Raw genomic sequence first — 288,358 nt, forward strand, 5'->3', positions numbered from 1 at the left:
TATAAAAATGACATCTTAAACCACTCTGGGCCAAGTTTAGCAGGAAATTTTGACTAAAAGTGAGCTTATAGAAACTTGGGGTATGTAGCAAACATACTTTTGCAAGCATCATTAATCATAAGTTTTCTAAAATGAGCAGCACGAACAGAACAAAGGTACTCATCAGGGGATATGAATAAATGGTTGGTAGTTCTAGCTGTGTATCATGTTGTCATTACTACATTCCTGCACAGGTAGATTTCGCTAGTTTAATGCAGGACCCTAGTTCATCAGGCCACCAAAGCCCTGACCTTGGCCATTTTTCCCCATCTGTGGCCTAGCTTTTTGTTAGCTCCCAGCCCCAGGATTCATCTTATCTTGTACTTCACTGGATCATCCTAACTCTGTCTGGGTTTGGCTTTTCCTAGCTGGTGTCCTATCTGCTGAACTCCTTTTCCTAAGAGTATTTCCCCTGCCCTCATGGGCCAGCATCAGTCTGGAAAGTTTTTCACCTTCACACCAGATCCTGCTCATTCTCAACTTTTTCTAATACACACCATGTTTTACTGGAACTGATTGTTAAATCACTGGAGAGTTCCTCTTTTGAGGGAATCAATGCCTAAGCATTAAGGCAAATGAAACCTAGGCCAAAGCAGCATGTACAGAGGGCTCTAGGTTCATCTCCTCCGATATTTTTGCTTCACATTGCAGTTTAAAATTCATCCAGCTAAATCTTATTTTTCTTACTTGACCATCGGTATTTAATTCTAAGTATATGTGCACAATTTTTGCATACAATTCTACATTTTAGATTAAGCTTTTCAAACACTTCATCTCAGACAAGTTTTATTATGTGATTCTCAGGAAGGAAAACTCCTAATTGTTCAACAAGTAGTTATTATTTGTGTGAGTAATTAGATAAATTAAAAATAATCTAAAGAAATTGAGCAATATTCACAATTATGACTCAGAAGTTTCAATATGTCAATTGTCTTCAATAAAAATTCTAGCAGGTTTATATATCTGAAAACCACTAAGCAATATTAACTTTTATATGGATGAAAAGAATAGTGAAGCCCTTTCCTCTGTGTGCCCAGCACGGGCAGGGAGAGCAAGAAGACCTGCATCTGCCTACCAGGCTCCGCCACTGGAAGCCCTTTATTCCACGCACCCAGCATGCGCAGAGAGAGCCAGAAGATCTGCTTCTGCCTGCCCAGTACCACTACCAGGAGGCTCTTTCTTCTGTGTGCCCAGTGCAGGCTGCGGGAGACTGATAGATCCATTTCTGCCTGCTATGTGCTGCCCCCAAAAGGCAGCCTGAAGGCAGCCAACAGATCCACCTTCACCTTCAGGGAGCTGCCCCTGGAAGGCTCCTTCTTGCAGGCAGCTAGTAGGAGCAGGGATATACAGCCAGGTAAGCCCTGTGCACACAGAGGCCACAATTGGAAGCCCTTGGTTCCCTCAGGCAGCCACTAGAAGAATCAGACAAACATACCTCTGTGTGTCTGCCACCATTTTGGGAGTTCCAGTGTAGAAACACAGGCTGAGAGAAGTAGACCCACCTCCATGCACCCCTGATCATCAGGGAAGCGCCAGAGTAGCTGCAGAGCTCTGGAGAAGCCTGCTTCATGCCCTGCTACCTCCCTGTAAATCTGGAATTAGAGAAACCCAGGAGCCTGTCTCAACCCCCTACACTGTCTAGGGGCAGCCAACGTGGGAAGTGCTGAGGGCTCCACAATCAGCTTGTTGGGAGGAACCCAGGAGAATGTCAAAACGAAGGAGCAAAAGGCAAACTCAGACCTCTAGCCCACACTCAGTAAGTCTGGGAGAGACAATCATGGAAGAAAACGGAAGTCACACACCTGAAATCTCTGAGAGGATAGCAACTGAAGAAAGGAAACAACTTCATGAGATTGTAAAAGCAGTCAAATCAGAAATAATGTCTCAGGTAAAAGAAGAAATCACAAACATACTGAAAGAATTGTTTAGCAGGTCTAAACAAGACATAGACCAAAAAAAGAGGAGCATAGGAAAATGATGGAAACCTTGAATGAATGTAGAAACGAATTACAATGCATGCAACAGATTCAAAGAGAGATCCAGGAAATTAAAAAGTCAATTGAAAGCTGGCAAAACTGCTTGAAAGAGACTAAAGACAGACTTTCAAACCTTGAAGATAGGATTGCAGCTAGTGATCATGAAAAGAAAGATCTCTTAAAAATAACACAGAATAATGAAATAACAACTCAATGGCTGCAAGATGATGCAAGGAAGCATAATTTATGTGTGATAGGCATCGGTGAAGTAGCAGGAGTCAACATAAATGAAATTAAAAGGATATTCACAGGAGTAATAGAAGAAAACTTCCCAAACATGGGAAATGAATCTGGCATTCAGGTAAGTGAGGTATATAGGACTCCAACTAGCCATAACCAAAGTCAATCTACACCCAGACAGCTAATAATCAAGATTCCAGAAATTCAGCACAAGAACAGAACATTAAAAGCTGTTAGAGAAAAGAGACAGATCCCCTGTAAAGGAAAGCCAATTAGAATCACAGCAGACTTGTCAACACAAACCAACAAGTCAAGAAGAGTATGGAGTGAAGTGTTTCAAACCCTAAAAGAAAACAACTTCGAAGCCACATTGATCTACCCAGAAAAACTACCTTTCAAAACTGATGGAAAAATAAGATACTTGCATGATAAAGAACAACTGAAGGAATTCATGATTACCAAACCAACCCTACATAGAGTTCTAAAGAATATTCTAGAGAGAGATAAAGATGACCATGGTTCCAAGAACAGCAGCAGAGGAGGATTGCCAAACAAGACAGGCAATTGAATGAAGGGGAAAAGTGGAGGACCAGCAACAGGAAGACAGCAGGGCAGAGACAAACCAATGGATGCTAGTTGTAACCATTAATGTAGATGGCCTCAGGTCAGCAAGAAAAAGAAATACAGGGAAAGTGGGTCAAGAAACAAGATCCTTCAATATACTGTATACAAGAAACACATTTAACTGGAAAGGAAATTCATGGACTGAAAATCAAAGGAGAGAAAACAATTGTTTCATGTGACAGGAGACCAAAAAAAAAAGCAAGAGTAACTTGCCCATCCACCACATAATGGATAAGAAAGACGCAATATTTTAATGCAGTGGAAAGTAACCCAGCTATAAAGTAGAATAATCTCAAGGCACCTGAAGGTAAATGGGCACAACTGGAGATCATGCTTGTGGCTGAAACAGTTCTAACTCATACACGTGAACCCTAGCATAAGAAACAGAAGGAGTTATTGGGATCCAAAAGCAAAATAGATCATGTAAGAGCAAATGGGAGGAAACACCTGGGAGGGAAAGGTGGAAATTACTATTGATTTCTTGTTGTCTTATCTTGGAACTCTCTCATGGTTTACACAATTTTGTTAAGTTTGGCTTTCTTCTGCTTTGTTAGATTTTACACTGTCAGATGAAAGGCTCAGCTATTTTGAATACTGTAATTATGTTTTCCTATTATATTGCTTTGAAGTCTTACAATGCTTTCATTCATTGGTTTGATTGGTTTTATTCTGTTTTGTTTGCCTCTATTATGTGTGATATCATGAACAGCTATTTTGAAAAAACAAGACATTATGGCAACCATTACTGATTTACTATCATCTTTTTTTGAAGTCCTACCACTCTTTTGTTCTTCTGTTTTGATTGGTTCTATCCTGTTGTGTTTTATTTGATTTTATTATGTGTGATGGTATAAACAAACTTTTTAAGGAGAATGAGATGTTATAGTAGCCATCATTCATTTCTTATTATTTGAAGTCCTGTGATGCTTTCATTGCCTTGAATGATTTTATGCTATTTTGTTATGCTTGATATTATTGTGTGTGAAGGTATGCTCAACTATTTTGAAGAATAGAGACATATGGTAGCTACTGTTGATCTCCAGTTGTCTTGTAAAGTGCGGGGTGCTTGCCCTGTTCTGTTCTAATTTGCTTTGTTCTGTTCTCTTTTGTTTTATTCTCCTTAAAATACAAAAAATTATAAAAAAAATAAAATAGGGGCAGTTCAATATTATATTACAATAAAATTTTTATTAACATTTAATGGGAAAAAAACTAAAGTTAAAGCAGAAAAAAACAAAAGGCAACATTTCCAGGGAAGAAGACTTATGTCACTGGAGTCCTACAAGGTGAGGTGGTCTGAATTGTCCTGCAGCCCAATGATCAACTACAAGAGACAAGATAGAGGGGGATTGTGGGTCGATTTGGGCAGTCTCTGCCTGTCCAGCTCTGGTCCCACCCAACATCCAAATGCCTCGCTCCTGCTCCTTTTCAATGGGCGCTGCTGTGGAAGCACTTGTCACCCTAGAGGTGGCAGGAGAGGGACGAAACAGAAAATTACTGTGAGAGTGCCCTTCTCTGTGCTATTCCAAAGCACATACTAAGAAGCCCACTTCCTGCCAGAGAAGCCCCAGGAAATGACCCCACAGCAAGACCCCGTCCCAACCCTTGTCCAACCTCATTGGTGGTCCCATTCTCTTGCTTTGCTCCTGGCCAGCAGCAGCCTTTGGAAACTCCTCCTGGTGGCACCAGCATGAATTTTGCTGCACTCCCACCACCACCCACAGTCACTAACCCCAGCCTCCTACTCACCTCTGGGATGGGATCCCTCTTAGCGGACTCTGAATTGGGCCGAGAATGTGCACAAGTGCAGGATGATGTCCGAGTCTGGAAGGTTCAGGAGTGCGTAGGCCACGAGCTGCTTGAGGTTGGCCATGTCTGGGCACTGACAAAAGTCTCCTGGGTACTGGAGAAGCCAGGTCTCCAGGATGGAGCTCAGAGCCCTAGGAGCAGGAGGGCAGGAGAGTCAAGAGCCTGGCTTCTCCCAATGCCCTGGGCCCCTTGTCATGGAGCCTGAGGGGAGCGCTGCTCAGCAGAGTGCACCCTGCCCACCAGCAGCTGGGCACAGGGGGAAAAGGTGTAGGGACCAGGTGTGAATAGTCTGTGCCCTACACCTGGGCAGCCTCCACCCAGGATGGTGTGGGCCCTCCTGCCTAGGAATGGGCTGTGTGCAGGTGCATCCTCATGTGGACCTGCTCACAACCCTCATGCACAGGACCCTAAACACAGCTTCTCCTGGAGGCCCAGCGTGGGATGCCAGCACTCTAGTGGAAATCAATAAACAGTGAGAGATTCTCTTTTTTTCACCTGCCCACATCCCAGTTCCTCTGATGCACCCTACTTTGGAGAAAGGATTCCTTCCTCCCACTTTTTTTTTATTTAAAGAAAAAAATAGTAAAAGGGTACAGATAATACAGAATTTAAAAAAATAAACAGTAAGAAATCACTAGTTAATAGACTGCATATTGTCATCTTAGAAATAGTTGATCAAGTAACAAAATTAAGCATACAAAGTGGACATTCAAACAGTGAGACTGTAAACAGTTGTGTTCAATGTTCCAACAAAACTTAGTAATATGGTCATCTATCTTACACACCTAAACACACTTGCAGTTGTGTCCTTTAGAGCACTTTCTTTTTCTCTCTTTTTTACAATAACATTTACACATTTTGGTTTTATTACTTCCAAAGTTCTTATTACTTTTTTTGGAAGAGAATAAAACCAAATGTGACAAAACAAAGCAGAGTCAATCAAAACAAAGGATGGACATAGTATGTGATGTAAAAACAAAATACAAGGTAATCAACAATGGTTACCATAATGCCCCTTGCTACCTTAAAAAGAATTGCCTATATCATTAGGTATAATAAAATTGAACAAAACAGTATAGAACAAAACCAATAAAATCTAAACATTGGAGATATTACTGAACTTTAAAAGAAGATAACAGTCAAACCAGAATGGGAATCATAGTGAATCTTATTGCCTTCAAAGTAATTGCCTATACCCTCAAAATTGGTAATATCAAACAGAAAAGAATAGAGTAAAATCAGTCAAAACCAGACAATGAGAGAAATACGGAGCTTCAAATCGAGTTAATAGGAAATCAAAAAAGTTACTATAATATATCCTACTATTTTTTAAAAAAAATTTTCCTTAATTAAAAAATAATAATAGGGGCTGGAGATTTAGCTCAGCGGCATAAGAGCCTGTCTTGCAAGCAGGCAGTTGTGAGTTTGATTCCCGATACCGATAAAAAGGAAAAAGACAAATAATAATAATAATAATAATAATAATAATAATAATAATAAAACAAATTTGAAAAAGGTGGGGAGATTGAGATAAAAGAGGTCAGAACAGATACTGGTCAGAACAGAACAATTTAAGCAACATAGTGTTTCACCACAAGATAACCTGACTTAATAGTAGTGAAATAAATCAAACTCACATGTATGAATATCGAATAGTTTCCCTAGTGTAAGAAACGATACAAATACATAAAAGTATGTGGTAATCATGATTCCCCATTATGTGGTTTTGAAGGCTTATAAAGTTTTCACTCATTAATTGGAACGGTTCTATTCTGGACTGTTTGATATTACTGTATGTGATGATATGAACAGCTATTTTGAAGAAAACAAGACACCATAATAGCTAGTGCTGATTTAATATCATCTTGTTTTGAAGTCCCATCAAATTGTTGTTCTTCTGTCTTCGTTGCTTTTATCACGTGGTATCTTATTGGATTTTATTATATGTGATAGTATAAACAAAATTTTTATAGGCAAAGAGATAATATAGAAACCATTGTTCATTTTCCGTTAGCTGGTTCTAAATACCCTGTAATACTTCCATCATCGTGAATGGTTTCACAATGTCTTGATATGTTTGATGCTATAGCATACGAAGTTATACTCAAATATTTCAAGGAAAGAGACACTATGGTAACTCCTTCCTCCCTCTTAGCCCAAGGCCTCTCACCTCTTGTTCTGCTGGGCCTCCTCAGAGTCTGGGAGGAAGGAGTGGTACCTAGAAGAGCAGAAGGGTGTGACCTTTGAGCACTCACTGTCCTGGCGTCCCAGGAGGTCTAGAGGACCATGTGACTGTGGGATGGCAAATGAGGCAGGGAAGCCTGAGAGGTCCCTCTGCGCTGCTCCCTGAGGGACAGAGAAGCCTCAGGAAAGGTAGGTGCTGTATACACCTGTGTGTAGTGAGTGCGCCACATCTCAAGAAGCAACCAGAGGGCCAGGTTTCCCCTATGGTTCCCCACTCTGGATTTCCATAGGTAGAAACTGAGGAAAAAGAGGATCCAGCTAGACAGTTCCTTCAAGAGGCAGACTGGGGAAACCCTACAGCCCCGGGGCCCCACCTCCTACCCAGAGCCAGATCAAGGCCAGGTACTGGGAGCCTCAGCCTATTTGGTCCTGAATACATCATGTGAGCAGGAATCCTCTGAACAAACCATTTTCCTCAAGGAATACCAGGGGTGAGAACAGTTCAGGACATCTCCAAGAGCCCTCAAAGGGTCCCGGGGCCCCCTGACTTGGAGGTGGGACACACCTGAGCAACAGCAGATCCAACACCTGCAGCGGGGTGGCGAGCGTCCTGTAGATGGCCAGGAAGGCAGGCACGAAGAAGGGGTCCCCGCGCAGATGGGCGGGCACCAGGTTGTCCACCAGCTTCTTCAGCATGTCTGGCTCCAGGCTTCCCACCTTGCCAGCATCCTCCAGCTTTGGGCTGGACTTCTTGGGCCATGAGGTGAGAGCGAGAAGGGAGAGTTTAACCTTGGTAACACTAGCCAGCTCTCAAGAGCTCAGCACCCAAGCAGATCAGCTGCTAAGGGCATCCACTGGTTTCTCACACACCCCCTCACGCACACTCCCCCACACACCACCCAGGCAGGCAGGGCTCTGGGCTCTCCAGGCTGACACTAACCTGTTGTGGGCGGTCCTGTGTCACCATGGGGGTTCTGGGCACGGTGTGCTCCAGGCTCTGGGGCTGACGACTACGTGAGCCTTTCAGCTTTCAAATAAGACCCTCTTTCCACCAACTCTTGCAGCCCGAGCCTAGGACTTTTGGAAACAGCAAGAAAACTTCCTGCTGACTGTTGAATCCCTCTACCAGTAACTGTAGCCAAACAGCCTCGAGGGTTCTAGATTCTATTAGGCGCCATTTCAAGGAAGGGAGGCCACTTCCTGGGGTTCCCCTCCCCTACCTGCTTCTCCCATGTCCCCTCCAACTGCTAGATGACCCTTCCCAATCTGCTAGTTGCAAAAGCAGCAACATCCAAACAAACACATCCTGCACTATGATCCTTGTGTAGACCCCAGTTTCTCTTGGGCAGAGAAAACTCATGAAGAACCAGAATCTTCTTCTTCGTATTAAAGTTGAGGGGCTCAGGCCACAGAATTCATTTTGGGTGAAGCATAGGGTGAAAGTTTCTGCTGAGGGCCAGTGTGATGTCTGGGGCTCTGGTTAGGTGTAGAGTGATCACGAGGGCATGTCCTTGAAGTAGGATTGAATGGTTATCACATCAGGTTGGTTTAGGAAACTAGTTCCTGGTTAGGTTGACATCTTTTATGTTAAGTTCAGGGTTAGAGTCCTGTGTCATGTGTGAGTCTTAGGGCTAGATGTATTAGGATTTGTTCCCTTCTAATTTTAGTGCTAGTGTTTTGGTTAGTGGCCATGTCATATATTATTTTCGTCACTAAGCACATGGCGAAGAAAATTTTATTGGACTGTGAGCAAATGTAATGTTAGGATTTTTAGGGACAGATGCTGAGGATATAAGTGGCAGGGTTATTTTGAGGATTCAGGTGAGTTTTGGTGATAGGATAAGAGTGAGTGTTGCGTTTAGAGTTACTTCAAGAGTTAGAATGATGATTAAGGTTAGGGTTAGTGTTAGGCTTTAAGAGCATCATCATAGTGTTCGGGATTCAAGTTTAGGTTACCATTGTTGTTTTTGGTTAGGGTTGATGTTAGATTTGAGCATTAGGGTTAGAATCTATTTTAGGTTGGGCTTCAGGTGTTAGGTTTGAGGTTGTCCTTGGGATTTGTTTGTGACTTGGGCCAATGTTGGTGTTGAGATTGGGGTTAGTATTAAGTTTTGGTATTAGGATTTTGTGTTAAGGTTTGCAGATATGTTTGGGGTTTAGGTTTTGCATGAGTGTGAGTGGCAGGTCTAAGGATTAAAGTGAGCATAAGGGTTATGACAAGCATGAAGGATAGGAAGAAGATTATATTGTAGTTAGGGTTTAGGGTAAGGATTTAGAGTTAGATCCAGGGTTAATTTTATGGTTAAAGTGAATGGTTAGCTTTTTCTCTGGAGATATGCTTAGAGTTAATAGAGTTGGGATTTTTGTTGGAGTTAGTGTTTGGGGTCCACTTCAAGGTTTAGGTTTAAAGTTAAAGGTTAGAATAATGATCAAGGTTAGCTTTAGGGACAAGGTCAAACTTTAGCTTTAGATTTAAGTTTAAGATTAGATTTATTGGATAGTATAAGGGTTAAGATTAGGATATCAGGTAATCCTAACTGTAGTATGAATTTATCAGCATCCTTTCTTTTCACTTTAAAAAAAACTTGGAAAAAGTTTGACATTGGATCTCATAGAAGACTACGTTGATGCCCCTCCTTGTGCATCAAACAATCACAACAATATTAGTTAAATCAAGTCTTATTTCTTTATACTGCGATGTACAGAGCTCGCTATGGTATTTTCTTCTCTTTTCAATTGATTTCAGCAGTGCAAATAAGGATAGCTAAACTGATATATAATCTTTGAAGTCTGTCTGACAGTGTCCTGCTTTCTCACATAGTGCTCTCTGTAAAAGATCTGAGCACAGCAGGATGGCAGAGCCACTCAGTTCCAGGAATGTCAACTGGGTGTGAGCCTCAAAGTAAGAAGTTATGGGTGCAAAAGATTACTTATCAGAAACTGAAGAAACAGCCACCTGAATTCATTCATATGCTATCCACATTAAGTTATACAGACTGGTCTTTCTGCTTATCACCTTGCATATTGCAAAGATGTTTTTTACCTACCCCTTCTTCCCAAGATAATAAATTCTGGAAGAGGCCTTGCATCAAGGCCTTTGCACATCCTCACTTGAATTGGACTTAGGACTCCTTGGCTGCCCTTATCTTTGCATATCTGTGGTGTTATCACTGTTGTTGTGAGTTGCATTGGAAGTGGTAGATTGAATAACTTGCCAGAATTGCAATAATGTCTCAAAAGGATTACAAATATATGTATATTATCTATTTGGGATTACCTATTTATCCAGTGTGAGCCTTAACAGTTATGAAATTCCCTCTTTCAGTGGTTTTCATTGTGTCCCTTAGGCTTGGAATATTGAGCTCCCATTGTCATTTGATTGTAGGACTTTAAAAAGTTTTTCCTTGACATTTTCTGGGGCTACTTGATTGTTCATGAGTGCATCATTTAATCATCACATATTTGCATCATTTCTGTGGTTAACTTTGTTGTTAATTTCTGGTTTTATTCTAGTATGATCCATTAACATGCAGGGTGGTTTTTCAGTTTGTTTATGTTGATTTCACTATGTTTTATGGCCTAAGATGTTTATACCAGAAAGTTCCATGTGCTTCTGAGAAAAATGTGTATTCTATCTTTGGGTAAAACATTGTAGATATGTGTTAAATCCCTTTGTTTGATGACACCAGGGTGAGTTGGCATTTTGTTGGGAGCCATTGAAACTGAAAATTGAACACAGATGCAGGGATGTGGCATGGCCCGCCCAGTCTGAGATCAAAGAGTTTCCTCAAAGGACAAGAAAAGGTCACACCTGAGGACACCTGGCTCCAACTCCAATTAACTAAAGACTGTAGCTGCAGGCATTTCACTCCTGTACTGAAATGCAACATGGGGAGCTTCTCATAAGATAGTTCTCTTAATTTAAATGTAATTTGTTACTTGGCAAAGTCCTTGAACCACTCCCAAGGTCTGTTCAGTTTCCTGGATTGTCACTCTAACTCCTTCATTAGGTACTAATTTAATATGCCTGCCCAGAGACATTCCTTGTCTTAGCCAGCAGAGTCTGATACATGGCAGAGGGCTGTGATCCTCCTGGAGCCCTAAAACCACACCACTTATCTCAATTACTTAAGCCTGCACAGTAGATTCATTTGGGAGATTGGGGATCTAGGCCAGATCCCTGCTAGGCATTGTCTCCTGTTCTCCATTTTCCTTACACTCCTGTACTCAGCACCAAAATGAGTGAATGTGACCATGTGACTCAAAGACTTCTAAATGGTAGCTGTGCACCAGATTTGACTCCAGGAACTTGCTGTCTGAGATAATTCAGATTCCGGTAGAGTAGTAATTGTGGAATTTAGGACCCTGTACTGCAACTGCATCCTAGCTTCCCATTTTGCAGGGTGACCTGAGTAACCTGCTTAACCTCTCCACATTTCTTCCCCTTTTCTCTGCTTTTATGATTATGATTTGTCTGTAAAAAATGACGCCAATATCACATTCTGCACAGATCTCAAAGTTCTAGGGGGGAAAGATGGTGAAAGGATGGAGAAATAAAGATGAGAGTTAATATATAGAAAGCTAAAGTCAGGTGGAGCCCTCTCTGTGGATAGGAGGCAAGGAACTGCTCAACCACTGCAATGCTTTTATGCATGTAACTCTCCTGTGGCACCCCTTTGCTTAACTAGCTTGCCTCTCATGCCCCATGTTCTTGGGACTGAAATACCTTTTTGCTTGGTAGACTCCATGTCTTCAGGGCATTCTTTGGGTGCTTTGTGCTCTCAGCTCCACATGTATGAACTATCACTAGCCCAGCCACTCCTGACATCTCCCCTTTTCTGCTTTTGTAGTTGCCGTCAGTATGTGTTCACTAGAAGTTGGAGGAACTGTGTTTGGAGGACTCTGCTGAACTGTTTTTTCCTTATGGTGACACTTTTCCAAGGGATGTTTAAAAGCAAGTCAAAGTGAGATATGTATTCATTAAAATTATTTTCTTGCTATCTGTCAAGGCCAGAATTGCCTGAAAACCATGTACAGCACCTCTGAGTACTTGTATAAGTGTCAGTTTTCTGGATGAATCATGGCCGTTGCTTGACCAAGTTGTTTCTATGACAGCTTAGGACATTTTTCTCTCCTGGTGTCTCTCCATAGACACAGTATACACCACTGATCCTCTCCTCTGCGGTGCCTCATAGTCCTTGGTCAGAAGACCAGAGTCTATTGAGATATAAGATGTCCCAGCAGAGATTGTCTTGTACCCTGTGTCGTCATTGACCTTCAAGGGCTAAAGCCAAAATATTGGCTATCCTCTTAGCCCATGTATCGTTCTAATGCTTTGGCCTTCAACCCTCAGTTGTTGAACATGCGTAAGAGAAGATCATCACATAACGTTGTCATAGGTGCAGTGAGGTTAATATCATACAAAATAGAACTACTATTTTCTATCAACCATGGATGTCCTAGTATTTAAATTGTTACAGAATATTAACAAGTAACAGTCACATATTTTACACAGAAATTTAAAAATCAAAAGCCATAAATAATATTGTAGTATGACAATCATGATGACACTTTGTAATACACTTAAGCTTTCATCGTGATGTAGTACAACATTTTTAGCCAATCACTTCTTGCACATGAGAAGATTTTTTTTTGACCTAATTTGCTGTCTTTAGTGGGATGTCACCACACAAATTTTGTTAATGGTAGATTTATGAATCTGAAACAAAAATCCAGGCCCTATTCCATGCTTTGGAAGATCTGCACATCTGCAGGCAAGAAGACATTCAATATAATTTCAACATGGTTTGTTCTGTCTTGCTTTGTTAGATTTTACCCTGTCAGATGGTAGGGCCAGCAATTTTGAATGTAATGGGATATATAATGGAATCATGGTTTCCTATTATATTACTTTGATGTCTTATAGTGTTTTAATCCATTTGTTTGATTGGTTTTATTCTGTTTTTTTATTTTTATTATGTGTGATGGATTAAACAGCTAATCTGAAGAAAACAGACATTATGATAGCCATTGATGATTTACTATCATCTTGTTTTGAAGTCCTATTGTGTTTTGTTCTTCTGTTTTGATTGCTTCTATTCTGTTGTGTTTTATTTCATTTTATTATATGTGATGGTGTAGACAATTTTTTTGCGAAAAATAAGATGTTATATAGCCATTGTTGATTTTCTGTTATTTGGCTTTGAAGTTCTGTGCTTTCACTCTCTCAAATGGTTTTATATTATTTTTTATGTTTGATATTAATGTGAGTACAGGTATGCTCAACTATTTCCAAAAAAAGAGACATTATGGTAGCTATTGTTGATGTCCGGTTGTCTTGTTGTGAAGTGCTGTGTTGATTGCATTGTTCTGTTCTAATTTGCTTTGTTCTGTTTGCTTTTTTAAATATTCTCTTTAAAATAATACATTTTTTGAAAAAGAGAAGAATAGCAACTTTGGATCTCTGTGAAATGAACTACTCTAGTCCAAGCATAAGTTAGCCCACTAATTCAATCGTGCCAGATGCCAGAACCCTGTCAGTTGGATTTAATAATCCTACCTGGAGAGTGGGTAGGAATGTGAGACCTTAGAGCAAGTAACTCTCTTTTCTTACTGCAAATAAAGAACTGTCCCAAATTTCTTTTACTGTTCTGCTAAGAAGTGACTTACAAAAGGATAAAAAAATGCACTGATCCTCAAGTGTCAGGATTTTCTAAGAAACAAATCAGAGTGACCTCACATAGCTTTGCAGAGAGATATTTGGCTTTGTAGTCTGAACTGGCTCATGAGAAATACAGGTTAAGACTAACATGTTTATTATGAAACAGAGTTACATACATGTCTCTTATCTTTGATTCCTCAAACACCTAGAATACTGTAGCAGCACCCGGCTTCTCTCTATAGAATACAATGAATGGCCAAAATGAACGCAGACTGTAACAAACAATGTCACTCGGAGACAGGCTTTTTGAAGGGAGTAAGGCACAAGATTTAATATATCTTGTTAAAGGTAGACAGAGCACAGAAAGACCATCTTCGGGGGAACAAAGAAAAGAGGAGGGTTTGGAGGGTAGGTAAGGACACAAGTTTAGCCATTGTTTAAGGGGGTCTGGACATGATGTCATCTGAGGAGGTCTGAGAAAAGATCAGTGGTCAGATTCTTAGAGCCTCTCGAGCATCAGTGGTGAACCTTCTCAGAGTTTCTGGCGCCAATGTATGGATGTTATCAGATGTGCTGGCACTGGAAAGATTGTGTGCTCTACCTTATCTCTTCTTTCCAGTATTCTGTCCTGGAGATCTGATGGCAGCAGTGGTGCTAGTTTGTGGTTTTGCTGGGAACAACCTAGGTGCTCAAAAACAGTTTGGGTGCTGGAAAAGCCATGTCCCAGTCCAGTGTGATACAGTCTAGCCACATCTTGCCAAGTACAGCTTGACATGAGATATCATGAGTCAGGGGCTTGTCCATGTCCCAGTAATTTTCAGCTGATAAATTTTACCTTCCATTTCAGAACTGTATTCTCGGTTACTCATAGTTTATGTCCATTTTTAGAATCCTATCATTAGATATTGTCTAGGAACACATAACTTTTTAGCAGAAGTTGCCTGTAAGGATTGGTGGTCAGCTTAAACCGCAGCTGAACTGAATCAGGAAGGTGCTAAGAGTGGATGGCCCATTTGAGGACTGTTGACAGCACAAAAACGAGACCTGAAGAGGAGCACCATGGGTTTCCTAAGTGTTCCTTTTGTTGTTTAGGACCATAAGTCCTGCTGGAGAAGCTTGTCATGCTGGCTCCCCTGATATGAATTTGGCTACTATCATCAGAGGAGGTCTGGACTTGTCCCTGAGAATGGCTGCAGTTCATGTTGGTGGAGCTCTGGGCCTTACTTTGAACATTGCTTCCTGGCCTCAGAGGGGAAGATGTGTGATGCTTAATCTTAGGAGCAGTCTGTCACGCTGGCTTCCTGATATGTACTCAGCTGTTCTCATGGTCAGAGGAGCTCCCAACCCCATCTTCACTATGGGGGGGGGGTGGCTGCCATAGTTTTTGGGAGAGCCCTGGTCCTTATTTTGAACATCACTTCTTGGCTCCACTGCAGAACGCTCCACCTACTGGCAGGGATCCTTCACCCCACTGCCATAGACTTTCTAAGCTTCACTGCTGGCCTTTTCCTTCCCAGTGCAGATCTGTGAAACAGACTTGCATGAGTCATTTTCGGGGCTCTAGGTCTTCAGGTAAACTTGAGCAGGTTATTGCTGTGGGACCAGGTCGTCAGCTGGAGTTTTAGGTCCTTAAAGGTGTGGAAAGTTTTCTTGCACTTTCTTTTTATTTGACTCCTTGAGTGACCATTACAAATAATACTGTAAATTATGTTTCCTGTTAGTAATTTTTCTCCTTCCAACCTCTGAGTACAACACTGCCTAAGCCTTGACAGGTTCTCATTTTTTAAAATTTCATTGTTTAGCTAATTTAAATACTTGGAAATTATTTTCCAAATGCTTGTTCTTATCTTTTGTTGAAAATGAATGTAGTTTAACTTTCAAGAAGAAAGCAGAACTGAATTAGGGATACAGAAAAGATGATATTCAGTAAGTCTGTGAAAAAAGAAAACTAAGATTTCTGTGAAAAAAAGGAAAAAACTCTTAATGATATTGACAGGGCTAATTTTCAGGACATATAGCTTTCAGTTAGAAAACAAATTCCCCAAGTCTTTCCCACAATCATCATGATGTCAAAGAAAGACAGGGGGAAAATAAATATATGATAAATAACTACACTGACAGAAGCCTGCATGGTGATTTGTCATTTATTTATTTCCCATATGATTGCAGGCCACGGAACATGGCAGCAACAGAGACTTCTTGGATGTTATAAGCTGCAAATATACTTGAGTAAATGAGATTCATAGTGTGTAAAATTGCTGTTTTCTTTGTGCAGAGATGCTGCTTTAGAATCAGCAAGAGAAGAAGCTCCACTGACAGGCAGCAGGTGGAGGTTCCGGGGAGCAGAGTGTCTCCTCCTTGACCGCAGGGAGGTGCTACTGTCCACTGCTGTGTGAGCACTGCTTGCCGGCAGTGAGGCCACCATTTGAAAGGCCTGAAGGAATGTTTCTATGGATTCCAGAGTGCAAGGGAGTGATCAGGTCTGTATATAACAGTTGAGTGCACGGCTGTTTCCTTCTTCTTAACCCTCAATTTAAGGATTCCTTTGGCTTTGACTCCATAATGTCTTGGTAACATTTTCACACAGAATAGTAGAAAAGTCAGAGGAAAATTATAGTAGTAACAGTGTTTTAATCTTGATTGTCACCATGGCTGATGTCTCAAATTATCCACACTTGAAGTCCTGATGATGTAGTCAGTTTAAATATTAATTAAAATGTTATTACCCATATTTTAAAATTGTATGTTTAAAAGTAGCATTTCTAAAATAATTTATTGATAAATAGTTGACTGTATTATATTTAAGAAGAATAATTTTTATGTATGCATACACCCTTGAAATTATCACAGCAGTCCCTAACATAGGTACCAATGCCTTCCCAAAGAATTTTCATGTATTTTTACAAGTGCTCTTTCTTCTCCTTTCTCCTATGCCCAGCAACCACTTATTTGTGTTTAAAGATTATTTGCATTTTCTAGCATTTTACATCCATGAAATCATATTGAAAGTATAATTTTTACCTGACTCTTTTAACTCAGTATAAATCTTTGATCTTCATACATGTGTATAAATTTCTTTTTTATTACTATGTACATTATATTTTATAGAAACTCACAACTTGCTTATTCACTTCATTGGTGCCTGAGGCATTCTGATTATTTTCTTTTATAAATAAAGTTACTATGACTATCCAGGTGCCAGTTTTTTGTACTTTTATTAAGATATTCCTCGTCTGAACATGGTGGTATTGTTTTGGTGCTGTTAGGTGATGACTTTACCCTGTGCATTAACTTATATATGTTTGACATTGTGGTAGAGTTATCAGGTAAAAAAACTGTCCATTAGACGTTAAGGAGAAATAAGGACAGTTTATACAAAAAAAGGGTAATAATTTCATTAGACTCATCCTCAAAATCATTAGAAGTGCATTAGAGAGGGGAAAGGACACAGATCAGATCATTGGAGAGACAAATAAGTACACAGAAAATCAAGTAAAACAAAATTTCATTTTTCCTAGTTGATCTAATAGTTAACAGTTTATTCAAAAAAATAAAAATAATGCATTCCACAATGGCAGATTACCTAAAAGTGAAATGATTCATTGTTCAATTGTTTGATCATTTTTTATGCCTATAACTTGTAATCTGAACAACTATTTTGAAGATAACAATATACAATATATTTGGCAGTGTTCTCTATTTTGAAATTTTGTTTTGAAATTCTGTGTCATTGTTTTTATTCTTTTTAATTTTTAATGTATAAAGGTGAAATGAATGGCAGTGATGATAGCAGAGACACGACATGAATGCTACTGGGAATGGCTGGTTATTGTGCAGTACCGGAAGTGCTATGGCGCTATTTTTTGCTCATGTTGCAAAGCAAGTCCCCCCCTTCCTCCTTCATTTTAGGCTCTGGTAATCACCACTCTATTTCCTTGTTGTGTATATTTGACTATGCTATTTCCTGTATTTCATATGTCATTCTGTATCTGACTGATTTCACTTAATATAGTATTCTTCCTGTTCATCTGTGTTGTTGCATTTGATAAAATTTTCTTCTTTTTAAGTGTTAAATAATACTATATTATATGTAGATATATAATATATATTATATGTATATTTTGCTTATTCATTCCTTCATTCATTAATGAACGTAGGTTTGTTTCCATGTTTTTGTAACTGTCAATGGTGTTGCTATGAATGAGTGTACACATATCTCATTGAGCCCCTCCAATCAGTTAATTGACTATAGATCCATGAGAGGAATTTCTGGATTATAAGTTAATATTTTAAATTTTCAAAGGAGTTGCTATATTATTTTCCATAGCAGCCACCCCTTTTCACATTCTCAATAACATCATACAAGACTTTCAGTTTCTCCACACACTTCTCACAGTTGTTTTATTTTCTGTGTATTCACCATCCAAATACAAGTTAAATGACAGGTATAAAATGGTAAGTCTTACAGTTTTGAGTTGTATTTTAATAATGATTAGCGACTTTAAAACTCTGTGGGTGTGTGTGCCATTGGACATTTGTATATTTTGTTTGGAGAAATGTTTATTCTTGACTTTAGACTATTTTTAAATAGAATTGTTTTTTGTTGAGTTTTAGGAATCGTCCTTATATTCTAAATATCAATACCTTATCAGACATACGGTTTATATGTTTATATTTCCATTCTATGGGCTGCCTTATTATTTCATTGGTTATGTGTTTTCATATATGAAAATTTTAAGAAAAGTCCAATTTGACCATATTACCTTTTGTTATATGTGCCTTTGGTATTATATGAAAGAAATTATTGCCAAATTTGATTCAAATTTTTTCTTTGTATGCTTGTCTAGTTATTATTCTCTCACTTATGATACCCAAAAACAGTGAAAGACACTCTAGATAAACATAGGGGGAAAAAACCACTAAGCAAGCAAACAATTAAACAGAGTAAAAAGGCAAAGAAACAACAGCAGTAAGATAACATCAAAAATAAACCAATACACATCAGTTATAACCATTAATGTAAATGGCCTCAGTTCACCAATTAAAAGAAACAGACTGGAAGAATTAATCAAGAAACAACATCCAAACATATGCTGTCTACAAAAAAAAAATCTAAACCAAAAGGAAACTCAGAGACTGAAAGTCAAAGGATGGAAAGCTATATTTTATGTAACAGAATCCCCCCCAAACAAGCAGGGGTAGCTATTTTGTTTGCAGACAATATGAACTTCAAACCCAGAATGATCCAAAGAGAGAAAAAAAGTCATTGCATACTGTTAGGGGAAAACCTCAAGAGGAAGAGATGATAGTCTTAAATATATGCACCAAATTTGGGAGTTCCCAGCTATACAAAACTAATATTAACAGAAATGAAAAATTAAATAAGTAATAACACAATTAAAACAGGAGACCTTATTGACTCAAAGGGACAGATCAAGTAGTAAGAAAATCAGCAAAGAAATAATACAACTGAATCACAACTGTGAACAAATGAGTGTTCCACCCAACCACATCAAAATATACATTCTTCTCAGCAATACATGGAACATTCTATAAAATATATAAAAGATATATAAAAGATACATATGCGTATTACAGATCCCTATGTATAAATAGCTTTGCTGGAACTTTTCAAGGAGAGTACAGCTGTTCTGTATGACTTCTTTTTCCTGCCTTGCTCATCTATTGTGCAAGCTGCAAAGAAGCCTTCCCACATTTCCTGGGTCAGGGCCTGGAAGTGTTCATGTGCAAGGAGCCTCTGATCATAACAGCAGTAAGACTGCTCAGTGTTGCCTGAGCCTGGGACAGATTTCATACACAGTATGAGCTCAGTGAGGCCAGAGAGTAGAAGAGAATCAGCCAAATAGGGCAAAGGGCCTGCATATCTAGTGTGAGTAAACAAAAGGTCAAGGCCTGAGCAGTTTAGCCTGAATGTTTAACCTGGGTAAGACAGAGAGACCTTTGGAATTTTGTGAACAAAATCAAAAGAACAGAATGTAAACTAAATGGCCTGCTTTCTGAACCTGGAAAGCCACAAACAGCATCTCTGTCTTCTGTCACATATACCTGTGTGTTCCAAAGAGCATGTAAAAAGCCCAGCTATAAATGACTATGACTTTTCTGCTTTTGGGTCCTCCTCCCAATAACGGGGTCTTTTCTTTTTATTTTTTTCAAATAAAGCAAGCACGGGGTTATTCTCCACTGCTTGCTTCTTGTCTTTGTTGTGGTAGCCCAAAGGCTCAGCACAGAAGGAAGCTGGTTACACTGGGAAGATGCGGCCCAGGGCAGGTGCAGTCTGACCCTGGGAAAGACGGGGAGGGCATCTCGGGAAGTCCAGCCCTGGGAATCTAAAGAGATGTTGCCCTTTTCTTCTTCTTCTTTTTGTCTCATTTCAAAAGTACAAAAGGGCCAGGGGTTTAGCTCAGCAGCGTGCATGCCTGCCTGGCAAGCATGAAGTCATGAGTTTGATCCCCGGTACCAAAACAAATCTACAAAAGGAAGCTGTTAGACTACACATTTAAATGGTTATGAGTAACTCAGTGTTTGTCCCCAGAATATTGATGTTGTCCCCCAGGTGTACTTTACAAAGTTGGTACCATTTTAAAAGAGGATTAAAAAAGAGTTTTATTTTCTCTATTTCTCTAAGTTAGAGGGTATAAAAGACAAGGTCTCAAACTTGGCTTTATAAAAAGGAGGGAAATAAACAAAGCTTCCACATAGAAATCTGTAAATTTTCTCTCTTTTCTCCTTCTGACTTACTGATTATAAGTCTGTGGTGTTAACTGGGGAAAAAAGTTCTCAGAGTAGCCTGGAGTAAAAAAAGAATATACTGATCTGATTTACATAAGAAAAAGAAGTGGTAATTGATAACCCCTAGGGAAAATTCTAACAAGCTAGTCTGTAACAGTGATGGTGAACCTATGGCATGTGTGATAAATGGGTTTTGGGTTGCAGTTTGGGCAGTTGGTCTCTAAGAGGTTCACCATCACTAGTCTATAGTTATAATCTAAGAAAAAAGATCATTATAATTCAGCATGGCCAAGCATCTAAAAAGTGCACTTTATCAATGTGTTCTATGTATTTTCTTCATATATATGTATGTGTGTGTGTGTGTGTGCGTGTGTATATATATATATATATATATATATATTTTTTTTTTTTTTTTTGGTACCAGGAATCTAACTCAGGACTTTGAGCTTGCCAGGAAGGTGCTCTGTAGCTGAGCTATATCCCTGGATTCTCTGTATATTTTTAAATTTTGTTTTTATTAGTACATGTTTGCCATACATAATGATTACATTCTTTTTTTTTTTTTTTTGTCTTTTTCCTTTTTATCGGTACCGGGATTGAACTCACGACTGCCTGCTTGCAAGGCAGGCGCTTATGCCGCTGAGCTAAACCCCCAGCCCCATTACATTCATTTTGGTGAGTTGGTACATGTTCATAGTACCTCTTAATTCTTTTTTATTTTCTCCCCGCTCTTCCCTGTTATGTTTATTTGTCTGCCAGTTTTTAGTAACTGGCTAATGTACACCATTTAAAAAATAGTTTAGCTCATATCAGTGTCTTTAAAAAAATTTTTTTTAACAAATCACCTATAAAAGAAAGTCTATCAGAAATCACAGCTGACTTCTCAGCACAAACTCTCAGGTCAAAGAAAACTTGGAGTAAAGTACTCTAAGTTCTAAGGGAAAACAACTTTCAATTCAGAATGATGTATCATCCCACAAAACGTATCTTTCAAAACTGATGGAGAAGTAAGATATTTCCATGACAAAGAACATCCAAAGAAATTCATGTTCACTAAACCAGTCCTCCAAAAATATTCAGAAAGACATTCTAGAAAGAGACAATAAAGACTACAGCTTCTTGAAGCCCAACAGAAGGAATCCAGCAAGGAAGACAAACAACTAGAGGGAAGGGAAAAAGGAGAGGGGAGCCAAAAATAGCAAAATAACATGACAAGGATAAGTCAATACATATCAGTTATAGCCATCAGTGTCAATGGTCTCAACTGTACCCTCAAGAGACACAAACTGGCAGAATGGGTCAAGAAGCAAGATACAACAATATGCTGCTTACAAGAAACACATTTAATTAAAAAAGAAATTCATAGACTGAAAATCAAAGGATGGAAAACAATAGTCTATGCAACAGGAACCTAGAAAAAAGCAGGGGTAGCTATTCTATTTGCAGACAAAGTGAATTTCAAGCCAAGACTGTTTAAGAAAGATAAAGAAGGTCACTATACCCTTGTAAAGGGAACAATCCAAGTGGCACAGATAACAATCATAAATATATATGCAACAAATACCAGTACACCTACCTATGTAAAACAAATACTAAGGGACATGAAAAAATCAAATAAGCCCTAATACAATTGTGTTGGGAGACCTCAATATTCCACTGTCACAAAAAGACAGATCAACTAGACAAAATCAATAATGAAATATTAGAACTAAATCAAACTTTTGAGCGAATAGACTTAGTAGATATCTAAAAAGTGTTCCACCCCGCAACATCAGAATACACATTCTTCTCAGCTGCACAAACGACGTTCTCCAAAATAGATCATATACTGCCTCATGGAACATGCTTAAGTAAATGCAAAGTAAATTAAATTATTCCATGCATATTATCAGACCACAGAGTAATAAAATCAGATCTATGCCAAAGGAAACCACAGAACTTTATAAACACATGGAAATTAAATAGCATCCTCCTAAATAACCAATGGATCACAGATGAAATTAAAGAAAAAATTACACAGATTTTATAGTTGGATGATTATGCGCAATACAACATAACAAAATTTGTTGGACATAATGAAAGCAGTCTTAAGAGATAAATTTATATCAGAAAATATCCATATCAGGAAAACAGCAAGTACATATGAACAACTTAATGTGAAACCTCAAACTTCTAGAAAGAGCAGGGTAAACCAAAAGCTCGTAGGAGGGAGGACATTATAAAGATCAAAGCAGACATTAACACATTGGAGACTAAAAAAAAAATTACAAAGACTCCATTAGTTGAAGGGTTGACAATAAAATTGGCAAATCCTTAGCCAATCTTATCATAAAAAGGAAAGAAAAGACTCAATTCCTCACAATTAGGAATGAAAAAGGCAAAATCACAACAGACTGCAGAAATTCAAAAAAAATCATCTATACCTACTTTGAAAACTTGTATTCTAAAGAGATGGAAAATAGTGAAGAAACTGACAGATTTCTAGATACATATGAATTACTAAAACTGAATCAAGAAGATAGAAAAATCCTAAATAGGGGCTGAGGATTTAGCTCAGTGGCATAAGTGCCTGTCTTGCAAGTGCGCAGTCAAGAGTTCGATCCCTGGTACTGATAAAAAAGAAATCCTAAATAAATTGTTATCAGTCAGTGAAATGGAAGATGTAATTAAAAACCTATCAACAAAGGAAAGCCCAGGCCCTGATGGATTTACTGCTGAATTCTACAAGAAATTTAGTGAAGACCTAACATGACTACTTCTCAAACACTTCACTGAAATTGAAAGGGAAGCAACACTCCCAAATTCATTCCTGGAAGCTATATTACTATGATTCTAAAACCAGAGAAGGACCTAACTAAGAAAAAGAATTACAGGCCAATATCCCTAATGAACCTTGATGCAAAAATCCTCAGTAAGAGCAAAAGACTCTTACTGGCAAAAAGAATGCAGCAAATCATAAAAAATGATACCATGATCAAGTGGGATTCATCCCAGGGATGCAGGGATAGTTCAACATATGTAAATTCATAAATGTAATACACCATATTAACAAGGACAAAATCATATGATCATCTCAATAGATGGAGAAAAAGTTTTTGACAAAGTCCAGCACCCGTTCATGATAAAAACCTTACACAAAATTAGAACAGATGGTCTTTAAAAGCCATCTATGACAAATTGACAACCAACATCATACTAAGTGGACAAAAGCTAAAGTTTTCACTTTAAAATCAGGAACAAGACAAGGATGTTCACTATCTCCACTGCTATTCAATATAGTCCTGAAAACTTTAGCCAGAGCAATTAGACAAGAAAAAGAAACAAAAGGAATAAAGATAGGAAAGGAAGAAGTTAAACTATTGTTATTTGCAGATGACATGACACTCAGAAGACTCCAAGAACTGCACTGAAAGACTTCTAGATTTTTTTTTATTAAAAAAAAGATTAAAGGGGGCTGGGGATTTAGCTCAGCGGCATAAGGGCCTGACTTGGAAGCAGGCAGTCGTGAGTTCGATCCCTGGTACCGATAAAAACGAAAAAGACAAAAAAAAAAAAAAAGATTAAGATAAAAGAGGACATAACGACATAGGTCAGAACAGAACAATTTAAGCAACATAGTGTTTCACCACAAGACAATCCAACCTAACAGTAGCTACCATAATGTCTCTTTCCTTGAAATATTTGAGTATACCTTGATATACTATAGTATCAAACATAAAAAGACAGTGCAAAACCATTTAAGAGAATAAAAGTATTACAGGGTATTCAGAACCAACTAACAGAAAACGAACAATGGTTACTATATTATCTCTTTGTCTATAAAAAATTTTGTTTATACTATCACATATAATAAGATTCAATAAGATACAACATGATAAAAGTGATGGAGACTAGATTTCTAGATTTAATAAGCGAATTTAGTAATATAGCTGTTTACAAAGTCAACACTCAAAAATCAATAGCTCACTGAGAGGCAAATTAGGGAAACAATATATATTACAACAGCATCCCAAAAAATGAAATACCAAGGAATCAATCTAACAAAGAATGTAAAAGATCCCTACATTGAAAACTACAGTACTCTGAAAAAGGAGATTGAAGAGGATATTAGAAAATGGAGAGATATCCTGTGCTCTTGGGTAGGAAGAACTAATACAGTGAAAATGACCATACTTCCAAAACTGTTATACAGATTCAATGCAATCCCAATCAAAATTCCAATAGCATATCTCACAGAATTACAGAAAATAATCCTAAAGTCCATCTGGAACCAGAAGAGACCTGAAATAGCAAAGGCAATCCTGGACAACAAAGACAGGACAAGAGGCATCACAATTTCTGACTTGAAATTATACTATAACGCTGTGATAAAAACAATGTGGTTCTGGCAAAAAAAAAAAAAACCTGAAGGTCAATAGAATATATTAGTAGATGCAGAAACAACTATAGACAACTAAGCCACCTAATCTTTGACAAAGGTGACAAACACAGTCACTAGAAGAAAGAGAGCCTCTTAATAAATGGTGCTGGAAAAGCTGGCTCCATACATGCTGAAGATTCAAGCTGGACCCATATCTTTCACCATGTACTAAGCTAAAATTAAAATGGATCAAAGATCTTAATATTAAAAGACACATTAAATCTGCTGGAAGATATAGTAGGTAAAACTCTTGAAGATATTGGTAGAGGCAGACTTTATGAAAAAATTCCCAATTGCACAGAAACTATCACAAAGAATCAACAACTGGGATCTCACCCTATTGAAATGCTTTTGCACAGCAAGAGAAACCACCACCAGAGTGAAGAGAGAACCCACAACGTGGGAGAAAATGTTTGCCAGCTGTTCTTCAGACAAAAGATTACTATTGAGAACATATAAAGAACTCAAAAAAATTAGTCCTGCCAGAGTTAAAGACCCAATCCAAAAATGGGCATCTGAGATGAGTACACATTTCTCAGATGAAGAAATACAAGTAGCAAATAAATACATGAAAAAATGTTCAACATCACTGGTCATTCAACACATGCAAATTAACACTGAGATAACATTTCACTCCAGAAAGAATGGGCTAACATCAAGAAATTAATAACAAATGCTGGTGGGGATTTAGGGAAAAAGGAACCCTTCTCTACTGTTGTTGGGAGTGTATTCTGGTGTAACCTCTGTGGAAATCAGTGTGGAGGTTCCTCAAAACTAGGATTGTAGGTCCTATCCAACTCTGTTATTTCCCTTCTAGGTATATTACCAAAAGAATTAAAAGCATCATACCCTAGTGATATATGTGTACCCATGTATATAGCAGCTCAGTTTATAATAGCCAGATCTTGGAAACAACGTAATTATCCATCAACTGAGGGATGGATAAAAAAGATGTGGTATTTTTATACAATGGGGTACTACTCAGCCATAAAGAATAACAAACTGGATACTTTTATAGGTAAATGGGTATACCTGGAGAACATACTCATTAATGAAATAAGTAAGACACTTGTGTGTAAATGCTTGGCTCTACAGTTCTTGGGTGTTTGCCTGTAGCTTTCTACAGACCTGTCCCATGCTTTGAACCGTATCTGCAATAAAGTGTCCTGTGTCTCCCTACTTCCTCTCCAGCTGTCTTCCTCTAGTGGGGAAGGGGTGTTTTTTTTGTGTACCTAGACTTAAATTTTAGTAGTCCTAGGAACCATTACTAGAGGTGTACCAGAGTGATTGGTTTTCCAGCTATCTGATACTGTTTTGGCATGGAAATCTATGAAGGGGCTCTTACAGATTTTTAGCACTAGAAGAGGCTTTAAAAGTTTTATACAAAGACACACACGAAATAAAACAAGCTCTTTTTTTGAGATAGGGGTCTTGTTATATTACCTGGGTTTTCTGAGTAGATTGGACTATATGTGAGTCATTAAAACATATTTTTTCCTGGTGTGTTCTATAAAGTTAATGGGAGCACTGAATTACTGAATACCAAACCATTGCCCCTAGAGAGAATTCAGAGTGAAGTACCTGTATCAATAAGTACAAATTCTTCCTTATTTTATGTATAGAAATAATTATTTATTTATTTATTTTTGGTACTGGAGATCGAACTCATGACCTGGCGCTTGCCAGGCAGGCACTTATGCCACTGAGCTAAGTTCCCAGCCAATTATTTATTCTTTATTGCTGACTTACTAACATTGAATTCAAGGCCAACAGCGTTACAACTCCCATTTGAATTGTTTACTAAAAATTCTCCATAAGGCATTTTCACATTAAGCTTTCTTGCACACAGAAACACCATAGAAAACTTCCGCACTATGCTTGGAGGCAATTTTTAAACAGCCAAATCTACAACAACAACAAAAAACCCACAAAAACAAAAACAAACCGTGGCCCTAAATAGATCATAAAAGAGATACTTGTTTACAATATGAGATCTGCATCCAGAAGGCAGAGTGTGGCCTCAATCCATCTTGGCTGAGAATGTGGCTTTAGTGAACTCAAATCGTTCACCACCTTGCGACTTCCCAGTACTGACTTGAAGGTTACAAATAAAGGGGAGTTGGCAAACTAACACAAAATCGTCAATAAGCCCAGCCTATACTGTTAAATGAAAAAAAAACAAGCTGTGCAAGGTGGCACACGCTTGTAATTCCAACACCCTGGGAGGCTGAAGCAGGAGGATTGTAAGTATGAGGGCAGCTTGGGCCACTGAGTGAGATCCTTTCTCTAAATGAAAAAATTAAAAAAGGGTTGGAAGTACTAGAGCCCTGGGTTCAACACAGAGTGCAAGAGTCAAGGATCCCCCATAGCTCCATTCAAACATACCTATGTGTGCAATCCTCCCTCCCCCTACTGAGTCCCCTCTCTGGCCAACCCCTCTTTTCTCTAGCCCTACTGTTAAAGGAAGTTGAGTTAGTAAAAATATTATAGGCAGTCAGGCAGGGCTGAGACCTCAAAGGAGCCAGTGCAGAAGTTCAGATACCTTGCAGCCTTGGAAGAGAAGCACGTCCTGCTGTGGACCAGATCTCAAGACAAAAGCAAATACAACCACATCCTAAGGATTGACAGTCCAAATAGCTCTCTATCACCCTGAGGAAGTCAGGAGTCAGCATCCCAACCCCCTACAGGAAGTCACTGCTGCTAAGCCTAACCGTTTTCTACAGGACTCGCTCCCCAATTTGTTCCTGATTTAATCAGTTTTACCTGAGCAATTAATCTTACTGGTTAACCACAGTGATGTCCCGCCTTATGCCCAGCTTGCGAGTTTCCATTTTTCCCCAGCTTGGACCCATCTAACCTCATGATTTTGTATAGAAGTCCCTGGAAAGACGGTCTTTGCAACCCACTCCGGACCCCTTCTGTCTGTTTCAGACAGAAGCTTTCTTTCTCTCAATAAATATATTCCACTCTTAACCTCCGTTGTTCCTGAAATTCATTCTTCGATTTTAGAGAACAGGAACTCCTACTGAACATCTATCTAGTAGGTCAAGAGTTTCATTCCCCTATGTCTCTACGGCAGGCTGTCTCGCAGGGAGCATAAAGGACTAGATACAGGTGCAGGGAGAGTGAGCTGCTGACGCCAGGCTACCTTCTGTTACCTCCTTAAGGGGACTGGGTCTTTTGCTCAATTCGTGAATTTGGCCGGGCCTCCTGGGATTACAGAAACACCGGAGAACGCCAGGCAGGGACGCGAGCCCCGGCTGACACTGCGCAGGCGCACGCTCAGGGACAGGCGCAGGCGCAGGCGCAGAAGCCCCGCCCCGCCGCTGCCGGATCCTGCCCGCGAGCGCTTCAGCTCCAGCTTCAGTCCCTCTGCGTTCAGGCGGTCTCTCCGTCCCTCGCTGCCGAGCCATGAGACCTTCCGAGTGGAAGTCTCCCAGCCTGCGCCGGGTGTTTGTGGTGGGGGTTGGCATGACCAAGGTAAACAGCAGCAGCCCGCCCTCTGTGCCGGGGGTCAAGGGCGCCCGGAGCTGACGGGCGTCCTTCCCGCTGGAGATGCGGCTACGAGCGAGCGGCCATTTGGGTGGGCTGCGACCTCTGTGTCTCTGGGATCCCAGTGTCTCCGCCTTTGCTTTCCCCTTCCACCTTTGATCTCCTGGGTGAGACAAGGGGCTTCTTAAGTCGAGGGCTTGTACTTCCTTGACCCTCTGTGGAACTCACTCCGAAAGGGAAGCGGGTCTGGATGTCAGCAGCTTTGCCCTTCTCGTAGAAGGGGGGACGGCCCCCGGCGGGGTGGGGACCAGCAGTGCTAGCGATGCGCAGCATCTTGGCACAGAGGTTTTCTGGATCCTCTGATCTCCTTTCTGTTTTTCAGGTGCCTGCCTGATACTCATTAATTTAGGGGGTTCCACAACCTTATTTCCTGACACCCTGACCATCTCCATGCTCTACTAACATCAAACTACCTTTAGTTTCTGTTCTTTTATGCCTCTGTTGCCACTACTTGGATCGTTGATGTCACTTTTTGAAAACTTCTTTGCAGTCTTAAAGGATCAATTCAGAGGCTATCTATCTTCTTCAAGAAACCTCTGAGCATCTTGGCTTTCCTACAGTCGTGTACTTTCTTCTGTTTTATTTTCTCCTTGCTGAGATATAATGCTCAACTGCTGCAAATTAAAGGAGTAGAGGTTTACAGTTTGTAGAGGTTTTAACCCCTAGTCCACTGGCTCCAAGTTCAGACAACAGGGCAGGGGTGTGTGGCAGAGGAGAAATAGCTCTTGGCATGGAAGCGGAAAGAGTGGGGTCAAGGGAGGAATGAAGCATTGGACCCTTGCAGGTCATGAGCCCAGTGACTTTTTTCCTCCAGCCTTCACCCCTCAAATCACTTTAGGTTATATATATAAATTCATCAGTGGACTAAATCTGAACAGTTTTAGTATTCCTGAAAATGCCAAGTCTAAAGTTTCCTCTGAGACTTGAGGCAAACTCTGTGGTGAGTCTCTGTAAAGTTCACAAAAAAAAGTTAAACACTGCTGACATAGAAAGGCACAGAGTACATGTTCTCATTCCAAAAAGGAGAAATGAGAATAGAAAGGAATAGGACCGGAACCCAGCAGGGTGAACATTACATCCTGTACTTTTGAGTCCAGCACCCAGGGCAATCTGTGTTGAGATGTGAACTCCAAAGGGCTTGGATAATTCCACCTTTATAACACTGCTGGAGGTTGTACAGCCCTTATGGTCTCTCTTGGCTCTTACTGCTCACTCCTTGAGGCTTACCTCAGATTTCCATGTTCCTGGCTTTTCTAGCATCTTAGGATCTGCACCCAGCCTGGGACAGATAATGAGTTCAAAGTTCAACCTGAAATACACAGCAAGACCCTGTGTATTTCAAAACAAAAAACAAAATCCTAGTCTTCTTCAGAGTCTCAGGACTTTAACAAAGTGCAGAGAAATTTGTGGCCACAGCATAACACACATGGCCTGGATCCACTTGTCAATGGAGTGCATGTTCTCAACTGAAACTTCCTAAGCCTGGTCTTTACTGGATGCATTACTGTCAATATTCTGATCTTTTGAACTGTTCAGAATCTCCCTTCAAGATCTTAAAGCATTCTAAGGCCACTTCTCTAGCTAGCATATCCAGGCCTTTCCAAACTCTTCCTGGAAGCCAGTTCCCAAAGGCTTTGAATTACATGATCTGGTCACATCACAGCAGTGACCCCTGCCCCCCAACTTCTCTAGTGCCAAAATCTGTGGTACTTACTTATTGTTGAGTCACAATACCCAACACATACAAATTAAAGAAGTAGAGGTTTATTTTGGTTTATAATTCACAGAGGTTTCAACCTTGGTTTGAATGCAAGGAAACCTAGCAAAAGGGTATGGCAAAGGAAAAATAGCTCATGCATGACAGTGGGAAACAGAGAGGGACAGAGGGAAAGAGATTAAAAGAGGAGGAGCCGGGAGGAGCTAGGGTCAAGGGGCCATGTCATTCTCTTGGTATCCTACCCCTCCAACCAGGCTGCACCTCCCAACTCATATTTGGTGCATTCATCAGTGTACTAAATCCACCAGTAATATCACACTACCATGATCTAGTCACCTCCGCAGAGTCCCACCAATAAGTACATTAGACTTTAGAGGGACAGCTAGGTGTAATCCATGTTATGGTTTGTGTCTAGATGTCCCTCCAAAGCCTCACGCAGTCATGGGGTTGGGTTCTAGAGTTTGTGATTGATTAACAGTCCAATGCTGGGATTATGAGTGGGAGTGCTACACCGGCCCTGGGGTGGGTAGTCTGCATACATTGTAAGAGAGGGAAAGAGGCTTGCTTCCTGGGTTCTCTCTTACCACTTTTGTTGCTTTTGGTGTCTTCCACGTGCCATGAGCTATTGTTCCTCTGCCTTGCCACCCTGCCTTGGAGCCAAGCTGATTATGGACTGAAATCTCCACAAATTGAGCTAAATAAACCTTTCCTTCTTTAATTTTGGGTGTTGGGTATTTTGTCTGAGCAATGAGAAAAATAACCAACACAGAATTTGGTACAAGAGAAATGGGGTCATTTCTTTGACTATCTCTGACTATGTGACTCAAGAGCCTTTGGGAATGACCGAGTTTGGAAAGATTTAAGAGATGTTGCCTGAAGGAGTAGCACCTTAGGCTGTTTTGTATGGGAAATTTTGGTCAGAATTCAAAAGACCAATGTGAAGTTGATAGAAATTCTGCCAGTAAAGACCAAACTCAGGAGGTTTCTGCTGAGGTGGAAGACATTGTGCATTGACTGTTGCACTCCAGATGATGTATGTTATGCCTTGGCAAAAAGTTTGTGTTTTTTGCTTGTGTTTAGAGACTTTGCCTGAGACTAAGGGTTAGGGCGGTACATTACTTAAACTGGCAGAAGAGAGTGGAATGTTGAGGTGGTGACATAGCGATTGTTGGGGGCTTTTAGCCAGATTTATGTTGAGAATCAAAAGCAAAGAGTCCAGCAGGATGATTTAAAATGTTGTGAGTCTGGCCAGAAAAAAAGCTCCACTAGAGCTACATTCTGCAGTGACACAGCAGAGCAGACCTTGATTGGTGAGAAGGAGTAAGAGAATAGAAAAGATGGCCTGAGGGTGTCACAAGAAGCCCTTTTTTGGCCTCAGCTGCAAAGGTGAAAGACTTTGCTTGGGAGAAAAAAGCCAGTGCGGACCAAGTTCCAGAATGGCGAAGGTTGCATCAGGTTCCAAACTGGCTGCGCCTAGAGAATTTGTTCCTCAGAATTGGATTCAGAATGCTTAGTGATCCAGGCACTTGAACCCAACAGCCAAAAGAGAGGGAAGCTTGGCTGCTTTCCAGTTGGCAGCAGAACTTGGCAGCATCCATGTGGCACTGGTGTTAGGTGAATGCAGAATGCATGAGTTGGGTTAAGAAGGCCTCTGCCAAGATTTTGCTGTCTTTGGCCACCATGAACTGTTGCTCTTCTGCCTTGTCACCCTGTCTTGGAACCAGATGATTATAGACTGAAACTACCACAAACTATGAGCTAAATAAACCTTTCCTTCCTTAATTTGAGAGAAAAGTAACCAAGGCAAAACATAATATTTCTACCTTAACATTTACTCGGGTATATATATTCTCATATAAGTGGGTCCAGGGTGGGCACCAAGTCTTATTCTTTTTTTTTTTTTTTTTTTTTTTTTTGTCTTTTTCCTTTTTATCGGTACCAGGGATCGAACTCACGACTGCCTGCTTGCAGGGCAGGTGCTTATGCTGCTGAGCTAAATCTCCAGCCCACCAAGTCTTATTCACTGCTATCCCTGAAGATCTTTAGTGCATGTTAGGTGAACAGCCTGAAATAGACATAGTTTGTGAAAGAATTTCTGGGGAGAGTTCTTTTTTTTTTCTCTGACAATAGCCTTGACTTTATCTTACAATGGGGCATAATGAGACATAATTCAGTCAATATATGTAAATAGAAAAGTTGACTAATACATTGTAAGGGAAAAGGTTGAAGATCATTCTAATGTTTCATGGAAGAGAGGGCTTTTAATGTAGGTGAAGAATAAAATATTTTTGTAAGTGTGTCATTTTAAAGTATCTTCCATTGGATGTGAATGTCTAATAATACAGGCTATATTGAAAAGCATAGTTTGTCACAAAATTAGGAGATGCATTTTTTTCCCCTCAAGTTTGAGAGATGAAGGTAGGAGCATGGTAATACTCCTGAGGAAAGAGGTAGAAGGTATGGAGAGAGCTCTTATCATTTCTTTGTATCTATTCAATATGCGTGGTATGTGTTGTACTCAAGGGATGGGGAACATGGGAAAGCAAGGTTCTTGTTCTTAAGGAATCTATAGTCTGGAGGAGAAAAAGAAAAATAATTGAAGAAAGCTAATTTGGGACCTTTAGTTAAATGTGGCACATTGGAAAGTGTATTTATCTCTGTTGGTGTTTCCCAAATCCTGCTAAAACAATAAGGAAATAAAAATGTATGAAGACATAAGAGCAAGGGGAATAGGAAAGGACCGACAAAGAGATGTCAGAAAAATTTTTTGGAAGATTGAACACTGATAGAGAAGTGGTCGCTGACACAGCAGATGAACCCGCAGCCCAAGTTCCTGGAGAGGGACTGTAAGGCTCCAGGTCTCCAGGCAGAACTCCAGGAGACCCAGGTCTCAGGGAGACGAGGTGTAAAGGAAGATGGGAATGGGGGAAGGAAGGAAAGAGTGCAGTGAAACAGTTAGATACCAAGCTCTCTCTGCCTCTCTCTCTCTCTGTCTCTCTCTCCGTCTCTCTCTCTCTCTCTTTCTCTCTCTTTCATTAGTACAAATGATACTACACATAAGGTTACATTCTGCACCCAGCCTGGGATAGATAATGAGTTCAAATTTCAGCCTGAAATACACAGCAGGACCCTGTCTCAAAACAAAAAACAAAATCCTAGTCTTCTTTATGGGGAGTTGGTCCATGTACATGACACATCTAAATTACTTTTTCAACTCCTGTCTTACTCGTTTCCCCCTTTAATTCCCTTCCCATTTGAGAAAGCCCCGTCTTCCTGTGTCTTATTTTTTATTTTGCTCTTTATATTTTGGATTTCTCATATTTAAGCTTATGTGTCTGATTGATTTCATTTAACATTACAGTTTCAAGGTGCATGCATTTTCCTTCTTCATGGCAAAGTAGTGCTTCATTGCATATATGTACCACTTTTTTTTTTATCCATTCACCCACTGATAGCATAAGCTGCTTCCAAGATTTAGGTATTATGAATGGTGCTGCTATAAACATCGGTATGCATATTCACTGTAATGTGATGATGTTAACTCTTTTGAGAAGATGCCTACAAGGGAAATAGTTATGTTGAATGGAATTTCCTGTTTTTAGGTTTTTTTGAGGTATCTTCATACTGATTTTCATAGTGATTATATTAGTTTATATGCTTGCCAATAATGTAAAAGGATTCCTTTTTTCCTGCAGCACACCCAGCATTTGTTGTTACTTGATTTCTTAATAATAGCCATTCTTTCTGGAGTAAGATAGAATCTTTGTGTGGCTTTAGTTTGCATTCCTGTAATGGCCAGAGATGGTGAACATATTTGCATGTATTTATTGGCCATTTGTATGCCTGAAAATGTCTTTTTATTTCACTAGCACACTTTTTGGATTGGATCTTTAATTTGAAGGGATCTGTCTTATATTTCTCTCATTGCTGAGACAAAACAGCCAGCACCTTGGGTTAAAGGAGGAAAGGTTTACTTAGCTCGCAGTTTGTAGAGATTTCAATCCATAATTGGCTGGCTTGAAGACAGGGTGTCACATGGCAGAGGATCAATAGTGCATGGCAGTGGAAGACAGCAAAAGCAGTGAGGGAAGGAGGGAGGGAGAAAGGGAAGCTGGGGAGAGACAGAGACAGAGACTGACAGAGAGAGACAGAGAGAGAAACTTTCTGTCCCTTATATTGTATGCAGCAGGCTGGGGTGTGTGTATCACTTACACTTTTAATCACAGCATTGGACCGTGAATCAATTAGAGCCTCTAGATTCAACTACCTCTGAAAAGCTCACTTAGCATGACCACAATAAGGAGGGACATGCAGACATAAACCTTAACACGGTCTAACTTTTTGAGTTCTGTATATATTCTAGATATTAGTCTTTTGTTTGAGGAATAGCTTGCCAAAATTTTTTCCCTTGTTCTGTTGGTTGTCTCTTCACTCTTTTGGTTGTTATTTATTTATTTATTTATTTTTGCTGTGCAGAGGCTTTTTAACTTTGTGTAGTTCCATTAGTTGATTCTTGGTAGTATTGGGGTTTTGTTAAACCCACAGGAAACAAGTAGGAATAGCTATACTCCTACTTGGTAATAGGAGTACCAATACTTGGTACTATTGGGGTTTTGTTAAAAAAAAAATAGATCCTTGCCTATGCCTATGACTTCAAGAGTTTTACCTATTTTATCTTCCAGCAGTGAAAGGTTTCTGGTTTCACATTTAGGTCTTTAATCCATTTTGGTTTTAGTTTAGTACATGGTGAGAGAGATGGGTCTAGATTCAATCTTCTGCATGTAGATAGCCAATTTTCCCAGCACCACTTATTAAAGAGGCTGTTTTTCCTCCATTGTATGTTCTGAGATTGTTTGTCCTCTATTCTGTCCCATTGGCCTATGTCTGTTTTTATGCCTGTAGCATGCTTTTTTTTTTTTTTTTTTAAATGATTGTGGCTTTGTAATATAACTTCCTATCTGGGATTTTGATATCTCTTGCTTGCTCTTATTCCTCCTCATGATTGCTTCTGCTACTTTAGATGTCTTTTGGTTCCATATAAATTTTAGGGTCATTTATTTATGTGAGCAATGTTACTGGGATTTTGATTGAGATTGCAGTAAATCTGTTTATCAGTTAGCCATATTCACATTTTGACTTGGTTCTGCTTATCCAGGAACAGAATATCTTTCCACTTTCTGGTGTCCTTTTTGATCTTTTTCAAAGCACTGTAGTTTCATTGTAGAGATCTTTCATTTCCTTGGTTAAGTTAATTCTGAAGTATTTAATTTTTCTTGATGCTATTGTGAATGGTATTTTTTCCTAATTTTTTTCTTAGTGAGTTCATTATTGGTGTGCAGGCACACTATTGATTTTTGTGTGTTGATTTTGTATCCTATTATATTGCTGAATTTGGTTATTAATTCTAGGAGGGTTTTGGTGCAATTGTTTGGATCTTCTATGTAAAGAATCATGTGTGCCAATAATGATAATTTGACTACTTTCATTCCTATTCATAACCCTTTTAGTTTTTTTTCCTTAGCTGCTTGCTCTGGCTAATGTTTTGAGTACAATGCTAAACAGGAATTTAACATCAGACATCCTTTATTTTCGTGATTCTAGAGGTAAAGCTTTCATGTTTTTCCAATTAATACATTGGCAGTAGATTTTCCATAAATGGCTTTTATCAGATTGATTTTCTTCACTGTTTTTATAATGAACAGATTTTATAAAGAATAGATTTTGGACTTCCGGGAGAACATCGCAGATAGATAACAGCAGCTATGGAGGCTCTCTGAGATAGCCAGCTTAGAATCCAGGAATGGTGCATTGTGAGGAGTCCTAAGCAAGGGGAGATATACCCTGCTGACCCAGGAACGAACTAAGCTGAGAAAAACCAACTGGAAATGCAATCCTGATGGTATCACTGGAACAGATAAAATCTCAGCGCTGAAGCTGGAACCTGTGCCTCTGGAAACCGCGATTTGAATTTCCTGCCACCGCTGCTGTGTCTGAATCGGCACAGCAGGGACAGAGACACGAAAGCTCTGAGAGGGGGAATCGGCGAATGGAGTTGAGAGCAGGACTGGCGGGGAGCCCTGCATCAACCTGCAGTGAGAGGAACGGGGACCCCTCCATAGATAAGGAGGCTCCAACAGAGGACATTCTGGGACCGGGCAGACTAGCTGGAACAGGGCGCTGCAGTGACTTCAGTCACATATTCCCTTCTCACACGGGATTGGTGGGGAGCACCTGACCGAGGGAAGCCATGGACTAAGACCCAGTAGGCTAGCCCAAACCAGGTCCCAGCGCCTGGCTTTGCACCCTAGCAGTGAAGCCTTCAGTAGGTTGACCTGGAGGGGCGGGCCCAACATACACTGCCCTGGTCTCTGTCTCCTTAGTACACTCCAGTGGACGGGAATGCCTAGCCAGTGCATTGAAACAAACTGTAAACCACAAAGAAAGAAACTGGGCCTCCTATATACGCCTGTATGGAAGGAACAAAAAATATGAGAAGAGGAGGCAACAAGAACGGGTCCTTGGTCCCCAATCCTGAGAACACTGATCCAGGAAAGGTAAATGCAAAGGAGAATGAGGACAGAAAACATGCAATATCAGACACGGCACCAATATTCATAAACCGATATCTCTGGAGCCTCATAGACGAATTCAAAAGTGAAGTATTTAACAAAGTAAAGCAAGATATAAGTAGAATAGTTAGGGAAATGCTAAGCACCATGCAAGAAAAAACATGGTGGAATGGAAGAACAGAAAAAGAGAGGAGAATTGTTTGATGGAGAAAATAGAGAAAACATAGAATACGTGAAGCAGGTTCAAAGAGATTACCAGGAAACTAAAAACTCTATTGAAAACTGGCATAACAGCTTGAAAGAAACTAAGGAGAGATTATCTGAACTGGAGGACAGATTTGTAATGTGGGAGCATGAAATGAAAAACTTCTTAAAAATAACAAGAAAAAAACCCAGCAATAATACAAAGGCTAGAAGATGATAAGAGGATCTATAACTTAAGAATTAAGAACGTAAAAGAAGAAGTAGGGACACAAACAAATGAACTACAAAAGCTATTCACAGAAATAATCCAGGAGAATTTCCCTAATTTAGCAAAAGGTAAAGATACTCAGATGTATGAGGCATATAGGACCCCAGCCACCTACAACCCAAACAGAGCTACACCCAGGCATATAATAATCAAAATTCCAGAAATCCAATATAACAATATTAAAAGCCATCAGAGATAAGAAACAGATCACTTATAAGGGAACACCCATCAGAATTACAGCAGACTTCTCGGCACAAACCATCGAATCACGAAGAGCGTGCAGGGAAATAATTCAAGCTTTGAAAGATAATAACCTCCAGCCAAGATTGATACATCCTGCACAACTGTCCCTAGAAATTAATGGAGAAACATGGTGCTTCCAGGGTAAAGAGGAACTAGGGGAATTTGCAACCGCCAATTCAACTCTACAGAGAATACTGCAGGACATTCTAAAAAAGAAAAATACCAAGATTCCAGAAACAGTGGCAGAGAGGCCACAATGAATGGAGCAGAAGGGGAAATGCAGAAGACAAACTGACAACTAATGACAGAAAAAGATCTCAACAGAAATGAGGCAGAGAAGGTTAGATGGTAGGAACAGCTATTTTGGAGAAAACAACACATCATAATAGCTAGTGCTGATTTAATTTCATCTTGTTTTGAAGTCCCATCAAGCTTTTGTTCTTCTGTTTTCATCGGTCTTAACATGTTGTATCTTATTGGATTTTATTATATGTGGTAATATAAAAAACTTTTATGGACAAGGAAATTATACAGAAACCATTGTTCATTTTTTGAGAGTTGGTTCTAAATACCCTGTAATACTGTCATTCTCTTGAATGGTTTTACATTGTCTTGATATGTTTGATGCTACAGTATATGAAGTTATACTCAAAGATTTCAAGGAAAGAGACACTATGGTAACTACTTTTATGTCGGGATATCTTGTGGTGAAACACTGTTTTGCTTAAATGGTTATGTTTTGACCTACGCTGTTTTGTTGATATGCCCTCTTTTATCTCAATCTCCTTTTTTTATTATTTACTTTTTTATTTTAATCCTTTTAATTAAGGGAAAAGCAAATAAAAATAGCAGGATATATTATAGTAACCCACTTTTCATTCCCTATTAACTTGATTTTGAAACCCTGTATTGCTCTCACCATCTTGTTTTGACTGATTTTCCTCTATTCTGTTTTGCTTGTTAGCACCAAGTTTGAGAGTATTGGCAACAACTGTGAAGACAATAAGATTCATTATGACGCCCATTCTGGCTTGACTATTATCTTCTTTTGAAGTCCTGCAATGTCTCCAATGTTTTGGTTTTATTGGTTTTGTTCTTTACTGTTTTGCTCAATTTTATTATAACTGATGATATAGGCAATTCTTTTTAAGATAGCAAGAGGCATTATGGTAACCATTGTTGATCACCTTGTATTCTGTTTTTACATTATGTATGATGTCCATCCTTTTGATTTGACTGACTCTGTTTTGTTATGTCACATTTGGTTTTATTCTCTTCAAAAAAAAGTAATAAGAACTGTGGGAGTAATAAAACCCAAAATGTGTAATTGTCATTGTAAAATATAGAGGAAAAGAAAGTGCTCTAAAGGATATAACTGCATGTATATTTAAATGTATAAGATAGATAACCATATTACTAAGTTTTGTTGGATCATTGAACAGAACTGTTTGCAATCTCACTGTTTGAATGTCCACTATATATGCTTTAATTTTGTAACTTGAACAACTATTTCTAAGATGACAATATGTAATCTATTAACTAGTGATTTCCTACTGTTTATTTTTTTGAAATTCTGTGTAACTTGTACCCTTTTTGTTTTTTTCTTTTCCTCAAAATTAAAAAAAAGAATAGATTTTACATTTTGTCAAAGGTTTTTTTCTGCATATATGAGATGATCGTGTGATTTTTTTTGCCCTTCTGTTTATGTGATGTATTATATTTATTGATTTGTGTGTATGTTGAACCATCCCTGCATCGTTGGAATTAAGCTTACTTAGTCATGGTGTGTGATCTTTTTGATGATTATTGCTTTCTATAAACTTTCCTCTTAAGTTTGCTTTCATTGAATCATATAAATTCTGATATGTTTTACTGGCATTATTTAATTCTGGGCAGTATCTTATTTCTTTCTTGATTTGTTCTAACCTAACCTTGATTGTTCAAGAGAATATTTTTAAATTTCCATGTTGTTGCATGATATTGAGGTCCTTACTATAATCTTGTTATATTTATCAGACCTTTCATTTCTAGTAGTACTTTTTTTTTAAGTTGAGTGCACCATCGTTCCGTGCATATATGTTAGTAGTTATCTTTTCTTGCTGAATTGTTCACTTAAGTATATGTAGTGAACTTTGCTTCTCTGATCAGTTATGACTTGAAGCCCATTTTGCGTGAAAATAATATAGCTACTCCTACTTGTTTCCTGTGGCACAGAATATTGTTTTCCATTTTTTTGACTTTTGTCTGTGAATTTCTTTTTGGGTTAAATATGCTTCCTGTATGTAATATCCATTTGGTTTTATTTCTGATACATTTTGTCAATCACTGTCTTTTGAATGGGAAATTTAGGCCATTCACATTGAGAGTTATTACTGAACTATTGACTCATTCTTTTAATTACATCGTTTTTCTTTTGCTGACTCCTTTTCTTTCCTTTCTGATTAATTGCACACACTACCTGGTGTATTCATTCTCCTAGCCTTGTTTTTCATTGTTAGCTTCATTATCTCTTCCTAGGCTATCCTTGAGAATTTTTTGGAGTGCTGATTTGTTGGTAAATTTAAGGTGCTCTTTGTCATGGATATATCTTATTTCTCCATCAATTTTGAAAGATGATTTTGCAAGATATATGAGTCTGGTTTGGAAGTTGTTTTCTTTTAGAGCATGAAACGCTACACTTCATGCTCTTCTGTTCTATTAATATTTGTATTGAGAAGTCTATTGCAATTGTAATGAATTTTTTTTCAAAAGTGATTTGTTGCTTTTCTCTTACAGCTCTTAAGATTTTGTACTAGTGTTGGATTTCAAGGGCTTTGACTATGATATGTTGTGGAGAGATTCTTTTCTGGTCATCTCTATTTGTTCCGTATCCCTCAGTTATCTGAGTGTGAAATTCTTTTCCAATATTTGAAAAGTTTCCTGCTATTATTTCTGTAAATGAGTTTTTAAATGCCATTTTTGCTGTCTTTTAAATTTTTACTAATATCAGTTAATTTTAATATTTTTTGCTTCATCTAGTAGCTGTTGGATCTATTTTTTTATGTTCCCTTGTTGTTTTTAAGGTTGCTTGGTCACCACCAACAACCCTATCTTCTAGTTCTGATACTGTCCTCACATTTGTTGCTCCTGGTGCCTTTCTTCCGATGGAATTTTTAATATACTGAATTTATGTCTGGTGCTTTTTTTATTTTGAAGAGAATAAAGCCAAATGAGACAAAATAATACAGAGTCAGTCAAAACAAAAGGATCAACATGATACATGGCGTAAAAACAAAATACAAGGAGATCAATAATGGCTACCATAATGCCTCTTGTTATCTTCAAAAGAGTTGCCCATATCATCTGGCATAATACAGTTGAACAAAACAGTACAGAACAAACCAATAAAAACAAAACATTGGAGACATTATAGAACTTCAAAAGGGTATCATAGTATATGTTACTATCTTCAAAGTAGTTGCCTATACCCTTAGACTTGATAGTATCAAACCAAGCAGAATAGAATAAAATCAGTCAAAACAAAACAGTGAAAGCAGCACTGGGCTCCAAATCAAGCTAATAGGAAATCAAAAATGGTTACCATAATGTATCCTGCTATGTGTGGAGTAGCTGTCCATGCCATCAAATCTAATACAAGTAGACAAACTAACACAGAATAAAACCAGACTAAACAGAACAATGAAAACAATATGGGTTTCAAATCATGATAATAGATTATTAGTGCCACTGCCTTCCCTTTTTAGACAGTTCCTCCCCTTTTACTTTCACAGAATGTATTGTACATTTTGGATTCCACTAACTCCTTTAGTTTTTAAGATTAGGGAGGCAACCTGCTATTCACCTAAGTGATTCTGAACCTTTTTACCCCTGAGCATGATCTCAAGTTGTACCCATTTGCCTACAAGAGCCTCAAGGTTTTCTTTCTTTATTGCTAAATAGTTTTCCATTGTGTAGAAGTGTCATGGCTTTCTAACCAATCTGCAGCTGATGGGCAAGCTACCCCCACTTTTTTCTGATTCCCTGTCACATAGAGCATTGTTTTCTCATCTTTGACTTTCAGTCTATAAACCCCCTTTCAGGTTAAATGTATTTCTTATATAAAGCATATTGATGGGCCCATCTCCTGATCCACTTGCCTGTGTTTCTTTTTATTGGTGAATCGAGGCCGTCTATATTAGTGATTATCGCCAGCCTTCTCTGCCTCATCTCTGTCCTGCTATTTTTCTGTCGTTGGTTGTCTACTTTTCCACTTCACTCCACTGTCTGCCCCATTCAGTGAGCCCCTTCTGCCACTGTTCCTGAAACCATGGTCTTTTTTCTCTCTCTCTAGAATGTCCTTCAGTATTTTTTTGTAGAGTTGGTTTGGTGGTCATGAACTCCCCCAGTTCCTCTTTGTCATGGAAGCATCTTGTTTTTCCATTAATTTTGAGAGATAGTTTTTCAGGGTACATCAATCTGGGTTGGAGGTTATTTTCTTTCAGGACTTGCACTACTTCAAGCTTTTCTTGATTTGCTGGTTTGTGTCAAGAAGTCTGTTGTGATTCTGATGGCTTTTCCTTAATAGGTGATCTATTTCTTTTCTCTGACAGTTTTTAATATTCTGTTCTTGTGTTGAATTTCTGGGATCTTGACTGTTATATGTCTGGGTATAGATCTGTTTTGGTTATAGCTGGCTGGAGTTCTTAGGTATCTGGTTGTTTTTTTTTTTTTTGTCTTTTTCATTTTTATCGGTACCGGGGATCGAACTCACGACCGCCTGCTTGCAAGGCAGGTGCTTATGCCGCTGAGCTAAACCCCCAGCCCCTTCTTAGGTATCTGAATATCATTGTCTTTTCCTATGTTTTAGAAGTTTTCTTTAATTATTTCTGTAAGTAGCCTTTGTATTTAATTTGTGTTTACCCCTGCTTCTTCACTCACATTTTAAATTAAATTAAATTAAATTAAATTAAATTAAATTAAATTAAATTTTTTTTGGTATTGGAGATTGAACTCACAACCTCACATTTGCCAAGCAGGCACTTAAGCCATTGAGGTAAACCCAAGCACCGTTTTTTTATTCTTAAGTTATAGTTCCTCTTGTCATCTTCTAGCCTTTGTATTGTTATCTTCTGGTTCCTTGTTTTTTTTTGTCTTTTTCATTTTCATCGGTACCAGGGATCGAACTCACGAATGCACACTTGAAAGGAAGGTGCTTATGCCGCTGAGCTAAATCTCCAGCCCCATTCCTTGTTATTTTTAAGAGAGCTTTCCTTTTGCTATTGCAGGTTGCAAACCTGTCTTCAAGGTTTGAAAGTCAAGCAGTTTTGCCAGCTTTCAATGGAAATTTTAATTTCCTGGTAATCTCTTTGCATCTGTTTCATGTATTCTAAATCTTTCTTATATTCTTCTTTGAAGGTTTCCCTCCTTTTCCTGTGCTCCTCTATTCTTCCATCTGTGTCTTCTTTAGAGGTGCTTAGCTATTCTTTTATTATGTTTCTCATTTCTTCTTTTACCTGAGATAGTATTTCTGTTCTAAGTTCTTTTATAGCCTCTTGAAGTTTCTGGTTAACTGCAGGGAGCCCTCACCATTTTAGTATGCTCAGGGTGAGTGGAGCTCTTTGGGGATAGCTTTAGGGAAACCTTGCCATTGGCTGTTGGATTGGGCACAGGGGTGGAACTTAGTCCAAACAATTTCTACCAGTCTACTCTGAGCTAGGAGTGGCTAAATGAAGCCACTTGCAGTTCTGGTTTCAGGCTTATCCTGCCTGACTCCAAAATAGCTCCCAGCTAATCACTGCTCCCACGGGAGAACTGAGTTCCTTACATTCACTACCAGCCAATGCAGTTCTCTGGGCCCCTGCTCCCCTCTGCCACTGTGTCTCCCTGGAGAGGCCTTCAGGCTTCTAGCCACCAGCTTCATTGTGACCATGTGTCCCCAGGTTCCAACAGTGCTTCTCACATGGTGTTTCCGACTCCGGGTGAAAGCAGCGCCAGCTACCGCCTTCTTCTGTTTAAGTTTTTTCTTTTTTTAAAATTCTCCTGTGGACTTCAGTTCTCACTCTAGGTTCTTCCTGGGTTGTGGGGACCCCTTCCTTTCTTCTTGTTTTCTCCAGAATGCTGTATGCCAGCATCTGGACTGTTTCTTCCAGAGAGGCTGTTTACTCTGCTGCTCACTGTTCTGCCATCTTCCCAGGATCCTCTGTTTGTTGCATTTGATGTATTTGTTTAACCAATCGTTCTGGTAGCCATCTTGCAGATTTCATCTCTTTAAAGTATATGCATACTGAGCCTCGTCCCCAGATAAGGACTGGGTCTGGACCATGCCATGAGTTAGTCAGGGGGTTTCTCCATAGTACAGAAGCAAATTGCTTTTGTGTTTCAGTTTGCCAAAAACAGGTGGCTGCTGATTGCCCAGCGGCATCCAAGTTTAAGAAATGAAGGATGAATAAGGCATGAGAGGATATTTTTAGGTGATACCCCTGTAGGGTACCATTCCCCCTTTTTTATTTTTTCAACCGTGAGTTTTAGGGAGAGATGTGCCCTTTCAACTATGCCTTGATCTTGAGGGTTATAAGGTATGCCTTTTATATGATGAATATTAAGATGTTCTATCTTTGGAGTCCTGTTTGCAGTTCTTTGCAAAATGACCAGTCTCTCCACAGGTAAAACAGTTCTGTTTATGTTTTGGGGATAAGAATTGTGTAACTGTAAACCCTTGCAAGGCAGCAGCCATAGAGCGAGACCTTGCTAGTAAGCAGTTCCAATGTCAGAGCCAAGGCATATATATCCTGTCAGGTCTGTTTTGTTTTTATGAGGTCTAATAGCAGCCTGACAGGCAGCATTAGCATTTTCAAAAGCTAATTGTTTTGCAAAATCTGTGCCTGCATCAGCGTCAGCGTGGCCAGAGATTCTGCCAGCAGCAGTAATCAAACAATTGACAAATTCTGAGAAAGGTTCATTGGGCCCTTGCTTAATGGTCATGAGAGTGGAGCTCACATCGCCCTTTGAAGGCAGTTTTTTTTTATGCTCAAGTAGCTGCCTTTTGAATTTGAGCAAAAAGCGCTGGATTGAACTGAATTTGTGCAGCTTTGTCTGCATAGGCGCCTTCTCCCTATAACATATCAAAGCTCCACCCATTGCCGGCTTATGTATTGCTCCTGGTGGTGTCTTTGCAATTCTCTGTATATTCTGATTTCCACAAAAGATAGTCTCCTCCTAATAAGGTTGCTCAGGCCAATTCTTGCCAATCTATAGGTGTGAGCCAACCATCAGCCAAAGAATCCAAGACAGCCAGAGTATACAGGGCAGTGGTGCCATACTGTGCCACCGCCATTTTTAATTCTCTTAACTGTTTGAGATTAAATGCGGTGTAGTGGCCCGTTGTCTCAGTCACAGGGAAAGCATTTATCTCCGATATGGGATCAGGCCAAGAGGTAAATTTTGAAATCATGCCCCTAAAGGGGGGGGTCGCTGAATGGGAAAGGTCCCGGAGGAAATTCTGGGGTTTGTTTCACTTTTCATTTTAAATTTTGCTATTTTTAGCCTTCCTAATTGAGCTATTGAACTTGATGTTCTTTTTTCACTTCAGTCTGTTCTTTTAAAAGTTCATTTTTTCCCCTTAATTCTTTGCTAGGATTGAAAGCTGAAGCAGGAGCTGTAGGGCCGTATAGTACAGGGGAGGGAGCACGGTAGAGACCGCACTGAGGGCTTTGTCTGTGCAGGCCAGCTGGGGCGGGGCAGTGCTGCAGTACTTTAAGCCTGGAGGGGGTTGGGCGTTAATTGGCCAGTCTCTACTATGGTATTTTGTGGCCTTCTCTGCCAAAGTGCTCCAATCCACATCGTTGTCATGTATTATTGTTAGACCGGTGTCGCGAGGAAGACTCCAAGGGCCTCGCTCTCATGTAAAAACAATGGGGTTTTTATTATTCCGTGTACACGGGGTCCTCCAAACAGGTGGAAACGGAGAACCCTGAGTTGGGGCAAGGCTGGTGTTTTTAAGGATGAAAACCGCAAAGCAAGCAAGCATTGTTACAGAAGCCAATCATAGCAGTTAGAGCAGAACAGTTGGTGATTTGTCCATTTGTGATTGGTCAGATCATGAGGGACGACCAGTGGGTCAGAGTTGATTAACTGTCTTGTTTTGCACAGCTTATTTTTAGGTCACCTAGCTCCTGTGTGGCTTGGTTCTGACATACTTCCCAATCTTGATTAGCATAGTCAGCAGACTTTATCTCTGAGTTTCCTGACATAATTACCTTACTTTAGCACCACAACCTTTCTATTTGTAGAGGGCAACAATGGTTAACATATCAATTGGGTAAGATTTTACAATTCTTTACAGAAGAGAGCATTGATTAACATATCAATCTTTTACCCAGGGGAAAAGGAAGACACACATTTACAGTTACAGGTATTACTGTGATACAATACCAAGTTACAGATATTACTATGATATAAATGAAGCTATTTTTGTGAAGAATGTACAATCTAATACAATCTGATGTAATTAACACAATTTGTGATGGGGCTTCTGGATAGGGAAGACCCAGGATGTCAGGAGCTAGTACCTCAGGCCTTTGTTTTATGGCCTTTAGGAAGTTAAAACTTAACCTAGTTGGATTTGAAGGGAGAAGGGGAGGGGAAGCAGCAGATGGAACGAGCGTCTCTTCATTATAGCCTCTAAAAGTAGCTCAGGGTAAAGTTTTTTTTTTTGGCTGGGCTGCCTCAAGGTCATAGAGACTGGGTTTTTGCCTTGGAGGCACATCAGTCTTTGTCTGTTTCCCTCTGTCTTTGTTCTCCAAATCACTGTTTATCTCCTCATTACCGCTATCAAATGACCTGAGATCTTTCTCTTTGTCAAGTCTCAGTCCCTTCTATTTGTTCAGGTTTACCTTTAAAATTTTTTCCTTGTATTGGGAGCAATGAAACCCAAAATGTGTAATAGTCATGGTACAAAAGAGAGGAAAAGAAAGTGCTCCAAACTATATAACTGCATGTATATTTAAGTGTATAAGATAGAAAATGATATCACAGAGTTTTATTGGATCAATGAACAGAACTGTTTGCAGTATCATTGATGGAATGTCCACTTTACAAGCTTTAATTTTGTGACTTGAACAATTATTTCTAAGATGACAATATGTAATCCATTAACTAGTGATTTCCTACTGTTCATTTTTTTTCTGTAAATCTGCATAACTTGTACCCTTTCCCTTTTTTTTTCTTTTCTCCTTAAATAAAATTTAAAAAAAAATTTTTTTTCCTTGTAATATATTTTTACCCTTCTGAATAGCATTAGCAATTACTGAATCGCTTTGTTCCTGAGATAAAATTTCATCCATTAAGGTCCAGTAAGTAAAGGCCGTTCCTGGAACCTTTTCAGGTCCAAAGAGGTTGCAATAATCTTTAAGCGCTGTGCCAACCTGTTTCCACCATTTGGGATTGATAGTGCCTTGAGTAGGAAACCAAGGGCAAACCTCTTTTATAAAATTAAAATATTGACATAATTGCTTAATTTTAACCTTTACTCCTTGCGCCTTTAAAGCTTTTACTAAATTTTCAACAAAAATCTCATGCTGGATAATTTCTTGTCCCATAATCGCTGTTCACTCACCGAGGTTCAGCGTGGCATGGCAGGCTCCCATGTCGTCAGGCCCTCTGTTTTCTTTTCCTTTTTTCTACTTTGGACCCACGAACAGCATCCCTCACAGCATCCCTCACGAACTCCCCCGTTCTCGAGTCCCACATTGGGGCGCCACTTGTCCCCACCCTCGGGTAACAGAGACACGGAGGGGGAGTGGGGATTGGAAGAGACAAGAGACGTGAAGAATGGAGACAAGACAGTGCTCTGATCAAGTCTCGTTTATTCAAAGAAAGAGTAATGAATATATAGTGTATTGGGGGAGGAGGGAGTTGGGTTCTGAGATGTCAGCAGGTAACTTAGCAACAGTGGTGAGACCGGGGATTATAGGGTAATTCAAATCTCCCACATGCAGGCTCATAAAGGGGGCTGATTAGCATAATCCCTGAATTGGCCAAACCACAGGGATGTGTGACCTAAGGAGAAACAGGCTAGGTGAGGAGAGATAGAAACTTAACTACCAAATGGAAACTTAACTCCTAGAGAACGATAAGGTGGCTGTTGTCTGTTGATATAAGGTGGCAGCAATTACAGGGCTTCCCACAGTCCTCCCCTTCAATGCCACATGGGTCAGCTTTATGAACCTGGGAGTTTTTGGAAGCAATTTTTTGTTGTTGTTGTTGTTAAGGCCATTTTTATTGTAGTAATACATCTAAAAGTTTAGGCAGAAATGAAAAGTACAGAGAACAAAGTAATCCATGTCAATTACAGAAATGCAAAAGTAAGTATGTTTGGTTAATACTTGCTTTCAGTCATCTTTTAAAGGTTAACAGACAATATTTTAAAATAGTAAACTGATCTACTCTAATTTTCTTTTAAATTGGTTCCCTAGTATCCTTCTCCCATTAAATTTGAGATTTTGAGCTTCTTATGATAGATTGAAAAGAACCAGCTGAGAATATCCAGATTCTAATTCTTGGGCCTGGGAGTATTATCCTGTGAAGAAACAGGAACTGTGTAGATGTGGTTAAGTTAAGCTCTTCAGATAGTACCTCAGACTATAGGAGTGGACTCTAAATACAGTCACATGTCTCCTTATATTTGGAAACAATTTGTTGCTTTCTTGTCTTTCTGTCTTTCTTTTTGACTTTGCCTTTTGTGTTGAGGCTTGCAGGTTGGTTATAATGGAAAGCTTTGTTGCTAGTATGGAGTCCTGTTTAGTTAATACCTGCTTTTCAGTGATTCTGTGTGTGCGTGGACAACTATCAGCCTTTGTCTTTATCCCAGGATCTAGCCACCTCTATTTATTTGAGAGGGCAGGCCATTGCATACTTGGCCCAGAAACCAGATATTCAGGCAAGGGCCACAGTATTTTTTAATGACACAAAAGCAATCCAAATATTGGCATCTAGAGTAAACCAATTACTAGCAAAAACTATATATGCCACCTTAGCTATAGTAATAAAGTTAGCAATACTGATAGCATCAAAGAAAAACTGAATATTGACATATCCTAAGAACTCATAATGCACCACCGTTACCCATAGAAGAGAGATCTGTAATTATAGTATAAACACTCAGACAGACCAAATAAGTTCTCACAGTAAATATCTACAAATGGAGCTACTTTGCTTCCACTAACAATGCATCGTTATTTAATAATAATAGCACAGAGTTAACTAGCTAGCTAATGAGTCATAAAAGTTTATGTTATCCTAGCAGAGGTAGAGGGGGTGGGAAACCAGAGAATGAAAAAAAGTAAAATTTGGAAAGTATGTTAGTGGAAGATGAGGAGAGCAAAATGAGATAGGGGCTCCTATGGAGGAGTGAAACTAAAGTATTAGAAAACAATCACAGAAAGGAATAAGAAGTAGAAAAAAGAAAAACGGAACAAAATACAGGAAATTAAAGAAGGATGAGATGAAAGAAAAAAGTTAAAAAGAAAAATAAAGGGAAGAAAAAAGGAGAAAAACCCCAAACCCCAAATAGCTTCTCTTCCCAGGCATTGGCCTTGTCAGTGATATGGTTGGTTGGTTGGTTCTCTCCTCTGCTATTTCATGCCAAGGGGAAGCAAAAGACAGAGCCAGCCTGAGATTGGCAGACGGTCAGAGCAGTTGCTGCTGCTCTGCGCCACTCACAGGTGCCCAGGACTCTGCATTGGTCTGTGCTGGGAGTGGCACATGGCCCCAAGATCTGTTTTATTACCAGGTGACTTATCCTTTCTGGGCAGAGTTTGGAAGCTTTGTCTTTAGAACTGAACAAATGAGAAATTCCAGAATCATCTAGGCCATCAGGCTTAATGGAAGCAAGGTTGAGGCGCAGAATACTAACGGATAGTATTTCCCATCCTTGCTCCCAGAAAACTGGTATTTACACCTATATAGCGGCACCTTGCTGGAGGAGGTTTGGAAATTTATTTGAAATGGCTTCAGAGAAGACTGAAGATGTAGCTCAGTGGCCAACTGCCTGCCTAGCATGCATGAGGCCCTCAGGTTAATCACAGTACTGGAAAGGAAAAAGAAAAACAAAACATGAGCTGGCTGCAGTAAAAATGAAGAGAGTACAGGAATTTCCCATGTAGCATGTATCCCTCACTCAACACGCGTACAGCCCTCATTACCGAAAACCCACTCCAGGGTTGCACATTTGTGACAGTCTGTGACATCTCATTGTCACCCAAAGTCCATGGTTTACATTAGGGTTCACTTTTGGTGTACATTCTGTGGGTTCTGGCCAATATATAATGACATACATGGACTGCATGCAGAATAGTTTCACGGCCCTAAAAATTCCCTGTGCTTCCCTGTTTACCTTTTTCTCCCCACCAGCTCCAGGTTACCATTAATCTTTTTACTATTTTACCTTTTCCCAAAATGTCATGAGGTTGAAATGATACAGTGTATAGTCTTTTTAGATTGGCTCAGTTAACATTTCTTTCCCCTTCTTTTCTTGGCTTGATTGTGTATTTTTTTAGTACTACTGTCCCTAGTACTACTGCCCCTAGTAGTGTACTTTTGGTGTACACTACTAGGTGGTTCATTCACGTACTGAAGGACATACTACCTCTACGTTTTGGCAACTGAATAAGCTACTAACCATCTTTGTGGAGGATCCGCCTCCCTCCCCCCACAGTACTGGGTAATAACCCAAGGCCTTTGCATTGAGCTATATTTCCAAACCTTTTTAAAATTAAAAAAAAATTTTTTTTGAGATAGGGCATTACTAAGTTGCTCAGTCTGGGTTTGAACTATCAGACCCCCTGCCTCAGCTGGAATTATAGGTGTGTACCAACACAGCCTGGTGCTGTCATACTGTGTTCTGTTTTAAATTATATATGAATGAATTTCTGTGATACTGTTCTGAAAAAATCTAACTATGCTTGTTTCTATTTATTATCTTCCATATTCTAGTTCATGAAGCCTGGAGTTGAGAATTCAAGGGACTACCCTGACTTGGCAAAAGAAGCAGGTAACAGAGAAAATTCAAGTCTTCTAACATTCATTGCTTATTGTGTGGTCTGTCCCTATCCACGATTAGGTTAGAGCAGCCTTCAAGCACAGTGAAGCTTAGTCAGTGGGGAAGAACTTAGGCAGAGCGTTGCTTAGGGCACACTGGGAAGGAAAAAGGAGAAAGGGCATGTGTGTGCTTAGCAGCTCCATAGCCAGAATGTACTGTGGTTTATAGTTTATGTGTTGTCCACCTGTTTGGGGTTTTACAGGGATCTGTGGGAGAGAAAGGTGGCATTTTTTTTTCTTTTTTTTTATCGGTATCAGGGATCAAACTCACGACTGCCTGCTTGCAAGGCAGGCACTTACACTGCTGAGCTAAATCCCCAACCCCGCAAGGTGGCATCTTTAAAGTAGACAACTTGATTTTAGTATGTCTTTGGAGTTATGACAGAATTACTGCAATGTCTTCCTTTCCTGGAAAAGGGAGAATCAAATTCAAGAAACATGAAGTCCCTATGTGATGGCTTTTCTCTCTTCATTTCACTGAGCCAAATTAGAGAATTCTTTTTCTGTCACCAGGCTACTGCATGACTAAACGAGATGTTGTACTTTGTTCATTGTTTATTCTGGTGAGTGTAAGCAAAGGACTTGGCTGAACTGGAACTCAAAGAGAGAATGATTGAGTCTTTGTTCTCTTAACATTTGGCATTCTTCAGAGATGCGAGCTTGGGCCTGGCTGCAGCTGCTGTCACCATAGGTGTGAGCTACAGCAGAGAAGCTTCTTTCCATTGTTCTCTTTCTCATGCTCTGTCTTTAAAAATTATTTATTTATTCTTTGTTATCTGTACAGATTTACAGTATATAATGATTATGTTCATGGTGGGGATTTGGCACAGGTGCATACACATTTCAGTTCTTTTTTGTCTTTCTGAGCAGGAGAGCTTCTTTGCACGGCTGAAGTGAATAATGTTAAATAAATAAATCAAGGGGAAGGGAGGGAGTGAGGAAAGAAGGGAGGGAAAGGACATTTAGCCTAAGTTTGAGAGCCTGTGTTAGACACAGTCCCCTCTTGGGGAGCCCCTTTACCTAGTTCCTGCTAGCGTGTTGCCGAGAAATTAAAGAACTCTACTGAGGTTGTTTCTTCGGTGTTCTTGCTTGTTTCCGTGAGTACTCTGTGTTCCCAGTGCGTGCACGTTTGAACTCTGTATTAACTTATTACTCAACTCAGTATTTACATGTCAGTTAATCAGTTTCTTAACCTCTGTGGGGAATCAGTCAGACTGCTTCAAAGCTCAGGGGCATCTAAGGACACCTGAGCTTGTGACCCATTATGTAACCATGAGTTAGCACAGGTAAATGTGCTAACTCATGCGCTGGTTATGACACTGTGTAAGAATGTAAATATGAGGTAACAACCTGTATAAAAATTATACAATGAAGATTCAGGTGGTTCTTGCTCTTGTGCTCCTTTGCTCTGCTCCATGCTGCCTGCTGTTGTAGGGGATGTCTTGCCCATGTGCGTTCCTTATCCTTGGTACCTCACCCGTGAAAATCTCCCTTGGGTCCCCCACTGGACCAACAGCCTTCTACCCCCAAATTAAGATTTATGAGATTTGATTAATTCTGTTGTTTCTCATGGAGCATACTATTCATTTTATGCTTATCCTCTGTGCAGAAATTCTTCTTTTACAGAAATTAACAAGTACCAAGAAAACCTATCTGACTAGGTATGGTGGTGGACACCTATAATCTAGCACTTGGGAGGCTGATGCAGGAAGATTGCCATGAGTTTGAGGTCGGTCTGGGCTACTTTATCAGTTCAAGGCCAGCCTGAACTACAAAGTGAGATCCCCATCTCAAAAAACACAAAGCAAAAAGAAAAAGGAAAACCAGCCTGAACAATTCAGCTTGTTAATACAAATACTATTTTGGAAGTAACAGTAAAAAAAAAACAAGAAATTTTTATGTAAATAAACCTTAAAAACTTAATTTTGGGGGGCTGGGGATTTAGCTCAGTGGCATAAGTGCCTGCCTTGCAAGCCTGCAGTTATGAGTTCTATCCCTGGTACCAAAAAAAAAAAAAAAAAAAAAAAAAAAAAAAAAAAAAACCAAACCAAAAACCAAAACCAAAAAACACTTAATTTTGGGCTGGGTGATGTAGCTCATTCTTATTCTATTCTTACTTACATAGCATGCTTGAGGCCCTGGATTATATCCCTACTACTGCAAAAAAGAGAAAGGGGAAAAAAGGACTCATACAACTCACAAAAAGCACCGTTAAATCACATCTGTGACATTTTGTTGAACATTTTTCTAAGCACAGTTTAGAGAGTTAAACCTCTAAACTATTGTAAATGACTTAAAAAAAATTTTTTTTTTTGGTACTGGAGATAGAACTCATGACCTCGTGCTCGCCAGGCAAGCGCTTATGCCACTGAGCTAAATCCCCAGCCCTGTAAATGATTTTGCACTTCATTCCTGAGGGGTTCATTTGTAGACTGAGGTGCTGAACAGTGAATCCAGAAGCCTCGCCCTCTCCTCTAAACCAGTTTTACAATTCTTGCACCATCTTCTTTCCCCGCAGTTCTAATGCACGGAATGGAGAAGAGTTCCTGTCACTTCCATTATTTTGGAATGTCTGCACTATATACCTTTGTTCAATCTCCTCTTCCTTTCAAGAGAGCTTAGAATGCTTGCACCTAAACCCAGATGACCCACATAGGAATGACAGCAACATACTAAGGAACGGTTTCAGATAGTTAACATCCATGCTTCTTTGTTTTCTCTTTCCTTTAGCATTTTTATTTGATAATTATTTTAATCTGAAAGTTTATTCAGAAAATTTCAACAAATAGTGTATCCTGGGTACTGTTGTAACCAGTGTTTTTCTCTTGGGCTCTTGTCCTGAGGGCAGTGAAAGAATGAAGCCAACAGAAGAGTGGTGGGGAATGGAACCAGGTGTGGTTTATTAGAAAGAACCAAAGAAGAGCTCTCACTAGTCGGGAGGGACCCAGGAAGGGCCAGATCTAGAGGCTTATATGCAGCTTTTGGCAGATGGGACTGGTGGATATGTGACAATGCAGTTGCCATTGTTGCTAGGCTCTTGGTGTGTGGAAAGCTGACCTTTATTACTTTTTTTGTCCTTTGCACTCCAGTTTTTTGAGGCTTGTCACATTTTACTCAGACATTTATCTTTTGTCCCATGTTCCAGTTTCCCAAGGCTCATTTTACCTGGCCTGTAGTTTTTCCAGGTGCTTGCCCTGATCCACATATCATCCTTTCTACCTCCTGGCCTCACTGTGAAGGATTTGAACAGTGTGGTATGCAGTCTCAAGGCCCCTACCACATAGTAGAGGAGACAAGACAAATTCAGATCAACCATGAGGTACAACAGGCTGTTGGTATTTAAAAGAAGGAGCCGAGTAAAGCAAAGTTTTATTGCAAAACAGGTTATGGCTTACAGTGAGCAGTGATGAGTTCTTTGTGGCTCATTCCTTCTTGCTGATATATGAGCGGTGGATGTATGTTATTGGAATATAGAATTATGTAACAGTGAAAACCGTGTTGTGACCCAGATGTAGCCACAGTTAACATCCCTATTTTATTTTTATTTATGTACTTATTTTGTATTTTAAAGAGGATAAAACCAAGGAATATAAAACACTAAAACTAATCAAAACAAACCGGTGTAATTGACGCCTGACTTTAAAACATTATAAAATCAACAATAGTTACCATAATGCTCTTTCCACTCCAAAATAGCTGCAGATACTTTTAGACATAGTAAAAATCAAACAGAACAGAATAGAAATAATAAAAACAAAACAATGAATGCAATAATGGACTTCAAAACAAGACAATAGTAAATTCAAAATGGCTACCATAATATATCTTGCTGTCTTTGAAATAGCTGCTCATGCCACCATATTTAACATAATCAAACAAAACAAAACAGAATAAAACCCAACCTGACAAAACAATGAAAATGATATAGGACTTCAGAACAATACAATAGGGACTCAACAATGGCTACAACCCTCAGAAGGACAGCCCCCCTTAGATGCCACACTGTGTACCACTGTCCTCTGAATTGATGATGGCCCTAGACCTGCAATGTCAGTGAAACACCAAAGCACCACGGGCATCCAATTGCATTTCACCTCCATAGCTATCATCACAGGCTGTGTTTCTTTGGATTGGCTGCTAGTTTATGGGAGTGGGGAGGATTGGTACTTCTTATTTGCCAGCCCGCATGCCAGGAGGGGCTGCGGTCTCACTGTCCCCACTCCTTTGGTGGCTGGCTCATGGCACTGGTTCCCAGGCGTGGCTGGCTTCCTGGTGTGACCATGTTCTCTTCCCCCACAGTCCACCAATGGCGCTGACTCATGGGGAGAGGGTTGGGTCTGGCTGTTCCCACTTGGGCAGTGGCCGGAGCATGGCACTGGTTTACAGGCAGGGCTATCTTTGTATATCTGTATTTTATTTTAGTATGTTTCCTCTGGTTGTACAGGATCATATTCTAAATGTGTTTTTTGTTTTTGTTTTTGTTTTTTTTTGGTGCCAGGGATTGAACTCATGACTCGAGTTTGCCAAGCAGGCACTTATGCCGCTGAGCTTAACCCCCAGCCCCTAAATGTGGTTTTGTATTCTAACTTTAAAAAATGATCTTACTTATCTCTATTTTCAACTCTAGAATTAGGCAACACTTCATCCATAAAAGAAGCATTTCCTTGTATTCCAGTTTTTAAAACTTAATTTTATCATGAGCATTTCCCTGTTACTTAAAATTGTTTGAAAAAAACGTTTTTGTACATATTTTATTTATATTTATGCCTTAATTTTTATTGGAATTTAGGTTCTCAACTTTTTGATATTTTGGAAGTAATTGTAATGAGCATTTTGCTAAACAAATATTTGTTCCTATGATTGGTTAGTTTTGAATACAGAACCTAATGAATGTGAATATTTTGAAGGTTCTTACAAAATTATTTTTCAGACTGTCTCAGAGTCTTACTGGCAGAATGAGAATGTTTTACTTAACACAGTCTCTCCAAATTGTAGACAGGGAGATATATGCATATGGGTGATGGTTTGGGGCTCTCTCTCTCTCTCTCTCTCTGGTGTTGGAGATTGAACCAGGGTCTTGTGCATGCTAGGAAAATGCTGTATGACTGAGCTACACTGCCAGCCCCAACCTCTCTGTCTTTTCCTTTCCTGTTTATGGACATCATTTTCCTCAGTTCTCCCACTGGTCATTTTTGCGCAATTTGGATAGCATCCTTAAAACTCTATGTCATGGTTTATGTCAGTCCCCCACCGCCCCAAGTCTCCTGCAATTGTGGACATGGCTGAATCTAGCTTTTGTGATTGGTTCATTGTCTGGTGCTTGGATTGGTGGTATGAGTGCTACACTCTCCCAGGGGTGGAACCAGCATACAGTGTAATGGTGGGAAGCAGGTGTGTTTCTTCCTCTTGCTGTTTGCACCTATGAATAGCTGCACCCCAGCCGTGCCACCCTGCCTCGCAGCCAGCTGATTATGGACTGAAACCTCCAAAAACTGTAAGAAATAAACTTTTCCTTCCTTCATATTGAGTGTCAGGCATTTTGTCTCAATAACAAGAAAAAAGGACCTAGACACTCCCATTTCTTGTTTCATAAAAAAGATCATCTCTGATTCCTGGCTTTGTAAGAGGAAGATATCAGTTCTACTCCTTTCCTTATCCCCAGCAATGACATCCTGTCTCGTTTTGCCCTGCAGGTGTGTGATGGAACCGCAGGAAAACAAGACAAGCACCTTACCATTGAGTAGCTTTTTTTTTTTTTTTTTTTTTTGTCTTTTTCTTTTTTATCAGTACCAGGGATCGAACTCGTGACTGCCTGCTTGCAAGGCAGGCACTTATGCCGCTGAGCTAAATCCCCAGCCCCTAACCACTGAGTAGCTTTAAGGCACTTAAGGATTTAATGTAACTGCAGTTAGATGTGCAACTGGGACAAAAAATGTTAAGTATTAAAAAGAAGCTGTGGAAAAATGATGCAGTAGCTTAGAGAAAAATGATTGCTTTTCATTTGAATTGAATATAGACGTAGGTAAATATAATCTGAGAAAACTCTGCACTTAATTTTTATTTATCTACAGCAAATACCTAACATACTTTTCTTTTTGTGAAAAAAATAGAACACATTTTCATCACCGAATAATAAGAGAATAAACAATAGTTTATTACACTATTGTTATCTTCAAAGTAATATTCATTACAAGACATAAACCAAAAAGATTCTTACAAGAGAGAACCAAATAACCTACACTTGCTGTTCAATTAATTAAAATAAACTGTTAGTATAAATGAAACTAATTAACATATATATTGCAATAGTTTTAAAACAATGGAATATATAATTTGGAGAAGTATTTGAATCTCTACTTCCTATTTATCTCTTGTATTTTGCTGTTCCTTTGTATATACAAATATATAGAGTTTCTCATAAAAAAGCCTTATGGTATTTGAGCTTGTGTGTCCAACTTAATTAACATTATAACATATTTTCAGGTTCATCTATTTATTCACAATGCTTTAGATTTATCTTTGTGGTTAAAGTACTTTTTGATTAAAAAAACTTTTTGTTTTTATAGGTCAGAAGGCTTTAGCAGATGCTCAGATCCCTTATTCAGCAGTGGAGCATGCATGTGTTAGCTACGTTTTTGGTATGTAGTAAACTGTGTTTTAAAATTATTCCTCTAAACTTAGGTGTGACTCATAAACAGTGCAAAGGTGATTGTCAATTTTAACCTCAAAACTCAAGAGTTCAGAAGTTTATTCTCATCATTCATAGGTTTCCTTTGTGTGTTGACCACGTGTAATTTATTTATTTTTTCCATTATTGTATTATCAAAGATGAGAAAAATTTTAAAAACATTTTTGATCTTTAAAATGAGAAGAATTACCCATAATTCTATTGTGTAAGGATATCTTTAAATTATTAAAGTTATGGTTCAGCAGATAAATTTTGTCTTTGTTGTCTTTAAATTTGTATTGTTGACTTTTGTATCTAACAAAATTTTTCATTAAACATTTTCTAATTAAAAACAAATTTAATCTTAATTTTAATTTAGTTAATTAAAATTAAATTAATTAAATTAATTTTAATTAAAATTTTAAAAAGCCACAAAAAGCACACAAAGAAACAAGTTACCACTAATCCCAGTACACATGCTATTTTCATTTATCGATATATATCTGTTAGACAGTATGTGTGGTTGAATATGTGTGTACACAGAAATTTCTTTTCTTTTTCTTTTCCTTCTATCTTTCTTCTCTTTCTGAGACAAGGTCTCAGTATCATCTCATGAACTTATTTTGTAGCTTGAACTCAAGATCCTCATGTCTCAGGCTACTGAGTACTGGGATAATGCCTGCAGGATTAAAAGATAAGATCCTATTAGACATTTTTATAATCTGTGTTTTTCATTTGCCAAGTCATTAAGTCTTCTGTTATAACAGCATTTTTCATTTGTTTCTTTTATAATTACTTAAATTTTAATGTGATTCAAAGTACAGAACATTATATAGTAGATTACATAGAGGAAAGCCTTTTTTTTATAGATAGGATCTCATTTTGTAGTGCAGGCTGGCCTTGAATTTGCTTGCGCAGCTCAGGCTAGCCTCGAACTCATGGCAGTTCACCTGCCTCAATCTCCTGAGTGCTGGAATTACAGGTGTGTACCACCATACCTAGAAAGATCTTATTCTTATACAATTTGTATAGCAAACTAAAAGCCTAATCCTTACAACTATAGTACTTACCCCAGTTTCTAGTGTATCTTTCCAGAGGTACACTATGCGTGTACAAATAAGTGCATGTAGATATATAATTTCTCCTTATCCTTGGTTTGTTATACATGGTAGTGTAGCATAAGCAGCATTTTGTATATTGATTTTTTTTGCTTAGTTGTTCTTCACAACTTCCAAATTTTATCTTAAAGAGCTTCTTTGGTCTTTTTTTTTTTTTTTTTTTTTTTTTTAGTATACTGTTGAATAAGTATATTATAATTCATTTAACCCATCCTCTTTTAATGGCTATTTAGGATGCAATTTCATTTATAGAATGTAAAATGTTAATTTTTTTTTTTTGGTACCGGGGATCGAACGCATAACCTCACGCTTGCCAGGCAGGTGCTTATGCTGCTGAGCTAAATCCCTGGCCCTGTAAAATGTTTTTATTGTTAAAGACTGAATATTTTCAGGATATAGTGCATGATCTGATGTATGCATACGTCATGTAATGATTATCATGATCAAATTAATTAGCTTATCTCTGACCACCCATGTTATACATTAAATCTCTAAAACTTGTTCATGTTTTAACTGAAAGTTTATATCCTTTGACTAATGTCTCTCTATTTCTCCCACTCCCTTACAATATTTTTAATGATTTTATGGTATTCTTTTTTTGAGGGTCTTCTAATAGTAATAGTAATAGGATATCTTTTTCTTGAGCATTTTAAGTTATTTCTAATTTCTAGTTATTATGAAGATACCATAAATATTAAATGATACTAAAGTTTTGCAGTGTTACTGCAGATGAATCTTATGCATATCTAACATTCATTCCCTTGAGACCTCAAGATACCAAGAGAGTTTTAGAAAGGAAGAGTTCTGTGAAGGGATGCAGAATGCAGGTTTCCAAAAGGACATTCCGAACCTTGCTGTTTCTACTGAAGACTCCTTGATGAATCTGAACTTTTAGATGTTCCATCTTCTCGCTGCTACATTTTATTTTATTTTATTTTTTTGTAGAAGACAGGGGTTAACCCAGGCTCTTGCCATGTATTCCAAGCTTGCCTAGAACTCACTGTATAGCCCAGGCTGGCCTTGAACTTGGGGTGATCTTCCTGCCTCAGCTATCCGAGCCCTAGAATTCTATAGGTGTGCTGGCTTGCTCTAGCATTTCTACTTTGGTGGTTATATTACTGAGGAAAAGGAATGACGTGTTACTCAATGTGGATCATATTTTTTTTTTTGTACTACCTTGGCATACAGGATCTTTTAAACTTTTTTGAAGTAGTAAAGTCTTTTTTTGAGACAAGATCATGCTATTGTTCAGGTGGTCTTGAACTTGGACTTAAGTGATCCTTCCCTCAGTTGGGGCTACAGGTGTGTCCCACTGCATCCAGATGAAGTTGTAGAATATATATATGAAAAATAATGGTCTTTAATCAATTGGTGTGCTTTTTAAAATTTATATCAGATTGTCAAGTGTTCGTGCTTTCTTTGTCACATAGCTCTCACCAGACTGACCTGCTTGCTCCTTCTTGTGGTTTGTAAAGAAGTTATATATGTGGTCTTTGATTTTATAAAATTTTGTATTTTCAGAATGAATAATGCTTAGTACTCTGTGTGTTTTTGGGTAAGTTGTCAACAGTGAATTTACTGTCCTGCTCATATTGGGCGCTGGGCATAGGCTCCCGGATTCCTATGTTGTAGGTATTAATTTTTTATTTGTTTTTCCTTGTAGGTGACTCTACCTCTGGGCAGAGAGCTATCTATCACAGTTTGGGACTGACTGGAATTCCTATAATCAATGTCAACAATAACTGCTCTTCTGGTTCTACTGCTTTGTTTATGGCCCGGCAGCTGATTCGGGGAGGTGAGAAATGCTCATTTTTCTAGTGTACTTCAATAGATGTGGGGTTATTGCCACTTTTCATCATTTCTCCATATTATCATTAGAGAGTCTGCTTTCTAATGTATTTCTTTTTTAAAAAAGCTTTATTTTTACCTGGGTGTGGTGGCACATGCTTGTAATTTTAATACTCTGGAATGATAAGGCAGGAGTATCTCAAATTCAAACCCATCTTGGGCAGCAACTTAGACTCTGTCTTTAATGACTAAGTAGATAAATTGGTAGCTGGATGGATGGAGGATATGGCTCAGTGTGTAGGCCCTGGGTTCAAACACCAGTATGTCAGAGAAAAAAAAGTTTATTGAGATATAATTCAAATACTATGAAATTTATCTTTTCAAGTTATATAATTTAGTGTTTTTTAAAATTATATTCATAGAATTGTACAACTATCATCATCTGATTATAGAACTCTTTTCTCACCCACAAAGAAACCCTGTTCTGACCAGCTGTCACTATTCTCCCTATTCCCCAGTCTCCCGCAGTCACTAATCTTTCTGTTTCTATGAATTTTTGTATTCTGAACATTTCTATGAACTGAAACATACAATGCATGGCATTTTGTGACTTCTTTCACTTGCGTTGTATGGTAGCATTTATCAGCAGTTAATGGACAAATATTCTGTTGTATAGCAAGCCATATTTTCTTTATCTGTTCATCATCGGTGGACATTGCTGTTTCTGTGGGATTTTTTTTTGCTACTATAAATAATGCTGCTGTAAACATTTTTGGACAATTCTTTGTGACCATGTTTTCAGTTGTTTCAGATCTGTATCAGATGCTAAGTTTTTAATATGCTAAGGCCTTTTATTAGGCCATCTCCTTTGTTTCACTGATTTGATCATTGATTACAATTTCATTTTTCAGTGTTTTAATTCTTGGAGTTTTGAGATTTTACAGTTTGACAAAGCTAGTGCCCTTCCTTTCTCTTCACTATTTTTCCTTTCATTTTTTAAACAAAAATTTTGGCAAATTTGTCATGTTTTGCTCTTCAGTTGAACTTTAGCATCACTTATAGATGTTCCCTTCCTCCAAAAACAGTTCCGTTAAGATTTCGATTGGAATCTTTTAAAAAATGTTTTAAAAATCAAAACTTGCTTTTTATATTTGTCTTTTGAAAACATTTCCACATTGATAAAAAATTTTATTAGCATATTGAGAATCAAGGGAAGAATTAAACACCTTGATTTTTCTTCCTCTTGTTTAGAAGCATATAAAAATTTCTCTGTACTTTTCATTGATTGAAAACTTTATAGGATTATAAACTACTTTTGCATTTTATAGAAATTGACATGCTTTTTATTGGTATATTTTAGATATTCATACTGTTAACCTTCATCATAGGAAATTTGTTCCTATTCATGACATATGTATTTAAGTTGAAATATTTATAGTATTTTGTTGGATGTCTGGGAATTTGAATTTTGAAAATAATTATATTTTCCTTTAAGGTTTGGCAAATTGTGCTTTGGCTCTGGGGTTTGAGAAGATGGAGAAGGGATCCATTGGAATAAAAGTAGGTCTCATTTATTATTATTTAATAATTGTTATAATACTATGAGAAGATTTTGCCCATCTGATTACCATAAATAGTCTGTTAGTAAGCAACGTAAAACATAATTTAGCATATTTATTTATTTATTTGCATAGTTATTTAATAAGGTGATTTAACCAAAAGGTAAAAGGTGATACCATCTATGTGTACTTACGTCTGGTGTATCAGAATAGTGAAGAATCTTAGAGATACTTAGTTCAAAGTCTTGATGCTAGGGATTCAAACCCAAGATCTTCACACTGAACTACATCCCCAGACTAATTTTTATTTTAAATTTTGAGACAGGGTCTTGCTAAGTCCCAAAGTGCCTGGGCTAGTCTTGATCCTCTTACTTTAGCCTTCTAGAGTGTTTGGGATTATTATATGTCTGTGCTACCCATGCCTAACTAGTTCAAACTCTTTATTTTACAAATGATAGAAGAGTTTGAATGATTGAATTTGAGATTAGTGCATCTATTTAATTGAAAATCACTCATTTGACAAACTGGAAAGAGTAACACCACTGATTCTAGTAATGGCAAGGCATACTATTTGAGTCAGTTCTTCCTCAGATGCCAAGTGAAATATTTGGACAGAATATGTAAAAGCCCTAAAGGCATTGAAGAATGACAACAGCATAGCAGAACTACTGGTGGGTACCAGAGAATTAATGTTGATATTTGAAGTTTCTCTTGCTTTCAAGGCCTTTGGTGATCAGAAAGCTGTGAGCCTCAGTTTTACTGCTGGCTGGAATGAAGGAGAAAGCAATCGAAGCTCAGGCCCTCCCTCTGTCAGTTTCATACCTGTTCTCCACATTAAGCTAGGACTCTGTGTGTAGAGGTAAACCCTTTGGGTAAGGATGAACTGGAGTACAGCTGTCTACTTTTATGAGATTACAGGGATAATTTGCCTTAGTCCTGAGCAGAAACTAAGGGTGTAAGACCCAGAGATGACCCACAGAGGCAGAAAGATTTACTGTATAACACAACAGCATGTGAGGGCATTGAAATCTCTACTTTAGCCAGCCTCTGCGAGGTAGGGTGGCATCTTGTAGCCCAACGGGCATCATGGCAAATTTTTAGAAAAAGCGTAATTAATGGGGTACATAACACACATGCTTACTTTTCAAAAGTATTGCTATTGATGAATTATTAATTTTAATTTTATGAGCTTTATTATATTAAGCAATGTATATGTAACAGGAAAAGAGAATGTAATAAAATATTAAATTTTCAATATGGAATGAGAGTGTAGAATAAAGATCGACAGTTTCAACAGCAATCATGTACCTACTTACAAGATCTAAAAAATAGCAGCAGAAAGTAATTCCTACGTGAATTCCAATGAAAATTCAAACAAAATTCTACCATCCTGTCTTTGCTTCAGTTATCATACCCAAGGCCATCTTTAACACGGTTCATGCACAGGTCTCACTTACACTGGCAGCATGTGGGCTTAGCTTTCTTCTCATGTTTTGCAACCTATACTTGTCACTTCTTGTTTTTCTCTTTTGTCAGAAATTTCCTATTATAGTATACAGTGTCCACTTAGCAGGAAAATAAAATGTCAGTAAAATAAAATATCAACTATATACTGAGTGTTTAGAATAAAGATCAACTTTTTTTTTTTTTATTGGTCCTGGGGATCGAACTCATGACCGCCCGCTTGCAAGGCAGGCGCTTATGCGCTGAACTGAATCCCCAGCCCCAAATATCAACATTTTCAACATCAACTGTTTACCTGCTAACAAGATCTAAAAAGCAACAGTGGAAATAAATTCCTATGTGAACTACAATGAAAACACATACCAAACTCTACTGTAGAAATCGTCTTTACTTCAGTTATTACACCAGAGGCAGTTTTCAAATACATGAGAACAGTGTGTTCCATACACAAGTATCACACTGATAGCACATGCGTTTTGTATTTCTGTCTTCTTTGGTAGGACCTATCTGACATCGTGTTGGTCTTCCTGTTTCCCTTGGAGTTTCTTGTGATGTTTTATCTGTCCACCAGTGTGCTCTTTGGAGTTCTTTGGGCATATACGTATCATTCTTCCTTTGTTGTAATTGATTATCATTTCCAGTCCAGTCCTCTAAGAAAATTTCTCTGTGATTTTTTTGTGCTTTGTCATTTTCTTTGTAAACTATGAAATTATTTAGCTTCACATATATAGGATGGAGTAAATGCAACTACTGGCCAATATTTTGTGTTTGGAGTAATATCATAGTTGCTTATAACTCAATCAACAGCGTCTACTCTGCCTTTCATTTTGTTGTAAAATGTGAGCCTTCTGGCTTCATTTGTGTTAAAGATTCACTTTCTATCTTTGTTTGTTTATTAGTTTCAAGAGCTAGGCTTGAACTAGTACAGGCTGACTTTGAACTCACAGGATCCTCCTGGGGGGCGTGTACACCATGCCTGGCCTCACTATTAATCATATCCTCATGGTGTAATGTTGACAGTATCATTACTACTTTTGTTTTTCTTTGACATATAGGAGACCAATGTTAAGTCTATCTGAAATCCAAAGATTGTTCTATACATTATTCTATCATGAATTTGCAACATTTTTTTCAGGAATCTCAGCTTTGTTCTTGAAATAGTTCCTGTGCTGGGCAGCTGATATGCTTTTGGCAAATACATTAATGGGTAACTGGTAAACCAATTTTCAAATGTGACATTTGCGTTACTTTTTGAAGTATATCTAAGAAGTCCATTCACAAACTCATCCTGTTTATTACTACATGAAGAAACATCTGAGTTCCAAGAACAATTTCCAAATGCATGGTATAAAATGTTTTTATATCTATCATGGCCTTTATTTTTACACTGTATTTGGGAAGTTTACTTGGCGTATATTGCCAAAAAACTTCAACAATCGCAAAATGATGCAAGTTGTTCTTCAATTCAGGTCAAAACAAAACTTGCAACCAGTGGGTGAATAGAAGTCAGATTGTTGGATTTTTTTCAGTCTTTTTTTTTTTTAGTACCAGGAATCAAACTCACAACCTCATGCTTGTCAGGCAGGTATTTATGGTACTGAGATAAATCCTGGCCCTTTTTTCTCCATTCTTGGCAGGTCTGTTTGTGGTCAAAGCATAAGAAATTTGGAAGGAAACCAAGTGTTTTGAGTGTCATTCTAAAAATCCCAACACCATGTTGCTTTTCCACATATTCTTTAGATTGTGATAATTAGAATGATAATGTGCTGCTATGAAGGCTTGCTTTTAGTTTGGATAGTAAAGTGTCATGTATTTTTGAGTATTATTATTGATGCATATTGAATGTTTTCTTGTATTTCATTATTAGTGTATTTCAAACATCTTGTAGCATATTGAACACTACTAACAATTTCAACATTGAATTACAGAATGTGTTGGCATTCTGTGCAGTAGGATCCCTGGCAAGAACCTAATAACATTTTTGACCTTGTTCTAGCACTGGATCAGTCAGGTATACATGACCATTTTGTAGCATTTTGACTAGTCAAATATTTATTTATGTTTCTATTTTCTTCCTCATTTGAATTAAGATCTTCATCCTGCACTTCTCTGTCTGCCATAAATCTGTCTGTCCTATCTGTCATATGTTGCTGGTCTCTTTGGCTTACATGATCTGAGTCATTAGTGGTAGCCAAGTCACTTTCACCTTTACCCTAAAGTTATAAAAGTGGATTTTCATGAGACACTGTACTAAACTGGGCTGATTCTTCAAGAAAAATAAATAGAAAACATTTAATTAAAAAAAGGTTATACACCAGGCATAATGGCTCTCACCTATAATCCCAGCACTGCAGAGGCTGAGGCAGGAGGATTGCTGTGAGTTTGAGGCCAGCCTGAACTCCATAGCAAAACCCTGTCTCAAAAAAAAAATAAATAAAAAACAAAACAAACAAACAAAAAAATGAAATCAAAACCAAAATAAAACCCACAAAATTAACAGCACAGAACATAGGTAAAACTTACCCATTTGCAGTTGACACACATGCATATACCTTGCCATTCATAATGTTGTGTGAACATAAGGATTGCTTTCTATATTCCTCCAGTGCAGCTACTGAGATGCACATTATGCTAAGCACATATTTTCATTTGAAAAGTATGGTATGGGTGTCTATGACCCTGTATGAGAAATTGAAATCAGGGCGGGGAGAGAAAGTTGGCAGGTTTAAATTTCAATTGTTTTAGTGAGCTGGTTTGAACCTAGGTTGCAAGTTAAGCTGTTAGGCAGAGCTTCAGGATAATAATTTTGTCTTTTTTTATACTAAAAGATAGTAAAAGATAATAAAAAAATTAAAAAATTAAGAGAGGAATGTTGGTGACAGGGAAAGGAAGATTGGAAAGTGTCTTGCTTGTTCTCTGGTTACTTCCTGCTGTCTGGGGTGCTATCTAGGTTTGTATTTCTTCCCATCACGAGGGATTTGTTGGTGTCTGAGTTTTTCAGTAGAAGGGTGTCATTCACCTGGTTGGGGAAGCTTTTGGAGTGCTGTTTGGATGAAGTACATGACGGTATAGAAAAGGAATGGTCCCACTGGTCCTGGATCTTGATTAGTGTTATAACTCGTGCCCCGGTATGAAATCCAAGGAAACAAGAGACCGAAAATTTAGGTGGCAAAGGCTTTATTTCCAGGCCTGGTGACAAGTCTCTGGGACCAATTTGGAGACTGTGTCCCAGAGACTGAAGGGAGGACTTTAAAAAGAGGCTGGAGAAAAAGGGTGGGGGGAGAAACAAAAAAACCTGCAGAGCCATCAAACTTGTTGACCCAAGTCTGGAAACTGTATTGCTGTCCACTTAGCTCTGACAATCTCGGGAGTTCCTGGTGTTTCTCAAATTACTCCCGTCCTACAGACTGACATTATCTCGGAGTGGCACATCTGCAGCAATATTTGGAGAAGAAAGTGGACAGTTAATTATCCCAGGACAGCTTGTTTTCGCTAGTGGGTGCGAAGGGGTCAAGAGTTACAAGAAGCTGAAACTTAAGTTTTACAAAGATCTGATATCTAACTCATTTGATGCATACAGAACAAAAGGAAAGCACCGATTGGGGTTTGGGCCATAGTATTTCCCGGTAATTTCTTTGAAGCTAAACAGTTCTTAAAATTGGGGTAGGCTCATTTTATGACAGATCATCACTGGGTCGGGAAGAGGTCACCAGAAATCCAAATTCTTTATGGCCTAGAAAGATAGGTGAGGGGAGAGGGAGGCAATAAGGCGCCTTACAGAACAGAAAACGGCGGTTATGTGTCAAGGTCAGGGTAAAGGGTTAAACTCATACGCAAATCTCTCTGCACACAAGCAGGTTACTTTAAACAAGTGTAAATTAATGGGCCATTCTAGTATTCTTTAGCTCTTTAGCGGAGAATAGAGGCGCGTAACAGTGATTAACAACCCTTGTTAGCTTGTTTTAGCACAACTTCTGTAGTTTGTAGAGGGCAACAATGGTTAACATATCAATTAGGTGAGATTCTTGCAATCCTTTACAGAGGAGAGTATTGCTCAACATATCAATTAGGTCACTTAACATATCAGTTAGGGAAAAAGGATAAAAAAACTACATTTAGTAAGCCACATTGCAGGTTTGCTATAATACACATATAATGAAGCTATTTTCTTAAAGTACAACAATTAGGTGTTGTGAAATTTTATTGAGGTTCTCCTGCAGGTCCTGTGATAAGCTTCAGTAGAATATCATAGAACTGGTCTGTCCTCCCACCCTAGAGGGCATCACTGTGGATACTCATGCTATTTGAGTGACTTCCCTTTTTGGGTGGCTGTGGTCTGTGAAGGGGACCGGGAGGGCTGGTTGTTGGAGGCAGTGTTGATATTGGGGAATAGACTAACGCACATGTTCCTGTCCAGTTAGTGAGCAGGCACAGATAGGAATCCTGACTGCCAAGGAAAAAGATTCTTTTTTTTTTTTTGTCTTTTTCCTTTTTATCGGTACCGGGATCGAACTCAAGACGGCCTGCTTGCAAGGCAGGCGCTTATGCCACTGAGCTAAATCTCCAGCCCCTAAGGAAAAAGATTCTTGATTAGAATAGGCAAGTCATAAGGTATAGGGATAAAAGGTGTTGGAAAGTGTAGGTTCCCTAACTAGAAATGTAGTGCACATCTGTAATCCCAGCACTGCAACACATGGGAGGCTGAGGCAGGAGGATCACTGCAAGTTTGAGGCGAGGCCAGTGAATTTAAGGCCAGTCTCAATTGCATGGTGAGATCCTGTCTCAAAAAGACAAAACAAAACAAAAAAACCCCAAAATATAGGTTCCCTGAATGAAGGACTTGGCTCTCATTCCACCAAGATGGAACCAGCCAAGGAGGCCCCTATTATATATTGAATTAATGTAGTTATTGAAGGGTGAGATGTTAATGAGATCCCATAGAAAAGGTTAGAGGGCTTATCAGTAATTAGATGTGGGGAAAAGACTGACATAGTGGTTGCTCTGGAAAACCAGTTGGGTTGGGTGTACTTTTCAATTTGCCTCAGGTGAGAAAAGGTAAGATAAAACTGATACTCTGAAGGGACTGTTAAGTGTTGGCTTATGGTCTACACAAAGGGAGGCCTATAGAAAAGGGGAGTGTCAAGGGTGATGGGACTAATAATTGGGTGGGTGGTTGTAGAGAATTTAGAGAAGTTAGTGAAATATTTCTGAAAGAGTTTGCCAAGGCTGTTGACTGTGATGTAGCCCTTTGAGAGTAAGGAGTGTAGGAAGTCTAATACAAATACTTATTTTTTAGGATTGTTTCTATTTTCTAATTTTTACAAATTTTATTGTGTCTAGAAAATTACAGTATCATAGCATGTTGTTCATCAGCGTTAATTTTCAAGAACATTACACATTTTCATCTTTAAATTGTAATGAGCTTTTAGAAGGAAGGTCATGGAGACCTCAACAGACTGCCAACTGAAAGCCCAAATTTATTTATTTTAATGAATTAATTATAATTTGTAATTGGTCATTTGTAATGTAATCTTATTAAAATCATTAGCAGCCAAGAATGACTTCAGTAGTGATTCATATACCTGCTGGAAGAATTCTGCAGAAGAAATTTTAATTCTACTCCTAAAAACTACAAACAGATTTTACAGAAAAAGATAAGAAAGAAAATTTCCTAGAAAAGTTTTCTGCCTGGAGTCAAGATAGTAGACCAAGGGATCATCACAATGCCAAATTTTATGCTTGAACTATATCAGGGTATATATCTTGAATGTTACAATTAAGATATTAAGGTCACTATTCATTGATAAATTTGACATACAAATTTCTAAACTATAGGGCTCTTGAATCTTAAGTACAGAGAGAGCAGCAGTGGGCTAGGAGTGTAGCTCAGTGGCAGAGCATTTGTCTAGCATGTTCAAGACTTTGGGTTTTGTCTCTACTAGGGAGAAAGCAAGAGAGAGGCAGAGAAGAGAGAGAGAGAGAGAGACAGACACAGAGAGATCATTTCAGAATCAGGACATCGAGGGAAACTATATCATGTAATGCAGCCTAAGATCCCTTCCTCCACTGTTTCGTTATTTATTGCTCCATAAAGTCACCCCCAAATTTAATGATTTTTAAGACAATGAGGAACTTATTGCTTACAATTTTATAAGTGACTGCACCCAGCTAAACAATTCTTCTATACTATAGGATGCTGGCCAGGGGGTTATCTGCGGGTTCACATGGATTGGAACATCGAAAATGAATACTCATATACCCAATGCCTCATGGGTTCCACTGGGAAGCTAGGCTCCGCTGGGGGGCTGAAATAACTGAATTTTTCTCTTTGTCTCTCTTTTTCTTTGTCGGTCTGTCTCAGAGCTGCCTTCTCTGTGATTGGCCTTTCCTTTTGGCCTTCCTATGACTTCTCTAGACCCTGCAGATTTCTTACATGACATCTCAGGCCACCAAAAGTGAACATGAATAACCTTCTAAGAATTCTTAAGTACCAGGAAAATAGAGTATCAATAAAGTAAAGTATTAAATATTTATTTAATGTTTATAATAAATGTCAACATTTTCTTGTTTTTTTATTTTTTTATTAAAGAAAGACGAAACAAAACCGAAAACGTGCAGAAATCGTATATACTTTCAAAGAAAAGAAATAAACAGTAATAAATCACTAGTTGATATATACATATTGTCCCCCCACAAATAGTTGTTCAAGATACACAAGTGGAACATATAAATGGAAATTCAACCAGGGAGACTGCAAACAGTTCTGTTCAACTATCCAACAAAAACTAAGTAATATGGCTATCAATCCTATACACTTAGACATGTATGCATTTATCCGTATCTTCATTTATGTTGAGGCCTAACAAAACTTACTAGATTAAAATCCTTCTGAACAAAGATTAATAATATTGCTGGATTTCACATCATACACTCTGGAATCAGCACTGAGTACTGTAGTGCCCTTTCTTTCCTTCAAAGTATTTGTGCATTTCATCATGTGTCATAAGATTAGTTCTCATAAACTGTTTATAGGTTTTATGCAAGCATGAGTCTTTTTTTAAATTTTATTTAAGGAGAAAAGAAAAAAAAAAGCAGAGAAAGGGTACAAGTTATACAGATTTACAGAAAAAAAATAAACAGTAGGAAATCAGTAGTTAATGGATTACATATTGTCATCTTAGAAATAATTGTTCAAGTCACAAAATTAAAGTTTGTAAAGTGGACATTCCAACAATGATACTGCAAACAGTTCTGTTCAATGATCCAATAAAACTCTGTGATATCATTTTCTATCTTATACACTTAAATATAGATGCAGTTATATAGTTTAGAGCACTTTCTTTTCCTCTCTTTTGTATCATGACTATTACACATTTTGGGTTTCATTGCTCCCACGGTTCTTATTACTTTTTTGGAATAGAGTAAAACCAAATGTGACATAACGGAACATAATCAGTCAAGTCAAAAGGGTGGACATAATAGATAATGTAAAAACATAATACAAGGTGATCAACAATGGTTACCATAATGCCTCCTGCTATCTCTAATAGAATTGCCTATATCATTAGTTATAATACAATTGAACAAAACAGTAAAGAATAAAACCGACAAAACCAAAACATTGGAGACATTGTAGGTCTTCAAAAGTAGATAAAAGTCAACGAGAATGGGCGTTATAATGAATCTCTTTATCTTCACAGCTGATGCCTAAGCTTTCGAACCTGATACTATCCAGCAAAACAGAATAGGGGAACATCAGTCAAAAACAAGATGGTGAGAGTAATACAGGGCTTTAAATCGAGATAATGGAAAGTCAAAGTGGTTACTATAATATATCCTGCTATTTTTTTTCCTTTAATTAAAAGGATAAAAATAAAAAAGTAAATAATGGAGTGGAGATTGAGATAAAAGAGGGCATAACAGCGAAACAGCGCAGATCAAAACATAACCATTTAAGCAGAATAGTGTTTCACCACCAGATAATCCTGACTTAAAAGTAGTTACCATATTGTCTCTTTCCTTGAAATCCTTGAGTACAACTTCGTATACTGTAGCATTAAGTATATCAAAACAATGTAAAACCATTTAAGAGAATGACAGCATTACAGAGTATTTAGAATCGACTAACAGAAAATGAACAATGGTTTCTGTATAATCTCCTTGTCTTTAAAAGGTTTTTGCTTATACTATCGTACATAATAAAATCCAATAAGATACAACCTATTTAGACGATTTTAGACAGAAGAACAAAAGCTAGATGAGACTTCAAAACAAGATGATACTAAATCAGTATTACCTATTAAGACGTCATTTTCTCCAAAATAGCTGTTCCTATCATCCAATCTTCTCTGCCTCATTTCTGTTGAGCTCTTGTTCTCTGCTCCATTCGTTGTGGCCTCCCCGCCACTATTTCTGAATTCTTTGTATTTTTCTTTTTTTAGAATATCCTGCAATACTCTCTGTAGAGTTGAATTGGTGGTTGCAAATTCCCCCAGTTCCTCTTTATCCTGGAAGCACCTTGTTTTTCCATCAATTTCCAGGGACAGTTGTGCAGGATATATCAATCTTGGCTGGAGGTTATTATCTTTCAAAGCTTGAATTATTTCCCCCCACACTCTTCGTGATTTGATGGTTTGTGCCGAGAAATCTGCTGTAATTCTGATGGGTGTTCCCTTGTAAGTGGTCTGTTTCTTTTCTCTGACAGCTTTTAATATTCTGTTCTTGTATGAGTTTCTGGAATTTTTATTATTATATGCCTGGGTGTTGCTCTGTTTGGGTTGTAGGTAGCTGGTACCTGTATGCCTCATACATCTGAGTATCTTTACCTTTTGCTAAATTAGGAAAATTCTCCTGGATTATTTCTGTGAGTAGCTTTTGTAGTTCACTTGTTTGTGTCCCTACTTCTTCTTTTATGTTCTTAATCCTTAAGTTATGGATCCTCTTATCATCTTCTTGTCTTTGTATTATTGCTGTTTGTTTCTTTGTTATTTTTAAGTTTTTCATTTCATTCTCCCATATTACAAGTCTGCCCTCCAGTTCAGATAGTCTGTCCTTAGTTTCTTTCAAGCTGTTATGCCAGTCTTAGATAGACTTCTTAGTATCTTGGTAGTCCCTTTGAACCTGCTTCACATATTGTGTGCTTTCTGTATTTTCTCCATCAAACAATTCTCTCCTCTTTTTCTGTTCTTCCATTCCACCATCTGTTTTTTCTTGGGTGGTACTTAGCATTTCTCCAACTATTCTGCATACTTCTAGCTTCAGGTCATTGATAACTTTATTCATGAATTGATTCTATGAGGCTCTCTATATGGCACTTTATGTCTATTGGTGCAGTGTCCGCTATTGCCTGTTTCTCAGAATTGGGGGCCAAGGAGCCTTTCTTGTTGCTGCCTTTTCCCATATTCTCTGTTCCTTATATATGCAAGCTTATATAGGAGACCCAGCTTCTCTCCCTGTCAGCCACAGCCTGATCGAATTGTGCCGGTTAGGTGTTCCCGCCCACCACAGCGCACCAGGGAGTTACGGACCAGGCAGCCTATGCGGGGCCCGCCCCTCCCGGCCACTGTCAGGCTCTGGGATCTGGGTTGGGCCAGCCTACCAGGTCCGCCAGCAGCATCACGCAGGCCAGGCACTTTTCACCAATTCCGCCCGAGAGGGGGATATGTGGCTGGAATTGCCACCGCGCCCTGCTCCCGCAGGACTGCCCGGGCCCAGAAAGTCCTCCGCTGGGGTCAGACTGTGGTAGAGTGTCAGTTTCTCTCACTCACCTCACCACAAGCCAGTGCACGCCTCCCTGCCCGTCCTGTTTTCGACTCCGTTCGCAGACCCCCGTTCTCAGAGCTTCCGCGCGTCTCTCTCTCCTTGCCGAGCCACTGTAGGGGCGGGAAACCCAAATCGCGGCTTCTAATGGCGCGGGGTCCAGCCTCCACACTGAGGCTTTTCTGTTCCTGTTTTAGCACCAGGACTGTATTCCAATTTGGTTTCTCTCAGCCCAGTTCGTTCCTGAGTCAGCAGAGCATATCTCCACCTGCTTATATCTCCTTACTCCGCACCCTTCCTGACTTCTGAACCAAGCCTTTCAGAGAGCCTCCGTAGTATCTGTTATCTGTCTGCCATGTTCTCCTGGAAGTCCACAAGCATGAGTCTTAACATGTATTTATATCCTTTCTATATTAGAGGGAGAAACAGAACAAAGCAGGACAGAATTAAACTTTTTCCTATAGACACATAAAACTAAAAAGACATATAAATCTGCTGTATAAGGAGTTCTACCATGGTCACTGTGCTGTTTCTTTTTATCACTCAACAGAATAGGCTAAATCATCAGATAAAGTATATTTGAGCATATCAGTACATAACAGGATTAACAGCAATACAACTTTGTAGATTATGTAGAGCTACAAAAACAGGTAGTAATCAAATCAGAATAGATATTGTGGTGAATCATTGTCATTTTCAGTATAGTTGTCTATACTCCTCAACTTGATACCAATAACCTTAGAGTTTTGAATAAAATCTGTCAATAATAAGCAGCAATCAAACAAATCAGATTTAACGAAATCAATCATGATACAACAGTATAAGTCATACAGGGATCCTGATTGAATTAATAGGAAATTAAATATGATCACTCTGATGTTTTTTTTTTTTTTGAAGACTATTTCTCCCCTTTATTCCCCCAGAATGAACTGTGTATTTTTGGGTCTCCCCAACACTCATGGTTTTGTATGTGGGGGGCACGACCTGCTATTTTCCTAAGTGTTCCTGAACTTTTTTACTCCTGGGCTGCATTTCTAGTTATATTTCTTCATTTATTAAAGCCTGTCTGTTCAACCTATCCATAAATACTGGTCTAGTTACCCCTATTACTTTCTGGTTCCCTATCACATCGAGTTCTGTTTTATCATATTTGATTTTGGTTCATATAACCTTCTTCAGGCTAATTATATTTCCTATAGAGTTTTGGTTCATATAACCTTCTTCAGGCTAATTATATTTCCTATAGAGAGCCTCTTGGCAAACCCTACCTCTTGATCCACTCTGCCTGTGATCCTCTTTTTTTCCTTAAGTTAAGTATGTCTAGGCCATCTCTATTAGAAATTATATCCAACCTTCTTTGCCTCATTTCTGTTGAGCTCTTTTTCTGTCATTAGTTGTCAGTTTGTCTTCTTCATTTCACTTTCTGCTCCATTCATTGTAGCTTCTCTGCCATTATTTCTGGAATTCTGGTACTTTTCTCTTTTAGAATGTCCTGCACTATTCTCTGTAGAGTTGGATTGGTGTTTGCAAATTCCCCCAGTTCCTTTTTATCTTGGAAGCACCTTGTTTCTTCATTAATTTCTAGGAACAGTTGTACAGGATATATCAATCTTGGCTGGGGGTTATTGTCTTTCAAAGCTTGGATTATTCGCCCCATGCTCTTCGAGATTTCATGGTTTGTGCCAAGAAGTCTGCTGTAATTCTGATCGTTATTCCCTTGTAAGTGATCTGTTTCTTGTCTCTGACAGCTTTTAATATTCTGTTCTTATATTGGATTTCTGGAATCTTGATTATTACATGCCTGGGTATAGTTCTGTTTTTTGTCTTTTTCCTTTTCATCAGTCCCGGGGATCGAACTCACAACTGCCTCCTTGCAAGGCAGGCGCTTATGCTGCTGAGCTAAATCTCCAGCCCATTCTGTTTTGATTGTACGTGGCTAGAGTTCTGTATGCCTCATACATCTGAGCATCTTTACCTTTCCTATGTTTGGAAAGTTTTCCTTGATTATTTCTGTGAATAGCCTTTTCAGTTCATTTGTTTGTACCCCTGCTTCTTCATTTACATTCTTTATTCTTAAGTTATATATCCTCTTGTCATTTTCTAGCCTTTGTATTGTTACTGCTTATTTCCTTGTTATTTTTAAAAAGTTTTTCCTTTCATGTTCCCAATTACAAATCTGTCCTCCAGTTCATATAATCTATCTTTAGTATCTTTCAAGCTGTTATGCCAGCTTTCAATAGAGGTTTTAGTTTCCTGGTAATCTCTTTAAACCTGCTTCATGTATTCTATGTTTTCTCTATTTTCTCCATCAAATAATTCTCCCCCCACTTTTTTTTGTTCTTCATTCTACCATCTGTTTTTTCTTGGGAGGTGCTTAGCATTTCTTTAACTATTCTACGTATATCTTGCTTTACTTGGTTAAATACTTCACTTTTGAACTTATCTATGAGATCCCAAAGATATCGCTTCATGTCTGTTGTTGCCATGCCTAATATTGCATGTTTTCTGTCCTCATTCTCCTTTGCATTTACCTTTCCTCGATCAGTGTTCTCAGGATTGGGGACGGAGGACCCTTTGTTGTTGCCTCCTTTTCCCATATTTTTTGTTGTTTCCATACAGGCGTATATAGGAGGCCCAGTTTTTTTCTTTGTTGATTTCAGTTTGTCTGAAGCCTGCTGACTAGGCGTTCCCACCCACTGCAGTATACTAGGAGGTACAGACCCCGGCAACCTATGACGGACCCGCCCCTCTAGGTCAACCTACCGAAGGCTTCACTACGTTAGGATGCACTGCCAGTCGCAGGGACTTGGTTTGGGCTAGCCTATTGGGCATGGCGTCACCCAGGTCAAGTGCTCCCCACCAGTCCCGCTTCAGAGGGGAATATGTGACTGAAGTCACTGCGGTGTCCTGTTCCGGCCAGTCTGCCTGGTCCCAGAATGTCCTCTTTTGGAGCCTCTTTGTCTATGCAAAGGTCTTTATTCCTCTCACTCACCGCAGGTCGATGCAGAGATCCCAGCTAGCTCTGCTCTCATTTCAGTTTGCCGATTCCCTCTCTCAGAGCGTTCACATCTCCAGTGAGTTGGAACCAATTCAGGCGTGGCAGCAACAGCGAATTCAATCCATGAGTTCTGGCCGCGGCACCAAGACTTTAGCTGTTCCAGTCGTAGCACCTGAACTGCATTTCCAGTTGGTTTCTCTCAGCTTATTTCATTCCTGGGTCGGCAGGGTATATTTCTCTCTGTTTAGGATTCCCCACACTGCACCATTCCTGGAATCTAAGCTGGCTATCTCAGGGAGCCTCTGTAGTTGCTGTTATCTATCCGCCATCTTTTTGGTTGCTCCTAAATGTCAACATTTTCAATATCAATTTTTTTGTTCACAAAACCTAAAACGTAACAGTATAAATCCCTATATGAACTACAATGAAAATAAACATAAAGCTGTACAACAAAAATAAACTACTTCAATTTCAGTTATTTTAATTATTACACCCAAAGCAGTCTTCATACTTAAAACAGCATATTTCGTACACAAATATTGCTTACAGTGATAGCACATGTTTTCCTCTCTTTCTTGTGGGACATACTTGTCATCCCACTGGTCTTGCTGTTTTATTAGGAGATTCTTGTGATATTTTACTTGTCTGTTCTCTGGTATGCTCCAGAATTCTTTTGCAGAGTTTTTTTGGCAGATTCTTACTGTTCTTTCTCTGTTGTAATTGGTGTTCCATTCCAAATTTGTCTGTTATAATTTCCAAAATTGAATTGCATTGTTGGCACTCAGTTCAATAGGTTTCACTCCTGGCAAGAATCTCGTAATACCTTCCATGTTCAAACATGAACATTTTATAGTATTTTCACTAGTCAAATATTTATCAAATATTATTGTTTTCTTCCTTACCTGATCAAGGTTTTCATTCTTTACTTCTCTGTCTGTCATTTCTTGCTCTCTGTCATTATTACAACTTCTTTGGCTTCTCTGATCCCTGTTATAAAAATAATCTATAAAAAATTTTGCATCTTGGTTCTGTAAAGTAACCTTTTCTACTAAGAAGTTCATCATAGGTGCTGCAGACCTGCCTCCAAAATCCTGATAAAAGCCAGGTGTGGTGTGGCACATGCCTATAATCTCAGCTACTTGGGAGGCAAGAGATTTTTGTAAATTCAAGCCCAGTCTAGGCAACTCAGTGAGACTCTCTCAAAATACAAAGGGTTGCGTGGGCAGAGACAGCCAGGCAGATCCACCTCTGCCAGTGGGGTGCTGTCACCAGAAGGCCGTTTTCTACGGGTGCACAGCATGGGCAGAAAGAGCCAGACAGATCTGCCTCTGCCTGCCATGTGCCGCCACTGGAAAGCTCTTTCCCAGGGTAGCCAGTGCAGGCAGAGAGAACCAGCAGATCCATCTCTGCTTGCAGGGAGCTTGCCACTGGAAGGCTTCTTCCTGCAGGTGACCAGCATGAGCAGGGACACACAGCCAGGAAAGCACTGTGCACCTGTAGGCCATCATTGGAGGCTCTTGGTTCCTTCAAGCAAACATCACCCAATAGCAGAATCAGACAAATACACCTCTGTGTGCCAGCCACCATCGTGGAAGTCCCAGTGTAGATACACAGGCTGAGAGAAGCAGCCCCATCTCCATGCAACTTTAATCATCAGGAAGACCCAGTGTAGCTGCACCTATCTGGAGAAGCCTGCTCCACGCCCTGTTACCTTCTTGTAAGTCTGGAATTAGAGGAACCCAGGTGCCTGTCCAATCCTCCTACACTGCCCAGGGGCAGCCAAATGGGAAGTGCCTAGGGTCCTGCAAGCTTGTTGGGAGGAACCCAAGAGAATGTCAATCTCAGACCTCCAGCCCACACAGAACAAGTCTGGGAGACACAATCATCAAATAAAATGGAAGTCACACCCTGAAATCTTTGAGAGGATAGGAACTGAAGTGAGGAAACAACTTCATGAGATTGTAAAAGTAGTCAAATCAGAAGTAGTGTCTCAGGTAAAAGATGAAATCACAAACATGAGAATGCTGAAAGAATTGTTCAGCAGGTCTAAAGAAGACATAGACAAAAAAGAGGAGCATAGGAAAATGATGGAAACCTTAAATGAATATAGAAAGGAATTACAGTGCATAAAACAGATTCAAAGAGAGATCCAGGAAATGAAGAATTCAGTTGAAAGCTGGCAAAACTGCGTGAGAGGGACTGAAGATAGACTGTGAAGCCTTGAAGATTGCAACTAGTGATCCTGAAAGGAAAGATCTCTTAAAAACAACACGGAATGAGGAAATAGCAACTAAATGGCTGCAAGATGATGCAAAGAAGCATAATTTAAGAGTGATAGGTGTTGGTGAAGAAGCAGGAGTCAACACAAATGACATTAAAAGGCTATTCACAGAAACTATAGAAGAAAACTTCCCAAACATGGGAAATGGATCTGGCATGCAGATAAATGAGGCATATGGGACTTCAACTAGTCATAACCAAAGTAAATCTACACCCAGACATATAATAATCAAGATCCCAGAAATTCAGCAAAAATAACAAAATATTAAAAGCTGTTAGAGAAAAGAGACAGATCACCTATAAAGGAAAACTAATCAGAATCTACAGATTTATCAACACAAACCATCAAGTCAAAAAGAGTTTGGAGTGAAGTGTTTCAGACCCTGAAAGAAAACAACTTCCAACTCAGATTGATCTACCCTGTAAAATTATCTTTCAAAGTTGATGGAAAAATAAGATACTTCCATGACAAAGAACAACTGAAGGAATGCATGACTACCAAACCAACCCTACATAGAATGCTAAAGGATGTTCTAAAGAGAGAAGGACGACCACAGGTCCAGGAACAGCAGCAGAGGAGGATTGCCAAACAAGATAGGCAATTGAGTGAAAGGGAAAAGTGGAGGGCCAACAACTAGAGGATAGCAGGGCACAGACAAACCAGTGTATGCTGGTTGTAACCATTAATGTAGATGGCCTCAGATTAGCAATAAAAGAAACACACAGAGAGTGGATCAAGAAGCAAGATCCATCACTATACTGTATACATGAAACACATTTTTTTTATTTAAAAAGAAAAAATAGTAAAAGGGTAAAAGTAATACAGAATTTCAAGAAAAAAATATAGTAAGTAATCACTAGTTAATAGATTACATATTGTCATCTTAGAAATAGTTGTTCAAATTACAAAATTAAAGCATACAAAATAGACATTCAAACAGTGAGATTGCAAACAGTTCTGTTCAATGATCCAACAAAAACTTAGTAATATGGTTTTCTATCTTACACACTTAAATATACATGCAGTTATATCCTTTAGATCACTTTCTTTTCCTCTCTTTTTTACAATAACAATTACACATTTTGGGTTTTATTATTCCCACAGTTCTTATTACTTTTTTTTGAAGAGAAAAAAGTTAAATATGACAAAACAAAGCAGTTAATCCAAACAAAGGATAGACATAACACATGCTATCTTAAAAAGAGTTGCCTATTTCATCAGGTATAATAGAATGGAACAAAACAGTACAGAACAAAACCAATAAAACCTAAACATTGGAGACCTTAAAGGACTTTAAAAGAAGATAATAGTCAACCATAATGGGCATCATAGTAAATCTTATTGCCTTCAAAGTGGTTGCCTATACCCTCAAACTTTTTTTTTTTGAGGGTCTTTGCAAAAAAATTCTATGAACCTTTATTGACAGTAATAATTTTATAGTGTTTTTATAGGTCTCCTCTATATAAGTAATGTTTGAAATATTTCCAAAATAGTCACATATGTAAGATTTCACTTAACTATGATTAGTTTAACATGTTTGACAATAATGATGAATACTAAATGCTTTCCCACATTGCATACATAGGCTAAGGAAACAATATGGCATCACTCAGAAGAACAGCATCTTTCAGCTGAACTTTTAGCAAATATTTCTCACATGCAGTTACTCCCCAGCATGAGGGGAATCTTATGCTTGCAAAAGGGAAACACTGCAGCAAATTTTTTCTACATGACCTACATACAGAGGATTTCTTCATTGTGTGCATTGTCCCTCTATTTGATGGCACTTTTGTGCACTAAATGGTATTCACCATTGTTCAAATGCATAGAATTACTATACAGAGGGAAGTTTTTCATGTAGTGACAATCTCTCTGGTTGTGGAAAGTTTTCTGACATTCCTTATGTTCATAAGGTTTCTTCGAGTGTGGATATTTTATGTTTATAAAGTGACAATTTATCAACAAATCCATATTCTCCTTTCTCATATAGGTAGTTTTTTTGCAGAGTGAATTCTTTTATATACAAAGATGCTACTAAAGTTGAAAGACATCTCTAATATCATACATAGATAAATAGGGTTTGTTTTCAGCTCTTCTACATACTGAATGCTTTGCCACATTGTTTATATCCATAGAAGTTCTATCCAATGTGATTTCTTTCATGTATAATAAGGGTACCATTTTGAATGAAAGATTTCCCACATTGCTTACATATATATCGTTTCTCCCCAGTGTGAACTCTATCATGTGCTTTACAATCAGAGTCTTTACGAATGTTTTCCCATATTTGTTGCATACGTAGGGTTTTTCCTGAGTGGGTTCTTTCATGTGTAATAAGTTTATCACTTCGATGGAAAGATTTGCCACATTAGTTGCATACAAAGGGTTTTTCCCCCTTGTGAATTCTATTTTGTTCTTTAAAATCAGAAGATGTACTCAATGCTTTTCCACTTTTGTTGCATACATAGGGTTTCTCCCCAGTGTAAATTCTACCATGTGCTTTACAATCATAAGCTCTTCTGAATGCTTTCCCACACTTGTTGCATATATAGGGTTTTTTCTGTGTGGATTCTTTCATATGTAATAAGTTTATCACTTCGATGGAAAGATTTCCCACATTAGTTGTATACAAAGGGTTTCTCCCCCGTGTAAATTCTACCATGTGCTTTAAAACCGTAGGCTCTCCTGAACGCTTTCCCACACTTGTTGCACACATAGGGTTTTTCCCCAGTGTGAATTCTACCATGTGCTTTACAATCAAATGTCCTGAACGCTTTCCCACATTTGTTGCACACATGGGGTTTCTCCCCAGTGTGAATCATTTTATGTCTTTGACAGCTACTGCCTGTACTGAAGGTTTTCCCACATACCTTGCATAAATATAGTTGCTTTCCAGTGTGAATTTCTTTATGTTTTTTAAAGGAATTACTATAAAAGCATGTTTTTGCACATTTCTTAGTTACATGGTATTTCTCTCCATCATCTTTTCTAACATTTTTTTCAATATGGTATAAAGAAGTAGATTTATTGTCATAATGTTTGTCTACATATAAGCTCCTTGAACTGTTATTGCTCTTGTTGATTTGAAAATTGTTAGGTGTTGTGTAAGCTTTCTCATTTTTCTTACCTACAAGTGTTTTCTGCCCAGGGTGAGTTTGTTCACTTAAGATCAGAGCTGTCCTCCCCACATTGCCCATATTGACAGGGTCTCTCTCCAGTCTTCCTCATTTCATGCTTCTGAAAGGACTGGAAATCTCTGCAGGTCTCCACATTTTTATTACATTTATATGGCTGCTCTTCAATTCTCAAATAATTATCTTCATCATTATTTAGACTTCTTGAGCAGTTTTTGTCTTCTTCATTAATTTTCTGGCTATTCCACATTCTTCCTGTAGCATTAATATTCATATATGTTTCCCACATCACACTTCTGTAGAGCTTCTTTTGGGATGGAGTCAGCAAATCCCACTCTTCTGGGGTAAACGTCACAGCTACATCCTCAAAGGTCACTGTCTCTGGAATCTGTGGGATGCAATGAAAGCTGTCCTCAGAGGAAAGTTTATTGCACTGAGTTCCCACATTAGGAAAACAGAACACATACAAATAAATAATCTGACATTACACTTCAAATATCATTGCTATGCTTGAGGATATACCCTCAAACTTGTTACTATCAAACAAAACAGAATAGAGTAAAATCAGTCAAAACAAGATGGGGAGAGCAACACAGGGGTTCAAATCAGATTAATAGAAAAACAAAAAGTCAGTATAATATATCCCTCTATTTTTAAATTTATTTTTCCCTTAATTTAAAAAATAAAAAAAATTAATTTTTTTTTAGAAAAAAAAGGGGAGATTGAGATAAAAGAAGACATAACAGCAGAACAACACAGGTCAGAACAGAACAATTTAAGCATCATAGTGTTTCACCACCAGATAACCTGACATAATAGTAGTTACCATAGTGTCTCTTTCCTTGAAATATTTGAGTATGACTTCGTATACAAGAAACACATTTAACTGGGAAGGAAATTCATAGACTGAAAATCAAAGGAGAGAAAACAATTGTTCCATGTGACAGGAGACCAGAAAAAAAAAAAAACAAGTAAATGTAACTTGCCCATTTGACCACAGAATGGATAAGAAAGATATGGTATTTTCATGCATTGAAAAGCTACCCAACTATAAAGTAGGATGATCTCAAGGGTTCTGTAGGTAAATGGATGCAACTAGAGAGCATGTTCATGGGTGAAACAGTTCAAACTTGTATGCGTGAACCCTAGCGTAAGAAACAGAAGGAGTTAATGCAATCCAAAAGCAAAATAATTATTGTAAGAGAGATAGGGTAGGAAGCACCTGGGAGGGAAAGGTGGTAACTACTGTTAAATTTTTTATTGTCTTGTCTTGAACTCTTGTATTGTTTTCACAATTTTGTTAGGTTTGGCTTTGTTCTATCTTGTTTTGTTAGATTTTACTCTGTCTGATTATAGGGGCAGGTATTTGAATATAATGGGGTAAATTATGGTAATCTTGGTTTCCTGTTATATTGAAAACTTATAATGCTTTCACTCATTTATTTAATTGGTTTTATTGTTTTATTTGATTTTGTTATGTATGATGGTATAAACAGCCATTTTGAAGAAAATGGGACTTAGTAGCCATTGCTGATTTCCTGTGATCTTGCTTTGAAATCCTATCATGTTTTTGTTTTTTTTGTTTTGATTGGTTGTATCTGGATCTATCCAGGTAAAAGCAGAAAGATTTTGGGAACTTGGGTCAAGAGGGACAGTAGAGAAAGCATCTTTGAGAACAGTAAGGTGAGGTGTCTGGCAGTACTGAGGGAAGAATGTTTCATGGATTAGGCTCTAGGGGATGGTGCGCAGTGAGGCGCCAATGTTTGCGTATAGGTCCTGAACTAGACCACAGGTCTCATTTGGTGTTTTACAGCTAGGATAGGAGTATTGTAAGGAGAGTTGGTGGGAGTAAGAAGCCTGGCAGAGAGGAAGGAGTTTGGAGATAGTACCTTGGAGTCCCCAAATGATCTGTGGGATATGGTACCTTGTTGGGGAAGGTGATGGAGTTTTTCACGCTAATGTTGATAGAACTGTGATGAGGAGCAACTTGAGGGTTGTTCAGTGCCTCAAACAATGGGATTGGCTTGGAGTAGAATGTGAGGTAAGTTTATGTGGGTTGTGGGGATGGGGCTAAGGAGAATATAGGAGAAGAATAGCAGCAAAGGTTGGAGTCTGGATGGTAGTGGTGGAATATAACTTTGAAAGTGTATCTCATTCCATTAATGGGGTAGAATGGGTTGGGATACTAGAAAGGAATGTGTAAAAACTGTTTTTAAAGTGTGAGATGGAGGCTTGATACAGAGTGATTTGGAGCAAAGGCCATCAACTCTTATAGTATATGAGACAGAGCAGGCACTAAAGGCCCTGGATGTTTCCAATAACTAAATACGTTGTTCACACATTCAAAAGCAAAGAGATTAACTTACCTGCTGCCATCAGACAAACTCCGGGTTTATTTTGGTGATGAACTTCAGAACTTGTGTCTCCTTAGTTATCGGCAGCAGGTCCCCACAGACTGGGGAGGGACAGGTTGGAGTTAGCCGCGGAGTTGGAATACTTGGCGCCCTTTTCCCAGAGGTCCCAGGATAATGCTTATGGGACCTTTAGCTTATGGGAAGAAAGGATTGTTTTTGTATTTACTTATCTCTTGTGCAGTGTTTCTGACTCTTCTGTGCATTCTGAATGAAGTGAGTCATCAGAGAAGTTTGCGTGCTGAGAATTTTAACCCTTTGTCATTCTTTTTTCCCTCCTGAATCAGGAAGTTCAGATCATTGACAAGGAATGAAGTGGTCACACATGTAACTGCTTCAAGCTGAGTGGAGATATAGAGGATTTTTCTAAATTTTAAAAATTCTATTAGAAAATATTTGCAGTCATATGCAGTTTAGTGGGAAATGATTACATGCACATACTACCGCTTGTTTCTTCTTTTAACCGCCGCCCCTCCCCTCAGTTTCCCTATCCTGATTTTCATTCTTGATATTAACCTTAGCTATGGGATGTAATGTTTACATAATTGAGATTGTGAAGTTCCTGGGTATGGCCTATTTTTATTCTCCTTATTTCCTCTCTCCCTCTTCCTCACCCTTACACTTGTTTCCTTGGTCCCCTAGTCCCCTTCTATCCATCCTTTATTATTCTCCTTGTTTGTACTTTCCCTCACTCAAATGAGAGATATCATATGGTATTTAAGTTTGTGTGTCTGGCTTATTTCATTCAACAGTGTATTTTCCAGGTGCTTCCATTATCTAGAAATGTCAATGTGTCATTGTTTATAACTGAGTACTATCCACTATATATAGATACCACATTTTCTGTATATAGATACCAATCATCTGTTGATGGGTATGCAGGCTGCTTCCAGGATTTAACTATTATGAATTGTGTTGCTGTAAACATTGGTGTGCATGCAACACAGTAGTATGATGTCTTAAGCTCTTTGGGGAAGATACCTAACAAGACAAGGATACGTGGGTCATATTGAATTTCTAATTTCAGTCCTTTGAGAAATCTCCGTACTGATTTCCATGATGGTTTACGTTATGGAAATAATGTAAACCATTATGGAACTAGTTTATATTCTCACAAAGAATGCAGGAGTTCTTTTTTTCACCACAGCCTTGCCAGCATTTGTTATTATTTGATTTCTTAATGGTTGCCATTCTTTCTGGAGTAAGATGGAACCTTAAGGTTGTTTTAATTTGCATTTCTCTAATGGCAAGAGATGTTAAGCATTTTCATATATTTATTGACCATTTGTATTTCTTGCTCTGCGAAATGTTCATTTCTTTTGCCCATTTCTTGACTGGTTCTTTTATTTTAGGTGATTTAATTTTTTTGAGTTCTTTGTATATTCTGCCCTCTGTCTGGTGACTAGCTGGCAAAAAATTTCCCCATTCTGTAGGTTTTTTCTTCACTCCATTGATTGATTCTTTTGCTCTACAGCAGCTTTTTAGTCTGATATAATCCCATTTATTGATTCTTGCTGCTATTTCTTGTATGATTTAGGTACTGCTTAGAAAATACTTTCCTATACCTGTGTCTACCATTATTTTACATATTTTATCTTCCAGTGAGTTTAATGTTTCTGATTTAATGTTTACATCTTTGATCTATTTTGATTTTAATTTAGTATATGGTAAGAGATAAGGGTCTAGTTTTAATCTTCTGCATAGAGATAAACAATTTTCATACCTGGCTGAGTGTGATGCTTTTAATTTTGGGGGGAAGATATCAAGAAGGAGAAGAGCTGGATCAACTGGGACCTCTAGCCATAGTTTTATCTCTATACTGATAGAATCTCTATACTGATTTCTATAGTGGTTGCATCAGTCTACACTCCCACCAAAAGTGGAGAAGGGTTCTTTTCTTTCTGCACCCCTGCCAGCATTTGTCATTGGTTGATTTTTTGATAATAGCTATTCTTTCTGGGGTGCGATGGAATCTAAGAGTTGTTTTAATTTTCATCTCTTGAATGATTAATGGTGTTAAACATTTTTTCATGTATTTATTTTCCATTTCTAGTTCTGAAAAGTGTCTATTCATTTCAGATGCTCATTTATGGATTGGGTTTTTAAATGGGGGGGGGTTGTCTGATTTTTTTTTTCAATTCCTTGTATACTCTAGATATTAGTCTTCTTGTCCGAAGAACAACTGCCTAAGATTTTCTTCCACTATGTGGATTGTCTCTTCACTCTGTTGGTGATTTCTTTTGCTGTGCAAAAGTTTTTTTCATAAGATGAGATCTCAGTAATGATTCTTCGTAGTGCTTCTCATGTGGTTGGGGTTTTGTTCATGAAGTCTTTGCCTACACCTATGTCCTCAAGAGTTCTACCTATTCTCCCTTCCAGCAGATCTAGTGTTTCTGTTTTAATATGTATATCCTTGATGCATTTTGATTTTTGTTTAGTACATCGTGATAGATGTACTAAACAACTCTAGGAGGTTTAATTTTAGTTTTCAGCATGTGGAAAGCCAGTTTTTCTAGTACCATTTATTAAAGAGGCTTTCTCTCCTCCGGTAAATGTGTTTGACTCTGGGGCATCACAGTCCCTGACTTGAAATTATACTGCAGAGCTACTGTGATAAAAACAGTGTGGTACTAGAAAAAAAAAAGATCTGAGGATCAGTGGAACAGATTAGAAGGGGCAGAAACAACTTCAAACACACTCAGCTACTTTGTCTTTGACAAAGAGGCTATACCACTATTTTTAATCTTCTTAAACTTTAATAATTTAAAGACCTAATTTAAGATAAGGAATTTGGAAAAAAAAGACTTAAGTCCTTTAGTTTGATTATGAACAAAATGTTAAATAATTATATCTTAGTTTAACTATTTTCATGTTTGAAGTAATATTTATTTAAAGCTCTGTAAGCTTTATTACAGTTTTCTTTTTAGTTTTGTTTGTCTAATATCAAGTAGGTGATTTTTTTGGTTTGTACATGTTTGCAGTGCATAATGATTAATTCATTGTGTGGACTTGGTACATGTTATGTATCTCTGAACTCTTCGTTACCACCCCCCTATTGTGTCTCTTGGTTCATTCCATTTTCCAAAAGTTCTGCTTCCAAGCTGAGTGTGGAGGCACATACTTCTAATCTCAGAACTTGGAGGTTACAATGGGAGCATTGCCACAGGTTTAAGACTGGCTTTGACTACATAGTGAATTTAAGACCAGCCTGAACTACACGACAAGATCCAATTTAAAAAAAAAAAAGGAAAAATAAAGTTCTATTTCCTTGTTTTCTATGATCTATCTTTTATGTTGCTGTTTATATTTTTGGGCTTCCCATGTAAGAGAAACCATATGATCTTTGAGCTTGTGTATATGATTATTGCACTTGACATTATGGTCTTAAATTGCTTCTAATTTGCTACAAATGACTGAAGTTTATTCTTCTTTATGGTAGATTAGTAATCCAGTGTGTTTGAATACTATATGTTCTTTATCTACTTATCTATTTTAATTAGAATATACTTGCAGTACATAATGATTTACATTTCTTATGTGGAGTTGGTATTTGGATATAACACATCTCAATATTTTTATGCTTTCCCCTTCAGCCTCTCTTTCCATCTCGTGTGTGTGTGTGTGTGTGTGTGTGTGTGTGTGTCTCACTATGTAGTCCAAGCTGGCTTTAATTTGCGGCAATCCTCCTGTCGCAGCCTCCCAAGTGGTGGGGTTACAAGCATATGCCACCACGTCTAGCTCTTCCCTCTGTCTCTTTAGCCTACTTGAAAGCCATCTATCTCCCTACTTTCTATTTTTTGTTTTGCTCTTTTTCTGGTTTGTTTTTCATATCTTGATAAAGAGGCTATCTTTCCTCTACTATGTGTTTTTTGCTCCTTTGTCAAAGATCAGATGTCTGGGCTGGGGATTTAGCTCAGCAGCATAAGCGCCTGCCTTGTAAGCAGGCAGGCAGTCGTGAGTTCGATCCCTGGTACCAATAAAAAGGAAAAAGGCAAAAAAAAAAAAATCAGATGTGTGAGTGTTCCTCGGGCTGTTTCTTTATCCTTTATTCTGTTCTATTGATCCTTCCATCTTTTTTTGGCCTGTAACATGCTGTTTTTTTTTCTTTTAATCATTGTTGCCTTGTAATATTACTTGAAATCTAGGATTGTGTTGTCTCCTACTTTGCTGTTGTTACCTTGGATTGCTTTTGCTATTTTCATTCTTTTCTGGTTTCATGAGAATTTTAGGATTTTTTTCTACAGTTTTGTGAGGAATATCAATAGTGTTTTTGATTAGGATTTTGTTTAATCTATATATCAGCTTTGGAAATAACACTGTGAGACCATTTTGACAGTGTTACTTCTGCTTATTTAGGAAGAAGGGTGTCTTTTCATTTTCTAATGTCCTCTTTCATCTGCTTTTTAAAAATGTAGTGTTGCTTTCATTGTAAGGCTCTTTTTCCTCCTTGGTTAGTTATTCTAGTTGTTGTTGCTTTCTTTTTGATTCAGTATCTTGCTATGTAGTTTGGGCTTACCTTGAACTGACTATGTAGCTCAGGCTGGCCTTGAACTCTGGCAGTCCACTTGCTTCAGCCTGGGATTTTAGGCATGAAGCACCCTGGTGTGTTATTTTGGAAGTATTTAATTTTTTAATGCTATTGTGAAGTGTATTATTTTCCTAATTTCTTTTTTTCTTTTTCTTATTCAACTTTGTTTTAATGGGTCTCAAAATTCTGTGACAGATTTTTGGTCAAGTTGTTTCCATTAAAAAGTGTTGATTTTTAAAAACTAACAACTTAAGAGCTGCCACACACACACACACACACACACACACGCATGCAGGCATGCACAAATAGTCCACAAAACATTCTTCTTTCCTTCTGAAGATTTTATGATGCACTATTAGCCAGTCGCTCACTGTTAAACTTAAATGGCCAATTGAGAGAAATAGTTTTCTTAATTTCTTAATTGGTGAGTTAATTATTGGTACAGGAGTACCACTAACTTTTTTTGTGTTGATTTTGTGTCTTCTTACATAGCTAAATTTTTTTATTATTTCTAGGAGTCTTTTGATGGAATATTTTGGGTTTCTTTGTTGTACACAAATAATAATTTGACTTTTTTTTTCTGTACATATGCCTTTTATTTCTTTTTCTTGCCTGATTTCTCTGGCTAATGTTTAGAGTATTATATTGAACAGAAGTGTAGATAATAGACATCTTTGCCTTGTTCTTGATTTTAGAGGGATAGCTTTCAACTTTTACTCCTTTAATATGATGTTGACAGTAGGTTTGTCGTAAATGGCTTTCATCGGATTGAAATAAAGTCCTTCCATACCTATTTTGTTTTAGTTTTTGAAAAAACTATGAATGGGTATTGGATTTTGTCAAAGGCTTTTTGCAAATATTGAGGTCATCTTGTGATTTTTTTTTTTTTTTAAACAAGGTCTTGCTATGTATTGCAGGCTGGCCTCAAACTTGTGGTGATCCTCCTTCCTCAGCCACCTGAGTTCTGGGATTACAGGTGTGCACCACCATGCCTGGCCCTTACATGATTTTTTTTTTTTTTTTTTTTTGGTATTGGGGATCAAACTCACAGCCTCATGCTTGCCAGGCAGGCGCTTATGCTGATGAACTAAACCCCTGGCCCAAGCCCCTGGCCCCTCATTATATGATTTTTTTCATTGTTTCTATATAATACCTTTATTGATTTACACATATTGAACCATCCTTACATCCCTGGGCTTAAGCCTACTTGGTTATGATCTTTTTGATAATTTGTTACATTCTGTTTACCACTGTCTCATTGAGATTTTTTGCATCTGTGTTCATTAAAGAGATTGACTTGCAGCTTTCTTTTTTAGTTGAATTGTTGTTTGACTTTGGAATCAGGGTAGTGCTGGCTTCTAGGAGTTGGTTTGGAAGTACTGTTTAGCTTTCAGTTTTATTAACGATTTTGATGAAGATAGGTGTTGGGACTCTGAAGTTCTCATAGAATTCAGTGATAAATCTGTCAGGCCCTAGGATTTTCTTGGTATTTATTTTTTAACTACTTTTATTTCATTGCCTTGTATTTGACTTTACTAGGTTTTTGTATTTTCTTGGTTTAGTTCTGGTAATGCAAGTGTGTTGGGAGCCACCACATTGCCGAGCCGCCGCATATAGCGATCATGCGGCCTGTGGTAAAGAGTAAAGCCTGAGTTAGATTACCCCTCCCATCGAGCACGTTAGTTTCCTGCTTACCGCGTAAACAACCCGCTCAATAATATGTTAGCCAATCAGCTTGCCTTGCTTACTTTAACATGATTGGACACTGTATCCGTATATATACTGGTGTCACCCCTGGGGGGAAGGAGAAGCCCGAAAGGAGCCGCGGAGAGCGGACCGGTAGAGGCTTCGGAGAGAAGCCCGAAAGGAGCCGCGGAGAGCGGACCGATAGAGGCTTCGGAGCGAAGCCCAGAAAGAGCCGCGGAGAGCGGACCGGTAGAGGCTTCGGAGCGAAGCCCAGAAGGAGCCGCGGGGAGCGGACCAGAGGAGGCTTCGGCTGGGAGCGATCCCAGGGCAGGCTGTACGGAGAAAAAATTAAAAAAAAGGTTGTCCACTGCCAGACTTTGTCGTGTGTCCTTCCTGCCGGCCGGGAGCGACATCGACATTTGGTGGCCCGTACGGGGACTGATCAACCCCGAGACACGGCGGTGGTGTGCAACGCTCCAGCGTGGTGCTGCCGGACAGGTGAGTTGGGGATAAGCCTGGGCTCTGGGTGGCGCGCACCTACAGGGCTTTTAGACTCCCCTCAGGCTCACGCGTAGGTGACGGGTTCTTTAAGTCACACGCGGTGAGTTACAGCCCTTAGAGGTTAGAGATGGGTAATTTACCGAGCGCAGAGGCGCGGCCCTTGGTAAAGGCCCTTAGGAAGCTTTTAAAAGCTAGAGACCTCAGGGTAGGTCAAAAAACACTAAAACTATTCATAGCAGAGGTAGATAGGGTGGCTCCCTGGTTTTTACCCACGGGGCATTTAAACCTGCCGTCATGGGAGAAGTTAGGCGGGGACCTCGCTTCGGCGGAATTGGAAGGGGATATTTCGCCGGCTATTCGCCCCCGTGGGAAATGATACATGCGTGCCTTGATTCCTATGCCGAGTTGCGCCGCGAATTGTGTGCGTGCGCCGCTCAAAAAAAGCAGAGAGAGGAAAAAGGGCCCCCGAGCGCTCTCTGGTGGGGAGGAGATAGAGAGCCATCCGCTCCGCCCTGGAGCTCTTCTCCAGAAGCGGCTCCCCGCCGAGAGGCCGCTACAGGGAACCCTCCCTTCTCTCAGCCGGCACAGGAAGTGACGCCCCGTTCCACTCTGTCGCGACCGCCGTCCTATGACGTTGCGCCGCGGGGCGGACGGTATTTTCATGGGCGGCTACTCTGCCGAGCAGGCTGAGAAAAACGCCAGTCGAGGAAACGGGCGCTGGGGATTTAGCTCAGCGGCATAAGCGCCTGCCTTGTAAGCAGGCAATCGCCAGTTCGATCCCTGGTACCAATAAAAAAAAAAAAAAAAAAAAAAAAAAGATAAAAATAAAAAACAAAAAGGGGGAGTAAGCCAAGGCCTGCCTCCAAAGGCGCGGTTATCTATGGCATGACAATGGATGGGCCCGGATCCGGTGGTTAGCTGGAACCGAGGCGCGGTTTGTGTTTTTCCGCAGGAACCGGGACAAAAACCACTGTGGGTCCCAGAGAGGTTGACGCGACAAGTCCCTCGACTAAAGATCAGGCCTGTTCCACCAGGGGCCAACCGCAGACCCAACAACAAGATGAGCCCTAAAAGAACTGCAGGACAATCCCTTTTTGGGGAGCCTAAAATGGCTTGCTCCCCTATGTTTTACCATTGTTAGGTCCCCTGTGCTCCTTGCTTCTGCTCTTACTTGTAGGACCATTCTTGCTCCGATGGGTTACATCATTTATTAATGGGCGCCTTGCGGCGGCCCGGCGTCAAGTACGCCTGGTTGCCCATGCGGCCCTGGCAGCAGCCCGTGATGGGCACAATGACCCCCAGGCCTACGCATGGCTCGCTCGCCTAGCCTACGACCGAGTCTAGGGACGGTGAGCTTCCCACACTCCTCCTCTAAAAAATTATGATATAACAGGGTAGATGAGTCAATGACGGGTAAGAGCATGCCTCCCCAGCATGACTCAACCTAAGACAGGCCCTACCCCATACCGCACGAAAGCCGCTAAATTACTAGGTTCCGCCCAAACCAAATGTCGCCCCGGGGGGATCATGCGGAGCGACATGAGTGTATGCCTGTGTGCATCCAGGTTCCGTCCGGTTCCTTCCTGGCCCTGGAAAAAGGACGAGGGCCTCGGGGCCTCGACAGACTCGGGGACGGCCGACCCGGGCCGACGCCGAGAGTCCTTGGTGGGCCTCCTATCAGGGCATAGGCCTCTACACTCAATTCAGGACGGGCTGCGATGCGTAGACTTATTTAAAATAAAAAAGGGGGAGATGTTGGGAGCCACCACATTGCCGAGCCGCCGCATATAGCGATCATGCGGCCTGTGGTAAAGAGTAAAGCCTGAGTTAGATTACCCCTCCCATCGAGCACGTTAGTTTCCTGCTTACCGCGTAAACAACCCGCTCAATAATATGTTAGCCAATCAGCTTGCCTTGCTTACTTTAACATGATTGGACACTGTATCCGTATATATACTGGTGCCACCCCTGGGGGGAAGGAGAAGCCCGAAAGGAGCCGCGGAGAGCGGACCGGTAGAGGCTTCGGAGAGAAGCCCGAAAGGAGCCGCGGAGAGCGGACCGATAGAGGCTTCGGAGCGAAGCCCAGAAAGAGCCGCGGAGAGCGGACCGGTAGAGGCTTCGGAGCGAAGCACGGAAGGAGCCGCGGGGAGCGGACCAGAGGAGGCTTCGGCTGGGAGCGATCCCAGGGCAGGCTGTACGGAGAAAAAATAAAAAAAAAGGTTGTCCACTGCCAGACTTTGTCGTGTGTCCTTCCTGCCGGCCGGGAGCGACATCGACACAAGTGTATCAGGAATCTGTTTCTTCTGGATTCTCCAATTTACCGGAATACAGGTTTTTGAAATACTAATGATCTTCTGGATTTCGGCAGTATCTATTGTGACCTTATCTTTTTCATTTCTGATTGCATTAATGACTGCTCTTTTTTTTTCTTCTTCTTTTGGTAAGATTGGCTAAGGGTTTATTTTGTTTATTCCTTCAAAGAGTCAGTTCTTTGATTCATTGATCTTCATGTTTTTGAATCAATTTCATTTAACTTTTCCTCCAGTCTTTATGATTTCGTTCCTTGAACCAACTTTGCCTTTGTATTGTTACTGTTAGAATCTTGTTTCATCTTAGGTTATTTATTTGGGCTCACTTTTTCTGATGTACAAACTTCTTCTTAAGACTGCTTTCATTGTATCTGATGCATCTAATGTGTGATATTGGGTGTTATCATTTGACTCTAGGACCTGTCTTATTTTTTCCTTGATTTTTTTCAAGACCTATTCATTATTCAAGAGTTTATCATTTAATTTACATGTGTTTGCATAATTTCTGTGGTTTCTGTTGCCATTCATTTCTAGTTTCATTGCCCTATGATCCAACAATTCATGGGATAATTTTTTTTAAATTTACTTAAGCCTTCTTTATGGCCTAGAATGTAGTCTGTTTTGGAGAAAGTTCTATGTGCTGAGAAGTGTGTATTTTCTGTTGTTGGGTGATACAATATAGATACTAATTATGTTTGACGATTTGGTTCAACTTTGATATTTATCTGGTTTTTTGTCTAGTTTTTCTATTTGTGATTGTGGGGTATTAAGGTCACCCACAATAATTTTGTTATTTCTGATCTTTTATTTCCAGGAGTGTTTTTTTTTTTTTTTATGAAGTTGGGCGTGCTGATGTTCAGTGCATGTGTTTATAATTGTTACCTCCGCTTTTTGAATTGTTTGCTTAACCAATATGTAATGACCTTCTTTGCTTCCTTTGATTTGTTTTGAGGGGGCTCCTGGTGCATAGAAAATTGCTTTTTTTTTTTGGTTAAGAATGCCTTTTTGAGTTAAATACACTTTTTGTATATGACATACTATTGGATTTTGGTTTTTGGTCCATTTGCTAGCCTGGTCTTTTGATTGGGGGATAAGACCATTCACACTAAGAGTTATTAGTGAAATGCATTGACTTACTTCTGTCATTGTATTAGTTGCAGATCCATTTATTCCCTTTTTGCTTAACTGCTTACTCTGTCTCGTATATTCATTGATTAGAATTTTTGGCATCATTTATTTTATTGTCTCTTTCAAGGAAGCTGTTGAGGATATTTTGGAATGCTGGCTGCTGGTCGTGAACTTTGTGATGTTTTTGTCATGGAAATACCATATTTTCCCATGAGTTTTGAAAGATAAGGTTGCAGGATATATCAGTGTAGGTTGAAAGTTGTTCTCACTTAGGGCTCAGAATACTTTATTCCAAGCTCTCATGGCCTTTTAAGTTTGTGTAGACAAGTCTGCTGTGATTCTAATGAGTTTACCTTTGCAAGTAATTTGTTGCTTTTCTCTAAAAGCTTTTAAGATTCTGTCTGTGTGTTGGACTTCTAGGATTTTGTCTGTGATTTGTCATGGAGAAGTTGTTATCTGATTGTGGCTATTTAGAGTTCTATATGCCTTGCTTATCTCTGTGTTAAATTTTCTCCATATTTAGAAAGTTTTGTGTTATTCTTTTTCCAAATAGGTTTTCATACGATTTTTACTATCTCCTATTTTTCTCTCATTCCAGTTAGTCTTAGATTAATCTTCTTTGTATCGTCTAGCAGCTGTCAAATCCACTTTCCATCTTCTCTTGTTTTTTTAAAGGTATCTTTAAGTATATGTCACCAGTGTCAGCCCTGTCTTCTAGTTTTGACACTCTCTGCTTACACTGGTCCATCTACTGTCCATGCATTTTCTTTGTTTTGTTTTTAGTTTTTAGAGACAGGGTTTCAATATGTAGTTCAGGCTGGTTTTGAACTCACTGTGTAGCCAAGGCTTGCCTCAAACTTGTGGTAGTCCTGTCTCAGGCTCCTTAGTGCTAGGATTACAAGTGCGTACCGCTATGACTGGCCTCCTATACTTTCAATAGAATTTTTTATATTCTGAATTTCTGTTCAGTACCCTTTCACAGACTCTAATTCTTTGTAAAATGGTCATTCATCTTTTATATCATTGGTTTTAGCTTAATTAGCTGTTTATTAGTCTTTCATAAGCTCACTGATTATTTATTATGTTCATTTTTTGTTTAGTTATGTTTGAGTGCTTCAGCCTTCTTACTGATCTGTTTTCTCAGCTCTTTGGCATTTGATTTCTTCCACATTGATGCCCCATTGGTTAGTTTTGGAGGTCTAGGAAATTTTATGGAGTCATTTTGGTTTTTCTTTTTTTTAATTTTTAATTTTAAAGAGAATGAAACCAAGCAACATAAAACAGAGTAAAGCCAATAAAACAAACTAGTATAAGTGACACAGAACTTCAGAACAATAGGAAATCAATAATGGTTATCATAATATCTGTTGTCATCAAAATAGTTGCAGATACCTTCAGACATAGCAAAAATGAAGCAAAACAGAACAAAATAGAACCAATAAAAACAAAACAATGAATGCAATAAAGGCCTTCCATACAAGATAATAGTAAATCCAAAGTGGCTACCATAATATATCTTGTTATCTTTGAAATAGCTGCCCATGCCATCCAATATCAAACAAAACAAAACAGAATAAAACCCAACCCAACAAAGCAATGGAAATGATACAGGACTTCAAAACAAGACAATAGGAAATTAATAATGGCTACCACCTTATAGAAGGAGATTCCCCCATAGATGCTACATTGTGTATTGTTATCCTCTGAATAGATGATCAGACTACTGGCTTTAGTCCTGCAAAGTCAGTGAAACATTAAACACTGCAAGCATTAAATTGTATTTTACCTAAATAGCTATCATCACAGCCTGTGTTTCTCCAGATCAGCTGGGTACTTACGGCAGGGAGGCTGAGGGTGGGGGAGTTGGCTCTTATTGTTTCCCAGCCTGCATGCCAGAAAGGCTGGCATCTGACTTTCCCCGCAGCAGCCTACTGATGGTGCTGATTTGCAAGGAGGGCTTGCTTCTTGGTGACTTCTTGTTCTCTTCCCAGTCCTCAAATGGCACTGACTCAGGAGAAAAGGCTAGTATATTTGGCTCTGGAATCACTTTGTTGCCTGTTTTTCTCATGTTTCAATTGTGTCTGTGTGTACATGCATGGTGATATTTGCAGGTCTGTTTTAGTGGAAAGACTGTTGCTAGTATGGAGATCTCTTTAGTTAGTGTCTGCTTTTCAGTTGTGCAACTCTGGACGTGGCTAACTGTAGGCCTTTGCCTCTGTCACATTATTGCTTGTATTATTTTGGTAGAGAGGATGCAGTATAATTGGCCCAGAAGTGAGCCACAATATTGATGGCACAGAGACAAACCAGATACTGGCATACAGTAAAAACCAATTAATAGCAACAACTGTGCCATCCTGGCAATAGCAACAAAATCAGCAGCAGTAATAGATTCAAAGACAGACTGGATGTTGACATACCATAAAAACCAATAGAAGTTACTGCTGTACTACCCTTAACCATAAACAAGAAATCTATAAAAAAATTAAATTAGAAACAAAGACAAAACAAATACACACAGTAAATGTCTACTTAAGGCAATAACTGTTACCACCATTAACAATAAAAATAATTCAACAATAGAAACATGCTTTCACCCTAAATTTCTAGATATTAATAAACTTAATAGCAATGCTAGTAAAAATGGAGTAGGTAGAGAACAGAAGAATGATAAACATAAAATTTGAAAATAAAGAGGAGAGAAAGTGATATAAAGGACCTTATTAAGGAATAAAAGAAATAATAGAATTTAATAAAAATAATAAAAAGAAACAAACAAGAAAAAGAAGATAAAAGAAAAAAAAAAAAAAACAGCAAGCAAAAGAAATCAGAAACAAAAAGAAAAAGCCCAAAACTCTAAAGAAGAAAAAAAAATAAGTGAGACATGTATTAAAAAATTTGTATTTTTAAGTGAGTGTTTCTATCCAGGGTCTGCAGTATTGAAATTCACCAGATAAGCAGGAGTAGTAGTGAGTCATTGCTGAGATCTGTTTTGTTTTCACATGCATGTTTTTGCGTGTGAATGCTAGTTCCTGCCCTGCCTGAGAAGGTGTCTCACTGTGAGTGGTAGGTCAGTGACTTCTGCTTTAGGGGTGTAATAATTCTGAGCTGCCATTCTGTATTCCTTTGTGTGCCCCAAGTCAAGGCTTTTTCTACCTGACTTTATGGCCTTATCTTGGTGATATTCTTTCCATTCTCCTTCTCCAGCAAGCCCTCTGTTTATTCACCTTTGGTAGTGGAAACTGGCCAAGTTGAGCTGTGTCCCTGCTCACACTGGTAGATGTGGACAGTAAATGGACCACTGAGACCTGTGCTAGATGTAGGCAGTGGGACAGAACTGCAAGCAGACTGCTGGACCAGTGCTGGCACTTTCAGACCCTCTCCCCTCAGAAAGCCACACATGACTGGACTGGCTTTCACCACGGAAGGGGGACCCCTTTGTTCTTCCTGGGCTGTGGGTAAACTCTGGGTGTTCTTTGTCCAGCCTTCACCATTGCTGGTACTGTCTCTTGTGGCTATCTCCTACCCAGTCACTGTGACAGGACGACAGCAGAAACTCTAGAATACAGTTGTTAATAGTTTAGCTTTCTAGACTGCTTCATTTTTTTCTCTGTGCTGTGCTCCATTTCCCTGGCTTCTCTGTAGTTTTTAGTCTTCCTATTAGTTCCCTTCCGATTATCAGGGATCTTTTTTTTCCAATCTTCACCAAGTTCTTATTTTCAAGGTGTCTTGATTCCAGGTCCTAGGACAAGTTGATTTATATATTTTTTTCAAGGAGAATTGCTTCATATATTTTGTATTTGATGATTGTTTAAGATATAAATGTAAATTCAGATTTTCTTATAGAAGTTGCTACAAGATAAAAAATAGTTGGAATGTTATGAAATGAGTTAAAAAAAACCTCTCAGTCTGTTATCTAAAATTATTGTATTATTATTCAACCTATGTGATCAACCTGGTCTCATTTTCTTTGTTCAGACATTAAAGGACATCTACTCCAAATTAAGTTATAAACATGTGATAGTATTGCTTAGAAGTCATAAGATGTCTGGCATATAATAGACATTCAAATCACTAAGAGTTAACCACTTTAAAGAACATTTTAAGAAAGGAAAAAATTAGGTTGGGTCTGAAAGTTAAGTGAGGACGAAATGGGGGAAATGAAGTCTTTCTGGATACCCGTGGGAAATATGAGCCCAGTCATGAGTGAACAGAGTGTGGTCAGGGGACAATTGGGAAACCTGTCTGGATTTAAGAACGCCAGCTAGAGAAGAGTGGGTAATAAAGATTGGTACATCTTTACAACATACAACAAATCAGTTTCTTTCCTTAATAGTAAATGATAGGTAATTTGGTTGCTTTTATTTGAAAATTATTAAAAATGAATTCATAATTCTTAAAAAAGTAGGTAAATTAACAAGTCCTTCTTTCTGCCTATTTGATCATATCCTTGGCATACAACCTGTGTTAATAATTAGACATCTGTTGCTCCATCCGTTTCTTATTGCTGAGATAAAATATCCACTGGGATGAAATTTAAAGGAGGAGGGTTTATTTTGGTTCACAGTTTCAAGCCATGGATGGTTGATTGTAAGGCAGAAACAGGATGGCAGAGAGGCATGACAGAAGAACGGATGTCACCTTACAACAACCAGAAAGCAGCAAGAGAAAGGAGGAGTTGAGGAGGGAGAAATACTGTTGCAGGTCACGCCTCCAGTGACCACCCAGCCAGCATCCGCTCCTCACAGCACTACTAGAATCCACTGATGAACATACACCCCGGAATCCAGCCACCTTCTACACATCTGAGAGCTCTGGGGAACTTCTAGATCTAAACTGTAATACCTTCCTTTATTCCACGCTTGTATCAACATGGGTAGTAAGCAGTCACACTTATAGGGACACTTGTATGTTAGGAAACCTTTATGTTTTCATAAACAGTAGTATCTTAAACTTGTTATTTTTTCAGTTGGCACTGGACGTTGTTCCTGGTTAGACTGTGTTGATATTTTTCCTTCTATGTAATAAATGCTCATATCGCAGTACACGGCTATATGGTTTATCTCTCCCTGATTGTGGTGGTTTACAGTTTTCTTATTTTTTGTTTATTCACACAGTGCTGCGATCAGCATTCTTCTATATATGCTTTTGTGTTCTCAAGCCATTGATAGTGAGCTAGGGCTCACTGCTCCATTTACACAGAGACCAATACTGTTTCATCTAATTTTTGCAGAAAAGAAAAAGTTTCATTTTCCCTCCCTTCCCTTCCCCTTCTTTCCTTTGTTATTCACCTCTGCCCCTCCTTGAGTTGTACTCCCAAACATGACAAAACTTTTTAGTGAGAGCCACTCATCATTGAGACAGGATATTAAAAATCTCAGATCTGTCTCCCCTATCAGTTAGTATCAGGAAATTTTTAAAAAGACAGAGAAGAGAAGCCACTGATGGATTGGCAAGAAAGGGAAATTTTAGGGTTGTTTTGCATAGGCCTAATGATCATCATGTCCCCCTTCATAGGTCTCATGTTTCTTTTGGGGGAGTTCACTATATTCTGTGTGTAAGATTTTATGCTTGTGATGTCAGAAAATCCTGATCAGACAAGCTGATTGGTTCTGCTTATGTTCTTTCTTGGAAATGTGGTTTCAGCCTGTCCTTAAGTAGATTCTGGAGGTACTCTGTTGTCTAACAAATTATGTTTGGTGTGTTTAGACCTTAGCTGATTTCGCTATGATGTTGGGCAAGATTTTGTATTTCTAATTCTAAATTTAAAAGTTTATTGAATAATCCAAGTGAATAAAAATAACTTGCAGTTTCTGTTTCTGGTCCCTGGATGGCTCTCTATGACGAGGCTGAGCCTTCCAGTCCTGTTTTGCTTTTTGGCCTGCTTCCCTTCAGATCACAATTTTTTCCTTTTTATGGGTATATTGCAAACATGAGTGATAATGTTTCGTATATAAGGGAGAATGACTAATTTGGGTTGAAAATAGTATTTGTTACACTGGAAAGTCTATTCACAGCAGACATGCTGTGCAGTGGTACCTTGGTTCACAAACTTGCTTTGTTGCCAAGTTTCTGGAAGAGATGCCTGCTTGTATTTGTCACTTGATGCAGAGTTCACAAGCAGAAACAAAATTTTGCCAAATGTTTTTGTTTGTGAACCAAAATCTTTGCAAGCAAAAGTGTTTGTGAACTGCAGTACCACTGTATTTGCAGCCAGCCACTACTGCACTTGGCTAATCATGCTCTTAAAATAGGGTGAAAACTGAAATTTTTAATTAACTTAAATTATAACCAGTTCAGCTATTGGAATACATATAAATGTGTTTGGGATAATTGAACTAGTGAATCTACCTTTATGATTGCATATTTTGTGAAATCTAAATGTAGATCAAATACTGCTGAAGAAAATTTGCATCTAGGTTGGGATGTGTTGTGAGTGTAAAAAATACACAGGATTTTGAAGCTTTAGAGTGAGAAAATGTAAGAGTCTTAATTTTAAAATATTGATTGTATGTTAACTAATATTTGAGACATTTGTTTAAATAAAATATATTCAAATGAATCCCACCTATTTTTTTTATTTTTTTTAACATGGTTGCCTGAAAATTTATGATTAACTTATAAGGTTTTCACATATTTGTTGTAGAGTCCTTAGTGTAGCACAGAAAGAAACTTCGGAGGTTGCTATTCTTTTTTTTTAATTGGTACCAGTGATGAGCTTGCTACTCTTATTTGGTGACTTGAGTCTATGACTCTTAATGCCAACATGTCTTAACAATTTATTTACTTTCCTTAGTTTTATAACTTATCAGTGGTGGAATGTTGCCACTTAATGTGATCTCTGAGCACTTAAGCTTTGGTTCAGCTGAGCCCGTGAAATTGGTTGTAAAGTTCGCAAGGTTAAGTCAGCTCTTGACTGAATTTTAGCATCAGAGAGTCTGCCATTGTGAACTGTTCATGTCACAGACAGGCATCGAGAAGCAGTAAGAGTTAAACTTTTTACCAAAGAAGAGATTGTATAGAAGAACTAACTAACTAACTTACTTTCTTTCTTTTATTAATACATATTTTTCATACATAATGATCGCTTCATTATAGGAAATTTATACTTTTTTATCTTAATCTTTTTTCCTGTTCCCTTCCTCTCTCTTCTTCTTCCTTTCCCCATTTACAAAAGATTTGTTTCTATTTTTTCCTTTCATTCTTCTTTAAAATCCCCTTTTCCTTCTTTCCCTTGCCCCCTCCTTGTCCTCCTCCACAGTGGAATGTGTCAAGAAGAGCAGTATAGGCATTCTTGTTCTTCATCCTTTGTTTTTTTTTGGTACCGGGGATCGAACTCTTGACTGCACACTTGCAAGGCAAGTGCTTAAGCTGCGGAGCTAAATTGCCAGCCCGATCTTTTTTGTTGTTGTTGTTGTTGTACTAGGGATCGAACCCACTACCTTGCGCTTGCCAAGGCAGGGCTTATACCGCTGAGCTAAAACTCCTCTTGTTCTTCATCTTTTGTCAGAGATGTCTTATGATCTCTTCAGGCTGAGAACCAGGTTTTTTCTTTCTTTCTTTCTTTCTTTTTTTTTTTTTTTTTTGGTGGCTCTTTTTAAGTTCCTGAGGGCTATGGACTCCACTGAGGTATCTTGGCACTGTCCTGGCATATCAGTTAATGATCATTGTGAGGGTTTATCTGTTTTCTTTCAATTTTGGTCTATATGAGTTGTTCTTCTTTGTCCTTTCTCTCCTCCTCCTCCTCCTGTTCTTTGTCTTCTTTTTCTTGTACTGGGGATAGAACCCCAGGCTTCAGTCCTTTTTTATTTTGAAACAAGGTCTCATTGTGTTGCCCAGACTAGCCTCAAACTTGCAAGCCTTCTGCTTCACTATTCTAAGAGCTGAAAATACAAGTGCATAACACTTTCTTTCTTTTTTTATCGTTCCTGGGGATCAAACTTACGACCATACACTTGCAAGGCAGGCGCTTATGCTGCTGAGCTAAATCCTCAGCCCCTCTGAACTAAATCCCTAGCCCCTAACACTTTCTTTCTTTAAGCCTGTTTTTTCTTCATAAAGGAGAATGACTAAATGATATACCCTTTAGAATACTTTGTAGACCAAAAAATCTTTGGTTTATGCACTCAGCAGTTACTTATGGATTGTTCACTGTGTGGCAGGCTGTCTGCTAGTGTGGGCGATACATAGAGGGCCAGAGCCAGCCAAGTTAACTGATAAAAGCCAGTGAGTTTTCCTTCTGTGGAATATTTACAGGGGAGCTGTGATCATCTGCTCTGGAACTGTGGAAACAGGTACTTGCATTTTCTGAGCAACACTTTATCCTTATCCTGCCAGCCACTTTTCTGGACCCCCAGTTGTGTCTTTGTCCTAGCATGTTTCTGCCATTTGATCTGCCCAAGATAATCCAGGTGACTTACTCCACACTCCTTCGTGTTTCTGCTTAAATGTCACTATGATACCTACCCTGACTGTTGTCTGTAAAGCAGTGCTTTGCACTACCAGTCTTTATCAAACTCTTATGGACTTACTCTTCTTTATATCATTATTATTTACATTTTAATTTATTCTTGTTTGTATTTTCCTTTACCCTTCCCTTATATATATTTGACAAATAAACAAAATCATTAGATAATTTGTTCACCTCCTTTATCTCCTGTGCTGAGCAGTTACTACCACATATTGGATGCATGATAAACACTCTTGAAAGATTACCTCCTTGATCATTTATCTTTTTTTCTTCTTCCTGTGTTTTCCTGCAAAGCCGTAGATTGATGGTTATATTCACAATGACCATTTTTAAAAAATTTACTGGACTGTTTTGGTGGTCAGGAAGGTAGTGGCCTCTTGGGAGGAGCTACAGATCTTGGTACAATACTTTGTGTTAAGAAAAGATCTATTGCAGGCTCTGTTCTCCTGGCTGGCAGGCGTTTGGTAGCGCAGGCTTCTCACACAGCCACTGTGGCCTTGCATCTCCACTGCGACCACCAGCACGCCACAGCTTACCTCCAGGAACTGTGGTGCATGCACAAAGTGGTCCACATGATCCCTGGTGATACCACCCTAAAAGAACTGGCTGAGACCCTGCAACAGAAGAATGTTGACCACATACTGTGGCTTGAGCAGCCAGAGAATACTGCCACTTGCATTGCACTCTGGTTGTCCCTCAGGGAAGAAGTGAACTAGTATCTGAAGAGGTTCCAGTTGTTCAGATGGCCACTGATGGCACAGGTAGCTGTACCAGACATTGGAATGCCAGCAACCATAGGCTTCATGTACCTTTCTCAGTGTCAGCTTGTCTTTACTTCTAGTTTTGATGGCTTCTTGAGAGTCAAACTCAAATGACCAAATTAAAGTTGTCATTAATAAGTACTTACTGTTAATAACAGTATTAAGTTCAAGTGAGGGAGTTGATAAGTAGCAATATTATCTGTGGGTCATTACCCAAATACAAAATTTCGTTTGATTCTAGCATGGGGATCGAGGGAACACATTCTTTTTTGTTAAAAATAATGGAGTTCTTCTAATTACTCTAGTTTAAAACTTTGCCTTTCAGTTCCTTATTTTTTATTTATATCTCATTATCATAGTTCATGGAGTCTTAGACAACATCACCTTTAAGGTACAGTATTATTTTATGTGTCAGAGAAAAATGCTACTAATTACACCAAGACATGCTATTGATCATAAGATATGTTTCAAAATCAAAGATGTTTAAAAGTTATGTATATATACACATACATTTATATATATATATATATACTTTTTTAGAATGAAATTTGTAAAGTAAAGCTGTTACGTTTAAAGAAATTACTATGCTTAGAATAAGCAAATGCCTTGGTACTATTATAGTATTTGAAAGAGACACTTATCTTTGCCAATTAATTATTACATTTTGCTTTTTCCTTCTCTCTTTTAGTTTCCAGATAGGGCCGCTCCCACTGATAAACATCTTGAGGTCTTGATCAATAAATATGGTTTGTCTTCCCACCCAATTGCTCCTCAGATGTTTGGGTCTGCTGGAAAAGAGCACATGGAAAAATATGGTACGTCAAAAAAAACTTTTTGAGCTTCCTCTTACGTACATGAGATAAAAAGTAAAAGTATTTATTAAAGAACTCTGAAGAATATTAGGATATATAAAATATAAAATGATCTTTTAATTAGATTAAAGAAGAAATTATCTCTGACTGAAAGTAGTATATATTTTCTAGGGAAATACCTATGATATTCCACAGTAGGAAATTAAAATAATAAAAATAGCGCTGTCCCGGGATGGTGATGCACACCTGTAATCCCAGCACTTTGGAGGCTGAGGCAGAAGGATTACTGTAAATCTGAGGCTAGTCTGGGCTATGTATTATGTTCAACACCAGTCTGGACCATACAGTAAAGCCATATCTCAAGAAAAAAAAAAAAAAAGAAAAATAGCACAAATTTTATCTCTTTAATCATGAACTATAAAATAAGAATTATCAATTTCAGAATATACAGTGAACGTTTGAGTTATGACTGGCCTGACAATTTGGGTTATAACTGGAATTTTAGTTTTAGTTGTTTTTAAGAGAATAAAACAAAACTATAAAATAAAACAAAATGATAGGAATTATCTTGGATTTCAAAAACAAGACAATAGAAAATCAACAAGTTACTATATTGTACATTGTTATCCTCTAAATAGTTGCTCAGTCTACCAGATATAATCATGCAAAGTTAATCAAATGATATAAACCCTAAGTTGTTTCTTTACTTCAGTTGCCATCATTTCAGAAATTTCAGGTGTTTGCCTTCTAATTTATTTTGTGCCCATGTCTCCTGGACTACTTCTGGGTGCACTGGAGATCTGAGATTGCACTTTGTTCTTTCGACTTAACATTTTCCTGTGTTCCTCTAAATCAGCCAGTTGCTGAGCCCTGGGCACTTCTGTACTGGCTCCCTGTCCTGCAGTGCAGAGGATTGGGCGAGGCATCTGGAATCCTCCATTCTGAGGTTCCCATGATGGTGGAGAGGTATGGGGTGGCAGCTCACCAGTGTTCCTGGAGTGGTGTCAGGGCCTTGGAATATGACCTCTTCTCCTCTGGGCTCACTGGGAGATGTGGCTTGTCTTTGGGCCTGTGGCATCAGGCTCACTTGGGGACATCTGGAATTTTTGGTTTAATTTATGATGAACAACTTGGGTTATGACTGGAATTTATTTTTAACTTAAGACCAAGGTCTTGAGTTTTGACCTGAATGTTGGCCTTTTGTAATTCCAGAGGTCTCAGATACAGATTTAACACTTAAAGAATTCTGAAAGGAACATAGCAACATCTTTTTCTGGATGGGCTTAATTGAAAAATCTGGGCAATGTGTTTCTATGATCTGCTTGTGTACAGGAGAGAGACTTTGAAGGCTGCGTAGAGGAGCCTGAACCTTCAGTTGACACCTCAAGTTATAACCAACTCTTAGGAATGTATTGAATCCATAAGTGAAGGGCCCACTGTAATGAGATTAAAACTTGTTTCTGATCCTATGCAGAGTCTAAAATATGTGTATAGGTCACACACACATAAGGAAAAAAAAATTGTATAACTATTTTAATATTAAATTTATTGGGATCAACACAAGTTACCTTTGGCCTCCACAATTACAAGGGTGCTCAGAATGGTGGCTGTTAGCTTCCAGATATTTGTTGGTACAACGAACTGCTGAAGTGTACGTAGATTTTTTTTGCAGTCTGTATATAGTGTGGTGCTGGTATTGAACCCAGAGCCTTGTGCATGGTAGGAAAGTAGTCTGCCACTGAGCTATATTCCTAGCTCTTAATAATAGATTTGAGGCATGTGAGCTAAAGCCCACCACAGAGATCCCTACCTAGTGGTGTAGCCATGGGACTCTACTTGGAATCTGCATCCCCACACAGTGCGGGGACCTTTAGGTCATCACTTGAGTCCTAGCTGGGCCTCACCCAGCAACCTCCAGATAGTCAGGAGCCACCGAGTGTGAACTGAAGCCTGCCATAGCAGTCCTTACCCTAGCTATGCAGCTGCGGGACTTTGCTTGGAACCTGGTAGGCCCTCACCCAGTGTCCCCAAACAGTGCGGGACCTCTAGGTCATCACTCGGGTCTTCGCCCAGTGAGTTTCAGGTAACTGGGAGCCCCTGCGTGTGTTTGAGCTGAAGCCTGCCACAGCGATCCCTACCTAGTGGTGTAGTGGCGGGTCTTTGCTCAGAATCTGGTAGAGCCACATCCAGAGATCCCCCCAAAAGCCAGGGAACTTCGGTGTGCCACGCGGTGTGAGCTGAAAGCCTGCTCAGTATATTCCACATATCATTCAGCCTTACTGTGCCACACAGAACCTGCCCAGTGACCTCAAGCAGCCAGGGAGTTTTGGTGAGCCATATGGGGAGAGCTGATGGTCCACCCAGTGTGCACTCACCATCTGGGGAGCCTTTTAAGTGCCACTAGGGATCCAGGAAATATGGGAAAATGAAAAAACAAGAAAGCAAAATGTAATCTCAAACCTCCAGCCCAACCCAAACAAACCTATGAGACATAGACATAGAGCAAAGTATAGGCATACACCTTAAACTTCTGAAATGATAGCAACTGAAGTAAAGAAGTAACTGCAAGCTGTAAAGGAACTCGGATCAGAAATAATCTCCCAGGTAAAGGAAGAAATGATAAAGATAATAAAAGAAATCCTGAACACATCTAAAGAAGATATAGTGAAAAAAAATTGAGGAGTACTGCAAAAAGACGGAAACCTTGCATGAACAAATAAAAAAGCAATGGAATGCATGAAACAGATTCAGGGAGATACAGAGGAAGTCAAAAATTCCATTGAAAGCTGGCAAAACTGCCTGAATGAATGTGAAGATAGACTTTTAGACTTAGAAGACAAGATTGCAGCTAGTGAACAAGAAAGGAAAGATCTTTTAAAAATAACAAAGAATCAGGAAATAACAGTTGCAAGATGATGTGAAGAAAAATAATGTAAGATTGATAGATGTAAATGAAAAGGAAGATGATAACACAAATGATCTCAAAAGACTATTTACAGAAATAATAACAGAAAATTTCCCAAATATGGGAAAGGAAACTGACATGCAGATAAGTGAAGCATATAGAACTCCAATTAGCCATAACCAAAATAAATCTATACCCATACATATAATAATCAATATCCCAGAAATGCAATATAAGAACAGGATATTAAAACTTGTTAGAGAAAAGAGACAGATTACCTATAAAGGAAAGCCCATCAGAATTACAGCAGACTTCTCAACAGAAACAATGAAGTCAAGAGCAACATGAAGTGAAGTATTTCAAATCCTAAAGGAAAATGACTTCCAAGCCAGATTGATGTACCTGCAAAACTGTCCTTCAAAGTTGATGGAGAAATAAGATACTTCCATGGCAAAGAACAGCTGAAGAACTTCATGACCACCAAACCAACCCTGCAAAGAATACGGAAAGATATTCTAGATAGACATAAAAACAACTAAGACTCCAAGAATACCAACAGAAAAAAGCCACTAAGCAAGGCAGACAATTAAAGAGAGGAGAAAGGTAAAGAGCCAAGAGCAGAAGCACAACATGACAAAAATGAGCCAGTATATATCAATTATAACCATTAATGTAAATAGTGTCAATACACCAATTAAAAGAAACAGATTGGCAGAATGGATCAAGAAACAACATCCAGCCATGTGCTGTATACAAGAAACTCATCTAACTCAAAAGGAAATTCATAGACTGAAAGTCAAAGGATGAAAAATAATACTTAGTGCAACAGGAACCTCCCCAAAAAGCAGAGGTAGCTGTACTGTTTGCAGATCATGTGAATTTCAAACCAAGAGTGATCAGAAGAGATGAAGAAGGTCACTACATACTAGTTAAGGGAAAACTTCAAGAGGAAGAGATAACAACCCTAAATGTATATGCACCAAATATGGGAGCAACCAGCTGTATAAAACAAATATTAATAGAAATGAAAAATCAAGTAAGCAATAATACAGTTATAATAGGAGACCTTAACAATTATAATGGGAGACCTTTGACACAAAAAGACTGATTAACTAGACAGAAAATCAGCAAATAAATAACAGAATTGAATCAAACTTGTGAACAAATGGATTTAGTAGATGTGAACAGAGTGTTCCACCAAACAGCATCAGAATATACATTCTTTTCAGCAGCACATTGGACATTCTCTAAAATAGACCATATATTAGCCCACAGAACACACTTAAGTAAATGCAAAAGAATTGAAATTACCTTATGCATATTATCTGATCATAGTGCTATAAAGCTGGAAATTAGTGATAAAAGAAACTGTAAAAACTCCAAAAACACATGGAAATGAAATAATATACTCGTGAATTATCAATGGGTTATAGAAGAAATTAAGGAAGAAATAAAAAATATGTACAAGTAAACGAAAATACAAATACATCTTACTGGAACCTATAGAATGCAGTGAAAGCAGTCCTCAGAGGGAAATTTATTGACGTGGACTCCCACATCAGGAAAACAGAACGAATACAAATAACCTGGTGCTACACATCAAACATCTAGAAAAAGAAGAGCAAGTCAAGGCCAAAGCCCAAAAAGGGAAGAAAGTATGAAGATCATAGTGAAAGTCAATGCGATAGAGACTAAGAAAACAATACAAAGAATTAATGAATCAAAGAGTTGGTTCTTTGAAAGAATAAATAAAATCGATAATCCCCTAGCCAACATCATTAAAGGAAAGAAAAAACTCAGATTTGGGCAATAAGGAATGAAAAGGGCAAAATCACTATAGACCCTGTGGAAATACAGAAGATCATTAATACTTACTTAGCAAACTTTTACTCTTGTAGGTTTGATAACACAGGAAAAATGGACAGATTCCTAGAAGCATATGAATTACCAAAGCTGAATCAAGAAGGCATAAAACTGCCAAATTAAAAAAAAAAAACAGAAACTGCTGAATAACGCAATTTCAGTTAATGAAATTGAAAATGTAATTAGAAAGAAAGAAAGAAAGAAAAGTCCAGGTCCTGATGGATTCACAGCTGAATTCTACAAGAAATTCAAGGAAGACTTAATGCCGACACTCCTCAGATTCTACAGGGAAATTGAAAGGGAAGCAGTTCTCCATAACTCATTCTTGGAAGCAACTATTAGCCTAATACCAAAACCAGAGAAAGACCCAACCAAAAAAGAACTATAGGCTAATTTCGCTAATGAACATAGATGCAAAAATCCTCAATAAAATCCTGCAAACAGAATACAGCAAGTCATCAAGAAGATTACACACCATGACATGTAGGATTCATTCCAGGAATGCAGGGATGGTTCAACATATACAAATCAATAAGCGTAATATATCAGTAGAGTCAAATATAAGAGTAACATAATTATCTGCAGAAAATTTCTGCAAAAAAGCTGCAGAAAAAGCTGTTGAAAAACTCCAACACTTATTCATGATAAGAACTCTATGGAAAACTGGAATAGATGGTCTCTACCTCAATCTAATAAAAGCCATCTATGACAGACCAACAGCCAGCTTCATATTAAATGGTCAAAAACTGAAAGCTTTCACTCTAAAATGAGGAACAAGACAAGGCTGTCCACTATTACCACTCCTGTTCAGTATAGTGCTTGAAATACTAGTCAGAGCAATTTGACAAGAGAGAGAAATAAAAGGAATAAAGATAGGAAAGGAAAAGGTTAAACTATTATTATTTGCAGATGACATGATACTCTGTATAGAAGACCCACAAAACTCCATTGAAAAACTTCTAGATGTAATAACCAAATTCAGTAATGTAGCTGGATACTAAGTTAACACTCAAAAAATCAATAGCATTCTTCTACACAAACAAACTTACTGAGAGGAAGATAAGAGAAACCACACCCTTTACAATAGCATCCAAAAAAATGAAATACTTAGGAATCAATCTAACAAAGGAAGGAAAAGATCTATCCAGTGAAAATTACAGTACCCTGAAAAATGAAATCAAAGAGGATCTCAGGAGGAGCAAAGATGGTGGATAGAAAACAAAGATGGCTACACAGGCTCCCTGAGATAGTCAACTTAGAATTCAACATAATACACAGTGGGGAGCCCTAAACAGAGGGAGATGAATTCTCTCATCCCAAGAAGAAATTTAGGTGACTTGCCACCATCCTAGGTCCCACGGCGACTTGCCAAGGTACCGCCATGACTTGCCAAGCCGTCTGAGGTCCCGCTGCTTCGACATTGAGTTCGGGGGTTGGCGAGCCAAAAGGAGAGCTGGGTTGGCAGGGTGCCTACATCGACCTATGGTGAGTGACGGGAGTGGAGCCATTGCATAAATAGGGGGTCTCTGATGGATGACATTCTGGGACCCGGCAGGACTGGCAAGTACAAGGGGCAGCAGTGACTTCAGTCACTTGTTCCCTCACGAACGGGATTGGTGGAGTGAGCTAGGCCTGGGTCACGTGACCTGGCTGAGAGCCAATAAGTTATCCAAAATCAAGTCCCTATAGTAGTGGCACACACTAACCTCACTAACCCAGTGAAGCCTCAGAAGTTTGACTGACAGTGCAGGCCACAGAAGCTTGACTGATGTGGAGGGGAGGCAGCGCAAAAGAAATACAGTATAGGCAATAGCAGCTTGATTGATCCCTGCGCTGCCGTGCTCCAGCTGCTGCCTCCGGTACCTCCAGGCTGCTAGCAAGACTTGTTGCTGCGGCCGCCAGAGACTGGGAGCGGAGCAACTTGGGACCCACTGGCTGCCTCTGCTCCTGCCGCCACCGCTGATCCAGAGGGAAGGCGGCGCAAAGTCCACCACTGCCACCTCTGCGCTCCAGCCGCTGCCACCTGGAGGGGAGGCCATGCAAAGTAATACAGTGCAGGCCACAGCAGCTTGACTGATCCGAAGGGGAGGGGCCAGCCTATGCTCTCCCTGTCTGCAACTCACTAGCACACGACACTGTGAAGGGTCATGTAGCCAGCACACTTCAGAAGAATTGTAACCAACAAAGAAAAACTGGGGCCTCCTGGAAGAAGCAAAAAAGATGGAAAGAGGAAGCAACAAGAAAAAGTCCCCAGGTCCCAACCCTGAAAAACATTGACCCAGGGCAGGTAAATACAAAGGAGAATGAGAACAGCAAACATGCAATATCAAACACAGTGCCAGTGGACATAAAGAGATATCTTCGGGACCTCATAGACGAATTCAAAAGTAAAATATTGAGCCAAATAAAGCAAGATATAAGATTAATAAAAGAGATACTTAATACCCCTCAAGCAGACACAGATGGAAGAAGGGAGGAACTCAAACAATGGAGAGAACCATTTGATGAAGAATATAAAAAAAATAGAATACATGAAGCAGATTCAAAGAGATCACCAGGAAATTAAAAACTCTATGGATGGGGCTGGGGATTTAGCTCAATGGCATAAGCACCTGCCTCATAAGCATACAGTCATGAGTTTGATCCCTGGTACTGATAAAAAAAAAAAAAAAACTATGGAAAGATGGTGAATCAGCTTGAAAGAAACTCAGGTTATCCAAACTGGAGGACAGTTTTGTAATGTGGAAGTATAAAAGGGAAAACTTTTTAAAAATAACAAAGAAATAAGTAGTAACAATACAAAGGCTAGAAGACAACAAAAGGATCTATAACTTGAGAGTAAAGAATGTGAATGAAGAAACTGGGGTACAAACAAAGGAACTACAAAGGTTATTCACAGAAATCATTAAGGAAAACTTCCCAAACATAGGAAAAGGAAATGATATTCTGATATATGAGGCATACAGAACTCCAGCCACCTACAACCAAAACAGAGCTACACCCAGGCATATAATAATCAAGATCCCATAAGTTCAATATAAGAACAAAATATTAACAGCTGTTAGAGATAAGAAACAGATAACCTATAAAGGAAGGCCCATCAGAATAATGGCAGACTTCTCGACACAAACCATCAAGTCAAGAAGAGCCTGGAGTGAAATATACCAAGCCCTGAAAGAAAATAACCTCCATCCCAGATTGATATACCCCGATAAACTGTCTCTAGAAATTAATGGAGAAACAAAACAAGATGCTTCCAAGACAAAGAAGAACTTGGGAAATTCACAACCACCAATCCAACTCTATGGAGAATACTGCAGGGCATTCTAGAGAGAGAGAAAAGTACTATGTTTCCAGGAACAGTGGCAGAAGGCCTCAATGACTGGAGCAGAAAATAGAATGAAGAAGATAAGCAGACAACTGATGGCAAAAAAAAAAGCATAACAGAAATGAGGCAGAGAAGATTTTATTCAAAACTGATATGATTGATAGTATCAAGTCTGAAAGTATAGGCAACTACACTGAAGATGACAAGACTCTACGATACACATTCTGGTTTGATAACTGCCGACTTTTGAAGTTCTATACTATATACAAAGTTGTGTTTTTATTAATACTGTTATGTACTGATCTATTCAATGATACTATGTCTGATGATATAGCCAATTCTGTTGAAGATAACAAGAGATAACACAGGAACTATTGTAGCACTCCTTGTACAAAGGTCTTATATGTCTTTCGTTTCATGTGTTTATAGGAATACGTTTTGTTTTGTCTTACTTTGTTTTGTTTCTCCCTCTAATATAGAAAGGATAGAAATACATGTTAAGCCTCATGCATGTGCAGAATCGTAAGAACAGTTTATGAGAACTGATCTTATGACACATGATGAAATGAACAAATATTTTGAAGAAAAAGAGACACTAAAATACCCAGTGCTGATCCTGGAGTGTCATAATGTGACACCCAGCAATAGTATTATTCTTTCTTCAGAGTGATATTAGCCTGTTTGGGTTTGTTTAATCTCAACATAATTGAAGATGTGTATAATTGCATGTATGTTTAAGTGTATAGGATTGATAACCATATTTCTAAGTTTTTGTTGGATAGTTGAACAGAACTGGTTGCAGTTTCACTCTTTGAATTCCCACTTTATATGCTCCACTTTAGTATCTTGAATAACTATTTTTAAGAGGACAATGTGTAATCATCAATTAGTGATTTCTTACTGTTTATTTTTTTCTTTGAAAGTATGTATTATTTCTATCCATTTTCTGTTTTGTTTAGTCTTTCTTTAAATAAAATAAAAAAAAAAAACACTACAGTACTCAGTGCTGATCCTGGAGTGTCATGATGTGAAATCCAGCAATACTATTATTTTTTGTTCAGAATGATTTTAGCCTGCTTTAGTTTGTTTAATCTCAACATAAATGAAGATATAGATAACTGGCTGCCCGGGAGAACATGGCAGACAGATAACAGCAACTACCGGAGGCTCTCTGAAAAACTAGGCTCAGAAGCCAGGTATGGTGCGGACTAAAGAGACATAAGCAGGTGGAGTTATGCTCTGCTGACTCAGTAACGAACTCGGCTGAGAGAAACCAACTTGGAATGCAGTCCTGGTGCTAAAACAGGAACAGAAAAGTCTCGCTGCTGAGGCTGGACCCTGTGCCATTGGAAGCCGCGATTTGGGTTTCTCGCCGCGCAGTGGCTGGCTGCCTCTACATCGGCTCGGCAAGGAGAGAGAAGCGCGGAAACTCTGAGAACGGGAGTCTGCGAACGGAGTCGAAAACAGGACGGGCAGGGAGGCATGTTCTGACTTGTGGCGAGGTGAGTGAGAGAAACTGACACTCCACCACAGTTTGACTCCAGTGGACTTTCTGGGCCCGAGCAGTCCTGCGGGAGCAGGGCGCGGTGGCGACTCCAGCCACACATTCCCCTCTCGGGCGGGATTGGTGAAAAGTGCCTGGCCTGCGTGAGGCTGCCGGTGGACCCCGTAGGCTGGCCCAAACCAGATCTCAGAGCCTGACGAGGCCGGGAGGGGTGGGCCCCCGCGTAGGCTGCCTGGTGCGCAGCGGTGAGTGGGAACACCTAACCGGCGCAATTCGATCAGGCTGTGGCTGACAGGGAGAGAAGCTGGGCCTCTCATATAAGCTTGCATATATAAGGAACAGAGAATATGGGAAGAGGCAGCAACAAGAAAGGCTCCTCGGCCCCCAATTCTGAGAAACAGGCAATAGCGGACACCGCACCAATACACATAAAGCACCATATAGAGAGCCTCATAGACCAATTCAGGAATGAAGTTATCAACGACCTGAAGCTAGAAGTATGCAAAATAGTTAGAGAAATGCTAAGCCCCACCCAAGAAAAAACAGATGGTGGAATGGAAGAACAGAAAAAGAGGGGAGAATTGTTTGATGGAGAAAACAGGGAAAGCATAGAATACGTGAAGCAGGTTCATAGGGACTACCAAGAAACTAAGAAGTCTATCGAAGACTGGCATAACAGCTTGAAAGAAACTAAGGACAGACTATCTGAACTGGAGGGCAGAATTGTAATATGGGAGAATGAAATGAAAAACTTCTTAAAAATAACAAAGAAACAAACAGCAATAATACAAAGACAAGAAGATGATAAGAGGATCCATAACTTAAGGATTAAGAACATAAAAGAAGAAGTAGGGACACAAACAAATGAACTACAAAAGCTACTCACAGAAATAATCCAGAATTTTCCTAATTTAGCAAAAGGTAAAGATACTCAGATGTATGAGGCATACAGGACCCCAGCTACCTACAACCCAAACAGAGCAACACCCAGGCATATAATAATAAAAATTCCAGAAATTCAATACAAGAACAGAATATTAAAAGCTGTCAGAGACAAGAAACAGACCACTTACAAGGGAGCACCCATCAGAATTACAGCAGATTTCTCTGCACAAACCATCAAATCATGAAGAGCGTGGGGGGAAATAATTCAAGCTTTGAAAGATAATAATCTCCATTCAAGATTGAGATATCCTGCACAACTGTCCCTGGAAATTGATGGAAAAACAAGGTGCTTCCAGGATAAAGAGGAACTGGGGGAATTTGCAACCACCAATTCAACTCTACAGAGAGTATTGCAGGATATTCTAAAAAAAGAAAAATACAAAGAATCCAGAAATAGTGGAGGCCACAACTAATGGAGCAGAGAACAAAGTGAAGAAGACAAACTGACAGCTACTGACAGAATAAGAGCTCAACAGAAATGAGGCAGAGAAGATTGGATGATAGGAACAGCTATTTTGGAGAAAATGACATCTTAATAGGTAATACTGATTTAGTATCATCTTGTTTTGAAGTCTCATCTAGCTTTTTTCCTTCTGTCTCCAATGGTCTAAATAGGTTGTATCTTACTGGATTTTATTATGTACGATAGTATAAGCAAAAACCTTTTAAAGACAAGGAGATTATACAGAAACCATTATTCATTTTCTGTTAGTCGATTCTAAATACTCTGTAATGCTGTCATTCTCTTAAATGGTTTTACACTGTTTTGATATACTTAATGCTACAGTATACGAAGTTGTACTCAAGGATTTCAAGGAAAGAGACAATATGGTAACTACTTTTAGGTCAGGATTATCTGGTGGTGAAACACTATTCTGCCTAAATGGTTATGTTTTGATCTGTGCTGTTTCGTTGTTATGCCCTCTTTTATCTCAATCTCCACTCCATTATTTACTTTTTTAATACTTTTTTAAAATTTTTATCCTTTTAATTAAAGGAAAAAAAATAACAGGATATATTATAGTAACCCACTTTGATTTTCCATTACCTCGATTTAAAGCCCTGTATTACTCTCACCATCTGGTTTTTAACTGATGTTCCCCTATTCTGTTTTGCTGGATAGTATCAGGTTCGAAAATTTAGGCATCAGCTGTGAAGATAATGAGATTCATTATAACGCCCATTCTCATTGACTTTTATCTACTTTTGAAGACCTACAATGTCTCCAATGGTTTGGTTTTGTCGGTTTTGTTCTTTACTGTTTTGTTCAATTGTATTATAACTAATGGTATAGGCAATTCTATTAGAGATAGAGGGAGGCATTATGGTAACCATTGTTGATCACCTTGTATTATGTTTTCACATTATCTATTATGTCCACCCTTTTGACTTGACCGATTCTGTTCTGTTATGTCACATTTGGCTTTACTCTCTTCCAAAAAAGTAATAAGAACCGTGAGAGCAATGAAACCCAAAATGTGTAATAGTCATTGTACAAAAGAGAGGAAAAGAAAGTGCTCTAAACTATATAACTGCATGTATATTTAAGTGTATAAGATAGAATATGATATCACAGAGTTTTATTGGATCATTGAACAGAACTGTTTGCAGTATCATTGATGGAATGTCCACTTTACAAGCTTTAATTTTGTGACTTGAACAATTATTTCTAAGATGACAATATGTAATCCATTAACTAGTAATTTCCTACTGTTCATTTTTTTTCTGCAAATCTGTATAACTTGTACCCTTTCTCTGCTTTTTTTCTTTTCTCCTTAAATAAAATTTAAAAAAAAAGATATAGATAACTGCATGTATGTTTACGTGTATATGATTGACAACCATATTACTAAGTTTTTGTTGGATAGTTGAACCGAATTGTTTGGAGTCTCATTGTTTGAATTCCTACTTTATATGTTTCACTTTGTATCTTGAACAACTATTTGTAAAAGGACAATATGTAACATCAACTAGTGATTTCTTATTGTTTATTTTTTTCTGTGAATATACGTATTATTTCTACCCATTTTCTGTTTTGTTTAGTCTTTCTTTAAATAAAATTTAAAAAAAAAGAAAGAAATCAGCACCTCTTATGTTGGAGATGATACTGAATACTTTCTTATAGTTTGGCTGCTCCTCTTCCTACCAACCCATGTGTAAATTTCTTGTAAACCTAAGGAGACAGTAAAACATTTGTACTTCCTATAACAAGGAAAGTGCTACCATCTGAGGCCACATTTGTGTGGTTATTATAATTGTTACTGCTTCTTTTCATGTTCAACTCCAGTCTCTTCCCCTATGGTTTATGTGCATGGTCTGGTTTCTATTTCTTCATAGTACAAGCCTTTTTCAACTCATGGCCTTTTAAGTATCTAAAAGCCTGTTCTTGTGCTTAATTCTTTCTCTTTTCTTTAATTCTTTCTCATGAGACTTGTTTCATGACACATCATTAGTCAAATTTCGATACTGTGACCACATGAAGCTTTTGTTTTAGTCACATCACACTGGTAAGTGTCATTGGGCTTAGAAATTGAACAGAACTTCCTAGCTTGTATCCCAGTTGGTGCTCCTTTTCTCAGGTTGTTTTGCAGGCTCAAGAATACAAGTGGACATTTAATTTATTTTTACATCCTTTGCATTGATAAACTGTAGTGAAGTCTATTTGGATCCAGCAGCCTCTCCCAGCTTCAGGTTTACTGAGAGTTCCTTCAATCTCATAACCCAGTTTTGGGTAGAAATGTTAACCCAAGCACAGTTGAGCTTAAGGGTTAGTGCTAGCCTTTTCTTTGATTTGAGGCATTAACCAATGCCTGTTATTTTTCAGAGAGTATTTTATAGGACACAAGGCTCATAAGATGCTCTGTGACATGGATCAGATAAGTTAGGAAGTGCTTCATACAATGGGGAGAGCTCCAAATGTCTTACAGGAAGGAAATTTCTTTAACCCATTTAATGGTTTGCTTTTTTTTTTTTTTTGGTGCTGGGGATCTAACTCGTGACCATGTACCTGCAAGGCAAGTGCTTATGCCACTGAGCTAAATCCCCAGCCTCAACCCATCTAATCTTGTTTGACAGAAGAACCCTCTTTAAAAAAGTAATATCAAAAAATAATAAAAAAAGAAAAAACCAAAACTCACACTACAGTATTTTTTTGTCTTGTCCAGAAAGATGTCCTGAGCAACTTAATTGTCTTGTTGCTACCCAGGCAGTATGTTACTTTAAGCTGACAGTCAATTCAGTCACAAAAAAATTGTAATTTGGCTTGCTCTTATTGAGCTCATACTGGTCTCCAGATCAATGTCTGTTACTGCTGTAAGACCACCGGTGTGGAATCTTTTCTCCCCCTTCCCTCCCTTTTCCCCTTCCTTTCCTTTTTTTCTCCTCCTCCTCCTTGTTTTGCTCTATTGTATGTGTGTCATTTCTGCTTTGAAAATAATCCTCTCTGACAGAGAATATAGAGATAAAAATGAAATTGGAATTTCCTACTTTACTGTGCCATCTATAACATTACTGGTTCTGATTAGTGGACTTCTTCCTTCCTGGGCCTCTAATTCGAAATGAGAATTCAAAGCCTGTTTCATTGTGTTTTTTTAAAAATAGTGAATATAATTTTTTTGGTAAGTTTTACCTTCTTGGTGTACTTGCTTTTGTTTTCTTGACACATATTTATAATTTCTGTTAGAAGTTTTAGAAGTGTACATGCGTCTTGGAAGGATGTAATTCTTTTTAAGACCTTAGCATAAGCAAGGGAAAGAAGACAAGATATCTCTGGGGCCCTGGTGGGTGTGACTTGTGTAGTCAGCCAAGAGGCGTTAGGGTGTTTGGAAAACTGCACTTGCTGGCAGCACTCTCCTACTGTAGACCACTGAGGCTCCAGACTGCATTTTTATTGTTGAAACTGAACCGCAGTTTTACTGAAAAGAGAAATTTGAACTATTTTCTTCTCAGGTGTGTCTTAGTTTATCCAGTACATTTAATATTCCAAAGATTAATAGTGAAAAGTACATAAGGAATCAAGGTTGAATCTTTTTTAGTACGAGGGATCAAACTCACTACCTGGCGTTTGCCAAGCAGATGCTTATGCCACTGAGCTAAATCCCTGGCACAGGGTTGAATCTTTAATACCAATATCTGTGCAACAGAAAATATGGAAATATTTAGCACAATACTGAGTATCATTGTGTGTTGGTTAATAAGCAACAGAGTAACAGTGATAAACATTTTTTCCTCCACAGGAACAAAAGTTGAACACTTTGCAAAAATTGGATGGAAAAACCATAAACACTCAGTTAATAACCCGTAAGTATTTCAGAGATATGCAACAATGAAAAGTAAGCTTAGCCTATCATATAATATGTCACTGTATAGTTGAAAAGCAAGTGAAGGGTCTAAAAGATATTAACTAGAAGGTTTTTTTTTTTTTGTCTTTTTCCTTTTTATCAGTACCGAGGATCGAACTCATGACTGTGCACTTGCAAGGCAGGTGCGTATGCCGCTGAGCTAAATCCCCAGCCCCTAGAAGTTTTATTTATTTATTTTTCATATAGAAAGATGATGCCTGGATAGCTGGGCGTGGTGGCTCATGCCTGTAATCCCAGCACTCAGGAGGCTGAGGCAGGAGGATCCTTGTGAGTTTGAGACCAGCCTAGGCTACAAAGTGAGCTCAAGGCCAGCCTGAACTACACAGTGAGACCCTGTCTCAAAAAGACCAAAAAAAAAAAAAAAAAAAGAAAGCTGATGCCTGCTGAGGCCAGAGTATCATAAGTTTCAGCCCAGCCAGGGGAATTTAGCAAATTAGTGAGCCTGTATCAAAATAAAAAATAATGAAGACTGGGAATATAGCTCAGTGTGAAGGCCCTGGGTTTAACTACCAGTACCACACATATACATTCATAGTAAAAAGTTAAAAATAAAAGCTGTTGTATGCTGTTAATAGTCATAATCTGGGAATCTAAAGCAGGGCAATTGAAAGCTCAAGCCTAGCGCTGGGTTCACAGCCCAGTATAGAGAAGAAAAAAAAAAAAAAAGAAAAGAAAAGAAAATTGAAAAACTAAAAAACAAACATTCCTTTTGACAACTTTGGAGTTAGTTTATACTTAGAATAACATTGAAGTCTAAAATTTCCTGAGCAACTAGTACTAAAAGATATAACTGGGGCTGAGGGGTGCATCTCAGTGGCAAAGCATGTATCTAACATGCACGAGGTCCTGGGTTCAGCCCCAGCACCAAAAGTAAATTTGTAAAGTGCACATTAGTTAACTAAGAAGGATTTCATTTACTTTAGTGTCACTAACTTGTACTCCATTAAAATAATTACTTATATCCTGAAGTATATTAATATCCAGATATTACTATCTGAAGTAAAATTATACCAGATGTTACTACAGACCAAAAATCTTTAAATCCTTAGTGCTAAGTGCAGTGCCTGGCTCATGGCAGGTCCTCAGTGCTTGCTGAACAAAATTGGTTTATTGGGATTTGGATTAATGCTTTATCACTAGTATCTCTATGAAAGCCATACCACATGGGTAGTCCATTTCTTGTGCTGTTAATATAATTATCATAGACTGGGTAACTTACAAAGAAAAGGGATTGATTTGGGTGCATAGGTATGAAAAAGCAAGATTAGAGTTGGCAGAGTTCCCAGGTGGTGGTGGGCATCATAAGACAAAATATGAGAACATCCGTATGGGTCAGTGTCTGCCAGTCTCCCTTCGTTTCCTAAGGCCACCGGGCTTCAATTATAAGAGCTTCACCCTGATGACCTCACCTAATCATAATCATCTCCCAGAAACCCCACTGCTGAACACCATAGTCTGATTAAATTCTCCTCTCTTAATACCTCACAGTGAGTACTACATGCCAATTTATGAAGCCTTGGGGTGCACACTCAAGCCATACAATAAAAGAAAAGTAACTGCCAGATAACAAAGGAAGCTAGGTTTATTAAATTCCAAAATGTGTCATTGTGCTGAGTATGTACATTTATATTTAATCCCTTTCAGGGCCCTGTAAGGCAGATTGAACTAGCATTTTCTCTCTCTCTCTGTCTCTCTCTGTCTCTCTGTCTCTCTGTCTCTCTGTCTCTCTCTCTCTCTCTCTCTCTCTCTGTCTCTCTCTTTCTGTCTCTCTCTCTCTCTCTCTCTCTCTCTCTCTCTCTCTCTCTCTCTCTCTCCCTTTTTTAGAGAAAAGTTTTTGCTAGTATGTAGTAGTTGAAGCTAGCCTCCGTATGTATCCCAGGCTGACCTCAAATTCATCATCTTCCTGCCTCCGTCTCAAGAGTGGTGGGATTATATAGGCATGCATCACCAGGTCTGGCTTTTTATTTTCATTTTACAGCTGTGGAATATGGGGCGTACAGAAATTTTAAAATGCCTAAACTGTGAGTGGCAACATTATGTAGGCATATATAATGAGGATAAGAGCTCTCTTACCTTTGTGTTCTTAATGCTTAGTGCTCTCAGTTTAGAACCTGGAACATAAGAATTGTCTCTGAATTAAAACAAACAAATTTTGCCACATGTAATAAACAAAATACCAAGAAATATTTTATACCAGAATGGATCACTAACTAATATGAAATGCTGGTCCTAGTTTTCCACAGTCTCCTGACTGTAAATTGGTATTTTAATTTAACACATGCATAACTGATCAATGTTTAATTCCATTCCCCACATCTCAGGGTGTTTTGTGGAAGACCCAAGGCTATTGTGAAAACACCAGTTAATCCCTACTGCGTACATGTTAGTTTCAGGCTCTTTCCAATGTGACAATAGGTACCTGAAAATTTGGTCAAATTCTACTTTGTCAGCCTCATTTCCTGTTGTTTCCTTGGATACTCCCAATATCTAGCCTCACCAAGGAATTTGGTTATTCCCCATGTACCGTTTACTAGTTGTTTATGTGTTTTTATTTATACCCAGATTTTCCTAGAATATCCATATTTCTCTTGTATTGTGAACATCTATCTACCTACACATCAAATCTCAGGACAAACCTTACTGCTTCTCTCTCTTTTTATTAGTACCTGTTTGTGATATATAATGGTTGCATTCATTGTGAGTAGTTGGTAAAGGTACATGGCCCATTTAATTCTTTCCACATCTCCTTCCCCCTCTCGCAGCATCTCTTGGTCCCCTTCCCATTTGCAAAAGATCTATCTCTTTGTTTCCTAATAACTTTCTTTTATTTTGCTATATAATTTATTTATACTTTGGGTTTCTTAGACAAGAAAAACCACACAATATTTAAGATTTTTGTGTTTATTTCCCTTAACATTATGGTCTCCAGGTGTACCCATTTTCCAACAAATGAATCAAATTTATCCTTTATGGCAGAATAGTGTGTAAATACCATATTTTATTTATCATTCATTTGTTGATGGACATATAAGCTGCTCCCAAGATTCTATTATGAATTGTGCTACTGTGAATATTGGTATACATGCATCACTGTAATAGGATATATTTAGTTCTTTTGGGAAGATACCTAGAAGGGGAATAAGTAGGCCAAATGAAATTTCTATTTTTAGTTTTTTGAGGAATCCCCATACTGATTTCCATAGTGGTTGTACTAGTTCACATTTCCACCAACAAAGTAAGGTGGAATGCTACTGATTTTTGTGTAATTTTCTATCCTGTACATTGCTGAATCTTGTAGTAATTCTAGAAATCTTTTGGTGGAATTTTTTGTTTCTTCTATATTAAAAAAATCATATGTGCAAGTAATTGACTTCTTTCTTTCCTATACATATCCTTTTATTTTTTTCTCTTTCTTAATTGCTCTGGCTAATGTTTTGAGTAGTATGGTAAACAAGAGTATTGGTAGTAGACATTGTTGTCTTGAATTTGATTTTAGAGGGAAAACATTCAGCTTTTTTCCCATTTAATGTGATGTTGACTGTTCATTTGTCATAAATTGCTTTTTATCAGGTTGAGATAAGGTCCTTCTATACATATTTTCTTTGGGATTTTTCTAAAAATTATGAATGGATGTTGGATTTTTTCAAAAACTTTCTCTTTTGTCCTTGCTTTTCTTGATGTGGTGATTTTATTGATTTGTGTATGTTGAGTCATTCTTGCCCTGAGGGGTACATCCTGTTTCCTAGTATCTTGATGAGGATTTTTGCACCACTGAAAGGTGGTGTCCATTGTGATTTTACCTTTTTCTTTTCTAATTACACTGAATTAGGTGTTCTCTGATTTTTGGGGTAAGATTGGCTAAGAATTTGTTTATTCTTTTAAAGAACTACCTCTTTTGATTCATTGATTTTTTTTTTCTTTTTGAGACAGGGTCTCACTGTGCAGTTCAAGCTGGTCTTGTGCTTACTTTGTAGCCCAGGCTGGTCTTGAACTTGCAACAGTCCTGGTGCCTCAGTCTCCCCTCCCCCCAGTGCTGGGATTACGGGCATGCACCACCATACCCAACTGATTCAGTGATTCTTTGTATTGCTTTTTAGTTTCAATTTCATTAACTTCTGCTCTGATCTTCATAATTTCCTTCCTTCTAGTAGGTTTGGGTTTGGATTGTTATTATTTTTATAGAACCTTGAGGTTCATCATTACTTTGTTTATTTGGAGTCATTTTTTTTACATGGGCATTCATAGCCATAAACTTCTCTTTTAGGACTGCCTTCATTGTATCCTGTAAGTCTTTTCATGTTCCTGTTTTGTGTGTATGCAGAGTTGAGGTCAAATAGAATAGAGAATTTGTTGTTGATATGACTGTTCTTTAGTTAGGTTCTGTTTTCCAGTGATGTGTTCTTGGCTCGAATTTTCAAGTGGTATTACTCACCAGTTCAACCTATTCAATTTAATTAGGTTGGGTCCTGTCTCTGTGTTGTAAGAAGAGAATTTCTACTGAGTATAGTAGTATCACCAGATGCAAGCATGCATCAGTCATAAACATTAAAACTTGTTTTAATGATTTCACCCTTTTGTCAGTACTCCTCACAGACTATATTTTACTACTATTTGTGATCTCCTGAAACTGTAAGAAATTGTATTGATATGCTGAGGAATAGACAGTTATAAGTTTCTTAAACTTTAAAAAGGAGCTTTTGATTTTCCCCATAGACCAAAGTTTTTATGTCCTTCTCTATTTTAATTCCTTGTTTAAACAGGCATTTATTTATTCTCTTACAGAATTTCACTCATTCATCAAATATGTATTTAATAGCCTTCTACGTGCAAGCCAATCCTCTGATGCTACAGTAGTGAATAAGACATGAGTGTCTTGCTCTTGTGTATATTCTCTTATATATTATAAATTCTCAAGTATGTTGAACAGGCAAATGCTATTTCTGGATGTTATTTTTATAATTTTTTTTTTTGTCGGTACCAGGGATTGAACTTATGACCATGTACTTGCAAGGCAGGCACTTATGCCACTGAGCTAAATCCCCAGCCCATATTTTTATAATTTAAAAGTCGACTCAGCCATAAAGAGCCTTCTGGGTTTAGTTTAGAAATTTTAGATAATAACTTTTTGTATTAGATATTGCTTGGCCAGTGATAAAGAGAATTCTGGGTTTGCCAAGCAGTCATCAGAGATTCTGTGTTACATATGTCTGTGTATGATTTGGGATGATGTTCTGGGGATTCTGTCTTCTTAGTATCTTGAATTTATCTTTTCTCTCTGTTTTTCACTCCCAGTTCCTTACCTTAGCCTTTATTGTTTCTTGCCTTGATTATTTATCCCAGTGTCTTCACTGGTTTATTGTTTTAGTGATGCCTTTTATCATTCCTCTTGAGTACTACACCTTTCTTGCTGAAATACAGACCTAATCATGTCATACTCCAGTTTAATACCCTTTCATAGTTTTTTGCTTTTCAGTTTAAAATGTAATCACCATCTGACCCCTGTTATTCTGCCCTTTTTTCTCCATCCTCGCTGTCCATTCTCTCTCAACCTTTTTGCCTTTGCTTCAGTAGACAGCTGATGGGCTTTACATATGTTGCTACTTCTGCCAGAAACTTCTTGCTCCCACTTTTTATTTATCTTCTGGTATCTGGATTTAATGCACATCTTTGTGCTTTAGTAGGGCCCTATATAACATTTCTGTCACAGCATTTATTGTATTGTACTTACTAGAATCGTGTGTTTCTTTACCATAAATCACACTGAGTGGTTTGAGGATGAGAGTGGTGCTGAGTACAGGATATGGCACAGATAAAATGGTTTCTGCAAGGGGGTCGTGACCAAAGTTAGCTTTGGAAGTGCAGGCACTTGGCACATAGATCAAGTTATGCCAGTTTTGGCATCTGAAAATTGAGTTGCTTGTTAATTTCTTAGTAATTGACAATTGACAATATCTTTTCTGGTTTTTTTTTTTTTTTTTTTTTTTTTTTTTTTGTGGTACCAAGGTTCAAACTCGCAACCTTGTGCTTGCCAGGGCAGGCCCTTATGCTGCTAAGCTAAACTCCCTGGCCCGACAGTATCTTTTCTAACTGCCTTGTGATGCTGTCTTCTCTAGGGTGATTTTTGAAACTATCTGATTATATTGTTAGAGGAGCCAAAAGGAATATAAATAAATTTCTTCTTTGCAGAGATCAGAATGGAAACATGTCTTTAAGAATCAGATAATTTGCTGGGGATTTAGCAGTGGCTTAAGCACCTGCCTGGCAGGCGTGAGGTCATGAGTTCGATCTTTGGTACACCCCCTCCCCCCCCAAATCTGATAACTCAGGACAAAGATCAGCCAAACTTTTTATTATACAGCATAGATATTATGTAGTTAAACTTTTTAAAATAAATAAATGTACAAACCCAATAATAAGTACTTTATATCATCCCTTAAAATCATCCCGCAAAAGAAGGCAGAATTGCATGTCATTTAATTTTGCTTTTAAGGAATTTGTCATTTACAAGTCACAAGGAAAAAAATATGATATTCTCTTTTAATCCCCAACCAATCTAACACCAGCTGGCTGCCCTGCAGTTCAGTTCTGGCACAAGCCACCAGAGTTGATGCAGACCTTGTGAGTCAAGGCTTCAGCCAGACCAGCACACTGCTCACTGGCTTTAAATCTCAAGTGTCCAGCGACCCTCCTTCCAGGTTTGATGACTCCCTAGGTTAATTTTTAGAGCTTGGAAAGTACTATAATTATAGTTACAGTTTTATTATGAAAGATAAAAATCAGGACTAGCCAAATAAGAATATAGGGCTAGGTGTGGGAGGGCCCCACTGCAGAATGTTTACTCCTCTCCTTCCTTATGGAGGAAGGGCAAGTTCTCCTGTCACCCTTTGAGCACACCAAGGTGTTCCCTGGCAAGGCAGCCCTTCTGTGACCAAAGTTTTTATTGGACTTCATTATGTAAGCATGCTTAGTAAATCCCTGGCCACATAATTAAACTCAGTCTCCAGCCTTACTCTTCTGATGGCTCAAAGATCTAAATCCATGTTTATATGATGATCTCTCTCCCATCTTGAAGACAACTATGACCTACCGCTTCATTTATGTAACAAAGATACTCTTACCATGTAGGAGGATTCTGAAGAACCATGGCATGAACCCAGGACAAAGACCATCCAGACTTTTTATTGTACAGCATAGGTATTATGTAGTTAAACTTAAAAAACTCAAATTATTTATTTAAGGTTGAAACTACTCATCTGTCTTTTGGTTATAAAATATAAAAGTATTCACATGTTATTCTATCTCTCAAAATGGACAAAGATATCTTCAACAAAAACTACAATTACTACCTCACATTTTATACCTTCTTTTGCATTTAGGTATTCCCAGTTCCAAGAAGAATACAGTTTAGATGAAATAATGGCATCTCGAAGTATTTTTGATTATTTGACTATCTTACAATGTTGGTAAGAAAAAATCATATTGTAATATTTACTTGGTGGATGTAAATGCTCCCCTACCTTCCTTTCTCTCTGTGGTTAAACCTTGGTTTCTCTATCTGGGTGTAACTTTTATTTAACTCTACATTGTGGCCCACATTCTGGGTCACTTCAATAAAGTACCCTGATTACTTATTCCTGCTCAGAGACAAACTTTCTGTTCCCTTGACAACTAATTCCTCTCTCTCACGACTACTCAGATTGCTTTAACTGTATTTATTAAAATGTGCCTTAAGAGACCAGTGGAGTCCAAAGATTTTTTTTCATTGAGCATTTGTAGATGTCCAATTTGTAGAGGTCTAATTAGACCTCTCTGTAACTATAGCCAAGGTAAAATAAAATCAAGGGAAAAATCATTATTTTAATGATAATAATAGTTGTATTTTGTAAATTGCCTGGCAGTGTCTGCTTCCTAGAAGATTAAGTGCATACCGTGTAGCTCCTGTGTCATGGTATATACTTGGCTATGGTTTGGAGATACCAGCTGGGATACAGGTGGGCAAGTCCCATCACATTTTATCTGTTGCAATCTGAAGGTCTTCCCTCAGACTGAGAATGTCTTGCTGAGCTTACAGAGAGATTTTGTATCTGTAGCCTTCCTTTACAGCTTGGTCCAAGGAAAGATCTATTTTAAAGTTTTAAAGTTTTAACCCTGGACTTTCTGCTGGGCCCTGTTTTATTCTTTCTATTTCCCAAAGGATTTCAGGATTGCACTATCTTGAATATAGCAACATGGGAGCTACATGAACCTATAACAGAATATTTATTGTATTAGGATTGGAAATAACGTTTTACCAGTGGGCCGAAGCCACAAGCTTTTATTTTTTTATTTTTTATTTTTTTGGAAATAATGTTTTAGACCTCTAAAAATCACCAGAAAGTTGCCTTTTGCATCTGCAGAGGCAAATCCAAGGTTCTTGAGATGAGAATTTTAGGAGAGATGCTAAAGAACAAGCAGTGACTGACAACATTTAAAGTCTCATTAAGGGTTCAGTTTGCAGTAGGAAAGTATGGGTGATTTTTAATTGTGGTATCACAAAGAAGACAGTGCTCCCACTAGCAAGCACAGTCAGCCTGTCTTGTCTTATCCTATTCTGAGATCCTAGGATTGAGGTGGTGCTGTGTTTAATTATTTTTACCTTATCTTAGTCCTACTTCAGATGGAGCTGCAGCAGTAGTTCTGGCCAGTGAAGAATTTGTATGCAAGCATGGCCTGGAATCCAAAGCTGTGGAAATTTTGGCACAAGAGATGGTAACTGATTTGCCAAGCACATTTGAAGAAAAAAGCATTATTAAAATGGTATGTCTGAGATTCCATTTTATTAATCAGACTGAGGAAGTGGTATTTAAAATTTAAAGGTGACATTTTGTTGATGTCTGCTCTGGGAGTTGTTTACTTGCAAAAAATTGGCTTAGATTATAATTAATCCTTAAAAATTGGTCAAGGGAAAACAAATGATGAGAATAGATGCTTCTTATGATGGAGCTGTGAGTAGATAGTTTTAATTAACTAGATATGCTATTTGTTTTTATAAATTGACAGAAGATACTCAGAACTCCAATCTTACAGAGTTAAGTGAAAGACGAGCATCTTTCTGGGGGGGAATTTTCTTTTCTTTCTTGTGATGAGGTCTCATTCTGCTACCCAGACTGGCTTTGAACTCCTGAACTCAAGTGATCCTCCTGCATATATCCTCCTGTTGGAGTATAGATATGTCCCACTGTGCCTGGCTCCAGAGAACTTTCTTAACACTTAGCGCTTCAAAAAGCATGATTAGAGAGGGATTTGAGATGGCTAATTAGACGAACCTAGCATCTGCCTGCTTCTCCACAGAGCAGAATCAAAACAATTAGCACATGGCTGCTTATTGAGGTGAGTAATCATGGAGCTATGCTGAAATTTAGTAAAGGACAGGGAGACTTGGGGAAACTCAGAGACTGGATAGTGGGACAGAGGGTGAAACAGAGCCCCCAATCTTTCTGAAGTACAGCAGAGGTGGAGGTGAAAGAGGGTGTCTTAGTTACTTTTCTCATTGTTGAGGCAAAATACCCAAATACTAAAGAAGGAAAGGTTGATTTGGCTCACAGTTTGTAGAGATTTCAGTCCATAGATGGCTGGCTTCAAGGCAGGGTGACATGGCAGAGGGAATCTCAGGAGAAATCAACCGTGGCAAGCAAACAGGAGACAGTGAAGCAGCAAGTAGCAGCAGCAGCAACGCAAGCCTGTCTCTCCTTTCTTACCCATCCAGCCTTTTAGGTAGTGCCACCCATACCTAGGGCGGGTCTTCCCATTATCTACACCCAGAATTGTGCTAAACCAATCAGTGGGCTAATTTAGTAATCACCTATCCTTACTCCCAGCATCACACACTGTAGATCTAGCCACCTCTGAAAAGCCCCACCTATGACTGCATGAGGCTTTGGGGAACATCTAGACACAAACCATAACAGACGAGGAGACTCAATGAACAGCACTAGCACAGGATTCAGTGCTCTGCTGAAATATGCTCTAGACAGATAATAGGCCTGGGATTTGCAGGTGTACTGGGTCCCATAGTTCACTGTGTTGTACTTCCCAGTGTATTCTCAAGGTGCCGTGACTGGAAGCCATCCTGTGAAGGGATGGCTGAGCTTTTATCTCTAGGGATTAAAGAGCCTGCATTGCCCCTCTTCAGGATCCTGCAGTAATATCACTCCACTGGCTTAGCAGGCAGCAGCCTCCAGAGTCACTTTGGCCTTGGGGAGAGACTTTGATTCACATGCACTGAGATTCTATGCTATTTCTGGTGTGTATGGGAATTGGCTGGGCAGAGTCATCACATGTGACTGTGTATGGAACCAAATGTGGGAACACCAGAATCACTGATGACAGCAGTCATTCAGAATTGCCACCATCTCGCCCAGCATAGTGACACATGGGCCATACTGCAAAGCTTGTGTGTGTAACTCCAGCCCTCCTGATGGGTAGCACAAAAACTGGAGAATCTCTGGAGACTTTAGCCACCCATGCCAGCTTCTTGACACTGCAATAGCAGCATCTATCCGACCTGAGCATACAGAGCAATCAGCTCTGGGCAGAGTGCTAAGCTGGAGAGCTCTGGTTCCATCCTCATGGTTCAGATTCAGAGGAGCTGAGAGGCATTCTAGTGGGCTCCAGCCACAAATCATGCTTGCCAGGCACCACCAGAAAGGGGAAGAGAGCAAGTAACTCCAGACGTGGTTGCCCAAGGGGTACAGGATCTAAGAAGCCAGGAAGAGAAGCTGTGATTGGCATAGATTGGGAATATCTGCTGTTGCTTAGTAGTCAAGCCCATCAATGGAGAGGAAATTTTTATTTTGTTAACATTTTGTTGTTGTTCTAGTTTAGTCTTTGTTTTCCATTTTCAGCTTAAGATTTTTATTTATTTTACTTAGTTTTTTTTTTTTTTTTAAAGATAAGAGCTTGTTATGTAGTTCAGGTTGGCCTTGAACTTACTACATATGCCAACTTGGCTTCAAATTTCTGGCAATCCTGCCTGAGCCTCCTTTGTGCTGGAATTACAGGTGTGCACTACCACACCTGGTTCTCCTCTTTTTAATATTTATATTTTTCTTTTCTTCTCTTTTTTTGTCTTTTCCCACTTTTTTCTGCTTGTATCTTTCTTCTTTTTACTTGTGCTCTTTTCTTTAAACATTAATTTTATTTTTGTTTTTAGCTTTTATTTTATTATATGTTATTTTCCTCCAATCTTTTCCATTACTGATGGTATTGCTTTTATTTGTTTTTTACCTAACTTTTAATTTTTTCCCTCTTTTTAGTGCTGGGGACTGAGCCTACCACTTCAGGCATATTGAGTGGGTGCTGAGCTACATGCCCAGCCCAGCTGAATGGAGTTGTGCCTGTTCCAGCTGTCACTTGATTCCACCTGGACCTTAGTAGATACTTCACCTTAGTGAATAGAGGATTTAATGTAGCTGATGACTCATCCCAAAGCAGGCATAACTAGAGATTTATAAGTAACCCCAGACTTTGCTGCCCAACGGGTACAGGATCTAAGAAGCCAGGGAGAGAAGCTGTGGTTGGCATAGATTGGGAATATCTGCTCTTACTTAGTAGTCAAGCCCATCAATGAAGAGGAAATTTTTATTTTGGAAATCACCCCATAGCAACAGCAAAGAGAATAACACAACTATTATGGATATCATACCTGTGAGGGACCTAGAATTAGTTGTCCCCATACTTTATCAGATCACATGTTGCTCATAAGACCGGAGGTGGGTGCCACAAGTTGGAGCTATGACCCTATCCCTTGACCTTCTCCATGAACCAGCTGGAACTGTGACAGTGACTAGACATAGGATGAGAACTCCCAAGCCTATCACCACGGTTGGAGCAGCTGTAGAACTGCTTTCAAGTATCAGACATGAAATCAACAAAGTCTGAGGAAAATCCAATATCCAGTTGTGGTTTTCAGTCCCATCAAAAGAGTAACCATGGAGGGCATAGCCTGCACACTCTTGTTTCTGTTCCCCATCTATCTGAACCACCAAATGGACCTCTGTCTTGCCAGATCTCCAGGGCATAGCATCAAAAGAAGGCTGCTTGGGCCTGGGATTTAGTTCAGTGCCATAAGCGCCTGTGTGGCAAGTGCAAGGTTGTGAGTTCAGTCCCTGGTACAAAAAACAAAGAAGGCTGCTCACTAAGAAGCATCAAAAACCTAACAGACTTACATATAACAACCTGAAAACACAAGAAATAGGAAAAAACAAGGCAATGTGAAATTTCAAGTTCATAACTAGCAACACGTGCCAAAATGTCAGTGGATGAAATACCTGACAAAAATCAAAAGAATGACTTTTCAGAAATTCAATGAAACCTTACAGAATATGAATAAAAGTTGAATAAATTAAGGAAGAAAATTCAGGTTATAAATTAGTTCAATGAGGAAGAATTTTGAGAAAGAAACAAATAGAAATCTTGGTAATGGGCCAGATGTGGGGCATGCATGTGTGCCAGCACGTAGGAGGCTAAGACAGGAAGATTCACAAACTGAGTTTGAGGAAAGCCTGGATGACATGGCAAGTCTCTGTCACACACACAAAACACAGAAAACAACAACAGCAACTAAAGTCATCAGATAACCAAGAACGCTTGGAAGTAAAATCTTGTAAAACTCCTGCAAAGCCTCAAGAGCAGACTGTATCAAGCAGAAGAAAGGACATCAAAGCATCAAGGCAACTCAGTCAGAATACTACAAATACGAAAAAGTCTGAAGGGAACATAAAAGATCTCTGGGTCACCATTAAAAGACCAGTCTTCTGAATAGTGGGCACAGCAGAGGGAGGAGAGCTACATGCACAGTTCATAGAAAGCATATTCGATGAAATGATGGAAAATGTCCCAATCTTGGAGAAGATGTGAACATGTAGGTACCAGAGGCATATGAACTCTAAATAGACATTAAGGGTCTGGAGACTCATAGAGAAAAGAATCTCTCTTGGGCATACAGGTAAATTGCCAGAAGTACAGAAAAAAAGAATATTAAAAACTTGTAGAAGAGTTCCATCGTAGGTGACGAGGTGGCAGCAGAGAGAGAAAAGCCCCACATGTGCACCAGCAAACTTAGGTACACTGAAATAGGGGAGACAAACCCAGATATAGGAAGGAAACAGAAAGAGAAACTCATCTGATCCAAATCCACTGTCAGTGGAGTTTAGGAAGGAAAGCTGGACTGCACTGGGACCATAGCACCCCTAAATCCCCAGTCCAGTGTACACATGATCTTGGGAGAGGCTCTAACACCCTGAGGGAGGGAACCAGCACTTCAGGAGTGGCTAGGGCACTGGAAAAAGGCTCCTAGCTTTTTTGTCCTTCCTACTGGGAAAGAAGGGTACACAGCAAGTGAGATATTCATAGGCCCAGGCATTAGAGAAACTGAAAGCTGGCAACATGTTTTTTTGTTTTGAAAGGACACTGGTTGGGCCTTGGGAAAGTCAAAGACAGGCACATGACCCTGATTAGGGGCCTGGATCTGAGCACTGAGAATATGGTGGCTCAAGAGCTGTATGAGCAGGCAGCAAGACCCTAGGAGAGAGGATACAAACTGTCATGGGACAGGCATTCTCCCCGTGGGCTTTGACCATAGTGTGAAAGTTGGAAAGCAAGCTTTGGGGAGAGTGAACTGGGGAGATAGCAGAGAGCTGCCGCGGGGCGCCGGAGGTGCCCTAACCAGAATCCATTCAGTAGCGTACTCGCAGAGGGCTTGTGAAGGGAGACTCCAAAAACAGCTATTAAGATTTGCCATGCAGAGAAGGGAACAGGGATTGAGAAGACTCTGGCAGCAATCAATGGAAACTGGGTAGTCAGTCATACTGCACTCTCCCTTGCTTGAATTAGCAGAGAGAGTTAGACCTTAAGACAAAGGCAAAGGCCTACAGGTGCCTGCACTCAGTGCTTGCAAGCAGGGAGACAGGCTTAGCGTGTGCCATCCAGTGTGTAAGCTTTCTGGTCTCGTAGGGAGAGACCAGCTCAGACACCTGCAGTAACAGGCAGTACTCTGTGGACTGGAAAGGATGAGAAGAGGTAATTTATGGTCATCGCAGTGATCCATGGAGAGTGGAAGAGCAGCAGAAGGCAGGCCCAGGGGTCCATCCATCCCCTCTACCCAGGTCAAAGGTGCCCCATGTGTGAATGTTAGGGGAGGAACGCACTACTTGAACTCAGATTAATTGAGATGTGGTTGAGTCTGTTAATGCTGATATAACTGTTAGGGATTCTCTCTTGGCAGCATAATGACTGGGTCTGATACTATTAAACTGAGTAGGATAAAGAGGTGGATAAACACGAAAAAGCAACCAAAGCCAAGATTATATCACTGAGAAACAGATATAGCTGATGAGATCTAATACTAGCGTGATCCTCAACCCTTAGTGCGCATGCATGTAAGTACATGTATGTGTTCTACACACTACAAAAGGTAAAAAAAGAAGGCACCAAAAGGCCTTTAAATGGGGCTGGGGATTTAGCTCAGCAGCATAACTGCCTGCCTGGGAGGTTGTAGGTAGGTTGGTCCCTGCTAACAAAAACACCCAAAATGCCTCTAAAAACTTAAAGGTCAATCCAGTGGGTATCAGTGGAGAGAAATAAAAAACTAAATGGCTGAATTACGCCACTGAGTTATATCCCTGGCTAAATGACTGAATTATATAAAGCAATAAACTTAAGTTCACCAATCATTCTACCAACTCCAGTATTTGTTCAGTTATATCATCTGTGAGCTTGTCAAATCCTTTATTGATCTGTTTTTCTTTGTTTGATTATTTTATTGCTTTATATAATTCAGCCGAGCTAAAGATAATGATACAAAATATGAATGAACCGTTTAGCAAAGAGTTAGAGTCTATAAAGTACCAAATGAATCCAGGAGATAAAAAATTGTATTGAAAATATGTGAGCAGAAGTGAGCAATATGCTTAGTGTCAAAACTAGAAGATAGAACTGATGACCATAATTCAGCAGTAACTTAAAACAACAAGGCTGACCTTGAACTCACTATGTAGCTCAAGCTCATGGTGTTTCTCCTGCCTCAGCCTCCCAAATGCTGGAATTATAGGCATGCATCACCATACCCAGCTCTAAGACTAATTAGAATTAGAGAAAAATTAGAAGATGATATGAATAACATAAAAATTTTCTATAGAAATTGTAGCAGAAAAATCCCCAAGTATGGGAAAGAGTTTAACATGCAGGTGAGCAATGCATATAGAATACATAATCAGAAAAGGACTCCTTTCTGGCACATCATAACCAAAATTCCAGAGGTCTTAACACAAGGTCAAAATTTTAAAAGCTGTTAGAAGAAAATGACAAATCAATAGCTGGGCATAACAGAGAAGAATCAAAAAATAAAGCCCAACACTATGCTACCTGCAAGAAACATACTTAGTATTTAAAAAAACCCATAGATTAAAAACTAAAGGATGGAAAACAATTTTCATGTAACAGGAGCCCCAAAGCAAATAGGAATAACTATCTTATTTTCAGACATAGTAGACTTCAAGCTGAAACTGTTCAGAAGAGACAAAGAAGATTAATGTATACTGGTAAAGGAGACAGTTCAACAGGAAGAGGTAACAGTTGCAAATACATACGCACCAAATACCAATACAACTAATTTCATAAAAAATATACTATACATAAAAGATCAGTTAGCCAGCAACAGAATCACAGTGAGGGACCTTAATATCCCACTTTCACAATCAGACAGATTAATCAGGTTAAAAAAGGCAAAAGAAATATCAGAATTGAATTATACTTTTAAACAAATGAACTTATAGATATCTATAAAATGTTCAATCTGACATCAGATACACATTCTTCTCACCAGCACATACTATTTTTCCAAAATAGACCACATTCTAGGCCATAAAACCAGCTTAAATAAGTGCAATAATAATTCCATACCTTCTATAAGATCACAGTAAAACTACAATAAAACTACAGTTCAATAAAACCAGTAAAACTATAATTCAATGTGAGGGATAACTACAGAGATAATGTAAATACATGGAGATTAACAGTACACTTAATCATTGGATAATATGAAAAATCAAAACATTTCATAAAATCAAGTAATAATGCTGTCACAGCATACCAGAACATATGGAACTCAAAGGAAATAGTCCTAAGGGGGAAGTTGATAGCTAGGAATGCTCACATCAGAAAAACAGAGCAATCTCCAATAACCTAATGATACACTTCAAGATCTTAGAAAAACAATAACAATCCAAATCCAAAGCTGGTATAAGGAAGGAAATTACAAATATCAGAATGGAAATTATCTAAATTAAGACAAAAATTACAAAAAAATTAATAAATCGAAGAGCTGATTCTTTGAAAGAATAAACAAAGTAGATAAACCTTTAACCAGACTTACCAAAAGGAAAAAACCCAACCCATATCAATGCAGTTATAAATGAAAAAGGTGAAATCTTTTGCCACCATCAAACTCCAGAGGATTAGAAATAATCACTTAGAAAGCATATTCAAGTTAACTGGAGAATCTAGACAAAATAGACAGATTTTTAGTTGCATGTGAATTATTAAAACTGAAGAAGATACAAAAATACTGAACAATAACAGGCAATTAAATTCAGGCAATAATAAAACTATCAAGAAAAGTCCAGAGTCTGATGAATTCACTGCTGAATTCTACAGGATCTTCAGGGAAAATCTAACACCAATATTTCTCAAACTCATCAATGAAATTAAAAAGGAAGGGACCTAGCTCATACCTGGAAGTTAGCATCACCTCCATGCCAAAAATCAGACAAGTATTTAACAAAGAGAGCACAGAGTACAACGTATTGTTAAAAATATCACATATCATGACCAAGTTGGCCTCATCCCTGAGATCCAAGGATGGTGCAACACATCTAAATCAATATATGTAATACATCACATCAACAGAAACAAGTACAAAACTCACATGAGCATCTTAACAGATGCGAATAAAACTTTTGACAAAATCCAACATCCATTCATAATAAAAATCCTGAGGAAAAAATAGAAGGATCTTAACCCAATAAAAACCATTTATTACAAACCTACTGCAAACATCATACTAAAATCAGCAACAAGACAGGTTGTTGACTCTTAATATTCCTGTTCAGTATAGTACTTAAAACTTCAGTCACAGCAATTTGGCAGAACAAAGAAAAGTATATGTATAGGAAACGAAGATGTCAGTCTATCCTTATTTGTAGATGACATGTTTCTGCACATAGAGGACACAAAAATTCCACCAAAAGACTCCTAAAACTATAAAATTAAGCAAAACAGCAGCATACAAAACAAACACACAAACATTCAGTAGCATTCTGCATACCAACACCGAACACACTGAGAAGATAAGAAAATGATGCCATTCATAGTAGCTTCAAAAAAGTTAAATGCTCAGGAATTGATCCTACCAAAGAGAAATGAAAGACTTCTACAATAAAAAACTATACTATTCTGAAAAGGAATATTGAAGAGAACAACAGAAAAATGAAAAGATCCATATTCTTTGAAGGCAGAACTAATATCAAAATGACCATATTTCCAAAACTGGAAAATAGATTTAATGGAGTTGCAATACAAATACCAACAACATTCTTTACAGAATGAGAAGAAATAACCCTAAAATTTATATGGAAGTACAAAAGCAACAAGAACAAAGTAGGAGGCATCACAGACCTAGACTTCACGATACAGTTCAAAGCTAGAGTGATTAAAAACACCCCAATACTGGCAAAACCAAGCAAATAAATGAACAAAAAAACAGGTATGTGGATCAATGGCACAGAATAAAGGATGAGAGTAAACAATCCTAGGGACATTCATACATCTGATCTTTTACAAAGTGGCAGAAAACTCACACAGAAGAAAGATAGCTTCTTCAACAAATGGTACTAGGAAAATTGGTTATCCATATGCAAAAGATTGACTCTATATCCATATCTTTTGCCATGCACCAAAATTAAATCAAATGGATTAAAGACCTAGATATTAAACAGAAACACTTTAATCTGCTGGGAGAATAAATAAGTAGAACTCTTTAAAACATAGGCATAAAAGCAAAGACTTTCTAAACAGAACCCCAGCTGTAGAAGAACTAACATCAAGAATCAACAAATGGTATTGTATCAAGTTAAGAAGCTCCAGCACAGTGAAAAACAACCTAAAGTGCAGAGATAACCTACAGAATGGTAAACATTTTTTGTCAGCTGCACTTTGGACAGAGGATTAATATCTAGAGTACATAAAGAACTCAACTTAAATTCCTCCTCATTAAAGACCCATAAAAATCCAGTCAAAAAAGGGACACTTCTTAGAAGGAGACATACAAATGATCAATAAATACATGAAAAAAATGTTCAATATCTGGCCATTCAAGAAATGCAGATGAAAACATCCGAGAGTCCTTCTTAATCCAGAAAAAATGACTATCACAAAAAACTAAAAAAAATAGCAAATGCCAGTGAAATGCAAATGAAGCTACAGTGAAAAAAAGAAATGTCAGCATTCCTGATGAGAATGTAAAGTAGTGCAGCCACTACGGAAATCAGTGTGGATATTTTGTCAAAAATGCTAAAATTAAAAATTGCATTTGACCTGGCTAATTCCCTTCTAGATATTTTCCCAAAGAGTTAAATACACTGTATTTCAATGATACATGCATACCCAATTCACAATAGCTAAACTTTGAAAGAGGCTTATATATTTATTAACAGATAAAAGGATAAAGGAATTTTGGTATATTTATTAAATAGAATAACACTCAGCCATAAGGAATGATAAATTTGAGTCATTTTTAGAAAAATGAATGAATGTTGAATCTGTAATGCTTGGTAGAATAAATCATACAACAGGTTAAATATCACATGGTTTCTCTTATATGTAAAACTCAAAGCATAAATAAAGGAGCAAAATAATAGAATAGACCTTGTACAAATAGGAAGAGGATGTAGAAATGGAAAGGGAAAGGAACTAAGGACTAAGATGTGGTATGTACATGTGCCAACTGTCCAAGATGAGTGTATTGGTTGTGTATCTCAAACATGTGCTACAAATAAATCTGTAAGAGAGAAGAGCCAAGTCGTATTTAACAACAAATCCATCACAATGCCAGTAGGTCTCTCAGAAGAAACTCTATTAAGGCCAGCAGGGCATGCAATGATGTATTTCAGGTTTTCAAAGAATCTGCCAAGCAAGATCATTATACCCAGCAAAGGAGTGGAAAGAGAAAGAGCCTTGAACTACAGAAATTCATGATCACTAAACAAACATTACAGAAGTTACTTCAGTGAATTCCTTACTTAGAAAAGGGAGAAAAATTATATAGTGGACCCTTGAATTAAGGTTGGCCTGATATACAAACAACTTGGGTTATGATTGGAATTTTAGTTTTAACTTATGACCAAAGTCTTGAGTATACCAAATGCCAGCTGCTTGTGCTTGGAGATGCTCTCAAATTCAGATTTAACCCTTAACAAGTTCTGGAAGGAACATTACAGCATCCTTTCCAGTATGGGATTAACTGAAAAATCCTGGGCCAATGTATCTCTACTTGTATATAAGAGACTTTGAAGCCTGGGGAAAGGAGCCTGAACTGAATTGACAACTTGAGTTACTGCCAGCCCTTGAATTGAGTTTGTAAGTCAAAGGTCCGCTGTTAATCACATGAGCATAGGAAAAAATAAATCTCATTAGTAGAGTAGACATACAAATATAAATAGGAAAAGAAACCCATTATCAGTGTGGTAAACTAATAATATGGTAACTCAGCATGAATAATACAGGAAGAAATGAGTACAGAATATTCAAAACAATCAGATTAAAACAAAGTGACAGAAACAACTACATGCATATTTTGATTCTCCAAATACATGTTATTTTGACTGTTGGTTGAAAAATCCTAGAAAATTGCAAAAAGTGGACCAGGGATTTAGCTCAGAGATGTAAGTGCCTGACTGACAAATGCAAGGTTGTGAATTTGATCCCCAGTACAAAAAAAAAAGGCAAAAGTCTCATCTCAAATTCCTATGTAGTCTGAAAGTGAAAGGATGAAAAATGATAGCCCAAGCAAATGGACTCTGAAAGCAAACAGGAGTAGCTATATTTATATCCAACAAAATAGTTTTTAGCCTGAAACTAAAAGGTTGCTCCCTATTGATCAAAGGAATAACCATCAGGAAAATATAAGGATTATAAATATTAAGCATTGGATGTCATAGCAATTGGTTTTATAAAATAAACACTTATTAGCTGTACAAGGAGAGATAGGCCCAAAATGGAATAATAGCAGTTGACTTTAGTACCCCACTTTCACCAACAGATCATCCAGACAACAAATCAATCAGAGTGAAATTATACTATAGATAAAATAGACTTTAACAGAATCTGTAGAATATTCCATCTAAACATTGCAGAGTATACACTGTTTTCATTAGAACATGCAAACTTTTCCCAAAATAGATCATGTATTATGGCCTGAAGTAAGACTTAAATTTTAAAAATAGTTTCTTGCACCTTATTGAAGTGGAATGAAACTAGAAATAAATAAGAAGAGAAACTGCCAAAATTATATAGTCACATGGAGACTGAGCAACACACTGTTGAATGAATAGTGGCTCATATAAGAAATTAAGCAGGACATGTAAAATTTTCTGGGAAACACAACATACCAGAACCTATGGGGATGTCAGAAAAAGCATTACTTTATAGCAATGAGTGCTATACAAGTAAAACAACAGAGATCTCACATAAGTAACCTAATGATATGTCTCAGGGTCTTAGAAAAACAAGGTCGAACCAAACTCAAAATGCAAACAAGGAAAGAATAAAGATCATAGCAGAAATAATAGAGACTAACCGGACAATACAAAGAATCATTGAAGAGGAGACAACTTTGCTGAATAGAGGAGCCGCCTTCTCCAGAGATACTCAGAGTAATTCAGCTAATATAGAGCACTAACTGGTACCACCAGGAACAAGATTAAAGACCATAGGGGAGCATAGTAAATGGAACAGCTGACCCTTTCCTGTGACCTGTGGTAGCCGAAGTGAGAGGAATTAAACAGCCTTGCACCTTGGGACTATGCAGCCCCAGTAGCAGAAAGGCACCCCACACTACCTCCTCTATCTTGCCCGAGGAAGTTACAGACTATAGTATATATAGTATATATATACAGAGGTGGGTGACAGTGGCAGTGGAACTTATAAAGCAATAAATGCAAGTTACTATCCCACCTTGGGAGAGAAGTAGGAATTGGGTCTGAGCAACCTTGGACTGCAGAAGCAGATGCAGAGGGCCAGACCATATCACATCATCCCACTACACCCTGCAATAAATGATCCAAAGGAACAGAGACTTGCCAGTGGAAGAGGAACATAAAGGCTGAGCAAGGATCTGGAGCCAAAGGTTCATGGGACTAGAAACAGCCTCCTGCTGTTTTCAGACAGCAAATGAGAGAGACATCACTAAGAGAAACAGGTGTAAGGAATGGGAGGCTGCTAAAGGATGTACAAAAAGTCCTGACTGAAGATTCTGACCCCAGACCCTCACATCTGGAGGCCAAGATCAGCCCCAAATACAGCACAAACTCTACTACAGGTTTGGTAGTGTTATCCAGTAGTTTTGGACTCTTGGTGGACACCAGAGGAAGTTTTTAAAATTTTGTTATATTTTTCCTCCTTTTTTGCAGGTTTGTTTCCTGTTCCTTTTCCTTTTATCTATATTTTTGTTCTAATCTATTTATCTTCCCCCCTTTCCTAAATTTACCTCTTTAGACTTCATCCTGTTTTCATATGAGTGAATTGTCTCTCTAATTTTTCTGGTCAATTCCAATAATCCCTTGCTTACACCTTTACTTTTTCTCTTCTGCTCCCTTCTCTAGTTTCTGAAAGCTTGCATGATAGTCCTTTTTCCTCCAGTCTAGCTTCTACTTTATTTCTTTTCACTTATCCCTGTTTTATTCACTGTCCTTCTTAAATTTCCCCAACACAGGGTAAAAACCACTCTACCAAGGGAAAACACTGTATACAAGCTCCCAATTTATGATAAGTTCTGTTATATAACATATAGATTTCTGCTTCTATAGTTAAAGGTACAAAATTAATAGTTACCACAGTTATCAGTTTCTAAACTGTGCTTGCTACTATTCTTAATGTTCATTATACCACTTTACCTCAGATGTCATATCTTTTTTTATCAGTTGTTCTCACTTTTGTAGCAATACTGGGAAGTTCTTGGGTATTAACCTCACCACATCCCCACCCCAGCACCAAAGGACTGAGGACTGAGCCAGATACCCAAATCTCACTTGAAATTAATTGGAAAGGTAGGATCTTGGTACAGACACAAACTTAAGAACCTTTGACACACAGAAGACATCCCTGAAGAACAGACTTTTCCTAGCGAGGCCTTGATACTGCTGATAAAGCTACCTACTATAAAAACATACATGGATCAACACAGAAGACAAAATAAAAAGGTTTTGAAATAGAAAATTACAAGATGTAAAAGAAAAATGCAACCTCAGACCCCTAGCCCACATAGAGCAAGCACAGGAGAAAATGAGGTAGAGAAAAATGGAAGACACATACTTGACATTTCTGAAATGATAACAACTGACATAAAGATATAAATCCATGATTCTATAGAGGAAATCAGATCAGAAATAACCTCTCAGGTGAAAAAAGAAATGTGAAAAAGATGTTTAGCAAATCTAGAGTACAGATAGATTTTAAATATACGTAATTATAAGAAGAGGATGAAAAACATGAGTGATCAATATAGGAAAGAAATAGAATGTGTGAAACACGTTTAAACAGATATCCAGAAAATTAAGAATTCCATCAAAAACTGGCAAAAACACTTGCATGAAACTGGAGACAGGCTTTCAGACCTTGAAGAAAGAGTTGTGGCTAGTGGTCATGAAAAGAAAGATCTCCAAAGACTAGGAATTAACAATTCAATAGCTGCAAATGACACAAAGAAAAATACTGCAAGAATAGTTGGTGTCAGTGAAAAAGCAGGGGTCAGCACAGATGACATTTTAAAAAAACTTGACAGAAGTAATAGCAGAAAATTTCTCAAGCATGGGAAAAGAATCTGATAAACAGATAAATGAGGCATATAGAACTCCAATTAGCCATAACCAAAATAAATTTACACTCAGACATAAAATAAGATCCCAGAAGTTCAGCAGAAGAACACAATATTAAAAGCACTTAGAGAAAAGAAGCATATCACCTATAAAGGGATGCCCATCAGAATCACAGCTGACTTCTCAACACAAACCCTCAAGTCAAGCAGAGCATGGAGTGAAGTACTTCAAGCCTTAAAAGAAAATCTCCAGCTCAGATTGATGTACCCTACAAAATGTTTTTTTTTTCAAAATTAATGGAGAAATGAGATAGTTACATGACAAAGAACAACTGAAGAAATTCATGACCTTCAGACTGAAACTTCAAAGGGTACTGAAATATATTATGGACAGAGATAAAAATAAGCATAATTCAAGAACAATAACAAAGAAACCACCAAGCAGGACAAGCAGTTAAACAGAGGGGAGAAGTAGTTAACGAACAACAAGAAAATAACATGTCAATGGTAAGCCAATACATAACAGTTTTAGCCATCAATGTAAATGGCCTCAATTCACCAATCAAAAGAAACAGACTGGCAGAATGGATCAAGAAACAAGATCCGACAATATGCTGTATACAGGAAACACATTTAACTCAAAAATAGATTCATAGACTAAAAGTCAAAGAGTAGAAAACAATACTCCATGCAATAGGAACCTAGAAAGAGCAAACATAGCTATTCTTTTTGCAGACTGTGTGAACTTGAAATTAAGAATAATCAAAAGAGATACAGAAGGTCAGCACATACTTGTTACGGGAAAATTTCAAGAGGAGGCAATACCAATCATAAATATGTATGCACCAAACACAGGAGCACTCAACTATATAAGAATGTTAATAGACATGAAAAATCAAATGAACAATACCATAGTTGTAATGGGGGACTTTAATACTATCATGAATAGATAAATGAACCAGACAAAAAATTGGCAAAGAAATATCAGAACTGAATCAAACCTATGAATAGATGGGCTTAATAGATATTTATAGTGTTTCACTCAACATCAGAATATACATTTTTCTCAATTGCACATAGGATTCTCTAAAATAGACCATGTACTAGCACATGGAAAATACTTAAGTAAATACAAAAGAATTGAAACTGTCCCATGTATATTATCTGATCATAGTGCATTGAAATTAGAAATCAATGGCAAAAGAAACCACAAAAACTGTATAATCACTTGAAAATTAAATAACATATTATTTGCTATCTTCTTTAATTTCATCTGTGACTCATTGGTTTTTCAAGAGGGTGTTCTTTAATTTCCAAGTGTTTATACATATACAATTTACTAAAACCTGTGGGAAGCAATGAAAGTAGTCATAAGAGGGGAATTTATAGAGCGAATTCTCACATTAGGAAAACATAATGAACAGCTCAATAAACAACTCTTCAGGCTTCTAGAAAAAGTCAAGCCTAAAGTCCATAGGAGGGAGGAAATTGTAAAGATCAAAGCAGAAATTAATGCAATTGAGACCAAACAATACAAAGAATTAATGAATTGAAGAGCTGATTTTTTGAAAGAATAAAAGTGATAAACCCATAGCCAACCTTATCAAAACAAGGGAAGAAAAGATTCAACTTGATGCAGTGAAGAATGAAAAGGGTGAAATCACTACAGATCCTGTGGAAGTTCAGAAGAACATCAATACCTACTTTGAAAATCTTTAGTCTCATAAGATGGAAAACTCAGAAGAAAGGGCCAATTGCCTAGGTATGTATGAATTACCAAAACTGAATTGAGAAGATAAAAGAATTATGAATAAGGGCCGGGGATTTAGCTCAGTGGCCTAAGCGCCTGTGTGGCAAGCACAAGGTTGTGAGTTCAATCCCCGGTACCAAAAACCAAAAATTTTTTAAGCCAAGTGTGGCAGTGCACTCCTGTAATCCCAGCACTTGGGAATTGTGGCAGGCAGATTATGACAAGTTCGAGACCAGCCTGGGCTACAAAGTGAGCCTAAGGCCAACCTGAACTGTATAGCGAGACTGTCTCAAAAAGACAAAAAAAAAAAAAAAAAAAAAAAAAAAAAAAAACTCTGAATAACCCATTATCAGTTGATCAGATTGAAAATGTAGTTAAAAATTTACCAACAAAGAAAAGCCCAGATCCTGATGAATTCTATAAATTCTTTAATAAAATTCAAAGGGAAGCAATACTCACTACTCATTCCTAGAGGCATGTATTACCCTGATACCAAAATCAGAGAAAGGCCCAACCAAAAAAGAGAACTACTGGCCAGTCTCCCTAATGAACATAGTTACAGGGCTGGGGATTTAGCTCAGCGGCATAAGCACCTGCCTTGTAAGCAGGCAGTCGTGAGTTCGATCCCTGGTACCGATAAAAAGGAAAAAGACAAAAAAAAAAGAACATAGTTACAAAATCTTCAATAAGATACTAGCAAACAGAATGAAGCAAATCATCAACAAGATTTTACATATGAAAATCAATAAATGTAATCCACTATATCCACATCAACAGAGCCAGCCACAAATCACATGATTATCTCAGTAATTGCATAGAAAGCATTTGACAAAATCCAACACTCACGATAAAAAAACCTGCAGAAAATTGTAATGGTCTGTCTCAATCTGATAAAAGCCGTCTATGACAAACGAATAGCCAACATCATACTAAGTTGACAAAACTGAAAACTTTTACTCTAAAATCAGGAGCAGACATAATCACCATTCCCATTTAGTATAATCCTGGGAACACTAGCTATAGCAATTAAAGAAGGGAAACTAACATAAGAAATAAAGATAAGTAAATTACCATGATTTGTAGATGACATGACATGATACTCTACATAGAAATCCACCAGAACTCCACCAAAAGACTTCTAGATTTAAGAGCCAGATTCAGTTACATAGCTGGATATAAAGTTAACACTCAAAAATCAATAGCATTCCTGTACACTAACAAGAAACTCTTGGTTACTTTTCTTTCATTGCTAAGACAAAATACGTGATGCCCTAAATGAAAGAAACAAAGATTTTATTTAGCTTACACTTAGTGGAGGTTTCAGTTTATGCTTGGCTGGCTCCAAGGCAGGGTGGCATGGCCAAAGGATAGCCATTCATGGCAGCTGTGGCAGATACCAAAAATGGTTAGAGCAAAAGGGCAAAAGGAGGGAGCATGCTTCTTCTCCTCCTTACATTATAAGTAGGCTGTATTCCTCTAGTGGGTGTAACACTCACATCATCTCTGTGCTTTTGTCTTGCACAGGCTGAGGATGTTACAAAGTAAGGACCCTATGACCCTGGCCCCCTGCCAATAACTGAAACTTCTGACCTTCTCAAATTGACATAATGAACAATGTCCTAGAATGGTGAGGACATATCCTTTACCTCCCAGGATGGAGAGCCACTGAGTTAATTAAGTTTCTAGACTTCTCAAATTGATACAGTGTATCAACCATAACACTGACAGAAATTAGGGAAACAACACTTTTCACAATAAATAAAAAAGTATTTAGCAATCAATCTAACAAAGGAAGTAAAGATCTATATATTGAAAATAATAGTACTTTGAAAAAGGAGATCAAAGAGGATATCAGAAAATGGAAAGATATCTTGCTTATGAATTGGAAGAACCATACTCCCAAAATTGTTATAATGCAGTTTAATGCAATCTCAATCAAAATACCATAAACATACCTCACAGAACTAGAGAAAAAATTCCTAAAATTCATCTGGAATCAGATGAGACCTAGAGTAGCAAAGACAATTCTAGGCAATAAAGGCAAGGCAGAGGTTATACTCCGCAGCTCCTATGATAGAATCAGTATGGTACTGGCAAAAAACAGAGTTGAGGAATGGTGGAACTGACTGAAAGATGCAGACACAACTACAAACACACTCAGCCACCTTATCTTCGATAAAGGTGCAAAATGTCTTAACCACAGGAAAGATCACCTTTTTCACAAGTGGTGTTGGAAGCCAGTAATGCTGGCACATCCCTGTAATCTAAGCACTTGGAGGCTGAGGCAGGAGGATCATTTGTAAGTTAAAGACCAGCCTGGGTTAGACAGTAAGCTCAAGATTGGCCTGAACTGCATAGCAAGACCTTATCTCAAAAAGACAAAAAATAAATGAACTGTGCTGGAAAAACGGGCTCTGCACATGCTGCAGACTAAAACTAGACCTGTGTCTTATCACTATGCACTAAACTAAAAATGGATCACAAATCTAAATATTAAAACAAACACTAAATTTACTGGAGAACAAAGTAGGTAGAAATCTTGAAGACATAGGCGGAGGTAGAGAGTTCACGAACAAAACCCACACTACATGAGATATACTTCAAAGAATCAACAAGTGGGATCTCATCTTATTAAAAAGCTTTTACACTGCAAAAGAAATCACCAACAAAGTGAAGGGACAATCCACAGAGATGGAAAGACTTTTAGCTAATTGTCCCTAAGGCAGAGGACTTCTGTCTGGAACATATAAAGAATGGGAAAAACCCAGCACCCCCAAATTCAAAGACCCAATGAAAAAATGGACATGTGAGATGAATGCGTACTTCTCAGCTGAAGAAATAGAAATGGCAAATGAATGCATGAAAAAATGTTCAGCATCATTGGTCATTAGAGAGCTGCAAATTAAAACAACTCTGAGACTCCATCTCACTCCAGAAAGAATGGCTACCAACAAGATAGCAACCAATAACAAATGCTGGAGGGGTTGTGGGGAAGAAGGAACTCTTCTCTACCACTGGTGTCCATATAGACTGGTGCAGCTATTGTGTAAGTCAATGTGGAGATTCCTCAAAAAAACCAGGATTAGATGTTCCATTTGGCCTAGCTATTCCCCTTCTGGATATTTTCTCATAAGAATTAAAAACATCATATCACAGTGATATATGTGCACCCATGTTTATAGCAGTACAATTTGTAATAACTGAATTCTGCAAACAGCCCAAATGACCATCAACAAAGGAATGGATAAAAAAAGATATGATATTTTTATACAACAGAATACTGCTCAGCCATAAAGAAAGATAAGCTTGAGACTTTTATAGGTAAGTGGATGCAACTAAAGACCATGCTCATAAGTGAAATAAATCACATGTAGAAGATTTAAAACAGAACCCTGTATCTCCCCCTGTACAAAACAACTCCAAATAGATCAAAGGCTTTAAAATAAGACCTGAAAAATTGAAAGTGTTAGAAAAATAACAGGGGAAACATTTCCCAGGCAATGATATACTATATAGGATTTTAGTAGCTCTGGAAATAAAAGCAACAATAGACAAATCACATTATATCAGATTAAAAAGCTTGTCAACAACAAAGGAAATAATCAGAAAAGTGAAGAGACACTATACAAAATGGGAGACTATCTTTGCCGAAGGATTAATATCCAGAATATATAAAGAAGTAGAAAAATTAGCAGCAGAAGAACAAATACAACCAAATGGGCAAATGAATAAAAAAACAATCCAACAATCCAATTTTCCTGCTAAGAGGAAAATTCATTGCAGCGAATACTTACACTAGGAAAAGAGAAAAGGCTCAAATAAATAATCTTACATGAAATACTAATATACTTGAGAAACAACAAGTAACCAGCTCTACACCAAAATTAAGGAGTGAAATTTATGAGAGAGGAAATCAGTGAAATTGGAACTAAAAAAGGCTATTAAAAATCAGTAGATCAAAGAGCTGGTCTTTGAAAGAATAACTTAAAATAGATAAGCTTTTAGCAAGACTCACTGGGAGAGAAAAGACATCAATGCAATTAGAAATGAAAAAGATGAGATCACAACAGACACTGTCAAAATCCAGAGATAGTGACTTCTTAGAAAATTATTTTCTAACAAATTATCAAGTTTTGTAGAAATGCACAGATTCCTAGACACTAGACAAATACAAACTGTCCAAACTAAAGAAGGCATAAATATGCATAAAAACCCAATAATAAGTTGTGGAGTTGACACAGTAATAAATAATCTACCAACCAAGAAATGCCCAGGACGTGATGGATTTACTGCTAAATTCTACAAATACTCAAGTTCTTCAAAGAAAATGAATGAGATGGACTGCTCCCTAATGCAGTTATACAAGCCAGCATCACCCTGATTCCTAAACCTAGATAAACATCCAACTGAAAAACAGAAAACTATAAGCCAATCTTTTTAATGAAAATACATGCAAAAATCCTCTCCAAGATATTAGCAAATAGAATGTGACACATTATCAAAAAGGTAATTCATCATGATTAAGTAGGTTTCATCCCAGAGATGCAAGGATGGTTCAACATACATAAGTCATTAAATGTAATACATTAAACTGGATCAAAATAAAAAACATCACTTCATGATAAAAATCCTGGAGAAAATAGGTATAGAATATAGGTATATATGCATGTGGTAAAAACTATGACAAACCAATAACCAGCATTATATTATATAGGGAAAAGCTAAAACCATTCCTCCTAAAATTAAGAACAAGACCAAGATTCCACTAGTACCTCTACTATTCAACATAGTACTTGCAACATTTGTCAAAGCAGTGAAGCAAGAAGAAAAAGTAAAAGTGATACATACAGGAAAGGAAGAACTCAAATTATTATTTGCAGATGACATGATATTAGACATAGAAGACCCAAAGAACTACACCAGAAAATGCTAAGAATTAACCAAATTCAGCAAAGTATGATACAAGATGAGCACTTTGAAATCAATGGCATTTGTGTACACTTAACACTGTGAGGAACCTACTATAACAGTAGGTTCAAGAAAAATGAAATATCTAGACATTAACCTAACCAAGGAAGTGAAAGACCTCTACAGAGAAAACTATAGTACTCTGAAGGAGGAGACTGAAGAGTACATCAGTGTGCATGGAAAAATGTCTCTTGCTCCTGGATGGGCAGAACCAATATTGCCAAAGTGGCTATAGTTCCAAAACTTATACAAAACTGGGCATGGTGGTACCCCCATGCCAAGTGACAGCACTTGGGAGGCTGAGGCAGGAGAACTGCTGTAAGTTCAGGCCATTCTGGGCTAAATAATGAGTCCAGGCTGGCCTGAACTGCGTAGAAAGACCCTGTCTCAAAAAAGAAAAAAAAAATAAAACAGGTTCAGTGCAGTCCCAATGACAATACCAACAGCATACTTTTACCTTGTTTTTAGAGCAAACAAACTTAAAATTCATATGGAACCAGAAGAGACCCAAAATAGTAAAAGTTTGGGCAATAAGAACAAAGCAGCAGACATTGCAATACCTGCTTTCAAGCTATACAAAGCAGTAGTGTTAAAAATGGAATGGTACTGGGACAAAAGCAGACACGTGGATAAATGTAACAGAACTGAGGATACAGAAACCTCCCCAAAGATACTCAACTATTTAGTCTTTGACAAAGCGGCCAAAAGTGTATGTTGGAGGAAAAATAGCCTATTCAACAAATGGCTTTTGGAAAACTGGTTATCTGTTTGTAGAAGAATAAAAGTGGGCGCTTACCCTTTACCGTGTACTAATGGATTAACGATCTAAACATTAAAACTTCTGGAAGTTTAAGTACTTGGAAACATAAGTATAGGAAAGGATTTTCTTCTTTTTTTGTACTTGGGATCGAACTCACAACCTCACACTTGCCAGGGAGGCTTTTAGGCCACTGAGCTGCAACCTTGGCAGGAAAGGATTTTCTAAACAGTACCTCAGTTGCACCAGAAATAATAGCAAGAATCAACAAATGGGATTATATCAGATAAAAGGTTGCTATACAGCAAAAAAATTTTACCATTAGAGAGAATATACAACCTACAGAATGGGAAAAACTTTTGCTGGACTACTCCACAGACAGAGGACTCAGATCTAGTCTATATAAAGAATTAAAAAACTAAACTATCTGAGATTAAAGAGAAATAAAGGACACTTTACAGAGGAAGAAATACAAATGGTCAGCAAATACATGAGAAATGTTCAACATCTTTGGCCATTAGAGAAATGAAAATTCAAACATCCCTAACATTCCATTTCACTCTAGAAAGAATGGCAGTCATTAGGAAATCAAATAAGAGCACAGTACTGGCTGTGGTAAAAAAGGAAGCTTTGTTCATTCTTGGTGGGAATGCAAACTGTTACAGCCAATATGAAAATCAGTACTAGAAATTACATATGACCCACATGTCCCTTGTTAGACATCTTTCTCAAAGTGCTTAAGACATCATACTACAATAATATATGTGTAACAATGTTTATAGTAGCATGATTTGTAATAGCTAAATCCTGCAAGCAACCTGCATACTCATTAACAAACGACTGGGGAAAGAGAATGTGGCATTTATATATAATGGAATACTACTCTGCTATAAAGAATGACACATTTGGGACATTTGTAGGACAATGGATGCACCTAGAAAATGTAATATTGGGGGCTGGGGATTGAGCTCAGCGGCATAAGTGCATTGAGCTTACCGGTACCGATAAAAAGGAAAAAGACCAAAAAAAAAAAAAAAAAAAAAAAAAAAAAAAAAAAGAAAAGAAAATGTAATATTGAGTGAAATAAACCAGACACTTAAGCTTAAATACCATATGATGTTTCTCACTTGAGTGAGGCAACATACAAACAAAGTGATGGATAGAAAGAGATCTGTCTTGTGGTAGGGAAGTGATCCAAGAGAACAAAGGGGCAGGGTGAGGAAGTGGAAGAGAGAGGAATAAAGGTGTCCTGGTCCGGGAACCTAGTAACTGCAGTTAATGTAAATGCTATATGCTGTGACATGAGCTAAGACAAATAGTATCAACAAGTTTGGAAAAAGAGACTAGGGAACCTGAAGGGGGAGGGAGAGGAAAGAGAAGGTAATTTTATAAAAAACAAACCATATTATATACATGTATATAATATGATACAAGATTATCTGTAGCTTTATGACTGTACAAGATGACTGTAGCTTTATGAATGCAAATGTGCTAATAAAATAAAAAAGATTAAGTACAGTGACCAGTAAATATATGAGAAACATGCTTTATATTGTTAGCCATCAGAACAATGCATTGAGTCTACCTCAGCAGAGTGGATATTAATACGGGTGAGGCTGCTGAGAAGGAAGCCTTGTGCACTCTTGTAGGCGTGTAAATTAGTATAGCCACTGTATACACCAGATGGAGATTCCTCAAAAAACTTTCAGTAGAAATCCTATCATGTGATTCATCTATCCACTCCTGGTACTTATTCAGAGGAAGTTAAATCAGCATAGAAAGAGCTAATATACTTGCATCCCTTGTTCTTTGCAGCACTATTCATAATGGCTAAGATGTTTCATGTATGTCATACCATGAAGCATTATTCAGCCATAAAGAAGAACGAAAGCATGGCCCTTGAAAATGGATAGAACTGGGGGCTGGGGATTTAGCTCAGCGGCATAAGCGCCTGCCTTGCGAGCAGGCAGTCGTGAGTTCGATCCCCAGTACCGATAAAAAGGAAAAAGACAAAAAAAAAAAAAAAAAAGAAAAGAAAATGGATAGAACTAAAGAATATCACATTAAGTGAATTCAGCTAGACAAAGAAAATCAAATATCACTTTCTCCTTTGTTGGGGGAAAGAAAAAAGATGACCTGAAAGCAGAAAGATGACTTTCAAGAAAGAAAGGGAATGGGACAGGGGGCCCAGAGCAGAGGAAAGATTGTGTGGAACACAGGGTGACAGTGACCAAAGCATAACATATGTATGTATGTAACTTTCACATTAATTAATTTAATATAATTAATGTGTTAATAATTATAGTAACTTTCAAATCCTGATTATAGATTGTGTACAAAATGGAGAAAGTAAAAAGAGTGTTGAGATTTAGGCTTAGTTGAATATTTGAAGAGTCTTTGCTCCCCCACAGGTAAATTATATCATATATTATAGTTTACAAGATGATTTTACAACAGTGTTGTGCATTTGAAAATTACCTTACATCTTGCCTAAGATCACAAAGTTAGGTTTTGGCAGAGGTGCACCTTACCCTCAAGTTTTCTGATTATTGTACATTCTCTGTTATTCCAGTTTTATTTCTTGAAGAAAAAGTAACTTTACATATTCTTTTATTATACAAGAGCAAAGAGGGCAAGTTTACATGTTCTTTTATTACACAAGACAAAAGAGGACCTTGTAAAAACGGTTTTAATCCGATATGATTTTCTGAAAGAAGATTGTGTATTTTATATAGAAATTCTTTCATATTTTTAGTATCTTAATTATAATGTTTTAACTGATACCTTCAATTTACTACAATTACCCATTGTGATTTGATAAAAGTATTCTTTACTCTTTTTGTATAAAGCTAATTATACCTTACTTAAATGTCTGTACTTTATACTACACAATTTAATATTTGCATTTCTTGCCTGGCTATTATTTTATTTAGACTTTCTGTGTAATACAGAGTCAAATGAGATTCCAATGTGTGATATTCTAATCTGTTAAGTTTTTGCAAATAATTCACCTCATAATATTTTTCGGACAAGCCACTTTTGGTACCCTGTGTTTGTGTATGGTTTTGCATTTAGGTTGGTTATGATATGACTAAAGAAGCTGCCAGAAGATGCTATGAGAAGTCCGGCCTGGGACCAAATGATATTCACGTAATAGAACTTCATGACTGCTTTTCTGCAAATGAACTCCTTACTTATGAAGCCCTAGGACTCTGTCCAGAAGGTAATATCTGTGAGGCAGGTAGATTAATTGATGAAATTTCACTGAGCAAGCATCACTTTTACCACTAAACAAAAGTATTCATGAATTTTCTTTCCCTCCACATTGGTTCTGCCAGTGAGCCAAGTGCATGTAACCAGTTTTAGTGGACTTCTTAGAACGTGTAGTTTTGTAGTTTAATATGAGCACCAAGGTAACAAAGTATAAAAATGATTTATATTATGCAAATCAGGAACACTTACAATGGACTTTTAAATTTTAAAAAGGAGATAACCCTATATATAGAATCGCAAGTATTTCTTTTCTTTGCTGTTTTGTTTGTTTGGTTTTTGTATTTTATGGATTGAACTCGTCTTTTGCACTGAGCTGCATCCTCAGTCCTTTTTTCATTTTTTTGTTTTGAGTGAGGATCTTACCAAGTCATTAAGTTGCCCAAGCTGGGTTCAAATGTATGAGCCTTCTGCCTCAGCCTTCTAGAGTAGAAGGGTTATAGGGATGAGTATTTCTAATTTGTGTTAGAAAGGAAAATGAATATTTCTAATTGTGTCAAAAAGAAAATGGAAAAAAATGATTTGGGACATCTGAAATATTTATTTATTTATTTTATATCAACAGTCGAACTCAGGACCTTGCATTTACTAAGCAGGCACTGTGCCACTGAGCTATAACTCCAACCCTTTACTTTCACTTCTTTATGTTTTATTTTTTTATTTTTTTTGGTCTTTTTTGTTTTTAATCGGTACCAGGGATCGAACTCACGACTGCCTGCTTACAAGGCAGGTGCTTATGCCGCTGAGCTAAATCCCCAGCCCCCCTTTTTGTTTTATTTTGAAGAGAATAAAACTAAATGAAATAAAACAGAATAGAGTCAAACAAAACAAAATAAGGCTTGTGGTATAAAATAGAATGTCAAAAGAAAATCAATAATGGTTACCATAATACCTCTTGTAATCTTCAGAGTAGCGTCCTATATACCATCAGACATAATACAATCAAATAAAACAAAACAGAATAAAACCAGTCAAAACAATGAAAGCAATACGGGGCTTTAAAACAAGATAATAGGAAATCAATGACTACCACAATAATGTTTTTCTCTTACTTTTGTAGTTCAATGGCATTTTTGGCCATTTCCCTTAATTTTATGCAGGTGACCTTTTTTTCTTGATTTTTCCTGTTAATTAACAATACTTGGATACTCTGTAGCAGTACAGTTGACCATAGAGATAAATAAATACATTTGGGAAAATTATGAATTTTAAAGCTCTTATAATTATTGTGTCTATCTCAGGTCCTTCCTTTTGGCTCTTGAATCTTGATATATTTGGAGCAATTTTGGAAGGTAGAAAGCTTGTAGGAACAAATAGCTTTTTGATGGCGTTTTTTGGGGGGCAGAGTACTGGAGATCAAACTTATGACCCTGTGCATACCAGGCAGGCTCTTGTGCTGCTGAGCTAAATCCCCAGCCCATACAAATAGCTTTTTAAATGCAGCATGTATCTGAAAAGATTAACCTTTATTGGTCAACATTTATTATTTACCTTTCATAAATGCTTTGCCAAATTGTTGTTAAGCTGTTAAAAAATGTTTACCTTAAGCTGGGATAATGATGCATGGCTGAAATCCTAGCCCTTCGGATAGCTTAGGCAGCAGGATTACAAATTGGAGCTCAGTTTCAGCAATTTAATGAGACCCTGACTTAACTATAGTGCACCTCAATAATCTTGATTAAATGATGCAAATTTAAATTGAGAATCTAAATTCAGCAATATGTTTATTTTTAGGGAACTGAGAAAGAGGATAGACAGATGAATGGGTGCATATGAATGAATGGACTGGGGTAGAGCATTTTTAGATTCCATCTGTATGAAAAAAGCTAGAAGTTCTTGACTATGGATAAATTAAAAACAAGTGATTTGTTGCAATATTATTTTTAATGCTTATGAATGTTACTTTTCATTCGGCAGGACAGAGTGGAGCCCTGATTGATAGAGGAGATAATACCTATGGAGGAAAGTGGGTCATAAATCCTAGTGGTGGATTACTTTCCAAGGGACACCCACTGGGAGCTACAGGTAACACTATTCACATATGTCATAGGCTTTTGTCATTTTTGCTGTAAGTATGGTTTAGTCTTTGCTTTGAATGTAAGTTTGTATTGTCCAAATTTATTACCTGGTGCTTTTAAAAAATCACTACATATTTTCAGTATGTAATAATTACATTTATCGTGAAAAATTGGTACATGGTGGGACAAGATTCCTCAAACGGGTCTGAAAATGGCGGCGAGCTAGGGGATCGAGCGAAGAGTCTCTCCAGAGAATTCAAACTCAAAGCTAAAAAAAAAAGACAGCATGGAGAGGACCAGACAAATCGATAGCGTTTCTTATTAACCAAGACAGTACAGCTGGAGGATTTAAAGTCGTGCTGAGACCGGAGGCTGCAAATCCCGCGCCCTTAAATCAACAAACAGACTCGTGGACCCAGCACGAAAAGCTGAGTTGCTTTTGGGGACTGCGGGAAACTGAGACCCAGATCGAGACTCCAAGTAGCAGCCAGTTCTGCACCGCTGCACCAGAGCGGATGTACAAATCCGGCGTTTCAAATCTAAACGGTGCACAGAAATCTGACCGGTCAGCGCTGAGCCGCGAGTGGGGGAAAAGTGAACAGCTTGATGTGCGGTGGTCCCGGAACGAGGACTTGCACCGGACTCTGGTGAGTACAGAAAACCCCACGGCTGCTGGGTTTGGCCAGAGAACAGCTGGCCCGCCACCACGGGGAAATCAATAACACAGAGTCTGGTGCAGGCATATTAGCCTGGTGGCAGAAACCGCAGCTTGGTGACATCACCAGGTCCCCCTGTAGGGAGGGCTGGTGGAAGACATCTTGAGTCCTGGCAGAGCCTGATTACTTGCTGGCTTCAGCTCCACACAGAGAACTTAGTGGGAGCCATCTTGGTTTTGGGCAGATCTGCTTTTCTGGTGCTCCTATCACAGAGAGGTTTGGAAGAGAACGGCTGGGACCTGGGCAGAATCCTGTGCCATTACTCAGCTGCTTCTGATTCAAAGAGAACTGGCAGGAGCTACTGGGGCTAAACCAAGCCTCTGCTTGGGGCCCAATAAGCAGATACAAAATAGTCACAACTCAGTGACAACCAGAAAGTACAGCCTAATTTATGAACTAACTGACACAGAGGCTAGAGGCTAGACTGTACCGCTCCTACATCCCAGCCTACCCCAGATAACAGCAAATTGGGGAGGACAGCAAAAACTCAAGCCAGCACGCTTCTGAAAGGCCCTAAGCAATTCGGAGAGGGCCAGAGAACTCCAGGACAGTCTGAAAGAAACCAGAAACATGACAAGAGATAAAAATAAAAAAAAATCTCCAGCTGTTCAACAGGAGAAATTAAACCCAAGAGAACTAAACACTGAAGAAAACAAACACAGTAACCACCCTCTACTCGACACAGCATCAGCTGAAATTAAAAAGTACTTACATGATCTCATAGAGGAATTTAAAGATGTACTCCTGATCCAAGTGAGGCAAGATATAAAGAGATTAATTAAAGAAATGACAAGCCCCGCCCAAGAGAACACAGATGGAAGAACTGAGGAAATCAGAAAAGAAAGAGAAGCATCTGAAGAAGAATTTAAGCATAACTTAGAATACATGAAACAGATCCAAAGAGAATATCAGGAAACTAAAAACTCCATTGAATATTGGCAAAATGCCTTGACAGAAACTAAAGACAACCTTCTGAAACTTGAAGAGAGATTTAGGGCTTATGAACGTGAAAGAAAAAGCCTCTTAAAAATAACAAGGAACCAGAAAGAAGCAATTCTAAAACTGGATGATAAAAAGATACATAACCTAAGAATAAAGAATGTGAGTGAGGAAGCAGGAACATCCAAAAATGAAATACAAAAAATATTCACAGAGATATTAAAGCAAAATTTCCCACGTATAGCAAAAAGAAATGATATCCAGATAAAAGAAGCATACAGAACGCCAGCTACCTACAACCAAAACAGATCTACGCCTAGGCATATAATAATCGAGATCCCAGAAATCCACCAAAAAAACAGAATATTAAAAGCAGCCAGAGAAAAGATGCAGGTTACCTATAACGGGAAATCTATCAAAATAACAGCAGACTTATCAACACAAACTCTTAAGTCAAGAAGGGAGTGGGGAGAAATATTCCAAGTCCTGAAGGAAAAAAATATGCAACCTAAGTTCATATATCCGTCAAAACTCTCTCTAAAAATTAATGAAGAAATAAGATACTTTCAAGACAAGGAGGAACTGTGGGAGTTCATGGCCACCAATCCAACCCTACAGAGAGCGCTGAAGGACATTACAGAGAAAGAGAGGAAGAGATATCAGGATTACAGCTACAGTGGCAGAGAGGCCTCAGTGAACTGGGCAGACCATGGAATGAGGGAATAAGATGGACAAATTATAGCAGAAAAGTGGAGTAGCAGACATGAGGCAGAGACGGTAAGCTAGTCTTTAGTAGAGACAGCTCTGAAACTATATTTAAAAAAAAAAAAAAGCAGAGGTCATTGCTAATGGTGTATAACGATTTAAAAGACACAGTAGTCCTAGTGCCATATTTAGATTGAATTAAATTTGTTCTGGTCTGTCCACTCATATCAGATTTGAGGACACAGACCTCTAGAACCAAAAATAGCAGGTTATACCATGGTAACTATCCTTACTTTCCTATTGACTTAGGCTGAAATCCTGTATTACTTACATTGTCTTACTATGACTGATCTTAATTGTATCTGAATCATAAGACTATTGGTTGGCCTTGACTGATCCTATTTGAAATCGGTATGCGTGTTAGAATCAACCCTAAAAGTAGAGGAAACTACTCTGAGCATGACAAGATGTAAAGGATATCCATACTGGTATGAATCAGTAACAGCTCTCAAATACTACAATGCAGTCAAAGATAAGTTTTTATAAAAATAGGTGATAGTATGTTTAACTATAATAAGCCAGTGTTGTCGACAAATCTATTGAAAATAACAAGAGAAAACATAGTAGCTACAGAAGATCATTTATATTATAGTTTTATAAGTCTTATCCATTGCATGTTTATCTAGGAAATTGTTTCGCTGTCTTGTTATGACTTGGTTTTCCCTATAATACAGAGAGGATAGGAACAAATACTCTGAGGAAGAGACCTGAAAAACTCGAGGCTTATTTTGTAGCATTATAATATAAATTCTAGCAATCTATTGCTTGCTGATTAAAATGACTCTGGACTGGTTTCTTCAGCTCAACTTCAGCATATGCAGAGATGGGGACGGCTATCACAAAGAGAATGAGAGATGCGATGGTAGTTGGTATTGTCTTCCCTAATTTGGAACTTGAGGACCTAAAAAGACTCCATCATCCTGTAATGATTTGATTAGTTCTATAATATGCAATAAGTATAGAAAGTGGGTGAAGTTAGGGACAACTATTTGTAAGAAGCTAGAGACAGTTAGATAAGGTAGATCTCCAGTGGGCTTGCTTTGAAATCTGTATTTCTTTAAATTGTTTTTTATTTATTTATTTTTTAATGTTCTGTTCTGTTTTGATATGGTTAACCTTATCCTCTTAGAGATGTAAAACAAATAGGTGGGACTGATAATCATATTATGGAGCTTTTGTTCGGCCATAGAGCAGAATGGTTTGTAGGGTCACTTTTTTGAATGTCATTCTAAATACTTTAATTCTATAACCTGAACAGCCATTTCGAAGATGACAATTTGTAAATTATCAACTGGCAATTTCTTACCTTTTGTTTGTCTGTAATTTAGTATTATTTCTACCCTTTTTTTTTTATCTCCATGTATTTTTTTTCGTTTCCTTTTCTTTAAATAAAAAAAAAAAGAAAGAAAAATTGGTACATGTACATAACACATCTTAATTTTTTTAGGCCCCCTTTTCTTCCTTTCTCTCCTGGCTGTATTTTCCCTACCCTTTCCTCCCTCCATCCCTCCATCTTGCGCGCGCTCTCTCTCTCTCTCTCTCTCTCTCTCTCTCTCTCTCTCTCTCTCTGTTCCATTTTATTTTGCTCTTATATTTTGGGTTTCTTAGATAAGACAAATCATGCAATATTTAAGCTCGTGTGTCTGATTTATTTCACTTAGTGTTAAGTCTCCAGGTGCATCTGTTTTCCTACAAATTACTCAAGTTTATCCTTGTTTATGACCGAGTACTACTCTGTTGTATGTAAATATCACATTTTATCTGTCCATTCTTCTGTTGATAGGTGCATAGGCTGCTTCCAAGGATTAGCTATTATGCATTACGTGGCTATAAATTTGGGTATGCATTTGTCAATGCAAAGAGTGAATTTAACTTTTTGGTTAGGTCTTTTATTTTGGGGGTCTAGTTTTTGAGTTCTTTATATATTTTAGATATTGATCTTCTGTCTGAAGAACAGATGGCAAAATTGTTTTCCCATTTTGTAGGTTGTCTCTTCTCTCTATTAGTTTCTTTGCTGCGCAGAAGCTTTTAATTTGATATAATCCCATTTTGATTCTGGGTGTTAATCTCTTGTTCAGTTAGGGTTCTGTTCAGAAAGTTCTTGCCTGTGCCTGTGTCTCCAAGAGTTGTATCTATTTGGAGCTGGACATGGTGTCACACACTTGTAATCCCAGCATTTGGGGGGCTGAGGCAGGAGTATCATTAGGAGTTTGTGTTGGTTATTTCTCATTGTTGAGACAAAACAACTGGTACCCAAAATTAAGGACGAAATGGTTTATTTAGCTCACAGTTTGTAGGGGTTTCAGTTGGGAATCAGCTAGGTCCAAGGCAGAGTGGCATTGTGAGAGGTAATAGTCCAACGTAGCAGAAAACTGCAAAAGTAACAAGAGCAAAGAGGAATGGGAGGACAAGCTTCTTTTCTCCTTTATATTAATAATATGCCGGCTACCCACTGGGTGGGTGTCGCACTCACACCATCTCCACACCCTCCTCTTCCACAGGCTCAGGATGTTTACAGAGTGGCCCCTGGCTAAGTCACTTGGATAAATTTTTATACTTCTCAAGTTGGTACAAAGAACAACATCCTAGAGCCCTAAGGTCATGTTCTCTACACCCTAGGATGTAGAACTGCTGAGGTACTTATTTAAGCTTCTAGACTTCTTATGTGGACACAGTGTCTCAAACATAACAGTCCACCCCTTTTCATCTTGACAACCAGATATATTTCTTTAAACTAGTTTCTAGATACAAAGACATGCTTATTCTTGGTGACCTTTTTTTTTCTTTTTGGTACCAGGGATTGAACTCATGACCTTGCGTTTGCCAGGTAGGCGCTTATTAAAGCACCATGACCTAAATTGCCAGCCCCAAGACATGCTTATTCTTACCATTTCACAACTTGAATGTATAACATAGGCTTAACAGTCCTTAAGAACCAGTATTATGTCGATCAACATTATATTATATTGGAACCATAACATTTCGTCCTTGGACCCCCAAAGACTCATGTACATTTTTTTATGTAAAAGGCAGTTAGTCTATTTTTAAGAGTTGCCACAGTCCTAACAGTTTCATCATTGTTGAAAAGTTCCAAGTCCCAAGTCTCCTCCAAGATGTAAGGCAAGCTAAGAGTTTCTTAGCATGAGCCCCTATAGAAATGAAAAGTTAAACACTTCCAGTATTCAGTGGCACAAGATAAACATTTTTATTCCAAAAGTTACAAGGAAATCCAAAGGACTGGGAGCGAAGTAAGTCCAGAATCCAGCAGAGCAACCATTCAGTCCTGTAGTTCCATGTGAAGTATCTGAGGCAATCAGTGGCAAATTGTGAGCTCCAGAGGGCTTGCGTGGTTCTCCCTACTGTACTTCTGGTGGGTGTAACTCCCGTGGCTTCTCTCTTAGGCCTGCTTTGCTCTCTCCTTGCAGTTTTACTTAGACGATCCACATTACTGGGTTTTCCAAACTTCTGGGGTCTCTATTGCACATTTGGCTTCACCCTCACAACTTTGAACACTGCCCTCTCACAGGCGTGCTGTTTTCTGAAATCAAGGTGAGAGCCTTCTTAACTCTGTAACTCTTGCATTCTGTGTGCACCTAAAACCAGCACCACATGGATGATGCCAAGTTCTGCTGCCAGCTGGAGCAGTAACTAGACTTTCCTCTCTCTTGGCTACAGGGGCTGAATGACTGGATTACTGGGCACTCTGAATTCGATTTGGAGGAACAGATTTTCTGTACCGCCACCATTTTGAAACAGAGTTCAAGTCCAGCCTGAGCTGTAGTGACTCCAATGTCAGCCTGAATTACATAGCAAGAGTCCTTGCTGTGACTCAAAAACCTTAAAAAAAAAAGTTGTACCTGTTTTATCTTCCAGAAGATTGTTTCTATTTTATAATTTAGTTCTTTGATCCACTTTGATTTTTAAAAATTTTTAACTATGGTGCACCTCAATAATCTTGATTAATTGATACAAATTTGCAATATGATGTTCCATCTTACCATTTGTTTTAATTTTTGCTTCCATCTCCTTGATTTTTTTCTTTCACTTTCTTTAAGCCATTTAAAAATTTAACCGGATACTTTTTAGTATTTTCTCCTTAATCGTTCCTCCCTCTCTCCCTTCCTCCCTTCTTTGCTTTCTTTCTCTTTCTTCCTCCTATAATTTTTTGAGACAAGTTCTTGGCTGTGTAGTGCAGGCAGGCATTGAACTCACTGTGTATCCAAGACTGACCTTGAGCCCACAGCAATCCTCTACCTCAGTGTCCCGATTATAGGCTGGGATTATAGGCGTGCACCACTACTCCTAGCCTCTCCTTTTTTAAATTACTACTTTAAAAAATTTGAACGGTGCTCAAACGGGATGCAGTATGCATCGTTCACTTACTAGTATCCCTTCAAATATTATTACACCATCTGACAGATAGTGCAGGACTATATATTTTTGTTCACCCCTTCTATTCTTTGTGTTATTGTTGTCATACATTTGCTTCCATAAATTATAAATCTTACAGTGTAAAATTGCTTATTTTAAACAATCTAATATTTTGAAAGAAATTTTAAAATGAAGGAGATGAGAGTGTTACAAATAGAAGTGGCAAAATAACAATATCGGAAAATCCTCTTCTTTATAAAGTGTCAACTCTGGCAGCAATTACCAAGATCAACTGTTTTCATAACTTTGGAAATTATCCAATGATTTATTACCACAATCTGTATTTATTTAAAACAACAACAAAAGAGCCCCAAATCTGTAAAAGTAGCGGGTTTTGTGGTGTTTAGCTTGTCTTAATTTCATGGCTTCATGGGGACCCAAACACCTAATCATGGTGGCCTCGATGGCTCAGAAAGGGTCCAAATCGACTTGCAGGTTTTTCAAAGCCTCATCTTCAGAGAACTGTCATTATTTATCTCCGTGCCTGTTTCCAGGTACACTCTACTTGAAAAATTTATCTTTATTAATCTGACTGAAAATTCAACACAAAGAGTGTTTCTCCCAGTCAACAACAGCTATTTAACTGTGGTGTCGTTTAGGGATGATAATAAACTAACCAAAGGGCTTAAAAGGAAAAGCTGGGGAATGAGATGTCCACAGGGGCTTTGAAGAGATTTCACGCATTCTGGGGAATCTAGAAGGCCAAGTACATATGTAATGCTGTGCACATGGCCAGGGCTCTAGGCATGCCAAGAAAGGCCTCACCTCTGACTAACCTTGGGCTCTGCACAGGCAGAAGTGGGGCGGAGCTGGTAACCTGCATGGTGGGTTTGATCTGAACACACACATGGGCATAGAACCTCAGCAAACACCAGACTTTTAGTTCCAGGTGTTTGAGGAAATCTCTACCTAGTCAGTAACTGCTTACTAAGTTAACCAAGAAGAAAATTCCAAGATAGACATATGTAGTAATATGTGGCAAACAATACAGCAGTCATTTGTGTCCATATGTGACAAAGAACAGAAACTTTACAGAATTAGTTTGAAAAAGTCACTAAATAAACAGTAACAGGAACAAACTATGGAAAGGGGAGATAGTCTGATTAATTTGTAGAATAGCCATAATACATTTCTATAAACGTCCAATTTGCAATAAAAAATACTATGAGATTTGCAAAGAAACAGTGGCCTGTATACAAGGGGGAAAAGCAGTCAATAGCAACTATCCTTTCCTTCCTGAGAAAGCCACGATATTGGATTACTAGATGAAGACTTCAGCTATTGCTTGCATAGTTAATGAACAAAGAGGAAGTATATATAAAGAACTGAAGGAAAATATGTAAATGTTTTACCAAAGTAGGGAATACTAGTACAGAGATAGAAATTACAGAAAAGAACCAAACAGAAATTATAGAGTTGAAATCCAGCACAAAGATCAAGAATAAACACGTAAGTTTTAGTGGCCATAAAAAATAAAGATGTAGGCGGAAAAAAGAGCCACTTAATGAGAAGAAAGGCTCAGCCCATGGAGAAGAGCATTTAAAAAGTAAGAGGCCAGAAATGTTACAGAGTAAAGGAGTCCTTTGGATTACAAAGTCATTGTGAGTCCTGCAGCAGTTACGTTTTTCATGGAAATCCATGGGATTCAGGACGAATTAGAGAAGAGAAAATGGCAGTAATAGTGCCAGTACACTGTTAGGAAAGGAGGTTATGAATGGAAAGGACTGTAAGGGGGATTTACCTGAATTTAGGTATGTGTTCTGTGTGAAAGAAGTTTTAGATTTGATCCTAAATTCTTCAGATCTTTTCTGTATAAAGCTTAGTTTACTAGTACTAGTTTCCTTATGTATAAGATGAGAATAAAATGTAGTCCTTCTTACCTAAGGCTATGCTGTGGATTCAACAGAGAAATGTATGTATGTAAGTATTTATAGAGTTCCCCAAAGACAGAAGGAACATAATAATTCCTGGTATTCTTTTCTGTCATTTCTACAAAAGGAAGTCCTTATGGATCGTTTAACTAGCTTTTGGTTTTATTTTTTTTGTTGTTTTATTTTTTGACCAGCAGTAGTACTCTTGCTTATATCATAGCATGGAAAATAATTCATAACTATTTCAGGAAAAGAACACTGTTTAATTTATATAGAAAATATTTTTCTTTCTATTCTGACAGCCACACAGCATCATCTCATCTCTGTGTAAATGTTGTGCCCAGTGCTACACAAATGTTATTTTAAAACATTTTCTCTTTGGTAAGTAGACTAACTTGGTTTCTTAAGTTTAAAAGAAAAAAGAATCAAGACAGTTCGGCATTTATTCTTGTTGCTAGTGGAACATAGAAAAGTCAAATAATAAATATTTCTGTGGCATGGTGACTGAAGCCTTAAAAAGTCTCGGGGTGTGTGTGACTGTACTCTCAGTTCTGCTTCAGCCAGATCCTTATTTACTGCAGAGGAGATCTGTGTTTCATCAGGAGCTAAGTGTGGCATTTAGTTAGTCGTTTTTATTGACACAGAGCTTTTTTCTCCTCTGAAGCAGCATGTTTTTGTCATAATGTGTTGTGAGATAATGTGCCGTTCTGAGATATTTTTGTTCTTCTATTCATTAAAATATTCTGAAATAATACTGTAAAGTAACAATACAATTTTCATATCCATATCTTTTCTTAAATCTGAGGTACAGTTTGCAACAATAAGGTATATACTTCTCACAGGAAAACTGTGCCTACGTATTTGTAGCACTATTATTCCAAACAGCTAAAAAATGGAAATAGCCTAGGTCTATCATCAACTGACGAGCAGACTGACAGAACGTGGTATGTTCATACTATGGAATACTCTTCAGCCAGGAAAGACATGAAGTACTGATTCATGCTACAGCATAGGTGAACCTTGAAAACATTTTGCTAAGTTAAAGAAAGCAGGCAAAACAGATCATATCTTAACAACATTTCCAGAATAGGCAAATTCACAGAGATGGAGAGATTTGTGACTTCTTAGGACTGAAGGACGTAGAAAGGTACTAGGAGAGGAAATGGAATTCCATTCTGAGGTGATGAAAATACCCTAAACTTGACTGGTAATACTTGTAGATACCTGTGAACATACTAAAAACCATTGAATTGCAGATTGAAATACATAATTTGTTTTAACAGTTGTATACATACAGCTAACTACCAAAACTAGATATAGCACACTTCCACCACTGTGGAAACTTCAAACCTATTTTTCTATTAATCTTCTGGGGGTTTTTGTTTGTTTGTTTGTTTTTGTACTGGGCATCAAACTCATGATTGTGCACTTACAGGCAGGCGCTTGTGCCACAGAGCTAAACCCCTGGCCCTTAATCTTCTGTTTTCCTCAAACATTCCCCTCTCACTTTCCACCACTACCAGGGTAAAGCTTTTGGCTTATGTCACTGTAGATTAGTTTTGCTGATCCCAGAACTTCATATAAGTGGAACTGTTCAATGAGTATAGATAGTGAAATTATACAGTGAGTATGTATACTCTTATGTGTGACTTCTCTCACTTAGAATAATGTAAGGTTCATTCAAGTTTTTCTCAAGCAACATAAAACAGAAAAAAGCCAATCAAAACAAAACAGTGTAAGTGAAACAGGACTTCAAAACAAAATAATAGAAAATCAACAGTGGTTACCATAATGCTTCTTATCTTCAAAATCTTCAGACATAGTAAAAATCAAAACAAAACAGAACAGAATAGAACCAATAAAAACGAAACAATGAAAGCAATAAAGGACTTTATTTGGATTACCAAAATATTTGGATTACCATAATAAGTCTTGGTATCTTTGAAATAAGTCTTGGTATCTTTGAAATAAATATTGGTATCTTTGGCCCATGCCACCAGATATAATAAAATCAAACAACACAAAATAGAATACAACCCAACCAAACAAAAAAAAAATGAAAATGATACAAGACCTCAAAACAAGATAATAGGGAATCAACAGTAGCTACCACCTTCAGAAGATCTCTCATAGATGCTATATAGCATATTGTTATCCTCTGAATAGATGATCAGACTACAGGCCTTAGTCCTGCAAAGTCAGTGAAACACTAACCACTGCAAGCATTAAGTTGCATTTTACCTCAGTAGCTATCGTTGCAACCTGTGTTTCTCCAGATCAGCTGAGCACTTATTAGGAGGAAGTGTGCAGTTGGGGGGACCTTGACTCCTTTTGTCTCCCAGCCTGTGCGCCAGAAGGGGCTGGTGTCTGGTTCTCCCCACAGTGGCCCACTTATGGCACTGACTCACAGGGACAGCTTGGTTTCCTGTTGGCTTCTTGTTCTCCTCCCCTGCAGTCCACAAATGGCACTGACTCATGGAAAGAGCTGTCATCTGGTTCTCCCTCCCTGCAGTGGCCCACACATGGCACTGACTAGCAGGGAGGGCTTAGCCTCCTGTTGGCACTTTCTTTTCTTGTTTACTCTTGGTTTTATTTCTTAGTCAATCCATATTAATGTTTTTTATAATTATTACACTGCTACAAATACATATGTGTTTATAACCTGTCTGGATATGTGGGTGTATTTATCACATTGTAAACCACTTTTTTCACTTATATCTTAAACTTTTTCTGTACAGATATTCTTTATTCTTTTTGATACCTTTATACCTTTCTAATTTATTTTTTAATTTTTTTAAAATTTTATTTAAGGAGAAAAAAAAGCAGAGAAAGGGTACAAGTTATACAGATTTACAGAAAAAAATAAACAGTAGGAAATCACTAGTTAATGGATTACATATTGTCATCTTAGAAATAATTGTTCAAGTCACAAAATTAAAGCTTGTAAAGTGCACATTCCAACAGTGAGACTGCAAACAGTTCTGTTCAATGATCCAACAAAACTCAGTGATATCATCATCTTTCTTATACACTTATATATACATGCAGTTATATTGTTTAGAGCACTTTCTTTTCCTCTCTTTTGTACAATGACAATTACCCATTTTGGGTTTTGTTGCTCCCACAGTTCTTATTACTTTTTTGGAAGGGAGTAGAACCAAATGTGACCTAACAGAACAGAGTCAATCAAATCAAAAGGGTGGACATAATAGATAATGTAAAAGCATAATACAAGGTGATCAACAATGGTTACCATAATGCCTCCCGCTATCTCTAATAGAATTGCCTATATCATCAGTTATAATAAAATTGAACAAAACAGTAAAGAACAAAACCGACAAAACCAAAACATTGGAGACATTATAGGTCTTCAAAAGTAGATAATAGTTATCAATAATGGGCGTTATAATGAATCTCACTATCTTCACAGTTGTTGCTTAAACTTTCGAACCTGTTACTATCAAGCAAAACAGAATAGGGGGACATCAATCAAAAACAAGATGGTGAGAGTAATACAGGGCTTCAAATCAAGATAATGGAAAGTCAAAGTGGGTTACTATAATATATCGTGCTATTTTTTATTTATTTTTCCCTTAATTAAAAGGATAAAAATAAAAAAGTAAATAATGAATTGGAGATTGAGATAAAAGAGGGCATAACAGCAAAACAGCGCAGATCAAAACATAACCATTTAAGCAGAATAGTGTTTCACCACAAGATAATCCTGACATAAAAGTAGTTACCATATTGTCTCTTTCCTTGAAATCTTTGAGTATAACTTCGTATACTGTAGCATCAAATATATCAAAACAATGTAAAACCATTTAAGAGAATGACAGCATTACAGGGTATTTAGAATCAACCAACAGAAAACAAACAATGGTTTCTGTATAATCTCCTTGTCTTTAAAAGTTTTTGCTTATACTATCATACATAATAAAATCCGATAAGATACAACCTGTTTAGACCAATGGAGACAGAAGAACAAAAGCTTGATGAGACTTCAAAACAAGATGATACTAAATTAGTATCACCTATTAAGACGTCATTTTCTCCAAAATTTTCTCCTATCATCCAATCTTCTCTGCCTCATTTCTGTTGAGCTCTTTTTCTGTCATTAGTTGTCAGTTTGTCTTCTTCATTTTGTTTTCTGCTCCATTCATTGTGGCCTCTCTGCCACTATTTCTGGATTCTTTGTATTTTTCTTTTTTAGAATATCCTGTAGTATTCTCTGTAGAGTTGAATTGGTGGTTGCATATTCCCCTAGTTCCTCTTTATCCTGGAAGCACCTTGTTTTTCCATCAAGTTCCAGGGATAGTTGTGCAGGATATATCCATCTTGGCTGGAGATTATTATCTTTCAAAGCTTGAATTATTTCCCCCCACGCTCTTCGTGATTTGATGGTTTGTGCAGAGAAATCTGCTGTAATTCTGATGGGTGTTCCCTTGTAAGTGGTCTGTTTCTTGTCTCTGACAGCTTTTAACATTCTGTTCTTGTATTGAATTTCTGGAATTTTGATTATTATATGCCTGGGTGTTGCTCTGTTTGGGTTGTAGGTGGCTGGGGTCCTGTATGCTTCATACAAGTGAGTATCTTTACCTTTTGCTAAATTAGGAAAATTCTCCTGGATTATTTCTGTGAATAGCTTTTGTAGTTCATTTGTTTGTGTCCCTACTTCTTTTATGTTCTTAATTCTTAAGTTATGGATCCTCTTATCATCTTCTAGTCTTTGTATTATTGCTGTTTGTTTCTTTGTTACTTTTAAGAAGTTTTTCATTTCATTCTCCCATATTACAAATCTGCCCTTCAGTTCAGATAGTCTGTCCTTAGTTTCTTTCAAGCTGTTATGCCATTTTTCGATAGAGTTTTTAGTTTCCTGGTAGTCTCTTTGAACCTGCTTCACGTATTCTATGCTTTCTCTATTTTCTCCATCAAACAATTCTCCCCTCTTTTTCTGATCTTCCATTCCACCATCTGTTTTTTCTTGGGTGGTGCTTAGCATTTCTCCAACTATTCTGCATACTTCTAGCTTCAGGTCATTGATAACTTCATTCCTGAACTGATCTATGAGGCTCTCTAGATGGCGCTTTACGCCTATTGGTGCAGTGTCCACTATTGCCTGTTTCTCAGGATTGGGGCCGAAGGGCCTTTCTTGTTGCTCCCTCTTTCCATATTCTTTGTTCCTTATATATGCAAGCATATATAGGAGGCCCAGCTTCCTTTCCTGTCAGCCACAGTCTGATTGAATTGCGCCTGCTAGGTGTTCCCGCCCACCGCAGCACTCCAGGAAGTTGCAGATCAGGCAGCCTATCCGGGGCCCATCCCTTCAGGTCACCTTCAGGTGCTGGGAACTGGGTTGTGCTAGCCTACTGGGTCACAGCCAGCAGCATCACGTAGGCTAGGCACTTCTCACCAATCCCGCTTGAAAGGGGGATACGTGGCTGAAGTCGCCGCAGCGCCCTGCTCCCGCAAGTCTGCCCAGTCCCAGAATGTCCTCTGTTGGAGTCTCCCAAACCGTGGGAAGAGTGTCAGTTTCTCTCACTCACCTCACCGCAAGTCAATGCACAGCTGCCCGCCCGCCTTGTTTTCAACTCCGTTTGCCGATTCCCGTTTTCAGAGCTTCCGCGCGTCTTTCTCCCTGCGGAGCCGACGTAGACGCAGCCACCGCGCAGCGGGAAACCCAAATCGCAGCTTCTAATGCCGCGGGCTCCATCTTCCACACTGAGGCTTTTCTGTTCCTGTTACAGCACCAGGATTGCACTCCAAGTTGGTTTCTCTCAGCCCAGTTTGTTCTTGGGTCAGCAGGGCATAACTCCACCTGCTCACGACTCCTTACTCTGCACCATTCCTGAATTTCAAGCTGGTTCTTTCAGAGAGCCTCCCTAGCTGCTGCTATCTGTCCGCCATGTTCTCCCTGCGTCTATACCTTTCTAATTTAAAGAAATTTACCTAGTCACTCACTTACCTATAAGCATGTATAATGTGTTGTTATTGCAGTGATGTTTCCATAAGCATCCCTGTATCATTCTATACAGTTACAAATATATTTAGAGAATTAATTCTAAACAGTGGATTAACTACATCATTTGATGGCATGTACTGTATTTAAAAACTGGTAGGGATTGCTGCATTGTGTTCAGAGAAGACTGTATCAATGTAGAGAACCAACGACAGTATGGCGATGCTTGTTCCTCTTCAATATTGTCACCACTGGATTATCTATCAGATGGCCAAACTTTTCCCAGTTTTGGAGAGTCATTCATTCCCTCCCTGGGTACTGAAACGCTAACCCCAAACACCTCAGAAAGATAAAATTTACTTAGTTTTTAAAATATTCTAAAAAGGAGACACATGTCTTCCAGAGTATCCTTTCATAGCTCTTTCCAATATTTATGTCTATGCTGTTGATAAATTTTCCTATTATTAGTCTTTGAGGAATAGTACCTGGTAACAAGAAAGCAGTTTAAGGGGAAAACTGAAAAATCTTGATGACTTGAATGATAGTCTGGATAGAGAGGAGGAGTTACTGAAGAGTAAATGTTTACTTGCTACATATTGCAGGTTGGATATATTTCAAGTAAATCTGACTCATGGCCAGCTGTTACGTGGCCCAAGAAAGAATTCAGGCTGGAAAATGTATCAGAATGACAGCTTTGAGTAGTTTAAATATTTTTCCCCTGGTTAGTTGGATAACAAATTGTTGTAGAATTTGGAGAGAATCAGGAAATAGTCAACATGGTAAGACTGAACAACTAGTTTTGAGATAGCAGTGTGCAATATATTAACTAATGTTAATTCCCTACTGCTTTTTCTTTTCTTTTTTTTGAAATTCTGTATCATTTCAATACTTTTTTGCTGTTTTGCTTTGGGAAAAAAAAAGATTGACTATGAGGGTCCTCTTCTGCCGGAGGTGTTAGTTTAACAGAAAGACTAAGTTCGGCATCAATATGGTGACCTCCCGGGAGCGGGGGACCACCAGGTTGCCTAAGGAGGGGTGAACCGGCCCAGGTCGGAAACGGAGCAGGTCAAAACTCCCGTGCTGATCAGTAGTGGGATCGCGCCTGTGAATAGCCGCTGCACTTCAGCCTGGGCAATCTAGTGAGACCCTGTCTCTAAAAAAAACAAAAAGAAAGAAAGAAAGACTGCAGGCCATGTTGGGAGAAACTCAGCATTGGAATGTTAAAATGAAGATCAGAGCTCCACAACACTGTTTCCTGATTTTAACTTGTTCAGATCTGAATGGGAAAAGTCTCAAGTCATCATAACGGTACCCGTACTACAAGAAAAAAAATAGGTTTACATGTTTGAATTGAATATTTTTTTTGTTCATCTTCTGTTTAACATGGATTCCTTTTAGATTTTTCTGTTGGGAAAATCATATTAAACTTGAGCTAATTTTTTTTTTTTTTTTTTTGTCTTTTTCCGCCGAACTCACGACTGCCTGCTTGCAAGGCAGGCGCTTATGCCGCTGAACTAAATCCCCACCCCCAAACTTGACCTAATTTTATTTTGCAGTGCTTCTAGGGCAGAATAATCAAATTAATGTCCAAATAATAGTAACATAGTTTAGTTTATAAACAGTTTTTGTATGTACTGCCCAACACACACACTACTTAACATTTTTTTAAAACAAATAAGTAAAACTTAGCTTGAATTTATTCCTAGCTATCTCTGTTTGTTTAGTGTCTGTGATCTTTTGAAAGGTATAGAAGTGCCCTTGAGATAAAGTTCCTGAGAAGGGATGTTATTTTGGAACTGGAAATTGGCTTCTCAGATGATCCTTTGTAGAAATTTGCCTTGGCATAAGTGCCTTTCTAGTAATGCTTCACTGTATTTTAGGCACTTGTCTTCCCTTGTAACTTTTTATTGTATATTTATTACCTTATCAGTACTAGAAGCTCACCAACTTTCAAATATAGGGTCTACCAATAAACGTGTTCAGGACATCATGGGACTTCCAATGACACTCTGCTACTCTTGGGCATTGTAATGCTAGGTTTGAATTGGTCCTGAGACTACATATTTTTAATGGTCTTGAAGAGTTTTTCAGTTTCTCATGCACATCAGATTTGGGGACTAGGGTTTAGACTAAAGAAGGTAATTGTTGCCCATAGAAAGCACACAAGAAGCAGATAATGTAGCAATTCATGGAATTATAGGAGTAATACAAGACAGAGAGGTACAGACCAGAGCTATGCAGAGAAGACGGAGGGAAGGAGGATAGCAGGGGTGAAGAGCCCTTAAGTATTAGGCACTTTGCTAGCATTTATATGTAGTTTGGGTTTAAAAGAGATGCAGAAAGAAGAGCATATTTAAATTCAACATGATTGTGCTGGGGGTGTAGCTCTGTGGTACAGCACCTGCCTGGCAAGCACAAGGCCCTGGGTTCGATTGCTGGTACCAAAAAAAATGTTCAACCTACTAATTCTTTCTCACATCTATAGACTTTACCTTTGTTATTTTCTCAATAATAAAAACACCAAGCACTTAGACAATACTAAATGCTGGGCACTGTTCTGAGTATCTTCACTAATAAATACCTTTAATTCTCATATTTTTTATATAATAAAACAAAATAGGGACATGGATATTTTAAATAATTTGTCAGAAGCCACCAACCTACAAAGTGGCAAAGTTAAGATTCAAACCCAGACCATGTATTTCTGGAGACGACAACCCCAAAACTCAGGGCCCTTTCCTAATGGAAATGCCTGTCTCCAAGGTTCCTTGCAAATGTTACTCACTTTAAGAATCCTGTCCTCATTCCCTGATTTTTTTCCAGAGATTGATTTAGTATTTCTCTTTTCAGAATCCCCATTATACTTTCTTAGTGCTTTTTTTTCTTTTAAATTTTTTTGGTGATGGGGATTGAACTCACAACTTTGTGCTTGCCAGATAGGCACTGTGCCCCTGAGCTGTATCCCCAGCCCTCTCAGTGCTTTTTTTTTTTTTTTTTTTTTTTTTTTTTGTCGTTTTCCTTTTTATTGGTACCAGGGATCGAACTCACGACTGCCTGCTTGCAAGGCAGGTGCTTATGCCGCTGAGCTAAATCCCCAGCCCCCCTCTCAGTGCTTTTGACATTTATGTTTATGGTGCATATTATAATCACACATTTTTAGAAAAGTCTTCCCCTACTCTATTCTGTTTTGTTTGATAGTATCAAGTTTGAGGGTATAGGCAACCACTTTGAAGGCAATAAGATTCACTATGATGCCCATTCTGGTTTGACAATTATCTTCTTTTGAAGTTCTGTAAGGTCTCCAATGTTTAGGTTTTATTGGTTTTGTTCTGTACTGTTTTGTTCAATTCTATTATATCTGATGAAATAGGCAACTCTTTTTAAGATAGCAAGAGGCATAATGGTAACCATTGTTGATCACCTGGTATTCTGTTTTTACATCATGTACTATGTCCATCCTTCTGTTCTAACTGACTCTGTTTTGCTTTGTCACATTTGGGTTTTTTTTTTTTTTTTGTCTTTTTCGTTTTTATCGGTACCAGGGATCGAACTCACGACTGCCTGCTTGCAAGACAGGCGCTTATGCCGCTGAGCTAAATCCCCAGCCCCTGTCACATTTGGTTTTATTCTCTTCAAAAAAAAGTAATAAGAACTGTGGGAGTAATAAAACCCAAAATGTGTAATTGTTATTGTAAAAAAGAGAGGAAAAGAAAGTGCTCTAAAGGATATAACTGCATGTATATTTAAGTGTGTAAGATAGAAAACCATATTACTAAGTTTTTGTCGGATCATTGAACAGAACTGTTTGCAGTCTCACTGTTTGAATGTCCACTTTGTATGCCTTAATTTTGTAATTTGAGCAACCATTTCTAAGATGACAATATGTAATCTATTAACTAGTGATTTCTTGCTATATATTTTTTTTGAAATTCTGTATTACTTGTACCCTTTTTCTGTTTTTTTTTTCCTCTTTAGATAAAAATTTTAAAAGAAAAGAAAAGTCTTCCCCATTTGATTGAGAGCCTGTGAAGGCAGCATCCATGTTACACTGGTTTCTACCCTGTACAATACCTAAGATAAAACCTTGCACATGTAAAAAAAAATGGTCAAATACATTATTGCCCTGTTAATTACTGAATAGTGGCATAGAGGAAGGGAATATACTTGTTGGTATATTGGCATGACTCAAAGAAACTTCTCAAAAATGAGATACATTACCTTCTCAGGGTATGCATTGCCTGTCACAGAGGCTGTGCACTAGAAATGTATTTAACAACAAGATGAGAATGTTGTAAAAGAAACTACTCATTACTCATGGCCTTAGATTTGATGAAATCTTAGATCCTTCCTAATTTCAAGATGTTCTGATCACCTAATAGAATGTAGTTATTTCTCCTACTGACTTCATGTTTTTAATGGTACATATATTATTCTATCCTGTGATGTTTGTTTACATGTCAGTATCTTTAAAGATATGACAAACTTCTTACGTGTTAAAAACAATGAAGCAGGACTATAAATAAGGTGGCTTTTTAAAAAAATCTGTACCGAGAATTGAACTCACGACTGCGTGCTTGCAAAGCAGGCGCTTATGCCACTGAGCTAAATCGCCAGCCCCGCTAAATGGAATTCTAAACAGGAGACCTTGCATATACAAACTGTAGCATTGGGTGTTCTTTTTTCCTACAAGAAGTTACTAAAAGAAATAAATCCTAAGAGAATGCCTGGCAAGACCTAAATCCAATATAAAGTTCCCTGGAAGTCAGCAAGTCAGAAGACCTAAGTAGCTTCTTTACTGAAGCATCAGTCACCTTTCATCATATCCTCCAAAGCACACCCATCTCTGTTCCCATTGCTCAGAATTTTGCATTTTTTCCACTGTGATGTGAGAAGAGATAAGTTTTGTGGTCAAACTTTAGTGCATACCCTGAAGTGAAGCCTAAGTTATTACTGTTGACACCATTGTTAGCTAGGAATGCTTCAGAGCAGGCCCTGGCTCTTAGTGCTCCTGCCACGTACAAGAGAGAGAGAAGAAAGATTATTTCTGCATGTTTCACACTTTATTTTATTTTATTTATAAAGGTAAAATTAACATATTTTATTATATCTTGTTAGGAAATTTTTGCAACAAGAAGATAATAAATCACAGCACAATGGCATATGCCTAAAATCCCAGCCACCTGAGAGACTGAGGGAGGAGGATCTTGTGGGTTTTTGAGACCCGTCTGGGCCACTTAGAGAGACCCCATCTCAAAATAAAAAGGACTGAAAATGTAGCTCAGTGATAAAGAGCCATTGGATTAAACCCCCAGTTACATACATGCACATGCACACGCACACGCACACGCACACGCACACGCACACGCACACGATGCTAAAGTGAAACAATCAGGTGTAAAAGAAAACCTTTGCCTTCATAACACATTAGAAGGGCATTACTGATCGGATATGCTACTTGGACATGATGCCCATTCCTGTGATCGTCTGTAATTTACTTATAAGCATATCATGTTCATGTTTGATAGTTTGTATTTTTCAAAGCAGAAGGAAAAATGGCTTTCAATTCAATGCCAGACATTGTCCAAGGAAAGAAAAATTTCGAATTTGCTGAATTAGTTATGTTTTCTTAATTTTTTTCAGTTTCTTGGCAAGTAGATTTCTGATTCCTGCAGTCAATTCACATCTAGATTCTAGAAATACAAGGAACTCTTGTTAATCTGAAAGTAGAAAACCAGACAGCTCACATAATCAGTGTTTTCCCACTGACAGCATTTTGGGAAAGCAAATAAGAAAATAAGTTGATAATATGGACCTTTATTCCTCTGTCCCTTCTGTGTACCACATACTGTACCATATCAAATTTGATTAAAACTATTGGGAAGTCTGGAAAAGCTTCCAGCATATTAATTCATATTCCACCCCCTCCTTTCTCTGTTTCTTCTCTCCTCCCATGCGGATGTCCTGAATACTCTATGCTCTAGCTTTATCCACTTAGCTTCTCTTTCTTAAGCAGGCTGTATTCTTTCTTGGCACATGCTTGTCCCTCTTCAAGACACATTCTTTTTGCCTTTTGTCCCTATTCATAGAGTCTCAGTTTAGATTTCATTTATCTGGGTGTTTCCTCTTTCACCTAGGTATTCCTCCCTTATGCTCTTGGAATACCTGTGTTGATGCCTGTGGCAGTGGTATTAGGGCATATTTTAAATGCCAGTGATTTGTATATCTTGGATCATCAGATCACAAGGAAAACATTCTTATTGTGTTTTTTTATTTCTGGTTCATCTGAGCCTCATGCAGAAGATGGCATATGACAGGAATTCAGTAACCATTTGTTGGGTGAATGTCCCAGTGTCTTTATATTGTTACAAACTTAGTAAACATCATTTTTTGGTAAACATTTTAATGAGAGCAAAGTGATTTACTGTACGTTGTATAGTAAGAAATATGTGTTTTGATCTTCATCTGGTACCTGCCACATATGGCAATAAGACCATCACTTGTTATAGTATTTGTTCTTGTACAAAATCTCTCCAACCCTTGGAATTTCCTGAGTGGTGGGGCTATCAATTGTTTATCATAATAATCATTTCTCACCACACCTGTATTTTTGATATACAAGAAACTGACTTAGAGTGGGATCACTGAGGTAGTCTCAAGATGGACCTGATCACTAGAAAGACCAAGTGACTAGAGGATTACCGTATTTCCCAGAAAATAAGACAGGGCCTTGTGTCAATTTTTCCTCCAAAAGACACAATAGTGCTTATTTTCATAGGCTGTTTTATTTTTTCATGTACAACAGTCTGTATTTATTTATACAGAACAATATACATTTATTCATGTACAAAATCTGCATTTATACAAGTATAGTCCTGTCATCCTCTGTTGGAACATCATCGTAAGTTGCTTGTGGCTCCATTTCCTGTAGAACCAGTGGCCCCAATCTCTCACGTCCAGCAACAGAGCTCTCCTTGAATGAGGGCTTCTTGCCTATTGTGGCCTGCTCCTAGTGCATTGGCAACACAGCTCTTGGTGATTTTATCCCATGAATTCTTCACCTAAACTGTGACATCTTGCTGGTTAGGCTTCACATTAAATTAATGGTTAATGGAAGACTTATAAGACAGGAGTGGCAACAAAAATGATTGCAGTTATGAATGGTGGCCTGGGGCCAGGGATGTAGCTCTGTGGCACCGCAACTACATGGCAAGCGTGAGGCCCTGAGTTTGAGTCCCAGTACCCCCCCAAAAAAAAAAGAATGATGGGCTGCAGACACCAAAATCCAGAAAATATTTCTTACTTTCACACAGTGCATTAAGTATATCTGTTTCAACACAGGTTGTGTTGAATTATGAAGATTTCTTTTAGACATAACTATGTCTGTTTGTTATCAAGTGTGCAAATGATTCCTGTATTATGTCTGTACTGTGGTCAGTCATTTGACAATGAGGTAAGTCTCAAGTTCATCTGTTTACATAGGCACTTACCTCTTGTCCAAGAGCATGTGCTTGGGCATTTACAAATACTGAACTGTATGTTATCATTTTAAGTTTCAATATTAACGTCATTTATTTATATTTACTTGTATATTAATATTATTTTATAATTCAATACATTTATCATTTGTTGCAGAAGATATACTCAATACACCCATCTGGCTGATTGTCTATCTTAACTGTGGCTTAGTTTTGGAATTGGGCTTGTATTATAAGCATTCTGAAAAATCGTATGTGTTTACCTTCTGGTTAGGTCTTGTTTTCTGGGGAATATGGTAGGTACTCCAAATAGCTGTCTGATGAGTGGATTGTTGCATCAGCAATGTGTACTGTGCTCTCCTGGCCTGGTCCCTGGTTTGAGTGCCAGAGATACCCAGGTGAGCAAGGCTTCAGTGTCCCCACAGGCTGGGGGTGACAATGGTGAGGAAACGTGGAGTCCCCCCCACAGCAGAAGTGCAGTGATGGGGGACTCACAGGACCCCCACTCTGCAGCTTTGTGCCCTTTTGCCATGGCTTGTCCTCAGGGGACACTGCAAAGGTGGAGCCCTGATGTGGACCTGGGTGTCCTGTTTTAACAGACATAATAATGTGTCTGTCTGATTTTAACTGGGGTTTATTATCTGGTTTGGGGTTATATTAAAAGCACCCTAAAAATCACACTAGTGTTATTTTCCAGGGGAGATACATTAGAGACTTGGAACTCTCAGCCCTACCCATCGGCCTTCAGGAAAAAAATGAGGGGACCTAGAGATTAAGGTCTATAAAAACTTTCTAACCAGGAAATCTGGTGAGCTTTTTGGTTGATGACTATGTACACCTGCCAGGAGAGTAGCACACAAAAGCGCCTGTGCTGAGAATTCTTCTAGATCTTACTCTGTATGCCTCTTCTCTGTCCTTTGTAATAAAGTAGCAAATCTGTCTCCCTAAATTCTGAGATTTTGGCAAATTAACCCAAGGAGGAAGTTGTAGGACTAAAGTTTATAGCCACTGTCTCAGATAGATAGATAGATAGTCTAAATTGGTTTGGTTTGGTTTTGGTTTTTGAGATAGGGTCTTGTTACCTAGTGAATGGCTCGAACTCACTATATAACTCAAGAATCCTTCTGCCCCAGCCTCCTGAGTGCTAGAATTACAGACGTATGCCACCTTGCCCCCCTGGTGATAGTCTAAGAATTGAACTGAACTGAACTGTGGGATACCCAGTTGGTATCCACCAGAGAATTGCTTGGTATGTACAGAAACGAATGGTCTCTGTGATCTGGTCACAGAGGGTGTATTAGCAGATAGGGGAAATGTTTTCTTTCTTCCCTTTTCATATGGGTGGGCATGAGTTATATAACCATTCCTCAAGCATTTCTCTTTTAGACTGTCTAGTTTTTCCATTGTTATAGCAGTGTAATAATGTAAACGGATGGCTTGTATTTAAAATGGTGGCTATGCCTGACTTTCTTCCAAAGGAGTGCTGGCTTAAGCGTTCACCAGTACTATATGGAGGTGTTTAACTCTGTAATCTTCTCAGCTTTGATTTCTCCCATTTTTAAGTATACTTATCATTTTAATCTGTTAAATACTATCTGTTTGATTTGATCAATGGTGAGGTTAAATATCTTCACAAATAGTGTAATAAACTACATAGATTTATTCTTTGTGAGGGAAACTAGCAGTCTTTTCCCCAACCCTGTAAATAATGTCAGTTTGAATATTTTTTGTCTTACACATCCATTAAACACTTAGGTTTTTTATAAGGAAGATTTTTAATTAAATAGATTGCCCCAAAATTTGAGTATAATTGCACCATTCACTTTTATCTTCCTCATTAATTTTCAGAATGTTTACAATTCAAAAAAATCATTAAATGTGGATAGTTAGCTTTTTAAACAATGTTTAAGGTGTATTCTTTAAATATACCTGCTTTCGCTGGGCGTGGTGGCTCATGCCTGTAATCCCAGCACTCGAGGTTGGGGTGGGAGGAGCATTGCGAGACCAGCCTGTGCTACAAAGTGAGCTCAAGGCCAGCCTGAACTGCATAGTGAGACCCTGTCTCAAAAAACACAAAAAATAAATAAATAACAAATAAACAAACAAACCTGCTTGGGAAGGAAAGGTAGCAAGTTCTCGAAGAGGTTAGTGTTTGTCACAGGTACTCAGGATCAGAAGTGTGGCTGGAGCTGTGGGTGGAAGAGTACATACTAGGTAGACCTGCACAGGACAGTGAGACCATTGTAACTTGATAGAACATTTCCCAACTCAGCTATTTTTAGACCTGGTCTGATACAAGGACTAATTTAAAATCTTGAGATATGGGTTCTAATTATAACTCTTATCAGTGCTGGCCTGAGAGTGTCCTAAGAGAGTTGCCCAATACAAATAATGGACTCTCCTTTACTGGCAATAGCTTGCCCCTGGTAAACTAGAAACAAGAGCATTAAAAGGTTTAAAGTGGGGCTGAGGTCTCCCTGTGGTCTCCTGACGCCAGCTCTGTGTACCAACCTGTGCTAACTGCCCCTACAACCTTAAACTCAAAACATTTCATCCATATTCTGTTTCCTTAAAATTGCATCCCTAACCTACTCAGATCCTTTAGATATTTGCAAATATTCACTCTGCTGTCAGCCTGCCTGTGGGTAAAAGGAGTAAAATCTGTTTTCCCCATAGCCCTAGTCTCTGCGTCGTATGCCGGTATTAACAACTCTGAAATGTTTCTAATTACTTATTATCCACAGATTATTTAAACGATTTCTGTGTTTACTTAATAGTTCCTTCCAGCTCAAAAGTCTTTGATCTAGGGGCTGGGGATTTAGCTCAGTGTCATAAGTGCCTGCCTTGCAAGCAGGCAGTGGTGAGTTCGATCCCTGGTACCGATAAAAACGAAAAAGACAAAAAAAAAAAAAAAAAAAAAAAGTCTTTGATCTTATTTCCAGGGGGACAGGATGCTCTTCTTGTGGATCTACAGGTTTTCTTGCAATAGCTAAAAACAATTTTGTATTTATTGGGAAATACTGGGGGAAAAATAGTGAAAATTTCTCTTGCCAGATATTTTAATGAAAACGATCTTATAAATCCTAGATTGCTCTGATACATTTAAAATGGTAAAATTAGAAAATGATTTATGTGCTGATAAATTGTATATTCAATGTTTTCACTTTCAACATGCCGGAAAATGAAAGGTAAATAGGTATAAAGAGAATTCTTAAGCGTGGACCTTGTCTAAATACAGAAATTCCTTGGGAGAGGAAAAGCTATCTGCAAAACCTTTTAGCGCTTTAAGAGAACTTACTGAGGCAAACAGGGTCCCGACTTAAACGCTTTAATTAAAAGTCATGATTAGTTGCTAATGCTTTGCGGGCTCGAGAATGCTGGTGAGCCGCTTCCTAGAGCATGGCCTCAATCTGCTCTGTGTTTGATTCGCCAGGTCTGGCTCAGTGTGCAGAACTCTGCTGGCAGCTGAGAGGCGAAGCCGGAAAGAGGCAAGTTCCCGGTGCGAAGGTGGCTCTGCAGCACAACTTAGGCCTGGGTGGAGCTGTTGTGGTGACCCTCTACAGGATGGGCTTTCCGGAGGCCACCAGGTAGGGAGCGTTCTGGGTTTAGTTCACCCTTAGGATTTTTCACAGACGATACTTCATGTGTGAAACACTTTGATTTTTTTGTCTTGGTAGTGAAGGGAGACTGTGTCCTTACACTGCCGCGATCACACGGCTGTAAAACTGGTCACAGGCTTTTAAACTTTACAGCTTCAGGGAAATTTTGTTGACCCCAGAGGAGGCTAGTCACTTTTTGCTTTCCTTTTCCACAGCTGGCTTCTCAGGCTTAAGGGGCGATTTAGAAAAGATACCAAATACATACGGCATTGGGTCTTTGCAAATAGATGTTTCTAAGTAGGGCCATGCCCTGTTGCTGTCAAAATTCTTTTTGTTTCTTGCCGACTTTCCTCTCCTTCAAAAGCCTGCACTCTTTGGGGCTCCAGACACCTCTTGTCCCACCCTTCTAGAATCCTGCAACTTTTTGTCACCTCCCTGAGAAGGGTTTCCTGGAGGAAGAAAGTCCCCTTCCTTTTCAAGGCTCAACCTTCTTTGCAGATAACGCTTCCAGCCACTGTTTAACTCTACCACACACCAGCTTAAGACTTCTTTTCTCCAACTCTTTTTCCCAGCTTATTACCATCATCATACGTGCTCTGATGCATTAATCTTCAAGCCAAACCAAACTGTCCTTGAAATTTTGACATGTGCGACAACATGAGTGAATTCCAAGGACGTTATATTAAGTGATATAAGCAAGTCCCAAAAAGACAAATACCATATAGTTCCTTTTTACGAGGTCTCAGAGTAGACACTGTCATAGAAACAAAGGTAGATGGTGGCTTCCAGGGGTGGGTGTGGGGGCCAGGAAGTTATTTAATGGGTACAGAGTTTCATTTTATCAAAACGAAAATGGCTATAGAAATAATGATTGCACAACATTGTGAGTGTTTAATACTACTCAGTTGTATACTTAAAATGGCTAGGATGCCAAATTTTATATATAAAAATTTTAACAGAATTAGAAAATTAAAGAAGAGTTTTAAGTTACCACACTCTCATACCCACATCCAGGACTGCTGCATTTCTTGAAGAGATTATTTAGAGATACCATTTCTATCCCATTCCAAAAAAAAACAAATAAACTTCCTTGCTACCAGCCCCATCCCACTATTTCATTCTTCCTCTGAAAGGAATGTCTCAAAAGAGCCACTCTGCCTCTTTTCCCTCTCGTTTGCTCTTCAGTTAACTAGAGTTGACTTCCATCTTCGAGCACTTGGCACTGCCGTGGTCAAGGCCATGTAGAATCTTCTGTGTTGCCAAATCCAGTAGGTCCTTGACCATTCAGCAGCATTTGACATCATTTATACTCCGCTGCTGCGCTGTCTCCCCTCTGGGCTTCTGTGACGTGATGTGCCCCTGAATTTCTGCCTGAGTCCTCACTGGCAGCAACTTTTCTCTCTGTCACAGATTTCTAAATAATGGAGCACTAAAGGGTACTATTCTGGGCTGTCCTTTTCCTGTAATTTCCTTATGTCCATTCCTGGGGATATCAACACTTTCACTGTGCTAATTATTCTGTTTTTCCTCCGGTTAGACTTCTGCTTTGAGCTCTAGATTCTCACATCCAGCTGCCTACTTGTCTCATACATGTCTTCCACTGACTGTGCCTGACTCAGAATGCTGGTCCCCTATCCCAACTGCATTTTTCCTTGTCACAGTAAATGCTACTGCCATCTCATTATTCTTAGACAGCTGAATTTTCTTTGCCCTCTCTTCACCCCGTTTCATTTCCCCTCATCCCCAGCAGCAAAACCTGTGGATTCTGCTTCTATTTTGAATCCACGTCCTCTCCCTCTCTTCACTGGCAGACTGTATAATCCAGGCCAGCATCACCTCCTGTCTCGGCCACTGCAACAGCCTCCTAACTGAGTCCCCTCTCCTGCTGCCCTATGCCTCCTGTCATTCTGTCATGAGAATAATCACAATCAAACTTCTTCCCTGTTACCATTTCTGTGGTTTCCCGATTTCCTAGGTGGGTCACCTGCATGGTCTGGTCCTTCCTGCCTGTTCTCCAATTTCATTTCATGTTGTTCTCTCCCACCCACTGTGTCCTGATGACCCTTGTCTTATTTTACCTTTCTTTCAACAAATCAAGCACTTTTCTCCCTCAGGGTCTTGGCAGTTTTCTCTTCGAACAGCTCGCTCTTCTTCTACCTCTAATGGGGAAGCTAGCTTAAGTTCACCTGCTCAGGAAATCATGCTGGGACTGTCCTACATAGTTTCCTCTTTTTACTTACCTCCTAACTCCTGCTACAGTCTGCCATTATTATGTGTGTTTACTTCTTTTTCTGTTCTAGTGGCAGAATAAAAAACCAGGAAGGGGAAGGGGCTAGGTCTGACTGTATCCCCAGGGCCGCCTGGCCAAGTAGCAAGCAATTACTTGATGTTTCCACAGTGATAAAGAGAGGGAACGGAATGGTAAGAGAGAAGTGGGTTGTGTGGGGATGTCAGAGGAGCTGAGTAGCAGCCTAAAGGACCCTCTTCTTCCTCAGACCTTCACGGTTTCTGTGCACACCTGTCACCCATGAGCTTTGCACACGGAGCCCATTAATTTCTGCAAAGTCATGGCACTCTCCACCTTTCCCCTCTGACCTACTACTGTGCACTGAGATGATGCAACCTGCTCACAGTTACATCCCTGGTGGGCAGAGAAAACCTTTGGCCCCTTTATGGTGTATGAAGGTCATGTTCTTCTGCCAGCTTATCTGTGGTTGTTTCCTAACTACCAAACACCTTGAATATTTGGGAATTTACATCTCCTGCTACAGGTAAAAGGTGAGTCTCAAATCCAGTCTTTTCACCTCCCACTCCTTTATAACCCTGTTTCGCTTGTCTGTTGCATAGATTACTGCACTAGCTTCTTAAATGGTTTCCCTTTCTCCTCACTTCCCTGAGTCTATTTTCCAGCTGGCAGTCAGATTGCCTTTGTGAAATACGTAAATTGGATTATGTTCTTCTCATTAACTTAAAACAGAAACTATTTTGTGCGATTTTTGGTGCTGAGGTCCCAGGGCCTCATGCATACCGAAACGGTTGCTGGCCCAGACCGGACATTTTAACCAGGAAAAGCCAGCAAGGACTCTGTCTTTGAGCTGTCTCCCCCTTCCTTAAAACTGAAGCTTCTGACCATGATCTGTAAAGGCCCTCTCCAGCTGCACCACATGTTTCTGACCTGTCTTTCTCCTCTTCTGCTCCAGTCGAACTGGCAGTGTATTTCCTTTAACTACCAAGCTAGTTTCTACCTTAAGTCCTTTATTCTTAGGAATTTTCAGGCTAGAATTGTTTTCCCCACCTAACTTGCCTCATTTACATGATGTGAGACTAACTTTAATATCACCTCCCTGACAGGCCTTCCATGGTCATACTGTGTAAAGCAGATGAGAGGGATAGGGTATAGCACTCTGGTAGAGAGCTTCCTTAGTGTGCCTGAAGCCCTGGGTTCAATCCTCAGCACCACTCAGTCAGTCAAACAGCACATCTGACATACATAAAATATTTTTTGTCTTTAGCCTGTTTATTTTCTTTATAGTACTGTATTCTTTATTTTTTGCTATTGTCTCTGCTAGCATATATATGAGGTGTGATTATAATACACAGTGAGCATTTAAATAAAAACTATTACATTAAAGAACATATTGCTATTAATTCCCCTCAGAATACTCCCTCTCACTTCAAAAACACTCGTTCTGTCATTTTTCAGTGTGTGTTTCTTTTACAAAGTGTGATTGAAAATACTGTAAATGATGGTACTGCATGCCATCCAGTGAAAAGTCAGGCTTCTAAAAACATAATGATGTGTCCTTATCCACTTCATTCACTGACTCTGGCCAGTGAAGACTTACGACTCTCACCCAAAGTCAAAATGACCATGACAGGTGAATGTCTGAATTTGTTCAGGACATTGGCATGGCCACAATGCAAGTAAAGATGGGAATGAGGACTTCGGAACTGCTTGAGAAGGTGGCAAGAGTAGTAGGATAAGGATGTTCAAATTGAGGGCCAAGTATCTTTCACTGAAATTTTAAAATACATATTTTAAACACTCACCATGTTTTTCAATCAGGCCTTGTAAGTTTCATGAAGGTGGCTTCTTTGGTTGACTATATTTGCAAGAACACTGACACTTAATTGAGCACTCTGTATTTGTTGAAAATTTGGGAAGAAAAACTTGTGTTATGGGCTTGCTAGGGTTTTAGGTGAAAGTGAAAGATTTCTGGTTTTAGGCTTGAGAACTCACTGTTGCTTAAAGGTCCGAAAAACCTGCTACCTGAGGTATCTATGAAATGCTGACTTGAAGTTGATCCTTTCCCGCAGTTGTTTCAGAACGAATCAAATCGAAGCTGCTCCGACCAGCTCTGGGGGCGACGGATTTAAGGCAAACCTCGTCTTCAAGGAGATTGAGAAGAAGCTTGAAGAGGTGAGATTTATATACAGAGCTGCGGGGGTGGGTGAAGACTGAGGCCAGAGGATTTACAGGTTTCAGCTCTTTCCGCGCAGTTGTACAAATTGAAAATTTATGCTACTTTGTCAGGTATTGAGTGTGCTTTAGATTTTTGATTGTCTATTAAATGTTCCTTGTAATTCTAGTAAGAATACACTTAAGGAATGCACAGATCTCCAGATTTGAATTAGAGAGTCATAATAAATACTGTATTTATCTTAGTCCTGTTTGTCAGGGAGATACTCATTATGGACAAAGTTTATATGTAAAGGGGTTCTCATTTATTTTGGTATAATTTCCTTCTGAATTAAAAAGATTTTACTTAAAATTATTCCAAAAAATAGTATTTTAAATATGCCTTTAAATGCATTTTATAAAATTTTTTTTTGTATGTTTAGCGTTTTTTTGGTACCAGGGATCAAACTCACAGCCTCACACTTGCCAAGCAGGCCCTTACGTTGCTGAGCTAAATCCCTGGCCAAAATTTTTTTTAAAAACGAGTCATTTGTATTTGATGTTTTTCAACGAGTTTCGTTATTTTGTTGTGGTAAAATAAGATGATAACTAAATTTTACACTATACAGAAACACATAAAAATAAAATGTTATCTGGGAATTTAGCTCAGCAAGCACAAGCACTTGCCTTGTAAGCATGAGGTTGTGAGTTTGATCCCTAGTACCTAAATAAATAAATAAATAAATAAAATTTTAAATATCTCCCAAATTCTACCATTCACAGTTCCCTAAAATGTTAATAATGGTAAGCCATTTTTCTGTCATCTCAGTGTTATATAACTTGGATCAGGCACAAGTTGAATTTTTTATTATACACTGTACATAGGTTATTTTTATATACAGTAATTGATTCTTGATAGGTAATAATCTTACAAAAGCAGTCTAACAGCAGCTCCAAAAAGGCAGCTACTATCCTCAGGAAAAATTTACTTCATAGTTTTAAACTTAGCAGTATCTTGGAATTTCATTATTGATTTTAGATTTGAGACCAAGGCTTAATTATAGCCATGTTCACACAGTTCAGATTACCTGTCTGATAAGATGATCAAAATGGGCTGAAATAAACAAAAGGATTCAGAGGATTTGCACTCTATGTTCCATACTTGTTAAGAGTCAGAGAGTGAAAGGCAAATTGGGTACATTTCCTAATTCCCTATTGTGGTGCACCTGCAAACAGAAACACCGAGAAACACCCAGGATTTGGAGGCAGATTTATTTATATTGACAGGTTCTGATCAGTGTCATTCCTAGAATATTAGGTCCTGATCTCTGGTGGTCTAGGGCTTATATGACGTAAGAAAGCAGGGAGTACAGAGGCAGAATGGCTTGTCAACTGAGGATTGATACTTACAATATGCTTCACAGCTGTTTCTCAGAAACAATAACAGGAACTGAACAACTGTTGACCTGGGCCACTAGCAAGTGCTGAGGTGGGGGGCATTTCTGCTACATCAGGGCTTGTTAACTCCTTAGGTAACTATACTGAGGCGAGTAACCACTGAGGAAAGGACTCCGCACTTTCAGGATTGTCCCTAAGATCAGCGAGACAAGACTAGGGGATGGAGGGGTGGGGGCAGCACTGGGCCAGGCCATAGGACTGTCACACTGCCATCCTGTGGACACACACCTGCATGAGGTACCATTCTTGTGACCTGCTGCTTTCTCTTTAGAATGTGTTCCGAGGCTGTACATAAAGCCCTACCACCCTTTCCAGTGCATGATAGACATTATACAAATGTGTCATAATTTATTTAACTAGCTATCAATCACGAATATTTTGCATGAGAAATAGTGCTGCAGTAAATTTCCTTTTGCATTTATCTTTAAGTACTTGTGTCAGGATCAACTTAGCTTAAAGAATAAGAAAGAATTTTTGTGTAGTTAGATATATACATTTCACATTTTAATACAATTTGTCAAACTCTTCACTAGAAAGACTGAACTTGGTTTGTTTTCTGCTTTTCTCAACCTTCGTCTATATTTAAAAAAAAAAATCAGCGTTTATCTACTCTGAGGTCTGAGATACAGCCATAGGGAAGTCACTGAATAATTCATTACTGTTTTATTTTGCAGCATGCTTTAGCTTTGCAAATGTATGCCTCTTACTCCCTGCTCCCATTTTTAATTCTTTTCTACTCCATATCCTCACCCCCATTAACCTTATCCCCTTGTTTCTTTTCTCCTTCCCACGATTGTCAATTTTCTCAGAGTTTTCAGCACTAGAAAATTAAAGTCTTGGATTCTTTTGTCAATTCATTCATTTTCTGCATTAGCAAAGGCAGCCTGGTAAGAGATTTTATTTCCACCTTTGTCTTTGTTAGCAGTACTCCATCGCCCCTTCTTTGAAATCTGTCTTAATTTTTTGTCCCTCTAAGTTTACGACAGGACCTACTCCTTGACCTTTTGCCTACTCAGAAGTATTTTTCTTCTATAAGGAGGCACTTAGGACTTTCTTAGTACTCAGAATCTCCAGTTTCACAACTCTATTTTCTTTTTCTTTTAACTCTCTCTTCTCCTCATGCATTTCTTTACCCAATCTCATGCTCCTCTTGAAGTAAATGTGTTTTATTCACCAATGAATATGATTTTATAAGGGAACCAGTTGGTTCTCAGCAAGTGCAAATTAATCTCCATCTGTCTGAAGTAGGTGGGAGAATAAGTAGAGGATTGCAGGAATTTCTCTTCAAGCACACAGGTGGGGCTTTGGAATGTGTGCTGGTGTCCTCCTGCTCTGACCTCCTGGTGTCTGCACATAGCTGTATTCCTGAGGCATTTTGCAAGCAGATGGCATGGATACACCTGGAGAGAGTCACTCATGGGGTGCTGGCTCCAAGGACCCTGGCTTCTGAGTGGCTTAGCACACAATCCATATTAACCTGTTGCCCTGGGTTGTCTCTGCAGAATGTTAGAGACAGAGAGAAAAGATTTCGAGGAATGTGGAGACGATTTTGGACTTTCTTTTAACTCCTTTGTAGTAGCAAAGACTGTTCTATGGAAATGTTCTGGTTTGAAGCAATATACAGCTATGGTATATTATGGTCAAATGGAAAGTGCATTGAATTTAGGAATAAACCAAACTGGGAATGAGTTCAGGTTTACTGCTTATTAGCCATAAGTCTCTGCTCCTTGTAGAGTTTAGTAGAAAGAGAGATTTGAGAAAAAATTTCCAGAAAAATGTAGCTTCTTGAACAAGATACAAAGGTGCATGTCCAGGACCTTGAGAGTGCCTACTGGAGTCAGAGAAGCCTGCTGGAGAGAATTACCTTTGGGCTGAGACTTGGGTGACGAGGTTGGGGTGGAAAGGACTAGAAGAGGGGGTGTGTGTGATGAATAAGGGTATAGAGGCAAAAGATAGCAGGATGATGAGTATTGGAACATAAAGCCTGAGAAGGTAAGAAGGTGACTAGAGATAAAAACGGACAAATATCTTTTAGATCATGAAGATTCTTGAATGCTATATTAAGACAACCTTCATCCTTTTGGCTGTGTATGAAATTCAAGCCTGAGATTATTAGATGGGTTATGTTAGTGTTTGATTATTTTAGAGGGATGATTTGGCAGAGGCATAGAGGTGGATTGTTACATAGTATACCCACTTTAGAGAAGTTTGTTAGTTCTTCAAAAAGTTAAACAGCATCTTACGACCCAGCAAATCTACTCCTAGATAAGTACTTAATTAGAGTCTGTATCCACACAAAAACTTGTTCACAAATGTTGATAGCAGGATTACTTATAACAACCAAAAGTAGAAACAACCATCAGCTGAAGGGAGGTCAACAAAATATGCTCCAGTCATCATACAGATTAATAATTGGCTAGCAAAAGGAATGAAGTGCCTGTATACATTTTCACCTTGCCTGAATCATGAAAGCATTGTGCTAAGTGAAAGAAAGAAGTCATCCACAGGCGGCCATATACCCAGAATAAGCAGCTCTGTAGAGGCAGGAAGTAAGATTTGTGGTTGCTGGAAGCTAGTGAGGAGGAATGGTGCATTAGCCAGTGTTCCACTGCTGTGAAGAAAATGCCTGAAGTAATTCAAATTAAAAGAAGGAAGAATGTGTTTTGGCCTACAGATCCAGAAATTTCAGGCAATGGCTGGTTAGCTCTGTGGCTTTTGGGTGTGTGGAGAGACAGAACATCACAGTGGAGTGCATGGTTTAGTATAGCTGCTCAGCTGCAGTGTGATCAGGAAGCAAACGGAGAGAAAGAGGCTGAGCTCTCACTGCCCCCTTCAAAGGAATGGGTTACATATTGACTTAAGTAATTTCTTTCCCTGAGCCCCACCTCCTCAGAGACCTCCCACCTGGCCTGTCACAGGCTAGCAACCAGGCCTTTAGCACATGAGCCTTGAAAGATTTAAGCCACCCCAGGCAGGGGGTGACTGCTGATGGGGACAAACTTCTTTCTGGAGTAATGAGAATGTTCTAAAATTAATGATGTTGGCTACACAACTCTGAATATGCTGAAAAAAAATTCACTCAATTTTATACTTTAAAAGATTGAATCTTATGGATTGTTAAGTATATTCCAGTTGCTGCTTAGAAAAAAACACAATAAAAAGAAAGGGTAGATTTAGTCCAGGCTGTACATAGAGACAGAAGTTAGTATTTTACGTAGGTAACTTCTCAGGGGAAATGATTATTTCAGTCTTTTAAATACTTACTACAGTAGTTAAATACAGTGAACACTTTCCAGACCTTTGTTAAAGGAGTGAATATTATGGTACCAAAAGGAAGGATCTTGAATACCAATTGTTACAGAGATACAAAGCTAAGATAAATAATGTATGAAGTAAAAGATACTAGAAATAAAAGAACTCAAAAAGCAGCCAGTTCCAAAATAAATATAAAAGCTTACTATATTTGTATGTATTTGCAGTAACCCAGCCATAGTATGTAATGAAAAAATACATTATTAGCAAGAGTAATATAAAATATCTAAGAATAAATGCATCAAGACATTTGCAAAATCATAAAAATGGGGGAGAGCACATTTTTTTAACTGACGTTGAAGGACTTGTGAAAATGTATCATATTTATACATAAAAGACTCAATATTACAATGACGGTTACCTCTCCTCCTTACAATTTAGGTGTGTAATTCCATCTAAATTCAACAGCATTTTGAGGGAAAATTTAACAAAACACTTATAAAATACATAAAGAAAAAAAATTGTATTTATTCAAATTCAAGAATAACCAGGTAAGATGGTGGAGGCCTATAATTCCAGCACTTAGGAGACTAAGGCAGGAGAATCACTGTGAGTTCAAGACCAAATAGAACTACAATAAGTGAGACCCTGTCTCAAAACCAAACCAAACCAAACAAGCAAAAAATCCAAAAGTAGCCTAGACTCTTGGGAAGAGAGGAGCTATGATGAAGGTTTGCTGTGCTAGAGTGAAGCACATGATAAAGCTATTATGTTAACACAGGGTTGACAGCTCATAAAATAAATCAGCAAAACAAAATGGTAACATTCTTTGAACAAATTACTCTGTTAACAGGTATTTATAAAACTTGATTTTTATAGAACTTTATGAGGGTAGTTTTATTTCCATTTCACAGATAAGAAAACTAAGATACAGCATTTTCATAACTTGGGCAGAATTATAGACAAGTTATTTTGCCAGGTAACTAGCAAAGTTTATTTTTAGGAATTTTCTCTTAAATAATTGAGGGTGTGTAAAAATACTAAAATATGAGAATGTTAGAACATCATAGCATAAGACTAAAGATAGAAATGGCCTAAGTAATAAGCAAAAGGATATTGGTTAAATAAAATATGGTATTCTTTTACAATTTTATATGTGGCCATTTAAAATTATGTGGAAGGTGATTAAAAAAAAAACAGCTCTGTACTGGTACAAAAACAAGTGTGGATCAATTGAACAGAATTGAAAGATAACATCTTAAGCAAATGGTTCTGGGAAAACTGGTTATCTACATGCAAGATGAATCTAGATCCATATTTCTCATCGTGTACTAAAATAAAATCAACTGGATCAAAGCGCTATGCAGAGCCAGGAAGAGAAACAAGAAGCCAGTTCACCCTTTCTATGAGCCAGCAGTGGCCATGTGGGGCCAGGAAAAGCGACAAGAAGCCAATTTGCCCCTCCCATGAGCCAGTGGCAGCCATGTGGGGCCAGAAAAAGCAACAAGAAGCCAGTTTGCCCTTCACGTGAACCAGCGGGCACATAGGCTGGGAGCCTAAGGAGAGCCCCCGTGCCCTTGACCCTGTGAGCAACCGGCTGAGTTGATAGCAACTGAGGTACAAAAGCAGCTTAATTCTTGTATTGTCTGATTGACTTTGTGGTCCTAAAGCTGGTAATCTGAGCATTTAGTTAGAGGATAACAATACACAGTACAGCAATTATGGGGAATTTCCTACTGTTTTGTTTTTGAAATCCAATATTGTTCTCACTGTTTTGTTTTCTTTAATGCTCCATTTTGATTGGTTTTATTATGTTCTGTTTTGTTTCATTATATTATGGCTGATGGTATGGGCAGCAATTTTGAAGCTAACAAGAGGCATTATGGTAACCATTTTTGATTTTCTACTATCCTGTTTTGAAATCTTGTATCACTGTCTTGTTTTGATTGGCTTTGTTCTGTTTTATTTTGTTTGGTATTATTCTCTTTAAAATAAAATCTAAATAAATGAGTAAATAAATAAAGTTGATTTTTTTTTGTTGTTGTTTTTGACTCCGAAGACTGAGATACTAAAACAGAAACACTTAAATTTCCTGAATAAAATAGGTAAAACTCTAGAAGGAACAGGACTTTCTTAACTGAATCCTGGTTACATAAGAAATAATGTAAGGAGCAACAATTGGGTCTATATCAAATTTACAAGTTTCTGCACGGCAATAGAAATAACTAAAGGAAAGAAGAGACAACCTACAAAATAGGAGAAAAAATTCCAGCTACTCCTTGGACAAAGGATACATACTCAAAATATATAAAAAACTCAAAAATTAGACCTTCCCCAGGAATAAAAGGTATCATCCAAAAATACGGAATTGAAATGAAGAGACACTCCTCAGAAGACATTCAGATGGCCAGTAAATACTTGAAAAAGTGTTTAACATCTTTGGCCACGAGAAAGATAGAAATAGAAACAACACTGAGACTCCACCTTATTCCAGAAAAAAATTAGTTTTCAAGGACTCAGAAAGCCAACAAATGTTGGAGAAGTTGTGGGAAGAAAGTAATCCTACATTGTTAGTGGGTTAACAATAAACTACTACAACCACTATGGGAAATCAGTACAGAGATTCCCAAAAACACTAAAAAAAGGGATTCCATTTGAGCCAGCTGTACCACTTCTGAGTATCTTCCAAAGAGTTAAAGGTCATATTACTGTGATACAAGCGTACTGATGTTTATAGCAGCACAGTTCATGATAGCTAAATCTTGGGAGCAGCCTATATATCCTTTAACAGATAAGTGAATAAAGAAAATACGGTTTTTATACACAGTGGTATACTACTCACCCATAAGGAAGGATAAATTTGAGTCATTTGCAGGAAAATGAAAGTACTTAAGACCATTCAGCTAAGTGACATAAGTAAGACACAAAAGCTTAAATATCTCATGGTTTTCTCTTATATGAGAAACCTGAGGTAGAAATAATTTTAAAACTAAAAGACAGGTGACAGGAAACCATGAGATGGACTGTGTGGCAATGGGAAGGAGATCTGGGTCAATGAGAGGAGAGGGAAGTAAAAAAGATCAAGATGTGACATGTACCTGTGCCAGCTCCCCTGTGATTTCCCTTTTTTTGGTACCAGGGATTGAACTCACCACCTCGCACTTGCTAGGCAGGTGCTTAAGCCACTGAGCTAAATCCCCAGCCCAGTGTGCTTATTATGTATAATAACCATACTAATTAAAAGGGGAAAGTAAAATGAGATAACAAAAATTATGTGGATGTTTAGTGGCAGTAATGCAGATAATTATATTAAACAGAAAAGTAGATGACAGAACAGTATCCCAGTTTAAAAATATATATACTGAGAAAAAAGATGGGACTTATACCAAGTGTGATTTTCTTTGAAAAAGCCTGAAAATTATGAATGATTTGTATTTTTGCTTATCCACATTTTCTAATACTGTGATCCACTGTGAAATGCGTTTCTTCTCTAAAGCAAAATTATTTTAATAAAATTATTCTGCTTTTTTTTTAAACATGACACCCTTTTTTTTTTAAACTGCTGTCACCCTTGCACCGTTCACCATACTAGCTGTCCCCTCAGTGCCCATGTGCACTGTGTGTCGTCATAGTTGTCACGGAGCATTGCTGTCATTTGCTTTTGTGACTCCTGCTAGATTCTTTGCTTTTGGTGCCTAGAACGACATACGGCTTAGTAGATGTTTCAGGCAGGAAAGATGAAGCTGGGGGTGGTGAAGGGCAAAAGAAAAGAGGAGGGGGTTGCGGGAAGTCAGCTGCAGACCTTACTCTGGGGTTATGTTTTCCATATTAGTCCATTTTTATCCTGGCAAACAAAGGTGAATGGTAGGTGGTGTATTACATGTGTAAGTCTTACATTAATATAGAAAACGAGTTGATATCCTCACCCCAAATAAAAAACTTAGATCTCAGAACCACTTACATTTAAGTTCTGATTGTGGGGAACCAAAATTAAATATAATTTATTTTGCCAGTTTAATTTGCCAATCTCTCATCTCCAAAGTTCTAAACATTGGGATGCAAAAAGGAAGAGATGGGTTAAGAATTCCTCCTGCACTTAGAGAGGTCAGAGTGAATGTGTCCCAGATTATTGAAGCAGAAAATGCTGCTATGCCACCTCTCCTCTCTTCTCTCCTCTCCTCTCCTCTCCTCTCCTCTCCTCTCTTCTCTTTTCCTTCCTTCCCCTCCCCTCCTCGCCTTTCTCTCTCTCTCTCCTCCCTCTCCCTCCTCTCTTTCTCTCCCTCTTTCTTTCTCTTTGTCTCTTATCTCTGTCTCTGTCTTTCAATGTAACATTAAGGTGAAAAGAGAAAGTTAGAAATTTTGGATTTGCTATTTTGGCCCCTCTGAAGTTCTTTTATTGGTGATACATTGCCTTGAATTAACGCAGTGCTTTTTACTCTGTTCCTACATGTTGCTAGATTCTGAGACAGTACCCTAGGAAATCTCTGAAGCCACTTCATTTCTCTTTACATTTTCCCTTTGATCTGTTTCTTATATTTATCAGGGTAATGAACCAAGCAAGAACTACACTTGTTATATTCCTGCTTAATACCAGGTATTACCGTATTTCACTCCCTGGTAAACTAACATGCTGTTACACGATTTCTTACCCTGATTATATTATAGACTAATGAGAGAGACATTAAATGAATGTATAAATATTGATAGATGATGGTGAGTTTCATGGGGAAGATAAAAGAACATGAAGGATCTAATTTAGATTCTGGTAACAAGGTCGTTGCCGCCCGTGAGGCTGTCGGGAAACAGGGAGCTTGCGCCTGGGGGACACAGAGGCCTGAGGGTTAGTGAGCCCGTGTGCAGGTAGCTTGAGGTGGGGCTGGGAAACTAGGCTGTGGGCCTACGCGTGGCCTTGCAGGGATCTGGGGGAATTTTACCGACAGTTTTAGATTTAAAAAATAGCCATTAAATTGTATAAAGGAAAGGAATGGGCTGTTTCTTCTTTCTTTTTTGTTTAGCTGCTGCTCAGGTGTTTTGTGAGGGCTGCAGTGGAGTTACACGGATGCATCGAGGAGGGTTGGTAGTAGCAGCTTGGACTTGAGTAGTGGAAGCGGGAAGGGTTAAACTAGTGTTTGGAAGTGAATTCTGCTGCTGGGAGAAGTGTGGAAGGCTTAGGTTCACATAGGGTTGGGGAGGGGCTGCCCCGAGATCATAACCTCTGCAGCCTCATGGTGAGGCAGGCGCAAGGTCCGGAGGGGCTGTGACAGTGCGTGTCCGATGACCGGGGCGGTAGGGTGTGTTGGGCACACAGAGCTCAGTGCAGGGAGGTCTTGAATAATGGAGAGTGGGGACAGGACGGGGAAGCAGGCAGATGTGGGAGTTGTTACCTGATTGCCTTCTTGTCTTTTGGGTAAAAAATCCTAAGGGAGCTCGGGAACTGCCCGGTGATCCAATCGTGTACCTGCTTAAGCACTGGTTTGTCTGAGGAGAAAGCTAGAAAAAAGACCTAATGTAACTTTCTGTGTTGTATTTGTTTCCAGGAAGGCGAACAGTTTGTGAAGAAAATTGGGGGTATTTTTGCCTTTAAGGTGAAGGACGGCCCCGGAGGTAAGGAAGCGACCTGGGTCGTGGATGTGAAGAATGGCAAAGGATCAGTTCTTCCCAACTCAGGTTAGTACAATGGTGATTTCATTTATGGAGCAATGATAAGTTCATAGAGACTGTCGGCTGGGAAAATTGGGAGTCAGTTTTGGTGTTCCCCAAAAGGAACAGCTTTAGAGGTACTAGCTCTTGTTAAAGAACCAGTGACTCCTTGGGAACAGGAGAGGTCAGAGCCAACTCCTCACAAGGTCAGGAGGCTCATCATCAGTCTCAGCTTAGACAGACTCACGTGGGGTCCTTAGGATCTTATCTACTTCTTGTTTAAAGACACCCTCCCAATAACTCCTAGATTTGTGTGTTCATGAATACCTAAGTGAATATGCAGCTTCTTAATTTACAGGTTTACTGTTAAGATGACTATTTTAGGATGTTTGCTGCACTGTAACAGACTGACACCAACTGAGTAAGTTTTTATAGACATTAGAGGTTTATGTGGCTCATGGTTCTGGAGGCTGGTATCCAGTATTGAAAGGCTGTGTCTTGTGACTACTTTGTTACTGTATCACAATGTAGTGGAAGAGCAGGTAAGCATTTGTGAGACAGAGAGAGAAAAAGGGTGGTAGGGGCTGGACATTTTGTTTTCACGAGCTCATTCCTAAGGTAATGGCATTAATCCATTCTTGTTTTATTTTGGGTTTTTGTTTTGTTTTTTAGAATAGGGTCTCCCTAAGTTACCCAGGCGGCTTGAACGTGCGTTGCCTCAGCCTCCCAGAGTTCTGGCATTATAAACACCACATCCACCCCTTCACTTTTTAATGCTATTACAAATACAATTAAAATGCAACAAGAGTTTTAGAGAGAACGTTCAAACCATTGCAGCACCTGATAGCTCTCCAAAGCTGCCGTGTCTGAAGCCGAGCTCCTGTTCCTCCTGCTCCCTGTAAGCATTGCTCCTCCGGCGCTCCTCCCTTCTTGGTAACTTGCTGCAGTGTCTTGCTGAGTGCCCTTTTCTCACTTGACAGACTTGCCCAGCAAATCCTGTCTTCGGCTACTAGCATCTGGTTTAAGCTGTTGTCTTATTTTTGCTTCTTCTTGCTTCTGTCTGTGCCCCCAGTGATCTTCTGCACACAGCAGCCAGAGTGATCATTTTAAAACTCAAAAGCTTTTTACCCTGCTCTGTTCCAACTGTCCAGTGGTCATCAACTTATTCCAAGTAAAAGCAGAGTTCCTGTGACAGCACTATGTGATCTGGCCCCAGTCTTCTGGGTCTTGCTACATCCTGCCTTACTTGGCTGCAGTAACACTGGCTTCTTTGCTATTGCTTGAATGTGAGGTTCTGTCTTCTACTGTGTGGGCTCACTGTTTAGAAGTGTCCTTGTCTAGATGTCCTCATGGCTGGTCCTATATGTTTTACTTTTTGCCCAAATGTCACCTTCTCACGAGCTTTTCCCTAACTTCCTTAAAAGATTACATTTTCATTACCATACCCGTTGTCATTTCTCCCTTATGTTTCTCTGTAGCATGTATCACCCTCTCATATCCTATATAATACTTTGTTTGCTTATTGTCCATCTTTGCAATCTTTGTGGAAGTGAGCTTTTTGTCAAGGTTTATTGCATTCCCAGTTCCTGGCATAGTACTTAACAAGTGATGGGCTTTGCAAACTAAGTACCTTTGAACCACAGACTGAGTGCTGCATAGAAAACATTCCGTCAGTGGTAGGTGTCTTGTACTTTCTTGCTAACAAGGACATGGTATATGATGGAGTGGGACCAGCTTTCGAAGAGCTTACTATGCATGATAGGAACTTTGAAAGTCATTTAATACATCATCAAGCCATTAAAATTTTGAAGTAGAAAAGCAAAAGCCAGCCATATTTTAGAAGACGGAGCTGGTGCATCAGACCTAATGGATTGGCAAAGGAGAGATGAGGTCAGAGAGAACATTTGGGAGGGTTGTGAGCTAAGTGAGCAGCTTGGTGTGTAGTGAGCATGGCGAGTCAGATGTTAGGAGAGCTGCTTGTATTGGAGGTGGAACTAATGGAACCTGGAGGCTGTGTAGAAAAAAGAGGTCTGTCACAGATGGTCGCACTTGAGGATTGCTGAGTTACTGAGGAAGGTCACAGAGGAGAGGACACCAGAAGCACAGGTGGAAGGAGGGCTGAGTAGATGACTGTCTCTTTGCTATGATGGTTAAATATTCAGGGCATTCTAAGGGAGGAGAGGTTGACAGCTCCTGGATTAGAGTATGGAGCTTGGAGGCAGAGTTAAGAGCATCACTTTGATGAATGAATGTGCAGTCAGGAAGTTAAGCAGGAAAAGGTAAGTCAGAGTAAGGAACCAACTGGTGTGAAGTGGGCAGTGTGGCTTTGTTGTGAATATTCCTGAAAAAGCAGATGCCTCCTCCCTCAACGTTGGGCAGAAAAGGTTTTGTACCAGACTTCTGGGAGAACATGGCGGACAAATAACAGCAGCCACGGAGGCTCTCTGAGATTACCAGCTTAGAATCCAGGAGCGGTGCCATGTGAGGAGTCCTACGCAAGGGGAGATGTACCCTGCCAACCCAGGAACAAAGTAAGCTGAGAGAAACCAACTGGAAATGCAATCCTGATGCTATAACAGGAACAGATAAAATCTCAGTGCGGAAGCTGGATCCCGTGCCATTGGAAGCCGCGATTTGAATTTCCTGCTGCCGATACTGTGTCCCAATCCGCATGGCAGGGAGAGAAGCGGGCGAAAGCTCTGAGATCAGGAATTGGCCCAAATGGCATTGAGAGCGGGACTGGTTCGACCTGCAGTGAGTGAAATGGGGACCCTTTCATAGACTAGGAGGCTCCAACAGAGGACATTCTGGGAACGGGCAGACTAGCCAGAACACAGCCCTGCAGTGACTTTAGTCGGATATTCCCCCCTCAAGCGGGAGTGGTGGGGAGTGCTTGGCCTGGTGACGCTGCGAACTAAGATCCTGTAGGCTAGCCCAAATCAGGTCCCTGTGCCTGGCGGCGCACCCTAGCAGTGAAACACTCAGTAGGTTGACCTGGAGGGGCGGGCCCAGCAGAGGCTGCCCAGGTCTGTGTCTCCCTAGTACACTGCAGTGGGCGGGAACACCTAGCCGGCAGATTGTTTTCAAACAAACTGCAACAGACAAAGAAAAAAAAAAAAAAAAAAACTGAGCCTCCTACATAGGCTTGTATGGAAGGAACAAAAAGTATGGGAAAAGGGAGCAACAAGAAAGGCTCCTCAGTCCCCAATCCTGAGAACACTGATCCAGGAAAGGTAAAAGCAAAAGAGAATGAAGACAGAAAACATGCAATATCAGACACGGCACCTATAGATATAAAACGGTATCTCCGGAACTTCATAGACGAGTTCAAAAATGAAGTATTTAATGAAATAAAGCAAGAAATAAGTAGAATAGTTAGAGAAATGCTAAGCACCGCCCAAGAAAAAACAGATGGTGGAATGGAAGAACAGAAAAAAAGGGGAGAATTGTTTGATGGAGAAAATAGAGAAAACATAGAATACGTGAAGCAGGTTCACAGAGATTACCAGGAAACTAAAAACTCTATTGAAAGCTGGCATAACAGCTTGAAAGAAACTAAGGGTAGATTATCAGAACTGGAGGACAGATTTGTAATGTGGGAGCATGAAATGAAAAACTTCTTAAAAATAACAAGAAAACAAACAGCAATAATACAAAGACTAGAAGATGACAAGAGGATCTATAACTTAAGAATTAACATAAAAGAAGAAGTAGGGACTCAAACAAATGAACTACCAAAGCTATTCACAGAAATAATCCAGGAGAATTTTCCTAATTTAGCAAAAGGTAAAGATACTCAGATGTATGAGGCATACAGGACCCCAGCCATCTACAACCCAAACAGAACTACACCAGGCATATAATAATCAAAATTCCAGAAATCCAATATAAGAACAGAATATTAAAAGCCATCAGAGACAAGAAACAGATCACTTACAAGGGAACACCCATCAGATTTACAGCAGACTTCTTGGCACAAACCATCAAATCACGAAGAGCGTGGGGGGAAATAATTCAAGCTTTGAAAGATAATGACTTCCAGCCAAGATTGATATATCCTGCACAACTGTCCCTAGAAATTGATGGAAAAACAAGGTGCTTCCAGGATAAAGAGGAACTAGGGGAATTTGCAACCACCAATTCAACTCTACAGAGGTTACTGCAGGATATTCTAAAAATGAAAAATACCAAGATTCCAGAAACAGTGACAGAGAGGCCACAGTGAATGGAGCAGAAGGGGAAATGCAGAAGACAAACTGACAACTAATGACAGAAAAAAAGCTCAACAGAAAGGCAGAGAAGGTTGGATGGTAGGAACAGCCATTTTGGAGAAAACAAGACATCATAATAGGTAGTGCTGATTTAATATCTTCTTGTTTTGAAGTCCCATCAAGCTTTTGTTCTTCTGTCTCCATCGGTTTTAACGTGTTGTATCTTGTTGGATTTTATTATATGTGATAATATAAACAAAAATTTTTATAGACAAGGAGATTATACAGAAACCATTGTTCATTTTCTGTTAGTTGATTTTAAATACCCTGTAATACTGTCATTCTCTTGAATGGTTTTACATTGTCTTGATATGTTTGATGCTACAGTATATGAAGTTATACCCAAAGATTTTAAGGGAAGAGACACTATGGTAACTACTATTATGTCAAGATTATCTTGTGGTGAAACTCTATTTTGCTTAAATGGTTATGTTTTGACCTGCACTGTTTTGTTGTTATGCCCTCTTTTTTTTTATCTCAATCTCCTTTTTATTATCTACTTTTTCATTTTTATCCTTTTAATTAAGGGAAAAATAAATAAAAAATAGCAGGATATATTATACTAACCCACTTTGATTTCCTAATAACTTGATTTGAAACTCTGTATTGCTCTCACCATCTTGTTTTGACTGATTTTCCTCTATTCTGTTATGCTAGATAGTACCAAGTTTGAAAGTCTAGGCAACAACTATGAAGACAATAAGATCCATTGTGATGCCCATCTGGTTGACTGTTATCTTCTTTTGAAGTCCTCTAATGTCTCCAATGTTTTGGTTTTATTGGTCTTATTCTTTACTGTTTTGTTCAATTTTATTATAACTGATGATATAGGCAATTCTTTCTAAGATAACAAGAGGCATTATGATAACCATTGTTGATCACCTTGTATTTTGTTTTTACATTATGTATTATGTCCATCCTTTTGATTTGACTGACTCTGTCCTGGTATGTCACATTTGGTTTTACTTTCTTCAAAAAAAAAAAGTAATAAAAACTGTGGGAGTAATAAAACCCAAAATGTGTAATTGTCATTGTACAAAAGAAAAGAAAAGAAAGTTCTCTAAAAGATATAACTGCATATATATTTAAGTGTATAAGACAGATAACCATATTACTGAGTTTTGTTGGATTATTGAACAAAACTGTTTGCAGTCTCACTGTTTGAAAGTCCCCTCTACATGCTTTAATTTTGTAACTTCAACAACTATTTCTAAGATGACAATATGTAATTAACTAGTGATTTCCTGTTGTTTATTTTTTCTGAAATTCTGTATAACTTGTACCCTTTTTCTGTTTTTTTTTTTCCTCCTTAAATAAAATTTAAAAAAAAAAAAAAAAGAAAAGGTTTTGTACCCTGGGAGCTACCACTCTAAGGTGGCATAGGAAAGGGAGCTGAATCTTTGTCTAGATTTCAGCTTTTAGAACTAGAAAGAACTTTGTGCCAGTTTTTTAAATGACTACAGTTTAATAGTTACTTCAGATTATAGTCTGCAATTCTGAGACAGATGTCAAGGTGATTTTAAAAACTTTCTCCTTTCCTCCTATCTTGTTGCTAGTTGGTCATTTCATTAGGAAAGATAAATGTACATATGGAAAGCTGTGGAGTGATTTCAGAAAGACCTCATTCCCTGCAGAGATACCCTTGCCATGTGCTCTCCCCTCATTAGTTGCCCTGTCTGAGACCCAAAGTGATTGTACTCTGGGGCAGGGCAGTTTCTGCTGAAACTGACACCCACTGGCAGTCTGGAGTGGTGCTGAAATGTGGACTTACCCAGTGAAAGCCACACTGGAAATTGGCAGCTCCTTTTACCTCCACCAACAAGTGACCATTTGTTAGAGCTTAGCTATGTTAAAGCATCAATAACCTGCCCTAATTTGAACTGGAGCCTTAGGAGAATTGATAGTTTCTTTGGCATGTACATAGTTTTAGGAGGTTTATTTACTGTTAAGTAGTATTTGCTTAAATGTATTTTATTTGCTTGTCCTCTAAAGCTTGGTGATGATTTTGGACACAGGAGCTATGGATTTGCGTACCCTGTGTGCCTTTCATTGTCTTCTCCATGAGCCTTGCCCTTCTCTCATCCCCTCTGAAACAACTCATGTCACACATCACTGGGAAATTTGTCTAACATGACAAATTATTCCTTTATTTCGCATCCCAGCACTTGAGTTCTCAGCCGTATTCCTGTATGGGCAGTAGAATACAGAAAGTCTCAGGGTCCCCATCCCTGGAGTGCATAGACAGAACCCAGACTTGTCTGTCAGTTTGGACTCTGTGTACACCTTCCCCCGGAGTTCAGCTGTCCTCCCTCGAAAGTGAGTGAGAATAATTCCACCCATGAAGCTGCGGTGGGGACTGACGAGGTAGTAAGGTGCATAAAGCACTTGTCAGTGCTTTGTAAACCACTGCTTACCCCAGGCCTGACATTAAATATAAATCTTGTTTGGACCCAAAGGCTTGTAAGCCCCCTAAAGGACTTGGGGAACGGGAAAGGCATCCAGAACCCGCCACATGCTGGTGCATTGGTGAAAGCCCCGTGAAGACCGAGGTTAGGGATGCATGCATCTTTCCCATGCAGAGAGGATTCTGTGGAGCACAGGGGTTGGACCACAGATGTCGGCCACAGGAATCTGCTGTGCAATCTGGGGCAAGCTATTTGAACTCTCTGACTTTTATAAAGATCAGGTGTGTGCAGTGCTCAGTATGAGAGCTCAGTAATGCTTAGAAGACTAGAGTCAGACACAACATCTCAGTTTGTTTGCTGTTCTTCACTGTCACATACCTGCAATAGAAATGGGTTTTCTAGACTGTAGTTTCCTTAATTTTTAAGGCTTCATATATTTTTTTCCTTCATCATAAGAGAAACTTTTATTAGTAGCCAAGGTAGAATGCTCTTTGACAATTAGTCCTGTAAAGGTTATCCTTGAGTTGTAGGATATGTAATAAAGATGTTTTTTCTTTATCCTGCTCTTAATTATTTCGTACTATGAACATGCCACATTTTGTTTACCCTGGCTTTTTGGTTAAGACATAGATGATTTAATTTATTGACTGCTCTTTATGTGTGAAGCACTCTTCAAGGGCTCAGGGGCACAGCAGTGAACAGGACTATAAGGGGCCTGCTCCCTTGAAGTCTTCATGTTACAAAACTCCTCGACTGTCATCCAGAGTGCCTGTGCCATATTGTGGTCCCTCTGTTAGGTTGCTCGGCATCTTCGCCAGTGCTGGATTTTGCCTTTTTTAAAAAATAATTCCAGTCATTCATTCTAGCAGGTGTGTGGCATGTCCTTGTAGTTGTAATGTAGATGTTCCACTGACAAGTGAAGTTAAGCAGTGTTTCATATGGTCTGGGCCATTTGGAAGAGCCTCTTCAGTACTGTGCCTGCTTCTGCCATTTGCCTGGGTTTATAGTGAGTTATCTAAGATTTTCTAACTGAGTAGTAGGAATTTTTTCTGTATTCTAGATACAGTTTTTAGATAATACTTGAGTTGCAAATATTTTTTCCTCTGCTGTCTGCCACCTGCTTTGAAAATACTTTTATTGGAACGTAGCCACATGTTGTTCGTGTGTTGTCTGTGACTGCTTTTGCATTGCACAGGGAGAGTGAAGTAGTTGTGATAGAGACCTGGTTATCCACAGAACCTAAAATATTTAGTATCCAATCGTTTACAGAAAAATTCATGGGCCACAGATGTAGATGACTATATTTGTTTTCTCTGGCTGCATAACAAATTACTACACACACATGTATCAACCTACAGATTCCCATGGATGAGAGGCTGAAAATAGCTTAGCGGGTCCTCTGCAGAGGATCACCCAAGACTGCAACCAAGGTGCTAGCCAGGCCGCGGCCCTCTTTAGAGGCCTTTACGAGGAAAAGGCTCAAGTCCGAGCGTGTACAACCTGCAGGCAGGATGATTTCCTATGGCTGTGACAGTGACAGCCTTAATGTGTTGCTGGTTGCATGCTAGAGTCATCCTAGCTCCTCAGGAAGCATCCTAGCTCCCCAGCAGGGGAACCTTACTGGGCACACATGGCTGTTCAGAGCCAGCAGCACAGCAAGAATGAGTCTGCTGGAAAGATGGCGGCTTATACAGCACACCAATATAGGAATGCCATTCCTCATTGCCTTTACTGTCTTTCAGCTAGAAGTAGTCACCAGACCTGCTCATACAGGAGAGAAGGGGATTATACAAAGGCAGGAACACCAAGAAGCAGCGTCAAGGGGGTCACTTTAGAGTCTGTCTGCCACAGTAACATGAGTCACGTGTGACATTTAAGTCATCAGGTGCTTTTCCTATACTTAGGTAATTGGATACTTTTTTTTTGTTTGTCTTTTTGAGACAGGGTCTCTCTGTGCAGTTCAGGCTGGCCTTGAGCTCACTTTATAGCCTAGGCTGGTCTCAAACTCGCAACAATCCTTCTGCCTCTGCCTCCTGAGTCCTGGGATTACAGGTGTGTGCCACCATGCCTGGCATTGGACACTTTTTTAATAAAAAGTTGGATCATACCTACAACTTATTGTGCAACTGGTTTATATAACAGTATCACAAGCAAAATAGCAAACACTCTTCAAGTCAGTAAGTCTAGATCCACAGCATGTCTCATAATAGCTGCATTGCATCCACTGTATGGACATGATTTACTTAATTATATTCCTTATGTTAAATATCAAGCTTTCTTTATGGTACCATTTTCCAGATTCATAGACATGAATGCCCATTTCCCGTCTACCACTTGGGGCTGACTGTGATTCTCTTGTAGTCACTGGCTCTTGACTCAGTATGTAAGTAAACCAAATTCTCCCTTCTCTCCTCTTTCTCCTGTGTATCCTACTTTAGATAAGAAGGCAGATTGCACCATCACCATGGCTGACTCAGACTTGCTGGCCCTAATGACTGGTAAAATGAATCCTCAGTCGGTAAGTTTGATGGCACCTCTATCCTACTAGCAGGTAAACCTTTCAGCCCTTTGTACTTCACGTTCACACCTTCATGTGCAAAGTGGTCCGACCCACAAAACTCAGCATTCTCCAGAATATCACCTGACAAATGACAGACATTTGTGGAGCCAGCTGTGTGTCAGACACTGGAAGTGCCAGATTCAGGAAATAGTTCCCACAGTCAGGGCAACCACACTTTAATATGAGACCAGTCGGTAAAAGAGTTAGTACAGCCAGAGATCCAGGCTGCCCCACCTGGCTCACAGTCAAGGGGCCTTGTTTCCTGGGACATTAGGACCCCCCAGGACAGCCAGACAGTGGCAACACCCAATGGAGAGGAGTAGCTGTAGGTTCTGTGTTTTTGCCTTTGTTCTTCTTGTCTGAACTCTCCTTCCCTGACACAACCCCTGTCTTTTGAAACTAACTCAGATACTATCTCCTAGGACCCCCTCTAAACTGTTGAGGTGTAGAGCCCCGCCTCTGAGCCACTTACTGGACTGTTGGCTCAGCACTCGTCATGATATGTTAGTTGTTTATTTATTTATTTATTTATTGTCTTTTTCCTTTTTATCGGTACCAGGGATGGAACTCACGACTGCCTGCTTGCAAGGCAGGTGCTTATGCTGCTGAGCTAAATCCCCAGTCCCTATGATATGTTAGTTGTAATGTGCCTCTCTTTTCCATCAAATAGTGAGTGTCTCAAATACAAATCACATCATATGGATCTCTGTGCTTCTAGAACCTAGCACAATGTCTGATGTGCTCAGGCTTTTATAAACAGTTGTTGGATTCCATTGTGTTTGACTAAAATATGTTAGTGCCTTGTGTGGATCTTCCTCGTCCCCAGATGGTCAAGAGTCTCTTCGTATTCTTCAGTCGTGTGGTGTTGAACAGACAGGATGCACTGAGCTTGGTGTACTGAACTTTCCATTAGCAAAAAGAAGCTAAGACCTTGCTTTGCATTGTAACTTAATTTGTTGCCTCAGTCTTATTTGTTTCAGAGCATATTCTCATCCTTCCCTGGTAATTCATAAGACTGGATAAAATAACTCAGTGGGACTCTCACTTGTATGCCTTTTTAAAAAAATTTTTAAGCCACTACACATATTTCAGTTGGTACCATGATGTTTCAGTGGCAAACACACTGACATTTCCACCCTCAGAGCTGCTCTCAAAACCTGGACGGAACAGAGGCCACCAGTATCGGAGCTGGCAGTCATTCTCCTTCCCAGCCACACTTCTGTCCCCCTGCAGACACTGCGTACTAGTTTGGCCTGGTGTGCAGACTTCATGCATCAGCTGCCTTCACTCTCTCCATATATCCGTACACTTCCTGTTTGGAGTATGGGGGGGAAGTGACAGTTTCTTTTCCTTTAGCACCTGTTAGCACCAAGGGAGGCAGAGATTGAAATGGCAGACCTTTGGGTAATGTGCTAATGGCCTTCCCTTATGTTCAGTAGAGGACTTGACTGGGAATCATTAAATGTAGTGGAAATTCTAATTTCAGTGTTTGCTACATTTGAAACAAAGCCATGTGCTCTCCAGCCCAAAGCACACATAAAGAACACCTAGGGGCCACTTTAACATGATCTGTATGTTTGGGTTCTCCATAGGGTCAGATTCGTGTTTTCTCTATTAATAAATAAAGCATTATTTTCCTTTTAAGTTAAAAAGAGGAAAGATGATGCATTTCTTTTGTACTGCCGATCCATGTTTTTCAGTGACATATGTTAAATGTATTGTGTTCTGAGACACCTGACCTTTAAGTCATCAGGAGGCTTCGTGCCATATAGAAAGGAAATATTTAGTTTGTCCAGACAGGGAGGGGAGAATAAAAAGGAATTAGTCACCCTTACCAGGAGGTGTACAAAAAAACTAGTAAAACTCCTCATTTCTTAATATACTTATATAAAAAGCTAAGACTGTCAGAAACTTTTCTCACCTAGCTCTTCCTCACTTGAGTTGAGTTAAAAGATTGGGCATGGCAGGAATATCATGCTGTGCTCCCAACTTTGCTGTTCCTCTGTAAGTTGTTCTGGGGTTTTGTTTCCTGGTAAATTTAGCAAACATAATGTGATCTAATCCAAGTGTCATAAAAGGGAACAGATTTCAACTCTGCCCTTCAAAGTGGTCAGAGTCTTCTCACTGGGCCACAGAGTAACATGGGTTCCAAAGACACACAGGCCTGTCTTCTGAGTGGACCACTCTTCATCAGGGAAAACTAAACAGAGCAAGTCTCACTTTCTAGGAGAAGACATTTTGGGGGAAAAGAAGCAGAGAGACATTTGAGGGGAGTATCCCCTCCTTCTGCTCTACGTAAAACACGGCTTTCACAGTCCTTTTGTCTGAGGGATGTGACTAACTCTGTTTCAAAAAGCTGTCATATTTTGAAGAACGTTGAATGACCTGAATGAATGATCTCAGGGCCGGGAGTCCAGGAGCATTAGCAATCTCAAGACAGAACCCACCATTTCTCTCTCTTCTTTCTCACAGGCCTTCTTTCAAGGTAAATTGAAAATCTCTGGCAACATGGGTCTGGCGATGAAGCTACAGAATCTTCAGCTTCAGCCAGGCAAAGCCAAGCTGTGAAGAACTAACTCCCTCTGGCAACTCTGGAAAATCACGATGAGATATAGATCCATATATTTCATTGTCAGAACTTAGATTGAAACTACACATTGGCAAATAATCTGAGATAGCTCTGTTGTTCCATGGGTTGTTCCAGTCGTGTTTTCCTGGCCTCTGCATGCAGAGCCTGATATACTACTGCTATGCGGAATTGCATATAAATATGCAGGACAGAGTTAATATGGTAATTATGGTTTGGGGTAAATTTGAGTTTCAGAATAAAAGTAGGAACAGTAAAATCTAAAAACTGTAAACAAAAGCTCTTGTTTTACATAAAAGTATATTCAAGGATTATCCTGTGGCAGATATAATTTAGAGTTTTTCTTAGGAGAACTGGGGAAGAAGCAATACCAGTAGCTGGCAAACAATTAATGTCTTGTATTTGATGACCTTCATTGATTTCTCATTAACAGTTCTTAAACTTCTGTACTGGAATACACATCTTTAGAATTTTGCATTTTATGCCATCACAAAGAAACATTTTCCCCAAATAAAATGAAATATGATCAGAGCTTGGGGGAAACATTTATAGATGAATACAGGCCTATTTTTAAAGTGAAATTATTTTTTAAATGATGTTCCTTCTTGAAAAATCAGGGTATTAGAGTTGTAAAATGCTATTGCTAAAAATAATTGAACAAATAAAGTTTGTTTTCAGAGGCACAGTTCTCAGACTACAATCTCATTAATTTATGTTTATAAAGTTTTCAGTCTTGTTTTTTTTTCCTGTTTAGGTTAACTTCTTTTTATCTTTCTTCCTGATTTTTCTAATGCTGTTATTTTCTATAACTCATAAATGAGATAAAAATAATGCTTTTGGAAGAATATTCAATAGAAAATAACAGTAACTCTTTCTGACCTCCTTTGTGTTGTGTATGTTGTTTTTACTCAGGATTTTCTTGGTGGAGCATGGGAAGAAACACTGGGGTTTACATATTGGACAGTATCTCCTGTTGGCCCTGACATCATTACCTGCTCTCCATTAGGAGCATAGTAGGAAGAGCATGTGGCCATGAAGCCAGGAGAGCTGGCTCTTTTAGGCAGGTAAATAACTGCCTCCCAGTTTCCCAGACTGTTAAAAAGAAGGCCACTAAGCAGATGTCACTAAGGTCCCTTCTGTTGTGATGATCTTCTGAATCATTGTCGGGGAGTTGTACAGGCTACCTTCCTGTTTTTACTGTACCCAAAAGTGGTCAGAAGTAAAAAGCCATGTTACTCATTTGTCTTAGATGTTTAGATCTCTTGCTGATGGAATCAGGACTGTGGACCAGATGCCCTGTATCGTTGGACTTTGCATGTTCTCTGACAGTAACAATGTTTAATGTTAGGGTCAGAGAATAAATTAAGCCAATACTACTAGTCAACCTAGAAGTCACAACACAGACTTACTTTCTAATTATATTCTTACTCTGAGAGAGAGAGAGAGTACCCAACAAAATGCCTGATTTGTCTGTAGCTTGGATCTGCATCATTCTGTCTTTACTGGTTCCAGAAAACAAGAAAAACCTGAAGCCCTGTGTGGTGGTGCAAGCCTGTGAGCCCAGCACTTTGGGATACTGAAGTAAAGGAACTACAAACTTAAGCCCCAGCTGGGCAAGTTAGGGAATATAAGACAGTCACTGATGACCACTACAAAGCAGTTTTGGTGTAGTAGTAGGGATGAAAGCTAGATTGGGATTAGTTTCAAAAGCTCTCCGAGTAATAAGAACAAGAGTTCCATTGGGTGATGATATGCACGGTTCTTACGGAGTCACAGAGCAGGCACATCAGTGGACACCAAGCTCCAAGCTAGGTCATCGTGCACAGGCTGCTGTCACCAATCAGTCCCTGGCCGCCCTACTACACACCAGACAAACGCACGGGCACGCACGTGCATGCATGCGTGCATGCACAGAAAAGTCCTTTTCATCCTTTAGGACCTCCTCAGATGTCTTCCAGGGAGCTGTCCCTGTTTGCCACAAAGTAGACCACCTCAGTCCTCGTGGTCCATTTCAACAGCCCCAGCACAGAGTCTTGGCTGGCTGTCCCCAGATAATTGAATGAAACAAGCTAAATAACAACCTCATATTCGTCAGGGGCGTTTCCAAGGATGAGAGCTCTGTACGGAAACTGCAGAACCTAGTCAGGAAAAAGGTCTCTTACAAAGACCTGCTTCCCTGCTGATGAAGATGCCCAATTTGTCCTGACCTTTTCTTTGAAAATGTTTGCAGCCTCTCATAATTTCAGACGGAAGCAGTCTGCAATTGCAAGCAAAATCAGTTTATTATTAGCATTATTAACCTTTATTTAAAAAAACTGGCCTGCAGGAGTTTTGGTGCATTAGAATCATTAGTCTTGTGACTGGCTGCTGGATGAGTTCAGTCTCCAGTCCCTAAAGTCCTTGCTGAGTGTGCAGAGGGACAGTAAGGGCAAGGATGGCCAGAAAGCATAGTGTGCCGGCAGAGGTGCAAGGAGAGCTGCTCAACCACGGGCAAAGAACTCTTGGGTCAGGACATGATTAGAGGCAGTCACCGCCTCATGGACCCTCTGTTAGAGAAAGATGTTAAGGGCTCCATCGCCTCTGCAAAAGGAAAACCGTTACATTTACCGAGGGGAGGTCTCTTACTAGCCCGTAAACTCTTAGACTAGAAACTGCTACTCCAGTGTTCGGTGCAGTGAGTGAGCTCAGTAGTTGTTTTGCGGGTGAATGAAGGATAGGCAGTGATGTCCTTTTTAGGTTGCAAAATATTTTGTAAAAGATTCAGTCACATACCTACATCTTTCCATAGACAGTATTTTATTTCAGGGAGAAAAAATGGAAATTAAAACCTGCAGCTGACAGCTTTATCTCTTGAAACTAACAGTTTTAGAAAAGAATACACTTAGAGCAGCATGGTATGGTGGGAAAAAACTGCACCCCACCCAATGTGGGGTTTGGGCCTAGCTGTGGCACTTAAATAACTTTGGGCACTTGAGCTACTAATAGCTACTAAGCCTGTTTCTCTATCAGAAGGGAGTAGTCGTGCTTACCTGTTAATGGGCAAGGGGATTAGTCAGTACAGCTGTACAATGTCCAGCACACAGTAGGTACTCAGCACATCATGCCTGAAGCAGTTATTCATTGGGACATTGTGAGACAATCCTTTGAGTTCAGATAATCAGCCTCAGGAGTGAGGACAAGTTACTTTTAGTGACCATATCCTTATATTTTCTTTAAGACCCATTAAAGTGTAATAGTTTTTGTAACTAAATGAATGTGTATAGGATTACTTAGTATCTCAGAAGATACACATTTTGGGCAAAGATTACAGTTCTAACTGCCTATGCCAATGATGCTTTTTGAACACAAGAAGTTTGATGTTATTGACTAAAAATAGATAATCAGCCTTGTTATTCCTCTGGATATATTAGTCAGGGATAGATCTTGTTTAGAAACTACACTGATATGAATTAGGAGTTTGTTAAATGGCTGATGAGGGGCCTGAAAGATTTATATGCTATCAGAACTACAGCCAAGTCTGGCCAAATTTTAGAGTTTTTCTTAATAGTGAGTTACAAAATCTCCTGGAAAGGTCCCATTAGATCTATCTGGAGACTGCTGCAAACAAACAGCTCTTTAGTTCTCGGTAAGAACAGAAAATATTGGGCCATATTTCTGGTGCTTATGAAATGAATCTGATTCTGTTTGGCTAGAGGTTTAATCTGGTTTAGCCAGATTTCTTTTTGTTTGTTTGGGGTTTTTTGGTTTTGTTGCTCAGTACTGGGGGATCGAACTCGTGTTTGCCAGGCAGTCACAGTGTCACTGAGCTACACCCCCAGCCCTAAGCCAGATTTCGTGACATGGTCCTTTAACTACTTCATAAATAGTCACAGTGGTGTTTTCAGTGGCATCTAGGAACCACGTGACCTTTTAGTTGTTCTGTTTGTAGCCATCCACCGTTGCGTAGAATTGGGGAAAATTTGTTTTTAATTTGCTGTTGATTTAAATTGCAGGCAGAGAAGCAGTACTTACTTCTAACCAACTATTAACAATTGCATCTTTTTTCTGTGAGTTATTGTGTAATTCACTTTTTGACATCTGCTGTAATGTGCAAAGCACTGTTCAAGATAAGATACTTCATTAAGACAAAAATAAATAGCAGAGACCTTTGACCATGAAGACACTAATCTAAGAGAGTCATTTCCTGAGGCAGGCTGAAAGAAGACTTCAGTTTGGCAAAACACTATCCATGGCAGAGTGTGATATCAGTTCACAAATATTTGGGAGATGGCAAGACTAGAGAGGGGGAGGAATTATTTTGCTTAGTTATTAGAAATAAAGAGAAACTTCAGGCCGAAACTTAGCTGAACATCTTGACTGTAACGACTTGACAGTGTCTTGGAAGGTCCAAGGACAGAGGTGTTCCAGAGTGCAGCTGATGGGAACCCCATTTCACTGCAAGGGATGCATCTTAATAGCGGCTACCAGATCAGGAGAATCAAGACTGAACAGCCACGCTGGATTACTTCTTTTACCATTTATCAAAATGTTTCTTTTCTTCTGTGTGCCAGAAGGAAAACTTGATATCTTTTTATTTACTTGTTTATTCTTGGACTTGTTCTTGCTATTTTTAAAAAAGCCAAGTATGCAAAAGCTTTCAAGTTTACATAGTATGAAAGCAGCCTTATTGCTATTTTTGTTTTGTTTGCTCCTTGTTGGTCCTTTTTTGTAGTTGATTTTTATTTGGTTTGTAGATCATTCCCTGAGCCACAGATTGGCAGTTGTAGCACAGAACACCACTGCTAGAAATAGAACCTGAAGACCTGAGTTTGAGTTCTGCCTCAAAGACTCATTAACTGCATCCTGTAAGCAAGCTTTGCACCCTCCCTGAGCACCAGTTTTCTAAAATAAGGTGCAATAATGACACTGTCATCCCTGGGAGCCTGGTTGGGTTCTAATGGTTTCTTTGCTAGGGTCTTTGACTTTGCTGAGGTCAAGATTTTGTAGTCCTGGGCTCCTCGCTGGAGGCTCTTGGGGCAAATCCACTTCTGTGCTCACTCAGGATTTTGGCAGAGCTCAGTCCCGTGCGGCCTCAGGACCGAGGTCTCTGCTTCCTTGCTGGTGGCCTGCAGGTGTTTGATCTAGAGCTGTCTCATGATCGCTTCATATTTAAACTAGTCAAGTCCTTCTCACATTTCAGATCTCTCTGACTCCTCTACTTCATCTTTGCTGTCCACAGCCAGAAAACATCACTGTTCCAAAAATTAGATTAGTTCTAAAATCTTAGGCTGGGTTGTAGTTCAGTGGTACAGCCCTTGCCTGAGGTCCTGAGTTCTATCCCCAGCACCAAAACAAAACCAAACCCATAATCTTAATTACAAATATAAAAGTCCTCTGTATTACATAACATTCACAGGTCCAGGGACTGTGGTATGGACATGGTAGGGTAGGGGGCATTGTAGCTACCCACAGAACATAAGATGAGGTTCTTGCCCTGGAGGGATCCCAGTGTGGCAAGGAAAGTGATGCAGGGTTTGGGTGAGATGTTACAGGAGTCCAGAAGACCTGTGTGCCTGCTTGACTTGTGGTTTCCCCATCGTTCTCTGCTTACCCCTTGGTGAGTCTTGTCTTTCATCAGGATCTTTCGGATTGAATCCAGACCCCAAATACCACCAGGGGATTTGATCAAGCCACTGCCATGGATCAGTATTTAGGACTCAATAAGAAGGGTCTTGGGCCCTCAGTACAAGATAAAAGGAATTACTTCCTCCTCCTGATGAGAAAGTATAACAGCTTGTTGTTCCTCCCCCTTCTTTTTATGAGCAAACCCCCTTGAGAGAACCCTTGCTCTCTCTACCATGTGTCTTCCTCCCTCCTCGTGAGCGTTCTGTTTCTAATTAGAAGGCACTTGTCTGGGCTAGTGCAGTGGGTCCTGTTTCATTCTTGCCACTTGTCATTTCTACTTGAATGCTGCCTGGATGTTTGACCAGGTGTGGGTGATAGTTTTGTGACAACTGCCTTTTACTAAGTACTTACCACGGGTCAGGTGCTGTGCAGTCCTTTTGTAATGGGCAGGTACTATTTTTAATTTTCATTTGAACCCGGCTGATAAAAGCCCTGGTCTACATGTAAAGCTTGTACCTGGTACCACACACTAATGTCAGACAGGGCCTGACAGTAGGGGCCAGTGTGGAGGAGCTGGAGCAGCACAAGTAGGTCCAGGAAACCTAAATTTACAGCCCTTCTGAAAGAAACTGTTTTGTCTTCATTTTTCCACCAGCTACAGCATCAGACCCCACCAGGCAGGTATGGGCACCGGCCTGGCAGACCCTATTTCAAGGGGGCTCTGGAGAGTGAGTTGTGGTGTGCCTTGTGCCTGGACGTTTACACAGCCTGGCCCTTGCAGTCATACCTTCCAAATGGGGGTGGGATAATAGGATATTTAAGATTTTAGGACAGTGCCTGGCACTTGGTGGGTATTTGGTATGTGCTGGTTCTCATTATCCTAGAAGAGTTTAGTTCCTGACTGTTAAGCCAGTAGACTTTTGTTCTCTCAGTTCAACTTGAACCTCAGTGTTCTGGAGAAGACATGAGATGCATCGCTGTGTTGGTCCCGGTCCAATCCTGTGAATCATACCAATGCTCCAGTCTGATCTCAGAGAGGACTGGGCTTTGGGGCCAAAGAAGGCAAAATATTTCCTTTCCTGCTCTTGCTGAGTTCTTTAGTTAAGGGTGCAATGGAAACACAGTCATGGGTTCAAATCCAGGCTCTACACTTGCCTCCTCAGGTGACTTGCCTGTTACCACCTTGGGGAGGCTGTCGAGAAAGGTGGGCTGGGGTTCAGAACACACTCTAACAGTCCAAAGCTGTTTGACTCAGCCACTCGCCCTTTCTGAGGCTGTCCCTTCCCTTGTGAAATGGGGGAAGCTGCAGGCTTCTCTCTCAGAGCTGTGAAGAGTGCAGGGGTGCACGTGATGATTACCAACAGGGCGCCCTAGCAAGGCAACCAGTGAAAAGTCAGGCTCGTTAAGAAAGCCATGCATCCGCGCAGAGTCTTGGCAGTTTAGCTGAGCAGGAAGTCCCACGTTTGGTTTATTTATTCCCCCTCTCCAGGAATCACGTGAGGCAGTTATGGGTGTCCTTCCCACAGGCCAGAGGCAGGTATGAGGGAGAGGCTTGTTCCACCGAGGCTGTGCCAAGTGCCACCTAAATCCAGCCCCAGCGCCTTGCACCAGCGAAGCCCCTGGCGCCAAGCGGTGTTGCTTCAGCTGCTAGTAGTTAACGCTCCTTCGCTTGGAAACAGTTCAGCTCCTGGGAGCAATATGGTGCCGCGCGGGCTCACTGTTACCCTCTCTCTGCGACTGGCATCTCCGTTCATCCGACGCCCACCCCAGCTCACCATCCCTCAAGGGTCACCAGGCTGCGGGCCCAGGGAGCGGGGGTGCGGGCAGAGGACCGGGTAGGGAGCGGGGGACTTTCTGGGACTGGGCCCTGCAGGGTCCTGGCTGGCAGCCGCGTTCGCCGCGGCCCAGGACCCCCAGGTGGAGAGAGGAAGGGAAGGTACCGACTTTGGAGTGCTCGGCCCGGAGGACGAAGCCGGGCTGAGGGCCCCGGGTGAGGGGCCGCTTCAGGTGCGGGCCTAGCGGGGTCCCGTCCCGCCGCAGGGGGGTCTCGCAGCGCGCCGCCCTCCAGGGCTCGGTGGGGCGTGGTGCGCCCAGCCCGTCGGGGCGGAGGGCGCTGCGGCGGCCGGCCTCCCGGGAAGTGGGGCCCGGCCCAGCCCAGCGCCGAGGGTGCAGCCCCCGCCCCGGCCCCGGGAGCAGCCCTGCGCTGTGTCCGGAGGAGGCCGGCGTCCAGCAGATGCACGCGGGGGTGGCGGGCGGGCGGGGGAGGCGGGGAGGCGGGAACCCACAGCTCCACTTGCCCCGCGGCGAGCGCGCGGCTCCACTTGAATGGCAGGAGCCCGCGTCCGCGGAGCGCAGCCGAGACTCTGCGCGGCGGGTTCGGCCTTTGGGGCGCGGCGCGGCGCTCCGCGCAGCAGGTACGGGGCGCGGGCTGCCGGGCGGGCGGGCGGGCGAGGGCCGCCGACGCTTCCCGCCACCTTCCGACGGCCCGGGAGCTGCCCTGCGGTCGGACGCCGCCCCGAGGGCGCGGCGGAAGAGCGCCCCCGGGGTGGCCGCCCTGGTACCAGGAGGACCGGCACAGGGTCCTGCCCTCCTCTCTGGCCGGAGGCCGGCCCCAGCCTCCAGGATCCCCTCCCCCGCCGCGCGCATCTGGGAAGAATCAGAGCAGAGTGGGGGACAAGTGAGGAGGAGTGTGAGCTGGCGGCCCGAAGATGGGGCAGGTGGGCCCAGGGAGGGGTGTGGACCCCTGTGCATACAGCCCAGGCCTGGAGTGTCCCGCCACTTCCCAGGGAGTCCAGCCTCCGATTTCTTGACAGGGGACTGAGGCCTTGAGAGGGTCAGAGACTTCTCCTAGGGCGCGGGACAGGTGAGGCGCACTCCACTCCGTCCGCTTCCGACAAGGTCTGTGCTCCCTCAGCCAGAGCCCTCAGCTGGCCGCCTGGAGTCCCTCTGTCTGTCTGGGTGGCTGTTTCAGGCAGAACAGCTGGACAGAGGAAGAGGGGAGGGCAGGAAGCCAGGTTTGCCTTCTCCTGCTACAGTAGTGGGCACCAGGTGTAGGTGCCCAATCCACCCGGCCACCTCCAGCCTGGCTTGGGGTGGGGTGGGGTGCGGTGAGCTCCTGGCATTGGAAAACCTGGTTGTGTCAGGTGGAAGAGAGCTGCTGGCTGGGTCGGGGCTAGGGCTCGGGCTGGGGCGGGAGGCCTCTGGAGAGCAGCCGCCTCCAAGAAAGGAGCACTGGCTGCCTGAGCGTGCATGGAAGGGGAGGCTGAAGCCTGCCCCGCTTCAGGAGGTGTGAACTGTGGGAGCCCTGCGCGGCTCTGTTTCCAACCTGCTTCTACGGTAACCTTTGGCTCTGCGAAGTCAGGAAGGGCTGGACTTGATTCCTGGGCTCCCAGTGCTCCCAGGCAGAAGGGCCCCAGCCAGTGTCTGCTCTGGGGCTTCTGGCCTCTGTGTCAGTTATTTAGACTCAGAGCCCACTCTGCTTGTAGCCTAGAGTGTGGAAGTATCAGACTCACAAGACTGTTTTCACTCACTCTAGTGAGAGGATGGTTTGTTTCTGCTCTCTGAATCCTGGGTGGTGTAGCTAATGGTGGCACTGTTAGGCCTTCGGGCCAGGGCATGTACACCTGCTCAGAACCCTTGATGGCTGCTGTCACCAGCACCAACACCTCTGCACGGTGGTCAGTGCCTTTAGCAAACTGTGCTTCTGGCTGTAACCTCCCTTCCCTGTTTTCCCTCAGTAAACACACCTCCTCTTGCCCTCCTCCCCGTCCACCCTGGGGCCTCTGCTGGCCGCCCTCCAGCTGCCTGGCATACCTTTCCTCCCCTTCGACTTGGAGGTCTACACAGCCTTCAAGACCAACTCAAGGCTCTGGGCAGAAGACAGATCTGGGATCAGATACTAGTGCAGACCTTTTCCAGCCCTTGCTTTCACAAAGTCACTCATTCATTCAGCAAACATCCGGAGTGCTCCCTTAGCTGCATGCCTAAGAGGTAAGGGAGGCTCCCTGAGCTCGAAGGACGCGTGGGGGTGGGGCGTCCACAGTGGGTGCCAAGGAGCACCACACTCCTGCTGAAGGAGAAGGCAAGGCTCCCCAGAGCTGGGGTGCCTAAGGAGGGACAGGCAGCTGGGGTGGGAGGCTCTGTGTTCACATTCCGAACCTACAAACTGGAAGACAGACCTTTAATCCTGGGATTTCTATTGGCATCATCAGTATATAGCAGTGTGTGACCCGCTCAGGGTGGGCATCAGTGAATTTTTCTTGAACTCGAGAGGAGGAGGAAAGTGGTGCCGGGAGCTGCAGGTCTGCCCCCTAATTTGAGTTTTCCCTTCCTCCTGCCTTAATTCCCCGTTGGGGTCCTGGTTACTTTCTCAGTAAGGGTAGCCCTGAGTATGGGCTGGATCCATCTTTTCATTTAACCCTTGTGAGTAGTGGCTAACTAGTGAACAGAGGCTCCAGGAGAGGGAGCAACTCCATTCTTCCAGGCTTAAACAGCAGTCAGCATTGGAACTCAGCTCTCTGTCTGAGGCAGAGGAAGCTGTCCCAGTGTTCCAAGGATTTGAGTCACGCTCACTCGGTAGCTCCCGGAGACCAGAGCCTGCTTCCCTGCTGATTTCCCCACACACTTCCCACATGTCTGGACACGTGGGAGGATCCTGGAAGCTTATCTTGCTCGACAGTCTTATAAGAGCAAAAGGGTAAATTGAGACTCAGGTGGCGCAGTGGCATGGCCAGAGTCACAGCAAATCCCATAGGAGAGCTATCATGTCTGAGAAGGCTGGGGGACAGGGAGGAGTCCTTGGGGCCACCATTCCCTCGAGTCGAGTCCCACCTCTTCATCCCTACAGCCCAGCACCTCTCTGCCCCAGGCAAGCTCATTATTTCTCACCTGTGCATTGTACAGCCTTGCAGGCCACCCCTGCATGCCTGCCTGTTACACTCACACTCCTCAGGCCTGCCTATTCCCTGAGACAAGGCTGACACTCTCTGGCCTTGCATGGCCTGAGCTGTGTCTGCTGTGTCTGCTGTTACCCTGTGCTGCCCTCACATGCCACCAGCCAGCCTCGTGTGCTTCCTAGAGTTCACAGCTCTTGCCTGAGCGGCACACTGACCCCCACCCCGACCTCCTATTACTGGAATCTTCTGGGCTTGTGTTCTGGGACTGCTCATAGGAATATGTGTTTAGATAGGGTATCTGCATGCAGACGGGGAGGCTGAGGCTCAGTGGGGTCAGAGTTGCCACGTGGTAGAGATGGGATGCAAGCTGGGCTATAGGGCTCAGAGTGACAACTCACCATGTCCCAGAAATGTTATCTAAGTCTCTGGAAGAAGAACTCAGCCCCAACCCTGAGCCACGCCTAGGCCTGTGGGACTGCTGGGACAGTGTCTCCCCAGCATCTTCCTTAGGCAACATCTTCCTCCTGCTGTAGCTGGGGACCATGCTGGGGAGTGGCCTTCTTCAGATGGCAGCTGTCATGTGAACACATTAGGAGTGGCTGAGCATGTGGACACCAGGAATGGGATGTGAGAGGTCAGGGGGGCCTCCTCTGCTAGGTTTGGCCTATGCCCAAACACCCAAAATGCTCACAGCCCTGAGTATGAATGACACCCCTGAGCATTCACAGTCCAAATGACACTGAGCCCTGAGCCATCTCAGAACCTTCCCTGTGTCGTAGCCCTGGAGATGGTTCCCAGAAAAGATGCTGTGGATTGCGTGTGAGAGCAGAAGAGCAGAAGGAGCAGCCTGTGCCAAGGCATGGAGGGGACACCCACTGTCCTGCAAAGGGAGTGGCTGGAGAGTGCAGTTGACAGTCTGTGGATCCCACAGTAGCAAGCTGAAGTGCTGGGACACACCTGCTGGTGCTGACCCTGCCTGGTCTGTGGGTACCAGGGGAGAGACAAGGATTCCCTTCACTACCTGTACTAGGCCGCAGGAGCTCAGCCATGTCCAAGTCCTGCCGTGGCTTCCCCATTCTGTGAAATGAGACCCAGCCTGGAAAGTACTGTGGAAGGTTCTGCAGACCTACCTAAAGAGTAGGTTTCACCCCACCCTCCAGAAGGCAGTCTTGCTGGGGGTGCAGGGTATACACAAGTCAGCAGGCCAGCAGAGTACCAAGGTTGGGTCCCGAGTGTGTGCTGCCTGTGCCCTGCAGGCCCGGTCATGACTTTTGAAGGTCCTAGCCATGTGCCCAATGTTCCTAAAAGGTAAGTTGGCCCTGGTGCCAGGGAGACCTGACTGGACCCTCCTGCAGGCACCATGGCCCGGAGCAGGGCACTGCTGCTGCTCCTGTTGCTGCCACCACAGCTGTACCTGGGACCTGTGATCGCTGTGAGGCCCTTGGAGTTTGGACAAAGTGGCACCCACAGCCCAAGCCCTGAGGAGAACGAGTTTGTGGAGGAGGAGCCTGTCCTGGTCCTGAGCCCTGAGGTGCCAAGGCCCAGCCCTGCCACCATCAACTGCCCCCGGGACTGCGCCTGCTCCCAGGAGGGGGTCGTGGACTGTGGCGGCATTGACCTGCGTGAGTTCCCAGGGGACCTACCTGAGCACACCAATCACCTGTCCCTGCAGGTGAGGCTGATGTTGCGCCAGCGGTCACCAGGGGCTGCTCCCTGCACTCGAGGCTGCTTCCCAGAACCCTCCCTGTTCACCGGAGCCTCCAGGACTTGTGCCCTTTCATCCCCATGTCAGGGTGTTGAGCAGGTTTAATCTGAGGAGTCCTGTTTGAAATCTGGGCACAGAGCACTGAGACAACATAGTCTGCTTATTCACCAAGAGGGGCCAGGCTCAGTCTAATGATGGACATTGATAGGCCTGCTGATAGCTGACCCTCTTTCTGGATGTACAGTAGGGTACAGAGCCAGGAAAACAAAGCTAACTGACTGGCTCAAGTGCTTGGGGACTTCAAGCACAGAGAACCCTCCCTTCAAGCAGTGGGCCTGGCCTCCCAGACTGGGTGGACTATGGAACATCCAGGGAAGCTCTGGGCAATCCTCAGGGTCCTCAGGGAGGGAGAAGGCCTGCCTTACCCTTCCAGAGAAGATCAAGTCCAGTGACCCTCCAAAGGTCACACAGCACTGGCTGGGAGCCTGGGCTGGGTTGACCTATAACAGGAAGGGACAAGTCGAGGATAGCAATGATGAAGTTCATTGGCCCACATATTTATACAGCAGCCGAACCCTTGGACACCTGTCCTATGCCCACACTCCTATGTGAGGTGCTGGGGATGCAGGGAGGACTTGGACACACCCTGCCCATCAGGTGCTTCCAGTCCATGGGTGTCATGTGTAGGCTCCTTGAAGACAGGACTCAGGTCTATGGGCCACTGCTGTGTGCCCAGTATCCAGGGTCTGATTCTTATGGAGCAGAATCCCCGAGGCAGGTACCCAAGCCAGCGATAAGTCCCTAGGCCAGGTGCTGAGGACAGCTGTACCCCTCCCACCTCCTGCTGATGCTGCTTCCTCGTTGCTCTAGAACAACCAGCTAGAGAAGATCTACCCTGAGGAACTCTCTCGGCTGCAGTGGCTAGAGACTCTGAACCTCCAGAACAACCGCCTGACCTCTCGAGGTGAGGGGTCACCAGAGATAGGGGATACCAGGTAGACTGAATGGTGCCAGGCATGCGGGGGACCCTTGGCTCTGTAGATCCTGGCTGTGGGCAGAGCAGGCCCGAGCTGGCTGGCCAGGGGCTGCAGGAGGACTGGCTCTACACCCAGCAGGGGTTCTCCAAGGCCCCAGACTTTACTATAGAGGGTTCAGGTCACAGGGGCCTTTAGAATCAGACAGCTGGAGGCCTCAAACTTAAAATTTTTTCTGATGGCAAAAATAGTATACAATTAAGCTAGAAAATTGGGAAAATAAAATGGAAAGAAAAAAACTCACAGTGTCGCCACTTTGAATTAGTCACTAATGACATTTCGGTATATTATTTTCCATTTTTTTTTTTAGAATAAAAGTTTTATTGAGGTGTAACTTACATTAGCATTTGATGAGTTCTAGTAAGTTTATGCGGTTATACAGCCACTGTCATGCTAATTCAATCCAGTCCCTTTTTTCTTAGTAGCTTTACACGCACAGCTGAACTCATCCCCAGCCTGATAACCAGCCTGGTTTTGCTAAGCAGTTCACTCCTGGCATCCCTGGTGTTGGGAAAGCTCTCATTGGCTGTCATTTTACACCCTGCAGCAGGGTAGCCAATGCAGGGAGGCTGCTTGGTTTATGTAACTGTCCCTGCTCCTTAGAAACTTGGCTGGCTTCCAGCATCTGGGGTCTAGAAGCCCGGAACTAAGTGTCAGAGGTGCCTCATCTCTGAAGAGGGGCCATCCTGTGACATCTTTCCAGAGCACCAGGGCAGAGCCAGGTGGTGGGGAACCCAGCTCAGCTCCACCCGCCAGTGGATGGGCCTAGGGTGGAGGGGAGCTCTGACCCCGCAGCAGCCCTCAGGAGAGCACTCCTTCCAGGCGGAAGGGTCAGGCGGGGTGGCTCGGTCCCTCAGCAGACATTTAACCACTCGCGCCTGCATGGGACCACGTGAGCAAGGAGAAGGAACACAGAGCTGGACGGGGCCATCTGGACCAGCTGGGAAGGGGTTCAAGCTGCCCTGCCTGCTCCTCTGGCAAGTGGCCTGGGGTGGGGGTGGGGTGGCTCTTGTGCTCCCCTGTAGCGTCTTCTTCATCCAGGGCTCTGGCCTGTCCTTTGAAGGGCTCCCCGAGGAGGCGTTTGAGCACCTGACCAACCTCAATTACCTGTACCTGGCCAATAACAAGGTGAGGGCTGCAGAAGGTAGAGCGTGCTGGCCTGTCCTCCAGTTCGGTCTTCCCCAGAATTCTGTGCTCTTCTGCCAGCTGTTTCTGGTCTGTCAGGTGCTGGGTGCTGCTCAGAGATGACCCTGGGAGATGGGAAGCAGTCATGGACTTCTGCCCTGTAACCCAGCCCTGTAACCCTGTAGGATAAAAGCACCTAAGCTCCAAATATTTCGTATGTCCCAAATCCCCATCCCAGCCTCATCTCTGAATGTTCCTGAAGCGCCCACCAGACTCAGAGCCGTGAGCACCAAGCCATGTCCCAGGCAGCCTCTACCCTGCCCAGAGGGCTTAAGAGGCAAAGATCTACCTGCCTTCTCGATATCTCCTCTAGGTATCTGTGAAAGGGACGTTACTGATTGCAGCCCCCAAGCCGCCAGCTCCCCATCTTTGTGAAGGGCACCTCCACCACCCATAGCGCCGCTTGTGTGAGCCACAGATCAGGAGTCTCCCAGCCCCCGAGTCTCCCTCACCATGTCCACCCCTCCGCTGCCCACAGGCACAGGTCCACCACCTACCACCTAGTACCCTTCTGCCTCGTTTTCTCCCCCTTTCTCCTCAGAGGAGCCAGAAAGGCCTTTAAATCATGCCCTGCTTCTCCCCCTCTACTGTGTACCCCACTCCAGGATGTGCCTGGTGGGGGGAAGCAGGTGTGGAGCGCCTCTTCGGCTAAGCTAAGGGCTGGGGGAGCTGGAGATGGTTTTGCTGTCAGGAAGTGGGACAGGTTTCCACTTTAGAAAGATGGTCTGGTTACCAGAAAGAAAGAAGTAAAGGGGTGCAGAGGAGCAGCTAGCAGGGGACTTCAGAGCTGGCCTCTGTCCTTCATTGATCTTCACGCCTGACTCTTCCCTTTCCAGCTGACCTTGGCACCCCGATTCCTGCCAAATGCCCTGATCAGTGTGGATTTTGCTGCCAATTATCTCACCAAGATTTATGGGCTCACCTTTGGTCAGAAGCCAAATCTGAGGTCAGAAGGATGGTCCTGGGCTTGGTGGGGGAGGGTAAGGGGATGAGGTAGAGCCGCCCCTCTTGTGGGAGCACAGACAAGCTGCCAGGCAGGGTTCGCTGTGCAGGGGGCAACAAGGTCTGGGGCTCTGGTGGAGAGGCACCTGGGCTCAGGAGGAGCTTGAGACTAGATGTGAGAGGACTCAGTCCAGGAGGAAAGAATGGCGAGCATTTTGTGTGGGACGGGCTGGGGCTGGGCCTGCAGCGTGCCCTTCAGTGGTGCCCTTCCCTGGGCCTGGTGAGGAGGAGGCTGGGCTGGGGGTCAGGAACTCCTTCCTCTGCCACTGGCTGGTAGAGGGACTGACCTGGTCGCTGGCCTCTGGCTGTGGAAATGGAGTCGGAGGCTCTTTAACTCTGCACCCTTGGGTTAAGATGGCAGGAGAGAGTCCTGGGCCCCAGTCTCAGCCTGATCAAAGATTTAGGGCTTCCTAGAAGCTGGCCTAGGGGCTGGGGGAGCTGAGGTGGATGAGAACCTGTGCCTTAAATGCAGGTCTGTGTATCTGCACAACAACAAGCTGGCAGATGCTGGGCTGCCAGACAACATGTTCAACGGCTCCGGCAACGTTGAGATCCTCATCCTGTCCAGCAACTTCCTGCGCCACGTGCCCAAGCACCTGCCTCCCGCCCTGTACAAGCTGCACCTCAAGGTGGGGAGAGACGCAGCAGAGACAGCAGAGTGACCCCGCTGCAGGGAGAGGCAGCCAGCCCACACAGGCACAGTGTTGCCATGGGAGGCTGCGAGGCTGTGGCGTGTGCCACATCCCAAGCCCACTGTGGGGACACGGGCTGGAGACTGGGCACCAGGCTCTAGGTCTGAGTCCCTTTCCAGGGGTTCCTCAGGCTCCTCTCTGTACCTCACCCCGAGGCCCTGGGCTTGCCTCTGCCTCTCCCTCACACTCTGCTCCCTGCTTTTCCACTCCTAGAATAATAAGCTGGAGAAGATCCCACCTGGGGCCTTCAGCGAGCTGAGCAACCTGCGCGAGCTGTACCTGCAGAACAACTACCTAACTGATGAGGGCCTGGACAATGAAACCTTCTGGTGGGTGGGTCCCCACCTCCCCACAGCCCCGGCAGGCCTCACCCTGGCACTCAGCAGGCTCCTCCCAGGGCCTCCCCAGCCAGCCATGGTCACACATACCTCCCATCTCCCCTGGCCACGCTCCTTGGAAGATTTTGAGGCTCATGCTTCTGTTGACATTTCTGTCTCCAAGAATAAGTGGCTACTGAGATGGCAGGGAGTCAAGTGCTGCCGGCAAATTCAAGTATTCTTGCTGAGGGCAAATATGTTTTCAGTTTAGGGGCCCAACATAGCCACAAAAGGCTAATGTTCAGTGATGGTCTTCAGATAAATCCCCACAAGTCAGAAATGATGCAAAATCCTTCCTGCACTAATGCATAAAGTATGCTTGAAAACTGGCTAATGTTTAAATTTTAAACATCTACCACAGCATAAGATACATTGCCATTAATTCTCAACATTCCCTCCTCGCTTCAAACCCATTTATCCCGCCATTCTTGCCATTTTCAAAAGCAGTTCTCAGCATCCTTCTTCCTGAGTGTCTTTCATTGTGCTGTTGGCTGCCTCAAATCCTGGACCAATTCAAAATGTTTGCCTTTTGTGGTCATTTTGACTTTGGGGAGAGACCAGAAGTCACATGGTGCCAGACCTCATGGATAGACGAGGTCTCACTGTGGTGGTTTCGTGAGCTGCCTTTCTGTCGGATGGCAGCTGGCAGCAGCATTCATTGTAGTTTTTGATCACATCTCTTAACGACACAGAAAAGGGGACTCTAGACTGCTTCCAAAAGTGGCAAGAATGATATGGGATAAGTGTGCTGGGGATGGTCGATGGCCAAGTATTTTTTCACCGTAAGAAAATTTTTATCATTGAAAATTCCCCATATATTTTGGCCACGTTGCATGTCCTTGAGTCAACCCAGAGGGAGGCTGTGGGAGGCCCCAAGGGAGGAGTGACAGCTTGGTGATCTCAAGGGAGTCTCTGTGGGTTCCCTCGGGAATTATGGTGGGAATGGCAAATGTGGGCTCTGCCCATGTCCTAATCTAATTCCCCATCCTGCTCCCACTCCCAGGAAGCTCTCCAGCCTGGAGTACCTGGATCTGTCCAGCAACAACCTGTCGCGGGTCCCGGTGGGGCTGCCGCGGAGTCTGGTCCTGCTGCATCTGGAGAAGAACGCCATCCGGAGGGTGGACGCCGACGTGCTGACCCCCATCCGCAGCCTCGAGTACCTGCTGCTGCATAGCAACCAGCTGCGGGCCGATGGCATCCACCCGCTGGCCTTCCAGGGCCTCAAGCGGCTGCACACGGTGCACCTGTACAACAACGCGCTCGAGCGCGTGCCCAGGGGCCTGCCCCGCCGTGTGCGCACCCTCATGATCCTGCACAACCAGATCACGGGCATCGGCCGCGAGGACTTTGCCACCACCTACTTCCTAGAGGAGCTCAACCTCAGCTACAACCGCATCACCCGCCCGCAGGTGCACCGTGACGCCTTCCGCAAGCTGCGCCTCCTGCGCTCACTAGACCTGTCCGGCAACCGCCTGCACACGCTGCCCCCGGGACTGCCCCGCAACGTGCACGTGCTGAAGGTCAAGCGCAACGAGCTGGCAGCCCTAGCGCGAGGGGCACTGGCGGGCATGGCCCAGCTGCGAGAGCTCTACCTCACCAGCAACCACCTGCGCAGTCGCGCCCTGGGCCCCCGCGCTTGGGCAGACCTCGCCCACCTGCAGGTAAAGGATGCTACTGGTGTGGCTTCCCTGAGCCACTCATCTGCTGGGACCCCGTGAAGGCTAGGCGTAGAGGAGGTTCCTTTGGGACAGCCAGACTGGGCTCATGTGGCTAGTGTGAGCCCAGACCCCTGCGGACATATGAATGGAGGAAGGGCTCCGGAGTGTCTGACTGCACAGGCAGATGCACACTGAGAGGGTGTGGAGGTAGGTCATAGCTGCAGATGGTGGCCCATGGTTCAGGAAGACTGGAGGGCACTTTGGGGGTGGGGCATGAGCAAGTGAGGTTTACCCACGGGCAGGGACAGGTGCTTGCAGGAGGCTGAGCCTGGGGTAGAGGTTTGGAGATGAGCTGTGGCCTCACCAGTCTTCAGAGGGCTGAGGGTTTGGTAGGGGTCTGTCCAAGGCATTCTGAAGCTGTTCAGGAGTGGTGCCTGCTGCGACCATGTGGTCAGAGTCAGGCAGAGTTGTCTGGGCATGAGTCAAGGCTCCAGGTAACCAGTGACACACACCCAGCCCCAGTGAGCATGGTTAGAGGGGAGTCCTTGGAGAACTGGGATGGAGGGCAGAAGTCCTGCTCCTGGCCTGCCACGGCCCTTCCGCTGCCTGGCCAGAGCCACCCTTCACAGCACAGGCTCAGGGCCTCCGTGTCGCTGTCCCTTCTGCCCCAGGCATCCTCAGGCTTTCTCCGCTCTTTTTCTGAGGGTCGCTCCGCACTGTCTCCTTGGACAGTCTTCCTCTGCCACTCTTCTTCGCCAGCTTCATTGCTCCAGACTCAGTCATCTCAGTGGTGCTGTCTGCCCCTCAGTGAGGACAGACATGCCAGTCCACTGTGTCTGTGGCTGTCCGTGACAAGCTCACGGCCACTGCATGTGAAAGGATGACAGGAAGAGCCACCCGATGCCACCGAAGTACTGTCAGCACTAGGATGTCTGGTGGGATATGGGATGCAGCGGGCGAGGCAGCTGGTCCTGCAAATTAGCTGGGTCTCTCCTCATCCAGATGGCCTTGCCAAGACAGGATCCAGCTTCCTGGGCCACCTCTGGGCTAATCCTCAGGAGCCAGTTCTTGAGGGCCCAGAGCCTCTCATGTTCTCCACTAAAGAGGCTCTTTTCCCATCCTCATTGTGGTCCAGGAAGTTCGTATTTGTAATCCCATGGAGACATTGCAGAATTCTGGCGAGTTCATTCCAACACACAACCTTCAGTGCACCCTGCTGCAAGAATAAAGACACTAAGACATGTTTGTAGTTGTGGGCAGCCAAGAGGTCCTGAGTCAGTCCAGATGAGAATTCATAGAACAGGGGCCTCGACCCAGGGCCTGGCATGGATTTTACCAGTTTGTGAGAAAGGGAGTGGCTAGAGGATGAGTAACTGGGAGAACGGTGGGAATTACATGAGCACTGTGGGCTGGGCTAGCTAGGAGGCCAGAAAGCACCTCTGCAATATGCAGAGAGAAGGATGAGCAGAAAGACCAAACTGCATAATGCAGTTGAGGTAGCATGATTCTGATGTGCCAACCTTTTCTGCCCTCAAGACAAGAATATTGAACCCAGTTGACAGCCCTAGAGGGTTGGCTCTGCATTCCACTGGGCTCAACCATTCAGGAAGACACTGAGGCAGGGGAATAATGACTGTCAGCTGTCATCTGGCTTCTAAGATCACACACCAGCCCCTCAGCTGGCCTATTTACACTGCTTACAGCCAATTGAAGAGAAAAGGAAATGGCTCAGCCAGCTCTGCACATATCAGCACATGGAGACAGGGCCAGGTTTAGGTAATGGGAGGGGAGGTAATGGCTCTGCATTCAAGGAGAGCCATCTGCAGTCCACAGCTGTTCCTCCTGCTGCATTTTCCTGCTCACTGAAGGGACAGGGAGGCATCGAGGGAAACCTGGGAGCTGCCTGTTCACTGCCACCCGCCTCCGTGGCTCCCCAGAACCTGCCCCACTGTGCTGCCCCCACACCTCTTAGTCTGCCTGCTCTCCAGCCTGCCGCCCACACCCCAGATCAAGCCACCCATTTCTTGCCTGGACCCCAGCTTCCCAAGAACTTGTAATCTGCATGCCATCCAGACAATCTTGGCAGCTTCATGTGCTCTCATGCTCCTGCTCTGATTCCTTATCCTCCTGCCACAGCACTCTCAGGATGGGGACCCTTCCTCTACTGCGGCTTTGTTCACAAGCAGCTGTTCCTGATGCCTTGGAGCCGCCGTGTGCTGCGTCACAGCTGGTTCACCTACTTGTCCTTGTCAGTCTGGCTTTCTGAGGTGGAAGCCTGTCTCAGTGGAACCCGTGTCCCCTACATCCAGGGACATTTGGGATGCAAGAGGAAGTGCTGTGGGATGCAGGGGACACCAGGAAGCCTAAGTTAGGGGAGGTTACAGAGAGGCCCCCTAAAGTCCATGAAGCCATGCTCCCCTTCAGTCCTGGACCATCTTGCCCAGCTATCCAGCTTCTGTGCTCCAGCTTCCTGACCCTGACTTCTGCCAGAGGGAGCTTAGGGGCTGCAGGACTGTGTCTGCCTGGTCATTCTGCAGGTGTGTTTTGCTCCTATGGAGCCCAATGCACTCCCTGGTTGCTGGTTCCTGGGTGCCAGGTGCACGGTGACTCTGAGCTGACCACTGTGGGCCTGGTCATTGTGCCAGGGTCACTACTGGCTTTGTATCTTCAATTCTGACCCCAGCAGATGTGGGCCTTAAGGTCTATCATTGACCAGTCCTTCCTCCCTCCACACATCTCTTGCCTCCCCCACCCTTGTCAATGGGACAAGATTCAAAAGCTGGAGGATCCCCAGTCTCTGACTGTACTAGGTCCTTGTCTGATGGGAGTGATGGGTGTGTTCAGACACCCTGACTTTATGTGCAAAGGCACAAGGGGCTGGGAAGGACCCGTATGAATCCTAATAAATTTTGGATTCAGGTACACCAGGTTCCGGCCTCGTAGAGGCTGTGTGACCTGTACACTTAGCCTCCCTGAGCTTCTGTTTCTCCATGTAGAAAATGAGGATCATTTAGACTCCTCTCCTCAGCAGGGTTATTTGATCTAGATAGGCTGGGGTCTTGGGGAGAGTTTTGTAAGCTGTTGAATGCTTTGCTCAAGTGGAAGCCCCTGAGTCACCTGGTCCCTTCTGCAGCTACTGGACATCGCTGGGAACCAGCTCACGGAGATCCCTGAAGGGCTCCCTGCATCGCTTGAATACTTGTACCTGCAGAACAACAAGATCAGCACCGTGCCTGCCAATGCCTTCGACTCCACACCCAATCTCAAGGGAATCTTTCTCAGGTAGGAAGCCCCTCATGGGCCTTCGTGCACCCCCGAAGAGCCTGCCCAACTCCAGTGGGACACTCAAGGCTACAGGAACAGCCTGGGGTCAGTGCAGGTAGCCTGGCTTCATTACCGCCTGGCTGTGGGCTATGCATCAATCCGAACATGCCAGTTTCTGCTGTCTCAGCCTTCAAAGGTGGGGACAGCCCTGGCCAGGCCTGATGTTTGTAGATTTGTAAAGAAGCCTCTGCAACTTTAAGAAGCAGTACATTTGGGGTATTATTGATGCATATGTGGCAGGAAGGAACCTCAGAGAGCATCTTCCTCATTTACAGCGAGAAGAACTAAGGCCCGAAGAGCATGGTCTGAGAGTGGGAGAGATCGGGGGGGGGGGGCTGAAATGATTTAGAGACCCAGCCCCAGGGGATCCTGGCCCTCCCATCAGAGCAGCATGGTTCTTTTCAATGCTCCCTGTACCCACCAAGTTAGCAAACATAATGACAAGCTGAAGGCCAGTGCTTGGGAACATAGGGTAGTGTGACATGTGCTCTGGCCGGCTTGACATCAGAGCCATGGCCCCTGCTAGCCCTCCCTGAGCATATCCCTTGCCCAGCTCAGCTGTGGCCCTGTCTGGGTGCCACCTAAGACCTTGGAGTTAGAACCTCAGAGGAGGCAGGAAGGAGGCTCCCATGTCTGCCAGTCCTAAAATTCTCAGTGAGAATGTGCGCAGAGCGAGACTTCCTTTCACTTTATAGATGACCAGCCCAGAGCCCGCGCCTGCTCCCAAGCTGCTGTTTCTATCCTGAGAAACTTACACTTCCCACCTTGCACCACACTTCTGAACCCCACCTTTTCATCTCGCTGTGTCACCCCAGAGGGCTGCCTGCCTCCAATGGCCCTCTGAGATGGATAGGCACGGGACCCTGAGCCTGGGCGCCTGCACTGACCCTGGTTTGGATGGCTGCCCAGGTTTAACAAGCTGGCCGTGGGCTCTGTGGTGGAAAGTGCCTTCCGGAGGCTGAAGCACCTGCAGGTCTTGGACATTGAAGGCACCATTGAGTTTGGTGATACTTCCAAGGACCGCGGCCGCTTGGAGAAAGAAGAGGAGGAGGAAGAAGAGGAAGAGGACGAGGAAGAGGAAATGAGATAGTGACAGATCTGACCGAGGTAGGTGGCCTATGTGGGGGTGCTGTGCACTGCTCTTTGCCACTGTCTTGCCCCTGACCCGTTCTTGGGTCCTTCTGTCCACTCTTCACCTTCCCCTCTTTATCCCTTCATTTTCAGTCTCCTGTGTTGGGTTTGCATATGGGAGGTGCCTGGGCCTGGGTGAGGGGTTGAAATAGAACAGAAACCCTAGAGACTGGTTGTGCCAGGGCAGTGTCATCCAGGGTGATACAGGAGCAGATGGGTTGGGCCCATGGGTCGAGTTCTCAGGCAGGATGTCTGTGCTGGCACTGGTGAGCCAGGCACTGTCAGCCTTGAGACAGGTGCTGAAGCTGCTCAGCATCGCTCACGGTGAGGAGGGCGGGCCCTGCAGAGGAGACTGAGCTGGGGCACTCAGGACAGCAGGGGTGGGGCTGGGAGACAGGGCTTTGCACCTTCCTGTAACATAGGCGCTGTGCACAAGTGCATGCACCAACACACTTGTCTAAGTATGCACATACTGTCACAAAGCACACACCTACAGAACACACACTGTACACACACACAATGCACAGGCACCACCTATGGTATGCCTGCTTGTAAGCATACCATGCACACACAGGCCTTCACAGGTGGGCACACATGTGCGTGCGTGCATGGTGTGTTTATGCATAAGCTTTCCAGAAGCAGGGATTCAGCAGTGTCTGTACTACCCAGGGCCCACTGCATTTATCCACGTGCTGTCATCTGTGTCTTCATGGGGAGAAGGGCAAGATGAGAGTGGCTGGAAGGGAGTAGATGCCTTTTCTGGAGAGGTCAGCAGTGAAGAGGAGGGGCGAGGGGGCAGAAGCGGGGAGGCTTCTCTGATTGCTGCTTGATGCTTCCTGCAGGGATGGAGCCGGTGCACTCTGACTTGGGTTGGGCGAGGCGGCTGTGGGAACCGTAGGAGGCCATGCTCTCCACGGTAGGAAGGCTGGAGGGCCCAGTGGCTGCAGTCACAGGCAGCTTAGTGACTTGGTGGCTGGATCTGAAGTCACGTCAGCCTTCTGACGTCAGGTTTCCCCTGCGCAGTAGGAGGTGCTTAGCAGGCCATGGCGTGGGGAGGAGATGGGTCAGGAAATCTATCATGGCTGGGGTGTGGGACCAAGAGAGGTACTAGATAAGGAGGAAAAGGAGCAAGGAAGTCAACTCCATTGAGAAGAGGAGAGTGGAGGGCCGGGCTGGGTGGGGATGGAGGCATGGGGAGGGGATGGTGGGGCCTGGACACACTGTGGCCAGGAAGAGAGGGGGCCACAGGTGTCATCCGAGGTGAGCTAAGACTTGGCAGTGAGCTGTGCCAGAGGTCGCAGGGCAAGGGTATGGCTGTGAGAGGGGCCACCAGGGCACCATGAGGAGGTTGATTGAAATAGGGCCTGGGCAGAGAGGTAACTACAGCCTATGGATATACGTTAGCAGCTCTGTGAGTGGGTGACAGCAAGGGAGGGACATCCATGCTGATGGCAGCATGCATGACAGAGTTATCTGAGTGTTGAGGTCAGGCCCAGAGGAGTATTATGGAGTCCCCTTGTTCTGTTCTGGGAGTGGATTATGAGGTCGAGCCCCTTCTCAGGAGGCACCACCCTCACACTGAGCCAGGGGTCACCTACAGGGTGACTGCCATTCACTAAGGATTCCATGGATCAGGCATGGTGACACATACCTGTAATCTGAGCACTCAGGGGGCTGAGGCAGGAGGCTCATCGTGAGTTTGAAGCCAGCCTGGGCTTATAGTGTGTTCAAGGCTAACCTGAACTATCTAATGAGACCCTATATCAAAGAAAACAAGACAAAACAAAACAAAACACAGCCCCACTAAGATCTGCATGGTCCTCATAAGGGGACTGGAGTCCTGAGGTGGGAGACAATCTGCTCCCCTGGAGCACACCGGCTAACGTAAGGTTTGTTGTGAGGGCCCAGGGAGTGGCCAGAGAGACCCTAAGGCCATCCTTCCCATGTTGGCATGGGCACCCCTCCTGGGCACCAGGCTCCCGAGGCAGCTCCCCTCTCCACTTAAAGCAGCCTGGCCTTCCCAGCATCTCAAGTGGGAGCCTCTGGCCCCTGTCCCCAGGCGGCATGGGTGGTCCATTGCCCCGGTGGGCCCCTGACTCTCCTACATGTTCCACAGGATGATGAACCATGGACTCCTTTCTGCAGCACGTGCATTGTCCTGTGAGCCCTCATCTGCACACTCACACGGATGCACCCAGCACCAAAACCACGGACCACCCCGCCTGCCACAGGCTGAACGCATCTTGGGTCCACGCCTGTCCTACAATGTGTCCCTTGGCCAGACACATGCAGACACCATGTCACATTCCTACACACCCAGCTCAGGTGCACACACAGCCAGCTGCCATCACCCTCCAATGGATACACTCTCCAGCTGAGACCTATCATTGCAGCCATGCCTGCCATCTGAGTCACACAGACTCAGGCAGGCCTGTCCTTCCATGGCACATGTAGCACGCACACACACCAGTGCCACCAGCAGTTCTCGCCCCTAGCCAGACGTGGCCCATACTGCTCACCATTTGCCTGGTCCTCTGTCCATCCACTACCTGGAGAAGACACAGGATTATTTTTCTGCCTGTAGCCAGCTGCTTTCTGCTGTCTGGAACTCCCGAAAGATGGCTTTCATTCCTTTCCCTCCTCTGGGGACAGGAACCTCCTGGATTTCTGCCCCACCAGGTGCTGGGGCAGTCACTCTGCTGAGTGTCCCTCCCTGCTGTGCCCTGGCAAGCCACTGGCACTTTGGAAGGACAGTCCTCATGGAAGTGAGTGAGAGGCCTCCGGGCTGCTGCTGGGTGCCTGGCACAGAGGAGCCGAGGCTGTGAAGCTGGAGGACCAGGCCGGAAGGGCCAGGCTATAGCACAAGACGCTCAATACTTTGGGTCTGCAGGGAAGTTCTGGGTGCCTTTTTTTGTTTTTAGTTTTTAGTTTTTTTTTTTTTTTTTAAGAAAAGAATGATAAAAATCTCAAAGCTGACTTTTCTTGTTATAGAAAAACTAATATAAAAGCATTATCCCTACCCTTGCAGCTGGTGTGTCTGTGAGTACTTCCTGCCGGGCGCTGAGCTGGGTCTGCCTGGGGTGGGCAGGATACGAGTGCTGCTGAGCACTGCTAGACTAGCAGGAACCAGGGCAGAGTTCAGTGCTTGAGGTCCCTAAAGAAGCTATGTGGGCAGAAGCCTGGGCAGATGGGACGTGGTGGTAGCTCAGGAGGCCGAGAACTGTGTGTGGACCCTTAGGTGGGCAGGAATCAGCAGATGGGAGTGGGGCCACCACACCAGGCCTACAAGCCCAGCAAGACCTGCCAGTCATGGGCTGCTCCACACTCATCTGGAGAATCACCTTTTCACTACGGGGCTGTTACCAATGGGGTCTGTCCTGTGGAAGTAGGAGGGTGAGGCAGACCTAGGAGCTGGTGCAGAGCTGAGAAGGGGCACAGTCTCTAGGGGCAGGCCTTCCCAGAGGAGATGACAGACATGCCCAGTGTGCTCCCTCTGGGCCAGAGCTGGGCCTGGGCGAGGAAGCTGCAGGAGGTGGTACACAGTTCTAGGCGAAGAGACCTTTGCTGGACAGAGCTGCCTCACAATGCCCAGGAAGTGGTGACCTTCCTGCTGCTGGAGGAGTGTAAGCATACAGCTGTGAAGGCTGCTAAAGAACAGATTCATGCCTTGTAGTGGGGCTAACTCCGCTGCTTAAAAGCTGTTAGACCCAGGGAAGGGGCCAAAAGCCCATCCACACGAAGGTGGAAGTGACCGGCAGCCTGACATCTGGCCTCTCTTCGGTGGTGAGGCCTCTCAAATGGAAAGAAGTCTTGTGGTGGCCAGATAAGCCCCACCCCTGAAGTGACTGGACAACGTGGGGCCCAGGCCCTTCCTGGACTGGCACTCTGTCACACTAAGAGGCTGATGGATGTAGATCAGGAGCTAGGGTGGAAGCAGGTGCCTTCCTGACTCTCAGGGGGACCTCAGGAGGCTTGTCTCTCTGATGTCATATCTTCGTGAGTGTCATGGTGTATGACCCTCCTATGCCCTGGCCTCCTGCAGGCACCTAGGGCTAGGGGAGTCGGGGAGACACTGATGTCATGGATGTGTCCCTTCTATAAGGTGAAGCACTCACCAAAGGAGTAAGACTGGGAGATGTGTTCCCCTTGTGGTCCCCCTGCAGAGCACAGCCCTGGCCAGGGACACAGTGATCTGGCCAGGTAGCTGTCCCTGAATAAGGCCCTTGGACAACCAATCAGCACTCTGTCTTCTGTATGCAACAGCACAGATAGGGCTGTCTTCACTATGGCTGCCAGGACAAACTCTTCAGCATGCTGGCAGCCTCCATGGCCCAGAGTGTGGGCTCTCAGCAGATGAGACTTGGAAAACAAAAGATCTTTATTTAGTTGTCACAGAATTTTCAAACACAGAAAGGGATGGAAATTGTGACTCCACTTTGTCACATGGGCCTTTGGGGAGTTCCGACCCCAGCATGCCATCAGGACCTGCCTACCTATCCATAGGAAGCTGGCCTGGATATCCTCACCAGGCCCTTCTACGATCCCTGGAAAAGATGTCCATCCTTGCATCGGACAAGCTGTGTGAGACCTGCTAGTGGGCAGGGATGGGGCAGGCCATGGCACATGGAAGGCAGCAAGGAGGTCTCAGTCCAGGACAGGACCAGCCTTATGGACAGCTGTTTATCTGAGGCCTAATGCTATGGGGTGGGGTGGAGGCTGGCCAAGCCTGGACATGGCTGGGGCAGAAACCAGGATGCTGATACTATGTCCTCATAAATTAGAAGCAGTGGTGGCTACGGAGCCACTCTGCATCTGTCCCTGTGAGCCACTCTGTCCTACAGGAAGGAGTAGCCAGGGCTCATCCTAGCCCTGACATTGCTTGCTCAAGATTGTGGGCAAGTGCTCAAATCTGTGACCCAGAAAATGGGGACAACAGCCCCTACACCTGACTCCCACATAGGCTTGCAGGATAGCAACTCACAGCCAGGGTTTGGGCTCGGCAGGCCATCACTCTCCAGCTGGGGCTCCTGCATGCACCCTCTCCTCCCTAAAACCCTATTTCCCATCTCTGAGGCTAATTCCAGCCTCTCAGGGAGAGCAGAATGCAAGAGCCTGGTGCCTGCCAGCTCCTCAGCTGCATGGGCTGTGGGTCCAGCTCCTGCCCACGGGCTCAGACGTTGGTCTCCAGCTCACTGATCTCAATGGTGCAGTGGTCCAGGCTGGCCATGGCCAGGTCCTCATCCTGCTCTACCTGCACAGGGATGTGGTGGGGGCAGGCGGGACCAAGGGTCAGCTCTGAGGCCTCGGCCACACTCTTCACACAGCCATTCTGTTGGGTCGCCACGATCTCCTGAAGGCTCACCGGTTTGGTCTCACAGGGTGGCAGCTTCTGGAGAAGGGATGTGAGATTTGATAGCAGCAGGAGGGATTGAAGGTGATTGGAGCAAGTGAGCTTGGGGCTGGGAACCAAAAAAAGAGATTTTCCTACAGAAAATCTAGGTGACCCTGCAGGTCATAGGCCTCTTTGACACTGACTCCCCAAGCTGTCCTGGAGCCAACTGGACCTGTCTCAGTAGAAAAGGGGCCTGACCCACAGGTTATACCCGGGAATTGGTGGTTGTCCTGCCCAGGTCTCCACTTCTTCCCCATGAAGTAGGGGTGGCCTACACATGGCTACAGAGGAACCTGTGGAGACCCTCCAGCCCTATCCAACCGCCCAGACATGTAACAGCAGGACGGGGCCATCTTACACTAGGGGCTGAATCCCCCAGGGCAAGGGACTTTACAGTAGTTGCTACTACTTCTCCTGTCTGGATCAGAGCTGGTCCAGAGGAATTCCTCACCCTTTTAGGACCCCAAGGCCCAGAGGGATAGAGGGGTTGGCTGAATACTGCCCAGCGGTGGGTGAGAAGTCTGCACCCTTATGGTGGTCCCTGAGGGGGAGCCCTGTTCTTACCTCAGAGCCAGTGTCTCTAGCAAAGTCCTTTCGGCAAATGTGGGCCATGATCCCTGCAGCTAGCGCGTCACCCAGCACATTAATCATGGTGCGGAAACGGTCTCTGGCAAGCCAAGGTAGGCAGTAAATACAGGGAAAAATGCAGCTGGTAGAAACCATCCCCTGTCCTGGACCCAACTGGACCTGTCTCAGTAGAAGAGGGGCCTGACCCAAGCTTATACCAGGCAGGATGCCCCAGGCTACCATGAGTGTTGTTGAAGCCGATGCAGGGCTGGCCCGGGTCAGCCACACAGGCCCCGTGCTTAGAAGGGCAGGCTTCATCTAATGCTCTGTGATCACTGTCTTTGAATTCTTTACAATTCTGTTTTCATTTTTCAATCTGGAACCCCCTGATCATGTGCCAGGCCTGTATAGATGAGGAAAGCAGCTGCTCTGTGCCAAATACAAACATGGTGGTATCCTGGGGCCCTCTCCTCAGGGGAGGTGGCTCAGTTCCTTACTCTGACGCCCCTGTCCTGGCCAAAGGATGGAGCTGGGGCAGGCATGGGGTGCACTCACAAAGCCCAGTCCACAGCGATGATAAGGTTGATGTCGTCAGTGGGCAGTCCCACCGAGGTGAGCACAATGACCATGGTGACAAGCCCGGCCTGGGGGATGCCTGCTGCCCCAATGCTGGCCGCAGTGGCTGTGATGCTGCATGGGGTGGAGTGGAAAGGGGAGGAATGGGGAGTCAGGAGGTAGTCGGGTACATGTTGGGACCATGCTGCAAGAAGGAGGCCATAAAACTAGGCTGAGAGGCTGGCAGATATGCCACATCAGGAAGTTCCTGGGAGAGCAAGACCCTGCATGTGGTCCTGGGGTCTCATGGGCCCCCATCACTTGCTTCTCGAGGCCTAAAGAAGTTCTGGAAACTGGTGTCTAAAACTGCTCCTCTGTTGGCTTCAGAGCTACGCAGAGATTCTGATCACCGACCAGTGCAGCTCAGCCCAGCCTTGCTTCCAGTGCTAGACTTAGAGCCAGGCTGGCCTTCGAAGCTTCCCTCAGCCTGGGTTCCACCTCAGCATTCCGCCCTCAGCCCCACTGCTGACCTGAGCATGGCTTGGTGTGGGTCCCTCACCCTCGTGGCCCCACGGACCCCTCCAGAAAGCGGGGCTCAGGGCACACCTGATGGTGATGATTTGGCCGAAGTCCAGCTCGTAGTTGTTGACCTGGGCAATGAAGATGGCGGCCACCGCTTCATAGAGTGCAGTGCCGTCCATGTTGATGGTGGCACCCACAGGCAGCACAAAGCGGGCAATGCGCCGGTCGATGTGGTTGTTTTCAAGCAGGCACTTGAAGGTGATGGGCAGTGTGGCTGAGCTATGGGCAGAGGGGCTGGTGTCTGCCCACCACCCTCCTCCAGGATGACCAGGGCCTCTGACAGAAAGCTGCCTGCCTAATACCCCTCTGCTAGGCCACCAGACTTAGAGTGCAGCCTCCACCCAGGGCCTGGCAAAGACCTAATCTGGGTGCCCTGGTTCCCTCATCCACACAAAACCCAGGTCACAGAGCTGATAGAGGGTCAAGCCACACCATGCTCAGACAGTGCCTGGCACTGAGTTCTGTGTGGACTTCCTCTGAGGCAGGGAGTATCTGGGCATTGGCCAGGGAAGTGGCCTGTGGGCATCTCACAGACTGCACACCTGAGGCTCTGGGAAGAGAGCACAGTGAGGGCTGGAGGGAAGAGCAAGGCCTTGGGGCCAGAACTGTGGACTCTGGTCTGGGCAGCTTCTGACTTTCTCCAAGTCTCATGGGGTTCTGTGGGGCTTAGACTCACTAAAGAAGATGGCCAGTCCCTGGGGTGCTCCGTACTCAGCTGAGATTTGGGAGCCCCAAGGCTGGGCCTAGGTTCTTTCAGCCTCCACAGCCTGCACTGCATTCCTAGGGGTAAAGGCTCAAATTATCCAGCCTGCGTCCGAGGACCCTGAGACCCGGGGAGGCTAAGTGACTCTTCATGGTCAGTGAGTGGGGCTCTCTGCCTAGCAACACAGCCAAGGTTGACATTCTCCAGGCTGCAGGTCCCAGGGGCAGAGCCCTACAGAGCTCTACATGGTACCACGCCAGGCTCAGCAGAAGCCCCACGGGGCAGTGGGAGGCAACAGCACAGACTCTGCCACCCCCTCTGCCCCTGCTGTGGGAAGCTGGCCGCTGTGCAGATGGCATGAGCTCTTGGGATGGCAGGTGGAGGGAAGTACTGAATCCCCAAGCTAGGTCTTGTTCCTAGAGCACCGTTCTGCCCGCTCTGCCCCATCCCTGTCGTCACCCTGGCCTACCTGGAGGAGGTGGCCAGCGCAATGAGTAGGGCCTGGAGGACACCGCGGATGAAGACAATGGGGTTCTTCCTGGTGATGAAGAAGTAGAGCAGGGGCAGGATGAAGAGGCCATGGACCACAAGTCCACACACCACGGTGATGGCGTAGAAGCCCAGCTTCTTTCCAACTGCCTTGGGGTCGTCCATCTCCAGGATCTTGCCGGCGATGAGGAACACGATGCCGAAGGGAAAGTACCTGGGGTGACGGGACAGCCTCGCCTCGGTGCTAGGCAGAGCCAGGTTTGCAGCCTCGGTGCCACAATCTGGGCCTCGGGGCTCATGCGAGGCTGGGACAAGGCTGTGTAAGCAAGGTATCCTGCAGGTAGCATTGTAGGTGCCCTTGCCTCAAGCACCCTGCCTGGACAACCTCTGGCCTGCCTGCCTACTCTGTCCCTTCCCTCGGGCAACCCCATTCCAGCCATGCCACACCTCTTGAGTGGCCCTGGAAGCCCTAGAGGATTCCTAAGATATAAACCAGGAGTTTAGTGGCAGCTGATTTTCCCTTCCACTGTGTTCCTTCTTCAAAATTTGAACTGGAGTCCATAGTATGGGGAAACTGAGGCCAAGAGGCAGTCAAACCAGGCCGAGCTGTCCTTCACAACAGGCTGCGAGGGGCAGAACCAGGTTGGGGGAACCAGGCCTGGTCAGGGCTGGGAATCCAAGCAAACACAGGTAGCTCTGGAGGCCCCAGCCCCTGGCTGAGTCTCTCTGGACACAGAGGATGGGACAGCTCTCAGTGTCTCTCCAAGGACCCGCAACCAGAGGGGTGGATGGGGCGAAAGGGGACCCATCCCGAGAGGCTTACCACACGGCCACTGCCACGATCTTCATGACGGACTCATTGAGACACTGGCAGAAGCTGACCAGGGGGGCCCCACTGTCACCCATGCGGCCCAGCATGATGCCTGTGGGGACAGACAGCACGTTCCAGGGGCCCCTCTCCAGACGCAGGCACAGGTACATTGAGGGCAAAGCAGACAGACCTGCACCCAGGTGCAAGCCATAGCCCTTACTGACCACCCAGAACCTGCAATGGGCCGCACTCCCCACACTCTGCTCTCCTCAGACCAGGATGGGCAGGGCTGTCACCTCTGTCGAACTCATTCTCCACACGACAGATGGCGTCCCCTCAAGGAGAAATGCCCCTGCTGACCACCCCACCACATTCCCACGCACTGGCCCGTAACCAAGCTCCCCGCAGCTCTGGTCCCTCCTACCTGAGCCCACCATCCTCCTGGTGCTCCTGCCTGCCCCTCCTTTCCTCACTGGCCTTCCTCAGGTGTTCAAGACCCATTGAGCTCTTCACTGCCCAGGGCCTTTGCCCATGCACTTCCCAAGGCCCTAAGCTGGCTGCCCATTCTCCACGTGGCTTGGAACTCTCCCTCCCACCTAACCAACTCCGTTGTCCCCTACCCCACCCTTTGCTGCCTCCGTTCTATCATCCATGACCCCTGGCACCTGTTTTCTCCTGCCTGTCTGCTTTTTCTGATTCCTCTGACACCTTCGCTCTGCAGGGCAAGAGCTACAGCTCCTGAGATGGCACATGGTAAATGTGCTGCAAAGGCCACTGAGTGAAGTGTCTTGGAGCTGTCCTTGCAGCCTGTTGTCCCTTGGTTTTCTGGGTGCCCAGACACTCACACCGTAGTTGGGAAGTGCATGTGTGCAGCTGCCTCATGGGCCAGCTCCAAGCGAGTGTGTGCTGCTGGGCCCTTCTCAAATGGGCAGCTGTGTGGCTCTTTTCTTCTGGTGAGGCCAAGATGGGCCTCAGCACACTCGGGGATGACTGTTTTAGCCAGTAGGGTTAGGCAGGTGGGAGCTGGAACCCTGGCATACAGGACTCATGGAGCAGCTGGCCCTGGAGATGGGGCAATGAGGAGCCTGTCAGGACAGGCAGGAGAGGCTGGGGCTGAAGGTGACACTGGGCCTCGCCCTGCCCATCTAACCATCACAGCCTGGCTGATGTGGATTCAGGCTCCCCCTGCTTGAGCTATTCCTGCCCTTTTCAGCCTCCATGCTGACTGGGAGTCAGTGTCTCCAGGACTCGGGGTGTGGCAGTGTCTCCCAGCCCCTCAGTTCAGGCCAACAGGACCCAAGACCAGCCACAGCTCAGCATCAGGGAGGAGCCTGGAAAAGAGGCTGGGCTGAGGGACCAAAGAAAGCTCTGTTCAGGGCAGCCATGGAGACTGATATTGGCACCGGCAGACACGGCCCAGCGGAAGTGAGCACACGGGCCCAAGCACACATCGGTGTGGACACATACCAGCATGGTACACATACTGACACACGGTCAGTTTCATCTGCTCTCTAAACCCTAAATGACTGGAGTCTCTGCGAGGACATGCCCTTTTTCTATCTTCTATCCCTCAGAAAGGCTGTGGGTGTCGAGAGGAAGGTTGTCCTAGCCTGGGGACTTGCTGTCAAGGGTTCAGTCCCCTCTGCAGGCCTGGCACTTTGGCAAGATGACCAGATCTGTTACTCAAGGCTATCCATCCATTCATGCATCTGTGCACCCATCTGTCCAGCAGCTTCCATGGAGCACCACCCTCTCCAGCCAACTGCAGTGGGTGGGGAATGTCTCCACCCACCAGAAGCCAACGCAGCTGCTGTGCACACAACCTGCAGCCAGTGGCACAGGGGCATAATGCAGTGGGGCCCAGGGTTTAGTCAGGCAGAAGGTGCAGAGAATGTGGAGCGTGGGGCTCTGATCAGTCTGGGGATCAGGATGCTCTCCCGAGGACCAGTGCCTGTAGGGAGGCCCCTGGAGATGAGAAACGGGACAAGGGAGAAGGGGCAATTGCCTCCACGCTGAGGTAGTAGAGGGCCCTCCTGGAAGCTGGGAGGTCACTCAGATAACTGGAGGGTGGGTACCAGAAGGGAACAGAGTGAGGACACTGCAGGGGCAGGCAGAACGCACCCATGGTGGCAGAGAAGATGACAATGCCCAGCACGTTCATGCCATCACTGGTGCCAGGTTCCGACTTGTAGACGATCTCAGGCGGTGGGGTCAGGTCCAGCGCAAAGTTCTGCACACGAGAGCCATTCTCTTCCTGGACCCCGTAGATGAGGATCCGCCGAGGAGGGGCCTCCTCCAGGGCTGCCTTGGGGTTCTTGACAACTGGGGTGGTCTTGGTGCGGTACTGGCGGGCGACAACCCACAACTCAGTATTAGTATCAGCAACAGCAATAACACCTGTGGCACTCCTGTTTAGAGATAGGCAAGGCAGGGATCAGTATTTTACCCAAAAGTGATCCTCTCAACCTCAGCCACCTCCTTTGTGTCCCCAGCCCAGCCCAGGCCCAGCCCAGGGAAAGGGCTCAGGAAACACTCGCTGGCTTGCATTAACAAAATTGCTGCCATTAGAAGGAGAAAGGCGACTGCAAACACTGAGGAGCGCAGACAGACAGGCACGAGGTGTCTGACACTGCCTGTGAAAAGCAGGAGCTAGAGTCCAACCTCGAGGACCACACAGCAGGAAAGGAGGTGTAGAGTCAGCCTGGCCACAGGCCGCTCCACCGTCACCGACTTCTGGACTTCCAGGAATGTTTAACAACTGCAGGGAACACTTCAAATACGGTGGAAGTGAAAGGAGCAGGATACAGATGAAGTACGTATCCTTCATCTGTAAGGATCCTAAGATCCTTACAGTAAAGATCTTACTAGGATCCTAGTAAGGATCCTAAGATCCTAAAGTACGATCTTTATTTTCAAAATATGTTTATGAAGAAAAAAGACATTAAATGCATAATATCTACTACCACTGTTTCGAGGTCCTGGAATTAGAGATGATTGTTATTTTTCAATTTATGTATTTCAATATTTTCCCCTATGATTATTTTTTTAAAAAGGAGACAAGACAGTCCCTGCAGGCAGGCTGGCCTGGGTTTATTGACTGGCTGGTCAGTTACTAGTAGTGTAACCCTTGAGCACATCATCAGTCTTCTGGGCCTGTCTCCTCACCGAGGAAATGGGGATAATCCTACCTTGGCACATCATTACCAGGCAGTGAGTGTGTGAGCACCAGCATGGCACCCACAGCCAGGCAGGCCCTCAATAAAGACTTCCCTCCGCCCCCATATCATTTTTTCATGAAAGCCTGGAATCCAGGGAAGATCTGTGGCCTTAGGAGGCTCTGATCTAGGTCCCTTCCCTCTCGTGTCCTGCCTCTAGGAGACAAGTCATTTCCTTCCTGGTCCAGGTTGGCCCTGCCTCCCAGGGCTCCCGCCTGTGCCCTCCTCATCCAGCGCCCAGAGACCTGCTTACCTGTTTGAATGTGGCTTCCACCAGATTGGCTGGGAACATGTTCCTAGAAAGGAAGTCAGCACTTGAAGAATTCCAGAGTGAGGCCAGGGCCCCTGGGGTCATCTGAACACCTCTCTTGGAGTTGAGACTTTTATGAGCCGGCTCCTCCCTCAGCATGCTCACCCACTCCATCCTGCTGGTCCCACCCAGAACAGAATCTCATATCCTAAGACATACATCAAAATTGCATTACCAATCAATGAGGAACTGAAGGATTTATCATGTGACTGACCAACTGTTTGGGAAGATAAATACTAGCTCTTATTTAATACCTCAGACCAAAATAAATTCCAGATGATTTTAAGAAATAACTTTTTAAAAAATTAATCCATGAAAGCTAGAAGAAATATAGGCTAACTTTTTTTTATCATTTCTCAGAATATAGAAGGACTTTCTAAGGATAAAATAGGCAAAAAAAATTAATTGATTTTAATACAATGAATCCAATACAATGAAATATGAAATTTGTAAGTGCAATATATCAACCTCTATTAGATCTTGGGACAGAGAGAAGGGACATAAGTGGGAAAATCTGGTGAAATCCAAATGAAGTCTATAAATTAGCAGGTTTGTACCAAGTTAATCTGTTAGCTTTGACAAAAGTACTATAGTTATGTAAGACACAACATCTGGAGAAAGCCAGGTAAGGACATATGGAATCTCTTTGCAATTTTCTGTAAACTTAAAATTATGTGAAAATAAAAAAATAAAAAAAGGAGGAGGAGTTCTCTAGGGTGGATTATAATACAAACGAAGTTATAAGCAAATGACAAACTAGAAGACTAAATGGCCAGGTGGTACTGACCTATGTCTATAACGGGCTCTTACACATCTTGTCCTGGTTTCCATGGCTATCGTATGCCTCCTCTCACCAGAGTATCTGCTGCCTGGAGGGCAGGGACTTCTGTTTTGTGTCCTACTGTGTCCCCAGTGCCTGGAAGAGGGCCTGGCATGCAGCAGGCACACAGAAAATGCCAACGAACCATACAGGACCATAGGAACAGTACAGCTCCAGTAGGAAAATGGGCAGAAGATGCCTTCAGACAATCCACTGCCCAAAGGGAAGCAAAGGGCCCAAAGGGCATTTAAAATGATGTGTCAATCCATTCCACCTGTGAGACAGCAGAGGCGCTGGGGCAGTCTGGGGAGATGGGTGCCTCTTGTTATCATCCAAGTAGCTGCCCCTACCATCAGGCATAATCAAACCAAAAACACCAGCACAGAATGAAACCAATTAAAACTAAACAAGGAAAGCGATACAAGACTTCAAGTTTAAAAAATAGCCTGACAGAAGTGAAGAATTATTGCATGGGAAATGCCACAGTAATAATTGGCGTCCCTGTATGCTAAAATCAGTGAGCAGAAGTTTCTAGTTGCAACTTTAGAGCAATTTCATGCGGCGTCTTAAAAAGCATTTCTATGCTTGTCCTTATAATCCCCTCCTAGGAACTGATCTGAAATCAGAGACGCGAACAAGATTCTTGTTCTCTGCTCGCGCTTGCTGGAACGAGCCCGCACCCTGGCTGGCTGGCTTCCCCCTCGTGCTTGTCCTTGGCCAGCCTCACTTCTTCCGAGACGCAGCTCCCACGGGCCGGGGCGGTGCACGTGGACATGAGTGTGCATTATTTCTTATGCCGACTTCCCAGCACCTGTGGCTGGAAGCAGAAACTAGTTTTTTTGGATTCTGCAGCTAAGAGTATGCAGCCAGCAGGAGGAAGCAAACTAAGAGGCGCCCCTGCGGCACCAGGCTGGGCAGGCCTAGGTTCCTTTGCCGGGAATGGCAGTTACAAAGTGGAGCAGCAGAAGCCAGAGCCTCAGATACCAAGGAGACCTGAAGCCCGGAGCCGGCATTAGTGCCAGGGGCCTGCAGGCCCACCTGCCCGGGCATCGCCTACACCTGCAGGATGCCCAGGCAGCACTGACTGACCCTTAAATACTTAGCAAATATCTTCAGATACCAAGGAGACCTGAAGCCCGGAGCCGGCATTAGTGCCAGGGGCCTGCAGGCCCACCTGCCCGGGGCATCGCCTACACCTGCAGGATGCCCAGGCAGCACTGACTGACCCTTAAATACTTAGCAAATATCTAGAAAATATCCCAGGCATGGCCCTAGGAGGTTCAAATAATGTACAAAGCTGTTTTCTAATGAAGCGTAAAGAGACATCTGCTTACAATTATTTGAAAGATCGTAAGACACCAAGTAGAACTTACACCTTTCCCACTCCTTTAACATTAGGATAACTTAAAGTGTGAGCTGTGGCAGGGACTGGTTGCCTACCTGAACCCCATCCTCTCCTCCCTTACTATGAGAAGCTCTGTTATGCTGTGGGGACCAACAGGACCCTCCCACCAAAGCCTGACTTCATTCTCTGTGGCCCCGAGATGCACATACAGGTCATCTAGCTCACCACTGGACTGCTGCCATTCCAGCCAGCACCTCTGGTACTTTCCTCCAGCATTTTTCTTTCTGTCTGGAGACGCAGATGTCAGAACTAAAGCCCAAACAACCTTCTTGGTGCCAACCATGTCAGAGCACAAGGGGGCCAGAGCGTGAGCTCCTGATGACCAGGACCTGCCCACTCAGGGTCCAATTATGTATAAGAAAACACATTTTTGCCTCTGCTAAGCCTCTGCTGTTCTATGTTTCCCTTAATTAGCAGTCCAAAGTGACTCCTGCCTGAGATATGTGCTCACACTCACTATCAGTGAACTTATTCTGTAGACTGACTTGAGAATGACACTCTTCTTACTAACTGGGAAAATGCACAACTTTTTTTTTTTGGCTTTTGAACACCTGTGGGAAACCTTCCTATTTGTCTCATGGCCCTGTGCTCCTGGCAGCAGCTATATCAAATACAGATAGAACTGTACCTGGAGGCATCACAGCCATGCCTAGGGAATACCCACACCTCTGTCAGGGCCTGCCTGGACACTTCTGGGAGCAGGCCAGGGCCACCTCTAGGTTTCCCTTCTGGTTTATTATTTATTTATAAGTTCTCTCTTCTGTGGTCCCAAACTCACCCTCAATCACATGTCACCAACCCGAGTCCCGAGGGGAGGATGGTTCCTTCTGCACTACAGCTCCTCAGAGCTCCATCCTGTCCCTGAGATGGTAATTGGTTGATTTTTTTGGCAGGGATACCTAGGATCAAACTCAGGACCTCATGCTTGCCAGGCAGGCATTCATGCCGCTGAGCTAAATCCCCAGCCCTGAGATGGTGATTGGGAGGACAGAGCCAGGACATTACTTAATCTTTGTGGTGTTTTAATAAGACTGGAAAAAATGAAGAAGAAGTAGAAGGAGGAGGAGGAAGAAGAGGAAGAGGAGGAAGAAGGGGCCAGCTCTGCCTGGCACCAGCTCTGTTGGGGTTTTTCCTGAGAGCTGCCCTGGGAGTGCCAGGAAGTTTTCTGAAGTCCCAGGTGGAGCGCCGGGGGCTTCCAGAGACACAGCCTGTTGTGTCTCTCTGGAATCATCCTAGAGGCTTAGACACACATCTTCCCACTCCTGAGGTGAGCTGGGGGACTTTCCCCCCTTATTCCTTTGGCTTTCTGGCTTGTCATTTGTCACATCTGCCCCTGTCTCCTCACTCCCATGTCCCCATTATCTGCATAGTCCTGCAGAGCAGCAGAGGAGTGGCTGTCCCATGTGCCCTTCTCGTCTGTCTGTCCTAGGAAGGTGGAGAGTCCTGATGCATGGACTTGGATTTGTTCATCCAGCCCCCAGAAGAGGGCCTTCACCAGAACAGGCACTTAATCGAGGTGGGCAGAGTGCGGTAGAGGGACCGAACTGCCTCCCAGAGAGCCCAGCCTCCAGCCACATCCTGTGCTCTGCTCTCTGCTTTCCGAGGGCAGCGTTTCTAACACCTAACCCTTCCCCGAATTCATAGACCACAAGGTTGGGCTCTGCCCTGTCACCCGGAATCTGTCTCCAAGTGTTCCGTTTGCGCCCTGCAGCCTCCTCCCTGGCTTTGTGCAGAACCACAGAGCTGGAAGGATCTTGAACATCACTGGACAACTGAGCCTCAGTGAGTGCTCCTGGCCTGGCTGGGCCACACAGTGACCAACGACTGGCAGAGCTGAGACAAGGCTACAGTTCTTCCAGGTTTTGGTCCCTGCCCCACGAAGCATGTGGTCCCTTCCCGCAGGCCCACTTTCTGCCCAAGAAATGGTGACAGTGGTTCCTAACCACCAGCATTGCAAAAGCCTCAAAGCAGAAGGATCAGTTTTCACCATGTGAGCAGCAGCTGAGAGCAGGAAGCGCTGTGGAACATCTGACTGTGACACGTGTGTCCACGCAGGGCCCCGGCATGGGGGAGGCAGGGCTTCCGGAGGACCTACTGCTCCTTCTACCCTGTGAAAAGGCTGTTTTAGATCACAGAATCCAAGAAATGGTGAATCATAGATACTGAATCCTAGAATTAACAGATCTTAGGAATGAGGCCTCTCGACGCTCCTTAGGCCTTGGCTTTGAGGACACCTGCCCGGCTGCTTCTCCTCCTGCCCCCTCTTACACTGTGAGTACCACACAGCCCTGGTGTGGCTATGGGCTGAGGCTCACCCTGACTGCTGTGCCCATTCCAGGTCCTCCCTGGGCTTTCAACCCCTGCTGCATGCATGGCCCTGTGTCCCACACCTGCTCTTTACCATGTGCTGTTCCAGGCTCCAGGGCAGGAGCAAAGATCAGACTTGGACAGGCCTGGGCCCCAGGGGCATATGACTACACATCCCAGTGGAGGTAGCAAGGAGAAACCATGGATACAACAGGGCCCGGTGGAAAGGAGAGCTATTTGGGAAAGCAAGGCAAAAAAAGGAGGTAATAAAAAGTGACAGAGTGAAGATGACCCTAGCAGAGACATAAATGAAGCTAGGAGAGGAGCCTGTTCCCCCCAGGAAGGGCCACCAGAGAGGCAGCAATGGCACCAAGGCAGGACCATGCCCGGTAGACCTGGGCAGAACAACAAGGCCAGCAGGACAGGAGGGAGACAGCTAAGGGGGAGGGCTCGGAGCTGAGGGCCTGAGGGTGCAGCAGTGGGGGGGAGGGGGGCTCGGAGCTGAGGGCCTGAGGGTGCAGCAGTGGGGGGGGGGCTCGAGGGGCCTGTGAGCCAGGGCACTGCACACCGGGCAGGTCCTGGTGGCAGCTATGCCAAGGACACTGCAGGATGTACAGGGCAGCCCAAGGGGACCCCAAGAGGCAGGTGGCAGCGGGTGTGGCAATAAGGGAGAAGGGCCACAACCTGGAACACCATTTGGAGAACTGGATGTGGGTTATGAGAGCCTCTGCATAGGTGGGCAGGATTCTGAAAAGGCAAATTTGCGGGGAAAAGCTGTTTGGCTTGGCCATGTTAACTCTGAGCTGCCTTCTGGTAAGCTGTGTGTGAGCTCAAGGCTCAGGTGAGAGGGCTCTGGGAGAACACCAGACCTGGGTGGGCCAGTGTTCGTAGGCATCCCTGGGGACCAAGGGTTGCCAGCACACAGACATAGCGGACCCTGTGTGGACCTCACGGGCTCTAGACCCCGAAGTGAGAACCGCGCAGTAGGCACAAGGTCGCACGCATCTTTGTGGTTCTTAGAACAGAACAGAAGCTGGAGATATTCCTGGGGAGGGTCGGCTGGCTGCACCGATGGCTGACATTACTGAACTCTCTTCACCTTGGAACACTGCGGTCACCTCCCAACTTGCTCTGGTCAAGATGTTAGTGGAACTTGCTTGAAAAGTTCTTGCATGTTTTCACTTCCTCTCTCGCTCTCTACCTTCAGGCAAGTGTTCTCCTGGAATCCTGTCACCACGGTAAATAAAACCAGGAGGATCCCCAGCTCCCAGCCTGGGCTTACTCTGAGTGGATGGGGAGTGGATCCCTAGCAAGGAGTCAGCAGCCTGAGGCCTGCTGCAGTGTGAAGACTCCAGACACCCCTGCTGGACCATTCTCACCAAAGCCATTCTAGCCCAGCTGTTCCTCAGCAAATCCACCAGTCTCCTACAGACCTTGAATGTGCACAGGCACCTCAGCAGATCTTCCAGCTAACTGTGGACTCCTGAGAGTCATTTAAGCCCTGAAGTGTTGGGTGGTTTGTTACACAGCAGTAACAGTAACTGACTGACACAGAGGGAAGAGTTTCTTTAGAGATAGACAGAAGATATGTGGTTGGCATCTATACTCATGGGGGAGGGAAAGGAATGCTTCTCCATAAGATGAAGCCAGGAGAATTACTTAGCTGTCTTAGCTTGTGTCCCCTACTGGATTGCAAGTAGGGGTTAGTGCAAGACTCATATCCAAAGGCCCTGGGAAAGGTCAACACTTCAGCAAGGCTGGGTCAGGCAGAAACCTGCAGCACTTGCCCAGGGAGGAGGACTTGGGTCCCTGGAACATGGGACTCAGCAGAGCTGATGTGGCTGAGACAATGGCATTGCAGAGCACTGTCCTGGGATTTAGGCAACCTGGACAGAGCCTGGCCACACTGCCCATTGGCTGGATAAGTCTGGAAACTTCACATCTTCTCCATGAGTCTCATTCCCCCATCTGTGAGAAGGGAGCCAATAGAGAAGTGGGGGGAACCTGTAATAACTGGCCTTTCCAGCTCACAGGCTGGGTGCCTAGAGCCACGCACTGGCCTGTTCGGGCAGTGGCACAGACCCTACCCTGCCAGGGGGTCCTGGCAGCCTGATGGGGCAGAGGAAGCCCACAGGGAGCAACAGTGCTGGGGTCATTGACTCCAGGGTGCTGGGGGTCATGGTCTCTGCACAGCCTCCACGCCCGTGCCTTATACCAGATCAATTGAGGGGAGCCTCAGCTCATCCCGCCCAGTCCTCTGGGGGTCATGCAGGGCACCTAGCTCAGCGTGTACTTCCCCCGGGGTATGGGTGGCAGGTTACCGGATGAGGTCCAGAAGGGCGTCGGCTGAGCTCATGACCGGCTTCCCACTCTGCTCTGTCATCTCCTTCTGGGCTGCACCCCCCGGGTGGATGATGGAGACCATGATGATGCCCACGACGACAGCCAGGAAAGTGGTCCACAAGTAGTAAGCCACAGTGAGGATGCCCAGGCGGCTGGAGGTCTTGGCATCCAGGGAGGCAAGACCGGACATCAGGCTGGGAGATTGAGATGGGTCAGAGGCTGTGGGACGCATGAGACCCAGGCTGGGTGCACAGACTGGTCCTCTCCAGGCCCTCCCAGCTGTGCCCAGCATCCACTCATTCCCCGAGGTCCCTCTCAGTTCTGGGCTCCTTCTGGCCTCTTGGCTCCCAGTGCCAGGGTCACCATCATAGTTCTAGCTCTGCTCTACCCTCCCAGGCACCCCTGTCTGGGAAGCAGCTTTCCTCATGCACCAGTCCAGGTGCAGCCCGCCTGTCAGCGGAGTCTTTGGACTATCTGCCTCTTTCCCAGAGTCAAGAGCCCATTCTGGAGTTCCCCGAACCTCTTCCAACACCACACCAGCCTGATTATCACTGCCTGCCCTCTGTCACTGGATTGAGAGCAGGTGACAGGAGGGGCAGGTCTGGCCTCTGGAGGATCCCCGGCTCCCAGCCTGGGCTTACTCTGAGTGGATCCCTAGCAAGGAGTCAGCGGCCTGAGGCTTGCTGTATCCCAGCCGGGTTCAGCCAACTGTCCACAACCCTGTCCTGCGGTCCCCATCTCCAAAACAGGGCCCTGAGAGGAGCTGCTCCCAGATCAGAGCCACCTGGCACCATCTTGGGTAAGTGCTGGGGTCCAGACTTGGCCCCCAGCTCCTCCTCACCTCTGACCACCCGGCCTAGGCTCTCTGTTACCCAGTGCAGGTCACCCCAGTGCTGCTGTGCCCAAGCCTTGCAGGGTACTCAGAGGGAGTGGGGGAGGGGCCAGGCAAGAGATTAAGGAAATGCCATGCTTTGTTTTGCTGCCAAAGGATTTTTTCCCAAAGCCCTTTCATTCTTTCTGATAAAGAAAGTGTTTGTCTGGTTTTAATCATGTAAACAAGAGCAGATAATCCTTCTCCATCAGCTGTCTTCTTAGCATCCCACCTCACCCAGTAGTGCCCAGTGCCAGCCTGCAGTCCTGGTGGGCACAGCTACTCCAGTCCCCTCCCAACGCAGCCCTGTCACACCCTGCCGCCCTCAAGGGCCAGCCTGCCCCTAAGACTCAGGCCGGCCCCTCCCTTTTCTGGCTCCCTCAGTCTCTGCCTGTTTCTGGGAAGCACCCCTTGAGTTCCTGTTTCTGGGAAGCACTTTCTGGCCAGACTGAGGTCTAGCTCCACGCTGGGTTCATGGAGCTGGCCTGGGCCTGGCCCAGAGCGTGGCTACATAGCAGGTTGCTGAGTGAGTGAGCAAACGAGTCGGTGTTTGCATCCACATCTTCCTCTGCCAAGATGCCATCTGTTAGTGATGGGCTTAGGATGGGTCTAGATGTAAATCCAGAAGGGCTCATAATGAGATTGTGCAGCCGGAGCCGGAGGAAACGGGGGCTGCTACAGCAGGGTGGGGGTGCCGGCCAGTACATCAGTCCCAAACCGAGATGCCCTCCTGTCACAGCAGAGCCCCACTATCAAGCCAAATCCAACCACCTCAGGGCACCAGAGCCTGGAGAAAAGGATCTGCCTGAGGTCACCTTGGGACACTGATGCCCCAGTGGGCCAGAATTCAGGGCCATACTCCAGGCCTGTCCTCTTGCATTTATGCCCATTCCATGTTGGGCCCCACACCCTGAAAGAAGTCAGAGCCTGTCCCTGACCTCAGGGAGCTCTTCCTAGACCAGGAGTGGATAGGAAGGGAGACAAATGAGGACAGTGGGGTGCAGGTGGCCACTGGGCAAGCTGAATCCATCTTGCACCCAGGAAGGGCTGTCTCTGCAAGCAGCCAGAGTTTTCGCCGGCTAGGAGAGTCAGGAAAGGCTTCCTGGAGGAGCAGCTGAAAGGCATGGAGGACTTGGAGATGAGGCCATGGTATAGCAGAAGGTGAGAAGGATGTTGGGAGGCTGGAAAGTGTGGTCAGAGCTCAGGTCAGGCTTGAAGTATGGGGACAGGACAGAAAAGAGAGTTTGAGCCCAGGAGTGGAGTGACCTTGATTGCCAGGCCAGGGGAATCAGGGGGAAACCCCAGGGTACACCCAGTGGGCAGAATGAGGGCCTGGCGCTGCTTTGCATAACTCAACTAGCAGAAACTGCTAGATGTCTGCGGAGGAAGAGATAAAGATCCTGTGGTTTTGAGGATATCAAAGTAAGCAAAGTAGTCTGCATAAGAGCAAAAACCCAGAGTTCCAAAGACTCTTACAGGAATAGCATCACCGGGGAGATGCTCTTTGTGGATGCAATACGGAAAAGCAAAGACCAGCTCTGCTGCAGCCCTTCGAGAAAGCCCCAGAGCCTCCTGGGAGGCAGTCACCTCTGCAGCCTGCCTTCTAGACATTCAGAGATGCGCCTGGGGGTCGCATGGATGGGGCACAGTTCAAAATCAGATTCCAGGAGAGGGAGAAGAACCTCTGGGCAAGATGAGGCCTAGTACAGGGGATGTGCTGGCTTAGCTCACCCACACAGAGGAGGGGAGGGTCTTCCAGAGAGGACCAGAAACCCAGCCCAGGGGCTCACAGCAGAGGGCTGATGGGAGGAGTCCCATCCCTCATGCTCACCTGCTTTTGCTCTCAGCCCTCCCTCCTGCAGGGTGACAGCAGGCCACAGCAGCAACCAAGAACAGGGAGAAGGATGGGGAGGCCAGAGGCCTCAGGAGACAGTGCTGCTCCTGGAACCCACAGTAATAGGAAAGGAGGGTGAAGCTGCTGCCTTAGGCCTTGGGGGATGGTGGCAGGAGTGTGGGGACTGCTCCAGACTTTGGCTGTTAAAGTGACTTTTCTGAGAACCTGTGAGTTGGGGGGCAGAGGGGGAGGTGGTGGCTGGGGGAACGTTAGACCACGTGAACATCACTTGTATGCCATGTAAGCCAAACTCCAGGGAGAAACATTACCAGTAGTTTTCTTAGCGTGGTGGGTTTATGGGTCTTTTGTGTTTTGTTGCTCCTCTCTCTGCAAGTTCTCTATAATTTCTAGAATGGGCGTAGGAGCACCTATTCTGTGATTTGCCTGGAGTTTACTGTTCTCAAATACCCAAGCATCTGCCTCTTTCAGTCCTTAGCCTAATAGAGTGCTAACCACAACACCAGCCATATTCGACATTTACCTTTTTTCCTTTTTATTTCGTTCTCATTTTTTGTGATAGTGGAGCCTGAACATAGGGCCTCTGCAAAAATCATTTTTTGTGAAATTAATTTTAATAGTACCTTCACCCACTATATCCAAAACTACCATTTCAAAGTATCAATGTAAAAATGTTTTATACTGCTCAGGTTTTAAATATTAAGTAATTATTAATATTAACTTAATATTAAGTAATATTAAGTTTCAAATATTAAGTAAACTTCAGTCCCGCAGCTATACTAGCCGAAATTCTAGGGCTCAGCGGTCACTGCTGAGAAGTCACTGCTGTGGTCTTGGATTCCCTGTGTCTGAGCTACAGCAAAGGATTTGGAGTTCAGAGAGGTGGAGATGATGCTGTAAGCTCTATAGTCAGCACAGGTACAGGGTTTCTGATTCTGAACTCTGTGGGTTTCCCTTTCTTTTCAGTGCCAGGTATAGACCTATAGCTGGACTCCTGGGGAAAAGACGGGTCTTCTTTTTGGGGGCTGACCACGACTACATTTTGATCCAGTCTGTGTAATGTTTCTTCAAGTCAGCTCTTAGAATTCATAACCTGGGGCTGGGGGTTTAGCTCAGGGGCATAAGCGCCTGCCTCGAAAGCAGGCAGTCGTGAGTTTGATCCCTGGTACCGATAAAAAAGAAAAAGACAAAAAGAAAAATAAATTCATAACCTGCCACAGATACAAGCCTCAATTTGGGTGGTGAGCTCCCTGTTTCAGGAAGTATCCAAGTGGAGCTTGGATAGCCACCTGTTGGGATGGAGACTGAGGCTCTCAAGACAGAGTGGGTCTCACCTCAGATTTCCTTCTGGCTCTGTGATTGATGGTGGGGAACCACAGACAACCTTGCCTCTTCCACTCCAAGCATGACTGAGGGCTCCTTGGAGCCCAAAGGCCCTTAGGGGCTGCAGGAAAGAGCTGCAGGAGCCCAGAGCCTGGGAACTCCTCCCAAGCCATCTGGCCACCACACAGCATCCAGGGATTGGGGATCAGGAGATTGCAGTGATTATAGACATTAACTGCAGAGGCAGTGGGGAGCTGGCCAGGCTCCCAGCACCCAGCCTGCTCCAATCTGGTAATCGGTCCACTTCAGGCAGGGGAGGGGTGGAAGAGAGGCAGCGGTGCCCCGCTCCTGGTAGGGGGAGAAAAAAACTCCCCTACCACCTCAGAGCCACCGGCCTGCCCTCCTTGCCTGCTCCAGCCACCCAGTCCCCTCTCACTCCCAGGTGCTGCTTCTGCCTGGAACTCTCTACCTACTGTGCGCCCCATCTCCCTAGAACAGCGCACTTCAGGGCCTTCCTTGTCCGAGCTGACACACACCCCTTCCTCTGGGAGGCCTTCCCTACCTGCCACCATCTCTGCCACCACCTGCCCCTCCCACAGGCACTGCACGCACCCTAGTTTGCTACAGGGCCCCGTGGCAGCGTGCTGGCCTGAATCCCCAGGGCCTGCCTGGAGTGGCGGGGGCGGTGTGGAGAGAAGCAGACTGATGTCGGGACCCGGTCCCCTGGTCCTCTTGTTTTGCCTCCCGGTTCCTGAGCCCAGAGCGAGGCTGAGAAGCTCCTGTCTGGATGCCTCACTAGCTGGAAGCCTGAAGGCAAGTCACCAAGCCTTGACGGTGTCTTAGTTTCCAGTGAGAATGAGTGAGATGAGGGTCTGTTATTAAGGCAGGCAGACCTGGTGTAGAATCCTGCACATGCAGTATGTACGCAACGTGTGTCTGTTGCTAGTATTTCCTTTTTGTGGTCAGTGTTTCGTGGCCACTGGTCACTGCTGGGTGCTCCCCTAGGGCAGGGATGAATCTAGCCTTGTTCTAGGCATTTAGAATCCAGGGTTTGGTTTACGGATGGGGTGCAGATTGCAGATGTATGTGATGTTAAACCAAGGATGTCACCAACTGTTAAAAGAATGGTTGGTGAGCTCTGGAGACTGTGGGTATCCTCTGTAGGTTCCCTGAGAGAAAGTCGCCTGCGCAGGGCTGGCCCACTTGCCAGGTTTAGGGGAAGCCCTGGCACTGTGAGTCAGTGTGACTTCAAGGCAGTTGGCATCAGAACTTCTCGGAACAGATGGGGAATTGGTGCTGTGACAGTGGGTAGGGTGACATCTGTAGAGGGATGCTTCAGGGCTCTGTGTTTAGCCCTCTTCTTTCTGGTCATTTTTATCAATGGCTGGGCTAAGGGCCCTCACAGCACACGGATTAGATTTGAAGCACCCAGGAAGCTGTGGGGAGCAGCACTATGTCAGATGAGGGACCCCAGCAGGCTGGACCGCAAGCCAGCTCTGACACAATCAAACAGCATAGACAGAGCAGACTGGATGTGGCTTCAGCAGCACAGGGAGCACAAATCTTGGGGTGGGAGGGGAAGGCTGAGCCGCAGCAGCAGCACACTTGAAGGGAACTTTGAGGCTTTGTTTGGGGACAGTCTGGTGAGTCATCTGAGACCCACCAAAGGGCCAGTGGGCTCTCAGCTTGGGGTCTCATCAAGGATGCGGTGTCCTTCCCTGAGGCCGAGACTCACTGGGAAAGGGACAGGGGAGGAGCCTACAAACCACAAAGGGTCCCTAGGGTGGGGAGGAAGCAGCAGAGCCACAGACCTCGGGGAGGAGGAGGAGCAGCAGGTGCAAGGTGCTTGGACCCTAAGGCATAGCAGACCGGGAGCATTGGGAATGACCAGGAAGTTTTGGGGGACCTTGACCCAACCGCGGGGGTCGATTTCCAGGAGTCATCCTGCCTGGGAAAAAAAGCACTTTGGGAAGCAGGGAACTACCAGCTCCTGGGGGTGGGCGAGCAACTTGTAGGTCATGTAGTGAGTTTGCAAGTGCCCACGTCTGCTGACACTACCTCCTGCCACAGAAGAGCTGAGAGGCAGAATGGGGCCTGTGGCCGGGGCTGGCTATCTTTGGGCTCTGATCTCTGCTGGGTCAGTCATGGTTAGGCCAGGCGGGGCCTTGGGCATAGCTGCAGGAACTCCGTTTGGCCTGGGTGAGCAGGGTCCCTTCTGCCCTCCCAAGGATCTCGGTTCACTTCTCTCCCCTGAGCAGACCAAAGCCCACAGTTGACACTTCCCAGATGCTCTGCCCCACCCCGACCCCAAGCCAACCCCTTCTAACACCTGGGGCTGGTTGCCCTGACTCCAGCTGGCTAAAATGTGGGCCATCTGGTCCCAGCACCATCTCCCAAAGGCAGAAATTCCTCTATGCCAGGCTTACACACCTCGGGAGACACGCAGCCCATTCCTTCCTAGCCACTTCTACCCCCAAGGTCTGACTATGCTTGTCAGAAAGGCCTGCCTGGGCCAGGATGAGCTCCACCTTTAGGGAAAAGGAGTCTCCCACCAGCCACACAGGCTGGCCGCTGGCCGCACTGGAGATGCCATGGGACGGTGACTCAGGTGCAGGAAGTAGGCACGGCCACCCTGGCATCCCGAGCTGCCCTCTGAAGCTGCCTCCTTCCCAGGCCCCTGGGCACCCAGAGCATGCTTCCCTGGGATTGTTTTTTTTTCCCAGAAACAGGGCTTTGCTATGTAGCCTAGGCTGGCCTTGAAATCATGGAAATCCTCCTGCCTCAGGCTCCAGGATTACAGGTGTGCACCACTACTCCCAGCCTGCTTCGAGATTTATGCAACAGACAAACTTGGATTGATTGAAGAGCCAGAGCCTGCACACAGCCTGCAGCTACAGTCCTCGGAGAGCTCATGTCAGATCACCAACCACTCTGAACCATTTCCCAGCTCCAGGGATCAGATCCAGTCTTAGCTGCCCGTGCACTGGCACCACAGCTCTGTCTCTCCCAGGTGGCAGAGAACATCAAGCATATGGGATAGAACCTCATCGGATACCCACCATGAGCAGTGACCTCCTTGGCCTACCTGCCCAGCTGGTCACAACGAGGTCTTGGCTAGGAAACTGACCCCAAGGGAAGGCAGGGTTCCCTGGCTCAGAACACAGGTCTCCCACCCTCTCCCTGCACAGCAGGGCTCCTGGTGCCTGCCCCCCAGGCTCTGGCTGGGGCTCTGGAAGGCAGCCCTCTTTGGGCTTCCATTCTCCCTAAAGGGCAGCAGGAGCTTTTGCAAAACTACACCCATTTCAGACCCCAGTAAGCATTCCCACCCGACTCATTGTGAGCCCTTTAGGAAGTGAAAAGGTGGGTTTGTGGTGGTGAGACCTGCAGCGGGACAACACAAAGCCCTGGGTCACAGCTGTGACTGAGAGGAAGGGACCAGCCTCCCCTGGGGGGCGGCTCAATGGACCTTTGGAGGATGAGCAGGAAGGAAGGCTCTAACTGGAAGAGGCAACGACACGGGGTGTGGAGAGGTAGGGACTTTTGGAGTCCAGGCCGAAGATCTGACCCACACATGGCCAGAGCTGGGTCATGTTTCCTCTTTTGATGAGTAAGGCTCTCAGATGACTTGGCATAGTGGGCCAAGGACAGTTTCCAGACTCCTACCAGAAGATTCCCAAATCTCTGCTGAGAGCGGCTGGCTGCCCGGGACTTGAGGGCAGAACGCAGAAGCACAGGCCACACCAGACTTGGCCCTCTGGCTGCCCACCTCCTGCCTCCTCCCACCCAATCTTGTGTCCTGGTGAGCCAGGCAGCTGCCCTGCACACTGCTCTCAAACCAGACGTCAGCGGCTGCTTGGCCCGGGACCATCTCTAAGGAGTCAGACGTGGGTGTTTGGGAGTTTTCTGCCAAGCTCGAGTTCCCTAGCAAGGCCGAGAAGGGAGCTGGGAGAATTTTGGTTTTTTGGCCAAACATGACTTCCTGATTCTAAGAAAAAGCCACTTAAAATTCTTACAAGAAACAAGAAGGGAAAGAACGCATATGCAGGAGCACACACATCTCATACGTACATGTACAGACACACACCACACACACACCTCACAAAACCACACGCGCACTTGGGCTTCTTTGCTGTGATGTGGAGCTTACAAAACACCCTTCATGCTTAGCCTCAGTGAATCACAAACACATGGATTTAGTTTTCCCTGAGTGATACTTGGTTTCAGAAATTGAAGGCTGAGGAGAGAGGAGGACTTGGCAAAAAGCAAGTGGAGAATTGGAGGCCGTAGCTGGACCCAGATGCTGGTTTAGCCACCCCGGGTTCTTCGTGTCTCTCTCGTCTGGGGATGTGTGGAAATAAGGCTCAGTTGCCTTCCCAAGGTTGTATGCAAGCACCAGTCCCAGCAGGGCCATAACGGGCACTTCATACACACACTCAAACACACACACACACGCATGCACACACACGACAGCACCTGCTAACCCCTGCCTTGTAAATTTGCAGGTGATACTGTGTCCATCTCATGTCAGAATCTGAGTGCTATAACAGAATTCATGGGATGCTCCTCCAGCATCTCTAGCACACTCCAAGGTTCTAGTGATGCAGAAGTCGCTTGGCAAACTCTGCTCCAGCCCAAGAGGAGCAGCAAAACAGGATTCCCAAGGCAAGAGGGCAGCCTGGAAATTCTCATGACATGATGTTGAATGGAAACCAAAAAAAGCAGGAGGCATATTTATTTCCATGCCATAATGGACAGGTGCCCTCCAAGAATTTAAAGGAACAGAAAAGTATCAATGTTTTTTAAGCTAGTCGATAAATGAAAAATGAAAGGGGCCTAAAGGCAGTGCTGAGCGGTTTTCCTGGGAGGGGATGGGAAAGGAAGGCTCTGGACGGGAATAAAGAAGGGCTCACTGACGTGGACTGGCAGAGGGGCAGGCTTCGAGGTACATCAGTTGGAGCCTCAGGGGTCCTGAGTGACGGGCATGGTCATGCTTTCGCAGGTCCTGTCCATCACCATGCGCCCAGGGGTGGAGCAGGAACAGAAAGTGGCAAACCTGAACCCACTGGCTTTGCAGTTGAAAAACTAAACTGTCCCGTCGGCAAACAGGTTTAACCAAGGACGCCCACGTGGTTAAGGAAAGCTCTGGCCAGATGTTGCACACCTCTGTCCTCCTAGGTGAGGGCACTTATCTCTGAGAATAAGTAGGCTGGCATACGTAAGCTTGGTTGCCTCCTGCCAGCATCAGGATCCGCGATCTGGTCTGACCAGCTCTGGGGCCCAACACAGTCACGCTGCTGAGGAGCTAATCTGACAAGGACCACACCCTAGACCTTGCAAAATCACCACTAAGACTAAGAACAAGCACTTATGTGAAAGAAACAATGAATGCTTTAGAATTTGGGTTGTGGAATGATAGGATGATTATTTTTCTCTGTTATCTAAAATGGTTGTAGTTTGCTTACATAATTTGTAAGAGTACAAACACATCTTTGAAAGATAACTCCTAGTCATCCTGCAGATGTTAGCCATGAACCTTTCCTTGAACTCTACTCCAACCTCCCTCCCGCTGCCTGTTATTCATTTAATAAGTATTTATTGGGCACCTGCTATGTGCCAAGTGGGTAATGAGAAGGAAGGCATAAAGTTGCTTTCTGTGGTAAGGGTGCTAAGATTGTTTAGAAGAAGTCAGAAGCTGAGCCCCACCCCACCCAGCCCCACTCCAGGCACAGAGCATGAGTGGGAGTGACACAGCGACAAAGGGCAGGATTCAGTTCAGCCAGGCCCACTGCATGATGCCTATGAGCTGGTCTGCACCCGTGAGTCTGCAGGGAGGATACCCAGCATAGATTGCTAGGAGGATGAGCCAGCCAGGGAAGCCCCAGACTTCTAGAGGGGACCCCAATTATACTATCTCCCAGCCCGGGGAAGGTACTAGCTACTGGGATTCTCGGGAAGACTTCTTGATTATGGGACTGTGAGGCCATAGCTGGACAACAGGGCTGCCTTCCAGTGGACCGCAGCATATCTGCCAAAGGGGTTCAGGTGAGGGGCTGGGATGGAGTGGATTCTGGGAAAAGGAGGCCCAAGAGTTAGAAGATGTTGCAGTGTGGAAAGAGTGACTGAGCCCCAGGCCCGCCCCTGGTGTGCAAGATTCGGGGGAACGAACCCAGCACCTCCCGATTTCTCACATACCACCCTTCCTATGGAGGTGTCATGCTGCCTGGGTCTCGCCCTGTGGTGGGGCCACCCACTGCTCAGCAAGAGGAATGGTTATTCCAGGCAGGAATGCTGATTGGTTTGCTTGGATGGATGCCACTTCTGTGCTTAAAAGAGGTGCCTGTGTCCTACAATGAGACACATCAAGGGTAACCATGGGTCCATCTACCCAGTGATACCAAAAACATCCAGGTTACAGGTGCTGATGGCAGTGGATATAGTTACCTTAATAGTTACTAATGAAGGAAGAGCTAGGGAGATCTCCCAGACGAAACTCAAGGTAGGTGGTGAACACTGGCTGAGATTTAGAATTAAATGAAGAGGACGAGAGAGGCATTTGCAGAAGTGGCTTAGCTTGAGGGAAGATGTGGGGACACTAAAGCCTGCGGCTTGCCTAGGCAGGGGAAGGTGGCCAGCCCGGCTCCAGGGCCTCCTGCTGGGCTCTTCAGCTACCCAGGCAGAGGTGGAGCTCAGGGCCCAAGAAGATCAGATTTTCTTAAACCATCAGAGCACTTGAGGGGATCCGTAACTCACCCCTGTGAGAGCCCCTGGTCATTCTGTACAATAGCCCCGGGTAAGGCCTAACAAGTGACTTTGCCCAGAGCTGTGGGGGTGCGCTCTACCCTGTGAGGGTGCTCCTGGAGGGCAGGGATACCAAGCCGAGGCTAGCCAAGAGCCATGCAGGGTGGATGACAATCTGAGAACCAGTCAGGGACAGTTCAGGGATGAGAGATCTGGGGCTTGGAAATACATCATTAAACAAAGGTTTAACTCTCCCTTGATTAGAACATGTTTGAGCACTTCCTTTTCTATGGACACGGCCATTCTGCTCCAACCCAAGCTGTGTACAAACAAATGGAACGCACGAGCACACTGGCTTTTCTCAGTAATATGGACTCTGGCTCCAACTGAGAGAAAATGCTCTGATCTTGGGGAGAGACCTGGGTGTCTGAGAGTGCAGGATGGACCCTTAGGCATGGGATCAGGGGCTCAGAGCCCTGCTGGGGCGCAGCTCTAGGATGCAGGCCCCAGATGACCTGACACGACCTTTTTCTTAAACAGCTAGTACAAGTCACACAGTGAACACATGGTGACACTGGGCTGAGCTACTTGTCAGCCTGACACCCAGCTCCTCACGGGGGCTCTGCCTTTACAGTGTCCCCTGAGGACAGGCCATGGCAAAGGGGCACACAGCTGCAGGGTGGGAGTCTGTGAGTCCTGATCACTGCACTTCAGCAGTGGGGGGGACCACGGTTCCTGATGTCGCCCCCAGCCTGTGGGGACACAGCAGCGCTCAAACCAGGGACCAGGCCAGGAGAGCACAGTACACATTGCTGATGCAACAATTCATAGCTCTGGTAAGCACCTACTGTGCACCAGGCACTTGGCAAGGTGCTGACCGGCCAGAACTGAATGTCACAGGTGCTGTCCCTGACCTTACCGAGCTCGCAGTCCAGTGGAAGGTAAGGAGACAAAGCAGTGAGCTTACAGGCACAGAATAACATGCAGTGACCTGCTGTGGGGAGAGACAACTGTGCTGAGTGAGGAAAGGAAGGGGTGAGAAGGGGTGATCCAGAGGCCCTTCCCAGGAGGTGATGGAGAGTCAAGATCTAAGAAAGAGGAGGAGGAAGGGGAGTGAGATGGGGAACTGTGTTCCAGGCAGAAAGAACAGCACAGAGGTGGCCCTGAGGTGGATGGAAGAGGCAGGGCGGACTGCTGGGCCTCCCTGCACCAGGAGAAGGACTGGAAGGTTATTTTAGGTGCCACGGAAGCATCTGCAGGTAGATGAATGGCAGGGGTTTGTTTCCCGCGGCATCACTGTGGCCACTGGGTGGAGAGTGGAGGGCAGAGCGGGAACCACAGTGAGGAGAGCTTGTGGCCGTGGTGGAGTCTGCACAGATGAGAGCCCCTGGCCTGAGAGGAGGAGCGAGCTGCCCTCTCCTGAAGAGGCGGAATCAGCTCCCGTTGTTGATGACTCAGCTGCGGGGTCAGGGAAGGGAAGAACCCAGAGTACTGGAAGACAGAGCCGCCTCTCCCTGCCAGCAGCAGACAGGAGAAGGGACCATTTGCTGGGCAAAATCTCAAGATACTGAGGTTGAACCTGAAACGCTGTGAAATATCCAAGCGCAGATACCAATAAGCTCATTAGTTAATCAGCTGTGGAGCTCACAGGAGAGGCAAGTGTCATGCTAGAGCTGTGAGGTTAGGTGAGGAGAGGCCGTGGGGTCTGTGACATGCAGGGGCTGAGTGGAGGGAGAAACTGGGATGGAGGGGCAGAGACGGGCAGAGGCCTGGCAGTGGGGGAGGGCATCCCAGGAGGGGAAGAGTGGCCCACATTTAATGGCCCTCTATGGAGAGGGTTTTGGACACAGCACCTTGCAGGTCACTCGTGGCCTTGACAGACTGACCGTTTCCATGATTCAGAGGGTGTTTAAAGAAGAGCTAATACCTGGGCCTTAGGACCAGGAAAGGCTTCTTGAAGGACGTGGTGTTTCAGCTGAGCCTAGAAAGTTCAGTCCTGAGCCACCTGAATGCTGCCTGCAAGAGTGTCCCACAAAGAGCACCCAGTGCCATTAACCCATGTCTCTGGCCTGGGGACAGCGCCTCCTCCGACAAGGCAGAGGGCTCAGGGACAGAGCTCATGCCCCTCCTGTCCACCTCTCACCTGGACACCACCAGTGGCAGGATCAGCATCTTCAGCATCCTCATCAGGAGCTCCCCAGGGAACTGGAAGTAACTGATCTCCTGAAAAAAGCAGGGGCTGGGGTTACAGTGGGCAGCAGAGTCCTCAGCACTCAGGTCCTTACCCTTCAAACCCTGTCCTGTCTGGCACATGGGCACAGGGTCCAGCGAGAGAAAGCTGGCTTTCCTGCCTAACAGCTCTGTTCAAATCCTAGCAACCCCTGTCCTCTGTCTGACTAGCTGTGTGGCCTTAAGGATGCTGCATGCCATTTCTGAGTTTTCCTCACTGGAGACAGGACCATAACCACCTCACAGGGTCCCCGGGGGCCCAAATGACACAATGCACATAAGCATTAAGTGCAGCATACGGAGGAGAGAAGATGCTCAGTATTCCCTGCAGACAACAGCTCTCCTCCATCCGCCCTGTCACCCACGTCTCTGAGGCGTGCAGCTGCCCCATCCAGTAGACAGTGCGTGGTGGGAAGGGCAGGGCTGTGTGTTCCCTTCAATCCACACTGCCACGCATCACACTGGGGCCAACGAGACAAGACTCGGTCCCAGCCTTGGAAACGTTCCTGGTCTGGTTCACGTGGAGAGTGAGCCAGGTTCACACCGGGCTGTCCACTCTCTAGCCCTGCCCCTCAGACAGAAAGGGAAGAGGTGAACAGGCTGCTGAGAAGCACCCTGTATAAAGTACTTCCACTGGGCAGAGTGCTTACTTCTGCCTTCTTGAGGGCTGCTGGCCAGGCTCCAGCCTGTCCTGAGTTTTCCTGGGTCCCAAATGCTGACCTGATCAGCTGTTGCCCGATAACAAATCCCAGGAGCCGAAGTGACAACAGAAGCAGAAGGGACCACCATTTATTTTCAGATAATAAATCATTCTTTCTTTACTTGTTCTTAAACTGCTCCGTTGCTTATCTGCAAGTCTAATTTAACTGGGGGTGTTGTTTGCAAAGTTTAAATTTAATGCAACTTGCTATTTCTGGCAGTGTCCACAGGAGGACACGGGTGAGGCTGGTGATTGCACTTGGAAATATTGCCCAGGTTACCTTTCATACTTGCAAATAGTTTTTAAAACCAGTGCCAAATATAATGATTTATTAGTGTCCTGAGGCACTGAAAAGCCCCAAATTATAGAATTGCAGTGCTGCCAAGGGAGTTTTAAAGACTTCCTTATCTAGCATTTTGGAGACCAGGAAGCTGAGCCAGGAGCGGAAGGTGAGCCGCCCACCTAGCACAGCGCAGGGTGGAGTCAGGCTTCCGACTTCCGTTCCACCACCTGTTCCAGTGCACTAGAAATCCTGCTTTTTAAGGAAATATGTTCATCAGGCCTGCATATTTTAAGTCAGCTTTGATCTATGTGAATGTTTTTCAAATTGCGCTCTGACGATGCAAAGGCGGCTCCTTCCTCATTCTCCATCTCCATTCCCCGCCCGCCAGGATCCACATCTTCACTCCCCTCCCTCCTAAACAGCACAGCTGCCTGCTGCTTCCCGCGCTACCACTTGAAAGCTTCAATTTCCCTGCCATGATCAGGAGGGCTTATTACCTGCCCCCTTTTCTACTTCCCATTTCCCCTATGCGTATATTAATTTTTGAGTAAATAAGTATTCACAGTCATTTATATATGAAACTGAGGATTGAATACAGGGACTCACACATCCTAGACAATCCAGTCCCACCGAGCTACACTCACGCTCCAAAGCTTACAATGTTTTGATCATCAAATAATGTTCACACCCGAGACAAGTCATATACTACAACCATGCCTTGTGGCTCATATGACCTTCCTTTTTTCCTATAAAGTTAATTAACAATGTTACATTCACTTTGCATTCTGTGAACCACTCCTTAATTTCTCCCATACATTTTAATCCATGTGTTACGATGCCTGGCCACTTTCTACACACTGGAGTGTTAATTCCCTGTTACCCTCAGCCCAGCGGCTTGGCTCTCTGCTTCCTGTTCCACGTTGCTATCTGTTCTCTCAGCACAGTGGCTGTCATTCTGGGACCTGATCTTGTGTCCTGGATCCTGTTCCATTTTCTTGTTTTGGTGGAACATCTCTTTTGGTACCTTCCTGAGAAAAGGTGGATGGGAGGGAAACTTTGAGTCCCTATATGAGTAGACATGACTTTGTTTAGTCTTCTAATAAGCCACATGCACGGTGTTGGACTGTAAATAATCTCCCCTCCAATGTTGAAGGCATTGTTCCTTTGTCTCTAACTTCCAGCGTTGCTTAAGATGGTCATACCATCCTTAGGCCTGCCCCTCACGCGAGATCTGTTTTATTTCCTTGGAAGCATTTCAGGATCATTTGCTTATATTCACTTTTTCTGTACTTTTATGATGATGTGTCATGTACTGGATGGACTTCTATCTTTTTTTCTTCCTTTTCTTTCTTTTCCTTTCCTCCTTCTTTTTCCTTTTTTCTTTTTCTCTGTGCCTTTCACTGTTGAGAAACTTTCTCATATTCTTTCCAAATATTTTCTGCCCTCCAGCCTTCCTGTTAGCTGTCTTCAGAACTGTTCTGGATAGTTGTGAATGTTGCACATGCTCCTTGTTTTATATTTTCTTCTTCTGTTTTCATCATGTTGGGTTATTTTCTGAGAAACCCCTGCAGTTCTATCCCAGCTACTGATGTTTCTGTGTTGGTTCTCCCACTCTTGGCTTGCAGCAGGTCCTTTCTCTGCTGACTGCTCCTTCCTCGGAGCATCCTGTTCAGCCTTTTGTTTTCATGGTGCGGACTGACTGAACCCAGGGCACTGCTGAATGCTTCCCTACCCCACAATCTGCTCCAGCCCCTACATGCGTTTCTGTTTTATGGTGACGTATCTTCTCTCAGGTCTCCAAAGATCTTAAGAAAAGGTTTTAAAAGATTTCTTCCCCTTCCCATTGTCTCTGCTTTATCGGAGACCCTGTTTTCTCTTCATTTAGCTTCTGCCTTTCCCTTTGCAGTTTCTCTCACATTGCTGGTGGCTTTGGATGGTGGTAGGTTGAGGTGCTGACCTCTATGACTGAGCCTGAGGTCTGTCCACTGACAGCCTTCAGGGTGAGGTGCTGGATCTGACCTCCGTCTTCACTAGAGGTGGGTGGCACGGGAGACGAATGTCCTTCCTCGCATAGTTGGGAGGCTTTTTCCCTGAAGCTTCAGCGAGAGGCCTCGTCTGACCTTTGAGGGATGTGGCTGTACCTAAGCCAAGCTGCCAGCTGTCTTGAAGCCGTGCTGGGGATTCCACACCCAGAACGCAGATGTCTGCTTATTAGTTTGAAGCACATGACTCATCACTGCCCTGTCCCCCATACACAGGTAGGCCTGATGTGCCTCCATCAGGCTTCTTTAGCTCCTTGGGCAAGAGAAGGAGGAGGAGGAGCAGGGGGAGGAGGAGGAGGAGGAGGAGGAGGAGGAGGAGGAGAAGGAGAAGGCCCCTGACCACAGAGCCCTAGCACTCTAGTAACTGGCTAGAAATTCCAGCCTATGTCTTTGCTTTCAACTCTATACACACTTCTGCCTCCTACAGTACAGAGCTCTTCTGGATTTCTACTTCCAGAGATGCAAGACTTTAGCTCTCTGCACTCTGCTAACGGAGGTTGCATGACTCCATTCGTTCCCATGTTGCCTAATTTGTTGTAAGCTAACTTCCTTTCTCAGTTATTGTCTCTTATGCTCACACAGGTCTTGGTGGTTTATGTCCTTTAAAAAATTTCATTATTATTTTACTGGACTTCCAGGAAGAAAGAGAAAGGGGGATGCGACTGTAATCCCCCATCCTTTAACTGGAAGTCTCAAATGGTCTATATCTTTTTGATGAGATATTTATATCCAAAGATATAATCTATAAGTTTGTAAGCTCTTTTTCACAAATAGAACATTCTGCCATTTTCCAAATTGTTTATGATTTTTGCCTGTTGCATAAGCTCACAAAGTTAGAAGGGCTTACAGGCAAAGAGATCAAACAGAGAAATCCCGGATTTCAATAAGAAAGCCAATTTCTGCGGAATAATTGTTCTAAGACTCCACATCCTTCCTCCAGTTTATCTGGCAGGTTAATCTAGACCAGAACACATTTGCAGGTCTAAACAGATGGGCAAGGAGGCCCCAGAGAGGAGCTTGGCTTTTAATAATAGGCCTTCCAATTTGTTTTCACAAAATGGTCTTCCTGCAGGAAACACGCTGTTACCGAGGAAAATTAAACACAGCAGACTGTGGGTTGTGTGTGTCACTGGAAGTTTAATTCAGCACGTAACTGACACTGAGTGAGACTCATATCTTGGTGCAAGAAAACTCATGAGTTGTTTGGCAATTTCCAGACTGATGGGAGAAGTAGTGCTTTATGTAAATGGCTGGGAAGCAGCTATAAAGTAAGGGGGCCAGCATCTGGATTACCAGGGAGGAGAGCACAGGGCACAAGATGTGGCAGAACGTACTCCAGGGACAGCCTGTGGGTCCTGGTTTCAATCCCCAGCACCACAAAACAAACGAGAACCCACACTGTTCCTTCAGGTGTCAGTAGGCCTGCGGGCCGTGGATAGGGAACAGGAGATGTGGGACTCTGACAGGTATGTGTGTGGGGTCATGTTCAGTGAGCATTTACTCTATACAACACTGGCCAGCGCTGTTCACTCCTCCCAATTCTTTAGGACACATCCCAGCACCACCCATTTTACAGATAAAGAAACCAAAGCCAGAGAGAGAGAAAGAGAGAGAGAGATTTTGCTTAGCCACTTATAGAACAGTCAAAGTTGAGTTTCCTTTGCCTCCAGAATCTAACAAGCTTGTTAGAGAAATAAAAAGCTCTGTTCCAGGGAGGGGATATTTTGTTTTTCATAGAAGACCAAGCCTGAAGCCTGGAGCGCCCTTGTAGAGACAGCCTGAGGTGTCTTCAGTGCACTGCAGGAAGAGGAATCATGGAATCGAGACTCTTCCAGGGCCCACTCACAAAGCCCCTCTCCTCCACTGAGCTGTACTTGGTTCCTCTGCACCCCAATCCTCAGTCTGCATAGTGCAATTGTAGCAAAAATCCTGCTGAGCCACTTTAGGGAGAACCCATTCACCCTTGATTCCCCACTCCGTATCTGATAAAACCTCCCCCCCCTACTCGGATTCCCCACCCTGGATGTTTTCTCTTAGTTCCCATTCTCCAACTCCTCACTGTGCTCGTTGGCTGTAAATCCTCAGCTGTCCCAGTTACATTTGGAGTTTAGGCCTACGGGTCCGCATAGGAGTTCTCTATATCTGTTCTGAGTAGTCTTCCTTACTGGTTCAACAAAGGTTGGGACAATTCTTTCTTAAACACCGTGGCATATCCCTTCTCCCACAGGAGGCCAGGAGGGAACCTGACCTTCCCTACGCAATTCACCTGAACTCACCTTGGCCATTACAGGCCAGAAACCAGAGGCCTGCCTCACCCCTGTCCCCCAGATCCACCTCTGTCAACATCATAGCCTCTGTGGAGAGCAGCTCTCATGTCTGGCCCTTTCCCTGCAAAGTCAGGCCTCACCCCGCCTGCCCTCAGGAACCCAGGACCTCTCGGAAGCTCAGATCTGATGGGATTACTCTTCTGCACAAAAGGGGTGCATAGTCGCCCACAGCCATGCCTAGTAGCAAACAGATCCTCTGGGTCTGCGGACCGGAGCTCCAGCCCCTGCTTCCCACCCTGCCTTCCAGCAGCCACTTGCTCGGTACTGCTCACATCCTTGTCACCCGCTCCTGGTCCCACTGCCCTTGCTGTGCCTCTCGTCACATGAGCTGGGCAGGGACTATTATTCTCTGAAGACCCACGGCCCGCTCCTCCGCAGCTCTCAGACCTGCAGTGATGCTTGTGGGGGTGTCCCTGCTCCCTGCTGCATGGCCAGACAGAACATCCTCCTCCTCATCTGTCGTACCAGCTCCTCACTTCAGGGCTCTGATGTTTATCTCACCCATGTTACAGACTGGATCGCGGGGACCCAGGGAGACAATGATTGTCATGCTGTGGGGGAGCTCAGGTCCCCCCTGGCCCACACAGCCTCCTCACTGGGACTCAGGGTGCTCCGGGGGAGCTGACCTGTTGTGAGAGGTGCCGGGTCCTCAGGAAGAAGCCAAGGAGGCAGCCCACGATGACGGACAGCACCGACAGGATGAGCAGTCCGTTCCGCCGGCACACGTCCCTGCCTCGCGCCAGGAGGGCACCCAGAACCATGGTGAACCGGGCCTGCTGGCACAGAGTGCGACACCATTCCATGCAGGAGACACCAGCCAGGGGCCCGGGGTCTGGATTGGGCTCTGGCTTCTCAGCTCACAGGTGGTCAGAGTCACTAAGCACCAGTCCCCAGCCCCACGGGCATGGCCTATGAGGCCGCCCCAGAGGGAAGCACAATCCTATTACCAGCGCATCATTAGGAGCTGGGAGAGATTAGGGCCCAGGAAATTAGAGCAGGCCACGTGGTCTGGGAGTCGGGCTCTCCAAGCCAAGTGCTCCTCGAACAGGAAAATGGACCAGACACTGGTGGGAGGAAGAAGAGGAACATTGGTTTGGTTGGTTTGATTTTTACCCCATTTCACTGCAGGAAGGAATGCGGGTCGGGCATTCAGACTCTAGTGATCACCAATAAGCAATAAGCATTTACTTCGTGGGGTCCTTGTGTTGGCGTATTCAACCCCAGCACCATGCCGCAGAGTAAGGACAGCACCATTCTGCTGAGTAAGTGAGCACAGTGCACCAGGCCTGCAAGGGTTGCTTTACCTTCTGTTATCACAGGAGCGCAGCCCATCACCCTGGTATCCCAGCTTCATGCATCCAAAGGGAGGCAGAATCCAGCAGCCAGAGCCCAGCACGGTGGCAGCAGTGCCTGGGCAGTGGAGTCAGTTTACACCCATGCCTGGGGCCTCTGTGCTATGGGGGTGTAGGCTGGAGCTCAGTGGACCTCACTGGGTTTGTCTGCTCTGTATCTTCCTCCTCAAAACCCACATAAGGATGAACAGTCTTCGGGGCTGTGCCAGGCAGGACCTTGGGAGGGTTTTCAGGGCTCTTTTTTCCTCTCCTGACAGAGGGTCTTGCTCTGTAGCCCAGGCTGGCCTCAAACTTGTGATCCACCTGTCTCAGCTTCCCGAGTCTAGGATTATAGGCACACTCTGCCACTCCTGGCTACAGCTGACTCTTATTTTTAAGGCTGATAACTCTTTGAGGAGTTCATTCAAGGCTCAGCTTGGTCACTTACTAGCTGTGCAATCCTGGACAAGCTATTTCGTCTCACTGTGCCTCAGTTTCCCCACCCATAAAATAGAGAATAACAGCATCTACTTCCTTGGGACTGGTACAAAAGCCATTGAGAGAATCCTTGTAAAGCTTCGGTGAGCTCTAGCAGGCTGCATGGGGGCAGAGCTGTTAGGATCTCCACACAGCCTTTGAAGGGAGGTTTTCTTTGTGGGCTGGCTTGTTCTCTGAACCAGAGGGAACCAACCACACAGATTTTACCAGGGCTCGGTAATTCCTTTAGGGAAGTTACCAGGGAGCAGCCAGAGGAGGCAGGGATGAAACAGGTGTGGGCGTGGAACAAAGGCTTCCTCCCCCAGACAAGGGCAAGGGACAAAGAGAGGCCAGGGCCAAGGGACGTGGACAGCAATGGAGGACGGGGGCCACAGCACAGGCCAAGCTCAGCTGGATCCCGCTTGTGACCCTGGTGGTTTGTGGCCTCGCCTGCTCCGGCTGTTCTTGCCCTTTTAGAATGACAGACACGGGCGAGGCACCCACTGGGCAGCTTCCATTCCACAGTCACCTCCCAAAGGCCCTGCTCTTCTCAGTAGCTTCGGGTGCAGGAGAGGGAGATGAGTCTGAGACGTTCTTTCCCCGACTCTGATTCTTAAAACCGAAACTTTCCTGATACACCTTCAACTCCAGCCAAGGCCTGGTTTTCCCATCCCAGGTGGCTGGATTTTTCTAGAAGGGAACACACACAGAGCAGACATTTGGATTTGGGTTTCAGTTGAGGGCCAGGCCTGGCCTTCCTCAGTGCCGTGAAGCAGAGGCGACTTCCACCCACCCCAGTGCCAATGCGCTGACTCCCAAATTGCCCCCACCAGCTGCGCTGATCTCTTTCCTGATGCTCTGACCCCGCCACCAGCCACCTGCCCGATGCCAGGCCTTCCTTTCCTTTGCCCAGCTACTGCAGCCTCCACCAGGAATCACAACTCACTGGAGCAGTGTCCTGAGTACACCGTTCCCTGCCACCTCTGCTGTTCACAGGAGCCAGCAGTGAGCCAGGCCCAGCACCTTCCCCTCAGGGAGCTTATAAGAAAACGGAGAAAGGACTATGCTTGCTGAGGTGTAAATGCCAAATGATATTTGGGAATTAAATCAAAATGTTCTTGGATTGGGAACCTTTAACAGCTCATTGTTGCTCACAGAATCAATTTTTCCTAAAGTTATTCAATTATCGTAGCAAAACTATTTTTGTAATTCCACTTAAAAATGAATTTAGGAAATGCTAGCTAAACAGAGCTGAACAGGTCCTTTACTCCAGGATGGCTCAAAGTCAGATTGCTGGAGTTAAAATCCTAGCTCTGCCACTTGCGGGCTGTGTGATCTTGGGCATATTTTCTTCCCTTTCTGGACAGTGGGAATCAGAAAACAGCACCTGTGGGAGGGCTTGGGGCCTGGGTCAGACGAGGCAATGCCCCTAGAGTGCTGTGCAAGGGCGCAGTGCTCTCGGATAGTTACACGTCCTCAGAGCAGCGTCCACAGGAGCAGCACACAGGACACTGAGCCCTGCCCTTCTAGAGAACGCTGTGCTGGGTCTGGCATCTGGGGCCGGAGCCCACGCTCCTCAGCAAGGTCCTCAGAGCTCCCTCTCTGTCCCCACCTCAGCCCTACTCCTGCGTGGTGCACTCTACCTTCCACACCAACCCACACATCCTGTCTAACCCTTCTGCCCGGGTTATTTCCTGCGCCTATGATGTCTTTCATCGTCACCAGGCTCACAGGCGGCGGGTCCCCCACTTGAAGTTTCCTTCCCCGACTACTGCACACATACACCCCTCTAGCTTCCTCCAACCAAATCAGCAACAAGGAATCAACCCTGGCTCCTTTCCCCCCTTTTTTTCAAGGTACTGGGGATTGAACCCAGGGCCTTTGTACTAAGCTACAAAACCTATCTTTTAAGATTATTTATTCTGGGACAGGATGTCACTAAATCACTAAATTGCCCGGACTGGACTCAATCCTGTGATCCGCTTGCCTCAGCCTCCCAGGGTTCTGGGATTATAGGTGTGTGCCACTATGCCAGCTTAAGTCCAGTTCCTTTTAAAATAGCTCTGAGAAGAAAATACTAGTCCATGAGGATAAAGCTCAGTCTGTTTGTGACAATGGCATTTAGAACCCCAAAGTTGGGAGGACAGGGTGTAGCTGATGTGCTGGGGGGCACCATAGGGAACAGATCGTTTCCCTGCAGCACAGCTGCAATGGCAGCAGCAGGAAGCTAGGGGTGGGGAGGCCCAAGGGGCTGGAGCTGGGCCCCGGAGCTGCTGTGGGTGGAGGAGATCAGCGGAGCTGTCAAATGGAGCCTCAGGTGCAGACCACAGGTGCACAGCCAGGCAGGCGCTGTTGTCTGTGGCGCCTTTACTGGCTTTGCAGGAGACAGCAGCTGAGGGGCCCCTGCCAGTGACTGATGATTAACCACAGCCAGGGCCGGTGGGGACCACCCTGGTGGGGGAGGCGGGTGTAGGGAGGCTTCCCGGAGGAGGGCTGTCAGTCAGACTGTAGAAAGTTGGGGAGGGCTGCTTGTCCCAAGGCTGAGTCTTCCCACTTCTACCAGACATCCCAGGGTACTGAGGCTCAGCTGTCTGAGTCTCAGCTGGGTTCCTGGTGACGACAACTCTGGCTTGCTGGCTGCTGTCCAAGACACAACAGAGGAACTTAACCTCCCCGCCCTACATGGCTCCCCCAGCTCACGCATAGCTGGGCCCTTCTGGGAAGGCTTTCTGTGGGCAGCAAAGCCTCTGCGTGTGGATTCCTGAATGCTTGAGTCATCAAGGGCTGATGTGACCTCTGCTGAGGGCCAGCCCTTCCCCACACTGGCCTTGGAGGCTCACAGCCCCTGGTCCCTAAGATGGGGAAGTCGGGGCTGAGCACCCCCAAAAGCACTTGGCTGCCATTCGTTAAACACTTACTATGTGGGTGCTCTAACATCTATCTCAGCCAACTCCCCAGAAAGGGCCAAGTGCCAGGAGCCAGGGAGTGAGTCAGCCCTTCCACAGCATCAGTGTCACGGGGCTCCAGGCCCAGGTTCTAGATCTGTGTGGTCTAATTCTGTAACACTAGTCACACTGTGTACTTAAACCTACTCCCACCCAAGGACTCAAAAGTCACACGTGACGTGTGCCTGCCTACTGGACAGTGAATTAGGGAACATTTCCACCGCCACACTGAGTTCAGACCTCAGCTTTTTCCAAGTTAGTGAAACTCCTATTTTTTTTATTTTCTTTTTTTTTTTTTTTTTTTTGTCTTTTTCTTTTTTTATTGGTACCGGGCATCGAACTCATGACTGCCTGCTTGCAAGGCAGGCGCTTATGCTGCTGAGCTAAATCCCCAGCCCCCCCCCCTTTAAAAAAATTTTTTTTTTGTCTTTTGAAACTCCTATCTTAAAACACCATGCTTTTTACATCGCTCCCCCATACTTCCAGCTAGCACTGGAGTGTTAGCTGCAGCAAAGCATGCAATTAAACCCCCAGCAGGGTCAAATCAAGTTTCCAAACTAGACCTCTTTCCAGCAGTCATGCAAAGTTAAACCAAAGGGGTGCAGCCAGAAAGGGATGATGGGCAGGGCCATCTGCATTCCTGCAGAGCTCAGAGCCAGTGGACACATGGAGACACAGTCACATATACCTATTTATGCAGCAGGAAAAGGGACATTAATGCATATACCATTTCCCTCTATGGTCTCTCAACTTATTATCATGTTTTTTATTTGCTATATAATGTCATTCTTTTTTTTTTTTTAATACTGGGGATTGATCTCATGATCTTGCACTTGCGAGGCAGGCACTTATGCCGTTGAGCTAAATCCCCAGCTATGTCATTCTTAAGTAAATAAAAGATTTAAAATATTTTTTGAGACAATGTCCCTCTATAGCCAGGCTGGCCTTGAACTTGCAGCAGTCCTCCTGCTTCGGCCTCCTGGGTGCTAGAATGAAGGCACACACCACCATGCCCAGCCCCCAAAATAAAATTTATTAGCAGAATTTTATTGTTCATCTTTATAGTGTGCAGCACCAGCTTTAAGTGAAAATATTGGTGTTAAACTCATCTGCAGAATCATCCAAATGGCACAATTTGTATTTAGTAGCTCAAATGAGCTTATGTATTTTATTTCTACTGGTCAGTGGAAATGGCAGGAAACTAACACCATTGCCGTCCTGGCATATAGACAATCCCACTAGAGCCTTGGCCTCTGATGAGTCGGGAAGCCTGAAAGAGGATGAACCAGGAGAAAGCCACCCGCCTTCTGATCTGCCCTGGCTTTCAGGCTGGCTCTGCGGGCCGTGGGTGAGAACTCATGTGAGGTTCTGTGGCAGCTAGCGTCTCTTCACGGGCCATTTTCTCCTTCCTACCTTTGGAACAAATCGTGACTTAAGGAAATAGGGTTTCTCCTGGCTGGCAGTGCTGCTGCTGACGGAAGTGTAGACACAGAGTCCTCACCAGGAGCTTGCTTTGAGTCTCGCCGAAGCCCAGTGCTGGCCATTTCGCCACAGTTCTGTACCCGCAGGCACCACACACAGAGGTGGACGGGACACAGCACAGATCTCTGTTGCAGGCATGATCCTAGCACCATCACATCTTGCTTTATTATGCACAAGCTCCAAGATGTTTAAGAATTCAGTGGCAGTGATAGCAGAACATGGTTCATCTGAGCATAGGCACTGAGCAACTGCCCCAGACGTGAACCTAGGAATCCCATCCTGTTTAGAAGGCTGGTGCTTGCGGGTGTCCTGGGCTTGGGACCCAAAGAATTCAGCTGAGGACCTGGACCCCATGGCAGCATCCTGCATGAGTCTGGCTGAAGACCTAGAGCCTATGACAGTGCCTCCCATGCATCCAACTAGAGGACTAGAGCCCATGACAACATCTGATGCAAGACCATTTCACAGATCTGTGCTGGGAGGTCAGTGATGGAAGTTAGAAAGTCTGTGCCGGCAGGATATAGGATCTGTTGCCAGTAGATTGAGCATTTTACCCTGGAGCCTGGAAATGACACTCGAGGGACACTCCACGGCCATCCTCGGCGACAGTGAGGTTCCAAGCTCCTCTGACTATGAGAACAGCCAAGCTCATACCAGAAAGCCAACGTGACAAGCTTCTCCAGGAGATTGAACAGCACACCATCTTCCCATTCAGAGCCAGGAAACAGTAAAGACCAGAGCTCCCCCAATGTGAACTGCAGCCATTCTCAATGCAAGGAGGTCCTACACTCCTCTGATGATGAGAACAGCCAAGTTCTTATCAGGAAAGAAGCTCGACAAGCTCCTCCAGGAGAACACCAACACCACGGAGAACCAACACTGCCTCTTCCTCTCAGTGCTCCCTAGTGTGTTGGCAGCAATCCCCAGGGGGCCATCCATACCCAGCACCGTGCAGATTCAGTTCAGCTAGGTGTTACAAGTTGACCACTGGCTGTCAATGCACCACACCGGGACACGAGTGGACCTGAGCTGCAGAGACCAGCTGAGGAAGGTACACAATGGTCAGAACTCGCGCTCAGCAGCTCTTTCTCACCTGGTTCACGCGCAGCCTTTGTCCTATCTGTGAACACCCGAGGGCAGAGACCAGCAAGGAAGAGCAGAGCTGCTGCCGCCCGATACATTGTATTTGCATCCTGCTCCATTAGGCAGTTATCTGGTGCCTCAGTTTGCTAAAGTACAAAATGGGGACAATAGCATCCTACTGTACAGGATTGCTACGACGGGCAAATGAATTACATGTGTGAGCCAGGTCATAGCAAACGCTGTCTTTACACGTGCCACTGTTACCATGATCGCTCCATGCCAGGCATATGCCAGACCTGAGGATACTGTGATGCAGATGGTCCTTTATCTATTTGTTTATTTTTATGGGGCTACTGTACTGTAGATGGCCCCCTATGTATTTGTTCATTTATTTATTTTGTGGTTTTTTTCCTTTAGGTTTTTCAAGTCATTTTCTGTACCAGTACATGTCTGTAATGCGTACTGGTGTGATTCCTTGTGTGGAGCTGGGGCCTGTACATAACCCAGCTCAGGCAGCGTTGTGTCCTCTTCCTCCCTCTGCCCTCTCCATCTGCCTCTTGAGCCCTTCCTTTACATTTTTATAACATGTTTGCAGTCCCTGATGTTTACATTCCTTGTACGGAGTTACTACATGTACTTCATGCATCTAAATTTCTTTTATATCGCGCCCCGTCCCTCCCTCCTGCCTCTCTCTGTCTCTTGGATCCTTTCCATTTAAGAAAGATCTATCTTCCTCCTTCCCAGTATCTAACTTTTACTTTGCCCTTTATTTATACTTTGAGTTTCTCATATAAAAGAAACCACGTGATCTTTAAACTTGTGTGTCCGACTGATTCCGTTTAACATGACGGTTTTCAGGTGCAACCATTTTTCCCACAAATGACTTGAATTCATTCTTGTTTATGGCAGAATAGTACTCCATTGCATCTAAATGTCACATTTTAAACATCTATTCCTCATTTGATGCACATTTAGGCTGCTTCTAAGATTTGGCTATTATGAATTGTGCCACTATAAACATAGGTATGCATGTATCACTGTAATACAATATCTTAAACTCTTTTTGAAAGATACTTAGAATGGGAATAGCTGGGTCAAGTGGAATTTCTAATTTCACTTTTTTGAGGATGCTCCATATTGATTTCCATAGTAGTCTATTGGTTTATATTTCCTCCAGCAATGCAGAGGTGTGCCTTCTTCCTTGCAAGTGTATTAGTATGTATTGTTTGATTTCTTGTTGATAACCATTCTTTCTGGGGTAAGAGGGAATCTCAGTGTTATTTTAGTTTGTGTTTCTGTAATGACCAGTGATGTCGAACATTTCTTTCTTTCTTTCTTTTTTTTTTATTGGTACCGGGGATCTAACTCACGACCATGTGCTTGCAAGGCAGGTGCTTATGCCGCTGAGCTAAATCCCTAGCCCAAATTTCTTGGGTATTTATTGGCCATTAATACTTCTAATTCATTTCATTTTCCCATTTTTTGATTGAATCTTTTATTTGGGGGAAGGTAAATTTTTTGAGGTCTCTATAATTCTAGATACTAGTCTTCTGAGTAATAGCTGCAAAAAATTTTTTTTCTCAGTTTGTAGGTTTCTTTTCATTGTCTTGGTTGTTTCTTTTGCTGTGCAGAAAATTTAAAATTTGATAGGATCCCATTTGTTGATTCTCTGTACTATTTTCTGTGCAGACAGGGTTCAGATCAAAAAGTCTTTGCCTATATGTATGATTTCAAGAGTGTTCCCAGACGTTGTGTAAGTTTTTTTTTATCTGTTTTTACTTTAGTTTAGTGCTTTCTGAGAGATATAGATCTAGACTTAATCCTCTGTATATGGACAGAGAGTTTTCCCAGCACTATTTGCTAAAGAGGGAACCTTTCCTGTAATGTCCCTTTGTCAAAGATCAAATAGTTGAATGTGCTCAAAGTTGTTTCTGCCTCCTCTATTCTGTTCCAATGACTTATGTGTTTGTTTTTGTGCCACTACCATACTGTTTTTATCACAGTAGCTTTGTAATATAACTTCAAGTCCAGGATTGTGATGGCTCCTGCTTTTCTCTCTTCATCTAGGGTTGCTTTTGATATTCTGGGTGTATGCCTTGTGCCTAAATGTCCCCCCAAAACCTTATGTGGCCACAGGTGGCCTCTTGTGCTCTATTACGGTTGGATTCTTGGCTGGTTTTGAAATCAGGGTAATGGTAGTTTCGGGAGTGACTTTGGAAGTATGAATTTCCTTTTTGCTGAATAGCTTAGGGAGTATTGGTATTAGAACTTTCCTGAAGTTTTTGTAGAACTAAGCAATAAACCCAAACAGACGTGGGCTTTTCTTAGTGAGTACATTTTAAAAAATTTATTACTCCTTTTAATTTCAGTGCCTGGACTATTCAGGGTTTTTAAATCTTCTTGGTTAAGTTTTGGTTATTCATATATATCTAGGAATCCATCCAGTTCTTCTGAACTGTCCAATTTATTGGTGTAGAGGTTTCCAAAATAGTTTTTGATAATCTTTTTGATTTTGGTAGTGTCTGTTTTGATTGCATCTTTTTAACTTAGAATTGCATTGATTTGGGTGTTTTCTCTCCTTTCTTTGGTTAATGGTTTGTCCATTTTGTTTATCGCTTTGTGTGTGTGTGTGTGTGTGTGTGTGTGTGTGTGTGTGTGTGTGTGTTGGGAATCAAACTCAGGACCTTGTCAGGCAGGCACTATGCCACTGAGATACATGCCTGGTCCTTGTTTATTCTTTTGAAAAATCAACTTTGCTCTATTCATTGATTCTTTTTGTTTGTTTGTTTTCTGTCTGTCTCGATTTCATTGATGTTTGCTCTGATCTTTATAATTTCCTTGCTTCCACTAGCCTGGATTTTGTATTGTTCTTGTTTTTCTAAGAACTTGAGGTACATCGTTTGGTTTTTTATTTGGGCTCACTCTGTTTTTGTGATGTGGGCATTCACAGCTATAAACTTTCTTCTTAGGATTGCTTTCATCGCGTCCCAAAAGTACTGGTATGTGGTGCTGCTATTATCATTTAGTTCTAGAAACTATCTTATTTCTTCTTTGATTTCTTTTATAATCTACCGTTTATTTAAGAGTGTATTGTGTAGTTTCCAAGTATTTACATAATTGGTTTTCATCTGTCATTAATTCCTAACTTCATTGCATTATGATCTGATAAAATATATAGTATAATTTTAGCTCTTTTACATTTACCTAAGCATGATTTATTGGCCTGCTGGTGGCTATTTTGGAGAAAGTTCTATGTGCTGCTAGAAGAATGTGCATTCTGCTGTGGGGTGGAACACTATAGATGTCTATTAAGTCTATTTGTTCAACTTTGATAATTCTTTGTTGATTTTTTTGTTTAATTTAGGTGTTTGTGCTAGTGAGGTACTGTGGTTCCCCACTATAATTGTATTTATGTTTATCTGTTTTTATGTACAGCCTTGTTTTATAAAGTATTTTTATTAATAATTGCTTCATCTTCCTGATAAATTGTTTCCTTAACCAGTATGTAGTGATCTTCTCTGCCTCTTTTGATTAGTTTCAGTTTGAAGTCCACTGTTAATTTTTAACCTACGAGTTTCCTTTTGGGTTAAATATACCACTGGATTTTGTTTCTTGGTCCAGTCTGTCGTCTGTGCCTTTTGGTTGGGGAACTGATACCTTTCATGGTGAGAGTTGTTCCTGACAGGTGTGACTTATTCCTACCATGGCCTTATTTCCCTGTTGCTGACTCTCTATCTTTCCCTTCTACCTACTGCTTAGCCTACCTAGAATATTCACTCTATTGGGCCCTTTATCATGGTTAGCGTCATGTCTCTTTCGAGAGTATCTTTGAGAATTTTTTGGAGTGCTGGTTTGATGGCCATAAATTTCTTTAAGTACTCTTTACCTTGAAAGTATCTTGTTTCTTCATCTATTTTGAAAGGACAGTCTTGCAGGATATGTCAGTCTGGGCTAGACATTGTTTTCTTTTAGGATTTGAGACACTTTGCCCCAACCTCTCCTAGCCTTCAGGGTTTGTGTTGCAAAGTCTGCTGTAACTCTTTATAAGTGATTTATTGCCTTTCTGTAACAGCTTTTAAGATTCAGCTCAGATCCAGGGCTGGGTGCTGGCCACTGGAAACTCTTACCTGGGCAGTCCTGAGAAAATTTCTTCAGAGAACCAGCCACCCGGAAAGTCCACGACACACAAGTCCCTCTGCCCCCCCTTGCGGGGCTGCACTTGGGTGGTTCCCCTTCACAGAGCCTGGAGATGGGGGGCAGAGGGGGGCTGGTCCTGCAAGAAGAGTAGTGTCCACTGCTGGCTGCTGGATCTGCAGGGGCCATGGAGGAAGCACATCAGGTCATACCTGAGCCATTCCTCAGCAGGAAAGGGGGCCCTGGTCGCCTCCCATCCTGGGCCTTCTCAGATGCTCCACCAGATACCAGAGCTAGGCAGAGACACGGACTAGGGACTCTCAGCTCTGGGAGAGGAGGGCTGGTCAGCACAACCTCGAGGGGCACGGCAGAGTCTCAGAGGGAAGTTTTGCTTTAGAAAGTATGCATTATGCCATAATTCTATTTCTGGAAAATAAACACAAATTCTCTCAGAGTCCATCCTATAAGCCACGGGGGTGGGGGTGGGGGGTAGTTCTGTTAAATCTTCCCAGCTGGCAAAGCTGTTTCTACCACACCCCACCTGCTGAGAAAATTCCCCACATAGTGGAGAGGAGAGGCTCCCAGCTCCACACCATAGTCTCTGGGGGGCGCCACACCTTTCTGTTCCTCCTAAGAAGCCGTGGATGGGGCATTTTGATAGAGACCAAGCAATGTTTAGGCCGGCAGGGAAGAGAGGTCGGCAAAGAAAAGGACTTTCCCAACATCCAAAAACAAACACCACTGAATTACAGCTAAGCTGGTGCGTGTTAGGACATTGACTGGCTGATTGCTGGTGTATGCAGCATCTGAAGAAGACAGTTTTGGGCCAAGTGCTGAGAAGATTAGCCATTAGCTGGGAGCTGAGCGACAAGCAGAGGGCCTGGTACTCCTCGGGACTGGTAGATCGGGTCCTGGCAGCAGCCGTGCTCTTGGGTGGGGTGGGGGTGGGGTGCAGGGCAGGGTGATTTGGTTCGGGCAGGGCTGTGCAGGGCCCCTCAGACCCTGAGTATTTACTGGACTGAGGGGAACCCACGAGGCACTATTTGGCCAAATGAAAGTGGGTCCTGTTCCCTCGGTTCTCCTTCCTCTGAAGGCCCCCTGCTCAGCTGTCCTCGAGCTGGGTGCCTGGAGGGTTGTGGACGCTGCTGCGCGGTTCCCAGAGTGAAATTACAGTGACTTACGGCGTGGGGGAAAGTTAGTGTTGCTCCCTACGTGGAATACAACACCGTGAAATTCGGTGTTGAACCGAAGGCCCCAGAGCATAGTTTTTTGTTTCTCTAACAGAGTTTAAGCCAGTGTTAATAAATTAAAAGGTCAAATTGCTTGTGCATTCACTTCAGTTTTGTTTTATCCCACTTCATGTTGTTGTCTGTATTGTAATTGGTTCTTTTGATGCCATTTCTGATGCGTCAATTTGATTATCATGTAAATATCTTGTAAAGGATTCAATTGTAGATTAAAAAATAACATGGGTCTTAGCTATCTCATGTGCTGATCACTCAAAGAGGAGGGTGTTCTGTTTTGTTTCTTTCTCTCAAAGTGTTCATGACCCCAAATTTGTGTTTTATCATTGCATTGCTTTTCTTGATGGGGTTTAACATAGTTTTTAGTTTCTCATATTCTGTAACTTAAATAAATTGAATCACATGAATTTTTGCACCCAGCTGTGAAGTTCATCAATGTCACTTTTTAAAAACTGGTCATCATGGCACACGTTTATAGCCCAGCTACTTCAGAGGCTAAGGCCAGAGGATCACTTGAGCCCAGCCCTGGCAACATAGTAAAAACCTGGCTTAAAAATTTAAAATAATTTTTCTGTGCATTTTTCTATGATGTGAATATATTATTTATTATGTACTTGATGAACATTTGGGCTTCTCCCCAGTTTTTTGCCATTGTGAATGATGCTGCTATAAATACAATTGGATGTATGCAAGAGTCTCTAGCTTATATACACACAGCAATGGAGTTGCTAGGTGATTGGTTATACAGACATTCAGCTTTACTAGGAAATGCCAACTGCTCTCCAAGATAGTTTTACCAACCCAAACATTCATTTGCGATATGTGAAAGTGCCGTGATTCCATATTGTTATGCATTTGGTATTGCTTAATTATTAGCATGAATCTGGAGGTGTGAAATGGTGTTTCGCTGTTTTAAATTTTCATTTCCCTGATTACTAGGATGGAATATATTTTAATATATTGGTGAACCACCTGTGCTTCCTCTTTTGTGTGTGCCTCCTCCTTGATGAGATTTCTATCCGTTGCTTTTGCTCATTTTTAATTGAGTTGTCATTTCTTTAAAGATTTGTAGTTATTCTTTATATAAACTAGATGTTACCTCTTCCTGTTTATACATGTTTCCATGTTTATGGCTTATCTATAATATCTATAATATCTTTAGATAAAGTGAAGTTATAACTTTCCATTTCAGTGAGTGTATCAATCAGGCTTTCTGATTTCTCTCTGTGTCTTGTTTTAAACGCCTGGGCTAGATAGACGTGCAGCACTTGCCTAGCAAGCTCAAGACCCTGGGTTAGATCCCCAGACTGAAAAAAACAAATAAAAAACTTTTGACAACCTCAGGAAGTTACTGTGTAAATTTCTCAGAGTTGTATACTTTCCTTGTATACATAAGTCTAATGTGTGAGTCTAATCTCATTTCTTTAAGGTGTCCCTGTATCACATATTGAAAAATTTATGCTTTCACTTTAAAGTAAAATGGCTGTTCAAAACAAAATTAAAGTTTATATGTGTCTGGGTCTGTTTCTGTCCATTGGCTGGTTGATTTATAGCTTTGTTGAGATAATTTTCTTGATTACTATAAATTCATAGTAATTATTAATATTTTTGAGGTATGTCTATCATTTTCTACTTCAAGAATACATCAGTCTTCAAAAAATCTACAAAATATTTTAGAAAAAATTTGTCAGCATTTGGAAACATTTGTGATTTTTTTGGCAATTGTGAAATTTATCAATTGGAGAGATTTAACATTTTATGCTATTGGCTCTTCCAATTTATGAACATGGTATATCTTTTTATTTACTTAGATCTTAACTATGTAGTTTTGTCATTTTTCTCCCTAAACTCTTGAACATTTTAAAAGATCTTTCCCATCGTCTTCATTTTTATGCTGTTGTAAATGTTTGTTGCATTTTCTATTGTTGTTGGTATATAGGAATAAAATTCATTTTTGTAACTTCATTTTGTTGTTCATTTCCTCAACTCTCTTACACTTTGGGGCTTTCTACGTAAATAAGTGTATTGTCTTCCACTTCCTCTTTTTGCATGTTTATTTCTGATTGATTGATCTTCTGCCCTGGCTAAGATCTCCAATACAAAGCTGAATGAAAAATCATGACTTGTGGCATTCACATCTTGGTCCTGATCTTAAGAGGAACATCTTCAACAATGTTCCATTATTATTGCCATTTTTACAGGTTTCTGTTTTTGTACATATCCTTTATCACGTTAGGAAGTACTCATTTATTTCTAGTTAATTTAGGTTTTTTTCATTTTTGTTTTTTTTGTATCAAATCGTTCTGAGGCACTGGGTTGAACTCAGGGTCTCTTCCATGCTGCCAATTGCTCTTACCCTGGGATATATCCTCGACCCTTTTGATCTATTATTATTTTTATTTGAGACACATCTTGCTCCAGTAGTAGCCTGGCCTAGACCTCCTGGTCCTCCTGCTCTAGCCTCCTGACACATACCCGGCTCTGGATGTTGGATTTTTTCAAATTAGGTTTCTTCTTTAATCTGTTGGTGATTAATTAAATAACTGTCAGATATTTTAACAATCTTGTGTAATAACAATACACAAATAAACAGAACTTGGCTATAATTTTAAAAATTTGTATGCTTAGGTATAGTTGTACATGTACTTCTCAATACAAGTTTTTAAATTATATAGTATGTATATACATGTATATACGTATATATATATATATACATACATATATATATATATATATATATATATATATATATATATGGAAAGGAAAAGGCCCTGTATTATCTAATTCTATTTATATGAATGTTCAGGAGAGATAAATCTGTGGAAACAGCAAGCATACAGAGTGTTTGCCTGGGGTTAGAGGTGGAAATGGGGGTAGAAGAACCCCCAATTTCTCTCTCTTTTTTTTTTATACCAGAGATCAGTCTCACGACCTCACACTTGTCAGGCAGGCACTTATGCCACTGAGCTAAATTCCTGGCCCTATTTTTTAAAAACCTTTTTTGAGATACCACTTACATATCATACAATTCCTTCATTTAAGTGTAGGATTGATAGCTTTTAGAATACTTTTATCATCCCCGAGAGACCCCTCATCTCCCCTGTTCTTCACCCCATTCCCACCTCTAGCCCCACTCCGTATGCTTGCTGTCTCCCCAGATTTCTCTCTCCTGAATGTTTACATAAGTGGAATTAGATAATGTAGGGGCTTTTCCTCTCCATTTTGCTTCTTTGTGTTGGCATATTTTGTATAGAAATACCACATTTTGTTTTTCCCATTCACAAGCTGGTGGATGTTTGTGTCATTTCTACATCTTGGCTTTTATGAGTAATGCTGCCATGAACACTCCTGAACAAATCTTTCTGTGGATACATGTTTTCATTCATCTTGAGTAGATATCTATAAATGAAGTTTCCAGGTTGTTTAATAAAGGTATACTTCACTTTTAAAAAAACTGCAGAGCTGTTTTTCCAAAGTGGCCGCACTGTTTATATTCCTGACAACAATATATGAGAATTTTAATTTCCTTAGTGTTACTCTTCGTTTTGTTGTCTTTCTATGGTAGCCATTGTACAGTGTGTGGAGTGCATCTTCCTGCGGCCTTCATTTGCATTTCCCGACTGATTAGGATGCTGAGCCCCTCAGCACACTTACTCGCCATGCATCTCTCTCCGTCAGTGGCAGGTCTGTGCAGAGCTTCGCCTGTTTGAAAACCTGGGTTACTTGCCTTCTTGTTATTGAGTTGTAACGTTCTGTAAATTCTGGATGTAAGAATTCTATAAGAATTGTCATTTACAAATGTTTCATCCCCATTTTTGGTTTATCTTACTGATGTCTTTAAAAATATTGTTATTTTTTAAAAATCCATTTTATTCAAGGATAAAAAGAAAGAAAAGAAGCTACAGCAAAATTTCAAAACACATCAACTGAGGCAGCAATGGTACACACATTGCACATTGTCATCCCCAAATCATTCACCCAGAGCACAGACATCTGCATTCAATTGTCCAAACAATACCAGCACAAATGTTTCTATCCGGCAAACTCAGAGAAATCAGTAGTATAACTATCTTAACTATTTTTGTATGTATACATACACATATAGATGTTTTTTCTTTCAATTTTTCACACTAATGAAACAATACAATGTTTACTCATGTGTGTTTTATTTATTTCACTGAGTATGTCCTTAAGTTGTATCCACTTACCTATAAAAGGTCCAGTTTATCGTTCTTTATGGCTGAGTAGTACTCCATTGTATAAAAATATCATATCTTTTTATCCACTTCTCAGTTGATAAGCACTTAGGTTTTTTCCAAGATCTAGCTATTACAAACTGTACTGCAGTAAACATGGGTGCACATATATCATTGTGGTATGATGTTTTTAATTCTTTTGGGAGGATACTCAGAAGGAAATGGCTTGGTCAAATGGGACCTCCAATCCTAGCATTTTGAGGAACATCCATACTGGTTTCCACAGTGGTTGCACCAGTCTACACCAATAGTGGAGAAGGGTTCCTTTTTCCTTACAGTACCTCTAGCATTTGTTATTGCTTGACTTCATTTCTTTTTTTTATTTTAAAGATAGTAAAATCCAACAAAATAAAACAGAACAAAGCCAATCAAAACAAAGCAGCAAAACTGGTACAGAACTTCAAAGCAGAATACTAGGAAAACGACAATAGCTACTGAAAGGTCAGTGAGACCATGACCCATGCAAGCACGATGGAGAGCTCTGCCGCGGAGAAGTTTATTTGGCGCAGGGGAGGGATCGTCTGGCGGACACAGATCGACCCTGAGGGGAGGGCGTCGTGGGCTTATAACCCTGAAAACCACAGCGGGGGGAACGGCCTTGCGGGCCAGAACAGCCACTCAGGAAGGCGTCAGGGTACAGTTAGGGGTGGAGCTGTGAATCACAGGAACCTCCATGGTTGCTGCAGTTCTCAGGAAAGTACACAGGTGTCTTTGCTGCAGTCCTAGTAAAAACCTGCAGGGGTGGTTGGGCTGCACCCTCCAGTTCCCTCCTCCCCGGGCCGGCCGGGAGCTCACTGCTCCGTCAGCTCCATAGTGTATCTTGGTATCTTTAATGTACTTGTCCATTCGATCAGGCATAGCAAAATCAAACCAAAAACAAAACAGAATAAAACCAATCAAAACAATATTGAATAAAGCAAAACAGTGAGAACAATGTTGGATTTCAAAGACAGTATAGAAGGAAACCCCCCATACTTGCTGTATTGCATACCGCCATCCTCCCAAGAGATGCTCAGACTGCTGGCCCCAGGCCTGCAAGATCAACCCAACAATAAAGCATTCAGTTAGTACCTTAGTTAGTACCTTAGTTGCTCTCTACTCAGCCTGTCCTCCGAACCAGCGGGTGGCTCACAGGCGGTGGTGCAGTGGTTGACTCTCAGGCCGTGCGTGCGTGTGTGTGTGTGTGTGTGTGTGTGTGTGTGTGTATGTGTGTGTGTGTGTGTGTGTGTGTGTGTGTGTGTGTGATACTCACAGGAGGTGCCCGCTTTTCTCTTCCTGGAAGCAAAGCAGCTTGTGCAGCTTACCAGAAAGGCTGGCTATTGGCTTCTCGTGGGATCCTCCCAGTCTCAGCATGGCCGATTCTCTGGAGGCGCTGACTTTTCTCTTCCTCTATTGTTTGCTTTCTTTTTTTGTTTTAATTGTTTGCTTTCTTAATAGTGGCCATTATTTCCAGGGTGAGGTGGAATCTCAGTGTTGTTTTAATTTGCAACTCTCAAACAACCAGTGATATTGAACATTTTTTCACATATTTATTTGCTGTTTGTATTTTGTCATTTGAAAAGTATGCTTTCATCTCAGATGCCCATTTATGGATTGGGTCTTTAAATCTGGGAAGATTAATTTTTAAAATTCTTTATGTGTTCTCGATAGTAATCCTTTGTCTGAGGAACAGGTGACAAACATTTTCTCCCATTTTTTGAATTGTCTCTTCACTCTGTTGTTTATTTTTCAGTAAGGTGACATCCCACCTGTTGATTCTTTGTGATAGTTCCTGTGTGATAGAACTGTGGGGGACCTGCAGTGGCCGAAAAGATAAGAAGTATGAAATATAAATGACCTTTATTTTGAGAATGTGGGGAGAGACACCCCCCCCATCCCCTGGGGCGCGGCACCCCCCCCCCTCCCCGGGTCGGCATCTCTCCGTGGAACACAGGGAGTGGAGGCATATAAGTAGCCTAGGTTTGGGGTGGAACCTAAGGGGGCATCAGGGATGCACAGGTAGCCCATTGGTCTTTGTTTGGCGCCATAGGTAAATTCCTAGGGGACGGGGAAGATGGAGACACAGGTAAATTCCTAGGTGTAGGGAGATAGGAGCTCCTTGGTTCTGCCTCTAAGGCTTCACCGGCTACAATGTCCTGTCTGGGCCAAAACTCTTTCACTGTGCAATTGGGGTTTTGTTCATAAAGTCCTTTCCTACACCAATGATAAAGAGTTTTACCTATTCTATGTTCCAGCAAATATATTTCTGTTTTAATCTTAAGATCTTTGATCTGTTCTTATTTTAGCTTAGTATATTATGAAAGATATGGGCCCAGTTTCAATCTTCAGTACGTACAGAGCCAATTTTTCCAACAACACTTGTTCTTTTTTTTATTTTATTTAAAGAAAGACTAAACAAAACAAAATGGGTAGAAATAATACATATGTTCAAAGAAAAAATAAACAATAAGAAATCACTAGTTGATGTTTACATACTGTCTTCTTAAAATAGTTATTGAAGATACAAAAGTGGAATTCAAATAGCGAGACTGCAAACAGTTCTGTTCAAATTATCCAACAAAAACTTAGAAATATGGTTATCAATTCTATACACTTAAACATACATGCAGTTATCCACATCTTCAATTATGCTGAGATTGAACAAACCCAAGCAGGCTAATATCACTCTGAACAAAGAATAATACTATTGCTGGGTGTCACATTATGACACTCCAGGATCAGCACTGGGTACTTTAGTGTCTCTTTTTCTTCAAAGTATCTGTTCATTTCATCATGCGTCATAAGATCAGTTCTCATAAACTGTTTATAGATTCTACACATGCATGAAGCTTAACATGTATTTCTATCCTTTCTATATTAGAGGGAGAAACAAAACAAAGCAAGACAAAACAAAACATATTCCTATAAACACATGAAACAAAAGACACATAAGACCGTTGTACAAGGAGTCCTACCATAGTTCCTGTGTTGTCTCTTGTTATCTTCAATAGAATTGGCTATATCATCAGACATAGTATAATTGAATATATCAGTATATAACAGTATTAATAAAAACAACTTTGTATATAGTATAAAACTTCAAAAACAGGCATTATCAAATCAGAATGTGTATTGTAGAGTCTTGTCATCCTCAGTGTAGTTGCCTATACTCTCAGACTTGATACTATCAATCATATCAGTTTTAAATAAAACCTGTCAATAGTAATCAATCGAACCAGATTTAACTAAGATCAGTCATGATAAAACAGTATAAGTCATACAGGGCTCCAGATTAAGTTAATAAGAAACTAAAGATGATTACTGTGTTATATCCTCATGTTTTTGGGATAGCTGTCTGTGCCCTCAAATCTAATGCAAGTACACATACTGGGACAGAATAAAATCTATCTAAGCAGAGTAGTGGGAGTAATGTGGGTTTTAACAATATCTTCTGCAATCTTTTTTAAGACTCTCCCTCCCCTTTCACTTCCCAGGTTACACTGTGAATTTTTGGGTCTGACCAAGACCCTTGGTTTTAAATGGGGGATGGGGGACAACCTGCTATTTACCTAAGTGGTTCTAAACCTTCTCTCTCCTGGATTGATCTCTAATTGTATTCCTTTACCTATTAAAGCCTGTCTTTCCAACCTATCCACAAATACTGGTCTAGTTGCCCCTACGACTCTCCGGTTCTCTGTCACATAGAGCATTGTTTTCTCATATTTGATTTTCAGTCCATGTACTCTTTTTTGTGTTAATTATATTTCCTATAAATATTATCTCGGTGGACCCTATCTCCTGATCTACTCCATGTGTGGTTCTTTTTTTTAGTGTAGTGTATCTTTGTTGATTACAGTTCTTCTGAAGCACGCTGGCTAGGTGACCCTTCCCACTGCAATGTGACAGAGTTGCAAACAGGGGCAGCATATACTGGCCCCTCCCCTCTGGACCAGTCAAGCTGCTGTGGTCTGCACTGTATTACTATGTGCCACCTCCCCTCCAGGTCAGTCAAACTTCTGAGGCCTTCACTGGGTTAATGTGTGCTGCCGCCATAGGGAATTGATTTCGAATAACCTATTGGGTCTCAGCCAGGTCACGTGACCCAGGCCAAGCTCACTCCACCAATCCCGT

The 288,358-nt window shown here is 42.1% G+C and overlaps 3 protein-coding genes, 2 long non-coding RNA genes and 1 pseudogene across 9 annotated transcripts; 5 read left to right on the top strand and 1 right to left on the bottom strand.

Moving 5' to 3' along the window:
* Positions 1-28,000: 28,000 nt before the first annotated feature.
* On the top strand, positions 28,001-207,510 carry Scp2 (sterol carrier protein 2). The gene is made up of 16 exons (XM_003460957.5): positions 28,001-28,183; positions 50,226-50,283; positions 56,897-56,968; positions 59,779-59,910; positions 61,399-61,463; positions 103,581-103,707; positions 118,485-118,548; positions 125,987-126,073; positions 127,256-127,406; positions 152,286-152,433; positions 154,398-154,505; positions 180,088-180,241; positions 184,571-184,673; positions 194,900-195,029; positions 204,117-204,196; positions 206,711-207,510. Exons 1-16 carry the CDS (start codon positions 28,115-28,117, stop codon positions 206,804-206,806), a joined length of 1,644 nt encoding a protein of 547 aa, XP_003461005.1. The 5' UTR covers positions 28,001-28,114; the 3' UTR covers positions 206,807-207,510.
* Positions 61,470-100,223, top strand: LOC134472825 (uncharacterized). Its single transcript, XR_010042802.1, has 2 exons — positions 61,470-90,221; positions 91,177-100,223. It is a non-coding gene; the product is annotated as an uncharacterized LOC134472825 (long non-coding RNA).
* LOC106026372 (putative peptidyl-tRNA hydrolase PTRHD1) lies at positions 102,471-103,567 on the top strand (annotated as a pseudogene).
* Positions 207,511-214,686: 7,176 nt separating the features above from the next.
* On the top strand, positions 214,687-232,459 carry Podn (podocan). 4 transcript variants are annotated; one of them, XM_063235201.1, is made up of 11 exons: positions 214,687-214,843; positions 218,680-218,996; positions 219,900-219,993; positions 221,127-221,191; positions 222,085-222,194; positions 222,723-222,879; positions 223,156-223,271; positions 224,323-224,980; positions 228,111-228,259; positions 229,211-229,408; positions 231,549-232,459. In XM_063235201.1, the coding sequence occupies exons 2-10, from the start codon at positions 218,685-218,687 to the stop codon at positions 229,389-229,391; spliced, it is 1,842 nt and encodes a 613-aa protein (XP_063091271.1). In that variant the 5' UTR covers positions 214,687-214,843; positions 218,680-218,684; the 3' UTR covers positions 229,392-229,408; positions 231,549-232,459. The 4 variants fall into 4 exon arrangements, with proteins under 4 accessions (XP_063091271.1, XP_063091272.1, XP_013002138.1 ...); XM_063235202.1 differs by lacking the exon at positions 214,687-214,843 and adding an exon at positions 215,100-215,292; XM_013146684.3 differs by lacking the exon at positions 214,687-214,843 and adding an exon at positions 215,542-216,419.
* A 1,333-nt stretch (positions 232,460-233,792) lies between these two features.
* Positions 233,793-268,224, bottom strand: Slc1a7 (solute carrier family 1 member 7). 2 transcript variants are annotated; one of them, XM_003460956.3, is made up of 11 exons: positions 267,923-268,224; positions 261,859-261,938; positions 248,910-249,125; positions 242,000-242,042; positions 240,653-240,875; positions 238,544-238,643; positions 237,701-237,934; positions 236,553-236,747; positions 235,947-236,081; positions 235,389-235,491; positions 233,793-234,821 (listed from the first exon to the last, which is right to left on the bottom strand). In XM_003460956.3, exons 1-11 carry the CDS (start codon positions 268,097-268,099, stop codon positions 234,603-234,605), a joined length of 1,725 nt encoding a protein of 574 aa, XP_003461004.1. In that variant the 5' UTR covers positions 268,100-268,224; the 3' UTR covers positions 233,793-234,602. The 2 variants fall into 2 exon arrangements, with proteins under 2 accessions (XP_003461004.1, XP_063091273.1); XM_063235203.1 differs by having other exon boundaries at positions 234,671-234,891.
* On the top strand, positions 246,223-250,006 carry LOC134472824 (uncharacterized). The gene is made up of 2 exons (XR_010042801.1): positions 246,223-246,552; positions 247,796-250,006. It is a non-coding gene; the product is annotated as an uncharacterized LOC134472824 (long non-coding RNA).
* Positions 268,225-288,358: the final 20,134 nt, after the last annotated feature.

The sequence above is a fragment of the Cavia porcellus genome, unplaced genomic scaffold, assembly GCF_034190915.1.
Source record: "Cavia porcellus strain 051 isolate PalLab524CR breed Dunkin Hartley unplaced genomic scaffold, mCavPor4.1 scaffold_25, whole genome shotgun sequence".
NCBI lineage: Eukaryota > Metazoa > Chordata > Mammalia > Rodentia > Caviidae > Cavia > Cavia porcellus.

What these genes read in the sequence shown, in the direction of transcription:
- Scp2 (XM_003460957.5), top strand. Translation starts at nt 28,115, where the DNA reads ATGAGACCTTCCGAGTGGAAGTCTCCCAGCCTGCGCCGGGTGTTTGTG. An exon ending in ACACCCACTGGGAGCTACAG is followed by an intron (nt 154,506 to 180,087) that starts GTAACACTATTC and finishes TTGATTCGCCAG; the next exon opens with GTCTGGCTCAGTGTGCAGAA. An exon ending in TTGAGAAGAAGCTTGAAGAG is followed by an intron (nt 184,674 to 194,899) that starts GTGAGATTTATA and finishes ATTTGTTTCCAG; the next exon opens with GAAGGCGAACAGTTTGTGAA.
- Podn (XM_063235201.1), top strand. Translation starts at nt 218,685, where the DNA reads ATGGCCCGGAGCAGGGCACTGCTGCTGCTCCTGTTGCTGCCACCACAG. An exon ending in TGTACCTGGCCAATAACAAG is followed by an intron (nt 221,192 to 222,084) that starts GTGAGGGCTGCA and finishes TTCCCTTTCCAG; the next exon opens with CTGACCTTGGCACCCCGATT. An exon ending in TGTACAAGCTGCACCTCAAG is followed by an intron (nt 222,880 to 223,155) that starts GTGGGGAGAGAC and finishes TTCCACTCCTAG; the next exon opens with AATAATAAGCTGGAGAAGAT.
- Slc1a7 (XM_003460956.3), bottom strand. Translation starts at nt 268,099, where the DNA reads ATGGAATGGTGTCGCACTCTGTGCCAGCAGGCCCGGTTCACCATGGTT. An exon ending in CTGCCACTGGTGGTGTCCAG is followed by an intron (nt 249,126 to 261,858) that starts GTGAGAGGTGGA and finishes TCAATCTCCCAG; the next exon opens with CCTGATGTCCGGTCTTGCCT. An exon ending in TGGAAGCCACATTCAAACAG is followed by an intron (nt 240,876 to 241,999) that starts GTAAGCAGGTCT and finishes GTCGCCCGCCAG; the next exon opens with TACCGCACCAAGACCACCCC.